The 275,573-nt window shown below is 39.0% G+C and overlaps 12 protein-coding genes across 12 annotated transcripts; 8 read left to right on the forward strand and 4 right to left on the reverse strand.

Moving 5' to 3' along the window:
* Positions 1-21,130: 21,130 nt before the first annotated feature.
* Positions 21,131-30,840, reverse strand: LOC122998575 (E3 ubiquitin/ISG15 ligase TRIM25-like). The gene is made up of 3 exons (XM_044375504.1): positions 29,147-30,840; positions 28,553-28,594; positions 21,131-22,893 (listed from the first exon to the last, which is right to left on the reverse strand). Exons 1-3 carry the CDS (start codon positions 30,765-30,767, stop codon positions 21,185-21,187), a joined length of 3,372 nt encoding a protein of 1,123 aa, XP_044231439.1. The 5' UTR covers positions 30,768-30,840; the 3' UTR covers positions 21,131-21,184.
* A 1,789-nt stretch (positions 30,841-32,629) lies between these two features.
* Positions 32,630-48,072, forward strand: LOC122997846. The gene is made up of 19 exons (XM_044374130.1): positions 32,630-32,863; positions 33,889-34,012; positions 35,306-35,442; positions 35,563-35,732; positions 36,590-36,782; positions 38,452-38,714; positions 38,793-38,878; positions 38,987-39,048; positions 39,227-39,465; positions 40,695-40,884; positions 41,055-41,096; positions 41,315-41,435; positions 42,065-42,206; positions 42,540-42,695; positions 43,058-43,196; positions 43,965-44,593; positions 45,409-45,526; positions 46,878-46,947; positions 47,653-48,072. The coding sequence occupies exons 2-19, from the start codon at positions 33,889-33,891 to the stop codon at positions 47,979-47,981; spliced, it is 3,210 nt and encodes a 1,069-aa protein (XP_044230065.1). The 5' UTR covers positions 32,630-32,863; the 3' UTR covers positions 47,982-48,072.
* Positions 48,073-53,353: 5,281 nt separating this feature from the next.
* Positions 53,354-58,569, reverse strand: LOC122997848. Its single transcript, XM_044374132.1, has 4 exons — positions 57,266-58,569; positions 56,581-56,778; positions 55,431-55,641; positions 53,354-54,482 (listed from the first exon to the last, which is right to left on the reverse strand). Exons 1-4 carry the CDS (start codon positions 57,969-57,971, stop codon positions 54,230-54,232), a joined length of 1,368 nt encoding a protein of 455 aa, XP_044230067.1. The 5' UTR covers positions 57,972-58,569; the 3' UTR covers positions 53,354-54,229.
* Positions 58,570-62,582: 4,013 nt separating this feature from the next.
* Positions 62,583-66,039, reverse strand: yipf6 (Yip1 domain family, member 6). Its single transcript, XM_044374134.1, has 2 exons — positions 65,388-66,039; positions 62,583-63,301 (listed from the first exon to the last, which is right to left on the reverse strand). The coding sequence occupies exons 1-2, from the start codon at positions 65,724-65,726 to the stop codon at positions 62,954-62,956; spliced, it is 687 nt and encodes a 228-aa protein (XP_044230069.1). The 5' UTR covers positions 65,727-66,039; the 3' UTR covers positions 62,583-62,953.
* A 1,388-nt stretch (positions 66,040-67,427) lies between these two features.
* On the forward strand, positions 67,428-69,151 carry LOC122997847 (E3 ubiquitin/ISG15 ligase TRIM25-like). The gene has a single exon (XM_044374131.1). The coding sequence runs from the start codon at positions 67,432-67,434 to the stop codon at positions 69,103-69,105; it is 1,674 nt and encodes a 557-aa protein (XP_044230066.1). The 5' UTR covers positions 67,428-67,431; the 3' UTR covers positions 69,106-69,151.
* A 1,624-nt stretch (positions 69,152-70,775) lies between these two features.
* On the reverse strand, positions 70,776-71,424 carry LOC122997850 (D-aminoacyl-tRNA deacylase 2-like). Its single transcript, XM_044374135.1, has 2 exons — positions 71,304-71,424; positions 70,776-71,184 (listed from the first exon to the last, which is right to left on the reverse strand). Exons 1-2 carry the CDS (start codon positions 71,395-71,397, stop codon positions 70,868-70,870), a joined length of 411 nt encoding a protein of 136 aa, XP_044230070.1. The 5' UTR covers positions 71,398-71,424; the 3' UTR covers positions 70,776-70,867.
* Positions 71,425-72,799: 1,375 nt separating this feature from the next.
* On the forward strand, positions 72,800-74,533 carry LOC122997853 (tripartite motif-containing protein 16-like). Its single transcript, XM_044374138.1, has one exon. The coding sequence runs from the start codon at positions 72,839-72,841 to the stop codon at positions 74,507-74,509; it is 1,671 nt and encodes a 556-aa protein (XP_044230073.1). The 5' UTR covers positions 72,800-72,838; the 3' UTR covers positions 74,510-74,533.
* A 4,920-nt stretch (positions 74,534-79,453) lies between these two features.
* On the forward strand, positions 79,454-81,458 carry LOC122997851 (tripartite motif-containing protein 16-like). Its single transcript, XM_044374136.1, has one exon. It carries the CDS (start codon positions 79,598-79,600, stop codon positions 81,410-81,412), a length of 1,815 nt encoding a protein of 604 aa, XP_044230071.1. The 5' UTR covers positions 79,454-79,597; the 3' UTR covers positions 81,413-81,458.
* A 4,137-nt stretch (positions 81,459-85,595) lies between these two features.
* Positions 85,596-87,337, forward strand: LOC122997852 (tripartite motif-containing protein 16-like). Its single transcript, XM_044374137.1, has one exon. It carries the CDS (start codon positions 85,664-85,666, stop codon positions 87,335-87,337), a length of 1,674 nt encoding a protein of 557 aa, XP_044230072.1. The 5' UTR covers positions 85,596-85,663.
* Positions 87,338-94,831: 7,494 nt separating this feature from the next.
* Positions 94,832-133,494, forward strand: ehd4 (EH-domain containing 4). Its single transcript, XM_044374072.1, has 8 exons — positions 94,832-95,301; positions 102,386-102,562; positions 110,343-110,440; positions 125,742-125,908; positions 126,568-126,701; positions 127,177-127,288; positions 131,205-131,369; positions 132,593-133,494. Exons 1-8 carry the CDS (start codon positions 95,072-95,074, stop codon positions 133,148-133,150), a joined length of 1,641 nt encoding a protein of 546 aa, XP_044230007.1. The 5' UTR covers positions 94,832-95,071; the 3' UTR covers positions 133,151-133,494.
* Positions 133,495-140,932: 7,438 nt separating this feature from the next.
* On the forward strand, positions 140,933-205,066 carry sptbn5 (spectrin, beta, non-erythrocytic 5). Its single transcript, XM_044374071.1, has 80 exons — positions 140,933-141,082; positions 144,244-144,358; positions 151,436-151,603; positions 152,246-152,362; positions 153,006-153,160; positions 153,261-153,489; positions 157,222-157,308; positions 157,403-157,510; positions 157,619-157,703; positions 158,609-158,742; positions 158,830-159,050; positions 159,828-159,966; positions 160,435-160,569; positions 160,699-160,787; positions 161,519-161,672; positions 161,780-161,983; positions 162,579-162,785; positions 163,054-163,222; positions 164,051-164,196; positions 164,302-164,511; positions 164,644-164,796; positions 166,238-166,368; positions 166,455-166,706; positions 167,295-167,370; positions 167,837-168,048; positions 169,187-169,436; positions 169,634-169,773; positions 170,122-170,221; positions 170,743-170,913; positions 171,105-171,269; positions 172,231-172,320; positions 172,416-172,552; positions 173,403-173,589; positions 173,845-173,954; positions 174,113-174,203; positions 174,436-174,552; positions 174,983-175,140; positions 175,356-175,488; positions 177,113-177,258; positions 177,599-177,713; positions 177,802-177,912; positions 178,058-178,237; positions 178,321-178,524; positions 178,617-178,766; positions 178,860-178,964; positions 179,260-179,448; positions 179,637-179,792; positions 180,305-180,496; positions 180,588-180,683; positions 181,642-181,763; positions 182,345-182,459; positions 182,548-182,661; positions 182,764-182,885; positions 183,769-183,931; positions 184,057-184,245; positions 184,824-184,901; positions 185,043-185,215; positions 185,794-185,884; positions 186,087-186,233; positions 186,460-186,597; positions 187,273-187,440; positions 187,905-187,993; positions 188,331-188,517; positions 189,284-189,352; positions 189,507-189,650; positions 189,800-189,996; positions 190,122-190,326; positions 190,408-190,587; positions 190,676-190,831; positions 191,801-192,018; positions 192,413-192,602; positions 192,689-192,865; positions 193,247-193,354; positions 193,449-194,447; positions 194,565-194,633; positions 195,891-195,974; positions 196,078-196,169; positions 197,405-197,521; positions 203,050-203,243; positions 204,307-205,066. Exons 2-80 carry the CDS (start codon positions 144,245-144,247, stop codon positions 204,462-204,464), a joined length of 12,441 nt encoding a protein of 4,146 aa, XP_044230006.1. The 5' UTR covers positions 140,933-141,082; position 144,244; the 3' UTR covers positions 204,465-205,066.
* Positions 205,067-220,207: 15,141 nt separating this feature from the next.
* On the forward strand, positions 220,208-222,232 carry foxg1a (forkhead box G1a). Its single transcript, XM_044375507.1, has one exon. The coding sequence runs from the start codon at positions 220,418-220,420 to the stop codon at positions 221,711-221,713; it is 1,296 nt and encodes a 431-aa protein (XP_044231442.1). The 5' UTR covers positions 220,208-220,417; the 3' UTR covers positions 221,714-222,232.
* Positions 222,233-275,573: the final 53,341 nt, after the last annotated feature.

Genomic DNA, 275,573 nt, shown 5'->3' on the forward strand with positions numbered 1-275,573 from the left:
GCTGATTGTGTAAATTAATATATTTATTTTGCCACTCAATACCTCCCACATTCAGAGCTCTTAAACTTGATGCAGCAGATTTAAATATTATCCTCAAGAGGTGCATTTAGGTCTGACTCTGTCCCGTAATGAGGGATAAGTGGAAAGTTTTTGGCCAAATCAAAGTGAGATAAATTTTATAGATTGAATATTGTCTGTGATAAATACCAAGAGACTAATCAGTTGTTGATTTTTCTTTTGTTCAAAGTATTATTTTCATTACTTTTTAGTTTTTATTAGTTTTTTTAAATTTTTATTTGAAATACAGCTTGATGTATTTTGACCAAATCCCATCCCACAAGTAACCCTAACCTATTGCACCATTACAAATTTATAATACGACATATCAAACAATGGTAAGTATGATAAAAGACCAATCGATTTTCTAATTGGTGTTCTAATAGCTGCAGTATCAGCAGTGTTAAATGGAGTTTACAGCAAATTAACACTTTTTATAGCCAGTTTAAGCCGAAACTCGTAACATAACCTGCTGACAGCTTGCCAGATCAGATTCATGAAAACTTCCTCTCTTTCTGTACGTGACTGACGTTAGGCGACACGCCCTGTCACAGCGGTTTCGTGTTGCTAGGAGCTAGATGAAAGTTGGAAACTTTGTTACCTAGGATACATGCGGTTGAAGTCACATCTGCATTAAGTCAGACACTTTATAAATGAATCTGTGGATGAAATATTGAAAATTACAGAATTAAGTGATTAGCTCGTAGTATATTTGTAGGTTACAGCTTCTTTGCTGCTTTTCTCTGGGACCTATTTTCACATTTTATTCACTTAATTATTAATAACAATCAATAATAAAATATGAATATATAAATGAATAAATAAATACAAAAATATATGTAACATTTATATATTTAATGTCTCATTTAATTTGTGATTTATTTATGGTGACAATTGGGCATTAAATTACATAATTATTTATGTATTCATTTATTTAAGCATTTTATTATATAATTATATGTTTATTTATTTTTTAAGCGCTAAATTATATAATTATTTATTTATTCATATATTTCGGCCGTTAAAATCCTCCATATAAATAATCATCAGTTGCTGATTAAATGCCGATTAATATTTTTATCACATTATTCTCCATCTATGTGTAAATCAAACCCAGCCGGACACCAAATTGGCGGTTTGGCTGTAAACCAACGTTATCTTGTTGGTTTGTCTTTCCCAAATTCAGATTTTGTTAAGTGTAAAAACTAACACAACAAAATATGACTCCCCCTCAGTCTCTCCCCTGTTGCCACTAGTGACAAATAGGATTCAGATGTGTAAGCAAAGAGATTTTATTTGTGTCGCAATTTGAATTGTTCAATATTGCCTAAGAGGGGACTTGAATTTCGTTTAGTGAAACGAAATCTCTCATAAAAATATCTCCCTCCCGATTTACTATTCTTCCATTATTCATTCATCCTGCACTAAACTGAAGATAATAAGACTGCTTTCGGTAAACATATTTAAACAGAAGTGTAGCACGCAGACATCGCGAGTGGCTCGTAGCTTGAAGTGAGTGCGCGTTCACTTGGAGGGCAGTTGGAAAAACACCCTTTGAACACGAACACAGGTTAGACTATTAAAACTAACACAAGACATCCACTACATGTTGAGACGTTGAAAAATGATACACTGAGGATGCGTTTCAAATGACTTGTCAAAGTATAAAACACCTTTACCTTTGAGGTAAAATGGTGAAATGCAGGAAAGTACCCAATCAGTCTCTCTGCATTGTAGCCTATACATTGGTAACGTCACTTGCAAAATACACATGTAAAACGTAAGCCTATGATGTCCATGGATGCATACACGTACTTTTGAGGCAATCAGTTAGGGATGAGGGGCAGGAAGTAGCTCTCAACAGTGCCATCCCTTTAGTGACATGCAAAACAGGCTGATAGACACAAAAATCACAGTGGAAAAATACAGCGTGCGTCATTCATTTCAATATCAGTCATTTTGAGATACAGCTAGCAAGTCAGATATTTTACTTAGAAGTTGGTGGAGACCAAAACAGAGTTTAAAGAGAGTGAATATTGGACTTACAGTCACTAGACAGAATAAATGAATGCTAATGTTGCTCTGTGTCTCCTGGATGTGTAAACAAGCATCTCTTTGTTAAGTTCAACTTTACAATTTAAAAGATGAGACTAAGTCAATGTTGTGTTTTCAGTTTTGTTGTGTTTTCCACTGCCCCCAAGTGACAGAAATCAGCTGACAGGAAACAAACAAATTGCCACACAAAACATGTGTCTTATAAAACATGGATGACTTTTGATAGTCTGTCTGAGAAATGGTATATCTGAAAACTGAATGTCTTTACAAACTGTATGATCTATATCTAATCATGTGTTATCTGATTGAATGGAGTGGATCCATTTGTATATATATATTGAAGCTGATTTGCCAGAGAATAATGATAAAAATTTGGAGCTTCCAAGCCTCCTCGTGTTTTTGATTTTTGCAGAGTGGCAAGCTTATTTCTTGGTATCTTTTGTTGGAGATGATTGAGTCAAGAGATTTGAAACTTTTGTGGGTAGACTGGGTTGGAATCATTGAAAATGGATCATTTATTTTAGGAGATATTGTCATTTTAACAGTGGCTCTTCTGACCAAAATGGAGAGTGGTAGGTTCATCCAGTGGTGGAGGTTGTAACAGCCCTTTGCTTGGTTGAGCAAGATACAGAGAGTCCCAAACTGATGTTTCATGGTTTATTTATTTCTCATCACCAATCATCATCTCAAGCACCACAGAAGCACTACTATAGAAAAATATACAAAATACAAAAATTAGAATCAATACTTATCTACAGCCATTTATATCAGAAATACAGTACACAGGATGATAAAGTAAATTAAACAACTATTAAAAAGTTAGTCACTAAATGATGTTTCTTTGAGAATAATTTGTCAAACCCTAAAGCTGACTGAACTGCATTTAAATTTAAATTCATATCAAAAGCAGTGAATAAACAGACAAATCCTAAACACTACACTACAGTACATAAATACATTATCCCTCCTTCAATGAAACTCCAAATAACTTTTCCCTCAAATAAACAAACATAATCACATTTAAATTCACAAAAAGAACGACACCACTGCTGTTCTAATAAGATGACGCTGCACACTAATAAGGTAAACGAACAGAACAAAACGTTTAAACAATTTGAATTAACAACTCAACCCGCGGTACGTGCAGTAAAGGCAATTAAGACTTCACATATCTCATTCCACTCACCAAAGGTGGTAACCGAGATTTTCAGATAGTTTTCTCTCATTTTGACTCTGGATACTATTAGCATTGTGCCGACTCTCCATGCATGTTTAACCTGCTGTGCACGCCAGGACTGGAGGCTTCAAGGTTCCACATCTCACTTGTGTAAACTGAATACTGGACCAGGATTTGCTTCCAAACTATTTGTGATGTCACCAATCCTGCCTTTTAGGCCTGCCCCTTAAAATGAGATTTTCAGTGAGCTCAGAGAAACTTTCCACTTTCTGCGGATAAATGTGAAAACAGCCTTCTAGTGTCAAACTCTGCACATACATCATTCTGTACAGTGAAGCTCAAACATCCAACTGAGGGAACAACAAGAAACCTGGTGATCAGCGTGGATGATGCTGGGTTCATTTCAGTACTTTCAAGACTGCAGAGATCAAGTTCAAACTCAATGAAGAGTTCGACGAGATGACTGCAGATGACTGCAGATGACCAAAAGATCAAGACCATCTTCACTTTTGATACAGACTTCAGCAGTCTGAGTCACTTAAATCAGGTTGGCATCATCTAAGGTTACAGTCTGTTCAATACAAAATTCCCTCATTGCAGAGGATGCAACTCAGTGAGCATGATATCCCATATTGTACCCAGTGAATCTACTGAAAGGAAACAAACCATTTTGCTTTCATAATCAATGTTAATCCTCACCTCTGATCAACAGACAAGCTTCCAGCTTTGAATGCCAAAGGGATATTCATTGACTTATCACTCTTCATGGACACACAGCTGGGTACAGGAGAAGCTTTTCTTTTCAACTTTTCTCTAAAAGAAACACAGGAAATCATTTACACTGCATATGGTAGGTGCTGAGATTGAAGTTCACACTCAAGATCAGATAAAAACCCAAATAGAGCGGATCGATCAGTGTAGTCCTTTCTGCTCTGTCAATGCTGAAACTGATAATCAAACTGGAATTTTGCAGGAATACAAAAATCTATTAAATCATGAATTGACCCCAAAGGTCATATCGCCCAGCTCTACTTTGAGCACTACAAAGAAAATTTCTCTAAAGAATGCTTGTTTTTACATAATTCTTGGATGCATTTTGACCAGTCACTCTTCATGGGCATACTGTGTAGAAGAAAGACTGATCTTTGCAGCTGTATTCAAAAATAATGCATTGGTATTTTTTTTTATTGTATAATAGTAATAACTTTTATTATTAAAAAGAAGAAAAAAGGTATATGGGGGAACATGAGAAATGCTCCTTTTATGCCATCATGAAACCAAAAAAATACGGCACTTCTGCAAGTATACATTTCTCCCTTTTGGTTTCTGACTTTTGTCTTTGAGGAGAACACATGACAAGTGATTTACAGAGCAGATATGTATGCTTTAGTAGACAGAAAATATGAAACTCAATTTCAGTTGGACTTAAACACAACACACAATGAGTTATATGAATATGTATGGTAAAGTGATTTCACTGCTAAGCGCTGATATGGGGAACAGTCAGAAACAGAGATCCTCATCTCACCTCTGAGCTTTAGTCTGGCTGTCATGTCGCCTGTGCAGAGTTTTTTCAGAAGGAAGGGAATCTTCCTCTGTCTCCTCACCCTGACTCTTCATCGCTGTACACCTGTTAACAGACACATTCAACATGGCGAGAGAGCTGTTCCTGTCTTCTGTAGGTAGAAATCACAAATCACTTTGCTGATTTGAACCACTCCAGTTCAGTATAGTCAGATCATTTTGAAGAGTTTTGATGATACAGATTTGTTTGAACATGTACAACAAACAATCTTATCTGCACTGAACTATGGTGACATTATTTATATGCATGCTCCACCATCTAAACTTCACTCTTGTACAAGAGTGTTGGCTGCCCACCTTTTAAAACCCTTTTAGAAAAAACAGCCCATATATTTTACCTCCTGCAGTTCAGTTCAAAAGCTGCAGAGTGATTCTGCTCTCATTGGACCATCCTGTATAGATAAAGGTTGAATGACTGATTGAAAGAATATTTCAAAGTACAAGTACAAATATTTCAAGATCAAAGCAGTACATGTTGAAACACGTCCACAGGAATGCAGGCCATTACATTTTTTCATGCTGTGCTAATTTCAATCTGAATTGGCAACAAGCACATTAATAAGACTTTTGCACTGGAACACCGGAATGGGATGTTGCCAAGGTACACACACAGATTAGCCAAAATGTCTCCTAAGAAAAATATTTGTTCTCCTGGGGCCTTTACTGCTCCTCACTGATCTCCTGTTGCTGAACGTTTGCTCACCTGCCGTATTTACTTGGATTTGTTCATAAAGACTGTCTGCTGGATATCAACTGTAAACCAGCCCCACCTACAAGTAACAAGCATAAAAACCATATGTGTTCTGCCAGTAAGGAACCTACTTCGGTGTTTGAACAAGTTTCATGACGTCATACATACAATCTCAGATTCCAAAAAAGTTGGGACGTTGTGTAAAACATAAATAAAACAGAATGCGATCATTTGCTTTTTTTTTGACATATATTCAATTGAAAACAGTATAAAGACCATATATTTAATGTTTTACCTTATCAACTTTATAGATTTTTGTAAATATATGTTTATTCTGAATTTGAAGTTAACAACACCTTTCAAAAAAGTTGGGACAGAGGCAACAAAAGACCGGGAAAGATGTAGAATGCTGAAAAACACCTGAGGGATGTACTATGAATCAAGTTCAACACACCCAGGCTTTCTTTGAGTGAGCCGGCTCGACAAACCCTAAACACGCACTCAGAGATAAGTGGTATCACGGCAGTGGTAATCAGCTTTCTTCTATTAACCCAGGTTTTCTGCTTCAGCGTCTGTGCATGTTCGTGTAAAAAGGAGCATTTGGTTCATCACTATTTCCTACTTCCTACTTCCTCCTACTTCAGTCAGGAGGAGCAGGTCATTATAACGGAGAACTATGAAGAATATAAATACATTATCACAGCAAAAGGCAACATTGTTGCTGCAAATAAGGCGAGAGAGGAATGCTGGCATAAAATTGCTGATTGTGTAAATTAATATATTTATTTTGCCACTCAATACCTCCCACATTCAGAGCTCTTAAACTTGATGCAGCAGATTTAAATATTATCCTCAAGAGGTGCATTTAGGTCTGACTCTGTCCCGTAATGAGGGATAAGTGGAAAGTTTTTGGCCAAATCAAAGTGAGATAAATTTTATAGATTGAATATTGTCTGTGATAAATACCAAGAGACTAATCAGTTGTTGATTTTTCTTTTGTTCAAAGTATTATTTTCATTACTTTTTAGTTTTTATTAGTTTTTTTAAATTTTTATTTGAAATACAGCTTGATGTATTTTGACCAAATCCCATCCCACAAGTAACCCTAACCTATTGCACCATTACAAATTTATAATACGACATATCAAACAATGGTAAGTATGATAAAAGACCAATCGATTTTCTAATTGGTGTTCTAATAGCTGCAGTATCAGCAGTGTTAAATGGAGTTTACAGCAAATTAACACTTTTTATAGCCAGTTTAAGCCGAAACTCGTAACATAACCTGCTGACAGCTTGCCAGATCAGATTCATGAAAACTTCCTCTCTTTCTGTACGTGACTGACGTTAGGCGACACGCCCTGTCACAGCGGTTTCGTGTTGCTAGGAGCTAGATGAAAGTTGGAAACTTTGTTACCTAGGATACATGCGGTTGAAGTCACATCTGCATTAAGTCAGACACTTTATAAATGAATCTGTGGATGAAATATTGAAAATTACAGAATTAAGTGATTAGCTCGTAGTATATTTGTAGGTTACAGCTTCTTTGCTGCTTTTCTCTGGGACCTATTTTCACATTTTATTCACTTAATTATTAATAACAATCAATAATAAAATATGAATATATAAATGAATAAATAAATACAAAAATATATGTAACATTTATATATTTAATGTCTCATTTAATTTGTGATTTATTTATGGTGACAATTGGGCATTAAATTACATAATTATTTATGTATTCATTTATTTAAGCATTTTATTATATAATTATATGTTTATTTATTTTTTAAGCGCTAAATTATATAATTATTTATTTATTCATATATTTCGGCCGTTAAAATCCTCCATATAAATAATCATCAGTTGCTGATTAAATGCCGATTAATATTTTTATCACATTATTCTCCATCTATGTGTAAATCAAACCCAGCCGGACACCAAATTGGCGGTTTGGCTGTAAACCAACGTTATCTTGTTGGTTTGTCTTTCCCAAATTCAGATTTTGTTAAGTGTAAAAACTAACACAACAAAATATGACTCCCCCTCAGTCTCTCCCCTGTTGCCACTAGTGACAAATAGGATTCAGATGTGTAAGCAAAGAGATTTTATTTGTGTCGCAATTTGAATTGTTCAATATTGCCTAAGAGGGGACTTGAATTTCGTTTAGTGAAACGAAATCTCTCATAAAAATATCTCCCTCCCGATTTACTATTCTTCCATTATTCATTCATCCTGCACTAAACTGAAGATAATAAGACTGCTTTGGGTAAACATATTTAAACAGAAGTGTAGCACGCAGACATCGCGAGTGGCTCGTAGCTTGAAGTGAGTGCGCGTTCACGTGGAGGGCAGTTGGAAAAATCTACAACATCCTTTGAACACGAACACAGGTTAGACTATTAAAACTAACACAAGACATCCACTACATGTTGAGACGTTGAAAAATGATACACTGAGGATGCGTTTCAAATGACTTGTCAAAGTATAAAACACCTTTGAGGTGGAAGACAATCCTGTGGGAATCCAGTCAAGCGCTTATCAGAAAGTGATGAGAAACACGGGAGACTATAGGCTACTCCCATTCTGTCCTAGATATAAATGGTTCTCCCTCAGGGGAAAACAAAAAAAAATAAAAATGCACGAAGACGAAACTAAACAGGAGCCCAAGTTGTACTTTGATATTTAGTTCAAAGTCAATTGTGGTTACTTACCAAATAAAAACACAAAAGTGAACTCTCAGCCACTGCCAAGAGAGCTGCTGTTTTCTCCTGAAATGCAGGAAAGTACCCAATCAGTCTCTCTGCATTGTAGCCTATACATTGGTAACGTCACTTGCAAAATACACATGTAAAACGTAAGCCTATGATGTCCATGGATGCATACATGTACTTTTGAGGCAATCAGTTAGGGATGAGGGGCAGGAAGTAGCTCTCAACAGTGCCATCCCTTTAGTGACATGCAAAACAGGCTGATAGACACAAAAATCACAGTGGAAAAATACAGCGTGCGTCATTCATTTCAATATCAGTCATTTTGAGATACAGCTAGCAAGTCAGATATTTTACTTAGAAGTTGGTGGAGACCAAAACAGAGTTTAAAGAGAGTGAATATTGGACTTACAGTCACTAGACAGAATAAATGAATGCTAATGTTGCTCTGTGTCTCCTGGATGTGTAAACAAGCATCTCTTTGTTAAGTTCAACTTTACAATTTAAAAGATGAGACTAAGTCAATGTTGTGTTTTCAGTTTTGTTGTGTTTTCCACTGCCCCCAAGTGACAGAAATCAGCTGACAGGAAACAAACAAATTGCCACACAAAACATATGTCTTATAAAACATGGATGACTTTTGATAGTCTGTCTGAGAAATGGTATATCTGAAAACTGAATGTCTTTACAAACTGTATGATCTATATCTAATCATGTGTTATCTGATTGAATGGAGTGGATCCATTTGTATATATATTGAAGCTGATTTGCCAGAGAATAATGATAAAAATTTGGAGCTTCCAAGCCTCCTCGTGTTTTTGATTTTTGCAGAGTGGCAAGCTTATTTCTTGGTATCTTTTGTTGGAGATGATTGAGTCAAGAGATTTGAAACTTTTGTGGGTAGACTGGGTTGGAATCATTGAAAATGGATCATTTATTTTAGGAGATATTGTCATTTTAACAGTGGCTCTTCTGACCAAAATGGAGAGTGGTAGGTTCATCCAGTGGTGGAGGTTGTAACAGCCCTTTGCTTGGTTGAGCAAGATACAGAGAGTCCCAAACTGATGTTTCATGGTTTATTTATTTCTCATCACCAATCATCATCTCAAGCACCACAGAAGCACTACTATAGAAAAATATACAAAATACAAAAATTAGAATCAATACTTATCTACAGCCATTTATATCAGAAATACAGTACACAGGATGATAAAGTAAATTAAACAACTATTAAAAAGTTAGTCACTAAATGATGTTTCTTTGAGAATAATTTGTCAAACCCTAAAGCTGACTGAACTGCATTTAAATTTAAATTCATATCAAAAGCAGTGAATAAACAGACAAATCCTAAACACTACACTACAGTACATAAATACATTATCCCTCCTTCAATGAAACTCCAAATAACTTTTCCCTCAAATAAACAAACATAATCACATTTAAATTCACAAAAAGAACGACACCACTGCTGTTCTAATAAGATGACGCTGCACACTAATAAGGTAAACGAACAGAACAAAACGTTTAAACAATTTGAATTAACAACTCAACCCGCGGTACGTGCAGTAAAGGCAATTAAGACTTCACATATCTCATTCCACTCACCAAAGGTGGTAACCGAGATTTTCAGATAGTTTTCTCTCATTTTGACTCTGGATACTATTAGCATTGTGCCGACTCTCCATGCGTGTTTAACCTGCTGTGCACGCCAGGACTGGAGGCTTCAAGGTTCCACATCTCACTTGTGTAAACTGAATACTGGACCAGGATTTGCTTCCAAACTATTTGTGATGTCACCAATCCTGCCTTTTAGGCCTGCCCCTTAAAATGAGATTTTCAGTGAGCTCAGAGAAACTTTCCACTTTCTGCGGATAAATGTGAAAACAGCCTTCTAGTGTCAAACTCTGCACATACATCATTCTGTACAGTGAAGCTCAAACATCCAACTGAGGGAACAACAAGAAACCTGGTGATCAGCGTGGATGATGCTGGGTTCATTTCAGTACTTTCAAGACTGCAGAGATCAAGTTCAAACTCAATGAAGAGTTCGACGAGATGACTGCAGATGACTGCAGATGACCAAAAGATCAAGACCATCTTCACTTTTGATACAGACTTCAGCAGTCTGAGTCACTTAAATCAGGTTGGCATCATCTAAGGTTACAGTCTGTTCAATACAAAATTCCCTCATTGCAGAGGATGCAACTCAGTGAGCATGATATCCCATATTGTACCCAGTGAATCTACTGAAAGGAAACAAACCATTTTGCTTTCATAATCAATGTTAATCCTCACCTCTGATCAACAGACAAGCTTCCAGCTTTGAATGCCAAAGGGATATTCATTGACTTATCACTCTTCATGGACACACAGCTGGGTACAGGAGAAGCTTTTCTTTTCAACTTTTCTCTAAAAGAAACACAGGAAATCATTTACACTGCATATGGTAGGTGCTGAGATTGAAGTTCACACTCAAGATCAGATAAAAACCCAAATAGAGCGGATCGATCAGTGTAGTCCTTTCTGCTCTGTCAATGCTGAAACTGATAATCAAACTGGAATTTTGCAGGAATACAAAAATCTATTAAATCATGAATTGACCCCAAAGGTCATATCGCCCAGCTCTACTTTGAGCACTACAAAGAAAATTTCTCTAAAGAATGCTTGTTTTTACATAATTCTTGGATGCATTTTGACCAGTCACTCTTCATGGGCATACTGTGTAGAAGAAAGACTGATCTTTGCAGCTGTATTCAAAAATAATGCATTGGTATTTTTTTTTATTGTATAATAGTAATAACTTTTATTATTAAAAAGAAGAAAAAAGGTATATGGGGGAACATGAGAAATGCTCCTTTTATGCCATCATGAAACCAAAAAAATACGGCACTTCTGCAAGTATACATTTCTCCCTTTTGGTTTCTGACTTTTGTCTTTGAGGAGAACACATGACAAGTGATTTACAGAGCAGATATGTATGCTTTAGTAGACAGAAAATATGAAACTCAATTTCAGTTGGACTTAAACACAACACACAATGAGTTATATGAATATGTATGGTAAAGTGATTTCACTGCTAAGCGCTGATATGGGGAACAGTCAGAAACAGAGATCCTCATCTCACCTCTGAGCTTTAGTCTGGCTGTCATGTCGCCTGTGCAGAGTTTTTTCAGAAGGAAGGGAATCTTCCTCTGTCTCCTCACCCTGACTCTTCATCGCTGTACACCTGTTAACAGACACATTCAACATGGCGAGAGAGCTGTTCCTGTCTTCTGTAGGTAGAAATCACAAATCACTTTGCTGATTTGAACCACTCCAGTTCAGTATAGTCAGATCATTTTGAAGAGTTTTGATGATACAGATTTGTTTGAACATGTACAACAAACAATCTTATCTGCACTGAACTATGGTGACATTATTTATATGCATGCTCCACCATCTAAACTTCACTCTTGTACAAGAGTGTTGGCTGCCCACCTTTTAAAACCCTTTTAGAAAAAACAGCCCATATATTTTACCTCCTGCAGTTCAGTTCAAAAGCTGCAGAGTGATTCTGCTCTCATTGGACCATCCTGTATAGATAAAGGTTGAATGACTGATTGAAAGAATATTTCAAAGTACAAGTACAAATATTTCAAGATCAAAGCAGTACATGTTGAAACACGTCCACAGGAATGCAGGCCATTACATTTTTTCATGCTGTGCTAATTTCAATCTGAATTGGCAACAAGCACATTAATAAGACTTTTGCACTGGAACACCGGAATGGGATGTTGCCAAGGTACACACACAGATTAGCCAAAATGTCTCCTAAGAAAAATATTTGTTCTCCTGGGGCCTTTACTGCTCCTCACTGATCTCCTGTTGCTGAACGTTTGCTCACCTGCCGTATTTACTTGGATTTGTTCATAAAGACTGTCTGCTGGATATCAACTGTAAACCAGCCCCACCTACAAGTAACAAGCATAAAAACCATATGTGTTCTGCCAGTAAGGAACCTACTTCGGTGTTTGAACAAGTTTCATGACGTCATACATACAATCTCAGATTCCAAAAAAGTTGGGACGTTGTGTAAAACATAAATAAAACAGAATGCGATCATTTGCTTTTTTTTGACATATATTCAATTGAAAACAGTATAAAGACCATATATTTAATGTTTTACCTTATCAACTTTATAGATTTTTGTAAATATATGTTTATTCTGAATTTGAAGTCAACAACACCTTTCAAAAAAGTTGGGACAGAGGCAACAAAAGACCGGGAAAGATGTAGAATGCTGAAAAACACCTGAGGGATGTACTATGAATCAAGTTCAACACACCCAGGCTTTCTTTGAGTGAGCCGGCTCGACAAACCCTAAACACGCACTCAGAGATAAGTGGTATCACGGCAGTGGTAATCAGCTTTCTTCTATTAACCCAGGTTTTCTGCTTCAGCGTCTGTGCACGTTCGTGTAAAAAGGAGCATTTGGTGCATCACTATTTCCTATTTCCTACTTCCTCCTACTTCAGTCAGGAGGAGCAGGTCATTATTACGGAGAACTATGAAGAATATAAATACATTATCACAGCAAAAGGCAACATTGTTGCTGCAAATAAGGCGAGAGAGGAATGCTGGCATAAAATTGCTGATTGTGTAAATTAATATATTTATTTTGCCACTCAATACCTCCCACATTCAGAGCTCTTAAACTTGATGCAGCAGATTTAAATATTATCCTCAAGAAGTGCATTTATTATTTTCATTACTTTTTAGTTTTTATTAGTTTTTTAAAAATTTTATTTGAAATACAGCTTGATGTATTTTGACCAAATCCCATCCCACAAGTAACCCTAACCTATTGCACCATTACAAATTTATAATACGACATATCAAACAATGGTAAGTATGATAAAAGACCAATCGATTTTCTAATTGGTGTTCTAATAGCTGCAGTATCAGCAGTGTTAAATGGAGTTTACAGCAAATTGACACTTTTTATAGCCAGTTTAAGCTGAAACTTGTAACATAACCTGCTGACAGCTTGCCAGATCAGATTCATGAAAACTTCCTCTCTTTCTGTACGTGACTGACGTTAGGCGACATGCGCTGTCACAGCGGTTTCGTGTTGCTAGGAGCTAGATGAAAGTTGGACACTTTGTTACCTAGGATACATGCTGTTGAAGTCACATCTGCATTAAGTCAGACACTTTATAAATGAATCTGTGAATGAAATATTGAAAATTACAGAATTAAGTGATTAGCTCGTAGTATATTTGTAGGTTACAGCTTCTTTGCTGCTTTTCTCTGGGACCTATTTTCACATCTTTCCCATCGTTCCCCATTTGCTTTTAGCTTTGTCTCTTGTTGCAGGGAGAGGATGAGTTGAAGCGTCTGCAGGCTGGATAGTTGTAAGCAGACTAGTCGGGGCAGCCACTGGTGTTGACTTTGTTTCCATCCCAGCACTACTTCCAACAACAAGCTCCTGGGTGGTGGAGAAGCTCGTCTTTTCCTTTTTCCTGATAAAAAACACAGAACATAATTTACACAGCACACAGTTTCAAAATGCTGAGTCAGTATGTCACATCTTTTCTCTGCACAGTGATCTTTTACTTTCAGACAGATTATATTCAACATATTTTTCTAATTTCTATTCCTTTATAAATAAATGTCAGTTTTTGCTTTGATCAGACATCTTCCGCCCATTTGTGTCAACATTTACACTATATTTGAACAACTCCACCTTCACTTTTCACTTTTAGAGATTCACAAATTCATACTCCAGCAGTCCTATTAACTCAAAATCAAGCATCATATTCTATAATCTCACAATATTAGTAATTCCTAAACAATATCTAAATGTGTTTAGAGATTCCTGTCTAGACACATTGATCAGTGTTTATCTCATACCTGAGTGATAGAGGAAAGCAAACATTCTGTTTTCAGTATGAAACAAAAGAACAGGATGGTGGAAGCATAGATCGCTCAACCATACCCACTGATCATGATGACTCCATGGGATTAAATTTAATTCACTGTGAATAATAATGTTTTAAATTCCTGGTTTATTCAGGCCCTTACCCTTTAAAGTCTACAATGACACCTTGTGACCAGTCACCCTTCAAGGTTTCAGAGGATCCGCTATCCACAGAGACTCTGTTAGACAAGACAGGAGGCACAAACATGAAATGACTGAGTGATTGACTGAATGATTTATCTTCTTTTGTCACACAAGTTTTTAAAGTAGTTTCCACCTACTTCTCACCTTAACATTAATCTTGCACCATCATATACGTATACATACATACATAATTTCAATCAAAAGATATGATAAATGATTTTTTCGGAAGAAAATAAGCAACAGAGAAGCAAAGCTGGTCCAGGTCTACATTTATCAAACATCTCAGAGAAGGAAATCACTACCAACTGGACAAAAATTCTCACAGTGATGCAAATTTGGCCCTTTTAGGACAAAGGGCACAAAACATTTTATCGACTTTCTTAACTGAGGAAATCATTTCTATCTGAACTGATATTTAGGAGATCAGAGGTGTTGTAAGGAGTTGGCAGGAGGTGGTGTTCACACAGAGACATAAGAACACATGGAAGGAGATATATGATATATTCAGATTGTCTTCAATAGTTAATATGTATGTGGCTGTAAAAACAGCCTCAAATAAACAGTGTAATTAAAATGGTTCCATATAAAAATTCATATGAACCAACAACATTTTCTTCCACAGACTCAATGTAGACTTCAATTATTGTGATGATGATACACAAGTTTATGTCTCCATAAGGTCTGGACCCGTATTTATCAAACTTCAGAACGCTCTAAAGAAACAACTGAGGAGTAAAACAACTGTTTGCTGAGTCTGAACAATAAGACACATTTATCAAGAGACAACTTAAAGCAAAGTGTAAAAGTAACATTTACAGTAAGAGCAACTCTCAAGTGATCACATGAAGGAATAACCAATCAGAGATATGGATTGATGATACGGATCTGCCATATTGTACATACTTTAAATAATTCTTACAATTTATTCAGTGGTATGTTATTCTGCAAGAACATATATAATTATAAGTTCAATTTATTTGTGTGAAATATTTAAACCTCCAGGAATAATGAATGTGAAATGAACAACAATCTAATATATCTATAGTGTATAAATATATAAATATGGATGGAATTATTAGGAAATTGTCTGAAATGGAAACAAAATTCTGCTTCATCAACGTTTGGTACATCAGAAAAATCATATAATGAAGGAAAATTTAGTATCAGACTAACATGTGATGATGAAGATATAAATGAAACCACAGCAGATCAAGAACGACAGAAAAAATAAAGTTTATCAAGAAGACCCAACATGAGAATATCAGCCATCCAGACACAACAACTGCTGGATACACAACTACCAGATAGACATCAGAAAAGTTCAGGAATAATGTTTTCTGTTCACACTGAATCATTTCTGGCTCTAACATTTGTGCTCATTTTGATCTTGAAGAAAAGTAAGTTGATTTTACTGATTCAAGTGTCTGTCAGTGTGGACAGAAATGACAGAAAAGATAAATGTAAATATGCTCAGCTAACAAAACAAGCTGCTGAAACCAGAGATGTATTGAATGGAGGAACAGTTATTCCTTGTTTACACAGGTCACAGAGCAAAGCAGCACGTTAACCAACATAGATACTAATATTATAAAGTAACAGAATGGTGACTTACTGTGGCAGTGAGGCAGCAGCTCTGAATGGAACCTCAATGCACATCGCAGGTTTACTGAACACAACACAGAGAGAGAACAGTCATTTTAAACAGTCAGAGATCCTCATCTCACCTCTGAGCTTTGGTCTGGTTGTCATGTTGCCCACACAGAAGGGTTTCAGAGGGATGGACCCCCTCCTCTGTCTCCTCACACTGATTCATTGCATGTGTTCACCTGCACACAAACACACCCAACTATTATAAGTAAAATGTCAAACAGAAACCCAATTCATGAGTTCATGAATGTTGGTGTTAATGAGTTGTAATTATCAGCCCACCTTCCCTACAGAAATAAATCTTGTCTGATTGTGTCTATGAAGTTCACTGACACCATGAATGTACTTAGGTTTGTGTCCATTTTGTGTTCAAATGTCAGACTCTGCACTGCATGATGTGACCACTAGATGTCCTGAGTTCATTTGTCTTTACCAGCAGTAATAACTTCATTAACACACAACAGGATCAATCAGGATCTGTGTTTTTTACTACATGTTTGACAGATCAGCTGTCAGTCAGACACAGCTTCTCTTTTAATTATTTTATTAATTTGATTTCAAACTTGTACTTTTATTGATCTCATTTTATACTTGTATCTCTTTTTACTTTCTTCTCTTTTGCCAGTAAAGTACTTTGAATGACCTCTGTCATGATAATATGCCTAATATGCCTAATATTATATTGTTTCCTGTTTCCTACCAACAATCCATGTTGGCTTCCTTTGAGCATGAAAATAATGTTTTTATCAACTTAATCAAAGTAGTGTTTTTACCCCAAACCACAAAGTGACAACTAATTATAAATGGTAAATGGCTGCATGTTTTTATCTAAAGTGCTTTACAATTTACTGCTCATTCACTCAGCAGCAAGCTGCCATTCAAGGTTCTGGTCTAGTGTCAAAGTTACATCCAAACATTTCAACAATGCAAATAGTTGGTAAAGGGAAGGCCTGGTTTTATAACTTGTTCCACACAGAAACAAAAGATATACTATAAACTGCACACAGTTGGTATCAACATTTAAGATGTGTGTTAAATCAAGTTTGTTTTGATCTCAAACACTGTGTGTGTGTGTGTGTTCGTACAAAGTATTGACAATCGTATTGACTCTTTTTAGAGTACTGTGACTTAGACTCAAGTAAGCCAAGTCAGGTCAATGCTAAACGTCAAGCAAGAAAAGTCAATTAAGTCACAAGTCAGTCACCATGAAAGAAGCACTTAAACACGAGAGAAAAGGGTACAATGGCAAGCCATGTCATGAGAGAACTGCATGTTAGTTAGTCTCTACAACTAGGGATGGCTATGGTTAGGATTCATAAATACAGCTATTTATGGTTCAGTTCATACCTTGTTTTTTGTTGTTGTTGGGTTTTTTTGGGGGGTGCGGGGGCTATTAAATCAACTACAATTTGGAATGTCAACATAAAACTAAAGAACATCATACAGGTTAATTAACTTTATAAATTAACTTCACATTAATTAACTATTTGAACAAAAATAAATAATCTGATCTAACATGTTTTCCAGGATCTAGGGTTCATAATTTTGTATTTTATGCAGTATTAATGTGTGTGGATATGTTGTATGACTTCTGCCACCAGGTTGTGCCTTTGAGTAAGGTGAGAGTTTTGAAGCAGAAGTAGTAGAAGAAGAGGAACTTCCTCCAGTTGCAGTAGTTAGCACAAAGCCAGTGGGTTTTAACAGCTGCAAAAATATGCTGATGGACTGTAAGCTACACATTCTGCTTTGTTGTGGTTGTAAAGTGCGCAGATAAAAAAAACTGCAAGTTATACTACAGCCTGAGTCTCTGTCTGCAACACATGACTACTTTGGTATATTTACTCAAACGCCAAATGGAAAATTTACCCGTATTTGGCGCTTGAACAACGAAACATAGTATTCTATCTGATGATTACTTTTTTCTGCTGCGGATTGTGTAGACTAATACATCCATTCATTTAGAACACTGAAATTGTTCAAACATCAAGCATCATCAAGGGAAAATACCATCTTGTTTGCCTGATCTTGAAGGACTGCTTTTGTCACACAGTTGATTAAAGAGAAACAGACCATTCTGCTGTGGTTGAGTTACATTGACTTTGAACTAGTGAGGGACTGCGAACAGAACAGTGAAGCTCTGTCATGGAAAGCTGTCAATTCATAAGCTGTCTTGTCAGAATCAGAAACGGTCTGGTAATATTGAGCTTAAGAGAAAATCAGCGCAGGTATGGGAAAATGCTTTCAACAAGCTTTGAGCTCAATCCTGTCTTGCATTGTTTTCTAGGTCCTGCTAGACACTGTCTTTAAAGCCTGGGTTGCACACACTTCACTAGAAGCCACCCTTTCATGTCTCAAAACGTTAGCTGTTAATGCTCAATATCTACAATAATGCAAATAGGCGATTCAGCTAAATAAAAACTGCCAGAGCAAGCTGTCCTTTAAATGTGATCAACAAAATCTTAAAACCATTTGTAAAACTGACTGGTATCCTGTGTTGGGATGCTTCATTTGGAGTGATGTAGTGGTCTCTACATTTGGAACCAGTTAAAACTCTGGTGCGGTAATTTGGACAAGCTTTAGGCAAGAGAGTGATTTTCAGTTTTTGACTTGCAATATAATGTTTGAATTATGCAGAATATACAGTTTAAAATAAAAAACAAACAACAAATATACACATTATATATAAAATAACGTGATTAAATCCTTATCATGTGTTGCACATGTCAATATGTATGGTAACAAAAAACACTGTCGTGGCAACATCTCACAAAAAAAAAGAAATTAAGTCGTCAGCCCTCACAAATAAGTGTATATGACTTTTTTAATGATGCACAGCAGCAAAAAAGGGTTTCAGCCCTAGGATTTCCTCAGCATTAGGATGGAACATAGGATACAACAAACATACATTTTTATCATCATTTGAATTGATATGTAGCCCCAACACCAATATGTTGTGCATCAAGACCTAAATACAATAGCTCTCTTTAGCCTCAAGCACCCTATAAGTGGCAGGTTCTGAAGAATGATGGCAATGTACACACAATATATAAGAAATATCCCTCTGAAGAAGAGTGTCAGACGGATATGTTGGATAGTTGCTTGTAATTACTTAATTTATATACAGTAAATCTCATACATTAATTGGAAAAGTCTGTAGATATTGGCTTGTAATGACTTTCAAATAATGTTTATATGATGTAATGATTATTGAAGTTATGTTTTTGTATGCCATTTTCACATGATCCTATTTTTTGTACAGTATAAAAGCAGTATTTACCAGGAATTTACTGTAAATAGATGAGACAATCACATACAATTAAAGCCTAGAGCTCAATAATCAAGATACCTTTAATGGGTGTTCAAGGAGGATAATTAGAATCTAATTTTACGTAATTTTTTGTGTTTTACATCTGGAAATCTGTGCTTTGATTGGGCGGCCTTAAGGATAAACTGGATAATTCTATGAATTTACAAAAGAATACTGTTTAAACCAAGCCTTTATTTAAATGAGGTAACTTGAAAGTATTTCTTCAATGTTTTTCATTTTTTTGTGCAGATTTATACATTTCTTTAACATTCTAAATACAATTTATAGCGTAAGGCTCGAAGGGGCTTCTTCTTCTTCTTCTTCTTCTTCTTCTTCTTCCTCTTCTTCTTCTTCTTCTTCTTCTTCTTCTGTTTTTCATGTTTTTGTGCACATTTATACATTTATTTAACATTCTAGCAATATTTTATATATTTTTTCTTTTTATTAACAGTAACAGTAACTAACAGTTGGACTGTAAAAATGTAGATAATGTCTACAGTAAATATCTGTATTTTAAAAAAAAATCTTTGTAGAATAACTAAAGGTTTTTTACTGTTTGACAGTAAATGTTTTTTTTTTTACTTTTTTAAACTTTTTTTTACACGAAATTTAAAGTAAAAAAAACAGAAAGTTGCCTTGATTTTACATTCAGTAATAGGATGTGTATTATTTGTATTTTTATATAGAATTCAATGTAACGTAACATTCAAGACCATTAAGTAATTGAAAAATCCTGTTAAAAAACTATAATATTCCATTATATTAATTTACAGATTACAGCCTTTATTTTATGGTGAATATTTTTAATAAAAATAATTTACTGTGTTTTTATGGCATTTACACTTAATGTAGAAAAAAAAAGGTAAAATAATACAGTAAATTTCTGTGAAATAACTTTTTTTTTTACAGTGCACCTTCATGAAAATCTACATAAAAATAAATGAAATGACCTCAAGTTCACGACGACACAATATCTGTTGTTTCATTTTTGTCAGGACGCAACAAAACTTCTTCACACCCAAACTTGATCAAATGAATTCTTACTATTCTCCTGTATAACAAAGACTTTATCAACTAAATGCACATAGACAAATTGTTTGGTAAAAGCAACAAGTGATAGAAAACTCTGCTCTTTTCTCTGTGACAAAGCTGCTTTAGTGAAGAAAGCTGAAAGTACAGAGACTGACTGACAAACGTTTGTCTGCTCTGAACATGAACTCTGTACTTTGTGGTGTTTCAGGAGGAAAACTGCATCAAATAAACTCTCATTTTAGTTTCACATTTTCTCCACAAGCTTTGAATGAGATCCTGAGATGAAGACAGAAGAAAATACTTTGCTCACTGTTGACAAAAACATCTTTATTGATTATGTAAAGCTTCAGATTGTTCACACATCCAATCAGTAAAGTCTGTTAAATGACTCTTGTTCAATGATTTCATGCACAGATTCACTTCATCCACACAATCAATTAGTTTAACCCAGAATGTCAGCTATGTACAAGAACATAAATTATTATTATCATGATAATTACAGTTTGATTGCACATTTCTTAATGAATTTACAAAGTGATGAGAACAAAATATCTACCTAGTGAAGGTAAAAGACGTCATCATGAGCAGTGATAGCCTCCATGGATAAAAACACACAGCAAAAAGTGACATTTAAAGAAACTCAAAACATCAACAGAACAACAAATTAAAAGAATAAAAGTGTTGATAATCCCAGTTTGATTGACAGCTGATCTCTGTGCAGTTCAGAAACACCACAGCATCGAGCTCTCAGAAACAATGGAGACAAAAACATGAAGAATTACAACAGAATCTGACACATGAAGTCTACAATGACTTCTGTCTATTTGAGTTTACACAACTCAGCTGTGACTCCATAATTATGAATCCAAAGTCCAGCATAGAGAGGCTGAGTGAATGCGGCCTGGACTCTGTGGAGGAGAGTCATGGTTTCAGAGACGCTGTAGAAGGACAGAATACCTGCACTGTGATCCAGGTACACTCCTACTCTGGAGGAAACAGGACCTGGGAGGGGAGTTTTGATTTTGTTGAACAAAAATGTATAACTGTTAGTGTCACAATATAAAGCCCAAGATTTGTCATTGAATCCAAATGCACATTCATTCGACTTTCCTGCTCTGCTGATATTCTTGTATGCGATTGCTACATAAACTATTCTCCCTCTCCATTCCACCTCCCAGTAACAACGTCCAGTCAGACTCTCTCTACTCAGGACCTGACTCCATCCAGTGAATCTATCTGGGTGACGAGAATAAGACTGTTGTTGACTCATTCGTTCTGCTTTCCTGTTCCCATCAGATAATAACAGCTGTGTGTTTGCTGTGTTTGGATCCAGTGTGATTTCACGTGAATATTTTAAGAATCCAGCTCTGGTCTTGGGTTCTGCTTCTGACAGTAAAACGTCCACTTCAGTCACTGTCAGTGAGATGTTTGTCCATTTCTCCCTCAGGATGTCCTGTAGTTGATCTCTGAGTTCTGACACAGCTGCTGTCACATCCTCAAAGTACCTCAGAGGACGGATATTGATGCCGGATGAGTCTGTAGATGCACTGAGTTGTGACAGTGAGGGGTAGTTGTGTAGAAACTGGGTGTGATCCTCTGTGTGTGAGAGCTGCTTCAGTTCAGCGTCTTTCCTCTTCAGCTCAGTGATCTCCTGCTCCAGCTTCTCCTGAAGCTCTTTGACTCGACTCACTTCAGTTTCCTGCTGGGATCTGATCTGCTGCTTCACATTAGAGCTTCTTTTCTGGATGAGACGGATCAGCTCAGTGAAGATCTCCTCACTGTCCTCCACTGCTTTATCAGCAGAGCGACTGACGGCCTTCACCTCCTGTTGAAGCAGCTTCACATCTTTCTCTCTGTCCTGGATTCTCTGCTGGATTTGTTGTCGACTCACCTCGAGCTCTCTCTGCCTCTCAGTCCTTTCTGCTGCAGCTGAGACTGTGTCGTGGCCTTTATGTTCATCCACAGGGCAGAGATAACAGATACTCTGCTGATCAGTACGGCAGAATATCTTCATCACCTCATCATGACGAGAGCAGATGTTCTCCTGGAGCTTCTCCGAGGGGTCGACCAGCTTGTGTTTTTTAAATTTACTTGATTCAAAGTGAGGCTGAAGGTGTTTCTCGCAGTAAGAGACAAGACACAACAAACAGGACTTGAGGGCTTTCAGCTTCCGCCCAGTGCAGACATCACAGGCCACATCTTCAGGTCCAGCATAGCAGTGATCAGCGGGAGAAGCTTGGAGTCCAGTCTTCTTCAGCTGCTCCACTAAATCTGCTAACATGGTGTTTTTCACCAGGACAGGCCTCGGTGTGAAGGTCTGTCTGCACTGAGGGCAGCTGTAGATCTTCCTCTCATCCTCTTCATTCCAGTGTGTTTTAATACAGCTCATGCAGTAGCTGTGTCCACAGGGAATAGTCACCGGATCCCTCAGTAGATCCAGACAGATCGAACAGCTGATTGTTTCTTGGTTCAGCTGATCTCCTTTCTGCGCCATTTCAGCTCTCAGTGGCAACGACTGTCTGAGTTTCACTTATTGAGAAGTTGAACAGGGTTGACAGCTCTTGCACTGCATCACATGTTTTTTATACCCATCTATAAACTGTAGATCTGAAGGGGAGGGAACAAGGAAATAAGATGTTAATGGCATGTCAGGGTTTGGTGATGCCTCCATATTTCTCTAACTCTTCCTTAAAATCAGATCCGTTTCTATTTATTGGTTAAAAACAGTTGACTGACAACTGGGAGTTATTACGCTTAAGTGTGATAAAATCATTTAATGGCTGTATCATCATTTTCTCACATATTTAATAAACTTCTTTGAAGCATTTTTGATTGTGTTTGAAATAAAAACAGATAAAACCAGAGAGCTAATCTTATCTAGCAACACTCTGCTAGTAAATGTTGACCTTTGACAGTCACATGATCCTCTGTAGAAACTGTCAGCAGCAGCAGTGGAAGAAGTATTCAGATCCTTTACTGCAGTAAAAGTACCAATACAGCAATGTAAAAATACTTCATTACGAGTAAAAGTCCTGCATGAAAAATCTAAATACAGTAAAAGTACATAAATATTATGATCTTGATGTAGTTAAAGTATTGCAGTAAAAGTACATAAGTATTATGAGCTTGATGTAGTTAAAGTATTGCAGTAAAAGTATTTAAATATTATGAGCTTGATGTAGTTAAAGTATTGCAGTAAAAGTACATAAGTATTATGAGCTTGATGTAGTTAAAGTATCGCAGTAAAAGTACATAAGTATTATGAGCTTGATGTAGTTAAAGTATTGCAGTAAAAGTATTTAAGTATTATGAGCTTGATGTAGTTAAAGTATTGCAGTAAAAGTAGTGGTTTGGTCCCTCTGACTGATATATTATTATATATGACATCATTAGATTATTAATAGTGAAGCATCAGTGTTAGAGCAGCATGTTACTGTTGTAGCTGCTGGAGGTGGAGCTAGTTTACACTACTTTATATACAGTTAGCTACTTTAGTCCAGTGGTTCCCAACCTAGGGGTCGGGTCCCTCCAAAGGGTCAGCAGATAAATCTGAGGGGTGGTGAGATGATTAATGGGAGAGGAAAGAAGAAAAAACAAAGTTCTGATACACAAATCTGTTTTCAGTTTTTGGACTTTTTCTCTAATCTTTGATTTTTACTGAAATATTGGATCATTTGAACATTTATTGTAATGAAAGCATGTGAGAAGTTTAGAGGGAAAAATCACTATTTGGTGGAGCTGTTAACAACTCATAGACATGTGAAATGTGACCCCGACTACACACTGCTTTTTGTAAGACGTCAAAAGACAAAAAGGTTGGAAACCACTGGTTTCATCTTTAACAATGTGTTGTATTTTAAAAGCTTGTTATATTATCCATTGAGTCAAATCTTCATCTGAAAAGTAACTAAAGCTGTCAAATAAATGTAGTGGAGTAGAAAGTATAAAGTAGCATCACATGGAAATACTCAAGTAAAGTACAAGTACTACAAAACTGTACTAAATTACATTACTTGAGTAAATGTATTTAGTTAAATTCCAGCACTGATCAGTAGTTTTAAATATCTGGGAGCTGTGAGTGATGGACACTTTAGCTAAACAAAAAATACGACTATATTTATGTAGGAATTTGTGCAGTCAAATATCTTTACTATTTTATGGGGGAATTATGAGTCATTATTGTGCACAGCTCCAATATGAAATTATTCGTCCAGCGACATAACTCGTATTAGAGTAAGTATAATAATGGGGAAATAGTCCTCTTTGTTGGCCACAAAAGAGAGGTCAATTAGAATTATAATTGTTATAAATCTTAATTATGATTTTGCAAAGGTTAAGTGAATGACATGCAAGCACAAGAAAACACCAACAAGCTCACTTTAGTTACATACACATTCATTACTAATACTACACGTACAAGTACTAAACACTACAACTTTTACAGACAAGACACAACAGGAAAAAGGAAACTAGTACACAAGTCTATGGCTGGTGAATGATTTTCAGGACGCAACAAAACTTCCTCACACCCAAACTTGATCAAATGAATTCTTACAATTTTCCAGTTTTTTAGGCCTGTATAACAAAGACTTCATCAACTAAATGCACAAAGTAAATCTTGTTTGTTAAAAGCAACGAGTGTTATAAAATTCTGCTCTTTTCTCTGTGACAAAGCTGCTTTAGTGAAGAAAGCTGAAAGTTCAGAGACTGACTGACAAACATTTGTCTGCTCTGAACATGAACTCTGTACTTTGTGGTGTTTCAGGAGGAAAACTGCCTCAAATAAACTCTCATTTTAGTTTCACATTTTCTCCAGAAGCTTTGAATGAGATCCTGAGATGAAGACAGAAGAAAATACTTTGCTCACTGTTGAAAAAACATTTTATTGATTATATAAAGCTTCCGATTATTCACACATCCAATCAGTGAAGTCTGTTCAAAGTCTTGTTCAATGATTTCATGTACAGATTCACTTCATCCACACAATCAGTTAGTTTAACCCAGAATGTCAGCTATGTACAATAATATAATAAATGATTATTATCATGATAATTACACTTTGATTTTGCATTTCTTTATGAATTTACAAACTGATGAGAACAAAATATTTACCTAGTGAAGGTAAAAGATGTCATCATGAGCAGTGATAGCCTCCATGGATAAAAACACAGCAAAAAGTGACATTTAAAGAAACTGAAAACATCAACAAAACAACAAATGAAAAGAAGAAAAAAGTGTTGATAATCCCAGTTTGATTGACAGCTGATCTCTGTGCAGTTCAGAAACACCACAGCAACGAACTCTCAGAAACAATGGAGACAAAAACATGAAGAATTACAACAGAATCTGACACATGAAGTCTGAAATGACTTCTGTCTATTTGAGTTTACACAACTCAGCTGTGTCTCCATCATTATAAAGACCAAGTCCAGCATAGAGAGGCTGAGTGAATGTGGTCTGGACTCTGTGGAGGAGAGTCATGGTTTCAGAGACACTGTAGAAGGACAGAATACCTGCACTGTGATCCAGGTACACTCCTACTCTGGAGGAACCAGGACCTGAGACGCGAGTTGAGATACTGTTGAACCAATATATATAGCTGTTAGTGCCACAATACAACATCCAAGATTTGCCATTGACTCCAAATGCACTTTCAATCCCTGCTCTGCTGATATTCTTGTATGCGACTGCTACACGAACTTCTACCCCTCTCCACTCCACCTCCCAGTAACAACGTCCAGTCAGACTCTCTCTACTCAGGACCTGCCACCATCGAGTGAATCTGTCTGGGCGATGAGAATAAGACTGTCGTTGTCTTGTTAGCCCTGCTTTTCTGTTCCCCTCAGACAATAAGAGATCTGTGTTTGCTGTGTTTGGATTCAGTGTGATTTCACGTGAATATTTTAAGAACTCAGCTCTGGTCTTGGGTTCTGTTTCTGACAGTAAAACGTCCACTTCAGTCCCTGCCAGTGTGATGTTTGTCCATTTCTCCCTCAGGATGTCCTGTAGTTGATCTCTGAGCTCTGACACAGCTGCTGTCACATCCTCAAAGTAGCTCAGAGGACGGATATTGATGCTGGATGAGTCTGTAGATGCACTGAGTTGTGACAGTGAGGGGTAGTTGTGTAGAAACTGGATGTGATCCTCTGTGTGTGAGAGCTGCTTCAGTTCAGCATCTTTCCTCTTCAGCTCAGTGATCTCCTGCTCCAGCTTCTCCTGAAGCTCTTTGACTCGACTCACTTCAGTTTCCTGCTGGGATCTGATCTGCTGCTTCACATCAGAGCTTTTTTTCTGGAGGAGACGGATCAGCTCAGTGAAGATCTTCTCACTGTCCTCCACTGCTTTATCAGCAGAGCGATTGACGGCCTTCATGTCCTGTTGAAGCAGCTTCACATCTTTCTCTCTGTCCTGGATTCTCTGCTGGATTTGTTGTCCACTCACCTTGAGCTCTCTCTGCCTCTCAATCCTTTCTGGCCTCGGTGTGAAGGTCTGTCTGCACTGAGGGCAGCTGTAGATCTTCCTCTGATCCTCTCCATCCCAGAAGCCTTTAATACAGCTCATGCAGTAGCTGTGTCCACAGGGAATAGTCACCGGATCCTTCAGTAAATCCAGACAGATCGAACAGTTGATTGTTTCTCGGTCCAGTTGAACTCCTTTCTGCGCCATTTCAGCTCTCAGTGGCAACGACTGTCTGAGTTTCACTTACTGAGAAGTTGAAATAAGCCCGACAGCTCTTGTACTGCTTTACATGTTGGTTACACCCATCATCAAATTATAGATCTGAGGGGGAGGGAACAAGGAAATATGAACACAGAGAGGAGCTTGTTGTGTTTGAAAGAACAGGGAAGTTTATCAGGATGAGGAGCAGCACTGTGAATTAAAACTGTTTCCTAATTTACAGTGAAGTCTCAGTTAAAAGCTGCTCACCATCTGAAAATATTTTTGCATTTAGCTGTAAAACACTTGTTGGCATGTCAGGGTTTGGTGATGCCTCCATATTTCTTTAACTCTTCCTTAAAATCCGATCAATTTCTATTTATTGGTTAAAAACAGCTTTATTGATCATTGCAAAGAAAATGATTCACATTAAAGCATCAATGTGAAATAAAAGCTGCTTCAAACACACCGTGTTCAACTTGAACTTCAGTAGCTGTTATCACAAACTAAAATTACTGCAAAATAAACCAGAATGCAGTGAAAACTAAAGTCAAACCTCCAGTCAGTGAGAATCATAATCCGAACCACCAATAAAGTAGTAACTTTAATAATAATCACTAATAAAGGCTTTCATTGCAGGCTGTGATTTCTCTGACTTCTTGAAATCTGAGTGACTGACATAGAAATACATGTGACCAGATGTGAATAATGATATGTTCAGTTTATAGTTTAATCATTTTATGACTGGACTTGATGGAGTACACATGTGTTTAATTTAGTTTTGATATTAAAATATGAGTTTTTTAGTTAAAACTGTAACAGTGTTTGAGTGACGACTGAGAAAACTTCACCAAACATCTATTATGGCGTCTTCACGGCTTCAAACTGGAGTGAACATGTTGTTTCCTTCTGATGTTTATTACGATTGAACTGAACTCAGCGTCTCATATGTGCAGAGTTTTGATCAAATGATTCCTGAATGACTTCTGCAGTAGAAAAGGTGGAGTAACGTTACCTGTGATGGTACAATAAATCAATCACAGCTGTCAGGAAACTAATCACCACTGTTTTAGATGCATTTCAATTGTCAATTAATTAGTTATCAATTAATATAAATGACAAAAACTCTTCAGCACAGCAGCAGTTTGTGGACTGAGAGATTAAACCTCGAACAAAATCAGTCACAAGAAATTTTAATCAAGTCTGGATTTAAACTTTACAAACTCGTCTTCATCAAACTTCTCTAAACAACACTTAAGAAAAGTCTCGAGTACAAACTTGAGAACTAACTTCAACTAAATGCAAAAAGAAAATCTTGTTTATAAAAGCAACAAGTGATAGAAAACTCTGCTCTTTTCTCTGTGACAAAGCTGCTTTAGTGAAGAAAGCTGAAAGTACAGAGACTGACTGACAAACGTTTGTCTGCTCTGAACATGAACTCTGTACTTTGTGGTGTTTCAGGAGGAAAACTGCCTGAAATAAACTCTCATTTTAGTTTCACATTTTCTCCAGAAGCTTTGAATGAGATCCTGAGATGAAGACAGAAGAAAATGCTCTCTGTTGACAAAAAAACATTTTATTGATTATGTAAAGCTTCCGATTGTTCACACATCCAATCAGTAAAATCTGTTAAATGACTCTTGTTCAATGATTTCATGTACAGATTCACTTCATCCACACAATCAGTTAGTTTAACCCAGAATGTCAGCTATGTACTAGAACATAATAAATTATTATTATCATGATAATTACAGTTTGATTGTACATTTCTTTATGAATTTACAAAGTGATGAGAATAAAATATCTACCTAGTGAAGGTAAAAGACGTCATCATGAGCAGTGATAGCCTCCACAGATAAAAACACACAGCAAAAAGTGACATTTAAAGAAACTGAAAACATCAACAGAACAACAAATGAAAAGAAAAAAAGTGTTGATAATCCCAGTTTGATTGACAGCTGATCTCTGTGCAGTTCAGAAACACAACAGCAACAAACTCTCAGAAACAATGGAGACAAAAACATGAAGAATTACAACAGAATCTGACACATGAAGTCTGAAATGACTTCTGTCTATTTGACTTTACACAACTCAGCTGTGTCTCCATCATAACAAAGCCAAAGTCCAGCATAGAGAGGCTGAGTGAATGTGGTCTGGACTCTGTGGAGGAGAGTCATGGTTTCAGAGATGCTGTAGAAGGACAGAATACCTGCTCTGTGATCCAGGTACACTCCTACTCTGGAGGAACCAGGACCTGAGACGGGAGTTGAAACAATGTTGAACCAAAATTTATAACTGTTAGTGTCACAATCTAACACCCAAGATTTGTCATTGAGTCCAAATACACATTCCTGCAAGTCTCCTGCTCTGCTGATATTCTTGTATGCGACTGCTACACAAACTTCTCTCCCTCTCCACTCCACCTCCCAGTAACAACGTCCAGTCAGAATCTCTCTACTCAGGACCTGACTCCATCCAGTGAATCTGTCTGGGTGACGAGAATAAGACTGTCGTTGACTCATTCGTTCTGCTTTTCTGTTCCCCTCAGATAATAAAAGATATGTGTTTGCTGTGTTTGGATCCAGAGTGATTTCACATGAATATTTTAAGAACTCAGCTCTGGTCTTGGGTTCTGCTTCTGACAGTAAAACGTCCACTTCAGTCACTGTCAGTGTGATGTTTGTCCATTTCTCCCTCAGGATGTCCTGTAGTTGATCTCTGAGCTCTGACACAGCTGCTGTCACATCCTCAAAGTATCTCAGAGGACGGATATTGATGCTGGATGAGTCTGTAGATGCACTGAGTTGTGACAGTGAGGGGTAGTTGTGTAGAAACTGGTTGTGATCCTCTGAGTGTGAGAGCTGCTTCAGTTCAGCGTCTTTCCTCTTCAGCTCAGTGATCTCCTGCTCCAGCTTCTCCTGAAGCTCTTTGACTCGACTCACTTCAGTTTCCTGCTGGGATCTGATCTGCTGCTTCACATCAGAGCTTCTTTTCTGGAGGAGACGGATCAGCTCAGTGAAGATCTTCTCACTGTCCTCCACTGCTTTATCAGCAGAGTGATTGACGGCCTCCACCTCCTGTTGAAGCAGCCTCACATCTTTCTCTCTGTCCTGGATTCTTTGCTGGATTTGTTGTCGACTCACCTCGAGCTCTCTCTGCCTCTCAGTCCTTTCTGCTGCAGCTGAGACTGTGTCGTGGCCTTTATGTTCATCCATAGAGCAGAGATAACAGATACTCTGCTGATCAGTACGGCAGAACATCTTCATCACCTCATCATGACGAGAGCAGATGTTCTCCTGGAGCTTCTCCGAGGGGTCGACCAGCTTGTGTTTTTTAAATTTACTTGATTCAAAGTGAGGCTGAAGGTGATTCTCGCAGTAAGAGACGAGACACACCAGACAGGACTTGAGGGCTTTCAGCTTCCTCCCAGTGCAGACATCACAGGCCACATCTTCAGGTCCAGCATAGCAGTGATCAGCAGGAGCAGCTTGGAGTCCAGTCTTCTTCAGCTGCTCCACTAAAGCTGCAAACATTGTGTTTTTCACCAGGACAGGCCTCGGTGTGAAGGTCAGTCTGCACTGAGGGCAGCTGTAGATCTTCCTCTGATCCTCTCCATCCCAGAAGCCTTTAATACAGCTCATGCAGTAGCTGTGTCCACAGGGAATAGTCACTGGATCCTTCAGTAGATCCAGACAGATCGAACAGCTGATTGTTTCTCGGTCCAGCTGAACTCCTTTCTGCGCCATTTCAGCTCTCAGTGGCAACGACTGTCTGAGTTTCACTTTCTGAGAAGTTGAACAGGTTTGACAGCTCTTTACATGTTGGTTACACACATCTATAACCTGTAGATCTGAAGGGGAGGGAACAAGGAAATATGAGCACAGAGTGGAGCTTGTTGTGTTAGAAAGAACAGGGAGGAGTTATCAGGACGAGGAGCAGCACTGTGAATTAAAACTGTGTTTCCTCATTTACAGTGAAGTTAAAAGCTGCTCACCGTTTGAAAACATTTTTACATTTAGCTGTAAAATACTTGTTGACATGTCAGGGTTTGGTGATGCCTCATTTGTTGATCAGTATGAATTCATGAATCTAGAGAGTGGTACTGGTGTGTGAGTCCGACTCGGGGGAGATGGTTTCGGTGTTGGAGCTTCCCGGCAGCCTGCTGATCGTCCCTCAGGCCACGCTGGGCGGGAAGGCCAAAGGCGAGGCCATGCAGTCACTTTTCATATAGAGCAGGTCTTAAAGAGACTGTACTCTTTAATTTACAGAGATCTTTAATTTACAGAGATCCAACAGCAGGCAGCAACCATGATCCATAGAAATAATGTGCAATCTATATGCTTTATTTATGTATTTATTTGGTTCCAAGACCCTTTGGACTTCATAACAGCTTGTGTTTAAGAATTTACCTGTTGGTTAATGTGGAAAATCAGTTACACACTTTTAGCAAATTTAACCTGTGCTAACATTCAGGCTTTTAAGTTGAAGGAAATATAAATCTTCTTACAATTATTTGAAATTCATACATTTTTAATACAGGAGGTGCACAAAACAGTAACAATAATTATTTAATGTCTCCTCCAAGCCAGCAGGAGGCGCCCAGCTGTGTTTTAGGAACCGGAAGTGAACAGCATTCAGTCTCAGTTAGCTTGGGTTACAGCAGCTCTTATAACCTGCGTCAAGGCGGACCTTCTGTCAAGTTATCAGCACGTGACAGCTACAAAACTTCCTGTTACTCCATGTACCGCTAAAATAAAAGCAAAAATTGAAAAATACATTATAAATAAAAGTTTTTATAAAAATCAACACCTAACAACAACAGATTTATTTGTATAATGTTTCTGAGCAATCTGTGTGATGTAGGAGTTGTCAGACGTTTTTGAATAAAAATGACAAAATTTACATTAGTTTCAGTCATTTTAAAAAAGAAAATAATTCGAAAGGTGACATTTTTAACATGTCATCACAAAGTTATCCAAATTCTCAATAATGAATGAGAAAGTGTGTCCAAACTCTTTACTGGCACAAAGTTTTAGGCACTTTAGATGTTAAGATTCTTATCCATCATACTATCAGGGAGGCGTCTGATTGTCCCAAAATTATTCTGCAGCATGACAGCGAGCCCAAACATCCAGCCAGAGTCATAAAGTACTATCTTCAGTAACAGATGGTCTCTGATCTCAACATCATGGATTCAGTCTGGGATCACATGAAGAGACAGAAGCAGCTGAGATGCCAAAATCCACAGAAGAACTGTGGCAACTTCTCCAAGATGCAGGAACAACCGACCTGCCAAGTACCTGAAACACTGTGTGCAGGTGAACCGAGGAGAACTGCTGCTGTTTTAAAGTCCCCCCTCCTCTCAAAATATGTTTTTCTTCTTGTTCCTACAGTTGGATGTTTCACAAGAGGAGAACGTGATTGGATTTTGATACAAGAATATGAAGAAATTGTTTTTTTTAAAACATATATTGTTAAACAATTGCACACTATGACCGAGGATGTGATCTAAAAGGGTTAAAAAGACGTTTTTCATCTCATCTAAACTAAATGTAATTAACAAAAATATAACTTTTATTTTGAAAATCCACTGACCGGAAAACACGCTGTTGCTGCTGTTAGCTTAAATCTACACGCCACCAAACTCCACATTTAGCCTCTAGTTTGCCCTTAAATCTGCTACTTTAGGCACTTTATCTGTAAATTCTAATGAAGTGACAGAAAATAAACGATTTGCGTGACTATTTAAGTCGTAAAATAACGCGTTTAAACTCGTTTATTCGTTGAAAGTCGCCGGCGGTGTAACGAGGATTTGTGTTGACCCGACCAAAGAGGTTCTGAGGTGGGAAACGGTTTTCTGTTGACAAACTTTAGCTACAGATAGATTTGTATTATGACAAGAGATTGTTATTTTTCTGGTATTAGTCTGCTTCTACTGAGATACTTTATAACTATGGACTGAAAATCAATCATTATTTTCATTATCGATTAATCTAACCATTTATCTTATCAATTAATCGAAAGCTTATTGACTTTAGCCGTCTACAATAATGACATGTCCATCATTTACTAGCGCTCAGTGTAATTAAATGTAACTCAAATTTGTTTATTTTGACTAAACAACAGTTTCATAAATTTAGAATTCTTACTCATGTAAATACCAAACAATTAATTGATTACCAAAATTATTAACAGTTATTTTCAGAGCTGAAAGAATTGATTAGTCGATAGACAGAAAGTTAATCAGTTAATGAAATAGTTTATCAAGCAACAAGAGCAATGATCTGCTGTCTCTGGCTTCTCAAATGTGAAGATTCGTTGCTTTTCTCAGTTTTATATCATTGTAAATAAAGTTAGGGCTTCAGCTAATGATTATTCTCATTATTGATTAGTCTCCAGATTTATCAATTAATTGTTACAAGTAAGAAGATGTCAGAAAGTAGTTAAATCACTATTTCCTAAAGCCCAAGATGACATCTTAAGATATATTGTTTTTGTCCGACCAACAGTCCAGAACACAAAGAAAAACAGTAAATCATCATATTGGAGAAGCTGCAACTTTACAAAGTTTGTTGTTTTTGGCTGAAAAATAGCTAAAAGATTAATTGATCATCTAAAGAGTTGCAGATTATTTTTCAGTCAGTCAACTAATCCGTTAATTGACTAATCGTTCCAGCTCTAATTGTTAATAAAGCAAGCAATCTGGAGACGTCACCTTGGACTTTAGAGTATTTTCTCATATTTTGAAGACTAAATGATGAATTGATTCATTGATTAACAAGTGCATGCATGAGTCTGACTGATTATATGACCTGTTGTGTGTATAAGTTAATGATGTAAAGCTGTTTTTCACCTGTTTCCTCACAGATGCCTTGTTTTGACTTCCTGGATAAAGTGGAGCTTTTTGTGCGGACGGGAACGTTTCCTGTAGACGCATCAAAAAGCTCAAAGAAAGTGACCAGAGCTGCCAGCAAACGCTTCATCTATAAAGGTACTTTATCAGTTACACTGGCAGGTGACACACAGATGCTGCTTAAACACAAGAAAACATTTGTTATGGGAAGAAAATGTAACATCTGAAGTCACTGGATGATAGACAGTAACGTATAAGATGGTAAAAATTACTTCAGATGGGTAAAAGTAACAAAAAAACATAGTATTGCTACTTATTTTTTAATTAAATTATGTGTTTTTTCATTTTGCATGGTGGTTAATTTATCTAAAATGAAAATTATGCAAGAAAATTAAAAGAGAAAATGACAAATAAGTTGTTATTGTTTTAGGACCCAGAGTAAACAGGCTATCTGATGATTATTTTCTCAATTAATCGATTAGTTTTGTCTATAAAATGTCAGAAAATGGTGAAAATGCCCGTTATAATTTCTTTAAATGTCTTATTTTATCAGACCAACTCAAAGATATTTAGTTAACTATCATGTATAACAAAGAAAAGCATAAAATCATCATATTTGAGAAACAAAAAACAGCTTTTTTTTGGCCATATTTGCTTAAAACATTACTAAAACGATTATTAGACTATCAAAATAGTTGCAGATTAATTTGCTGTCAGTCGACTAATTGATTAATTGACTAATCGTTGCAGTTCTAAATTAAATGTTGACAAGAAAAAGGACACCGGGAGGGGGAAATTGGATATTGAAATGACAAATTGATATTGTGAAATTACAATTTGCAAGTGAAAAGTGAAATTTAAAATCCTGGAATACAAAATGGTAAATGTAAACACATTGAGAGGCTGTGAACAAGATTACAGGATCAATTTTATACCAAAGAGGTGATCACACAAGTTTACTTATTTGGTAAGATTTGATAAGGAAGGCTGTGCTCAGCTGTGGCAACAGGTTCTGAAACCTTCAAGGACAAGTTTTGGCGCGTCATTTGTCCCTAAAACTTACAATAATCTCCACACTGGTTAAAATAATGCCACACTGGTTACCAGTATGTGCTGTTCTCATGCGCTCAGAGTGGGGTTCATGCTCTCTTTGTGTTAGCTTTCCACAGATGGATGTCTGTCTATGACCTTTCCAAAAAAAAAACAAACTGTTGCTTATTAAGTTTCTTCACACACACCTGAACTCAGCCTCCGTACATAGATTTAACACATGGTTTATATGATTTCACATACATAGGTGATCACACATTCATATGATTAATGCAATAGTTTCCCTAACAATATTATTATGGATTATTGTTATAGACTGGGGGCCACACTGACAGTAAACTGGAACATAGAGAGTAACGTTCCTCTCTCTGTGTCCTCTAGATGGCAGTCTGTGGCGAACTTATCGAGGTCGCCTCCTCAGGGTGGTCAGGAGCGACGAGGAAGTGAGGGAGATCCTGACTCGTTACCATGACAACAACAACCACGCCGGCCGGGTTCGAGCAGTAAAGGAGATAATGGTGAGTTTAGATGATCATGTGACTGACAGAACAAAACAGTTTAGCTCATACAGATATAAAAGTCTGCTGTGAAGGTGAACGTGCTGTTTAGAAACAACATCTTCCTCCTCCTCTGTCCAGCTGATGTATTACTGGGTCGGAGTGACGGAGGCGGTGAAGACCTGGATCAAAGCTTGTGCTGTTTGTCAGAGCCGATGTCCCGCCGAGCCCCCCGATCCGCCCGTCCAGTTCTGCCTGGCTTACGGCTGCGACTCCTCCAGCTACGTTTACCCCGAGCTCAGCTTCCACAGGTCAGGAACCACAAGCATGAGTTGACTGATGGATGGAAAAACTGTGAAAAAATTACTTTTCTTATATTTTTACTACTAGAAAAGTGTCAAGTTTTGTCTGATAATTACCTCAATCAAAAGGATTTATTTTCTGTATGGTTGCTGTTTGTCTAAACTGTCAGACTTATGGCCTTGTTTAAGATCAGCTGTGCAAATAACGTGCGTTATCAATTGATACTAAATCATATCAAATCAGTTTATTTCTTGAGAACATGTTGACCAAAGTGCTTCCCAGAGAGATGACATACAATACAATGAATGCAATTCGAAAAGTCCCCAAAAATAATGAAAAACAATCAATGAATAAGACATGAAAGTATTTATTCTATTTAAGTATAAAAAGAAACAAAAGGCATATTGCACAGAGAACTATGGAAACAGTCATGTCATAATGAAATTTCCTCATATGTGGATGTTGGAGGTATCACGATCACATTTAACTTTTTGACAATCAATGAAGATGATTTTCCCCAAAATGCACCTGTCAGGAATAAGTTTGCTGTCATGAACTGAAGTTCAAGTTCACGTCTTTTTAATTGTCATTTCAATTCATAATATACACACACAGCACACAGAAAAACATAGAGCATCTTAATTGTGTAGTACATAAATAAATATAAGTGCAGTAAAGGAGTTAAATGGTTGAGTAAAGTTTAAACTCTGACCGGTAGATGGTGCTAGATGAAAAATCAGATTATCATGAAAGAGTCATCCTCTTGGGAACATGAATTAAGAGGGGAAATTATATTTAAAACATGTTGTTTTTGCAAGTGAAGGAGTCTCTAACACTACTTTCTTCTTCTTCCTCTGTCCTGCAGGTTTCCAAAGGAGGCAGAGCGGCGGCGGAGGTGGCTAGCGGTGGCTCAGAGGGACGAAGGCTCGCTGCGCATCAATTCCTGCCTCTGCTCCCGACACTTCGAGCCGTCCTGCTTCACGCTGACGGAGGAGGGTCAGCTGACTCTGACGTCAGACGCTGTACCCACCATCATCCCTGTGACAGCGCAGGACGAGGTGACGATTTATGTATTTTATATCCCTCTCCATGTACAGGCGTCTATTTTAGAGTAGAGGGTGAAGTTCAGGGAGGATCAGATATAGAATTTAAAACAAAACACAGACATTAAATCCTGGTTGATTTCCATGGTTACCGTGGTAATAGCTGGTGTGGTTTAATACAACAGAAAACACTCCTTGAGATTAAACAGAAGAACAGCTGGTGTGTCTGTTTATAGTTCAGCCAAACAAGCTCATGTTGTTTTGATGAAGAAGTCAGTAAATAATAATTACAACTGAATCTGATTTCATGCTGCACATAGTTTTTCACAAAACCGCAGTTGAATACCTTGCGGAGGAGTTGGAGGTGTCCAGCTTGCACAGACGCATTTTTGATGACAAATTTGTTGCGTGTCCTGAGTGAAAAACGTCATGTTTGGCCAGTTTTTTTGATGTGAAGCAGCAGCAGTGGGAAATGTTGGGTTTTCATCAGAGGTAACTTAATACAACTCTGTTACAGCGTTAGAAGAGTGATCCATTTTAATTTTGTCATCCTGTTTTTCCATGCTGTATTTCTATAATTTTACTTTCTTGGTCTGTTCTGTACACACAACATCTATTGCACATCTCTCTGTGCTGGGAGAGGGAATCCTCCTCTTTTGATCTTCCTGGGTTTCCTCCATTTTTCACCGTTAAAGGGTTTTTTTAAGGGAGTTTTTCCAAATCAAGGATTAAGGATAGAAGATGTTGTATTGCTGTATAGATTGTAAAGCCCCCTGAGACACATTTGTGATCTGTGATATTGGGCTATACACATAAAATCGACTTGACCATTTCAAAATGTCCTTTAATTGATCTCCTCAGTGTTACTAAACATAAAAACTCAGGACTCTGCCAGATAATGTAACAATCCCATAGTTTATATAAAAATAGGCCCTCCAACAAAAATATTTGGCCCCATAATGAAAGCTGAAGTTTTCCCTTTTATAGATTGCATCAAATCTTTTATATTATTCTACAGTAGATAACAATGTAAACACAAGACTCATGTAAATCCAAATAAATATGACCTGTTAACCTCTTTTAAACTTACTTACATAATTTGGCTGATCTGACCAGAACAGATTTGTGTCAGTAACAGTACTTTCCTTCGACCACGAATGAAGCAGGACACTCGGTTACATTTCTAATGTCATGTATGTTCATGTTTATGAGTCATTTTTTTTACCAAATCAGCATCTGTTTGCTGTCACATACTAATAGAAATGATGACATCTGCCCTCAGATACAACCCTAAACCTGTTTTATAAATCAAGTTTATTCTTAAATGAATTAAAAGAAATAAACAAACTAAACATATTAAAAACCTTTTGGGTTGTGTTTTCACTGTGCATGTAAAATGTTGGCCCCCTTGTAAATTGTGCTAAAAAAAACTGGCCCTTTGTTGAACTCATTGCTGACCCCTGGTTTATATTTTGGCCACCAGTTTCAATTAAATCCCAAATTTGTGTTTGTAAAGAGTTTTAAAGGATGACAGATCTTTATTAATAGCATGATGTCCTTTTATGTGTCCTATTATGAGTGAGATTTTCATAATGCATCACCACAGCAGGTCAAGAGTTTTTATCTTTTCAGTGCATCTTCTCACTCTAGGACGGGGTTCTGATCTGCTTCTCTTGGTTTTCAGGTACGTGTCCCATCAGACGAGGACTTCCTTCATTCCAACACTCTTGAAGACCTCCTCTCCTCGGCAGCAGCAGCTGCCGCAGAAACCACAGAGCCGTCTGAACCGCCCTTCGATCACTCTGAAACACCCGTGGAACTGCAGGAACACCAGTACTGCCTCCCGGCTACCGATTCAGACTCCAGGACGATCCAGACAGTGAAGGAGGACAAGAGGAGGAAGACTGTCATCGAGCCGAGCTTCGCGGCTTACAACCAGATCGCCAGGTTTTACTTATATTTACATTTAACATGCTGCATCTTTTCACTTAGGTGAGCATGTGTTAAAATGTTCGTATTTTGCAGGTATCTGAGCCACAGGATCTTACCGATGCAAAGCAAGAAAAGCAGAGGTGCTCTGAAGAGGATGGCCAAGCGCTTTGGACTGATAGGTGAGGTTTTATTCACCTCCTTTAATCCTCAATAAACCCAAATCATAGTATCTAATTAAGCTGAAATGTATTTAGGAATAACTTGTAAACATTTCTCTTCTGTTTTAGATGGAGTGCTGATGTACACGCGAGTCTCTCCACCTCTCAGGGTGCCACGCAGCAGAGACGAGGTTTGGATGATTCACTAAAGTTCAAATTGAACTTCTTTAAGCATCGCGCCGCTACAGAACCTAAAAGTGTGCTGGTCTAATGTATTTTTATGATCTCACAGCTGTCTACAGTCTGTCTGGAAGGATAAATTGTCAGATGTGTTAGTCCAATGACAACCGTGCTGCCGTTTGATCCCAGGTAAACTCCATCCTGCAGCAGTTCCACGACAACCAGGGTCACTACGGTCAGGGAATCTGCCAGCGTGAGATCAGTAAGCACTTCTACTGGAGCAGCATGACCCGAGACCTGGCCCGCTGGATCTCCAGCTGCCACATCTGCCTCAACAGGACCAAGAGGAAATGGCTCCGCTGCAGCGTCTACAACTGCACCAACTGCTGCGGGCCGGTGGAGAGAGGCCTGGGCCTGACCTTCCATAAGTATGACTCCATGTCTACAGAGTCTTCCAACAAGCAGATAATACATTCATCTCAATAACTAGACGTCTAAACACAGAGTCAGTTGGATTTATTAATGATTAAAAGCTAAATGAGCACAGAGATTAAAATTATGATCCATAACTTTTCTAAATTTTGTGAGTATTCAGTGTCTTTATGTGCTGTAGAAGCAACTTTTTATTCTATTTGATTTTTTTTTTTTTTGTATTCTGCAACAGTTTTTATTTATGGGGAAAAAGTTAAGCAACGTTAACTTTGAGACTCCATCTTTCATGTGTGAAAAATCAGGTTTTACTTGTCAAATAACGGCTAGCCTTCCTCTTATTCTCATAAATCATAGGGTACATACTTGGATATGCATTTTGTGTTTGATTATTTATTTGTAATGACTTTTGTGATTTGTTTGGTGAATGTTTGTGTAGTGTACCGTTAGCCTTAGCTGTTTGGCTAACCAACCGCTGCTTCCTCGCTACATCCACAAACCAAACATATCTCTGTTCTGTAGCAAAAAGTAAAAAGTTTAAATTGTCTTTAATGTGTAAACATGACAATTAGGCAATAATGTGCTTTTATCATCCAAAGTCCAAATCTCTTTTCTCCTCACCGTTTTCAACATGATACTAAACTCCCATCAAAAATAATTAAAATCTGATAAAGAAAAGAAAAACATGATCATCTAATTCTTTGTCATTGTAGTAAATTTGTCTCAAATGTTTTTAGCTTGAATGTTTTACATTTTTTACTGAAATCTACTTTAAAACATTTTAATAAATCGTTTTTATTTCAATGCTGTAAGCAGTTTCTGCTCCAAACTAAGCTAAATTAGCTCCAGCTATGACTGCAGCTAATTTAGCCACCATTTTATTCTAATTCTAAATAATCTACTAAATAATCCTGTGATGCTGAAAAAGCCCTTGACCAGGTTGAGTGGAGCTATTCATACTACAGACTGTATATCTTATCATTATTCAGTTCAATAATGATTCAGTTATTATTTGCCTTTGTGATTTATGTTATTATAAACCTGCACATGTAAATGTAGTGTCGAAAACATGCTTATTGCTTATAGTTTACAAAATTCACCATAAGAGAAATTTTCAGGATTTACTCTTTAACCATCTTTATCTCAGTGAAGACAAAAGTGTTTATGTGTTGTATTACTTAATATAACTTCATCTGTGATACTTAACTCCATCCATCTTTACCTCCAGGTTTCCTCTTCACAACGCGACGCTGCTCGCTCAGTGGTTGAAGGTTGTCGGCCGTCACAACTGGCATCCTCGGCTCCGCTCGTCCGTGTGTTCGACCCATTTCACGGAGGACTGCTTCGACCGCAGCGGGGATAAGGTCACCATCCACCCGGACGCTGTGCCGTCACTCCTGGTCCACAGCGACTCAGCGGTAAGATTTATACTCGATATCTGATCCTTCAGTATGTGAATATGTAAACAGTCAGTGGCAGTAGTGGTGCAGTACAACTCAGCTTTATTTGTATTTTGTGTCTGTAAATAAAGTCAACAGTCAAACAAACAGAAAAACGGGAGTTTGAGTTTTGTTTTTTTTCCACACAGACTCAGTCCAGAGGTCCAAACCAGCCCGCTGTGGTGGAGGAGGTATGTTCTGAGTGGGTGAACATCAGGAGTTTGACAAAATATTACATGCTGCAGCACAAAAAAGATCACAAAATGATTCCTGAGCCTCCGGAGGTGGAAATCCAATCAAAATTGAAATGCCACTTCAACCGTTTACTTGCTTATAGTCTCTAATGAAAGCATAGTAGCTGTACTGAGTATTGCACGTACTGTTTTCTCATCTGTTCCTGTGTGAGCAGGCCTATTTCGCCAAGTACGACGCTGTGGAGCTCTACCTCAGCAAACGCAAATATCCTCCTGGACTGAGCTACGTAGAGAAGAACACGTTCAGGAGGTTCTGCAAGAAGTTTGCAATCAAAGGTTCGTATAAGCTTTAATCCCCCAGCAAACTCTGAATAAATGCCAAAGTAATGGAAGTAAAGCTGTGCTAAAAGTATGTTTTTCATTGGTGGATACAAGGACTTTTTATTGTCATCTCACCACCAGTTCAAATGCTACACATGATGACATAAAATTGCATTTCCCGGGGCTTTGTTGAAAAAGTAGCTTAACTCTTTTATTCCTTCTTAGTATGTAGATAAGAGTCTCTTATCTCTAAGAGGTCAGAAATACAAACTATATGTTCACAACTGTGATGTTTATCCTCTTTCTGTTTGTGTGATACAAACCTTCTACTTCAACTTTATTATTATCCCAGAGGATATCTGGTTTGCACACAGACATTAACACACAGGTCACAGGAACACACTGATGACAATGAACAGTCAAGGACATCAAAGCAAAGAAATATACAGTATATATGAAAATAATAAATAAAAACACCTATACAGAAAATTAAACAGCAGCAGATCCAGCCAGAAATAGAAACACTATAATCCTGTAAAGCAAAACCACAACTACAACTTGTACCACAGTGTAAAAAGAAACAACTAGATCCTTTCACGGTAACAGTAAAGTGAACTTCCAGCCTGTCCCCCTGGTTTTCCTAGACGACAAGCTCCACATGATGCGGGGAGATCGGGTGCGTTTGGTTCTGAGGAGCAGACAGCAGGTCGAAACCGCCCTGATGGACTATCACAACGAGCTGAACCACCTTGATGTCAACAAGTGTCTCAGACTGCTCAATGAGAGGTGAGAGGGGATCTTCTCTGTCACTAAAGATGCCAGAATTAGATCTGGGTTTGACGTATTTGTTGGGTAAAAAAACACATGAAAATCTCAGAAATCTTTTTTACCATCCTGTTGTTTTTTTTGACTCATTGTTAAAGGTTATGAAAGCAAAGACTAAACAGATAAAGCTTTTAATAATGTAGGTTTTTAATTCTTGTTTAGGTTAAAACATACTTTATTTTCTTTCACTATGAGCAAAGTCTGTCAGGTATCTGTTTCTCTTTAGCACATTTTAACTTCTTCTTCAGTGTCATGACGTTGTTTCTATAATAACCAGCTCCTGATCTCTGACAGGTACTTCTGGAAAACCATGAGACCTGACGTGGTTCAGTGGATCAACAGCTGCTCGCAGTGCAGCAGGAGGAAGAGGAAGAAACCAAACGACCAAACGGAAGCGGGAGGGTCAGAGGAGGCGCTGGGATCACCACAGATACACCATTACGTCGACAGGTGTGTGGTTTTTTTTATCATTGAGTGAATTGTGAAAAGTCAAAAACAACAGGGACATATGACGGTGTTGTTAGTAGGAGCAGTATCGGTAAACGAATAAACATTTTCTGGTTCAAGCTTCTCATGTGTGATAATTTACTGTTTTTTTTAAATATCTGAAGTTTTTGGACTGTTAGCCAGAAGAAAACATGGCCTCTAAATAAATGTAAATGCATTTAATAATATAGAGATCGGCAGATAAATTGATCGTGAAAATAATTGTCAGTTGCAGCCCTAACGTTAGCAGAAATAGTAGTAATACTGGTAACAACAGCAGCACCGTGTGTGCAGCCTCTCACCACTCTCACCCTGCGTCTTTACAGTGAGAGGGACGATGATGATGACGACGACGACGACGATGATGATGACAAAGATGAGAACGATGGCGGTGATGATGATGAAGGCGGAGGGAGTGACGGTGACACAGAGAGGCAGCCGGCGATGAATTCAGAGGACAGAGTGGTGGGTTTCTCAGCTTCAGCCAGCAGAACAACACACACAGACACACACACTATCTTACACTTTATCTATAATATGTCAATTATATTGAGTTAGTTGTAAGCTAGAAACCTGTTTTTCTTGCTGTAATCATTCCTCCTGCTCATACTGACCATTAGAAGATCCCTTCATAATGACCTTACAATGGAAGTGATGGCGGACAAAATCCACAGTCCTCCTTCTGTGCAAAAAATGTATTTAAAAGTTTATCTGAAGCTAATATGAAGCTTCAGCGTCCAAATGAGTCAAATCAAGTAGATATCTTTCAACGTTACAGTGTTTTTAGTGCCAAAGTTCCTCTTTTTGTTACTATACTTCCACCTGCAGCTCAACAGGGAAACACTGTCCGAGGAAACACAAAGAGGGAATTTGATGCTAAAAAGACTGTAAATGTGTCAGATATCCACTTGATATGACTAATTCAGACTGCTGAAGCTGAATATAAGCTTCACATCTACTTTTAAATGACTGTGTGGACAAACTGTGGATTTTGGCCTCCATCACTTCCATTGAAAGCACATTTGAAGGATCTTTTAATATCCAGTATGAACAGCAAACATAACTTAACTGCAAAGTGTGTTTCTAACTTTAACAAATGTATAACAATCTGTGTGAACCAATAAAACACGTGACTTTGGAGCAAACAAAGAAAAGGGCAGGTTGCATAAGGTCAATGAACAAATACCTTCTTCTTCTTCTTCTTCTGTCTTTAAACAAACACCTGTCTCCCAGGAGAAACCTTTGTCCCCCCAGCCTGTAACTCCCATTAACCCCGAGCCCAGAATTCCCATCCTCCTTCATCTAAGAACTCCCATCAACCTGCAACCCAGAACTCCGAACAACTCCTTTGTGACCAGGATCTGGTCTGTCAATAGAGTCAACCCTCCACAGTCTGAAGTCCAGACGCAGACAAACAGCTCAAAAGTTCAGCCACAGATCCAAAGCGGCATCCGGGTTCAGGTGAAACCTCAGCCGGAGGAGCAGAAACAACCTCAGGAGCAGGAGGAAACGAGCTGCTCTCAGATTCAGCCTGAGGGGCTGGAGGGCAGCGCCACCAAACCTCTCACCGAACCGCATCCTGCAGCTGAGCCCAAAACACAGCAGAAACTTCCACAAGCCACAAACAAGTCTCAGCTTCCAAAGATGCAGTCGCAAATATCGTCACAACCCCGGAGCCATTGCAGCGTCATTCAGCGGCCGGTGAAGAGGAGGAGGGAGCTGGAGGCAGACTCTTCGGCTAAGAAGGGCCCCAGCTGTGGCCTGGAGCCTGTGGTGGCCCCGAGCACCAAACCCTGGCCCGTCTTCACCATCGCTGGCTCTTCTCCGGCAAAGACAGCCAAACCCCCTCCTGAGGTGCACAGGTACGACACAAAGTACTACTGACTACTGTGATGTTGGTTTTAAGATGTTAAAATGTACTTTTTTGGTCGTATTTTTCTTCTTTTTAGTTCTGTTTTAGTTAATTAACGTGTCTAAGCCCTGATAGGATGGAGTGAACATTACAGGGGGAGATAATAAGTGAGGTGAAGAAGAGTCAAAAGTTGTTTCTCGAGGTCACAGCTCCGTCAAATCTAAACACACAGACGTGAAGCATGTTGATATCATTACACTTCCTGAGGATTTCAATATCTCAGATTTCCATCGCCAATAAACCTCCATAAATCCATTTAGACATCAAAGTAATCCAGTGATAGTTGTCTGTACATCCATGGCTGCACTGCAAACAGGAACTGCTAATTCAACAGACTTTTAACGGAGACGATTTGCCAAAATTTAAACAAATATCGGCTAAAAACGGGTCTGAAACAGAACAACAGTACCCGCCTGTAGCTGACATTACAACAGCACGTTTGATGAGCTTTTATGGGGTCTTGTTCTCCTGATGGTCTGTCATTATAGTGGTTCCCAAATAGGCTGATATGTTGGTGTTTTCATCTATCAGATTTGCTAAAAACATTTTTGTAGTAGAAGGAGAAGCAGCATCACATAAATTACAGGATTTAAAGTTCAGGTGAAGCAGCGAGTTCACTGAAAAGCAGCCGGTTATTGCAGCAGTAATTATTACTCCCCACCTTCCCTGGAGACATAAATCCTGTCTAAATGGGGCTTTAGTAATATTAGTAGCAGCGGTGGTGTTACTGCATTTTAAAGCACTTGTATATGTTTGTGTGAGCAGCTCTGCTTCCTTGCGGAGGCCCAGGAAGCTGCAGGCCCGGACGGTCATCCAGCAGTGCAGTCAAGCCAAGGTCAAGATCAAACCAGCGCTGGACGGGGCCGACGCTCAGTGGGCCGAGGTGGGAGTGTTCGTTTGTCTGTTTGTTCATTCTTTTGTTCAAGTGTTGTCACAACCTGGCTCGTAAGGCCATGACGAAGAGGGAGAGACACCGTTTTCAAAAGTTAAACAAAGAAATTTATTAAGCAAAATTAGATTTATGAAATCCATAACAAAACTACAAAAGAACATGAAGTGTGTGAAGATGGTGTGTGAATGTTTTGAGGTGCATGAGGGTCAAAATAAAGAAAAGAACTGAAGAGGGACCAAAGCTGTAACATTACCAAGTGCCAGGAGGGAGAGAAAGAAACACTGGCCTTAGAGTAAAACCAGCAGTGAGGTGAATTATAAGAGCACCGCTGACCAGCCAACAGCAGAAGTTGCCACAGTGTCTTAATTATATCTAAAACAGATCCAAGGATGCATCTGCACTGGGGAACGCCGTCTATCTGTCCAAATATGTCAGCAAATATTGGATGGATTACAATGAAATTTGGTACAGTAGGAAATAGGCTAAATGCTGAATGCTAAATTCACAATTTTTAAAACCACAGTTAAAATAAAGTTTAAATCTACTCAGATATGTACGTTTCTTATTAATGGACTCTAACGTCTGAATGTGTTTGTTAAAGACTGTTAGAACAAAGAGCTGCGATACATTTTCTCCAGTTTTGATTGCAAATCTACTGTGTATGAAATGTTTTATCCATTTGTCAATTTTTAGTCATGTTGGGACTACGGGTGAAAATTAGCTGTTAAGCTAACTTTGGCACATTTACATTGATATTGTTAAAATGTTGGTGTTGATTAATGTGCACTGTTCCCATCAGATGAACAAATGATTAATTGTTAAATTATTGTTACATTACTAAATACTAAATGAGCATTTTTAGCAGCTAACACTGAAAACTTTACACATGAAATATTAGCATGTGAGCCATGAGCATGCTGGCTCACTAACATGCCTGCTACAGGCTAAATGTTTGCATGTTAATATCTAGTTGCTAACATGCTACTGTAAGTCTGACAAAAATATTATGCAGATTTTTAAAAGTATTTTACTTTATTTATTCTGTTTTTTAATAGCCGTGCACCTGAGTGATGTGTGTATAATTACACCTCTTCAGTTTAGTATTATACTTTACATTAATTTGGAGAAGTTGGAACATACAAACACCTTTTATGTATATATGTGATCCAGGTGCATATACAGTATATAGCATCTCATGTTGGTTTTGTCACAATAAACATTTAAGATGCACAACTTTCCCAACATTTATCACAGCTTCAGTTAGCGGTGTAATAATTCTGTTCATGATGCAGCAACAGTGTCTCTGTATTTAACGTAAACAGCAGATCTTTCCTGTCCTCAGATCCAGGAGGGAATTGTTGTGTATGTTTGCTTCCTCCACGGAGCCACTGAGGATGTCACATGTGAAATGGGTAAGATGTGTTTTTACTCTGCGGACCTGACTGCAGCCAAATGTTTTAATTTGGTTAATATTCCTCGGACATCATAACAGGATTATCTTATTTCCAGATACAAGCATGCAAACTGATATTTAGATGTAATTTAGTGAAGGAAAATGTGTGTTTTTTGCATGAGTGCAAGAGATCTCACTCATGATTTTTATAGACTTGTAAAATTATTAAGAAATAAATTGTTTTTAATCAAACAAGAACATAAAAAACAACCAGTTGATGAATCTTTTAAGAGATAAAAATCTACTTCTCTAGAAGTTAAATTCAACATTTTCTTAGCTTTTATGAATGCATGCAGATTATCTGACCTTCATTCATCTCCACATCACATTTCTGGTACTTGTTAAATACATTTCTTTATTTAATTCTTCATAAATTAATTTAATATTAATGGGAGTCTGCATTTTCGCTGTCTAAGCAGTGAAAACTGACAAAAGTCAAAATGAAGTAAAGATCAGGCAAGCATTATTTTAGAGTTACATTTTCCTGAATTGTTGTTGTTTTAAACATTTTCGCTCTGTGTTTTAGTGTAATTATGTTTGTTTTTAATTATTTTTAAACGTATTTAATTATTTTATACCAGTTTTTTCTGGTGTTTTGGGGTTTTTATGTCTTTGTAAAGCTTTTTGTAACTTGTTTTTGATAAGTGCATCATCTCCTCAACAGCCAACAGTCTGATGACCACGAAATTTTTCCGAAAAGACTCCGGACACACTGTGTCCATCCTCGACCTTCCCGGGAGCGTTTTATTAATCCCCCAGGACTCCCTGCTCGGGGAGCCGGTTTCCAAGAGACGGATGCAGTTCAAGGGTGGCTGTGAGCTGTGGTGGGGCGCCCAGCTCTTCTCGAACCTGGTGTCCGCCTGCAAGGAGTTCATGTCCGGCTCGGCGAAGTGCACCAAGGCGGGCGTGAAGGTGGAGCAGGGAGTCTACGGCCAGAAACAAGAGATCGCCCTCAACTCGCTGGAACCGCTGACAATCCTGCTGGAGTTCTGAGCTACATCTGAACTTCATGTCAGGATGGAAGCAAAAAGGTTCTCAGGATGAGCGGTTTCATAAAGAACTTCTCCAAATAAGTAGATCTACACTTCGGTTAATTAACTAGTTCATCATGATCCTCTCTGGCCTGGACTTGAACTAACTTTGTTTTTGTGTTTAAGTCTGTCTTAATACAATACGAACATGCATTTACGTACGTGGAAATGAGTCTTGGTCGTTTGCTGCTCTCCATACTGACCCTGAAGCTGTTCTCTCTGAACCAGACAACACTGTAAGAAATGAAGGGCAAAATCCAAAGTTCAGCTGAAGATAATACGACGCTTCAGCTGTCTGAGTCGGCTAAATCGAGTCGGTATCTTCTGGAGCCGCCCCCTAAAAGTCTCCGAGTTGGTGCATCAGTCGAGAAGCCTCTGAGTCGACTCGCTTTTTGTCAGTCAAACCGCTGCCTTCTTTTTTTTATTTTAGCCATGTAAATAAACAGAGCATGAAACATGACAGGTTGTAAACATGGAAAGTGGAAATCTGATGTTTTTTAACATCACAAATGAGGTACAACAGCATTAAAACATGATTCTTACAGTTAAGATATGAGACTCATGTAGGCTGTTAGTTATATCAGTTTAATGTGGGGCGGCTGTTCTGCAGGTTCGCTTGATTTTAACTGCAGTAACCGGGTGGAGACATGAATATTTCTCGTAGGAGGCTGTGTTGAAGAAAGAAAGAAAAAGTAATGATGTTTAGTGGGTAAGAATGAAATATATCTAACTAGATAAATACAGAGGAATATAGATGAGAATACACATCACCCTGCCATGCATGATGAGAGACAACTCTGGTATCTTCCAAAGTCTCTTCAGTACAAACTTCCAACTTTTTGTTTTTCTGGGAGGGATACATTATAGTAGTCACGTGTAGCCATCTTTCTCTTCACATGTTACAAAACATGTCACATGTCATAACCACAATTCGCTCCTTTCAGCATCTCTTAAAGGAAACATAACAACAGGAACATATTTGCTCGTCACTTGTTCCTCTCAGAACGCATCAGATGAACTGAGACTAAAGTATATTCATGTCTTATTATCAAATCCAGGAGGTCTAGAGGACAAGGAGAGCTGAGATGTCACACATGCACAAAAACAGTCAAATAGTTGGAGCGGGTTGTTACTGTCAAGAAACACAGACTGTAAAAATACTTCAGCTACTTTGAAGCACGTCTTGTGTAGGAAAAGCCGAACGCATCCCTCCGCCACAGCTGAGCGAGGAACGTTCAGGCAAACAAAAAGAGGGAATTTTGTTCTCAACAAGCTAAAAACTTTAGAAGATACTGAATCAGTTTATCTAACTGACACAGCTGAAGCAGCTTCAGCTGGACTTTGGAACGAAGGTTGTGGATTTTTCTCCCTCATTTCTTACAGTGTAGTAACGTTCAGATAAAATATCTTCAGGGTCGGTATGGAGAATAGGAATTGTTACAGAAACCAAGACTCACTTCCACGTATATATGGGCACGTCGGTACTGTATAAAGACAGACTTGAATAAACCTATCTGAACTGAACTGAACCTATCCTTTAAGGTGGTCATGAGTAAATTTAATCTTTGCACTTTGCTCACAAAACAATTTTTCTAGTCTAAATTTAAATGATGTAACGTGAACGTAACAACGTGCACGTTTTCAGTGATGACTCCAAAGTATTTACAGAAGCACTTTAAACCAGACTGACTGAAGCTTCTGCCACAGTTAATGTGTTACACACTTAAAACGGTAAGGCTGGCGTTATTCAGTATTTTTTTTATTGTCAAAAAATCCCAAGAAAAGACCAAAATCAACAATGTATTAGACCATCTCTTAATACTTTTTTTTTTTTTTTAAGAGTATTTTTTGGCTCTTTTTTTTTTCTTAATTTGGTCCGAAGTCGTTACTGAAGATCAGCTTACAAATATGCTGAATAATTTCATTTTTTAAAAACGTTCAGTAACTTTTTAAAACAGCTGGCCGCTGTAGTTTTTAACAAACAAACATGAGGAAATAGTGCGTCTGTTCGGGACCATTTTCAGTGGTGAAATGAACCCACATTTGTTGTGTTTGGGATTGAGCCAAAATAGAAGAAAGAGATTAATCTATTGTGTGTTTTTTGGGTCTTTTCATGGGATTTGTTAACAATTTTCTCAAAACAGAAGTCTGACAAAAAGAAACTTAAAGGACAGATTCACAGTTTTTCAAGTCTGTCTTAAACCAACAGTCAGGAGCCCAAATGAACATTAAAGCTGTTTTTCTTGCCGTAATCATTTCTCCTGTTCATACTGACCATTAGAAGATCCCTTCATAATGACCTTACAATGGAAGTGATGAGGGACAAAATCCACAGTCCTCCTTCTGTGCAAAAAAATGTATTTAAAAGTTTATCTGAAGCTAATATGAAGCTTCAGCATCCAATGAGTCAAATCAAGAAGATATCTTTCAACGTTACAGTCTTTTTAGTGCCAAAGTTCCTCTTTTTGTTACTATACTTCCACCTGCAGCTCAACAGGGAAACACTGTCCGAGGAAACACAAAGAGGGAATTTGATGCTAAAAAGACTGTAAATGTGTCAGATATCCACTTGATATGACTAACTCAGACTGCTGAAGCCTCATATAAGCTTCACAGAGACTTTTAAATGCATTGAAAGCACATTTGAAGGATCTTTTAATATCCAGTATGAACAGGAGGAATGATTACAGCGAGGAAAACCTCTTTCACTGTTCATACGGACACCTGACGGCTGTTTTAAGACACACTTGAAAAACTGTGAACTTGTCCTTTAAAATGAGAGCCGTACTGTGTTGAATAAAACCAACAGTGTTGTTTAATAGCCTTGAAGACTTTATCTTATGTTCATATTGTTTATATTGTATAGCTGGGAGAAACAACTTGATATTAAATAACTATTTGTTGAAATGTGTGACTTTATTGAATTATTACATATAACAGCAGTGTTGTCTGACAGTTATTCTGATAAATCTGTTCTCTTCTTTCAAGTCTTTTGTTAAAAAAAAAAAAAAATCCTCTTAATGACCGTTAAACAATAGAGACCGGAGCCAAAGTATCAAATTTAACAGAAGTTATTTTCTTGCACAAGAAGGAGCGTTTCACAATGCAACAAAGAAAAAGGCTCCCAGTGGAGCTTATAACAGGGTTTTAATCACAGTTCTTTTCTTAATCTAGTAAATACAGACTTATAGATAACATCATGTCTGTTTTCAGTTCTCCTATCCAGGAGCCATCTTGCCCAACTGACCCCCAGATGACTTGCTCACCCTTTCTCACAACGAACTTTAATTTCTTCATCTTCCTCTTTACAAATATAACACTGAACTTCCTTTAACCTCAGCTGATAAAGTCTGCTGATGTTACAGAGTTGCAGTACAAGACAGAAACAATTCATCATGATCTACATAAAACAGTAACACCCATACACAGTGTAATCATCATTTTTATAACATCTTCATTCAAATCAATAAATTATGCTCTCGAATTGATACACCACGCTCTTGAATAAAGATAGGGAAAAAGCTCCATATTAGTGGTTATCTAGCGGTGAGGTTGGAGATTGCAAACAACTGAATACCCCTCACCCTCCCCCGCCAAGCGTGTAGGACCAGAACGACTTCCTGGTCAAACAAGAGAACTGGGATGTAACCAGAATAAATGACTGGGTCAATAACGAGCATCTGGCTTCTCTGGAAATCTGATAAATCTGCTCTCAACTGTTTCCAAAGACAGAAAAACACAAAATACCAAAAGACATTCATGATTAGAGTCACTTTTAATTAATTAGTCAACTTCTAAACAACCATTCAGTCAACATTTGTCTGATCATGTGATTCGTCTCCGACACGATGGGAAGGAAACAAGCAGAGATGATCAGTGGTGTAATTTCACAAAACGTCTACAAGAGAATAAATTTAACAGATTATTAAATAGTATAAAGAACAAAGTAACAGTAACCTGTAAAAGAAAAAAAAGGCTAAATTAAAACAGTTAATGTATTTGTAAATGAAACACAAAACTACGAGATGTGATGCAACTTTATTCAGCTTCACGTCACCTTTAATGTAACAGTTTCTGACACTAAACTGCATAGATTGAACCTTTTTCACCAACAAGCAAATCAGGTATTTATATTTATAAATTAAGCTAAAGTAGAATTAACTGAAGTAGAATCAAGATGCTGATTAATGAAGCTCAAATATTCCACTGGACGACATAATGTAGACCAAACGTTGAGGGACTTTAAACACATTTATGTATCAACAAGTGCATTTATAGACAGAATCGTTGTCTATAGATGTTGATTTAAACCACGTAGAAAAATAAAAGTCTTTCTGGCAGAGAAAACCAGTCAACAGAGACTCAAAACATGTCGACTCGTTCTCTTGATACATTCAGTGTAAAGTTAATTTCCACAGAAATAATTCCATTAGTGCAACAACACAACAGAAAAAAATGATCAGCAACTGTTTTGATAATCGATTAATTGTTTCAGTAATTTTTTTCAAGCAGAAATGTCAAATGTTCTTTGGTTCCAGCTTCTCAAAATGTGATAATTTGCTGATAATTTGACAGTTAAATGAATATTTTAAAAGGTTTTAGACAGTTAGTCAAGCAAAACAAGCAAACTGAAAACCTCTAGAGCTGCAAGGGTTAATCAATTAGTCAACGGGAAGAAAATTAATTACCAAAATGGCAAAATTCTACCAATGTTTTGTGGTTTCTTTAGTCTTCTATGACAGTAAACTGAATATCTTTAGGTTTTGGACTACTGGATGGGACTAATTAGGATATTTAAGGACGTCATCTTAGACTTTAGGAAACAATGATAAACAAATTTAACCGTTTTCTATCATTTTATAAACCATATAACTAATCAATTGATCTAAAAAAACAAACAAAACAAAACTGAATCATTTGTTGCAGCCATAAAAACTTCACAGTGCGCTCTGAGAAACTGCAAATGCAACTTTTTTTCCCCCATATTTTTTAGCTTTCCATTTACTAATCTACTAATCGAGGAAACAATCAACAGATTAATCAATAATGAAAATACTTGTTAGCTGCAGCCCGACAACACTTGACACTCGCTGCTCTGCTGCTCTCAGTTGCCCTTTTTAAAAACAGAAATACTAGTTTAATTCACAAAGTAATTACATTTTGCCTTTTTTCCCTTCAATCAGCAGTAAAGGTGCAGTTTGTAGAATTTAGCAGCATCTAGCAGAACAGACTTGGCAGAATAATATCATATCTTAATATCATAAGATTTTGCATTTTACCACCAGCTCTGTTAATGTTTTTTTTTATTGTTATTATTAGCAACCGAACCTCCTCTGTTTGTTTGTCACCCACCTGGTAACCGAACTCCTCACACGCACCCTGAAACGTGGCGTCGCTTGCACACATTCCTTCATCTTCAGGAAGTTTCATGCCAAAAGTTCTTCAATCAGTCTTCTAGAGAGTTATGGCATCACTTCCTGTCTTTCTTTCATCTGTTACTTTCTATATTCTAAGACAACTCAGCTCCACTACGGCAGCGGTTGAAACCTTCCTGATTGTAACAAAAATAAACAAAGCGGCCGCTTCCGTCGTCGTGATTTAGATTAATCTGCATCTGTAAAACTCTGACGCTTTCTCTCTGACTTGTACAGCGTTCGCTCTTCTCCGTCCTGCTGTTATTACACATGTGTCTGAACTCGCTCATGGACTCGTCTCCTCCGTCGAGCCGTGACGTTTAGCCCGCGAACCTCTAGGACTTACTGGGAACAATCTTTGTTAACAGTAGCTAAAACACAAATATTGAATAAACTACGATATTAGATGCTCCCATCTTTACCTAAACACATGAAGCGAGTCACGTGAGATACTGCAGAGGAAGGTTCTGCTTCCCCCATGCTGCATTTTTACTTAGAAAAGTGTTTTCGAATGACGTTTTCTTACTTCCGTAGCAAAACCTGGAAGTCGAGTCTCAGGTTTAACATCCAATAATAATTTATTCAGGATCTTTTATAAGATTCTGGATTTTAAACCTTCACTGCGCCTTATTTAGACGTCTGCCTTGATACCTTTTCCCTTAGAAAACAGGTGGCACCGCTTGTCATCAACAACAGACAAATCTCTACGTCTGTTCCCGACTCGTGACTCCGTCCTCTTCTCACTTCAGGAGGAAATAAATACTTTCCCGGTGTACAGTCGGACTCCCTCCCTCCCTCAGTCCCCCTCCCACACGCAGTCACACTCTCGTAGCGGGTTTCTCTGGCGCATCGTAGTGATGACGTTGATTCTGTTTTCGGACAGCTCTCGCAGCTGGTTGATCAGCTCCTGAACGCCGGGGCTGGGCCAGGGGTGACCGTTCAGGTAGTCCCTCAGGATGAACGAACGCTCCACCAGCAGCTCCAGCTGCACCAGGTGACGCAGCCGGTGGAGGCTTAGCAGGTCTTTCTCCGGCTCCCGACGGAAAAAGCTGAGAGACGAGAGAGAGAGAGGAAGATTTTAATTGCATGAACACAACAAGAACTGATCTGAGGAAGCACAACAGCTGAGAAAACACACTTTGACACACTTTCACGCTGACTATTTTGATAATTGATTAATCGTTTTGAGTCATTTTTAAGATCAAAAATGATCAAATTCTCTGGTTCCAGCTTCTTAAAATGTGAATATTTTCTGGTTTTTCTAGTCGTCTGTGACAGTAAACTGAATTTCTTTGAGTTCTGGACAAAACAAAACATTTTAGGTTGCATCTCGGGCTTTAAGAGACAGTGATCAACCGTTTTCACTATTTTCTGACATTTTAAAAAGATCAAAAAACGAATAATTTAACTGAGAAAATAATCAACATATTAATAATGAAAATAATTGTTAGTTGCAGCTCTACAGATATGTATAAACCTGAACAACACACCAGGACTGCAACTAACGATTCTTGATTAAGATCGAAGAATCTTTTGTTGAACCGAAAGTCTAAAATCCAAAGATATTCAATTTATTAAATATATAAGACTAAGAAAAGTAGAAAATCTTAATTTGAGAATGTGGAACCAGTGAATTTATACCATTTAGAGTCGTGTTTCTGTCCGCCTGGTGAATATAAGTCCAATATTCACTCTCTTTTAGCTCTGTTTCTGCTCTCTACCAACTTCTGAGGGAAATACCTGGCTCTTTAGCTGCTAAATGCTCTAATATGTTCACCAGTTAGCTAGCTGTTTGCCGTTTGGTGCTGAGCAGGTAGTGTACAGCGGCATTTTAGAGCCCAAAGCGACGCTACAAGAGCGCTGAGAGTGAACCAAAACAGTGAAGTTGCAGCCGGACAGATAAACAACGAGCTGAAACTCCCTATAAAGCTCCGTAAAGCCGAGAGGAGCTGAAGAGTCTCTGATAAATTCCCCTTTTTTCCCCCCATCCTGCTCACCGTATCCTGAGCGTCCTGAGTTGAGGAAACAACATGGGGATTCGTCTGCAGAGGCTGCCGCTGGAGCGGTTCTGCTCGATGTCCAGGTGCTCGAGCGCCGGGACTTTAGGCGCGATGGAGTCCATGTCCTTCAGTGTGATGGCGACACGCAGCGTCAGCCTGGTCACACTGGACGGGATGGTGGTCGTGTACGCAGCGAGAGAGTTTCCACCTGAGAGGACACGATACAACAAGAGAGGAACGTTTATATGTAGCACGTTTCATACGCAGGGACAATCCAAGCCTTTACATAATGCATTATAACTTTAAAAAAAAGAAACAAATTTAAAAGAAAACATTTTTAAAAGGAACAGAGACATAAATACAGGACATCTCCATCTTAAACTGCCTTTGTTCTCATAATGCACTACTAGTATAATTACATCTAAGGTGTTTCATGAGGTCAATGATTAGCACCAGTTCATGCTAGCTGCTAAGAAACCACCAACAACTCCTTTCCTGTTATAAAACGCACAAAATATTAATATTAAAATGCATATTTCTGCTTATTTTCAACAGCTGAATGTTGTCAGTGATTAGAGACAAAACAACAGTCGTTTAATCAAGAAAAAGATTTGCTGGTTCCAGCTTTGATGTTTTTTTCATTGTAAACTGAACATCTTTGAGTTTTGAACTGTTGGTCAGAAAACATGTGTAGACTCATCGACTGTAAAACACTGTGTTGGACGTTTTCACACATTTCTGACAGTTTATAGACTAAATAATTAATTGGCTAATAGAAACAATTATTGACAGATTAATTTACGACAAAACTAGCTTTATTTGTGATGGGCTCCAGGTGAACTTTTTAACTTTTAGTAATGATATACATACATATTTAAGGCTTCATCTGATATTTGTGTTAAACTTGCCTCAAAAAAGTGACAAAGTGAGCTTGAAACGTCAATACACCAATAAAATGATTAAATATTAGAGAGCAGTCGCCCTCTATTATACACATGAGTCCTCATAATCAGACCAACAGCTGGAAAACTCTCTCTTATTCTGTTTTTCAGCACAAATTATTCGATTCAACAGAAAGTGGTCTTGTAAAAAATAAATAAATAAATAAAACAAACACACACATCAAAGTAAACACTGACTGACTGACCGATGATGGTGAGAGTTTCCAGCTGGTTCAGAGGACTCAGCCAGGACCCGAGGCGACACTCCAGACCCTCTCTGATGTACCTGTAGCGGACGGTGAGCGACCTGAGCGAGGTCAGGCTCCTCAGAGCGTTCTCGGGCAGGATGGTTTCTGGGTAATCCACCAGCTCCAGACTGGTCAGCGCTGGGCCGCCGTACGTTCCTGAGGAACCGAAGAAGGAGGAGGAGGAGACGGAGGTTTTTCAAAGCTCGACTTATATGTTTATTACAGAAGAAAACTGTGATTTATATCTGAAGGTTGAATGTATTATCAGATGATGTGAACATATCACAGATGTTTGAATCAGAGTATTTATCTGAAATTACATCATAGAAATGCCAAATATATATCTGAAGTCATCTTTCGATAGTTAGCTTCAGCTTCGGCGTCCAAATGAGTCAAATCAAGTACATATCTTGTGCCAAAGTCCCTCTTTTTGTTACTATACTTCCACCGCAGCTCAAAAATTGTGAACCTTTCCATTTAAACAATTAATCAGTTAGTCAATCAGCAGAAAAATAATCAACTGATTAGTCGTTTCAGCTCTTTATCAATCTATCTCTGGGCTAAAATATGGAAAACTGCTAGTTTGGTCCCTGAGGTAACGAAAGAAAGACAGACAGGAGGACAGGCAGGTGTACCGGCTGACCTGGCTGCTCCGGGTCCGGGGGGCTCATGTAGTCGTCGGGCAGCGGTTCCCGCGGCTCCCCCCTCATCCCCCAGGACAGGTGTCTGAGCTTCTTCAGGTTCAGCAGCAGGTGGTGGAAAACCTCTCGGGGCACCGGCCGCACCGTGTCCAGCCCGTAGCCCTCCCCCTGCTGATGGAAGAGCAGGTGCCGCAGGTTGACCAGGTGCGACACGGCGCGGATGAACTGCACCGTGCACGGCAGCCGCACGTTACACACGCTCAGGTGCGTCAACCGGTCCCGCAGCTGCTCGGTCAGACCCGGACTTAGCATGGGCTCGTCCCAGGTGGCGTTCCGCACCCCGAGGTCCTTCAGCTCGGGGAACCGCGCAAGGTTGTCCAGGTACTTCTGCTTATACTGCCGGCCGCCGTCCACGAACACGACTGCGGTGAGCGACGGCAGGAACGTAACGAGCCGCCGCCACTCTTTGCGCCGCAGGTGCCGCACCGCTACCCGGGTCAGCCTGCGGCGGTTCAGCGTGTCCCAGAAGCCGTAGGTGTAGCGGCGGAGGTTGGACAGCAGCACCGTGTGCTCCCTCCACAGAGGCGGATGGTCGATGAGCTCCTTCAGGGAGCGGCAGCAGCTGCGGACCCCGTGCCGCTCCTCGGTGCTCAGGAAGCTGAACACATAAACCCAAAGTTCAGGCGGCAGCTGCGGCAGCTCCTCCATCAGATCCCCGCTGCCGCTCCAGCACACTAACACCCAACTTACAGGCGCTTCCGCTGTGTGCAAATAACCTGTAAACTCCCTCTGCAGACTGTATTTATCACTGTTATTTAAACCTGTTGTTATTTACAAAGTTTGCTAATGTTTACGCCTCACTGCCGCTCTGTTTTTGGAGCCGTCGCGCCGTTGATGACGCCGACGTTTCAACTTCTTCTTCTTCTAATAATAATACGGCGGTTTGCATCCAGTTTATTGGCGCTTACCGCCACCTTCTGCTCCGGAGTGACGATCAGACAACAGATTTACAATCTAAACCCCTTCAAAAAGTAGAAAAATACCCTTCACAGACACCCTCAACTACATTTTATCCTCCATGTTACATCCTAGTCCTAATATAAAATTTACCCATGTCGGCCACCGTAGCACCCATTCCGTGTTATCCATCATATCATATAAAAAACCTGCATCCCTAATCTGAGTTCCTGCACCCCTAATTCTCTCAGATTATTCCTCACCATCTCTCTCTACGTGCTCCACTGACTCCTCTTCCTCACACAAGCCTGTCTGATGTTTTCCTGCTATTTTCAGTGTTTTGTTTAGTGGACACAGTTTCCTCTCTCCTGTGTCCACCATCTACCCTTCACACCCTTTTGAATTTGTAAGTTTGCCAGCAAAAAAATCTAGTAAATCACAATTTATATGATATGTAAACAGTTATTTATGTCTAATTTTAGTTTCTCTTAGTTTGATTGCGTTAATTGCAAACTGTACATTCAATAAAGAAAAAAAACTATAAAATACTATCTCCACTCTTTTCCTTCAAACTTTACATATTTAAAAAAAAAAAAAAAAACATAAAATGAGGCTTCAGAAAAACAACAAGTACTAAATGTTTGGCTATAATTGCATTTTTGGAATCATCTAGAATAAATAAAATTATTTCATTTATTTTTACCTTAAATGATTCAGGTAATAAATAAACAGCAGAGTCTAAAGGTGGACTTGAAATGACAGAACATGTAATCACCGCTGATCAAATATATTTTAATTCTTTTCATTTGTTGATGTAAATGAATACAATATAAATTAAAGGAAATCAACAAAAATGACTTAATAGAACACGAAGGACAGATAATTCATGAACAGAGACGAGTTGTTGAAGAATAATACAGAACAAACGTCATCCGGATCAGGATGAAAATTTGACGTTTTATGGACAAAACTGCTGCAGTATCATCAGTCTGTTGAGTTCAGTTCATTCAAAGTGAAATATTTGTAAAAAAAAAAAAAAGAAGTAATTTTTTGTAATTTTCTTTTGTCGCCTTCTACCAGTTCCTACAATTCCCAGAATGCCTTTTTAACCCTGCAGAGAGCGCAGAGTTGTTGCTTTCTATCATGAAAACACACTGAAATGTGATCATTCAGTTGTTGGTTTTGGGATCATGACAGTAAAATATGATGTTCCAACTAGAGCTCCAGTGATTAATCGATAAGTCGAAATTTAACCGGCCACTATTTTGATAATCGAATCATTTTTCATGCAAAAAAATCCAAACATTCTCCTGTTCAAGCGTCTCAAATGAGAAAACTTGCTGCTGTAATTTGTCTCAACATTAGGGCTGCAACTAATGATTATTTGCATTATCGATTAAAACTGTTGACTATTTTATTGATTAATCGTTTTGTCAATAAAATGTCAGAAATAGTGAAAATGCTGTTATACTTTCCCAGCGTCTTATTTAGTCCAAACAGTCCAAAACCAAAAGATATTCAGTTTATCATGAAGTATGAGAAAGAAAAGCATTAAATCTGCACATTTTTAACATAGTTTGCAGAAAAAATGACTATAATGATTATGTGATTGTCAGAATAGTTGCCAATTAATTTTCCGTCCGTTGACTAATTAATTAATCAACTTATTGCAGCTTTATTGAACATTATAGTGAATTTAATATTTACTGTTATTGGATTGTCGTTCGGACAAAACAAGACATTTGATGACATCACCTTGTGATCTGAAACATTACGTTTTTTAAAGTAATTTTTTAAGGTTGTTCGTTTTTTTTAGTCATTAATGTGACTCAGCTGCTGAACCAGTGGAACATAACCCCATGTTCCCAGTAATTCCCTCATGTTTTCAAGCAATGACGATGGACGTTTTTTAACTGTTTTCTGTTGTTAAATGAGGCAAATGATTAATCCATTAAAAAAATAATAATTAAGTCCCTACATCCAACTAAAGAAAATCACCCTTAAACTCTAAACTCAAACCCATAATTGTCTGCTGGTCAGATTATTAACAAATTGCTGCAAAACTGCAGCTCAATAATCTCTCGCTCGTTGATTCTGAGGGATTGAAAACTAAAATCTGTTTGCAGCTGTTTGAGAAACTGTTTCTGATTTCAGAATTCCCCCGGATATGACTTGATGTCGTCTGCAGTTTTCTACAGGAACAAGAAACACAAAGTAGTCTAATGATTAGTGGAGAAATCACCAGTCTGAGTGTTTAATGATGCAATTCATCATCACAAATCTCTCCTTATTTTTCTCTCCTAACAGGATGCTCTGACCTCATCACTGCTAGTTATTTGCAAATATGATATAATACAATATAATGTATATATTTTTATTTCTCCTCTCTCTTATTGTCTTCGCCTCTCGCTCCTTTTTTTTTATACTCTAATTGGAATTAGAGCTTGAAGAAGCCAAATTTCGCTGCCTTCAGTGTTGCTGCTGATGTGACAATAAAGCTCTTGAATCTTGAAAGTTTCTTCTCTCGTCACATCAAGTTCTTTCTCTCACTTTAACACGATGCAAAAAAACCCACAGCTGACTGTCAGCTGACCCCCCAAAACATGCACATAAAGAACGTTCCGCACCTGATAATCAGACGTAACTATTGTGTTTTCACTTCATTACTCTGCTCGAATCACTGAATGAAAATCTGAGACGTCTAGAAACAAGAAGTCAGTAGTTTGTATTTACTGTGAATCTGTTTAAATGGTTGAGTTGATATTCTTATCTGTCAGAATAAGCAGCTGACACGTTGTTCTGACTTTTTCTTCGCTTATTTCCGGAAGAAGAAAAGTTAAACTCAAGAGAAAAACAATAAGAGAAAATACTAAATGACTCCATTACTGATGGTCTTCATCACAGACTCAACGCGCTGGTGATGATGCTCAACAACGTCTAAAACACAGACTGTAGTGTGTGAATATAAACCCAGATGATCACATGATCACTGGACGTGTGGCTTTGCAGGACTGACGACGTACCAAGAATATCTAGAGCTGCGATAGTTAGTTGATTATTCAACAGCAACTATTTTGATAATTGATCGGTTATTTAAAGTATTAAAGTAAAAAAAAGTAAATTTAAAATAAAAAATTCCAAACATTTGCTTGTTTGAGCTTCTAACAGTATCTTAACATCTTAACGGTATCGTCAATTTCCTGTTTTGGGGGTTTTAGACTTTTAGTCGGACATAAGAAAAAGTAATTTTAAGTGTTTTCAGATGTTATAAAGATCAAATGATTCATTGATTAACCAAGAATCAGCTGATTAATCAATAATGAAAAGAATCATTAGTTGCAGCCTTACAAATGTCCACTGATGCAGGACCGGCCTCACTGACAACTTCAACTGAAACTTTCACTATGTTTTCACCTTCAGTTGCATCTTTTCATATGAAATTTGCTCTATAAATAAAGATAATTATAATTATTTGTGCGTCTGGTGTCTTTTTGCCGAAGCATGAAATTCACTTATGAATGTGTATAAATGTCTGTATTTATTGACAAATGACGTGGTTCTAATATCTACTGATGCGTTTCATTTCTCGGCTCTTCATATTTATTTGACTCTTCTCTGAAGTTTGCGACGCAGCAGGAAGTGATGCTGCTGCTTTACTTCCACTAATATAAACTATTCAGGAAAAACAGAAATAAGAGATGAGCATCATGCTGCGTTCGGTCGTTAAAATAAGTAAAATACAGCCACAGAGTATCTGTTACCACATGAAACACAAACAGCTCGTCCTCACCAGAAACGACAGAATAAGTCGAAAATTCTCTCCGGCAAAAAACGCCTACGTTACGTTCACGTTGTAATTACGACCGGAGGAAGTGACGCTGCTCAGGTGACGTCGACATGAGGTGACTTCCTCATGAGGAGGACGTGGGTACGGTGGATGGCTGGATAGTTCGCAGAGATGGCGAAAGACACCGTGAGTCGCCACGACTATAATCTTTCCCTAACCAAGTGTATCTAAACCTAACCAGACCTTAACCACAGCGTCGTCACATCATAAAACATCATTATATTTTTAAAAAATGGTCCTATGAGTCGTTCTTCTGGTCCCCATCCGTCCTCTAGAGGGCGCTGCAAACACTCATATATGTCGTTTTTGGGAGTCATTGACCTATTCTGTCGTTTTTGAGCTGCAAACGTATATTCAGTAAGTTTACTTCTGAAATGCAAGCTGCTGCATCCAGTGGACATTCAGGGTTAAGCTGTCATTCATTTAGTTTGTTTTTTTGTTTTTTTTTGCTTTTCAGACAGTATGAGGTTTCAAACACATCCGAGTGAATAAGAAAAGAATAATAGTAGCCCTGGTATTTGCTCCTCAAACATTCATTGAGCGTTTTTTTTTCTATTTACAAGCCTTTAGACTTTTATTTTGCACAACTCGTAAACATATTTAGGAGACAAACTGGAAAAATATGAACATATTCATCAGCTTTTTCACTCCCCGTCTGCGGCGCGGCGTCAGTCCATGTACGAGCAGCCGCCACCCCCCCCCCCCCCCCCCCCGAAAGAGTCCCATGAGTCTAAATGCTTTATCAGAGGCCCACAAACACTCACAGTCAGTTCAGTAGTCATTCGTCTTCGTTCAAAAGGCAGATTCTGGTGTCGGTTTGAGTTCTGTCACTCTTTTCTGTCAGTTCAAACTCAAATCCAGTTTTTCTGGGGTTTTTTTTTTCCTTCTACTGCGACGGCGAGAACGTCAGGACCATCCAGCCGATCACAAAGTAGAAGAGGAACACCGGGTACACCACCAGCGCCTTGCGGTTGGGCGGCTGGCTGTCGGCGAGGAAGGCCGTGGAGGCGAAGGTGGACCAGCTGAAGGACGCGATGACCACCGCCAGCCGCACGGCGAAGCTGACCGTGCCCGAGCCGCCGATCAGGACGATCCGGCACACGGCCATGGCCACCGTCAGAGGCATGATGCAGTATCCCAACACGCACAGGCTCTGGAAGAACGAGATGGTGCCGCCCAGCAGTTTAGAGTTGAGGGTGATGATGATGGAGCCGAACCAGATGATGACGAAGACCTGAGACGAGAGAATTCAGTTCAACAAGTGAGTGCAGAGTCAGCAGAGATCAATGAAGTCCAATAACTACTGACAACCTTCAAAATATCTAGAGGAGAGCTGCAACTAACGATCATTTTCATTATCGATTAATCTGTCGATTATTTTCATGATTAACTGATTAGAAATTGATGATCATGGCAGTAATTTTCTGTCGATCGACTAATCGTTGCAGCTGTAATGTCTTTGTTTTGCTTGTTTTGACTGACTAACAGTCCAGAACCTCAAGATATTCAATTTCCTGTCATACATGACGAAGAAAAACAGGAAATGATCACATTTGAGAGGCTGATCGGGTGAAATCAAGTAAAAAATATAATTGGGTGCAGATTAATCAATCAACAGAAAATTAATAAGCAATTTTTTTGATAATTAGAATAAGTTATTCTCTCGTCGAAGCTTCTCAAATGTGAAAATTCAGCCTCTGCGCCGTGTTTCAAACACGCACAAAAACACAGATGTCGACCAACTTTTATCAAACAATGACTTTAGATAAAGGTAGATAAAATACACTTTATTGTCCAAGAGAGAAACTTGAATACAACTGTATGTAGAAAAATACACAGTACACATAATACACTGTTGTACCTCTAGTACTCAGAGTAAACACTATTCCTTAAATGATAGAACACAATGACCTCTGGTCCGTAAAGTGGCTGAGCATCTTTCAAAGAATTGAAACAATAAAAACTTGAAAACCAGATGAAAGAAAAAGAGTGTAAATTAGACATCCAATGAAATAAAACAAGTTAAATAGTATTTCACTCACTATCATCAGTCAGTATTGCACTTGAACGTACACATTCTGGTCCACAATAATACACAACTGTGCAGTAAATAGATTAAAACTCACACAGCTTCATTGTTCAGCTATCTAATGGATATATATATATATATATATATATATATATATATATATATATATATATACACATATATATGTTTTTATTGGATTGTTTCCTGTTCATTTTATGTGCTTCTTATTATTTTTTCGTTGTATTTTTCAAAATTATGTTTATTTTTCTCCTAAAGTCGAGGGCAGGTCTGTTTTACTTGACCTCTCCTGTCACATCTTTTATTTTTAATATCAAGATTTTATGCAGTCTTATGTGTGCGCAAATAAAATAAAATAAAATAAAAATCTGACTGTTGTTTTGAGACAGACTTGAAACATGGTGAACCCGTCCTTTAAATAGCACTATAACTTAGTTTAACATAAAGTCCTCCACTCAGAAACATGTTTTTCTTCGTGTTCCTACCGTTGGATGTTGTTGGATGTTGCATGAGTTTGTTTTTACTTTCATCTGCTGATGGAGGAAAGTTTCTCTGAGCTCACTGAAAGTGATTTTAAGGGACCTACGAGCACGATTTGTGACATCACAACTAGTTTTGAAGCCAGTTCTGGTCCAATTTTCAACTTCCACAAGTGTGATGTGGAAACTTGAAGCCTGCAGTGAACAAACACTGAGAATGGACTTCACAGTTGGGGGGTCTCTTCATCTTAGAGCCCCAGACTGTGGAACAAACTGTCTGTTGAGATCAAACAACATCTTTAATGTCTTTTAAATTTCTTAAAACATTATTTTATCAGGAAGCTTTTATGAATGTTTGATGTGTTGCTATTTCATTATCCTACTTTTGACAGTTTATATTTTTGTGTAACTTCATTTTATTCCCTTTTGTTATATGTTTGTTTCTCTTTTGTTTTAATTGCTGTTTTTAAATTATTTTTTTCTTTTCTGTTTATCACTTTGTAATTCTGTTAAGAAAAGTGATACATAAATAAAGTTTATTATATATTGTGTCCAGCAGGAAAACTTTTTAGATGAAATATATTTGCAATTTATAGATGGAGGAATTGAGGAGATGTAATCTTAAGGATTTTTACAAGATGATTATCACTATTACATAAATTCTTATTCAAAGTATTTTGTAAACATCTTAAAACACGTCTGGAGGGACCACGTTGCTACATCAGATGCTAACTTTAGCGTCGTTTAAACTAATTGGAAATGATAATAATGGGATAAATAAATGTTTGCGGTACCTCGGCGAACTGCGGGCCACCCTGCTCGTCGCTGTCTGCCGCGCCGCCCTGCAGCAGTAGCGCCAGCGTCACGCACAGCAGCAGCGGGCCCCACAGGTCCCAGTCCCGCAGCAGCGCCGAGCTGCGCTGCGGGTACAGTACGTGGACGAACTTGTTCCCCACCGCCCGCAGGTCCCGCAGGATGGTCTCCTTCACCGGCTCGTCCAGCGTGGAGAACTCATCGTCCCGCCGAGATGAGCCGATGGGCACGGCGATGTCCCCCTCCACCGGGATGTCCTCCGAGATGGAGACGTCCGACAGCCCGGCGAACGGCCTGCTGGCCTCCTCCGCTGCTGCCATCGTGCTCTGGAAAGACAAGTTTTAACGATCCGTTAGTTGTTCCGGGAGTTTAACCGACACGAACACGACCTGTTTACTGTATTTCACCACAACGCAGCGACAAAAGCGTCAAATATTCCCTAAAGCTGCGGACTCAGCTCCGGTTGATCCAGTCTGACTGCTGCTGAGGTCCGTCTGCTCCACGTCAGCTGAGGATTGTTTACTTCCGCAGGACGTAAGTCACGCACATCCGTGTGCTGCGTTCAAGTACAGCTGCTGAACTCGGAACAACTAAAACAACAACGTAAAAAAGTGTTTTTAATGATATTTTTTTATTGGTGAACCCTGAACTTTCTTTATGTAATCAATGCACAGTATATTTTATGTTTTATGTTATTTATTGTATTTTGTTATTGATTTATTTATTTTTATCGCCATTACTGAATAAAAAAATGTAATTTCTTAACTATCAGACATTACTATCAGGAGACTCTTAACACCCAACAACCGATTTCATTCCCTCGATAACATTTTTTAAGTGCAATTTATTTTCACTTTATTCTTTTTTATTTTCATTTTGTCTCCTCCCTTAATATTTGTTTAAAAGAAAAACGAAAGTCCGCACACTGTAGCTCCTTTTTTCTTAGGTGCAGTTTAATGGGAAATTCACAAGTGACGTTTCGGGCAAAAAGCTCTTCTTCAAACTAAAACAAAATATATAGTTAGCATCTTGATTGTATTTATTGATTGTATTTAAAAATAGATCTTAGGCTCTGGTCACATGACAGTCACATAATATGTCAAACCCATTCTATCACCATCTTATATAAAGGTGTTAATATATATGTGTAAAGAAGAAAAGAAAGAAGCTACAGTGTGAAGACTTTTATTTTATATATTGTTTCACCTGTTTTAAAGTTTTTTGTATGTGCGCGTCTACCACACACTTTTTTTTTTACTATATTTGTCTCAAACTTCTCGGTTGCTAGTTAACTTCACTTTCTTTATCAAACCCTGCACAATGTATTTTTTTATTTATTCTCTTTCATTATTTATTTATTTCTATTGCTACTAATAAATAACAAGATAATAAATTTGGAGCTGTAATTATTAATCAATTAGTTTCCAACTATTAAAGTTTGAGTTATTTTTTAAGTAAAAAATGTCCAGATTCTTTGATTCCAGCTTCTTTTACATGAATATTTTCTGATTTCTTTGGTCCTCTATGACAATAAACTAAATGAATTTGAGTTGTGGACAAAACAAGATATTTGAGGAGGTCATCTTGGGCTTTAGGAAGCAGTGATTGACATTTTCTGACAACTAATCGATTGATTGAGAAAATAATTGATTAATCAGTAATGAAAATAATTTTTAGTTGTAGCCCTGAATAGATGCTATGAGCATTTTTTGTATTTTCCTTCTCTCCATAATTTATTTGTGAATTTTGACTGAGACTTCACTGTAAATGAGGAAACACAGTTTTAATTCACAGTGCTGCTCCTCATCCTGATAACTCCTCCCTGTTCTGTCAAACACAACAAGCTCCACTCTGTGCTCATATTTCCTTGTTCCCTCCCCTTCAGATCTACAGTTTATAGATGGGTCTAACCAAGATGTCGGGCTGCATTCACTGCAGAAACACATGTTGTTCAGATCAGAGCTCAAACTTGTTTCACTTTCTAAGAAAGTGAAACTCAGACAGTTGTTGCCACTGAGAGCTGAGATGGCACAGAAAGGAGATCAGCTGGACCGAGAAACAATCAGCTGTTCGATCTGTCTGGATCTACTGAAGGATCCGGTGACTATTCCCTGTGGACACAGCTACTGCATGAGCTGTATTAAAATCTTCTGGGATGGAGAGGATGAGAGGAAGATCTACAGCTGCCCTCAGTGCAGACAGACCTTCACACCGAGGCCTGTCCTGATGAAAACCACCATGTTTGCAGCTTTAGTGGAGCAGCTGAAGAAGACTGGACTCCAAGCTGCTCCTGCTGATCACTGCTATGCTGGACCTGAAGATGTGGCCTGTGATGTCTGCACTGGGAGGAAGCTCAAAGCCCTCAAGTCCTGTCTGGTTTGTCTCGTCTCTTACTGTGAGAATCACCTTCAGCCTCACTTTGAGTCAAGTAAATTTAAAAAACACAAGCTGGTCGACCCCTCGGAGAATCTCCAGGAGAACATCTGCTCTCGTCATGATGAGGTGATGAAGATGTTCTGCCGTACTGATCAGCAGAGTATCTGTTATCTCTGCTCTGTGGATGAACATAAAGGCCACGACACAGTCTCAGCTGCAGCAGAAAGGACTGAGAGGCAGAGAAAGATCGAGGTGAGTCGACAACAAATCCAGCAGAGAATCCAGGACAGAGAGAAAGATGTGAAGCTGCTTCAACAGGACATGAATGCTGTCAATCGCTCTGCTAATAAAGCAGTGAAGGACAGTGGGAAGATCTTCACTGAGCTGATCTGTCTCATCCAGAAAAGAAGCTCTGATGTGAAGCAGCAGATCAGATCCCAGCAGGAAACTGAAGTGAGTCGAGTCAAAGAGCTTCAGGAGAAGCTGGAGCAGGAGATCACTGAGCTGAAGAGGAAAGATGCTGAACTGAAGCAGCTCTCACACACAGAGGATCACATCCAGTTTCTACACAACTACCCCTCACTGTCACAACTCAGTGCATCTACAGACTCATCCAGCATCAATATCCGTCCTCTGAGATACTTTGAGGATGTGACAGCAGCTGTGTCAGAGCTCAGACATCAACTACAGGACATCCTGAGGGAGAAATGGACAAACATCACACTGACAGTGACTGAAGTGGACGTTTTACTGCCACAACCAGAACCCAAGACCAGAGCTGGATTCTTAAAATATTCACGTGAAATCACACTGGATCCAAACACAGCAAACACACTGCTGTTATTATCTGATGGGAACAGGAAAGCAGAGCTAACGAGACAACAACAGTCTTATTCTCGTCACCCAGACAGATTCACTGTATGTGGTGAGGTCCTGAGTAGAGAGAGTCTGACTGGACGTTGTTACTGGGAGGTGGAGTGGAGAGGGAGAGTAGTTGGTGTAGCAGTCGCATACAAGAATATCAGCAGAGCAGGAGACTTGAATAAATGTATATTTGGGCTCAATGACAAATCTTGGATGTTACGTTGTGACACTAACAGTTATGAATTTTGGTTCAACAGTATCTCAACTCGCGTCTCAGGTCCTGGTTCCTCCAGAGTAGGAGTGTACCTGGATCACAGTGCAGGTATTCTGTCCTTCTACAGAGTCTCTGAAACCATGACTCTCCTCCACAGAGTCCAGACCACATTCACTCAGCCTCTCTATGCTGGACTTCGGCCTTATAATTATGGCGACACAATTGAGTTGTGTAAACTCAAATAGACAGAAGTCATTTCAGACTTCATGTGTCAGATTCTGTTGTAATTCTTCATGTTTTTGTCTCCATTGTTTCTGAGAGCTCGTTGCTGTGGTGTTTCTGAGCTGCACAGAGATCAGCTGTCAATCAAACTGGGATTATCAACACTTTTTTTTCTTTTCATTTGTTGTTCTGTTGATGTTTTGAGTTTCTTTAAATGTCACTTTTTGCTGTGTGTTTTTATCCATGGAGGCTATAACTGCTCATGATGACGTCTTTTACCTTCACTAGGTAGATATTTTGTTCTCATCAGTTTGTAAATTCATAAAGAAATGTGCAATCAAACTGTAATTATCATGATAATAATCATTTATGTTCTTGTACATAGCTGACATTCTGGATTAAACTAACTGATTGTGTTGATGAAGTGAATCTGTACATGAAATCATTGAACAAGAGTCATTTAACAGACTTTACTGATTGGATGTGTGAACAATCTGAAGCTTTACATAATCAATAAAGATGTTTTTTTCAAAAGTGTATGAAGTGTGTTGTCATGAACTTGAGGTAATTTTAATTTATTTTTTTGTTGAATTTTATGAAGGTGAAAGTTGAGAATGAGGCTGTCATGTTGGTTCAGTGTTTAGTTCTGTCACCTCACAGAGAGACAGTCCTGGACCCCAATTTATCAAACTGCTAAAAGGAACATTTTGGACTTTAGTGAAAGATAAAAGTAAAAACCTTCGCTTTCACTCACAAACAGAAGAATAAAAACTATTGATCAGACTAGTTTTGCCATTTACTATTCACTGTTATTTCAGTTTGTTTGTGACGGTCAGATTTACAGACGATATGAGCAAGTTGAAAAGTAAAATACTTTCCTCAACTCAAACTAACTGAGACTGAATGCTGTTCACTTCCGGCTCCTAAAACACAGCTGTGCGCCTCCTGCTGGCTTGGAGGAGGCATGAAATGGTTAACTGTTACTGTTTTGTGCACCTCCTGCATTAAAAATATATGAGTTTAAAATAATCGCATGAAGATTTATATTTCCTTGAACTTAAAAGCCTGAGAGTTATAACACAAGCTAGATTTGCTAAAAGTGTATAACTGGTTTTCCACATTAACCAACAGGTAAATTCTTAAACACAAGCTGTTATGGAGTCTAAAGGGTCTTGGAACCAAATAAATACATAAATAAAACACATAGTTCTACATTATTTCTATGGATCATGGTTGCTGCCTGCCACCTGCTGTTGGGTCTCTGTAAATTAAAGAGCACAGTCTAGACCTGCTCTATGTGAACTGACCTGAGATAACTTCTGTTGTTATTTGGTGTTATATAAATAAAATTGACTTGACTTGATATTAAAGCGCTGTCTTGGTAACCCAAAACTCAAATCTTGAATCTCAACAAGCAGATTTATATCATAAAGAAACAGTGATATATTTCAAACTTACAAAATATAGTTTTTAATTACAAATGGATCCAACAGATATATAATCTCCAGAGACTGATGGTAGATGTTTAGACATTATTAAAGATTCTGTCACACACACAGTTGTTTTCACTTATTCTAATGACATTTTATCATAGTAGGAAAAATGCAGGTGTTACTAATAACATTAACGATGGCTTTGTTCTATTCAAGTATTCCAGTAATGACATTTTATATCATTTTTATATTGTTTTTTAATTATTTACACCTGTGCTTTTCCTAATGTGACATGTCAAACTGTCTTCCAGGAACAAGGCTGATGTGTGACACAAATTCAAAGCTTCATGTCTCAGAACTCCATCAGATGTGTGTAAGGTCCGTTGGTGTCGAGCTTCAGCACTTGTCTGTTTCCATACGTCCCGTGTTTCACCGTCCCGGCTGAAGCGGCGGCTGCCGTCATCTCCTTCTCGCACAGAGAGACGAAGGTGCTGTAGAGCCGCAGTCCGTCCTCTTTGCAGATGTTGTTGTGGTACTGCATGGCCTCGCCTTTGGCCTTCTCGCCCAGCGTCGCCTGAGGGACGATCAGCAGGCTGCCGGGAAGCTCCAACAACAAAACCATCTTCCCCGAATCGGACTCACACAGCCGCAGGTTCAACAGTGTGGACACTGAACGGCAGAGACACACAGAGGAAGGATGCTTTACATTTACATCCCATACTGAGTGGGTTTACAATGAGTGCCAAGAAGGAAAACATCTGTATCAAAAGGTTAAAAAGGTCACTGACCCATCTTGGGCAGTATGTCGTCTGTCGCTCCTTTAAAGAAGCAGACGTAGATCACCATTCCTCTGTCGATCTGAGAGCAGAAACACAACAACATCAGTAAAAGCAACAGGATCTCTTTCAATTCTTGGTCCAGGTCTATCACATCTACACACTTTCAGACATGTGGCTCATTGATGTGTTTCTAATAGTTTTTGGACAACAACGGAGGAATCAGATATATCAGGCTTTAGATACACACACAATACTTGTTAGTAGATCAATTCATTGCTGGTTTGAGTCTTTCATGATAGTAGGAAAAGTATAGATTATTGCAGGCCTTATTCTTAAATATTTAATTGTTTTCTTTGGCTTTTTCTTCATTTTATACTTTCATATTTAGTGTTTCATACTCTTCATTTTCTTTGTCTTTTTATAAATTGTCTTCTCTGTCTTTTATCGCCCTCTTTCTCTTTTCTTCCTCCTGATAAACACTGTGTAACATCTCATTTTAAAGGTGTTATGTCAGTAAAGTTTGCTTGTTTTGTTGCTTTGTTTTAATCTTTTACAGCACAAAACTTATTTTGATTTTATATTGTTGCATCCAGTTAATATTTAATGTATTAATTGTTTTTGGTATTTTACTTTAATTTTCACCTTTAGAAAATATTAAATCCTGTATAATTTTATAATATGTTGCTTTTCCTCATTTGATTCCTTTCACTTTCCTTTTGGTTTTGGTTTATGGTAAACAATCCTGTCTGTGTTTAGAGGAATCATCTCTGACAGCCCAACCTTTGCACACACTTGAGGGTTGCATCTATTAAATAACAAAAAAAACTGAAATTGAAGCCTTTATTAGTGATTATTAATAAAGTCTTTATTGGTGGTTTGGATTATGATCCTCACTGACTGGAGGTTTGACTTTAGTTTTCACTGCATTCTGGTTTATTTTGCAGTAATTTTAGTTTGTGTTAACAGCTACTGAACTTCAAGTTGAACACGGTGTGTTTGAAGCAGCTTTTATTTCACGTTGATGCTTTAATGTGAATCATTTTCTTCACAATGATCAATAAAGATTTAATACTGTACTGATAGGATGAAAATAAAACGCTGGAGTGTGATGTCTGTTGATTAATCAAATGTAAAAGACAAAAGTACATCCACTTTCTAGATTCATCAATTCATACTAATCAACAAATGAGGCATCACCAAACCCTGACATGTCAACAAGTATTTTACAACTAAATGTAAAAATGTTTTCAGATGGTGAGCAGTTTTTAACTGAGACTTCACTGTAAATGAGGAAACACGGTTTTCATTCACAGTGCTGCTCCTCGTCCTGATAACTCCTCCCTGTTCTTTCTAACACAACAAGCTCCACTCTGTGGTCATATTTCCTTGTTCCCTCCCCTTCAGATCTACAGATTGAGGATGGATTTAACCAACATGTCAGGCTGCATTCACTGCAGAAACACATGTTGTTCAGATCAGACCTCAAACTTGTTTCACTTTCTAAGAAAGTGAAATTCAGACAGTTGTTGCAACTGAAAGCTGAAATGGCGCAGAGAGGAGTTCAACTGGACCGAGAAACAATCAGCTGTTCGATCTGTCTGGATCTACCGAAGGATCCGGTGACTATTCCCTGTGGACACAGCTACTGCATGAACTGTATTAAAGGCTTCTGGGATGGAGAGGATCAGAGGAAGATATACAGCTGCCCTCAGTGCAGACTGACCTTCACACCAAGGCCTGTCCTGATGAAAAACACCATGTTAGCAACTTTAGTGGAGCAGCTGAAGAAGACTGGACTCCAAGCTGCTCCTGCTTATCACTGCTATGCTGGACCTGAAGATGTGGCCTGTGATGTCTGCACTGGGAGGAAGCTGAAAGCCCTCAAGTCCTGTCTGCAGTGTCTTGTTTCTTACTGCGAGAAACACCTTCAGCCTCACTTTGAATCAAGTAAATTTAAAAAACACAAGCTGGTCGACCCCTCGGATAAGCTCCAGGAGAACATCTGCTCTCGTCATGATGAGGTGATGAAGATATTCTGCCGTACTGATCAGCAGAGTATCTGTTATCTCTGCTCTGTGGAGGAACATAAAGGCCACAACACAGTCTCAGCTGCAGCAGAAAGGACTGAGAGGCAGAGAAAGATCGAGGTGAGTCGACAAAACATCCAGCAGAGAATCCAGGACAGAGAGAAAGATGTGAAGCTGCTTCAACAGGAGGTGGAGGCCGTCAGTCGCTCTGCTGATAAAGCAGTGAAGGACAGTGAGAAGATCTTCACTGAGCTGATCCGTCTCATCCAGAAAAGAAGCTCTGATGTGAAGCAGCAGATCAGATCCCAGCAGGAAACTGAAGTGAGTCGAGTCAAAGAGCTTCAGGAGAAGCTGGAGCAGGAGATCACTGAGCTGAAGAGGAAAGACACTGAACTGAAGCAGCTTTCACACACAGAGGATCACATCCAGTTTCTACACAACTACCTCTCACTGTCACAACTCAGTGCATCTACAGACTCATCCAGCATCAATATCCGTCCTCTGAGCTACTTTGAGGATGTGACAGCAGCTGTGTCAGAGCTCAGAGATAAACTACAGGACATCCTGAGGGAGAAATGGACAAACATCTCACTGACAGGGACTGAAATGGACGTTTTACTGTCAGAAGCAGAACCCAAGACCAGAGCTGGATTCTTAAAATATTCATATAATATCACACTGGATCCAAACACAGCAAACACATATCTTTTATTATCTGAGGGGAACAGAAAAGCAGAACAAATGAGACAACAACAGTCTTATTCTCGTCACCCAGACAGATTCACTGATTATCCTCAGGTCCTGAGTAGAGAGAGTCTGACTGGACGTTGTTACTGGGAGGTGGAGTGGAGAGGGAGAGTTCATATAGCAGTCGCATACAAGAATATCAGCAGAACTAGAGTCTCGTATCAAAGTGCATTTGGACTCAATGACAAATCTTGGATGTTAGACTGTGACACTAAGAGTTATACATTTTGGTTCAACGGTATCTCAACTCGTGTCTCAGGTCCTCGGTCCTCCAGAGTAGGAGTGTACCTGGATCACAGAGCAGGTATTCTGTCCTTCTACAGTGTCTCTGAAACCATGACTCTCCTCCACAGAGTCCAGACCACATTCACTCAGCCTCTCTATGCTGGACTTCGGCCTTATAATTATGGAGTCACAGCTGAGTTGTGTAAACTCAAATAGACAGAAGTCATTGTAGACTTCATGTGTCAGATTCTCTTGTAATTCTTCATGTTTTTGTCTCCATTGTTTCTGAGAGCTCGTTGCTGTGGTGTTTCTGAACTGCACAGAGATCAGCTGTCAATCAAACTGGGATTATCAACACTTTTTTCTTTTCATTTGTTGTTCTGTTGATGTTTTCAGTTTCTTTAAATGTCACTTTTTGCTGTGTGTTTTTATCCATGGAGGCTATCGCTGCTCATGATGACGTCTTTTACCTTCACTAGGTAGATATTTTGTTCTCATCACTTTGTAAATTCACAAAGAAATGTTCAATAAAACTGTAATTATCATGATAATAATCATTTATTATGTTCTTGTACATAGCTGACATTCTGGGTTAAACTAACTGATTGTGTGGATGAAGTGAATCTGTACATGAAATCATTGAACAAGAGTCATTTAACAGACTTTACTGATTGGATGTGTGAACAATCTGAAGCTTTACAGTTTGTAAAGTTTAAATCCAGACTTGATTAAAATTTCTTGTGACTGATTTTGTTCGAGGTTTAATCTCTCAGTCCACAAACTGCTGCTGTGCTGAAGAGTTTTTGTCATTTATATTAACTGGCAACAAAGACATGCATCTAAAACAGTGGTGATTAGTTTCCTCTGTGGAGGAAATCACAGCTGTGATTGATTTATTGCACCATCACAGGTAACGTTACTCCACCTTTTCTACTGCAGAAGTCATTCAGGAATCATTTGATCAAAACTCTGCACATATGAGACGCTGAGTTCAGTTCAATCGTAATAAACATCAGAAGGAAATAACATGTTCACTCCAGTTTGAAGCCGTGAAGACTCCATAATAGAGTGTTACAGTTTTTACTAAAAAACTAACTAAACTAACTAAAACTATTTTAACATCAAAACTAAATTAAACACATGTGGACTCCATCAAATCCAGACATAAAATGATTAAACTGTAAACTGAACGTATAATTATTCACATTTGGTCACATGTATTTCTATGTCCGTCACTCAGATTTCAAGAAGTCAGAGAACTCACAGCCTGCAGCATCAAATCTCACATTCACAAGTTCTGTTTACAACCTGAAAGCTGATGTGAATAATATTTGCAGACTGGAAACTCTTCTCTCCCATCTTTCCCATGTGACCTGAATGCAGCGTCAGTGTTATAGGATGTGACTTCTGTCAACAAACTGACACAGTGTGATATTACATATATTAAACTGATATTGTTTGAAGCTGCCAAAGGCTCAGTGGAGTTTTTACATGTCTTCCTGCAGTGAACATCACAGCAGGTCAACAACTGAAATGTGAAAACTGATGCATGACACAAGAGGGCGCCTTCATCCTGCTAACAAGGGATGTAGTGGAGGTTAAAGCTCCTCCACTCGGTCTGTCTGCAGTTTTAGTCAAAAACATTTTTTTAGACCGATTAAAAAACACCATGATAATAAGAATGTATCCTGTCATTCATCATGGTAAATGGTGTCAAAGTGCTTTAAGTCATTAGTTAGTTAGTTAGTTAGTTAGTTAGTTAGTTAGTTAGTTAGTTAGTCAGATTGTGGAAACGTCTTTGGCTTCACCACATAGCGTTAAAAACAACACAGAACAGCTGATAGCGTTCTGTGTTGTCAACAAACAACATGATTTAAAAATAAATATATAAATAAATACAGTAAAAATGGAATAAAACGGTAGACGGCTCGATGTTTGTGAAATCCTGAGCAGGATATGCATTCAGCACTCTAACTGCATTTAGAGGAAAGTACTCGCTGTACACAGTTTTTGGTGGCTCTTACTTGTCTATAGCGCCTCCCTGAGGGTAAAAACTCAAAGTGCAAAGAGTCGGAAGGATCATTTATAATCTGCAAATCTTTACTCTTTACATTTATTTCATGTTCCTCTCTTGGTTTCATCTTGAGCTTCCCTTTAATTTTACCAGCTCCGTTTACTATTCTCTGTTATTTCAGTTTGTTTGTGACAGTCAGATTTACAGACGATATGAGCAAGTTGAAAAATAAAATACTTTCCACCAGATTCTCATACAGACGTGGCTGAAATTATGGATTGAACTGCATTTTATTAAAAAAAATGCACCATTCATTCTGAAAAGTGCTGAAATGAAAATATATTTTATTATTAATGCATGTCTATGTTTGGTTTGCAGTGGAACAAAACAAACATGTTGTGAAAATAATGAATTCATGCTTATTCTACAAAGACATTCTAAAATATCCCAGACAAAATTATTGGCACCCTTTAGAAGTTGTAAGAAATAATTGATATGTAGTGATACTTTAAGCAGAGTATTGTGTTTTAATTAGTATCACAGATGTTTTCAATCTGAACCAACGCACCACAGCAGCCACACCATCGATTAACTTTTCCTCTGTGTGTCACTGATCTTTCAGTCTCCTCTTCCGCTCCATCATTATCTGATCACTCTCTGATTCAATTTAATGTTCATATGCCGCCCATTTCTCAATATCACTGCGCCCCCCCCAAAAAGAGTTGAATTATTAATAAATCAGCCAGGGCAGCTCTAGAATCATCCCTTCCTGATGGTCTCACAAAACTGAATAACTATCATGGCTCTCTGGACATCTTAACAAATAAACTCAGTAGCACCTTAATAGGTGCGCTGGAAAACGTTCATCACCCCACTGAACCCCATGGTTCAATGAAAGCCCTCTTCTTGACATTTTCTTGACAAAAGTCACTCAGTTCTGGTTTCGTTCCCACTGCTTTTAAATCAGATATGGTTACTCCACTATTAAAAAGTCCTAACCTTGACCCACAAACCCTTAACAATTTTAGGCCGATTTCAAACCTCCCATTCATGTCCAAATTATTAGAAAAGGTGGTTGGTAGTCAACTCATTGCCCATCTATCCAGTAATAACCTTCTTGATGAGTTTCAGTCCGATTTCAGACCCAAACACTCTACGAAATCTGCACAGACCAAGGTAACAAACGATCTATTAATTGCAATGGACTCAGATCTCTTATCTGTCTTGCTGTTACTCGATTTATGTGCGTCCTTTGACACTGTGGACCACGACACCCTCCTACAACGTCTTGAGAACCTTGTAGGCCTCAAGGGTCTGGCACTTTCTTGGTTTGGTTCATACTTGAGTAATAGAACACAAAGCATCACATACAATAACACTATGTCTTCCTGCTCCAAGATCAAACACGGTGTCCCACAGGGATCAGTACTCGGACCACTTTTGTTCTGTGTTTACTTGCTGCCCTTGGGTCACATTTTTAAAAAACACAACATAATGTATCACTGCTACGCCGATGATACACAAATCTATCTTCCTGTGACATTCAGTGACTCCTCCCAGCTGGTTAAATTAGAGACATGTTTGTCAGAAGTCCATCACTGGATGTGCAATAATTTCCTGCATTTGAATGCACACAAGACTGAAATGCTGCTCGTTGGTCCAGCTAGATTCACATCGCTTTTTACAGACTTAAACATTAATCTTGACGGCTGCACAATTTCTCAGACCCATACAATCAAGAATTTGGGAATAGTATTTGATCCATCCCTTACATTTGAGCCACATATCGAGTATATAAAATGAACAGCCTTCTTCCACCTTCATTTTGGCCATGACATTTTCATTGGTTTTATTGTATTAAATAATCTTATGTTAATCGTTATGTTGTACTTCAAAAGCAAAGTTTCAGTTATATTCAATGTGAAATAAAGAATGATTGACACCAAATACTTCTGTCAGTTTCAACTTAATACAGAAAAAAATTAGTTTTCTTCAAAAAAGGTGGAAAAGTACCAATATTTCTGGTCATGTCTGTACAAATTTTCTATACTTTCCTCACTAACTCTACAAACCCACCAGTGCCGTATTGTCAACAGACTTTAGTCAGTTTAAGTGTGAGTCTGTGGATTTTAAACTCTTTGTATTCAAAGAAAACACCACCGGAGATAAAATGGTAGCTTGTCTGTGTTTAGAGGAATCATCTCTGACAGCCCAACCTTTACAGACTCTTGAGGATTGCATCTTTTAAATAAAAAAGCTGAAATGAAAGCCTTTATTAGTGATTATTATTAAAGTCTTTATTGGTGGTTTGGATTATGATCCTCGCTGACTGGACATTTGACTTTAGTTTTCATTGTATTGGTTTATTTTGCATGAATAATTTTCTACACAATGATCAATAACGCTTTAATACTGTACTGATAGGATGAAAATTAAATCCTGGAGTGTGATTTCTGTTGATTATTGTGACAAAACTAAAAGGATGATATTAATCAAACGTAGAGAAACAAAAGTACACCCACTTTCTAGATTCATCAATTCATACTAATCAACAAATGAGCTCCATCAGCTGATCTGCTTCAATCATGTAATAATATATCAGTCAGAGGGACCAAACCAGTACTTTTACCGCACTACTTTAATACATCAAGCTCATAATACTTATGTACTTTTACTGTAGTAGGATTTTTAATGCAGGACTTTTACTTGTAATGGAGTATTTTTACATTGCTGTATTGGTACTTTTACAACAGTAAAGGATCTGAATACTTCTTCCACTGCTGCTGCTGACAGTTTCTACAGAGGATCATGTGACTGTCAAAGGTCGACATTTAGCAGAGTGTTGTTGGATAAGATGAACTCTCTGGTTTTACCTGCTTTTATTTCAAAAACAGTCAAAAATGCTTCAAAGAAGTTTATTAAATATGCGAGAAAATGATGATACAGCCATTAAATGATTTTATCACATTTTAGTGTAACAACTCCCTGTTGTCAGTCAATTGCTTTTAACCAATAAATAGAAATTAATCTGATTTTAAGGAAGAGTTAGAGAAATATAGAGGCATCATTACACCCTGACATGCAAACAAGTATTTTACAGTTAAATGCAAAAATATTGTCAGATGGTGAGCAGGTTTTAACTGAGACTTCACTGTAAATGAGGAAACACAGTTTTAATTCACAGTGCTGCTCCTCGTCCTGATAACTCCTCCCTGTTCTTTCAAACACAACAAGCTCCACTCTGTGCTCATATTTCCTTGTTCCCTCCCCTTCAGATCTACAGTTTAGAGATGGGTGTAACCAACATGTACAGCAGTACAAGAGCTGTCAGGCTGCATTCACTGCAGGAACACATGTTGTTCAGATCAGAGCTCAAACTTGTTTCACCTTCTGAGAAAGTGAAACTTAGACAGTCGTTGCCACTGAGAGCTGAAATGGCGCAGAAAGGAGTTCAGCTGGACCGAGAAACAATCAGCTGTTCGATCTGTCTGGATCTACTGAAGGATCCGGTGACTATTCCCTGTGGACACAGTCACTGCATGAGCTGTATTAAAAGCTTCTGGGATGGAGAGGATCAGAGGAAGAGCTACAGCTGCCCTCAGTGCAGACACACCTTCACACCGAGGCCTGTCCTGATGAAAAACACCATGTTAGCAGATTTAGTGGAGAAGCTGAAGAAGACTGGACTCCAAGCTGCTCCTGTTGATCACTACTATGCTGGACCTGAAGATGTGGCCTGTGATGTCTGCACTGGGAGGAAGCTGAAAGCCCTCAAGTCCTGTCTGCAGTGTCTCGTCTCTTACTGCGAGAAACACCTTCAGCCTCACTTTGAGTCAAGTAAATTTAAAAAACACAAGCTGGTCGACCCCTCGGAGAAGCTTCAGGAGAACATCTGCTCTCGTCATGATGAGGTGATGAAGATGTTCTGCCGTACTGATCAGCAGAGTATCTGTTATCTCTGCTCTGTGGATGAACATAAAGGCCACGACACAGTCTCAGCTGCAGCAGAAAGGACTGAGAGGCAGAGAGAGCTCGAGGTGAGTCGACAACAAATCCAGCAGAGAATCCAGGACAGAGAGAAAGATGTGAAGCTGCTTCAACAGAAGATGAAGGCCGTCAATAGCTCTGCTAATAAAGCAGTGAAGGACAGTGGGAAGATCTTCACTGAGCTGATCCGTCTCCTCCAGAAAAGAAGCTCTGATGTGAAGCAGCAGATCAGATCCCAGCAGGAAACTGAAGTGAGTCGAGTCAAAGAGCTTCAGGAGAAGCTGGAGCAGGAGATCACTGAGCTGAAGAGGAAAGACGCTGAACTGAAGCAGCTCTCACACACAGAGGATCACAACCAGTTTCTACACAACTACCCCTCACTGTCACAACTCAGTGCATCTACAGACTCATCCAGCATCAATATCCGTCCTCTGAGCTACTTTGAGGATGTGACAGCAGCTGTGTCAGAGCTCAGAGATCAACTACAGGACATCCTGAGGGAGAAATGGACAAACATCTCACTGGCAGTGACTGAAGAGGACATTTTACTGTCAGAAACAGAACCCAAGACCAGAGCTGGATTCTTAAAATATTCATGTGAAATCACACTGGATCCAAACACAGCAAACACACAGCTGTTATTATCTGATGGGAACAGAAAAGCAGAGCTAACGTGTCAACAACAGTCTTATTCTCGTCATCCAGACAGATTCACTAATTATTCTCAGGTCCTGAGTGGAGAGAGTCTGACTGGACGTTGTTACTGGGAGGTGGAGTGGAGAGGGAGAGGAGTTTGTGTAGCAGTCGCATACAAGAATATCAGCAGAGCAGGAGACTCGTATGAATGTGTATTTGGACTCAATGACAAATCTTGGATGTTAGATTGTGACTCTAACAGTTATACATTTTTGTTCAACAAAATCAAAACTCCCATCTCAGGTCCTGGTTCCTCCAGAGTAGGAGTGTACCTGGATCACAGTGCAGGTATTCTGTCCTTCTACAGCATCTCTGAAACCATGACTCTCCTTCACAGAGTCCAGACCACATTCACTCAGCCTCTCTATGCCGGACTGTGGCCTTATTATGGAGTCACAGCTGAGTTGTGTAAACTCAAATAGACAGAAGACATTTCAGACTTCATGTGTCAGATTCTGTTGTAATTCTTCATGTTTTTGTGTCCATTGTTTCTGAGAGCTCGTTGCTGTGGTGTTTCTGAGCTGCACAGAGATCAGCTGTCAATCAAACTGGGATTATCAACACTTTTTTTTCTTCTCATTTGTTGTTCTGTTGATGTTTTCAGTTTCTTTAAATGTCACTTTTTGCTGTGTTTTTATCCATGGAGGCTATCACTGCTCATGATGACGTCTTTTACCTTCACTAGGTAAATATTTTGTTCTCATCACTTTGTAAATTCATAAAGAAATGTACAATCAAACTGTAATTATCATGATAATAATCAATTATTATGTTCTTGTACATAGCTGACATTCTGGGTTAAACTAACTGATTGTGTGGATGAAGTGAATCTGTACATGAAATCATTGAACAAGAGTCATTTAACAGCAGATGTCGGGTCAATCCATATCTCTGACTGGCTGTTCCTTCATGTGATCAATCATGTGATCAGTAAAAGTGACTTTTACACACTGCTGTGAGTAGGATTACGTCACTTGATAAAAGTGTCTTATTGCTCACACTCAGCCAGAAACTCTTTCACGCTGAAGTTTGTACTTGAGAGTTTTATTATGTCGTTCAGAGAAGTTCGATGACGACGAGTTTGTAAATTTTAAATCCGGACTTGATTAAAACTTCTTGTGACTCATATTTGAACAACAGAGAAATCACAGCCTGCAGCATCAAATCTCACATTCACAAGTTCTGTTTACAACCTGAAAGCTGATGTGAATAATATTTGCAGACTGGAAACTCTTCTCTCCCATCTTTCCCATGTGACCTGAATGCAGCGTCAGTGTTACAGGATGTGACTTCTGTCAACAAACTGACACAGTGTGATATTACATATATTAAAATCTGTCTTTACTGATATTGTTTGAAGCTGCCAAAGGCTCAGTGGAGTTTTTACATGTCTTCCTGCAGTGAACATCACAGCAGGTCAACAACTGAAATGTGAAAACTGATGCACGACACAAGAGGGCGCCTTCATCCTGCTAACCAGGGATGTAGTGGAGGTTAAAGCTCCTCCACTCAGTCTGTCTGCAGTTTTAGTCAAAAACATTTTTTTAGACTGATTAAAAAAACACCATGATAATAAGAATACATCCTGTCATTCATCATGGTAAATGGTGTCAAAATGCTATAAGTCATTAGTTAGTTAGTTAGTTAGTTAGTTGGTCAGATTGTGGAAACGTCTTTGGCTTCACCGCATAGAATTAAAAACAACACAGGACAGCTGATGAGGACAAACAGCGTAAACAAACAACATGATTTGAAAATAAATAAATAAATACAGTAAAATGAAATATAATGGTAGACGGCTTGATGTTTGTGAAATCCTGAGCAGGATATGCATTCAGCACTCTAACTGCATTTAGAGGAAAGTACTCGCTGTACACAGTTTTTGGTGGCTCTCACTTGTCTATAGCGTCTCCCTGAGGGTAAAAACTCAAAGTGCAAAGTGTCGGAAGGATCATTTATAATCTGCAAATCTTTGCTCTTTACATTTATTTCATGTTCCTCTCTTGGTTGCATCTGGAGCTTCACTTTAATTTTACCAGCTCCGTTTACTATTCTCTGTTATTTCAGTTTGTTTGTGACGGTCAGATTTACAGACGATATGAGCAAGTTGAAAAATAAAATACTTTCCTCAACTCAAACTAACTGAGACTGAGTGCTGTTCACTTCTGGCTCCTAAAACACAGCTGTGCGCCTCCTGCTGGCTTGGAGGAGACATTAAATGGTTTACTGTTACTGTTTTGTGCACCTCCTGCATTAAAAATATATGAGTTTAAAACAATCCCAAGAAGATTTATATTTCTTTGAACTTAAAAGCCTGACAAATTAAACATAGTTTAATGTCTTGTATCATTTCTGAGGAATTTACACAATTTGTGCAACGTGTACTGAACTAGAACTGAACCTTCAAGGATGAATATAACACAAACAAACACCACAAAAACTTAGGCAACCACCAGATATTCTGAGGCGATAGAGGAGCTGTGTTTCTGCACCTTGCAGACATCCCTTGATTTCAATCTCAAATGTGAATAAGAAGTTTAAAAGTTTCATGTAGGTGACAGATAAAGAAAAGGCCACTATTTTGTGTAAAGTCATGTAACATCAGCATGAAAGTGATAGATGTCCTGGAGATAGACGATATGTGGTAATACAAATAAGAGGAAATTGTATACTTATAAAATGAAAAGCCAAGAGAGGCTCGGGGTCCGGTCCGGATCCTTTTTCTTTTTGCGGGACCTCCTTTTTCCTTTAGGCCTTTTGAGGGATCTCTTGGAGACTCTCTTTAGTCTTTGAGTTTTTACTAAGTTTTTGTATTTTACTTTTTGCATTCTTAGATTGCTTGCTTTGTAAAACCAAATAAAACTGGTTTGTATTTTTATACACTCCAACCAAAGTTCCTGACTTGTGCTCATCTCTGAGGTCCTCCGGTGTTCCTTTAAGGTGAGAAAAGACACCTCCTTTGGGACAGGCTGACATTAGTTTTGAAATGATTTAGATTATAAATTATATTGAATTTTGCAGAGGTAATAGTTAATGCTGTTTATTGAGTGACAGAGTGGTAATGGTTCAGATTTAGTGACTGGGGTTATTACACTGCTGTACATGTTATAGAGGTATGATTTCAGTGCAGAACTAGGTTGAGTGACTTATAATTAGGGGTTTAATTGGCTAAACTGTTAGGGCCAGGGCTCTGAAGCTGCCCTATAAAACCGGGCGACACACAGAGTGGGCCTCCTCCAGAGATGTCCTTATAGAAGGCCATCTTGGAGGACTTTCAAACCTCCAACAGCCATTTGCACCAATACACTTCGTTGTGACCCAGCTGTCAGGACATACTTGACTAGGTAGTGGTTCAATGACAGCTGGTGATTATAGAGGCCAGGCTGAATTTGGTTCCCTAAGCAAGGCTAGGACGGTCGTGCGTCTATAGATTTTGGGAACTACGTTCGATACCTAGGTCAGAGGTAGAGGACAACCGTCTGTCGTTCACTTATCCACACCGGCAGGGGGTATCGGTTATCTGTAGGCAGATACCATTTCAGGTGTTACACAAATAAAGTTGACTTGACTTGATATTAAAGCGTTGTCTTGGTAACCCAAAACTCAAATCTCGAATCTCAACAAGCAGATTTATATCATAAAAAAACAGTGATAGATTTCAAACTTACTAAATATAGTTTTTAATTACAAATGGATCCAACAGATATATAATCTCCAGAGACTGATGGTAGATATTTAGACATTATTAAAGATTCTGTCACACACACACAGTTGTTTTCACTTATTCTAATTATATTTTATCATAGTAGGAAAAATGCAGGTGTTACTAATAACATTAACAATGGCTTTGTTCTATTCAAGTATTCCAGCAATGACATTTTACATCATTTAGATATTGTTTTTTTATTATTTACACCTGTGCTTTTCCAAATGTGACATGTCAAACTGTCTTCCAGGAACAAGGCTGATGTGTGACACAAATTCAAAGCTTCACGTCCCAGAACTCCATCAGATGTGTGTAAGGTCCGTTGGTGTCGAGCTTCAGCACTTGTCTGTTTCCATACGTCCCGTGTTTCACCGTCACCTCGGCTCCGGTCCCGGATGCCGTTATCTCCTTCTCGCACAGAGAGACGAAGGCGCTGTAAAGCCGCAGTCCGTAATGTGAATCATTTTCTTCACAATGATCAATAAAGATTTAATACTGTACTGATAGGATGAAAATAAAACGCTGGAGTGTGATGTCTGTTGATTAATCAAATGTAAAAGACAAAAGTACATCCACTTTCTAGATTCATCACTTCATACTAATCAACAAATGAGGCATCACCAAACCCTGACATGCCAACAAGTATTTTATAACTAAATGTAAAAATGTTTTCAGATGGTGAGCAGCTTTTAACTGAGACTTCAGTGTAAATGAGTAAACACGGTTTTCATTCACAGTGCTGCTCCTCCTCCTGATAACTCCTCCCTGTTGTTTCTAACACAACAAGCTCCACCCTGTGCTCATATTTCCTTGTTCCCTCCCCTTCAGATCTACAGTTTACAGATGGGTCTAACCAACATGTCAGGCTGCATTCACTGCAGAAACACATGTTGTTCAGATCAGACCTCAAACCTGTTCAACTTCTTAGGGAGTGAAATTCAGACGGTCGTTGCCACTGAGAGCTGAAATGGCGGAGAAAGGAGTTCAACTGGACCGAGAAACAATCAGCTGTTCGATCTGTCTGGATCTACTGAAGGATCCGGTGACTATTCCCTGTGGACACAGCTACTGCATGAACTGTATTAAAATCTTCTGGGATGGAAAGGATCAGAGGAAGATCTACAGCTGCCCTCAGTGCAGACAGACCTTCACACCGAGGCCTGTCCTGATGAAAAACACCATGTTAGCAGCTTTAGTGGAGCAGCTGAAGAAGACTGGACTCCAAGCTGCTCCTGCTGATCACTGCTATGCTGGACCTGAAGATGTGGCCTGTGATGTCTGCACTGGGAGGAAGCTGAAAGCCCTCAAGTCCTGTCTGGTGTGTCTTGTTTCTTACTGTGAGAATCACCTTCAGCCTCACTTTGCATCAAGTAAATTTAAAAAACACAAGCTGGTCGACTCCTCAAAGAAGCTCCAGGAGAACATCTGCTCTCATCATGATGAGGTGAGGAAGACGTTCTGCCGTACTGATCAGCAGAGTATCTGTTATCTCTGCTCTGTGGAGGAACATAAAGGCCACGACACAGTCTCAGCTGCAGCAGAAAGGACTGAGAGGCAGAGAAAGATCGAGGTGAGTCGACAACAAATCCAGCAGAGAATCCAGGACAGAGAGAAAGATGTGAAGCTGCTTCAACAGGAGGTGGAGGCCGTCAGTCGCTCTGCTGATAAAGCAGTGGAGGACAGTGAGAAGATCTTCACTGAGCTGATCCGTCTCATCCAGAAAAGAAGCTCTGATGTGAAGCAGCAGATCAGATCCCAGCAGGAAACTGAAGTGAGTCGAGTCAAAGAGCTTCAGGAGAAGCTGGAGCAGGAGATCACTGAGCTGAAGAGGAAAGACGCTGAACTGAAGCAGCTTTCACACACAGAGGATCACAACCAGTTTCTACACAACTACCCCTCACTGTCACAACTCAGTACATCTACAGACTCATCCAGCATCAATATCCGTCCTCTGAGATACTTTCAGGATGTGACAGCAGCTGTGTCAGAGCTCAGAGATAAACTACAGGACATCCTGAGGGAGAAATGGACAAACATCTCACTGGCAGTGACTGAAGAGGATGTTTTACTGTCAGAACCAGAACCCAAGACCAGAGCTGAGTTCTTAAAATATTCACGTGAAATCACACTGAATCCAAACACAGCACACATGAAGCTGTTATTATCTGATGGGAACAGAAAAGCAGAGCTAACGAGACAACAACAGTCATATTCTCCTCATCCAGACAGATTCACTAGATATTTGCAGGTCCTGAGTAGAGAGAGTCTGACTGGACGTTGTTACTGGGAGGTGGAGAGGAGAGGGAGAGTAGTTTATGTAGCAGTCGCATACAAGAATATCAGCAGAGATGGACGCTTGCATGAATGTGCACTTGGATTCAATGACAAATCTTGGGCTTTATATTGTGACACTAACAGTTATACATTTTTGTTCAAAAGTATCTCAACTTCCATCTCAGGTCCTGGTTCCTCCAGAGTAGGAGTGTACCTGGATCACAGAGCAGGTATTCTGTCCTTCTACAGAGTCTCTGAAACCATGACTCTCCTCCACAGAGTCCAGACCACATTCACTCAGCCTCTCTATGCTGGATTTCGGCTTTGTTATGATGGAGACACAGCTGAGTTGTGTAAAGTCAAATAGACAGAAGTCATTTCAGACTTCATGTGTCAGATTCTGTTGTAATTCTTCATGTTTTTGTCTCCATTGTTTCTGAGAGCTTGTTGCTGTGGTGTTTCTGAGCTGCACAGAGATCAGCTGTCAATCAAACTGGGATTATCAACACTTTTTTTTCTTTTCATTTGTTGTTCTGTTGATGTTTTGAGTTTCTTTAAATGTCACTTTTTGCTGTGTGTTTTTATCCATGGAGGCTATCGCTGCTCATGATGACGTCTTTTACCTTCACTAGGTAGATATTTTGTTCTCATCACTTTGTAAATTCATAAAGAAATGTACAATCAAACTGTAATTATCATGATAATAATCATTTATTATGTTCTTGTACATAGCTGACATTCTGAGTTAAACTAACTGATTGTGTGGATGAAGTGAATCTGTGCATGAAATCGTTGAACAAGAGTCATTTAACAGACTTTACTGATTGGATGTGTGAACAATCTGAAGCTTTACATAATCAATAAAGTTTTTTTTTTTCAATAGAGAGCAAAGTATTTTCTTCTGTCTTCATCTCAGGATCTCATTCAAAGCTTCTGGAGAAAATGTGAAACTAAAATGAGAGTTTATTTGATGCAGTTTTCCTCCTGAAACACCACAAAGTACAAGATTTTTTTAAAGAATTTACAATACAGCAGATGTCGGGTCAATCCATATCTCTGACTGGCTGTTCCTTCATGTGATTAATCATGTGATCAGTAACAGTGACTTTTCTACATTGATGTGAGTAGGATTACGTCACTCGATAAAAGTGTCTTATTGCTCACACTCAGCCAGAAACTCTTTCACTCTGAAGTTTGTACTTCAGAGTTTTCTTAAGTGTCGTTCAGAGAAGTTTGATGACGACGAGTTTGTAAATTTTAAATCCAGACTTGATTAAAACTTCTTGTGACTCATATTTGAACAACAGAGAAATCACAGCCTGCAGCATCAAATCTCACATCCACAAGTTCTGTTTACAACCTGAAAGCTGATGTGAATAATATTTGCAGACTGGAAACTCTTCTCTCCCATCTTTCCCATGTGACCTGAATGCGGCGTCAGTGTTACAGGATGTGACTTCTGTCAACAAACTGGCACAGTATGATATTATATATATTAAAATCTGTCTTTACTGATATTGTTTGAAGCTGCCAAAGGCTCAGTGGAGTTTTTACATGTCTTCCTGCAGTGAACATCACAGCAGGTCAACAACTGAAATCTGAAAACTGATGCATGACACAAGAGGGAGCCTTCATCCTGCTAACCAGGGATGTAGTGGAGGTTAAAGCTCCTCCGCTCAGTCTGTCTGCAGTTTTAGTGAAAAACATTTTTTTAGACCGATTAAAAAACACCATGATAATAAGAATACATCCTGTCATTCATCATGGTAAATGGTGTCAAAGTGCTATAAGTCATTAGTTAGTTAGTTAGTTAGTTAGTTAGTTAGTTAGTTAGTTAGTTAGTTAGTTAGTTAGTCAGATTGTGGAAACGTCTTTGGCTTCACCACATAGTGTTAAAAACAACACAGGACAGCTGATGAGGACAAACAGCATCTACAAACAACATGATTTAAAAATAAATAAATAATCTAATAATCTTTTTGGCTTTTAACGTCTTACAAAAAGCAGTGTGTAGTCGGGGTCACATTTCAGATGTCTATGAGTTGTTAACAGCTCCACCAAATAGTGATTTTTCCCTCTAAACTTCTCACATGCTTTCATTTCAATAAATGTTGAAATGATCCAATATTTCAGCAAAAATCAGAGATTAGAGAAAAAGTCCAGGTAAAGTGCAAACTATGCCCAGGCCACAAACAACTATCCACTGCTGTGAACACTACATCAAATCTCTCCAAGCACCTGCAAAGGCAACATGCTAACACAAAGCTATTAGCCAAAGACCCCCGGACCCAGAGTACTGCTCAAGCTGAACGTATGCCGACCCGACTTTTTCAGGGAATTTTGCCTCAATGTTTTTCAGGTCTACTCACTCGCGCCACCACAGTGGCTTCCTTTACTTTGTTCACCTGTCACACGCTGGCAAGACGTACCAGCACTCAGGGGCATGGAGGTATATGCAGTAAAAGTTTAGGTTTCGGATGTAGTGTTGCTCACCTTGAATGCTTTTGCTGGGGTTTCATGTCTGCTGCCTGAGCACCTAACTGTACCTTTTAACACACAGTTTGCTTTTCAGTGCAAAGGACTAAGACACACATGGTGCTGTGTGAATTTGAGGATTTATATTAATCAGCGATTACATACACAGTCTGGCCTAATTCATCTGTTTGAAAGAATGCAGAGATCAAGAGAGGCACCACACGGTTAAATGCCAGATGTCTTATCAAAGCATGACAAGATATGTGATATCAGTACAAACAATTGTAAAAAATACGTAAAAAATCCAAGACACTTTGAGTCCTGAGTGTATTAAATACATTTTTTCCTGTGGAAGATTAGCCCTCATTCATTACTTAATTAAACAATTCATGAGGGATCAATATTTTTTGTAGTAATGACAACTTTACTGTGCAAAACTGTCTTAAAACAACAATCAGGAGCCCAAATGAACAGGTTTTAATCTGGCTATAATCATTCCTCTTGTTCATACTGTTAAAAGATCTCTTCATAATGTCCTCCTTCTGTGCAAAAATGTATTTAAACGTTTATCTGAAGCTAATATGAAGCTTCAGCGTCCAAATGAGTCAAATCAAGTAGATATCTTTCAACGTTACAGTCTTTTTAGTGCCAAAGTTCCTCTTTTTGTTACTATACTTCCATCTGCAGCTCAACAGGGAAACACTTTCCGAGGAAACACAAAGAGGGACTTTGATGCTTAAAAGACTGTAAATGTGTCAGATATCCACTTGATGTGACTAACTCAGACTGCTGAAGCTGAATATAAGCTTCACATCAACTTTTAAATTACTGTGTGGATGCACTGTGGATTTTGGCCTCCATCACTTACACTGAAAACACTTTTGAAGGGGATCTTTTAATAGCCAGTATGAACAGGAGGAATGATTACAGCGAGGAAAACCTCTTCTAGTGAAAAATTGTAAAACCTCTATCTTTTAAGGGAAAGCATGAGTATGTTCAGCAGGTTCAAGAGTTTAATTAATTTATTCAGTATTCAGTTCAGTCGAGTTGTGTTGAGTTAAGTCCATCCTAAATTGTACATTAATGGTCACAGATGTGTGATGATCACATCTACTGGAGGACCAACAAGGTAAAAACTGCTACATATATGATCATTTTGTGATACTTGATATTAGTGCAGGGTAACCTGTACGCGTTGCGTCCCACAGGTTGCGTCAATTGCTGCCTTTCAGTGTTGTGAGAATTTAAAAACTCAACATCTAAACATCTCACGTCTAAATAGTTTCTAACATACATGTTTTTTTTTCTCCAGTATGCCTCCTTTGATAAGATGTTTCACATCAGTAATTTAGAAATGTTTTTTGAGTCGTATTCGTGACTGCGCATCTTCAAAGTGGGACTTTATGGCGCGTCCGTGAACGCAGCAGGTGTTGCAGCCAGCGGCAGCAGACTGTGTTTTCTGAAATTTCACATTTACGCTTATTTGTTCTCTTGGTTACGACTTGTGTACAATAATATTAGTCGAAATATGATAATTTGAAGCCTCTTCTCTGATACTTTAACATTTCCTCATCTGGCAACGTTGAGTTGTTCCATGAGGGTTAGGGTCCCAGTTCAAACACAACAAGCTGAAGGACTCCATCATCCCCCAGTTCATCATGTTACTGAACCAAGCGAGCAGGCCACTCTGCTATTCTACAACAACTGTGACTTGTGAATGAATTGTTTTTGATTGAATGTCTGATCTGTTACTTCCTGTTTTATTTCAGTGTTTCCTGTTGAGGCCTGCAGGTTGATCATGTGATTGGCGGACACCTGCGCTGGTTGGTGGGATGAGTCCATATTGGCAGGTATCTGGTTTTCATGGACCAAGCAGTACGATTCAAGAACACCAGGTGTATAAAGCAAAAAAATAGTAATTTATTTACAAGGTAATTTCAACTTAACAAACTTTTTTTTTTTCAAAATACAAAAATAGGAAAACTAGAAGAAAGTAATTTCAAAAACTAGGGCTCTTTTACTCAAACTGAGATCAACTAAACTGAACTGAACATAACAGACCTGACAAATGACACATGGGGGGGGGCTACACAGACACACAAGGGGGGGCAGGAACAAACAATTAACTCTACAACACAAATTAACCTTAATCGTAAAACAAAGATTTAAATCAAGAAACTATTTACAACCAAAACTCACTATCAAAAGCAAGAAAAATAAACTTAAAGTTTTAAAGTAATTAAAGTTAACTGGATCCCGAAAGGCAGACTCCCCCTCTGGCACGCCCGGTTGGCCTCTTTCACTTCCTGCCTGCCACAGATTAAGATGCCATCTTTACCCTGGCGCCGACTCTTTCAGCCAGAGGGAGGACTCGCTGGATCCATGAAAAAAAAAAACAGTTACAAACAAAGGTAAATCATGATTTAACACAAGCAAGAAATATTAAAGACAGAACGTTAACCGAAATGCGTGCACTCAAATTAGCAAACAAACTGTCAATAATAAAGTTTGTGCCGTATGAAAAGACTCTGTGTGCTGTGATTATTTGAAATGTTTGTATGTTAAGTGTTGAAAAGAAAACTACTAACAATTAGTGCTCACATGTGTAAAATATTCCTGTCAGAAGAGCAATATTATCTGCTAGTTTATGTCTGTTTATTGGCATAAAAGGTTTGAGCTTTTATCTTTGAACTTTTCATATTACTTGAGAAGCTTCTCTACACTAAACTCTAAATCTAAATCCTGCTTTGCAGAGAAATAACATATAATTCACATTCAATATCAAACCTTTCAACATGTTGCTTTTCAACACAGCCAGTGATTCTCCCCCTTTGAAGTCAATGCAACTTTATTTATAACACATTTTTTTCCAAACACAGTAGCAATTCAAGGTGCTTCACAAAGATTAAAAGATGTATAAAAATAATAAATAAATAGTGACGTAGATAAAAAAAAAAAAAACAAGGTTTTAAATTAAACCATTAAAATTCAACTAAAGGTCTCCATTAACAGTTTGTTTTTGAGTCCTGATTCAAAAGTTTCAAGGATTTCAAGGCTACTTTTAAGATCGACAGGGAGTCTGTTTCAGAGACGTGCAGCATAATGACTAAAGGTCACCCAGTTTAACCCTGGTGCTGGGAACGACCAGCAGCCCACCAGCAGGAGTGTCCTTCAATAATGTATTTGGTTTCACTCCATGTACCGATTTATAAACCAGCAGCTTTATATTCAGGTCTGTGGCTGACAGGAAACCAGTGTAGCAAGAATCAAGGTGATGCGACCCGACCTTTTGGTCCCTGTAAGTTTTTGGGGAAAACTGCAGTATCTAACCCTGCTACAAAATAAAAGCATAAATGAGTTTTTTCAGGTCGGCTTTTGACATGAAGTCTCTGAATTTGGTTGTAAGATGATAAAAAAAAAGATCTTGTTGCTGCTTTTATGTGGCTGCTTAGACTCATATCAATTATAACGATGGTCTGATTTCATATCTGGGGAGTTTAATTTAGCTTAACTGTTAAAAATATAACATGTACAGATGAAGACATCCATTGTGGTTGGTTATAACATAATTCACCATATTATTGCATTTTCATCGTAAAAAAGTGCAACTCCACAATATGTAATAATTTATTACAAAACTCAGGGAAACATATTACATATTGTGTTCAGGCTGTTTATTACAAAATGTGGCTGTTATTACATAATGTGTTGTTACGCAGCTCAAAGTGTTTTTCTCTTCAGGGTATCGACATATTTAGCTTAAGCTGAAAGAAACAAGTAAGTAATATATTTTATATGTGTTATTATGAAATAACTTTGGGGGGGGGGAAGGACACTTTGAAATTAAAAAAAAACAAAACTACTGTAATAAAATGAAAATTACCTGTGATTAACTTCGTTTTAAAATGATATTTGATTATTTTACAATGTTATGGTTATATTACACATTTTATTTGTAGCCTACTTATTCATATGATTATTTTCTCAAAATGTCTTTTTTTCTTAATTTAATATTGAACGCTTTGGGACTCCATAGAATTTATCCCCAAACAATTTGCACAATAAATAATAATAATTATCAGTGTAATGTCCCTTTACTGTGATTGAAAGCGTTTGCAGGTTGTAGCAGCAGCTGTATTCAGTGTTTGAGGTGTAACGTCAGACTCCAACCAGCAGGCGGAGCTACAGGACACAGAGTGATGATGATGATGATGATGATGTCAGCAGCTCAGAATGACCTGCAGCCACTTACACAAGTTTATTTATTTAAGAAAGCTTTAAAGAGAACAGATTTCTGTCTTCTGTCTCTTACTGTGACAGTTCAACTCTCTTAGCTCTTCCGGAGCTTTCAATCACATCTCACAGACTTCATCAGCAAATCGAAAGTAGTTGAAAGCTCTGGAAAAAGTCAGTAATGAACCTTGAGTTAAGATTATTTGATCAAATGTTTTGTTTTTTTAAAATTTGTATTGTACTCTGTATTATTTAATTTGTTGGCATTTGCTGATGAAGACCTTGAGATGCGGTTAAAGCTCAGAAAAAACTAGTAAGGCAACTTTGAGTTAGGATTATTTAGTCAAAAATGTATTTTATTATTTTTATCTTATTTTATATTATTTCATTACTGTATTTTGTCACGTGATGACACTTGAGCTAAAGAAAGAAAGGAAAAAAAACAGTAAGTGATCTTTGAGTTTAAATTACTTGATCAAATTAATATTTTATTAATAATATTTTGATTTATCACATGATATCACCTGAGCAAGTGTCTCACTTGTCTTGTCTCCACTGCAAAGAAGACCATGAGATACAGTCAAAAGCTCTGGAAAAAGCTAGTAAGTAGACTTTGAGATGAGATTATTTTGTCACAGCAGCTCCACATGCCGATGAGGGCCATGAGATGTGGTTGAAAGTCCCTGTAAAAGCCTGCCACTCTTGACTCCAATCATGAAGTAGACCATGAGATGCAGTTGAAAGCTCAGGAAACTGCTGTAAATAGACCTTGAGTTGAGATTATTTTGTATCAGGAATTGTTTTTTTATTGTTGCTGAAAAAATAAATGTTTTAGCAACTCCATCCAGATGAGGAAGACCATGAGATGTAGTTGAAAATGTGGTCAAAATTTCATTTTATTATAATTTATTCTATTTTTATTGTTTATTATATTATTACTTCATCTTGTCATGTGATGATACTTGAGCTAATTCCATTCATCAAAGAAAAACTGGACCAATACTAACTTGACTACTTATATATAAGTTTTATATATGTATGTGTGTGTGTGTGTGTGTATTGAATAGAACTGAATTGATTAATTGTGTGTGAGCTCCTTGCTGCGTCACAGGGGAAAGGGCGGTGCCCTCAGGTAGGCTAACCACACACACACACACACACACACACACACACACACACACAGAGGAGGCAGTGTGTTCAGAGCAGCGGAGACTCCCAGGTGCCAAACACACAGTGACGCACACCAACACAGAGACACACTTTCCTCCGCTCAGCCTGAAGGACGAACTGAGCGAACAGGAGCCGAAAACCGCTGGAGGATTTGGAAATATCGAAACAGGGAAGTTGGATCTGAGCGCGTCGCTGTCAGCGGAGGAACAGTCCGGTCATCAGCATGTTCAGCTGGGTGAAACAGGAGCAAGGTGGACGCAACAAGGAAGGAGAGATGTATCAGACGGTGACGGAGGGGCTGCAGACCCTTTACACCAAGAAGCTGCTGCCGCTGGAGGAGACCTACCTCTTCCATGACTTCCACTCTCCGGCCCTGGAGGCCGCCGACTTCCAGAGCAAGCCCATGGTGCTGCTGGTCGGCCAGTACTCCACCGGGAAAACCACCTTCATCAGGTACTAACCACCGCCGAGGTCCTGGGGCCGCGGAGGCCCGCAGTGCGTGCGCGTAGAAACACCAATATTAGCTGTAAAATGAGCAGAAGACGAAGAAGAGCACCTTTACCAGGTGTTAGAGCAGTTTACACCTCCTACAAGCTCTGTGGAGGAACCTCATGCCAGACTTCATATGAAAATCTGACTATTTAAAGATCTCTTGATTAGCGTCGAAGACACACAAGCATAAAGCATAATTAAAGATGTCAATCAAATTATCTGATTCTTATGTTGAGTTCGGCTTATATAACATCCACCAACGCAATCTGTATTTAAAGAAATTTACACGTTTTAGATGCGGTTCCTCGGTTGTCGCTACGCCCCTCAGTGCAGTCTGGTTGGAAGCGGCGGTGGAAGCCAGCAAGCCTCTTACAAAATAACTAACGAGATGTCATGAAAAAACCTTCTGCTTGATGGATCAGATGCATCCCGAACTCAAACCTTGACGTTTTCTAATTAAAAAACGTCTCCAGTCTTTCTCTATAACATGTTATTAGTTAGCAAATAGCAAGAAAATCTTAAAAAGGACTTTTTTTAATGGAGTTTGGCATATTTTTCTCTGCAGTTTTGATATTATTCAACTTTAGTGAACTGATGTTTTAGTTGAAATCAAAAGCCTGTGGGTGTTAGTTTCCACCTGCATGCAGACAAAACTTGAATCTTAGTCTAATGTGGAAGTTTCAGATCAGCCTGTAGGACAACAGACAGTTTCAGATTATAGAGGCGGTTGTTGAATTTACTTATGATGCTTGTGTGCTTTTTACAAACACGCTCAAACAGTCTGTGAGTCCTGAATCATTTGGATCCTCTGTAGGTTTCTAACCAGCAACCCTGCAGTCACAGTCACTGCAGCTGTGACCTCTGGGCTGCATCGTTGATGTTGAAATCGACTTTATCTGTTACTCAGTTTAATAAGTTCTGAGTTCATAAAGCTTGAATACAAGAGCTGACATCTCCAGTACTGGTCTCAGCACCAGCTGCTGAGGCTCATGGGTAATGCAGTACTCATGAAAACATGTATAATCAGTCTGTTGACATAGTGGCCTTTACGGAGCTGTAAGGTGTGGATGTTTGTCTCTCTCTGGATCATCAGTTCTGTGTAACTGATCTTCCATTGTTCTGTGTATTTACGCGGTCTGAGCCTTTATTCTAAAGCTCCGGCACACAGTTGTGATATTTCCGGCGTTTTTGTTGTTGTTGAGTCACATCTGAAGCGGAGAGGACGGACGCCGGGATGTATTTTCTCTGCTGAATATTACAACAAGAACAGTGAAAGTTCTGAAACGTGGTGGTCTGATCCTGACCTGATCCTGATCCTGATCCTCTGTCCACATGATGTGTATATGTGGGGAGAAATGTACGTCACTGTGGACAAAAACATGTAATTTAAGGCAAATAAACTCTACTAATATAACATGATACACACACACACAGCAGGTCCAAAGTAAAAGTAATTAAAACCAAACTTATTATTATTATTATTAGAATTAAAGAAAATGTGGACATGTGTGCAAATCTAGAGGCAACGCTGACCTGAAAATAAAGATATGACAACATATAAAAGCAATAAACACGACATCAGGAGGCAGCAGAGACGAATAAAACTTTATTGATCCTGAAGGAGGAATTCATGTCCCAGCAGCACCGAGACGGACTGAAATAAATAAAAAATAAAGTTAGAGATCAAAGAAAGAAGAAGAAAGATCATTTCCTCTACAAATGTGTCGCTTTGTAATGAAATGAATCTTCATCTGTCTTTGTTTTCATTTTCGGAACAGCGACACGTTCTCTGTTGCTTTCTGGCTTTAAAAATATCAAATCACTTCCTACGTTTTAATCTGACCTGCTACACACACACACACACACACACACACACACACACACACACACACACACACACACACACACACACACACACACACACACACACACACACACAGGGGTCTCCGCCTGCAGGCTTGCATGTGGTCACGAGTTAAAGAGCTGATCAACACGCTGCTACCCCTCGCTGTTAAAGCAGCTCACACAGACACACACACACTCTATACATGTATATGAATGAGTGCATCCAACCAAATCCTTGTTGAAAAGGAAAACGTAATGCCAGACTTCATGAGATCATCTCCGTGTTTAAAGTTTGTTTAGCAGCAAAGAGACACACGTGGTCCATTCTTAAGATAAACTCTGGCTCCATAAAATCCTCCAAGCAGGTTTGTGATGTGCAGCTGCTCTGAGCTGAACGTTAGTTTGAAGAGTTTCGTCTCACCTGGACGTCTGACGGCAGAGACGAGCTGCGACTTGCACAGACTCTCAGCTAGAAGTAGATTACACAACATATGTGGTTATTCAAGTAGAACCAGATCATCTGTGCATCTGAGTGTTGATTATTAAAGCTCTAGACTTGTTGACTATATGTGTATGTACAGTCAAATGTTTGTTATAAGTTTATAGTCTGGTTTATTGATTCTTCCTGGTATAAATGTGTTTTATTGGTTCTTGTGGCTGTAGTGCTGGTTTATTTAAGGGGAACTCCCACCATTTAGTATCGTATGTAAAGTGGATATGAATTGTTTTGTTTATAAAATGTCAGACAACAGTTCCAACACAATCATATTCAATGTTTCTATCGCATAAGACAAAGAAAAGCTGCAGATTCTTACAACCGAGCAGCTAAAATGACACAACGTTGCTTGAAAAAATGACTCAAACTTTAAACGCGAACTGTCTGAGGACCGATGATGACGAGTAAACTGATCCTTTATACTTGGAAAAATGCTTTTAAAAAAGGGTTATTTCCCTCCAGAGGCGTCGCTCTGGCAACAGCATCCAGACTTCATTATCAGCTGTGTACATGATATAAAATAATAACAAATATGATCAGTCTGCGTTTCTGCTGAATATTTTCCAAATCATACCTTCCGCCTGTAGTTTTGCCTCGGTGGGAAGGGTCATGTGACTTGATGATATATTTACTAAACCTTTATTTATACAGCGCAGGTTGGCTGCTGAAAGGAAAGTAGAAGAATAAACACATTAATAAACAGAAATGAGACAATTTACAATGTGCAGCTTTAATGAAAACAGCTTACGGAGAGGTCAAAGTATTTAAATTCTTATGAGACATTGCAGATTATTCTACGAGTTTACTCCTCCACCAACAAAGATCAGCTCTGTAGCGGGTTTAAATATGAAGCAGAGCAGCAGGGATGAGATATGAAGTGATAATTTCCCACTAATGGCTTTGCAGATTAATAAATACCAACATCATATCATAAAGAATGTGGTGGTGAGTGTTATAATGACCCGCAGTAATGAGGAACGCTGCTTCATTCACTCAGAGAGAAGCTGCCTTTCTATGAGATATTTGAATGTGAATTTCCCATCAGGACGTCTGAATATTAAAACCAGCCAGAGTGAAAATGTTTGACTACGTTTTACTTGAAGTGAGAGCTGATTTAAGACGAACAAGTGTGTTAAAACAGTTGCTGTTCAGTCTGAAAGTCTGAACGTCGGAGCGTCCTTGAACGCAGCGTTTTCAGCGCGGCCTCCAACCGCCGCACCACACGATGATAACGTAACTGACAAAAATATGAAAGGAGGTGACTAAATATCGACTGTGATGGATTATTGATCCGCAGTGAGTTTCAGTTCGTCTGCAAGTTTATATTTGAATAAACTGAAATGAATTCAGGACGTTAAAGCTGCAACGATTAGTCGATTTAATCGGTTCGTTTACAACTATTAAATTAAGATCTTTGGGTTGTGGACAAAACAAGACATTTGAGGATGTCGTCGTCTTTGGCTTCTGGAAACACTGATCGATCGTTTTCTGACATTTTATGGACCAAGCAACTAATCGATTGATTGAGAAAATAATTGATAATGAAAATAATCATGATCTGCAGCCCTGGAGGACGTTAATGTGGAAGCTGGTGTGACTAAGAGCTGAGTGATGTCATCACACTGCAGTTACAGTTAACCGAGCTTATCACACGTCTGCAGACAGAGAGAGAGTGTGCGTGTGCGTGTGTGTGTGTGTGTGTGTGTGTGTGTGTGTTTGTGTACATATCAGGCACATTTTGACATCAAACCAGACCTGCAGAACTGACCTGCAATCACTTAAAGTCTGTTTGTGTCCAACACAGTCTGCAGAGAGACTCTAGCTGCTGCTACAGTGTGTGTGTGTGTGTGTGTCTGTGTGCATGTGTGTGTGTGTGTGTGTGCATGTGTGTGTGTCCCACTACTGCGGCCCCACCCTGCCCTGAGGAATGCTATGAATCATGGGAACTGAAAAGAATGCAATGAATCATGGGAACATGTTGCCAGTAAATTGCAGAGTCAACATATTTTCTTCTTCTTCTCCTTCTTCTTCTTCTTCTCTGAGCTGAAACCTGCAGAGTTTATATTGCTGATGGAATCAACAAGTGGCTTGCGGACCATAAACAGGTCGCATCGTGGCCTCTGATTGGGCCGCACATGTGTCACAGCAGGAAGATGAAGCCTGATGGAGAGTTTAGAGTCTGTTGGTGTCGGAGTTTTTCACACTTTTGTTTTAGTTTATTTAAGTTTCTTCTTCATGTATTTTACTGTATACTCAGTAAAGTGTGTAGTTATTACTGAGCGGTAACACTGGCTGACTCTGTCGCTGGTGAATGAGAAACGTTCTCCCAGCGCTCCCAGTTAATGGGCCCACCAGCTGCTGCAGTGCACACTTGTGGTTTTACTGGGAAGCTTTGACTTCATCTCCTCACGGAGGTGGAAAAACACTAACCGGTTGAGGGTTGAGGTTCCATTCTATTAAATCCTGAGCGAGTATCGAATCCACTCGGCCAAATCTGAATCACAGAAACTTTAATCACGTCTGCGTCAGTTTAGCTTTCAACCTTTTGTGCAAAATATTTGAAATGATGAAACATCTAAACATTAATCATCTGTAATCAGGGTTCGTTGTGTGAGAAGTCAGAAACAGTTTCAGTCTAATGAATGTTGAAAAGCTGCAGCTCCAACCTGAGAATGAGCTGAACGGTCAAAAATCTGAAATATTGATGAAAAATGTAGCTGAAATAACATCTACAGCCTCCTGACTTACATTGATCCATTGAATCTTCCTCTAGCGCCACCAGCAGGTTCAAGTTTTTACCTATTCTGTGATATTTCTCAATATCTACTTGATGATTTTTGGCACAAATTCTGGTTCAAACTCTGCTGATCCTTCGACTTTTCCTCCTCTTCCTCTGAGTTTTTAGTTCTTTTATTGAAATATCTCAACAACTACTGGATGGATTGATGTGAAATTCTCACTAGAGCTGCATTATTTCTCAAATTAATTCAATTGCCTCCGATTTTTGTTTTTGCACGAAACGTCTCAATGTTTGGAAATGGAGTTTATTTTATGTGAGCTGCTCCTGCTAGTTTCTGCTGCACTTTACAGGACTGCGGTGATCTGCGGCTCAATTAAAGGTGACGCGTGAAGCGTCACAAGGCTCTTCTCTGTGGTGGTTTTCTTCTTCTTTGATGTCCTCGTCGGTCAGAAAAGCAGCGACAACAGGAAGTGAGAGGACAGAGCCTCGCTGCAGCCATCTTACATCTCTTCCTTCCTTTCTCACTTTTCTTTTAACAAGGAAAACAGTGCGAGAGGTCGAGGAGGTCAATGTTGAGATGAAAGACCCGGCGCTTGTCTTTTTTTTTTTTTTTTAAAGTCAGCTTTTCTCTGTTACTGAATTCACTGATACGTTCTGAGTCTGGATGAACTTAAACGGTTTCTTCACATTTCAGTCAGACTTCAGGCTTCATGGAGGTCAAAGCCGTCAAAAGAGTATTATTGTATTATTGTATTAAGAATATATATGTTTTTTGGGGTCATTTTTAAATTTTTTTAATCCTTTTATTAGACTGTGAGAGTAGAGAGATGACAGGAAATGTTAAAACCCTGATTTTGCTCATTTTTAGACTCTAGTTCTTGTGCGGCTGCTTGCATTTCAGAAGGTTGGCATGTTTTCTTCAACGTTTTTGTAGAAAAACCACGTTTATACTCCTCAAAGTGAGACACAGAAGAAAATATCATTTTGGTACCAAAACTTGAGATTATAAAGAAATGTTGTAGATGATGTCTCACTGTTTACACTCTTATACTCATTTTTTGGACATGTTTGGGATGAAATTTGTGTAATAATAATAATAATAATGATAATAATAATAATAGTTGTGAATTTTTCAGTTCTGACCAAGCGGTAACCTCCGGGGCTGTAAAATGAAGCCAATGCGGAACTTGAATGGCCACTTGAGGCTCCAAAAGCGAGTCATTCCCCATAGACCTCCATGTTAAAATGCCCAACTTTACAGCAGAAATAAACATGTTTACAGCCTGGTACAAAAAACGGTTTAGGTCTCTGTAGCTAATTTCCCCTTTCATGACAACTGGACGGGGGATGAATTTTTTATAACTCACCCGTTTAAATTTTATTAAACCGTAAAGTTATGCATAATGAAGGACATGGCTGCTTTGAGTGACAGGTCCGCCAGCCGCTAGCTGGCTTGTTTCAGCCATTTGGCCCCGCCTCTTTGCTCATTTTTGATTGGCTGGGAGTTAGGCAGCGTCATTCACTGTCAAGATGGTGACGGCCGGAGCGGCTCACTTTGAGCTTCAAAACCGCTCTTCAGAAACCAACGGGTGATGTCATGGTAACTACGTCCATATTTTTATACAGTCTATGGTTCTGACACAAAGCTCTCATGTGGGCGGGTGTTACGGTGCTGAATCCCCATTGGTCAGTTATTTTTGTGGGGACAGGAGTCTGTTTGACGGTTCACATGTGTATTTCTCTTGGTCTTCTGTGCAGAATAGTCTTAAATGAACCCTCAGTAAGATAAAGAGCTGATGTATGTAATGAATGAATAAACTTTCAAGTGTTTCGAGGCAGTTTGGTGGCAGCTTACCAACAAACACAGACAGCAGATTCTCACATTCGGGAAACTTTTACACTTTTCCCTCATAAAAGACTGAAATGATGAACTGATTTATTAAAATTGGATTTTCTGGTTCCAGGTATCTGTTGGAGCATGATTTTCCGGGGATGCGGATCGGTCCGGAGCCGACCACAGACGGCTTCATCGCGGTGATGTACGGCGAGAACGAGGGCGTTGTCCCCGGCAACGCCCTGGTGGTCGACCCCAAGAAGCCCTTCAGGAAGCTGAATGCGTTCGGAAACTCCTTCCTCAACAGGTAAACACACACACACACACACACACGCACACGTTGTAATATAGTCATCAAAATGCTGTTGGAACAATGGTTATATGTTCTCTACCTGTTTTGAAAGGCTTCACGCCAAATCACCAAACCAAGTGATCGGTTATTAGCTGCTTCATCAATAAACTTTTAGATTAGATTCAAATGCACACGGCGTCTGTGTGGAAGTTCCTCTTCTCTCTCAGCTCCCTCCATCCGGTGAAAGCGGCGCCGACATGAATCCTTCAGGTTTCTTTGCGCTTTTCTTCTGTTTCTGCAAACGTCTTTCTTTCCCTTCTTTGTGGTTATACGGTCTCAGCTAATGCAGGAACTGAGACGTGTGACGTTTTCCGGCAGCTGACGCTCGCTTGATGCCAGTAGGAGTCGACCAGAAGCACCTTCACGAAGCCCTAAACAACACCTCTAAACATTGAGATATGCTTTATAGCATATTTCAGCTAAAATATTATTAGAAAAAAGTTACATAATGTAGCTTTAATGATGATGTTTGCGGTCAGTTTCACTCAGAGACTCCCAGCATCCTCACAAGAAACAGGACAGTATCGGTTCTAAAATTCAGACCGACAATAGCGACTTATAGTAACGTTTACGCCATCTAGCTGCCGTTATAATCATGACCCGTTCAGATGATGTCAATATGATGTCACTTTCTTATCAGAAGGAGGCGGGTAGCGGGGATGGCAGACCACTGTTCACCACCTGCTTCCAAATGTGAGTTGGAGTGTATTTGACCGGTGCACAGGTGTCCAAACCGTGATCGATCTTTCCCTAAACCTGACCAGACCTCAACCACAGTGTTGTCACGACATATAACCATCATTATGTTATAAAACAGTCCTGTGGATCATTCTTCTGGTCATCATCTGTCCTCTAGAAGGCTGAAAACACTCATATATGTTGTTTTGTGTGAGGACACTCTGCAGCACTTTACTAAGGAGCAGCGTGATGTCCTGATGACCTCCAGCCGGATGGCGTTTTAGAGAGCGAAGGCGTCTCAGTCTGAATCAAATTATTAGATTCTCACTGTGACAAAATCCACAAGCATCTTCTCATTTACATTTAAAAAAAAAAAAGATTTTGGAAGAGTGGGAACTAGTGAATAATTCTCAAAAAAGTTGCAGATTAATTTTCAGTCTCTCGACTAATTGATTCAGCTGTAAAGTGAATGAAAACAGCTTCTAGAGGACAAACAATTTAAATTTCATTGACAAAAACAAACAACTTTAAATTGTTGGCAGTCAAAAGATTAAACACTAAAACTAAATCCTGGACTGTGCTGCGGCAGTAACGGAGACGTTTCTAGAGACAGAGACGGATCTCCAGGATCGTTAATCAACTTGGTCTCTTATCTTTAAGTTTCATCTTATCTGTCATCATGCTGAATTAAACCGTATCATGTAACAAACCCTTAAACCTTCCTCTGACGTCTGAATAATCCTCGACTCCCCGAGCAGCAGAGTGAGATAGAAGCTGTTTTTTAAAAGCTGGATAAATAAGAGCAGACAGATGTGACACAACGACCTCAGACCTCCACCCGACTCTTCACACTCAATCCTTTTAAAGAATAATTAATATTTTCCACCTCGCTCATGTTTTCTTAGTTTTTCTGCCGTTATGATGATTGATTGCGGTCAGAACCCCGTTGCTTACTCCACCGCAGAGCTTCACATGTCTCTGCTATCGCACAACAGTCAAAACAGTTTATTTTCTGAAAGCTGCACCAGTTTTCTCTGAAGCTGCTTGTATCTCGTGAATGTAGACGCTGATGTTGCATTCATGTTTACTCTGTAAATATGAGCAGCTGACAAAATATTAATGCACACACATAGATTAAGGGAGGATTGTTATATGCTGTAATTATGGATGTATTTTATACCCAGGAGAAAAAACACAGTGAAGATTAATGAGAGAAGAACGAACAAGAAGAGATAAGAGGAAGAACAGAGAGGAGAAAAAACATTAATAATGATAATGGTAATAAAACAGTAAGTATAATAATAATAATAATAGAATTCACAACAAGCATAAAGGAAGTTTTACAAGTAGATTATTCACTTACAGAGGATGTGTTTCTCATTATTGAACAACAGAAAAAAGTTTTAAGACAGTTAGATATGAGAGACAGTAAAAAGTAACAGTAAAAAAAAAAAACACTCACACATCATACACACTTTGCTACAATCACATGAATTCACTCTTTCCACTAGTGTCAGGATCTCTGATGTACGTCAAGGCTAAACGTCCATAGATCAGTTTTACAAATCATATAAAAAGGCTCCGTCTAACTTCAGATCTTGTCTCAGACTTTTCTAAAATAATCCGGCTGACTGTTGTCTGTACAGTCAGAACAAGAACTTCTAGCAGACAAAGCATTAGGACTTTTTTTATATTGCAGATGTACCAGAATATAAACAAACAGGCTAAAAACACGACGGTTCACTGTAGCTTTAGTTTAGAAACAGCCCCAAAAATAAAAATAGCGATAAGATAGTAACACGCCGCTCCTTCACAGAGCTTTGCTAGCTTGTTGTGCTACATATCAAAACCTCTTGACTTTGTACTACATTATAAATTTCTTCAGAACTAAGTGAAGAGGTTGTTATATTTAGCACAACAAGCTAGCAAAGCTCTGCAAAGACATTTACACAGAACTACTCTCCAGAGACTGAAAACGTGACGCTGTTATTAGTGTCTGGAGCCATTTCTAAACAAGCTAACGTGACCAAACTCTTCGTGATGAAGGAACATGTCACCCAGTGCAGCGGTGAGACTCACTGACGTGTTTTTAATAGTTTCTGGAACAAGAACGGAGGAATAAGATATATCAGGCTTTGATACACACACAATACTTGTTAGTAGATCAGTTCATTGTTGGTTTGGATCCAAACATGAAGAAAAATATAGAAGATCTCCAGAATAAATTCAATAATCCTTTAATTCAGTTTAGAACATTGTGTTATTTTGTTGGTAGCTAACAGATATTTATAAGTATAAATGGCTTCTCTACATACTCCTGTCACCACTCTCTTCAAAACACTCGTGACCTCGGAAGTGACCTCTTCATCCCTGACACACACACACACACACACACACACTGCTGCCCGTCAGACTCCACAAACCTGACAGTTTGTAGCAGAGTTTAATTTTAGCTGAAAACACTCCAGTCCGAACGTATTTCCTCTGTCCAGAAATATTTCTAAGAGCGGCGTTGAGGAAGTGGGAGGACGGTCGACCCTCGAGCTGTGTGCGAGTGTTGACGTCTACCCACAGAATTCCTTTAACCAGGAATCTCCTCTTGCCCCGGTGCGACGGAGGAACCTTCCACAATAACTTATTGTTTCCAGGGGGGAAGTGTGTTTGCGTCACCACGTGTCAGCGCAACGGTTTTGTTTTTTCCCGCTGCCAGCTCGACGCTTGGACACACCGAGACGATTTATAGCTGCTGGAGTCTGTCGGCTAAATTTAACTAAAGATACTATCATCAATGTGAACCAGGAGTCAACACACCTTGTCAGATAGACTCGCTACAGCCAAATGAAAGCAGAAGCAACAAAAATCATGAATCAAGGGAAGTTGATAAGAAACAAAAGAGAATTAAAAACCCATAAATGATAAACAAGAACACTTTCTGATTGAGTTGAAACGACGTAGCTGTGGTCCCAGGACATCACATGACCACATTGACAATAAAACATCACATTACCATGGTCACACAATAAAACCATGAAAAAGAATAAAAAATAAAAAATAAAAATAAAAGAAGTATATACTTGTTGTGTACAATATCATCATCTTAACACCTTTGCTGTTTAACCCTTTCATGCGTAGTGGTCACTACAGTGGACAGCCGTTTTCTTATATATGCATGGGGTTTTAATGGTATAGTTGCACATCAACCAACACAGTGGACTCTAGTGTGTCATCCCATACGCTGCCATCCATTGGCCAGCCTTTCTAAGTGCAGCACAAATTTCTCAAAACCATAGACTGTAAAAGGTCAAAACCAAGATGGCTGCCTGCCAGCTGGAAATGCTCAGCAGCTCAGGAACATCTTGCCAATCCTTCTATGGTAGTAGACCCTTGTAAGTAAATAAAATTTTGTAACATCAAGTAACAACTAAGGAGTAATACAATTGTTAAAATTTACAAGTATTGATTTTATGTTGTTGATTATATTTTAAATCATGTTTAAAAGAATGTTCAAGTTTTTTTTTCATGCTTAAAGAGGAATAAAATCACTTGGGAAAAAAATCCTGACCGAGGTTATCATAATTCATGCATGAAAGCGGTAAGAGTGAAGAAGGTGAACAGTCTGTTGGATAAATGCCGTCCTGCTTCTAAAACTCCTCAGTCTTCTTAAAGGAAGGAAATTAAAAAGATGACTCACTGGGTGAGAAGAGGCTCGTTTCCTGTAGCCTGATGGTGTAAATGTCAGTAATGAATGGAAGCTCCTAGCTGAGGATTTTTAATGCACCACTTTGTCCAGATATTAACCATCTTGACTTGAAGTGCTGCCACAGCACACAGTTAATGCAAAGGTTGAGGAATCAATACCAACACAATTAAATGATTTCAATCAGGAGAGACAAGTGATTGAAGCAAAGATAAGTGTTTATTATACAGATATTGATGATCGAGTCTGTGGTGTCTAGGGAGATTTTTGTAATCGAAGGACATCAGGGGCCGGTTTCACAAAGGTATTTCAGACTGGTCTGTAGTGTTAGGCCAGTCTTAATTTTGCTCATAGATTAGTCTAATGCAAGTTAGACTGTTTCACAAAAATAAAGACTGACTAATTTTAAGTCAAAAAAATTAGACACCTTACCCCCAGGCTAACTCAGGCCTAAGACCCCTGTTACCATGGTAACAATCAGTGACACCAACTGACCAGTAGCACCCAACAAAATAAAGAGGAAAACATTTCTTTCTTTGCAACTTGTGCCATGTTTTCATATCTTTTTTGAACATCTTTGATGCTCCTCTCAACTGTGAGATTAACATTGTTCACTGTCACTGTACTTTTTTATTGTTACACTCCTCACTAAATTTTCCAAGTAAAATGTCCTTGTAACTGTTGAATTCCTCCAAAAGAAACATACTTTCTGTTGGGGTAAATGGAGCTGAGTGGTTGGATGCGGTCGCTCGGTCAGCCATTTTTAATTTACCCAGAATTCATTGTACCGTAGTCCTACTTAAGATGGTCAAGAACTAAACTCCTTTGTGCAACGGATGACTATCTGTTATATCTAAGCCATAGTCAAAGTCTATCTTTGTGAAACCGGCCCCGGTCCTGAGCAGCAGCAGCAACATAAATCCCCTCGCGGAGTCCAGATACTGGTGGTCGATGACCTCCGCTGAGGCTGATGAGGCTGATGAACCTGTGAAGACTGGCGGTGGAGGGACAGATGTGCATAATGCAGCATGAAAACATTGAAGGCAGAGAAGGAGAAAACATATATTTAAAAAGACAGTCGCAGGATGATTGGCTGACAAGAAGATTGTGTCACCTTGTTATTGGATAGACGTGACCGGCTGACGTCTCAGTCGACGCCCGGCGATGACAGCAAGGAAATGATGGATGGAAATAAAACTACAGACCCTGAGAATGAAAAAGATCATCTTCCTGACTGAACTTTCACTAAAGCTCCATATTAAACCTTCCTGTGATATGAAAAACTCAGTACTATTATAGCAGCTGTTGGCGTCACACTTTTAAGAACAGGAGACTGTTTCACTTGGGAGTTTGTGTTTCTACATCTGTTGAATTTATTGGTCACTTCTGGCCAGACGCAGACGTCCACCACTACTTCCTTTATTTTGGAAGCATGTAAGCTTCAGTCCGCAAGGGACGAAACTATTACAGTACTGGAAATCAAGCCAACTAATGTGTATCATCAGCAAACTGAAACACTAGAATAAAATAAAAACTGACCAAGTATTTATGGACTAAAACAAAACTAGGACAAGAGTTTCTCAGTCAGCGGGGAGTTTTGAGTTCTGGCTGCGTCGCGGAAACAGATTTAGCTTTATTGGCCTTATTTTCATCAACAATTCCATTTAATTTAATTTCCATTAATTGTCAAAAAATGGTAAAAAATGTCAAATACAATTCCCTAAAACCCAAGAAAACGTTGTCAGATGTTTTGGTTTTTTTTCAACCAACAGTTCAAAACTTAAAGAGACTCAGTTTAAAATGATGTAAAACTCACAGTTAGAATCTGGATTCAACATTTGTTATTTTTACTTGAAAAAAAATAAGTTTTTTAACTTTATGGATGAACTGTCTTTAAGCAGTTTTTTATATATGTGATTATATTTTTATGCTGCCTCTACCAGCTTTATATGTGCCATACAAATAGAAATTATTATTATTATTATTATTATTATTATTAAATTTGTCTAACAGTCACATAAAGAGTTTACACACTTATTGACTCTCTGATCAAACCCAGTTGGTTATGAACCACGTCAGCGTGTCAGCGTGTCCGTCCTCTAGATGCTTCCTGACTGAAACAATAGTGTTCGCAGACCTGGATATTAAATCACCGCAGCTCTTGTGATCTGTGCAGGAACTGTCACAACACACTGGACCATGATGTAATAACTGTTTAGAGTGCAGGATGATGATGATGATGATGATGATGGTCAGTTTCTCCTCTGCTGACTAAAGCTCTGCTGAAGTGTTTTCAGTAGTTAAAGGATTAAATAATTTGGATTTCTTTGTTTCTCATTATGTATTTAACTTTTAATGAAAATGTGCTTTTGGAGAAACTAACAAACATTTTAAATGGTAATGATGTTGGAAGGTATTGTTATTATTATTATTATTATTATTATTAGTATTAGTATTAGTTGTAACATTTTAAAATTTTAAATTTGTGGATAAACTTCTTGGGATGCACCATCTCATCTTTGAAGACATTAACACACAATATAATAATAACATCAAATAACACAAATGAGCTATTTATTCCTTATTTTAACTAACTCAGATCTCTTTTACTGCACTTATATTAATTTTTGTTTCTATGTTTTTGTATCTTGCACACTAAAACTCACTGAGTTTAAATTTGACCCAGTTTTGGTCCATAAAGCACCAACATAACATCTGGTTAACAGCAGTCATCTGTTATTCTGAACCAGTGTTACACACAACAAGCTGCAACTAAAACCTCTCACAATGTTTGGTTTCTAGTACAAAACGATGAACAGATGAAATTCAAAAGATACACAAGTTATTGATAATCAATAACAAACTGTCAAATGTAAGTTTAAACAGAGCAGATTATAACAAGCTGTAGTTTGAGAAAATAACCAACAGTAAAATACCAAATAACACTAAAACTGGCTCAAAACAACTGCTTGTCTTGAGTGGTTTTCTGAGCCAGTGAGTTTCAGAGTGTATGTTTTTAATTTTTTTGTAATTACCTGGTCATATGAGGAGCGACATCTCATTCTGCTGACTGTGTATTTTATGTGGATATTTTTATGTGGTTGAAATGATAATTAAATAAACTTGAACAGCCATGCCAAATAAAAATATATCAGTAGCACTGAAAAAATAAACCTAAAGGCTACAAATGTGAGAAAAAATACTAATTAGAATAAAATAATAATGAAACGTAAAAGTAAATACAGTAAAACAAGAACAAGTATTTGAGATAAACAAGCAAAAGAGTCTTGAAGTCATAAAAAGAAGTAATAAATATTAAAATGTGTGTGTGTGTGTGTGTGTGTGTGTGTGTTCGTTCAGGTTTATCTGCTCTCAGATGCCCAATCAGGTTCTTCAGAGCATCAGCATCATCGACACTCCCGGCATCCTCTCCGGAGAGAAACAACGAATCAGCAGAGGTATGAGCTCTGTGTGTGTGTGTATATTTTTGTTACCTCGTGGGGACCGTTTCTGGTATAAACATTGACCTCAGTGGGACCAGTAGTCCTTATGGGGACCTGTGTGTGTGTGTGTGTGTGTGTGTGTGTGTGTTTGTGTGTGTGTGTGTGTGTGTGTGTGTGTGTGTCTGTTAGCTGACTAAGCTATCAGTAACGCCCTGCTGTTGGTGTTTTGTGTTGTTGCATAATGATCCTTCAGATTCTTTCACTTCCTCATATTGTATGAAGTCACAGCAGTCGACCTGCTGGTATCCAGAAACCTCATTCAGTCATCACTCAGTGTTTCCGACTGAAACACACTTTGTTCCTTATTAATATTGTCCATTGCTTTAACTCACACTGCAGGTTTTAGGCCTTATTCAGAACAAATCAGGCGGTGCAGCGAAAATGCCAGTCCTCTCATTCATTTGAATGGGGGTAGTGCGTTTCGTCTGCAGGCGTTTTGGCCGCTGTGGCGCTACACCAGACTGCGGCTGGAAAATTTAGCCAGAGTCAACTTTTGGAGAAACGCAACCCGACGTCACTGTGGCTTAAGACTGCAGCGACCAATCACAGCCGGAGATCAGACTAATCAGACCTGTAAAATCTGCCATGAGGGAGGACAAAGACGTTACTAGGAGGAGGGGAGGACATTTCTCCTTGTTTGATAACCTTAAAAGTAAAGTTAGACTTTGCTGTCGGCTTCCCGACTCATTTTAAAAATGATGAGAGAGAGAGAGCAGCTGTGGTTGTGCGAGCTGGAGAATGAATGAAGAGAGAGAGAGCGCTGGTAGTGAAAAAGCCGGTGAATCAGATCAATAAAACGTTATTTTCTGATTGTTTCACAGCATTCAAGTTCTAGAACATAAATAAACACACCCACACCTCCACTCGGCCCTGCGGCGGTGGGTCGCACCTTCTCATTTGGTCTGAGTACGACCTTAATCTTCCTTTCTGCAGAAACAGAACCTGTGACTTTCATGCTCGCACTGTTCAGATCAACAAACAATTAATTCAGACAAGTTGTTTCTCGTCCTCGACAGTATTGACATAAAGAGCGTTACTTGTGCAATAATGCTATGAACAGAAAGCTCATGATACATTGTCATGGGAGCTGTATGTGCTCACTAAGTTATTGTGTAATGTCTGACGGTAGCTGCTGTAGTGGAGCCGAATGCTCTGATAATATGCAAAGTAAACTCCAGGAACTCACTTCATGTTTTCACAAAGACCAATGAAAGAAACGAAGAATGAAAACGTTCATTCGGGCACCTGACACCCATCCTTTAAGGTTATTTCTGTTTTATTGAAATGAATCACAATCATGGAACATATGATATGTGGATTGATGAGTTAAGAGGACATCTCAACATTTCTCAGCTGATTTTCATTAAATCTGCTGTTTATATTCCTGCTAACTTTTCCTTCAGCACATGTTCCCAGGAAATATCAAAATCTAACTGGCAAAGAAATGCTTGGATCTGATTCCTGCTCCCTAGAGGATGAACTGTTTAGTTTTTAATGACACTCAGGACAAACATTACATTTTAATCTGCATTACCTATGAAAATAAGAGCAGATTAATTGTCTAATGAACTACGGGACACTACACAGACTTAAATCTTCACTTTCGTTAAGATGTTTTTAGTTGATTGTTTGTATAAGCAGTTGTCCAGATGTATCAGAGAGGGTTTCACACGTTTCTTAGGAGCAGCAAAACTTCTTCTTATGAAACCGATCCCTCTTTTCTGTCTCGCTTCCTGTTTTATCTCACAGTCTGTTTCCTGTGATGAATCACAGCACTTTCATCCGCTGCTGCTGCTGCTGATCTAAGACCGCAGAGTCTATAAAAGCAGATCTGAAACCAGAGAAACTGATTGACTAATTGATCAACGGTTACAAATCTGTAGTCACTGTGGTAGTTGTGAGTGTTTGTGAGTTCTGTTTCCTCTCTGTCATCTTAACGCCAACATCCTTTTTGTTAATTTGGTATAAAAAAGACAGAAGGTGATTAAAGGTTTAGAGTATTTGTGGGAAATGTTTTAAAGAGTTTATCCATATTAAAAACAGAACTTTCTCAGTTATTTTCAGTTTTATTTCTCAGGAAAATATCTGAGTGACGGCTGCTGAAACTGTGCAGATTTTTTATTTTACTTTTTATTTGGAAAAAACAGCACAAGCATAAATAGAATATAGCAGAAAACAGATTTTTCCTGCCATAGATGTGTACACGTAGATACCACATCTGTGTCGTCTGGCTGCTCTACAGAAGAAAATATCAGATGTTTGTGCTTCTAAAGAAATTAGGAATATTATAATTTCATGGACGAGTAGTTATTACACAACACTCTACTGTCAGCAATATGTTGAATTTAACATTATCACTGTAAACAATGTTAAGCGGCTGCAGTCGGACTCTCTAATGTGAGTCCAAGCACCGACCTGAAATCTCCCTCAAAGAATAAATAAACGCTTCCTTCACGCTGACTAAACTGATATCGATCACGTCTCTCAGACACGAACATGCAGCACACTAACTCATTTTCATTTTCCTGCTTTTAGTTTTGTTTCTACTAAACAGCTGATCGAGCAGAATGTGTCACTGTTACCCTGGAACTGATGATATAACTGACTTAATGCATCGTTTGTGTAAATAGTGTGAAAACATATATATATCACATTAAAACAGAATTATGAAGCATGTTGACATTTTAGTAGTTATATATTACACTATTTTAAATGTATTCAGTCTTTATTCTATAGTTTTAAAAGCATCTATGATTTAGATCCAAGACAAAGAAAAAACAAATGTACTGTTTTTGTTATATACTCTGATACGCACATGTACACTATATGCGCATATGACACAGAAACAAACTGACGTCGCCGTTGGCGTCCAGTTCTGCGTCCGACTGAACTGAACTCACCAGAGACTTTTTGTATCAAATTGTTGCAGAAATGGGTACCAGAGCAAAAAACTCTCTCTTGAAAATAAAAAGGGAGTCAGAGGTCCAAGCAGCAAAGTGTTCTTTAATGCCAGCAAGAAAGGAGAGCAAGTAGCACTTTTACAAAGAACCAAATCGCTCCAAAGGTTTTTCTTTGGGGCATCTGTTTTTATGCCCTTGGGTCGGCTTAGGTCACACCTTATCATCCACCCTCCCTAATTTTTGACCAATTATTATGTATCTTTTATCTCCATCACTCGTTGTTGGTCAAAACTCTTCAAAACAGGTTTTGAGGTGTTTGAGGATATGTACTGGCATATTCAATTCTACCTGATTATATCCAATTTTTTATATAAGTATTGGGAATCATTTTACACCATTATTGCCAAGTTGTCTTCTGGCCTTTTATTTTTTGTAAGTTATTCTAGTCATTTTACACCCTTATTTCTTGATCTCCTCCAGAGAGTATGTTTGAAAGGTGAAGACTTTAGCAGACCCAAGCAAAGTGACATGTAATACAAACACACTCAAATTTCTCCAGTGTATGATTATAATTCTTCTATCGTGCCTCTATACGTACAGTGTGATTAAATATGGTTCATGAGATTATAACTACACCAATACAAATTGTATCACACTAGCCCTTATTGCTTATAAACTTATAAAATCAATCTGCATAGCTTAATATTGTCTTTAAGCACACCAATGACTTTTAATGAAAATACACCACAGACTCTGCTTCTTTCTCCTTTTCCCTCTCAGCTCTGTACATTTATGAAACAGATTCATAAAGCCGTGAACTTTTTGTTCCGATTGAAACTTTTTCAACTCAAGTAAATTCTCTTTCAATCACGTCTTCCAGGTGACTTTATATGCGAACGACCTCTAAAATATACTTCACTTTCCTTATGAACACAGTTACACCCATCTTTTTGTATCTCGTAGACAGGTGTGTGTGTGGAATAATTTTTACCTTTCTTAGACAAGTTAGAAACTGTCAGAGTTGATAAATGTGCCTGCGGGAGTCCTATCACTTCACAAACAATCATTGCCTGAGTACAGACACAGACGTGTAACAACCACATTAACCAGAGATCAGTTATTAACAGCTGACGGAGAGAAACATACTGAAAAAGAAAGAACAAAGATAGAAGTTTAATAAGAGATCCGTTAGCATCTCAGAGCTGCAACTAATGATTATTTTCATTATCGTTCAATCTACCAATTATTTTGTTGGTTGATGATTGAAATATCAGAAAGTAATGAAGAATGCCTCCTATAATTTTAGAGTTCATGGGGACGTCTTCAAATGTCCTGTTTTGTCTGCTCAACAGTCCAAAAATTAAAAAATATTCAGTTTACTTTCATGTATGACGATAAAAGCTTCAAGTCCTCACATTTGAGGAACTAAAATGTTTTCTGTCTAATCAATCAATCGACTAAACGTTGCAGCACTTGTACGAAGTCTAAAACAGAATCAGAACTGAATCCTGCTGCTTTCTCCAGAACATTCTCCATCATACAGATTTAGTATTTATCGGTACCAGCATCCAGTGGCCAAGAAGAATAATTCTTCAATTGTCTTTGTTTTTTCTGATAAATGTTTCAAAACTCAAAGATATTCAGTTTACAGTGACATAGAGCTGCAATGATAAGTCGATTAATCGATAAGTTGCCAACTATTAAATTAATTGCCCACTATTTTGATAATCAATTCATTGTTTTGCCATTTTTTTAAGAAGACAAAGTCCAAATTCTCTGATTCCAGCTTCATAAATGTGAATGTTTTCTGGTTTCTTTGGGTTTTGGACAAAACAAGACATTTGAGGACGTCACCTTTTGGCTTTTTGAAACAACTAATAGATTAAATGGGCAAATAATCAATAATGAAAATAATAGTCAGTTGCAGCCCTACAGAGATCTTAACAGAGAAAAGCAGCAAACGTCACTCTGGAGAAGCTGGAACCTGCAAATTCTGAGAATCTTTTCTTTGAAATGATTAATTGATTATCAAAATAATTGCTTAGATTAACCGACTGATCATTTCAGCTCTAAAATAAAACATAAACAGCAAAATCCTCAGTTTGACTCTGGTTAAAGAAAAGCTTTTTGCGGTGATGTGATCCAACATGCTGCAGCCTGGATGATGATGACAGCATCAGTTAAAGCCTCAGCTGGGTGGATGCAGGGAGGGGGAGGATTAGAGGGAGGGACGGAGGGCTGCAGGAAGCGGCGTTGGGGCGTTCCCTCCATCTGGAAGCGTTTAGAGCTGCTCAGCTGAGGCTGAATTCCTCCTGAATATGTCCAACAGGCCAACTGTGACTCAACACACACAAACACACAGACACACACACACACACACACACACACACAGAGGCAGGTTGACGTCAGCTTCATCTCTGACACATTAAACTCCAGCGTTACAGACACTGAAGGTTCAGTCAGATCACAGCTCCCAATGTTTTTATCATATTAATTAACACTCAGGACAGACTGAGCATGAATATCTGATTAAAACGTTGAAGCACATGCGTGTTCTACATGTTTGTTTTGTCAAACTGCACCTGTGATTTGTTGATTGTTTTAATTATCGATTCATCTGCAGATTATTATCTCAACTAACCGATTAATCGTTTAGTCTATAAAATGTCAGGAAACAGGGAAAAATGGCTGTTTTTCCAGAGTCAAAAGTGACGTCTTCAGATGTCTTGTTTTGTCCGACCAAAAGTCCAAAACACAAATATATTCAGTATGACAAAGAAAAGCATGAAATCATCACAACTGAGAAGCTGGAACAAGCAAATATTTGGCATTTTTGCTTGAAAAACAACTAAAATGATTATTCAATTATGAAAATAGTTGACATTTAACTCTCTGTCGATCGACTAATTTAGATAAGGAACTATTTTATTGAGGTACATAGCCGTGCGAATCACTGACTTTGTTCAGTTCAAGTCACAATTCACAAGTTTGGCCTGATCTTTTTGAAGAAGCTTCTGGAAAACAATAATAGGTGTGATGTTCTGACGTTTTTTATATTTTTATATAAAAAATCATTAACAGATTAACCAGAATTAGACTTTATTCAACAAGTACATGCTGTAGTCCAGCTGGTTTCTGTTCAGTCAAAGATTGTTTGTGAAGAAAAGGTGTTTTTTTTTTGTTGTTTCCATTAACTCCCACAGAGTGAGACATCCTCCTCGCTTCACCTTCTCCTATTAAACTTCTGCTAAACTGAGGTGAACGTATGTAAAACTGCTGCCTGTAAGACAAAGCCCAGGTTTCAGCTGCCCTGAATTCTTCTTTTGCAATGTGTTTTAACTTTTCCAATGACATGATGTCATATAAATATTTAGTCAACATTCGGCTAAATAAATGATCAGATTGGATCAGACTCTGTATCTACAGATCGAGGCCATCAAAAGTTGATCAGAACATCTTTAGGTTACTGTATTTAAAGTCTGGTGTTTCAGAGTCGACGTGTTGAGCTCCGTGTGTGTTTCACGGAGACGTTACAGTTGCATGTTTGGCTGTAGATCCTTCAGGGTGGAGCTGCTGTTTGCCCTCTTGGCTGTGGTCAGAAATGCTCACTGATCAGCTGCCATCAGCGGGTGGAGACTGACTAGAGACAGAGGCTTCAGAGTTTCTGCAGAAACGAAACTTCACGTGTCTTTATTTGTATTTCATACATTTTGTCTGCTCAGTTGGTGACGACAGTTGTTGCTCGTACATCTTGTTTTCCATTTGTGTCCAGTGGAGACGAAGAAGTACTGAGATACTTTACTGCAGTAAAAATACCAATACAGCAATGTAAAAATACTCCAGTAAAAGTCCTGTATGAGAAATCCTACTGCAGTAAAAGTACATAAGTATTATGAGCTTGATGTAGTTAAAGTATTGCAGTAAAAGTACATAAGTATTATGAGCTTGATGTAGTTAAAGTACTGCAGTAAAAGTAGTGGTTTGGTCCCTCTGACTGATATATTATTATGTATGACATCATTAGATTATTAATAGTGAAGCATCAGTGTTAGAGCAGCATGTTACTGTTGTAGCTGCTGGAGGTGGAGCTAGTTTACACTACTTCATATACAGTTAGCTAGTTTAGTCCAGTGGTTCCCAACCTAGGGGTCGGGCCCCTCCAAAGGGTCAGCAGATAAATCTGAGGGGTGGTGAGATGATTAATGGGAGAGGAAAGAAGAAAAAACAAAGTTCTGATACACAAATCTGTTTTCAGTTTTTGGACTTTTTCTCTAATCTTTGATTTTTACTGAAATATTGGATCATTTGAACATTTATTGAAATGAAAGCATGTGAGAAGTTTAGAGGGAAAAATGACTATTTGGAGGAGCTGTTAACAACTCATAGACATGTGAAATGTGACCCCGACTACACACTGCTTTTTGTAAGACGTCAAAAGCCAAAAAGGCTGGAAACCACTGGTTTCATCTTTAACAATGTGTTGTATTTTAAAAGCTTGTTATATTATCCATTGTGTCAAATCTTCATCTGAAAAGTAACTAAAGCTGTCAAATAAATGTAGTGGAGTAGAAAGTACAATATTTCCCTCTGAAATGTAGAAAGTAGCATCACATGGAAATACTCAAGTAAGATACAAGTACCTCAAAATTGTACTTAAGTTAGGTACTTAAGTAAATGTACTTAGTTACTTTCCTCCGCTGGTTGTGTTGTTTGAATTCATCAGAAACAAAAGAGAAATATCTGCAAATTTCTGCAAAGATCTTCATTCTGGTTAAGTTTCTCTTCTCTTCTTGTCTTCACTTCTCTTGTCTCTCTTCAGTCTTTTGTCTTTTATCATCTTATTTTCATTTCCTTACTCCTCACTTTTCTTTTCTTCACTTCTTTACTTCATCACTTTATTTGTCTTCACATCACATCACTGCCCTTTATTTCTCTCCTCAGCTTTCTTTTCTCCTTCCTTCATTTCATTCTGTTCGGTTTTCCTCTTGTTTCCTCTTCTCTTGTGTTTCTTCTGTGATTTAAAGTATTTCAGTATTTCAATGAGTCTCTTCTGGATCGGAGCCTTTATGTAAATTCTTAAACCTAACTGGTCCTGCGGGGCTTTCAGGCAGTAATCCCTCCCTTCTGCTGCTGCTGGCTCAGTCCAGTCCTGGTTTCTGGTTTCTCTGATCCGCTTCGTCACTGTTCAGTCCTGATCCAGTAAATGAACTCAGTGACTTCTGGACCACATTACATCACTGCTCATCAGGAAAACTGTCATGTCATATTTATCTTGTAAAACACTGTAAATCCGTCACTAAACTAAACTTTATTATTCTGATTGTGTGAGACATATTTATAATTAAAAAGCTTTATTAATACAGCTTTTCCGGAGCTTTTAGTGCCATCTCTTGGCCTTCATCAGTGGTTGTCATGGAGCTGGCTCTGCTGTCATCACATCACCTGGATATGGAGTTGCAGTCATGTGATAACAGGTGGTTGTATATGGGTGGAGGCTGTAATTGTCTCCATGGCAACTGAGCAAACTCTGAAACCGACGAAGGCCATGAGATGCAGCTGAAAGCTCAGGAGAATTTTCAGCAGGTGAGCCTTTAATTCAAAGTCAATAATGAATCTTCAAACTCAACTTTATTAACAAAATTTCCTAAATCACAGGAGTGTTGATGTCATGTTTGGGGCTGCAAATAAGGATTATTTCCAGTATTGATTATTGTATTGATTTGTTTTCTTGTGTCTGTGACTCAAATATCTCAACAGCTGTTTGATGGATTGTTGTGAGATTTGGTTCAGACATTGATGAATTGATCTTTGATCCTCTGACTTTTCATCTAGCGCCATCATCTGGTCAAAATGTCATTTTGTCCCGTGACCTTCCCATCAGCCTCAGCTTCACTTCACTTTGTGTTTCGTGCTAATTAGCAAATGTCAGCATCAGCAGCAAACACACTAATCTAAGATAGTAAACAAGGTAAACAGCAAAACGTTCTCTGGTTCCAACTTCTCAGATGAGATAATTTGCTGTTTGTCTTTGTTATATGTGACAGTAAATTGAATATTTATGGTTTTGGATTATTAAAAAAACAAACAAGCTAGAGATGTTACTTTGGCCTCTGAGAAACTGTGAATTCCATTTTTTCACTATTTCATCGACTAAACGGGTAATTAGTGAATTGAGATAATAATCAGCAGATGTTAGCAGATGTTCAGTTTCATACAGTTTCTAAGACGATTGTAGACTCACAGCCCAAAACTCAGTTTATAACAATATAAAACACAAAAGAATATCTTCTTGATAAATGAGTAAAACAAACATTAATTATCAAAGTAGTTTTTGATTAATTATGTCAGTTGACCAGTCTGTTAATTAACTTTCGACTGATTTTCTGCTTTTCTCTGTTTTATATCTTTTGTAAACTTAATAATTTAATTGAAACATTGTTGGACTTAGACTAAACTAAACAACAAAATACATTAATTGGAAAAAATGATCAACAGATTAATTGATAATGAAAGTTACAGTTACATTCCAAGTGAAGAGAAGCAGGAAAAACAGGAGACAGAGATTCAAATCCAGACTATGTTTAACTACCTGAATCAATAAAACCTAAATGGAATTTTATAAAACAATTGTTATGAAAATATCTCAAGGTTTCTTTGTTGAACTCTGCACACAGTTTTTCCAGATTAGGACATAAATATAATACGTTACGGTACTGAAGAGGAAGCAGTATTGTTAGACTGAAGGCATTTCCCTTTAAAGAGGAAATGGAACATGTGAAGTAATCCGTCGTCCTGTAATAGAAGCAGCAGTTACACCACATATTAAACCCTGCAGGACCTCGTTGCTTCGACAGAAACCTGGATGAAAAATATTCATTGATGACCTTTTATTACCAACTTATTCTTCACACAGAATCACATAAAAACACACAAGGATAAAAGAATAAAGGTGCTAAAAGTGCCTTTATTATATTATAAATATTCACAACATGCATAAAACAGAATAAAACTAAAATCAGGGAAGGTGGGGCAATAAAAGAGCTGAGATTTATTCATATTTGACCAAAATTAATAAACGTTTCCATTAAAAGAGTTTAACTAACTGAAAATCAGGAGCTAAAGTGAAGACTGATGTGTCAGGTGTGTTGCTGTCAGTCTACCTGGCCGGAGTTCAGCTGTAATGAGTGTTGCAGGTGCTCACAGGAAGTGACCCTGCGGCTGCTGCTGACTGTATTTACTGCGCACAGCCTGAACCTGCAGCTGCAACCCGACACGACTCTTCTGCTCTCAGTTCTGACACCTTCACACATCAGTTATTCATGAAGGGACGCGTCCAGGCTGGAACACCTGCACAGGACAGGCCTGCTCGCATTAATATTTGATGATCTGATCAACACTCAAAAAGGTTAAAACGCTGCATTTTTCAGTCCTGTATCTGAACACAACTACATCTTTGTTCACAACAATATTTATAACAGCAGTGTCTTTAGTGGACTTTCAGTGGAGTCAAAGTTTCAGCAAATTTGGTGATGTTTGATATTTCAATTCATGCAGTCAACTGATAATAAACTGCCTTTAACATTTGAGAAAATGATCCTGGCTCAAGGTCCACTTAAGGCTCATTTATGCTCAACATTAAATGTGGCTTTCCACCTCATCGTGTGTTTATAGGTGTGCAAAAAGTATAAAGCTTTTTGTTGATGTCACTGATTGTCACAGCGTCGATTTGGGGCTGAAGACGACAAGTTTGAAAAGGCAAGGCAAGTTTATTTGTATAGCACATTTCAACAACAAGGCAATTCAAAGTGCTTTACATAGAGTATAAAAGGCATTAAAACAATTAAAGTGTTACATTTGGAAATAAAAAGAAGCTAAAAAAGGAATAAGACAGATAAAACAAGAGAATAAAAGTAACAGTGCAGTGTAAAATATTAACCGTCTAATGAAAGGCAGCTGCAAACAGAAAAGTCTTCAGCTGCGATTTTAAAAGAACTGAGAGTTGCAGCAGATCTACAGTTTTCTGGGAGTTTGTTCCAGATATGTGGAGCATAAAAACTGAACACTGCTTCTCCATGTTTAGTTTTTACTCTGTGGACAGAAAGCAGACCTGAACCAGACCACCTGAGAGGTCTGGATGGTTCATAATGAAGCAGCAGATCAGAAATGTATTTCGGCCCTAAACTATTCAGTGCTTTATAAACCAACAGCAATATCTTAAAGTCAATTCTTTGACAGACAGGAAGCCAGCGTAAAGATCTGAGAACTGGAGTGATGTGATCCACTTTCTTAGTCTTAGTGAGGACTCGAGCAGCAGCGTCTGAATCAGCTGCAGCTGTCTGATCGATTTTTTTTTTAGGGAGACCTGTGAAGACAGCGTTACAGTAGTCGAGTCTACTGAAGATAAATGCATAGACAAGTTTTTCCAAATCCTGCTGAGACATAAGTCCTTTAATTCTTGATATATACTTCAGGTGATAGTAGGCTGACTTTGTAATTGTCTTAATGTGGCTGTTGAAATTCAGGTCTGAGTCCACGACTGCACCAAGATTTCTGGCTTGGTTTGTGGTTTTTAACATTACTGATTGAAGCTGATTGCTGACTTTTAAACGTTCTTCCTTGGCTACAAAAACAATTACTTCAGTTTTGTCTTTGTTTAACTAAAGAAAATTCTGGCTCATCCAATCATTGATTTGTTCAATGCATTTACTCAGTGCTTGTATTTGACCAGAGTCCTCTGGTGATACGGTTATGTAAATTTGTGTGTCATCTGCATAACTGCGGTAGCATATTTTATTATTTCTCATAATCTGAGCTAAAGTGAGGTTATCAGACCTCTGTAGCTCCTCGTCTCTGCTGGATGCTAGCAGCGCCAGGCTACATTAGCCGCTACTAGCATAACACACCACAATCTCCAGGTACATTGTGGGTGATGTAGGCGCCAAGAATGTGTGGAATAAAAAAGACGATATCTCTGGACCTCTGCATCGATTTTCATCATTTATTGTTTTAAAAAAAATGTCCATCATGAGTCTGATGATGTTTTTAGGAGTGAAATGATGAATCTGTGATGGACTTCTTCTCTGGATAGACTATCTCTGTAATCAATCTCTATAATTTTTTAACATAGACTCTAAAAACTTTCCACATGTTTTAACTTTTTACATCATGCTCTCTTTGGAACTCTAAAAAACTGTGAAACCCTCCTCATCACCCAGCTGAATCATTTTTTATCAATTATTAACAACGTTGGAATGTTTACTGTTCGTCGGCTCCGATTGTTTTAAAGCTCAGATTACATCAGAGGGTCCATGTGTTGTGTTTACTGCCGCAGGAGAGACATAAATCTTTTGTTATGATGGCGTCTCTGCAGACATCTGTTAACACTTATTAAGAAAAGCGACTCGAACCTGATGAATATGAAAAACACCGAATATTAAAGCGGTAAAGTCACTGGAAACATCTCCACCGGTCTTATTTAAAGCTGGATGATGGTGGTTAAACCTGCAGGAAGAAGCAGTGACATGATACACTCAGCAAAGACTCAGTGTGCCAACAACTGCATCCTGCTGCACTCCTCTGTGTGTGTGTGTGTGTGTGTGTGTGTGTGTGTGTGTGTGTGTGTGTGTCTGTGTGTGTGTGTGTGTGTGTGTGTGTGTGTGTGTGTGTGTTGTGTCCACAAACACTCAGATGCGTGTGTTGCCCTGCAGTGATGTTGTGAATGTGGACAGCAGTGTCGGTGTTAAATGTCGCAGGGGGATGCTGGTACGATTGCGCACACACACACACACTGCAGCATTATAGATAGCTGTATATATCATATAGAATGCTTAATTAATAGATTGATTGATTGATTGATGCAGGTGTTGTCATGAATAATTTTGTTCATCAAACTTGACATTTTTAGCTCCTCTTTCAGCTTTAAAAGCAGATAAATTATCCAGATGATGTTTGTTCAGTCAAACTGTTTCATATTTTATGTTGTGTCTGTAATGAACTCTGCAGCCTGTGCAGGACTTTTGCTTTAATTGAAAGATTACATGATTAAAATGTTGATTAAACAAAACTCAGGTATCATGGACCAACTGTGTTGTTTTAGCGTGTTAGCATGCTAACATTTGATAAATATTCACTAAACAGGAAGTCCAGCTGAGGCTCATGGGAATGTTCTTAGTTTTGCAGCAATTTCACAGCAATCCATCTAATAGATGTTTAAATATTTCAATAAAGAAGTAAAAAGTCGCCTCACGGTGGCGCTACAGGAAAAGTCAGAACATCACCAGTGTCGGTCGGATTCATCCTCTGAGGAACATAGATGTTGGAACAAAGTTTCATAGAAACGTCTTTAATAGTTGTTGAGATGTTTCAGTCTGAACCAAAGTGGTGAACAGAACAACATTTACATCCATGAAGCCGAGCTGCTTGTGGATAAAAAAGCTTTGATGCTGACGAATAAAATCCTGGATGGTGAAGAGTTTACTGAAGGAGTTTCTGTGTGTGTGTGTGTGTGTGTGTGTGTGTACGGTTCAGCTGTGTGTGTGTGTGTGTTTTGTAAACTAGATTTGAAAGGTGACTTTAAAGACAAGGACAAACACAAAACTACGTAACACATGTAGAGCTGAGGCTGATGGGACTTTAAGTCTTTTCCTCTTGGCAGGTGAGAGTTCGACCTGTTGGTGGCGCCAGATGTGAGTTTAGTGTCTCTGGACCATCGGCCTCCAATTATCGATTAATCTCCCATTTATTCTCTTGATTAATCGATTATCTTTCGGTCTGTAAAATGTCCATCACATTCTCTCACAGTCCTCGGTGTCCTTCTGATCAAATGTCTGGTTTTATCTAAAGCTGCAGCGATTAATCGATTAGATGCCAACTATTAAATTAATCACTAACTATTTTGATAATTGATTAATATCTTAATTAACTGAATATCTTTGGGTTGTGGACAAAACAAGACATTTGAGGACATCAGCTTGCGTTTTGGGAAACATCAATTCATATTTTTAACCCTTTTTTCACATTTTAAAGATCAAACAAATAATCAGATAATCAAGAAAATAATCGTCAGTTGCAGCTCTAGTTTTGTCTGACTGACATAAAACAGCAAATGATCATTTTAGAGAAGATATGACAACTAATCGATTATTTCCTCACTGGTGTTATCGTTCAGTCAGTGGTGGAAGAAGTTCTCAGATCTTTTACTTTGACTAAAAGCAGAAGTGGCTCCTCACTATGCAGAATGAAGATATGAAACTTTGGTCACATGATAAGAGGTGGTTGTATATGTGGGTAGATGGTAACTCTGTCTCTGTTTAAAGTGTCCTATAATAAAATAATGTTTCCCATTCACATCTCTGGTAGTAAAAACTGTATTTGAGTCACTGCTGGAAGATGTAGTGAAGCTAAAAATACTACAAAACAAGTAAAAGTTCACATTACTAAAATATTATTAGAAAAATACGATTACTTACTAGCTTTTCCCCTCCTGAACTTTCGGCTGCATCTCACAGCCTTCATCAGGTTATGAAGTTTACTCAGCTGAGTCATGTGACCGAGGCGTCTTAATTATAGCTGTTAGAGGATTTGAACTGTAAAGTAGCACAAAGTCTGGTCAAACTGTACTTTCTGGTCAAACTGCTTGTTAGAAGATCTCTGAAAATATCCTGTTACTGTTTCCAGTATCAGGATATTTTCCGCTTACGCAGTAAAGACGAGTAGAACACAGATTTCTATCTTCTTCTGTTAAAGTGTAAAAGCTTTTTGTCTCTGTTTTAGTTTCCAGTTCAGAGCTCTCAGAGCTCAGTGTCACCCAGTTTCAGAGGAACCACACCCTGACTGTCACCGATCACTTTACACGCGCACACACACACACACACAGAGTCGTGTTTCCATCATATCAGAGGGCATTACAATGAGCCTCATGCAAGAGGAACTCGTATAAACACATTTGTTCTTAAAGGACGAGTTCACAATGTTTCCCCTTCAAATGTGCTTTCAATGTAAGTGATGGAGGCCAAAATCCACAGTGTGTCCACACAGTCTTTTAAAAGTCTGTGTGAAGCTTATATTCATCTTCAGCAGTCTGAGTTAGTCATATCAAGTGGATATCTGACACATTTACAGTCTTTTTAGCATCAAATTCCCTCTTTGTGTTTCCTCGGACAGTGTTTCCCTGTTGAGCTACAGATGGAAGTATAGTAACAAAAAGAGGGACTTTGACACTAAAAAGACTGTAACATTGAAAGATATCTACTTGATTTGACTCATTTGGACGCTGAAGCTTCATATCAGCTTCAGATAAACTTTTAAATACATACATATATGTATCAGAGTGATAATCCTCCTGTGTGTGTCTGCAGGTTATGACTTTGCGGAGGTCCTGCGGTGGTTCGGCGAGCGGGTGGATCGCATCATTCTGCTGTTCGACGCTCACAAACTGGACATTTCTGACGAGTTCTCTGAGGCCATCAGAGCCTTCAAAGGTCAAGACGACAAGATCCGAGTCGTCCTCAACAAGGCCGACCAGGTGGGAGGTGTTCTTCACCTGTTCTTCACCTGTTCTTCACCTGTTCCTCACCTGTTGCTCACCTGTTCCTCACATGTTCCTCTCCTGTTCTCACCTGTTCCTCTCCTGTTCCTCTCCTGTTCCTCACCTGTCCCTCACCCGTTCTCACATGTCCCTCACATGTCCCTCACATGTCCCTCACCTGTTCCTCTGCTGTTCCTCACCTGTTCTCTCCTGTCCCTCACCTGTTCTTCACCTGTTTCTCTCCTGTTCTCACATGTTCCTCTCCTGTTCATCTCCCGTTCTCACCTGTTCCTCTCCTGTTCTCTCCTGTTCTCACCTGTTCTTCACCTGTTCTTCACCTGTTCCTCACCTGTTCTTCACCTGTTCTTCACCTGTTCTTCACCTGTTCCTCAACTGTTCCTCAACTGTTCCTCACCTTTTCCATACCTGTTCTTCACCTGTTCTTCACCTGTTACTCACCTGTTGCTCACCTGTTCCTCTCCTGTTCCTCACCTGTTCTCTCCTGTTCCTCTCCTGTTCCTCACCTGTCCCTCACCCGCTCTCACATGTCCCTCACATGTCCCTCACCTGTTCCCTCTCCTGTTCTCACCTGTTCTTCACCTGTTCCTCACCTGTTCTTCACTTGTTCCTCACCTGTTCCTCACCTGTGCTCTCAGGTGGACACGCAGCAGCTGATGCGGGTGTATGGCGCCCTCATGTGGTCACTGGGGAAGGTGATCAACACTCCAGAGGTGGTGAGAGTTTACCTGGGCTCCTTCTGGGCCAAACCGCTGCAGAACACTGAGAACAGGTCAGAGAGCAAGTTCATCCATTCATTCATTAATGTAGTCATTCATTCATTCATTCATTTAGTCCTTCATTCATTCATTCATTCATTTAGTCCTTCATTCATTCATTCACTCATTCATTTATTCATTTAGTCCTTCATTCATTCATTTAGTCCTTCATTCTTACAGTAGGAATGGATACAATACTGTTCACTTATTCATTCATTCATTCACTAAGTAATTAATTCATTATGCAGGCCTTGATGAGTACCATCCATTCATCCATTCATTCATTCATTCAGCAATCCAGGATACAATACCATTCATTAATTCAGTCATTCATACATTCTGCGATTTCTGTCCTGGTCCGACATCATAACTTTTCTTTATTCATTTCTTTCATTCACACCTTCATTCATTCATTCGGTTATTACTCATTTAGTCATTCATTCAGCGGGTCATTAATTCATTCATTCATGCGTTCATGTCCCTCCTCAGGCGTCTGTTTGAGGCGGAGTCTCAGGATCTGTTCAGGGACATTCAGAGTCTTCCGAGGAACGCGGCGCTCCGTAAACTGAATGACCTCATCAAGAGGGCGAGGCTGGCCAAGGTGAGACAGGAAATGACACGTTGACGTTGGAATTAATACAGAGACCTGCAGGTCAATCCCGCCGGTGTCCCAACGTCTGTTTTGTTTATGGAATGATGGGAAAATGGTGGAATGTTTGGTTGTGTATCCCAGACAGAAAAAGTCGAAGAAATTTGATCTCCCTTAAACCTCAGACAGGAAGAACATCACAGGAACAGGAACCCTTCAGAACCTGCCTGAGAATCTGCTCATGTTTAAGTTTTCTTCGGTATCCGAGTGATCCAGTGACAGTTTCCTGTACATCCATGTTACACTGCAAACAGGAGCTGCTAACAGCTGATTCACATGACTTTAATGGAGCCTATTTGACAAAATGTGAACTAATATGGGCCATCAGAGAAGGACAAACCCATAAAACCTCATCAAATGAAGGTACTGTGATTGACTCTTTATAGCTAATATTTGTGTACATGTTGGCAAACTTGCGACATTAAAATTCTGCTGAATCAGCTGTTAGCGGCTCCTGTTTGCAGTGTGTTCATGGATGTACAGACAACTGTTGCTGGATTACTCTGATACTGAAGAAAACTTCAAAATATGATGATTCTCGGACAGGTTCTGCAGTTTAGCTCTTAGATTGAATATCTGTCTGTAACCACGGAGAACGAAAGCTATTCTGAAGTTTCATTTTTAAGAGGACGATGAAAGAATTGAAACACATGACATTTCCTTCTTCTTCTTGAGAGAAAAGAAAGTAGAAGTGAAACTAAATTTAAAGCCTCTGTAAAAATGAACTCGAACTGCTGTCATGAAGAGACCTGGAGCTTTGTTTAGACTGACCACCTGATCCGACCACGTCATTAACCGGCCCGGGTCGTCTGAGTTTGTGTTAGGGAAGGAAGCTTCCTGCCAGGGTTCACATGATAAATATCACCATGTGTTTCTTTGTGAAACCTGAAGTGGCTCCATCAGTCTCAGAGTGTTTGAAGTTCACAGGGTGGAGGTACTGTAGTTGTTGTTTTCTGTTGTTCCTAAAGAGAACGACTTCCTGCAGGAAGTCATGTTTCTGTTCACACCGGCATCAGGAGAGCTGATGGTTTTCAGCTCTGAAACTTCACCTCTTCACCTCCTAATGATGTCATATATAATAATATATCAGTCAGAGGGATCAAACCACTGCTTTTACTGCAATACTTTAACTACATCAAGCTCATAATACTTATGTAATTCTACTGTAGAAGGATTTCTCATGCAGGACTTTTACTTGTATTTTATAGTATTTTAACATTGCTGCATTGTTGCATCTGCTGTCACAGATGAGGAGCTCAAACAGACACACTGATCAGTGACAGGTGAGAGTGAATGTGTGAGTTCTGCTCTAATGGAAGCACGAGGACTCTCTTCTTCTTGGATTAATAGTATCTCAGGGAAACTTTCCCAACAGGCCTAGTGTCAAAGTGTCGTATCTTCAAAAAGACTTTTTACAGAAACATCAGTTGGTTGTCTTATAATCAGAAATACCTCATATGACATGAAGAACTTAAGGGACTTAACTATATAAACTGATAGTATGTTTGTTTAAATTACGTCCAGTAATTTAGGATTGTTTGTTGTTTTTATTTGTCATGAAGGACTTCTTGTTTTCTTCTTCTCCTGGGTGGTGGCTGGTAATGAGAGCACTGAGAGTGTTTTTTGTCTGCAGATTCAGGAGGGTCATCGGCCCCGAGTGCTGTTACTTTTCACTTGGATTTGATCAGTAAATGTGCTGAAGGCACCACACCAAAACACAGATGTGTGGGATAAAGTCCTGAGTCATATGAGGTCCTGTTGTCCAGTGAGAACTAAAGAGCCTGAAAACCAAACAAACATTGTCACCTCACATCAGCCACAGTCTGTCCTTCAATGTAACGAACCCCAAATTAACAGATATAATGTCATTTTGTCTTTTAAACCCTCATATGACCTTCCTGAGTTGTCAGATGACGTGAACGCTCACAAGTCCTTAACACGAGAATCTTTCTGATCCGTCCGACGCAACATGAACGCCACATAAACCTAAACAAAACGTAACCACAACGTTGTCACATTATGAAACATATTTATTTTCCACCAGTGTTGTGTAATGGTTTTGGAAAGCACAGACAGAGGACGTAATCCTGCTGATCAGGGCGTCGGATCAGAAAACACTTCTGTGTGTCATTCTGGAGTTCATGGACCGACCACAGAGGTTGTTCTGGTTGTTCTGGTTGTGCTGGTTGTGTAATGGGACATTCCTGCAGTGCGTGTACAGTAGGAGATTTACTGAAGATGTTATTAATCGTTGCCGAAAGATTTCTAGTTTACAAATGTGTTGAGAACCAGTTAAATCCAGTTTATTTTTATTCTTAACTATTGGTTAACGGTCCTGATGTTCTCTGGCTCTTTGCCCTCAGAGATGACCTCACTCCCTCCTTTTATTTACGCTCCCTCCCTCCCCTCCTTCCTTCCTTCCACCTCCCATAATGCAGGGGGTTCGGTACGAAGGACCGACGGCTTTCTGCCCTCCTACCTACATTCCTCCTCTTCCTCCTCCTGGTGTTAATTCATTCATCAGCGGCGGCGTAGTTTACTCTCTCACCCGGCGCCGCTCAGTCGCCTGTTTTTCTGCTCCGTCCTTCATCGATATCATTCAGATTTCAGGATGTATTTCTAATCAAACAAGAGGTGATTTCATCTGACCCGAGAGCTGCTTCCTTTTCTCTTTAAAAGACGGGTTCACAAGTTTTCAAGCAGGTCAGGTGCACATACGGTATGAACATTTTACAGATGTTTTCCTGGCTGTAATCATTCCTCCAGCCTGTTCTCACTCCAAGCTTGTCACATGAGGAAGCGTTGTGCGGATTCTCCGATAGACTTCTATAGACTCCCACAACGTCCCACGACGTCTATATAAGATGACAAAGTTCCTTATTTGGAGGTGGCGGGTTGGGTGGACGGCTAGATAGCTGCAGGAGACGCTGTTCGCTTCCCCGTTTCCAACAGCGAGTTGGGTTTTTAGTCCATTTTATGTTCTCCTTTTTGTACATTTGGCCCAAAAAAGTAAAACATTTCATATCCTAAAGACGACTCTTGCAGGGTTGTGTGAACAAAAAATAAACTATCACAGTTTTAGAAAGAAATTGTGGCAAAGTTTGAAGCTCATACTTATGTAATTTTTTTTTCTTGATGTTTGATTTGGAGTGATTGTACTGTGGATGATACTGATGTTGTCTCGTTGGAAATAAATCCTGGACTTTATTTGAACCGAGACATTTTATAGATATGAAAGTCGATCGGTCCAACGCTTTGGTCCAGAGTGAGACATCTCAACATCTCATCTCACGTTTCAGTGAAACTGAGACCTTCGCTTTATTTACACGGAGCCTCATTTCCACCAGAAAGAAACGTGTGAAAAGTTGAGTGACTAAAAAAAACCAATACTGAGGCATTAAGTCATTTTTTTGACTATTTAAATCAAACATTAGAAGTCAAAATCAGTCAAAACTATGAGCTTATTATATGTAATCTTTCCTGCCTGTCCTCTGTGTCTGTCTCAGCCTGCAGGCAGGACAGCAGCCTTCCTGTCTCAGCTCTGTGATTGAGGAAACTGTTGTATAAACAGTGTTGTTGTTGTTGAACGGAGCTCAGCCGAGGCCTGACAACAGAGTGTGTGTGTGTGTGTGTTCGCCTTCCCTTTTGAGTAACTGTCAAGTTCGTCTTTCTGAATGCGGATGATAAAAACAAAGCGGTCTATGATGTCAACAGAGCTTCTGCACCATGAGGGACGTCTCAATGTCGTCGCTTGATAAATAACATCCATTAAATTGATTAAACGTGACATTATTATAAGATATTTTCATGATTTTTAATGTAGAATTGTGTCGTCGTTGGGGAGTGACGCCGCCGTCGTCTTTTGCAGGTGCACGCTTACATCATCAGCTACCTGAAGAAGGAGATGCCGTCTCTGTTCGGGCGGGAGAAGAAGAAGGAGGAGCTGATCATGAGGCTGCCGGAGATCTACACCATCCTGCAGAGAGAGCATCACATCAGCCCCGGAGACTTCCCCAACGTCGCCAAGATGCAGGTACAAAAAAAAAAAACAAACAACAAAAACGCGACATCACAGAAGAATTTATGATCTTAACGTGATGACAAACGTTCTGTTCTCGAAACTGAACGCTGTCGTCATGTGAAAACACTTTGCAGCTGGTGTGTGAGGCCTTTAGAGAGATGCTACGCTGCAGGTGTGTGTTTCCCTCACTACATTATATTTATTAGATTATTGAAGAGAGAGGATGTTGATGTTAAAGATTCTTCAGTTCCCCGGTGACAGCAGACCTAAACACACACACACACACACACACACTCTCACTCTCTCTCTCCGACACGTGTTGTGTAGTATTTTGATCCTCCTGCAGGTTCGCACGCTGTGTTCTCGCTCAGAGGTCAGAGGTCATCAGAGGACACAGTGTCCAGCTGCAGAGTCCCTGTTGGGAAAGCAGGAGATTTGATTCTCAGCGAGTTGAAGTGAAACCAGAACTTCAGGTTCTGTTCCAGAAGTTAGAAAGCCTCATCCCAAAACCCCTGTTATATTTTTGCGTAAATAACAAAAATATCCATCCTGGAACAGAACCTTCTGGTTTTTTTTAGTGGCCTTTAAAGGGGACGTATTCTGCTTTTTGTCATTTTCTGTTTATTTCCTGTTCTGATGTCAGATGTTAAACAGGGTCAAAGTTACAAAACTTGAGGTGAACATATGAAGAAATGCTGCCTGCAAGTCAAAAGTCAGGGCTTCAACCTGCTCTGGACGCTTTATTTGCAGCGTAACCTTTACTTCCTCCTCATGATGACATCACATGACCATAAACAGCTTTCAGTTCTGTAGCCTCTCATATTTCAGATCAGAAGTTGACATTTGGAGTAAAGAAGGAGAAACAGAAGTGAAATCCTGCTACTATAGTTTGTTTACATAGCCTCCAGAGCCGCGGGAAGCTTCCTGAAGCTGACCAATCAGATCAGAGTGGGCTCGTCAGGAGGGCGGGCCTTAAAGAGACAGGAGCTAAAACGGCCTGTTTCAGACAGAGGCTGAACTGAGGGGCTGCATAAAGGACCAGTAGAAGATAAATAAGGAGTTTTTAACTGTAGATCATGCAAAGATATTCCAGTAGAGCCCCAGAATATAAATATAGAGCTAACCCACAGACCTTCAGGTTAAATGTCGCTGCTAAACAACAGAAGCGAATCGAGCGTCTGATGTCAGTTCATGTCTGTAACAGTTTAATGTTGATGTCTCTCCTCCTCCACCAGGACATGCTGCAGCACTACGACTTCAGTAAGTTCCCGTCTCTGAAGATGAAGCTGATCGAGTCGGTGGATAAGATGTTGGCCACTAAGATCGCCGTGCTGATGGCCATGATCCGGGAGGAGGAGTCCAAGCAGCCGCCGGCCATGGTGTCGGGCGGCGCCTTCGAGGGCTCCCAGGACGGGCCATTCGGTCAGGGCTACGGCGAGGGCATCAGCGCCGGGGCCGACGCCGAGGACTGGATCGTCAGCCGGGACAAGCACCGCTACGACGAGATCTTCTACACGCTGATGCCCGTCAACGGCAAGATCACCGGCGTCAACGCCAAGAAGGAGATGATGAACTCGCGGCTGCCCAACACCGTGCTGGGGAAGATCTGGAAGCTGGCCGACTGCGACAAGGACGGCATGCTGGACGACGAGGAGTTCGCCCTCGCTCAGCACCTCATCAAGATCAAACTGGAGGGCTACGAGCTGCCCACCGAGCTGCCCGACCACCTGGTGCCTCCGATCCACCGCAAAAACCCCACCGCGGACGCCCTGTACAACCACAGCGAGGACTAGAGCCGACTGTGCGCCGAGACTGACGCCAAAGAGACCGACTGAGCAGAGGAAACATCATCAACGTGTCTGCTGCTGATGTTCAGACTGACAGAGAAACACATCAGCAAACTACCTGCTCCGAGAGGTCAAAGGTCAAATGTATAACTGTCCAGCAAACACACAAGCAAAGTGACTGAGGAAATGTTTCACTTTTATTTGGTAAGGTTTTATGTAAAGTGCATTTCAGCTGATTTCAAGACACCAAAAAATGACTTCCTGCGTAATGTAGCCTCATATTTTACTAATTCTGGTTTAATTCGGACATTTTAATCATGAAGAGAGAAAGTATCCTGATATTAACCAACTTCCTGCCTTAATTTTCATTTATTTTCTGTCTCTATATGTTTAAAAGCCACAGTGATGAGCAACTTTGAAATATTTCACTTCTCCTCCTCCTCCTGGTTGTTGATCCTCGTCATCATCACTGTAAAATATTTAATAAGAAGAAGAACTTTATTTCTGTAGCTGAATGAATGCAACAAAGTGCTTAAAACCAAAGAATCACAACAGTTACAATAAAATAAGAGATAAAAAAAAATAACACTTCCTGTTTTGAAGTCTCCACACAGACCAGACCTGTCTGTGATAAACACAGAAATCAGCTTTCAAGTCTTTTTCATGCAGTTTACAGTTTCAAACCTTCAGATTTCAGTCCTGGTTGCTATAGCGACACCTGTGGTTACTGCTGGTAACTGCAGGTGTGTTTTTTTATAGGCTGACTCCATTTATTTAGTCTGTTCAATATCAAAAAACGTCACTTTCTTCTGACCCACAGAGACTCTAAATAAATCCTGTCTGTGTTTCAGCAGCAGGTTTATGACACACCTGGAGGCTGGAGCTGCAATTAATAATTATTCTCAATATCGATTACTCTGACACTTATTTTTTTGAATTAATTGTCTAGTTGATAAAATGTTTAAAAAAAATTGGAATTTACAGTTTCTTAGAGGCCACAGTTTCGCCCTCAAGGCTGCAACTAATGATTATTTTCATTATCGAGTAATTAATAATAAGTTGTTTGTTCTATAAAATGTCAAAAAATGGTTTCTCAAAGTCCAAGATGACGTCCTCAAATGTCTCGTTTTATCCACAACACAAAGATATTCAGTTTAATGTCATAGAGACTAAAGAAAACAGAAAATATTCACATTTAAGAAGCTGAAATCAGAGGATTTTGACATTTTTTTTTCTTAAAAAATGACTCAAAGCAATTAATTGATCGATCAAAATAGTTGCTGCTTAATTTAAAAGTTGGCAACTAATCGACTAATTGTCGCAGCTCTAATTCAAAGACAGAACAGCAAATTGACACTTTTGAGAATCTGGAACCAAAAAAATGTTTTGCTTGAAACAATTCATCAATAATCAAAATAGTTTCTGGTTAATTTTCTTTCGATTGACTCATCAGCTGTAGTTCACAGTTTGCTGTGAATGTTCTGTGTAATCTGAATCCAGCGGGAGGATGCGGGGAAGCTTCATATAAAGAGATAATTACAGAACATCAGTACATTAGATGGTTATTATTATTGCTGAAAAAGATGCCAAATGTAAATCATATAAAAAGTTGGGTTTGATTTAATGAAATGTTACACAAACAACTTTCCGTCCACAGTGAAGTTCAGTTTGCAAAAAAAAAAAAAACCCTCGTCATCAGCAGATTAAACCGAATGTTCAAACTAAAACGAGCTTTTTGGCTCCGACTCTCATCTGCAGCCGAGCGGTGACGTTTCTCACTCGGCTGCTGAAGCTGGTTTTAGTTGGTGGAAGAGTTTAATATTTGTTTTTAAAATAAGACAGAAGGAATAAAGTCCTTCATCTTCAAATATTTTATCTCTTTTTTTAAAATATCCACTGTAGACTTTTGCAAAAATGCTTGTCAGTTGTTTCATTATTAACAAAATCTATTAATATTTTTTTGATTCATCAATCTTTTACTCTCTAAAAAGTCACAAATAATGACAAAAGCTGAGAACACAGTCCAAACATTTAAATGAAATTTTTAATTAAAATCAGGAAATCAAGTTTTAACCAGCAAATATTTTGGATTTTATCTCCATAAATGACTAAAAAGCATCAATCGATTATCAGAATGTGAACAAGTTCATTTCCTGTTGTTGGACAGTTTCAACTCTAAAGTTTCCTGTTTGAGAATAAAACTTCATCATCATCATCATCATCAGCCTGAATCAACAGTCGCAGCAGGTTTCCATCCTCCTGTTTTTATTCACAGCTTCAAACGATGGAAAACGATGGTGAATAAATGATGACGTACATGAATCATGTGACTCAAACGTCACTGAAGAGCTGAAAACATCAGATCTGTGTGGAGCGATGATGAGGAGACTGTAACCTTCCTCACATCAACACATGAAACTAACAGAAATGTCATATTTCCATCATGTTTTCCATCGTTTGAGCTTTGACTGTCGCTCTTTTAATGACGTCATCTTGTGTCGTCTTTTTCTGCGACGGTTTAATGGCGTTTAATGGAGAATTAGCGCCACCTGCTGTTTATCTGCTGATATTCACACAACAGCAGTGGATGGAACAAGTCTTACTGTAGATAAAAGTGTAAAAATGTAAAGTAGTATTTGAAGGTGATTTAACTAACAGCGAGGCTGAGGTCACAGAGGTCACGACCCGGACAGGATCGCACAGATTCAGTATTCAGTCCTCAGTGTCTAGTTCCTGACTCGTCTTTATGTTTCCAGCAGGAAGCTGTTATTTAGCATCTCGACTGCAGAATTAGTCTCAAACCAGGACGCAGGGTCCGCAGGGTTGTCCGAGGTCAAAGGTCAGAGTCTGTGGTGTTTGAACAGCAGTCAGTCAGGAGGAGATGATAATGGAAGTGACCGCCGTCGCTCGCCATTAACGCGTCCTGCGGGACGGACACGGCGTCCTGTAACGCGTCGCAGTGGAAGGTTCGTCCGCTCGCTGCAGCTTCCTCACATTGTAAGCAGCAGCAGAGAGGAGGCAACGGTGGTGGTGACCTCTGACCTCTCATGACTGCAGACTTTCCTCCTTAAAGAGTCAACAGCGAAACAGCCACGTTGATGTGTTCGTGAAGGCAAAAAACATTTTTTAACCTGCAGAAAATGACTGAAACGAGTCAAAGCAGCAACAAACGCAGCAGTAATATTAGTGTTTCACACAGACGCTAAATGTAGCTTCATTATGCACAGTGACAACCTGCCGCTGAACTGAGACTCTGCACAAAACAACTTAGATATTATTGCTGTCTGCTGGTTTAATGTTTCATATCTGACATGTGTGTACACAGTGACATCACTAAAAAGCTCCTCTAATGTGTATTTCTATATATAATTCCACTGTATAAATGTCAGTGTGTAATGTGTTGGTCGTGGCTCGTAGTGATGAACCTACAGAGAATTATCAGTGACTCTGCAGCTCCTCTCGGCTTCACGGAGCTTTATAGTGAGTTTCAGCTCATTGTTTATCTGTCCGGCTGCAACTTTACTGTTCTGGTTCACTCTCAGCGCTCTCATAGCGTCGCTTTCAGAGAAAAAGCTGTAAAAAGCCGCTGTACACTACCTGCTCAGCACCAAACAGATGTGTTCACAGATCACAGATATTAATTCAGTGAATATAATGTGATAGAAATGACGCACAAAACTATGAGGAAAAAAGACCCAAGAATCATCCTTCAGTATCAGCTCAGATCTTAAAGCTACATTTGCACATTTCCCCAGCAGTGCCTGCTCGTTTCAGCAGCTTCATATTGAATGCTTGTGCCTATTCAGTTCAACACGCTTCAGTCAGACGTGTTTTTAAAGCCTTTTTGTTCCTATGACGAGACTGAAGTCGTCTTTGAGGAATCAGCAGCTTTGCAGCTTCTTTTCAGTGCCTTAAAACACAAAGAAAGACTCATTTTAAATAAAGAGCAAAGCCTCTAGTATATAACCAGATGTATTCTGATCAGACACTGTCAGTGCATTGTATCTTTCCATAAGGGAACGTCTCTAATGTCCTCAGTCTTCTGTCTCTGATTTAAGGTTCATAAAATAAAGGTTTTAAGTGAATATTTAAGTCAAACCTGCAAAACTTTTCATTCTTTCTTTTTATGTTCCTTCTCTGTAAAAACACTCAGTCGGACGATGAATGAAAAAATCTAATCTTCAGTTATCTGAATGTAAAAGTTTTATTTTTTTGATTTTGATGTGTGTTTTGTATTCTTGATGTTGGGAAACAGTCTGTTACTCTGTTCTGATGTTTTATTGATGATGCAGCTCCACCTCTCATCCTGATAGCAGAGCTGGAGACTAATAAAGTTTATTCAAGACATTAACGCAGCTGTTTTCATGTCCTGCTGGTTAAAGTTCAGGTTGATCTTCACTACATTTCAAAAGAGAGATATTGATCATTTTATTCCACTACATTGAATTATTTGTTACTTTGCAGATTCAAATTTTACATGAAAAACTAGTTTATTTATAAAATACGTTGTGTTAAAGAATCCAACAGTACTGAGATTAAACTCAACTCTTCAGTCAGTTAATGAGAAAAATGTTTTATTGGCAATTAAAGAAACCGTCAAAGTTTGGATGTCAGATAGTCTGAGCCTCAAAAACTACAAGCAAAGAAGAACTTGGAATGGAAAACATCATTAATTATTACTATCTCACAATTTGTCAATAATTTACAGCAGCGTATTGCTGCCACAAAAACAAAAATTATATCTTGTTATAACAAGAAACTTTTTACATTATAACAGGATATTTTTCACAGTATTCACAAATTTTCTCATCGTTACCACCAAATTATTAAGTTTTTACAAGAATTTCTCCGTCTTATAACATTTCACTTCTTGTTATGTCACAAAACATATTTCACAAACTTAATGTATTTCATTATAACAACATTTGTTTTAATGATTGGTTTGTTTTTATAATGAGTGACACTGTAGCCTGTAGCAATGTAGTTTTTAATCAATATAAAAACAATATACAATATACAAACAATACAAACAACATATAATAATAATTACTCTAAAAATTGCTTGTAGGTGTTAATGAGTATGACTGGAGTGTCTCTATGTAACGTAGCTGTAACATCAGGTGTATCAGGTGTGTGACCTGTGACCTGCCACGTGGATGGATGATGCGTCATCATGTCTCATCCCAACAATGAATTAAAGCTTAATCAGACCATATAAACCTTAATTAGGGACCGAGCCCAAAAGGACTGTAAAACAGTAGTCATAGTAGGACCCTATTGTTTTTTGTGTGTTTGTTTCTTTCTTTATTATTACGCCACTTAAACCCTTAAAATGTAAAAATTAACCCCCAAAGTGCCAAAATGTGCTCTCTAGCACCACCTATGTAACTAAAATGGCTGCCACGCCCCGTAGGAATGTCGTAGAGAGATCAAACCAAAACTCAATTATTCGTCTCATCAAGACCTACAAATCATACCCTGACACCCCTGACCTAAATCCACAAGAAAGTCCGCAATCAGCCTTTCAAAATAAGACTTTGCCCCAATTTTGGCCCCCAAACAAACCCTATGTCCTCCAAGGGCGTTGATGGTATCAGCTTCAAACTTTAATAGATTACTTATAACACTGTGCTGAAAAAAGTTGTTAAAAACTTTGTAATAACTCAAACAGTTTGGATTTAATAAGCCCTGAAAGTTGCAGTGCCACATCACCCTTACAATGTAAAACAATGGGGAGGCAATCTATGGGCATGGACTTTGTGTCAAACAGAGGCTTCTGACGTCTAAACTATAAGTCTGACCACTTTCAAACCTGTATCAATGGATTCGCAACAAAATTTCCTACAAAAACATGATTTTTAATGTAAGATTTGGCCAAAGTAATGGGATTTATGAGGAGATTTCACAAGAAGCGTACTCTAAAATCCTCCTCTCCAGCTGCTCCTGGTGATGTCACTCCCTCAGTGCTGTGAAACATTCCGCAATACACACTCATTATAAAATCACAGGAGGAGCAAGAAAAGACTTTAAAACTCGCACTCTAATATCTCAAAAACAATAAAAGATAGAAAACACATGTAAATTCAAGATTTGTAGGTCAAAGTCTCGTGACTCATTTAAAGTTCAAATGTAGTCTGTATCTAAAACTATGTGGAAGCAGTAAATGTTCAAAAAGGTGTGGGTTCGCTCACACTCTCCATTCAAATATATGAGTATTTTTCTGTGTCCAGCTGCAATTACTCATTGTCTCTACACACCTGACAGTACACATGTCAATCAAACTTTCAAAATAAAAGCACACCACACTTGTAAGAAATATCCTCATTTTTAAAAAGCAAAATGATCTGATCTCGACGGGCCAGAGTGCAGCTTTAATTTTCACTGTTTCTAGTCAGTGCAGAGAAGTTTGGTCTCTTTAAACTCTGACTGATCTGTTTCTGGTTTTAATGACACAGAAGTTTCTTGTCATAAAAACTTTCAAACTTATAATGATAAAAGTGTGTTTTGTTTGTGAAATAACAGACGTTTTGTGATATAACAAGATAAAGTGATATGTTGTTATTACAAGAAAGTTTCCTTGTAAAAACAGAGTAATTTTTTTTCAAGTAACAACATGAAATATCAGAATAACATGAAAAATTTCTGGTTATAACAATAAACTGATGTTTTTGTCATTGCAGCAGCAGTGAAGATTAATGTTATTAATATTTGTTATATTTCAGGCCTCAAAGTGGTCCAGACATGTAAAGATAGTGAAGAAACAAGGAGACTTGAAACGTTATATAGCTTTAAACTCCTTCATTTTAAAGTAGTTCAGCTCCAGTTTGACTGAATATAAAAAGAGAATTTTATAACCAAAGTGACCAAATGAAAACCTCAGGAGGACATCAGGAGATCTAAGAATGTCTGCAGCAGGTTTTAAAGGATTATTCACCTACATGTGGACTATTTATTCAGGAAGTTCCATTATGGGTGAGCCAGCTCTTTTAATATTCTTAACTGTAACACAAACAGCAGCTGATTTACAGTTTGTGGCTTCATGTTTTTTGGAGGCTTCGTCTCTGTCAGACAAACAGTGGATGGAGACAGTTGTTGCATAACGTCCTGTTTCTCCGCAGAGCCGCAGTCAGGATGTGTTGGCAGGATGAGAGATGGACGTGTGTCATTAATTATACTTCTGAAAGGAAAAGGAGGGTTAGCGCGCGCGCACACACACACACACACAAACACACACACACAAACTCTGCTTTTACTGTATTTCGAACAGCTTCCACCTCCTTTTTCCTCTCCAGCTTTGTTTTTTTAATCATACAATACTCATATACAGTATACAACTCAGCAGTATTCCTGTATTGTGTAAATAACAGTACCTGACTCTGATGTAGGTGCAGTAATGCAGGATGTAACCAAAGAGGCTCAGAAATCTGTTGATTTAGTTTCAACAGCAGCAGAAACAAACTGAACTGATTCTCTGCACCGGAGCTGATTTTTCCTGCAGCAAGTGAACTACACATGTTCACCAATTAGACATAAATGAGACAATTATGCTTCTGAGTCTTCTACAGCCGACCACAAACCTCTCATTCAGCTGATTGTGTGTGTGTGTGTGTGTGTGTGTGTGTGTGTGTGTGTGTGTGTGTGTGTGTGTGTGTGTGTTATACGGTCAGTGTGAACTTTGAAGCCATTGGATTTACAGCATGAGCAGATCCACTCACCTGACAGCAGCTGACACCTTAAGGTCAAGGTTCACATATACACACATGAAAACACACTCATCCCTGATGGAAACATTTGGCTCAAACAGTAACATCAGATCAGACTGTTTGTCGGAGCAGAAGGTGTCTTTTAATTTTTATTCCAACGCGTCTTTGGATGTCCCACTCTGTCTGAGATTCCTGAGCTGAAGGAAGAACAATAAGCAGGCGCCCAGAGTGAAAGGTAAGAAAAATAACAGTTTCCTCTCTAAGTGTTTGTATGTGCAGCACTGTGCATCTTTAAGTGTCTCTTATTGTCTTTTTTGTGTCTTTTGTTCTTCATAAGTATGTAGTCGGAGTATATTTCTGCATGTATTTAGTGCTGCAGGATTTATTATCTGCAGGTTATTTTAGTCCTGTATGATTGTGCTTCTCTCTGTTTCCTGCTGCCAAACCTCTCTGACAGCAGAGCTGTGACTACAGATGTAAAATGTACAGGATGCTCTGTGATTTATGTGCATGTGACAGGAAGAATATTTTAGAATTAGTGTTTACTTAAATTATGTAATTATATTATATAACATTCGATCACAAAGCAGAGTTAAAGGTGGTTCAAGTTTAGAAAAAAGTTGTTGCATTTACCTCCAGCTGACTGATCTTTAGCACTGAGCTGATCTCTCCTAACATGTCCTGTTTATGGTGCAGTTTTCATCTGTAATATTGTAAATATTAGCTTTTTGAACACAGCTATGTAAATGCAAACCCCCCAAAATGTCTGATAAATATCTGGATACAAAGTTTTCTGATAATAAATAGTTTTCTGTTGAACTGACATGTCAACTGTTTGTTTGAGCCTCATAATAAAAAAAAAAGTGTGATGATAAAATTATTTATTGATAACATGGCTGGATTAACCTCCTATAGGACAAATGTGTATTGTTGGGCCCTTATTGACGCCCACTGTAGTTTCTGGCAACAATTCAGATTATTTATTGATCATTTAAGTCATTTTTTTTAACACAAAAACCAAACAGCAGCTTCTCAGATGTGAATATTTGCTATTTTTGCAGTTTTCCATCATGATAAACTCTAAAAATCTTTGTGCTTTTGACAAAACATCTGAATATGTTCACTTGGACTTCAGAGAATAATGATCGACTTTTTACACTGAACAATCAATACATTAATAAATAAAAGAATAGCCTTACAGCACTATAATGGAATAATACGGCCTGTCACTCAGTTTTCTGTGTGCAACAACTTTACAACAAATGAGCTCAATATAAACTATTAAAGTCCTCAAACAGAGTCTCTCTTTAAGACCAGGACCAGAAGACGGAGGAGCTGTCAGAGATCAGACTGGACTTTAGTGATGCAAATGTAGAGCTAATTAGACATTAATCGGATTACGTAGACAGACGTACATGTTGTAAAGTAAACCGGTTGGTTGATGTATCGCCCTCAGGAGCTGAGAAATGCAAAAAAATGATTTCCCCGTTGCTTCTGGTTGAAAAGTGGTTAATCATTGTGCTTTTCAGGTCAATCAGTAACGTTACAGCTGTCCTGTATATACACGAGTCCATATATATACATATCAGTCTCACAGCTCCACTGGTTCCTACTGAAGACTTAAACCCTAAAATGAGACATTCACATATTAAAAAACACTTTTACCTACATATACTCAACTATACATGAATTTAAAGTGAACTAACACTTGTGCAGGAGAGGCAGGAAGCCGAAATCTCAAACTAAGAGCTCTCCTAAGATAAACAGAGTTAAATATATTACAATAAAATAATGAGGGATGCTCCAAAATAAAGACAAAAACATAAAGTTTCGTGTTTAAAAGTGAAGTGTTTCTGTTCTCTGTAGTTTTTAACAAACAGGAGGAAATAGTTCATTTGTTGAGGACTATTTTCAGCAGCGGATGAATAAAAACATGTCACTGTGTGCAGCGATGTGGCTCACTGACATGTTTTAAATGTGTCTTTTTGGACAACAGCAGAGTTTACAGCATAGAGGAATCAGATATTCCTATAAACTCTGGGTGGGTGACAGACTTTAGAGCTGAATGTCTGAGTTTTGGTGTCACTCCAAGAAATCAAAGATCAACGAGTTATGACACACACACAGACACACACACACACACACACACACGTGGAATTTTTACAGCAGTGTTGTTAGTAGGGGCGTAACTGCTTCTGTCAGCATAAATAAAAATAAAATCTTTAACTGACACTGACTCAGTGAAAGTCTTCAACCAACCAGAGGAAACGTTACATCAGAATCCACTCTCGATAAGCAAAAGGCAATAATTTTGTTTGACCTTGTTGTATTTCTGTAATTTGTTCTATTCTGGACACACAACATCTATTTCCAGTCTGTCCGTCCTGGGAGAGGAATCCTCCGCTGTTGCTGATTTTTGGTCCATTTTTTCCCCATTAAAGGAATTTTTTAGGGAGTTTTTCCTTATTTGATTCAAGGCTCTAAGTATAGAGGATGTTGTATTACTGTGTAGATTGTAAAGCCCCCTGAAGCATTTGGCATTTGTGATGTCGGGCTTTATAAATAAAAACTGACTTGACTTGCTGGCGGGGAGACTTCATTCAACCTTCTGGTGGCGCTATAGAGTCGGTATTATTCCTCCTCTGGGGAACATACATGTCTGAACCAAGTTTCATAGAAATCCATCCAATCGTTCTCGAGATATCACAGCCTGACAGACTGACTGATGTTTCCAGCCGTAGAGCCGTGCTGCTAGAACAACTAAAAATGTTTCCTCATCATCCGTCCGTCCGTTTTCTTTACTGCTAATCCTCTCGAGGGTCGTGGAGGAGCTGGAGAAGATCTCAGCTGACATTGGGCAAGATGTGGGGAGTCAATCACAGAGCTGACATATAGAGACAGACAACCGTCCACACTCACATTCATTCCAGTCACCGGTTAAACTAACCTGCATGTTTTTGTTCAGTGGAATAAAGTTCATGTTCTTCTTTGCTTTATATAAATTTGTAGGAGACAACGCTCCAAGAGGACATTAAGACTGAGAGACTTTTGTACATCAGCTGCACAGAATGGAAATCAGAATCATCTTAAATCATCAAACTTGCAGCAGATTTTTATTTAAAAGGTTTCATAGCAAGATTTCAGACTTAAAAATATGAAACCAAAAACCTGCTTCTTTTACGTAAGATTCTTACATTTTGAAAGAAGCTTCTCCGGATCAACTAAAAAGACTTAAAATAGGAAAATATTAGTGTTTATAAGCAGTTTTCAGGCTGTACAGGTGTTGTTAATAAAACCACTGATAACAGGGTTAAAATAGTCTCTTTTCAGTCTCTGAAGGTGTTTACCTGAGGAAACATTAATGCTGCGTTTTGTCTCTTTTTAACAGCCAATCAGGATGGAGGGGGACGAGGACGGGGCGGGGCGGGTCCGAGAGCTGCAGGAGCAGAGGATGGCGGTCCAGAAGAAAACCTTCACCAAGTGGATGAACAGCGTCTTCTCCAAGAACGGGGTGAGAGACGGGAAGAGATGAAGAAGAAAATTATTACATGTGGTGAAAAAAAAAAGGAAACCAAAAACAATGGAAAACAGTTTCAGTTGCATTTCATTGTCAAAAATAATTATAATTAAACTAAAATTACATCTAAATTACAAAATTACATATCATCTAACAGGATACATATGAACTTGGTCTTTAAACCTGCAGGGTATCAACAGGCAGCTGCTGTGTTTCCATGCCGGCTGCTGTCTGTGTTTGTGTGTTTGCTGTTGCATCATCTGCAGACTCATGCAGGCTGATTCATCATGATTATTATTATTATTAGTGAAACCACCATTAATCCAGGAAGACTGACTCAGCACATCTCCGTTTCCCTGCTGCACCCAGACTCAGTCAGTCCTGGATCTAATAGAGTAATAATGGTGTACTTGGCTGTTTCAAGCATTATTTTTGACCCAGTTTCTGAGTATTTCCTGAAAATTTTGGCATGTTTAACTTCACATCCTGCCTTGTCAGGCATCATCTCCAGTCCCATCTCACTCCAAAACAAGATTTTGGAAACTGGCAGCAGTTTCTGATCATTACTGATATACAGATGTACACAACTGTATTCCACGACATCTTGGAAGATGCTTTGTGAGTAAATGAAAACAAATGAAACAAGCAGATCTGTGGTTTGATCATGTGACTCCAGAATGACACATAAATCAATTGAGTTCAATTCAAGTCTACTGTTGGGTTAATGCCTCCATCCACCCTCCTCTTCTATGGCGTCTGGATTAATATGTCAAATTGATACATCCATGTTGAACATCTTAAGGCGTTTGGACCATTGAGGCTTCCATACTATTGGTTGGTGTCAACATACCTTATTGTCATAGGGGTGCTGGGCCGTGCGTATGTCTGCGTTGTGGTCATGTGGGATTTTGCTAGCAGGTTTGTTTGGGCTAATTACTTTATTATTGGCCATTTTGAACTCTGGTGGCTGAGGATTCAGATGTTAATAATGTCACTGTACATCAATATTATTTCCCAAGCCCAATTCATTATTTCTTAACCTCAATTCATATGAGGTAGGTTGAGTGGGGGTGGTAGCTCCCAATTTTTAAACGCCTTTAGACGTTCAAAACGGACGTGTTAACGGTATTTTCTGTTGTCTTAAGACGTACAAATTCGACACTTTAATGCAAACGTCAAACTAGATGTTTCGGTCCAATCTGTGCTCCGTACTCCTCCTCTGAATGATGAAATGTCCACATACATGTACGTCTTCTGTTCTGGGTCATAATTACTACGGCTGCCAGATCTTTCACTCAAACGTAACTACAGGTCGTTTTTGGGCGACTGACATTATGACAGTCTCTAAATTGAACTTCTATCAGTTTAAATATGACCCCATATTAATCAAACTTCTACAATTTACACTTAAGAAGGCTCTAAAGTCAGTCAGTGTTTGAGTCTGCGTTTCAACGCATTTCGACGCGTTTCGATGTGTTTCGACGCATTTTGGCTTGTGACCCATGACCCTGATGAAGGCTACAAGCCGAAACACGTCAGTCAACTAATAAAGTTGTTCTGCATACTACAAGTGTTGCTGGAGTTCTCATCTCTCATTATACTAAGAGAAATTTATGGTATATTTTTTACAACTTAAGAGTAAAAAAGTTGTTGGCTGAATGTGAACCATAAGACACATTTATCAAGTAACTTCCTCCTGATTGATCACATGATGGAATAGCCTATCAGAGATATAGACTGACCCTACATCTGTCATATTTTAAAAAAAAAATCCTTACAGTTTATTCAGCAGTATGTTACCAAAGGTCTTAAATAAAGCAGGTCTTTGTGATCAGAGATCAATATGTATCACAGGTAAATCCTGGATGCTCATTTTTTGATTTTCGTTTTTCTTTCTGACTTTAAATCTCTCATTTCGATCAAACCAAAACCAAAGATATAAAACTCACAGGTTTCCTCCTCAGCTGTTTGTGTGGGAGTCACTGCGGTGATGTCAGTGTTGTTCCTCCTGGTATCTGTTGGAGAAACGTTCCTGCCGGATAACCTGATATTAACTGCAGTCTGTCAGCTGATAACACGAACACTCATCAATCATCAGTCCTGATAACTGCAGATGTTTCTTTAAATACACCTGCTGAACTCAGCCTCCACACGCTGTCAGAAATGTTAAAATAACACAAACCTTAAAGAAACAACACCAGTTTGTCATGTTTGACACATTCCTCTTGGCCGTCGTATATGTCTGCATATGAATTTGTGTTTTCCTTTCTGATAACCGGACGCCAGCTGCAGGCTGAACACCGAGGCCTCCTGCTGCTCGTCATTCCCAGAATTCCTCTGGGATTTCTGCAGGATGGCGGCTGGAACGGAGAAAAACAGAGCTCTCACTCTGCTGCTGTTTCCATCCACACATTTACTGTCCTAAAGCAGCGATGGAAGACGTACTCAGATCCTTTACTGCAGTAAAAGTATCAATACAGCAACATAAAAATACTCCATGTACTTAGCAGTGCAGAACATTTACTCTAGTACTGAACTAAAGTACAGTTTTGAGGTACTTGTACTTTACTTGAGTATTTCCATGTGATGCTGCTTTATACTTCCACTCCACTACATTCCAGAGGGAAATATTGTACTTTCTACTCCACTACATTTATTTGACAGCTTTAGTTACTTTTCAGATGAAGATTTTCAAACCTTTCTGACAATGTCAACAAAAACTGAAAATGTACAAGCTTTGTAAAAGTAGAATTTATAGCAGAGCTGTTGTATTGGATTATATCAGAGTGCACAGGTGTACAGCTGCAACAATTGGTCAATCAATCAATTAGCTGCTAACAAATTAACTATTTTGATAACAATAAAAGTCCAAATTCTCTGATTCCACCTTCTTAAATGTGAATATTTTCTGGATTCTTTAGTCTCTATGACAGTAAACTGAATATCTTTGGGTTTTGGACAAAACAAGACATTTGAGGATGTCATCTTTGGATAACATTGATTCACATTTTTCACCATTTTCTGACATTTCATAGACCAAACAACCAATCAATTAATGGAGAAAACAATCGACTGACGTCCCAGATGTAAGAACTCAGGGGTGGGAGGAGTTCTTGGAGGTCATAGTGGAGTTTAGGTCTGGACCTCGACCCGTCTGAGTGCTGAGATCCTTTAGGAATTATTCTTAGTCCAAAATCTAAAGTGGAGACAGACGCTGCCTTTATTTGTAGGCGTTTCTCCTGCAGTAAATCTGCCTCAAGTTCCTTTTAGCTGTAAGAAGTTGAGTGAACTGGGCGTCTGACCTGCAGATAACCAGGATGTCCTGACCCAGCTGGACCCAGCTCTTACGTAACACACTTCAGGGGAAGCAGCACTTGACTTGGAGGATGATTGAGAAGAAATTTCACTTTAAATTTCCTGCCAGCTCACGGAGCTGTAAACATGTTTCCTTACATGTTAAATGAATAAATGTTGAGCTTAGAGCTGCAACAAATAGTTGATTAATTGATGGATTACTGAGATAACTGAGATTACTGCTCGTTTACTAAAGCTACAACGATTCGTCAATTAATCACTGCAGCTAATTAGATAATTGATTAATTGTTTTGAGTCCCTTATTAAGATAAAAAGTCCAAATTATGTGATTCCAGCTTCTTAAATGTGAATATTTTCTGGTTTCTTTAGTCTCTATGACAGTAAACTGCATATCTTTGGGTTGTGGACATTGGTGTGACATTTCTCCCCATTTTCTGGACCAAATGACTAATCGATTAATCAAGAAAGCAATCAGCAGATTAATTGATGATGAAAATAATCGTTAGTTGCAGCTCAAGTTGAGTTTGAACCATCACTGTAACTCAGAAACTTTTCTGTTTATTTGATACTGAAACAATAAACACCTGTGTAGGTGATTTATGTGTTTCTGTGTATTAGAGCTGCAACAATTATCAATTTATTGATTAGTCAATAATCAATTTATTAATTGTCTCAGTCATTTTTCAAATAAAAATGCCAAATATTTGCTGGCTCTGGATTGTGAAATATGAGGATTTGCTGCTTGTTTTTATCATTTATGATAGTTCAGAGACACTTGTGTGAAGGAATGACCATTTATAGTAAATGGTTAGTAAGATTTGGCAGAAAAGGCTCTACTGTTAGAGCTGATCCTCCAAAACAATTTATTGATTTTTGCACTACCTTTTTATTGTTCATGGTATATCATATGCACTTGTCGACTTCCGGTCATTTCTTACTTTGATTATAATGTCAAAAAAAACTTCTGTCTAGAGTTCTTTACAATACTTTTATACTAACAGTATCCAGATGTGTAAAATGTTCCTAACCAATGTGAAGCAACAGCATGTTGCAATTCCTCTTGAATGCAGGCAAAGCCCCTCTGGTCTGAGATGTAACTCATTATTGATTACCCTCAGATGAACATATGGCACGATAGTAATAGTATCTTGAGACAGGGGAAATATTCTATGACTGAAATGACCTTAGACGATAAAAAGAAACATGTGTTGCACTTATGCAGCCAGACCTGCCATCTCTTAAAGCTAAACATATTAGCGATGAGCAGGAGATCAGCTAAGCCCAAATGGACAACCACAAACCAAGATCAGCTAAATAGCATACATGAGCTGGTAGAAAACCCCCTAAAATAACTCCAGTTGCCGGGAAGAATGTGCCTAAAACCAATTCAGCCAATACAGTATTCATAATTTATCACTTGTACATTAGCAAGAAGGCGAGCACGAGCCAGACACGCCGAAAGAAATGAGCTCAACTGCTACATGACTTTGATTTGTTTAATACTTGCAAAGGAAATCACATGCACATGAATACATTGCATATTATTGCAACAGAGTTTCATAATAGCAAACTGGAAACATGTGGAAGCCATTAACACCAATAATTCATATTCCTCACATATGATCTGAACAGAAACAGCAGCGAAGCTAAACAGAGAACATGCTAACACCATTCAGTCTCATAGTTTACTGACATATAACAACACAGCCTGTACTGAAGCAGAACACATGATGCCACTGGCCATGATTGAAGACAGATCATTTTAGTGTTTTAAATCAGTTATTCAGTGTCATGCTCTGCTGCAGTACAGTCTGGTTCAGGGTTAGGGGGGGTTAGGCATGTAATGACATCTGAATTTGTTGGAAGATTATCGGCACACTCCTTTCAAGTAGCTCACAACAAGAACAACAGTATCTCTTCTGCCTCCTTGCATGTTTTAAATGGAGAATACCAACTTCTGCTTTCTAATAGGCCATTTAGAGTCAATTGAAACTCTTTTATACATCAGTCTATCCTGTTGCTTTATCAGGATCATTGTGCTGCTCATTGAATCCAGAGGATATAATGTGATACATATGATTGTTATGATTAGAGTTGCAACTTTTACATTATTTTCTCTATTAATTGATGAACCCAAAGATATTCAGTTCACTGTCATAGACTAAATAAACCAGAATATATTCACATTTAAGAAGCTGGAATCAGAGAATTTTAGTGTTTTCTCTTAAATATGACTAAAAACAATGAATCAATTATCAAAATGGTTAATCGACTATTGCAGCTCTAGTAGACAATGAGCAGTAACCTCAGTTTTATTCAAAGCAGGAAGTTCCTGGTCTGAAAAGTGAAGCTAATGCGGAAGTGCCTTAAACCTGCATTCTATCTACTGGCCAGCAGGGGGCGACTCCACTGGCTGCAAAAAAAAGTCCGATTGAATGGAAGACTATGTGAAAATGACCCTACTTCTCTCTTGATTTATTACCTCAGTAAACTGTTTCCTAACGAGTTAATGGTCTCAATTGCTAGTTTTGAGTCTTCTTCAATACACCATGATGCTCATTTAGTAAATTATGGTCCCATTTAATTTAAATTTGACGATAAAGCAGCGTATAAAGCAGCTACATTGTGATTGACAAGTCGCTACCACGGCGACAATGTTGATTACCTAACATAACCATAGACGGTATAAAAAGATGGACGTCATGACAGCTCCCCAAAAGTGAAGCCGAAACGCCTCGATCGCCCCCTGGTGGCTGGCTGCCATCCCCTCCATGTTAGTGGATGGGACATGAGCCAAACTAAAACATCAAAGTACACGCCAAATAAATTTTTCTCTAAGATGGTTTCTATTATTTCAGGTATTTCTCATTATGCTGATGTTTGCTCAAGTGCTCATTTTTCTTGTAAGTTTGTTTTTAATTATTTATTTGACGATATAGAAAGGGGGTCTGATGTCATGATTGACAGCTGTGACAGCCGCTCTCAAACCTCCGTCAGGCAGTAGGACGGCTGAGCGAGGGGGCGTGTTCCGCGGGCCGTTATCCCGCCGCCCGACTCTACTGCGCACGCTCTGGCTCCAAATGACGGCACACAAGCAAGATGGCAGCTCCCGGAAAGGAGATATTTTGGCTTTATTTTGGCACAGCGGTAGGAAGTGACGCGTCGTCCATATTCATATACTGTCTATGAACGTAACCATGAAGTAACCCCAGGTTCACAGAGTATAGGCGTAGCATGGATGTATAATAAGTGCACTCTTATTATACATCCATGAGGCGTAGCTGTCGTTATTTAAGTGCGTTTTCAGCTTATGAAAGTTCATTGTGACATTTTGGTCGCCTGAAAAGTCTTGTTCAGTGTTTGGTTGTACTAAAAGACCTTCTAAGGAGTCAGATGTTCAGTTTTTCCCGGTAAGTACATTTTGTTTTAATGGTCTTAAGCCCGTAACGTTAGCGTCAGCTCCACCCTCACTTCTGGCTCCAAAAATCCAAGATGGCGACGGTCAAAATTCCAAACTGAGACTTCAAGACACGGATGTATAGAGAGCGACGAATGTAGAAAGTTATCTTTATACATCCATGCTTCACAATGGGAGTCCACAAACCAACGGTTTTATACAGTCTATGGTTTTATTAAATGAGATTTATGACAGAAGAAGTTGGACACAGTTCTGTGGTTAAAAGGCTGGTTTGGGATGATGAGCTGCACATCACAGAGTGAAAGCTGTCTGTCCTCAACTGTCCTGGTGTCCTGCAGGAGAAGCTAGACCTGACCGACGTCTACACGGAGCTGAAGACCGGAGTTGTTCTGATCCGTCTGCTGGAGCTCATCTCCAAAGACACGCTGCCGCCGCCCAGCCGACGAAAGCTGAGGGTTCACTGCCTGGAGAACAACAGCATCGCCATCAGCTTCCTCAAAACCAAGGTAACTTACTCTCAGAGAGTCCAGTCAGCTGTTATCTGCTAACAGTTTATTGAGCTGCAGGTGTGTCAGGGCCAACACCCCGATAACAGTTATCAGACACCTGAAGCTAAATAAACTCCTGATAAAGGAGAAGTCTCTGTATTTAGTAGACTGTATATGGCTCCATCTTGTGTTGACATCTGTGTGTTACATCTTTCTATCTGCTGCTCATGTCTCCTTTTGTTCCTTCAGTTGGATGTTGTTCTCTTCTCTGTACACAATGATGTATGTGCAGAGTTTGTTTTCACATTCATCTGCTGAAGGAGGAAAGTTTCTCTGAGTTCATTTTAAATCTTAGTTTAACACCTGAATGTACCAGCAGCAGGATTTGTGACATCACAAATAGTTTGGAGCCAATCGTGGTCCAGTATTCAACTTACGCTGTTCATATGGACACCTGACTGCTGGTTTAAGACAGAGTTTAAAAATTGTGAACCATCCTTTAAATTTTAGCTTAAAGCTCATTTTCACTGGCAGGTCACAGTTTAAACACACACTAACATAAATATAAGACGATGTCTGGCCGGTTTACTTTTCTCTGTTAAGCTTTTTAGTGGGGTGATGTTCAGAGTCGACTAACCAATCGCTGCTCTGCCTCGTCAGATTCGGGTGGATCTGATTGGTCCAGAGAATGTGGTGGACGGGGACCGGACGCTGATCCTGGGTCTGCTGTGGATCATCATCCTCAGGTTTCAGATCGGACCCATCAACCTGGAAGAGGTCGGGAATCAAACCCGCAACCTGCGCAAATATAAAGATTTTAATTTTACTATTGTCTTTATGTGATTAAAAAACATGTGAGCTGAAATTAAATGAGAAATATAAATTTTATTTAATGAAATGAATCCAACATCATGTTCACCTCTCCTCTTTCTTTCCTCTTATTTTTTGCTTGTCGTCTGTTCCTCCTCTTCTTGTCTTCTTTCCCTCTTTCTGTCTTCTCTTCTTCCCCCCCCTCCCTTCCTCACTCTGTTTTTATCCTGCTCACTTTTCTTTCTTTCCAACCTTTTTGTTTTCTTTTCTGTCCTCGTCTCCTCTCCTGTCTTCTCCTCCTCCTTGTCCTTTCCTTGTCTTCTTTCCTTATTTTTCCACTTCTTTCTGATTCTTTCCTTTCATTTGCTTTCCTGTCCTGCCCTCTTCTTCTCTTTCCTTTTCATTCCTCTTCTTTCCTTTCCTTTCCTTTCCTTTCCTTTCCTTTCCTTTCCTTTCCTTTCCTTTCCTTCCCTCTCTTTTTATTCCTTTTTCTGCTCCTGGTGTCGTCTTTTAATTTTTCCTTTCTTCTGACTTGTTTCTGTTACTTCTTCACCTTCTCTTGCCTCCTCACCCCGTCCCCTCCTGTTTCCTTCCTCCTCCTCTCTGTCAGGCGGGGGGAGGCAGCGTGGCTCATCGCTCGGCGAAGGAGGCTCTGCTGATCTGGTGTCAGAGGAAAACGGCGGGCTACGACGGCGTCAGTGTGCAGGACTTCTCTTCCAGCTGGAGGGACGGACTGGCCTTCAACGCCCTCATCCACGCACACCGGTAACACACACACACACACACACACACACACTTATTCCTCTCCTCCATCCAATCCTCTCCATCCTCTCCATCCTCTGCTTCTCTCTCCTCTCCATCCCAGCCCTGACCTGTTTGACTACCGCCGTCTCCATGGCGACGACCCCAGGCGTAACCTGGAGCACGCCTTCCAGCTGGCGGAGCGGGAGTTCGGCATCATGCAGCTGCTGGAGGTGGAGGACATGGTGGTTCCTCACCCGGACGAGAAGTCCATCATGACCTACGTGTCGCTGTACTACCACTACTTCTCCAAGATGAAGCAGGGACAGACGGTCCAGAAGAGGATTGCCAAGGTCTGAGACACTCCGTTACACCCCTCAGATATTCCTCCACAACACAGTATTACTGCTGCTGTTAGACAGAGCTGAGCAGGGATGTGCAAAACATCACGCTGTGGTTATCATGGGTAAAAATATCAATGATTCAGTGATTCAATTTTCAAAATGAAACACCCCGTGCAGACTCCTGGTCATAGATCAACAATAAACGCAATTAAAACAGACGAATAATGAAACCATTTAACTACGTAGCTTACTTAACCATAGCAGAGGCACAAAAATCAGCTGAGCAAGTTAACAAAATTGGACAGTTTAGTTGCCCTGCTACTGCAGTAATTACAGTAGCCTGAAGGGACTTTATCAGCTTTGACTAGGCTGCTGTAATTACTGTAGTAGGAGTGCAACTGACTTTAAGCAGCGGAAGGCTTCCCCGCAGTGAAGACGCTCCACTTCTGACATGCTCACGCGCCCGGTGGAATCCCGGGGTAAGACGGTTGACTGGAAATCAGTTTAAATGCGGCTCAGATTCTACAAACACTTTCATAGTCTGGAAATTCCTGATCTTTTTATTGATGACATTGATCAGTTGATTTCTGGAGTGCAAGAACTTTTTTTTAGTAAATTTTATCTGCTGGCTGTTGACAGTTAAATTCATTTTTAAAAGGCAAAAATATTAACATAATATAAATAAGACAATATTATAGTGGGCTCTTACAGGCCACTTGTTGCTAAACAGAATCGAACTGCTGATGGTTCACGGTGATGACAGTAATGGAGACGGTACCATCAGAAAGATTCACCGCGGTGTGTAGCTGGTAGTGTACCCACACGTCTCTAGAGCTGAGACGATTAATCAGATAGTTGATTGGCAGAAAATAGACGGTGGCAATGCTGACAATTATTTAATCATTTAAGACATTTTTAAGCAAAAATGCAAAAAAAAAGACAAAATTAGTCACTATTTTCTTACAATTTATAGACTGAAAATGTCATTAATGTGTTATATTTCATATTATATTTCCTGTTTATATATCACATATAAAAAACAAGTTATAATATGCTGCACAGACATATAAGAAGGAGAAACTTAACAACTTAAACCTGCATTAACTGATGTTTTGTCCACTAGTTTTCATCAGAAACACGTGTTTATGTTGAACTTGTTAGCAAACAGTTGCTTATTTCCACATCCAGCAGTTACGGAGCAACATTATCATTCATTTGGAGTCGTGTTTCTGTCCACCTGGTGAATGTAAGTCCAATATTCACTCTCTTTTAGCTTCTGTTTTTACTCTCTACCAACTCCTGAGGGAAATATCTGGCTCTTTAGCTGCTAAATGCTCCACTGTGTTCACCAGCTAGTCTACAGCTAACTGTGTCTGTTTGGTGCTGAGCAGGTAGTGTACAGCAGCTTTTTACAGCTTTTTCTCTAAAAAAATGACGTTATGAGAGCGCTGAGAGTGAACCAAAACAGTAAAGTTGCAGCTGGACAGATAAACAATGAGCTGAAACTCACTATAAAGCTCCGTAAAGCCGAGAGGAGCTGCATGGATGCTTTAAATGTTATTATATTTTGTAATTGGCCAATCCATCCATCTATTTTCTGCTGCTTATCTGGGTCAAGGTCACATTAATTGATTAATTACTTAAGGAATTATTGTTATATAGAGCTGAGAAGTGCTGACAAAATGTCAATACATGTGCTTATTTAATAATTGTAGCCTCCGTTACTCCTGCTGGTTTTCCATCATTCTTTGGTGATAATGAAATCTTGTAATAAAACTAATTTATTAACTATAAAATCAAGTTTTAACACTTCAACAACCCTTTGAAAAGAAAAATGTCCCTGATCCCAAAGTCTAAGATTGAATTTGGTCCACTTTAAGATAGAAATGCACAAACACACGTTTCATTTTAGTCCAAACTGCGGACTGTTCTGCCCCCTGCAGGCCTGAGTGAGAAGTGCAGCATCAGCCTGCTGGTAGTATTTACATTTCCTCATCCAGAGACAGTTCACACAAACAGATGACTGAAGGTCTCTGATGATTGGCTCTTTGCTGTCCATCTGTCGGTCTATACAGTCTAATCCAGCAGCCTCTGCCCTTTCTGTCAATCTATCAATCTGTCAATCAGCTGGATTACTGCTGGATTACACTAACAGGAAGTCACCTGCTCACAGAGCTACAACACACTGCAGGGGACTTTACTTATAACCAAGTTGAAATAACTGCCTGAAAAAAGTGTTTATATTCACGTCATGGACACTTAAACACAGCAACAAGTAACTAAATAATATAATTAATAAATAAATACCCGCACACCCAAAAACAGTAAAGTACAGACACGAAAGCAAACGTAACTAGTAACATAACTTATCTTTTAATCTGAGTAAAGAATAAAACAATATATTATTCAGACACTCACAACACATATTAATTACAGCATTGCATTACATTTATTGAGCATTTAAAATCAGTAAGTGAACACTTGATAGTTTATAACTCATTATAATGTAATAGCAGCTATAGCAGATAGTCGAAATAAAAGTTTTATTTTCATGTCATGGATACAAGAGACGCTGAGAAAAATCCGGTGAAACCTGATGAACTCAACTCTGAAATAAATGCAGCTGCAACAAAAATATAATAAATAAATACTCGCTTAAAGATGGTAAAAAAAAGTCATGAAAGAAAAAGTAACATACAGTATATGTAAAGTATAAAACAACATTCTTCCAACATGTTATATTATATACTGTATATCACACAACAGATATTGATTTTAGCTTTAAATAATCATCACAAATATTTCCTCCAATTTATCATAAGCATATATATAACAGTTGTAAACAGTAATAAATGTAGTTATAAGCAGAGTGTTTATTAATGTGTTTCTCAACAACTATAACTGATAACAACAGATGATGAATGACAACATAGTAAAACACAGTTGTTATAATATAAAATATGTCTTCATAGTAGAAGTTGATGATATATATTGACAAAATTGTACATTAATAAAAACTTAAAAATGCCTTTAAATCTGCATTTAACTACATTATAGTGTGTTTATAAGTGAGTAAAGTTTATTTATGTAACATCTTTCTAGATCAGACGTCACAAAGTGCTTCACAATACAAGATAAAAGAAAAACAAAGCAATAAATATTATATATATTATAAAAAGACAATATAAAAAATGAATCAACAGTTATTAAAAGTTTATATATGACATATATATGCTAAATATGGGGACTTGAGAGAAGTGTTTGAGGGTTCTGCGCAGTATCTTAGCTGTTCCTAGGACTGCACTCTTCTGGACAGAGAATCTGCTGGAGCCACTCTCCCAGTTTGTGGGTCACAGCCCCCCAGTGCTCCCATTACCACTGGCACCGCTGTTGCCTTCACTCCCCACATCTTCTCTAGCTCCTCTTTCAGCCCTCGGTATTTTTCAATCTTCTCGTGTTCCTTCTTCTTGATGTTGCCGTCGCTTGGGATCGCTACGTCTATCAGCACTGTCTTCTTCTGTTGTTTGTCGATCAACACAATGTCCGGTTGGTTAGCCATCACCAGTTTGTCAGTCTGGATCTGGAAGTCCCACAAGATCTTGGCTCAGTCATTCTCAACCACCTTAGGAGGTGTCTTCCATCATGACCATATATGTAGTATTAACAATAGTGAGCTGCACAGTATCGAGGCAGCAGAATAATGCTGAATTTTTCTCTCTGTTTTCCAAATTGTCTCCTCAGATTGTCGGGATGCTGAAGGAACTGGATGACATGAAAGTCCAGTATGACAGAATGGTCTCAGATCTGCTTCACTGGATCAAAACCAAGGTAATAAAAACAACAAACAAGGTCCTGATCTGATGTCATCAGTGAAATAAAGTTTAAACTCATTGATGACTTATGATTGATTGATTGATTGAAGGTGGTGCAGCTGAATGACAGAAGATTCCCAAACTCTCTGAGGGAGATGCAGACGCTGGTTACGGCTTTCAAGACCTACAGAACTGTGGAGAAACCTCCCAAATACCAGGTGAGACGTCACTTATTTATTCAACTTGATTGATCTCCCGGGAGTTCAGGTCTTCTTGTTTTTGAAGCAGAGATGTCAGCGTCTCTCTTTCTCTCTGTTTGTTTCCAGGAGCGTGGGGCGATCGAAGCTCACCTGTTCAGTCTGAAGACTCAGCTGGCAGCCAACAACCAATGGGCTTACAATCCTCCAGAAGGTACGTAATTTAATCAATTACAATCTAACAGAAAAAACATTGTTTGTTTTCCCTCTATGTGATTATAGTCGTGTGTCATTTGTGGGTTTGACTTGTGTAAAATTTAACTTAATAATTATAATGATATGATAATAAACTTTATTTTTTATCGAAGCTTTCATACAAAGGTTGCTCAAAGACAGAGAAGAGCAGACAATTTAAACAACGGTTAAAATATAAAAATACATTTTAAAAAAAGGAAGGAAGTAAAATGATAAACAGTTAAAAAATATTGAATTGACCTCTTACCAGGCATCATATTTTTGTGCACAAGCATGAAAATAATGTACCAAAAATAAGAAGGTTACTGTTCTTCAACCCTTTGGATTACAGTCATAACCCTGGTCTCATTTAAAAGGTAAAATAATGCATCCAAGGCTGGATGTCGCTAAAGTAAAACACTAATAAAACACTAATAATGAATATAGATGAATACATTTGTGTATATATAACAACAACAGCAGTCATCAATATCAAATAAGCCCCCTGAGTCAAATTTAGGATTTGTGATATTGAACTATACAAGTAAAAATTGACTTGACTTGACCGTTTCCACCATCATCATCATCAACATCCTACATGAGAGAGAGAAGTGACTGACACTCCTAAAATTTAAAAAAGAACTTCCAAAACCATCACAATACGCAGCCTGAATGCACACAAATACACAGTTATGAATTAAATATCAAGAAGTTTACACAGAAACATCAGAAAACTGCTAACACATGTACATGAGGACAGCATGAATCAGATGTTTTTAAAAGGCTAATTTTCTATAATCATAGAAAGTTACTTTGGGATCACAGGAAAACTTCTGGTGCCTTCTATAATAACACATTTTCTAACGTTTGTGTGTTTTTGTGAAGGTAAAACTCTCAGCGACATAGAGAAGAGTTGGGTTTTGCTGGAGAGAGCCGAACACGAGCGAGAACGAGCCCTGCAGGAGGCGCTGCTTCGCCTGGAGAACCTGGAGCAGCTCGCCCAGAAGTTTGGAAGAAAGGTAACCACATCAAACACTTGAATAACAGAGGCAGAGATTGTACTTCCTTTCTCCAGAATTCAATCAACTTTGCTCCGGGTTTCCCAGGCCGCCCTGAGGGAGGGGTATCTGGAGGACACGCTGCGTCTGATCCGAAGGCAGGACGTCAGAGGTCTGTCCACGCTGGAGGAAGCTCAGGCCGCCGGCCGGCGTCTGGAGGCCCTGGCCACCGACGCTCTGGCCAGAGAGCCGCGCTTCTCCGCTCTCAGAGACATGGCCAAGACCATCGAAAGAGGAAACTACCACAGCAAACAGCAGGTCATCAGGAGGTGAGAGAACGCCTTCAGAACGAGCCGCTATGACCTCCATGAGCTGGAGAAATGAAGGTGTTGGACCTGGAGGTGTGACCTGGGTTAGAGTTAGTCAGTAGGAACTATAGTAGGCAACTGTAGTAGTTTGAAGATGAAAGATAAATAAATGATAATAATAATATTCTCTTGGGGAGCGGCAGCGTCTCTCTCTTTGCTGATGATACAGTGTGATATTCCACAAATTATTATTATAATTAAGGCTGGGGCTTTTTTTTACTTGAACTGCTTATAAAACCCTGTTCTCTAAGGGTTTACTTGATTATATCTTTTAGTAAGGAGCCTCTCAGATTTCTGATTTACTCCTGTGTTAATCTGCTGTTGATGCAAATGTAACGGGGGACTATATTAGCCTCACAGTTTATAACGCCCCCGTTAAGTTTCCTTTATATCGCTGATAATAGTGACAGCCTGCAGTCTCTGCGTTGTGTTGTGATGATGATGGTGGACTAACTATTTACCATAAATAAAATTATAATCAAAGGAAACTTAACAATACTAATAAATGTTTTCTAACATGCAATCAATAAAACTCTGGCACTTTGAGAAAGGATGGCAGTGGTTGCTGCGCAGTTCTGAATCTGTCTAATCATCTACAATGAGCTCTTTTTAAATCCAAACTTGTTTCAAACGCAACTAAATGTATGTTGAAGATATTTTTAAAATCACAGTACTGAGTGTGTGTGCTATAAATACTGGTATATATTTGTGTGTTTATGTGTGTTTTGTGTATTTAAGGGAGGAGAGTATCAGCCATCGATGGAAAGATGTGCTGCATCAGCTGCAGGAGCAGAGGGGGCTGCTGGGAAATGTAGTCGAAACTCTCAGCATCCTCCGAGACATTGAGCTTGTCTCCCAGGAACTGAAGGAACTACAGGTGAGTTTACACCTGTGTGTTTACACTGATAACACGTTCAGATCTGTGCGGAGCGATGATGAGGAGACTGTAACCTTCCTCACATTTCCCACATGGTTTTCCATTGTTTGAGCTTTGACTGTTGCTCTTTTAATGACGTCATCTCGTTGTTTCTCCTCTTCTTCTGTAACAGTTTAATGGCACCGACTGGAGAATTAGCGCCACCTGCTGTTTATCTGCCAATATTCACACAACAGTAGTGGATGGAAACAAACATATTCACTATTCACTATTTTCTTTTGACGATTTTCTTGAAGTTTGGTTAAAATTTACGCTACATGTGAATGGAAACCTGGCTAATGTCCACAAAAAAAGGGGAAATGGTATTAAAATGCATTCTATGTGGTATTAAAAAGGTCTGAAATTTAACCCTGGACCCTGCAGAGACACTCCTAAGGTTATGATACATGTGTCCCCCCCCGTCTCCAGTCCCAGGCCGGTGCTTCTGAGCTGGGGAAACAGCTGGCCGAGGTGGCGTCTCTCCTCCAGAAACAGGATCTCCTGGAAGCTCAGATCTCAGCTCACGGTGAAACGATCAACACCATCAGCAGCACCGCGCTGAAGGTACGGTATTTATTAATGATTGTCCCACAGGGGAATTTAAGATGTACATCATCATCACTCTCTCTCTCTCTCTCTCTCTCTCTCTCTCTCTCTCTCTCTCTCTCTCTCTCTCTTTCTGTCCTCTTTCAGGGAAAAGTGAGGGACGGTCAGCAGATTCAGAGCAGAGTGAGAGCTCTCGACGCTCAGTACAAATCTCTGGTGTCCCTCAGCAGCAACAGGTGTGCTTCTGTTTTCACCTTTTTATAGCTGCTGATTGAAGTTATTTACCAAACAACAGATATGAATATATAACTCCTTTACACCTCCATCTTTCTCCTCCCCATCTTTCTTTCCATTTTTTAACTCTTAACTCCCTCTCTACTTTACCACTACTTCTCCTTTCATCGTCTCCTCCTCCATTTCTCTTCTTTTATCATCTTTGTTTCTCTGTCTTACTTCCTCTTTCTCCTTGTCACTGTCTCTCTAACTCCCCCTCTCTTTCTTTCTTTGTTGTGCTCTTCTTCTTATCTCCTTCTTCTCCTTCTCCGTCACTCTCACTCCTTCTCTTTACTGTTCTCTCTCTCTCCTCTCCTCTCCTCTCCCGTTTCTTCTTCTCCTCTCCTCGTTTCTCCTGTTTCTTCTTCTCCTCTCCTCTCCTCTCCTGTTTCTTCCTCTCATCTCCTCTCCTGTTTCTTCTTCTCCTCTCCTGTTTCTTCTTCTCCTCTCCTCTCCTGTTTCTTCTTCTCCTCTCCTCTCCTGTTTCTTCCTCTCATCTCCTCTCCTGTTTCTTCTTCTCCTCTCCTCTCCTGTTTCTTCTTCTCCTCTCCTCTCCTGTTTCTTCTTCTCCTCTCCTCTCCTCTCCTCTCCTCTCCTCTCCTCTCCTCTCCTCTCCTGTTTCTTCTTCTCCTCTCCTCTCCTCTCCTCTCCTCTCCTCTCCTCTCATCTCCTGTTTCTTCTTCTCCTCTCTCAGGAGGAGACAGCTGGAGTCTCAGTTGAGGCTGTTTGAGTTCTTCCATGACTGTGAGGAGTTGGAGGCCTGGCTGTATGAACGCTGGCTGAGGCTGCAGACGGCCGGACTCGGACGAGACCTCAACCACATCCAGCTGGCTCAACACAAACACAAGGTGAACCTCACAAGTACACAAACTCGCACACATGCAGATTACTGTAAAAATCTGTAAAAATCTGTGGAAAAAAAAAAAAAAAAGTTAATTAATGAATTTGATTACAGGCGCTGGAGGCGGAGCTCCAGGCCCAGGAGTCTCTGTACCAGGGAGTTCTGGGTCGAGGTCAAGATCTGCTGTCGAAACAGAGTCAGGTCGACCAGCGAGCCGTCAACAAGTGGATCAGAACCCTGAAGAAGCAGTGGAGCCACCTGACCGAGCAGGTGACGGGACGCCGCGACAGACTGCAGGCTGCTGCCGCCATCAAACAGGTAAACAAAGAGACAATATCAAACCGGTAAACAATATCAAACATGTAAACAAGGACAAATGCCAGGTACAAGGAGACCCTTAAAGAGCAACAAAACAGGAAGGAAAGAGGAACCAAACAGGAACCAAAGAAGAAGAAACAAACAGGTCTTTCTGATAATACAGTGAATTTTATTTTGTTTCTTCGTGCCAGTCAATACTTAATATTAACTGTGATTTACTGTAATTAAAACCTTGTTGACTATAGTTCCTTTAATACTTTACTACAGTAACAATACAGTAACTGCAGTTTAATTAGAAAATTAAAGCATTAGGATCAATAGCTTATCATTGTAGCTAAGCTATTGATCCCAACTTCTTCTTTGACAGAAAAACAAAAAGTTTAGTGTTTCAGTTCCTTTCGGAAATATTCTTCAAAATAAACACATTCATCAGAACTTCCTTTGGCTCAGTGAGGATTTATTCTGTCATGTTTTATTAGGAAAGTGTCTTCAATGATTATAGTGATGTTTTCTCCATGTTTTTTTCCATAAATCACAACCACACTCTTAGTTTGAGACAGTTTAGACGACTGGGTAACTACGTTTCCTCTCCCAGTACTTCGCAGATGTGGTGGAGGCCAACTCCTGGCTGGGTGACAGGAAGCCGCTGCTGACCAGCGAGGATCATGGGAAGAATGAGTCGAGCACGGCGGCGCTTCTGCAGCGCCACCTGCGGTTGGAGAAAGAGATGGCGGCTTACGCCTCCGAGATAAAGAGACTGTCGGAGCAGGCGAGGAGCGCGGCGCAGCTAACAGCTCTGACTGTGAGTACAGACTTTACATCCTGTTTATTCTGACTTTATCAAGACGTCATCAGGGATCTTTAATATCCAGTATGAACAGGAGGAACGATTACAGCGAGGAAAACCTCTTTCAATGTTCATATGGACACCTGACTGCTGGTTTATGACACACTGGAAACACTATGAATCCGTATTTTAAGGTTTAAAGTCACATGTTTGTTTCTTCTTTTGAAACTATTTGAGCGATAACAAAAATCAGACTCGGCTGTTGTTTCCTCTTCCTGTGTAGGCGGAGCCTCAGCAGAGTATTATGATCCAGTACAGCGACTCATCTGGAGAGGAGGAGGGGCCAGGAGCGGTGACATCGCCACCCAGCGCCAGGGGTGGGAGGGGCCTTGTGAGCCCTCCCCCCAAGAGTGACGAGAAGAAGGCCAAGATCCGCTTCAGATACAGCCGAGGTACTAACGGAGGTCTGCTCTGTGTCACTTTGATGCAGCAGCGGAGGATGATGGGAAATACTGCAGCTGTGTTCAAAGGCTGATTTGTCTTCAGTGTCTCCTTGTTTCCTTCACTTGCATCTTATCTTCACGTCGTAGTCCCTCCCACGTAAGACGCGAGGGAAATTTAGGACATATGGTTTTAGTGAGATGAGGCGCCCTTTCCTCTGAAGCGACGCCACGTCTTTCGAAGCCTTTGAGTTTGTATTTGATGATCTGTCTGTCTTGTTACTGCATATGGAGAACAGAGCAGGTCGCTGAAAATTTATGTCTATCTAACAAAAACTCAATTTATGACATTATACCTGCAACAATTATTTGATTAATCGATTAGTTGATTGACAAAAATGCTGAATATTCGCTGGTTCAAGGCTCTTGAATGCTAGAATTTGTTGCTTTACTTAGTTTTACATGATTGTAAATGTTATTATTTTGGGGTTTTTGACTGTTGGACAAAATAATAAATAACATCCAGGATATTATAATGATAATGTTTTATAGACCATGTGATCGGTTAATCGAGACAATAATCTGCAGATTGATCGATAATGAAAATGATCCTTATTTTGGATCCTACATGATATTTCCTTTGATGTGTTTGCTCAGTTTTTAATGGATTTAGACAATTTATCGATTGAGAATGTTGAAATTTGTTTAGTTCAGTAAGAGAGTTTAGTGTCCAGAACTACTTTAACCTCAGGTAGAGAAAATGTCAAATGGAGAAAATATATAATATCAGGAAAATCCTTAAAATGTGAAATGTTAATTGTGATATTTAACTGATTTCAGGTCAGTTTCCATGGGATCGTCATGAGATTGTAACGATCATCAGCACTGACCTGGACAGCGACCAAGTTCAGGCCAGAGACAGCCGAGGAAACCAGCAGCTCATCCCCAAGACCTTCCTGACCCTGCTGCCAGCCACCGCACCATCAGTAATCAATAACCTTTGGATTAGATCAATGATCCATACATCTTTAAATTCAAAAGTCATTTTAGATCAATAATAAATCTAATTACTAAAACAACCCCCCATTTAGACTCCTCCCACTCCGCCTGCCTCAACCAATGGCGTGCCAGAAAGCCCGAGCAGGAAGGTGAGTCGCCCGAGGCGACGCCGCTCGATGCGTCACAGCATGACTGAGATCCAGACAACATCGCCGCCGGACCCGCAGTACCAGCGGGACACTGTGGAGAACACGCAGGCCAGCCTGGACCAGGACTTCAACTCCCTGTACAACCTGGTGAAGGTGAGATGGGCAGCATGGGAAATGTAGTCTGATAATACTGGAGTCTGTGTGATGATGAAGATGGACTTCAACCAGCTTCTATAACAAATAAACATGTTCTGTCTGAGATTCATGTCAGGTTTGTGTTTGTAGTCGAAGACGAGGAGTCTGGAGGAGACGCTGCGTCTTCATCGATTCTACAACAGCTGTCAGGAGTTCGAGTCGTGGATGGAGGACAAGGAGAACATCCTGAACACCTTCAGCACCGACGCAGACAACCTGGGAGTAGTGCAGGCCAAATACGAGGTGAAAACTTCACCCAGTTATTGATATTAGATTTATATATGATGCTTACGTTATGGGACGTTCTTTGTTTTGTTTTATTTATGTTATATGATGAAATTAGTTTGTATCATTGAGAACAAAGCGCATTCATGGATTAAATATGTTAACAAATAAAAATGATATAAAAAAGAAAACTTCATCTAACATGATACATGAAAAACTTCATGTATTAAAGTCTGAAAAACTGAAATTAAACATTTTTTTGTCCACTACAGCAACATATCTGCTCTGTACATATCTTGTCCTATATTCTCCTTTGAGAAAAATTTTCCCAAATGGGAGAATTTTATATTTTTTGGTTCGATGAACATACCTAGTTTTCCATTAATTACACAAAATACCGTTTGTTATCCGTCTGTTTTGCTGGAGTCCTTATTTCCATCCAGCAAATCAAATCTTTGCGTAGAGCGATAACGTGTTGTTCTATAACAGGCAGAGCAGACGGTTACACTGAGCCTGATTGCATCCTGCTACACAGCACAAGATCCACAGACTCTGAACAACAACCCACGTTAGCTTTCCTGCTAAAGTCTCCTTCTTATCTAACTTACGAACATGAACACTTGTAAAAGTCTCTTCGGACGTGTTAGATGCAGGTTTGGTCTTCAAAATCCCTGTTTGCGACACGCTGTCTGTCCGTGACTTGTAGCTGCAGCAGTTGGTTTACTTTACTGTTTCCATTCATGTGATGTATCGCCGGTAGCCTGCCAGCTGCTGTCAATCAAACACAGACACCAACACGCCCCCCAGCTGCTGTCAAACACAGAAACCGACACGCCCCCCCAGCTGCTGTCAATCAAACACAGACACTTACACATCCCCCAGCCAGCTAAGACAAAAAGGAACATGTCTGTAATTTTCAAAAAGACCTTTTTTCTTCATTTTTAATGATAAAAATAATGCAAAAAAGGCTAAATGTGATTTCAGTTGGACTTTAAGCTACAGTATTATTGTAGAAGTATACATGAGAAACAGCAGTGTAGTAAAAGACATTTCCATCAGCCTCAACTGTACTTTGTGTTTAGTGCTACTTTGCATGTTAGTAGATGTTAACATGCGAAAATGAAATACTGAGATTAAAGTTAAAAACATTCCTTTGTTTTCCTTCAGCTGGATGTTGTTCTCTTCTCTGTGCAGAATGATGAATGTGCAGAGTTTGTTTTCACATTCATCTGCTGAAGGAGGAAAGTTTCTGAGTTCACCTTAAATCTCAGTTTAACTCGTGTACCTACGAGCAGGATTTGTGACATCACAGCTAGTTTGGAGCCAGTATGTAACGAGTGTGATGTGGAAACTTGAAATACGGAATATAACACGTTGATGATTTGGGTCTTTTTACGGTAAACCTCGTACAGTCAGGATGTTGTACTTATCCTTTACTGACTTTGACTTCCTGATCCAGAACTTCCTAACTGAGTTGGCGAGTGGGCGTGGCCAGTTGGATGACATCATCCGAATGGCGGAGGAGTTGGTGAGGAGCCGGCACAGTAAACAGAGAGAGATCCAGGACAGACAGAGGAAGGTCTCCAACAGGTACAAACAGAACCAGCCGCAACGTCTTTGATGAATTAAACGAGAATCCACCAGTCTGTTCATGCCTTCTGTCCCCGTGTCCGCAGGTGGGATCGGATCCAGCAGTTGAAGGATGAGAAGGGCCACGAGCTGCTGAGTACGGCAGACGTGCAGTCTTTCCTGCAGAGCTGCGAGGAGGCCAAAGCGCAGCTGCAGGGTCAGCTGTCCCAGTTAGATACGGTGGACGTCGGCTGCAGCTCCTTCACCCTGCTGGCTGAGGAGAAGAACCAGGCTCAGGCCCTCAGAGACATCCACACCCTGGAGGGCAAGATCGCCTACCTGAAGAGCGTCGCCAAGATGTAGGCGTCTGATTTAAACTGTAGAAACAATATTTATTAGTTCATGTAAAAGTTGGCACCAAGAGGAAGTTAAATGCAAGAACTTTATGTCATAGGAAGATTAGAAATATTGTTTGTGCCTTCTGAAAATGTTTTATTTGTTACTTTAGAAAAAGCTGGTTGATCGTTTGTTTCAAGACATTCGTTCAGAACCAAATTTAATGATAGATTATTCTTTCTAATATCAATTCTGTGTTTCTTAGTTTCTGTTGGAGGTTGAACTTTTTCACCTGATGGCGAAAGATATTCTTGCTGCTAAGATTTTATTTAAGATGGATCTAAAAGACGACCAACAAGGTTCACGGAAAGAGCTGTGAATATTTTCCATTGTAAATTTTATGACATCAATTTCTCAGTGTGAGTTTAAATATTTCACTGGTTTGGGCCAAAAACAGATCAGCAAAAGTCTTGGAAGAATAATAAAAGTCAAAGCAGCAGACTTGTTTGGCCTCTCTGAAGTAGACATGTTTATTATTTTCACCATATGAAGTGACGACAGAGTAATATAGTTGTCAGTCATAGTCAGTCTTGTCATTTCCTGCGTTACAGGAAGCAGGACTGCAGTCCGGCGGAGAGCGCAGCCATCATGGAGGAGGTTCGGGGTCTGGAGGCTCTGTTGAAGCAGGTGAGGATTCACTTCACCATCACAGACTGAGTCACCGTAGAGGAGTCATGTGCTTTCTTATACGTATGTCTACCAATGAAACAAAAATCCTGAAGGCCATTAGCCTGCCTTGAATCCAGCACCCTGAGCACGTGTTGTGTTTCCATGAGAGACAAAAGCTCAACATGTCCTGACCTGCATCATTTGAGGCTAAAATTTGGCCCTAAATGTCTTTAAAAATGTCAAATAACTGAAATAATAATAATAGTACTTTTGATAATTTAGTTTATGGAGCACTTTTCAAGATACTCAAAGATGCTTAAAACAAGTTAAAAGGATCCTAAAACACAAAACAAACTAGTTTAGTCACTGTTGTCACAAGTTTTGGACATTTAGATATTATTTGAAGCAAAATGCAGTAAAGGACCAACAAACTGACATCCCTCCAGTCAGACACCAGCCTCTGTCATCATCTGTTGTCACTCAGGTGAAGCATCAGGCTGCAGAGAGACAGCGCCTCCTGGAGGAGGCCCGCAGGCTGCAGAGCTTCCAGCAGCAGGCCAAGGAGCTGCAGCGCTGGGCGGGTTCGGTCCAGGACCGCCTGCTGCAGGAGGAGGCGGCCGCTGACGTGGCCTCCGCTGTCGCCCTGCTGGAGCAACACCAGGAGCTCCGGCTGGAGATGGAGGAGCAGAGGAGCAGGTAAACAGGAGGTGACAGGAGGTGCTGCTCACGTGTTATAATACAACACTGGGTTTTCAGCTATAGACTGAATGTTTGGAAGATACAGAAAATACTGTGAATTTTGTTTTTTTCTCAAGATATCTGTTACTCTTCTGTATGAGAAAGAACATGTTTGTGAATAAGTGACTTTGTAAGATATAAAACTAAAAGTTGAAGCAAATTTGGCCAATTTCTTAGGTGATATGGAAGTCAATAGCTGCCAATATTAAATTGAAATCATTTAATCAATCTTAAATTTGTTTTTGGTGTTTTATATATATATATATATATATATATATATATATATATATATATATATGTATGTATGTATATATATATATATATGTATGTGTGTGTATATATATATATATATATATATATATATATATATGTATATATGTATGTATATATATATATGTATGTATATATATATATGTATGTGTGTATGTATATATATATATATATATATATATATATATATATATATATATAAATAAAATGAAAAGTCCATTTCACATCTACTTCAGCACTGCTTCAGTGCTCAGGAGTACACCGAAAATAACTTGTTATTGAAGTTTTCAAACTTTAATTTTGTAGCCATGGACTTCCGTAATGTGAAGCTAAAAGAGCCAAATATGATGTTCAAGCTTAATATCATAATAATTAAGATTGAGCTTTAATGAGGGCTGCAACCAATGGTTATTTTCATTATCGATTAATCTGATGATTATTTCTGATTGATCGTTTTTTTCTATAAAATGGTCAGTAAATGGTGCTGTTATAATTTACCACCACCCAAAGTTACATCTTTAAATGTCTTAATTTGTCCGACTAACAGTCCAAAACCCAAAGATATTCAGTTTACCTTCATGTATGACCAAGAAAAGGATTAAATTCTCACATTTGAGAAGCTGGAACCAGTAAATGTTCTGTGTTTTTGCTTAAAAAACACTAAAACAGTTATTCACTTCTGTCAATCAGCAGCTAATCATTGCAGCTCTGGCTGTAATTATTATTGTAATTGATATAATTACCATTATTTCATTACTCCTATAAATTAATAGTACAAAGTAAGTAAGATCCGTACAGGCTGAATATGTCCACTGTGTTTCCTCAGACTGAAGGAGATGGAGAAGTTGGGGAAATCTCTTCAGCAGGGCTCCTCCAATGGGAGCGCAGGCGTCATCGACATCCAACAAACCCTGGACAATCTCAATGCTGATTGGTCCAAGCTGGACAGGATGTGGGCCAGTAGGAAGCAGCATTTGGAGCAGGAGGTGGAGCTCCAGAAACTGAACCAGGAGGGAGACCGGATCGAGGCGGCGCTGTCCGGACACGAAGCCCGACTGAGAGTCAAAGACGTCGGGGTGAGGACGTCTCACTCTGATCTGTTTTCCTGATCAATCAAAAGTCAAACATGACTCCAATTTGAGTCCTAAACATACATTTATGTTAAACAGACACATGAAAGCAGTGCACAGAACATATGAATTGTTCTACATGGAAAAGTTCTACAATATAAATGACGTGTATATTGATGACGTATTTGTGTTTATTGATCCAGGACTCGGTGGACGGCGTCCACAGTCTGCTGAGTCGACAGGAAGAGTTGGAAGGTCTCCTTAAGGCTTTAGAACAACGAGTCGATCATTTCACTGAACGCAGCGAGGAGCTCATCAGCCAACAACATTACGCTGCAAAACAGTAAGAGAATAGAAAAAGTCCAGTCATGTGGAAATATGACTCAGAGCTCACGGTAGGACCAGAAAAACCACCGCAAATAAAAACATGAAAATCATAATTAGAGGAACGAAGTTTACACATAATACCTGATATGTATAAGCCCTCTTCACCTTACGCTGGGAACACTATACCTGCCTGACAATGTTGATTTAAAGTAAAAAACACATTTAAAAAAATTAAATTTGAGTTTGTTTTTGACTTTTCTACAAATCTCGTAGTTTCCATTACAAGTCCTACAAAACAGAGCTTACTAGCTATCACTAACTATTTGTGTAATTCTGTTTTGAAAATACTGAGTTTATCTTTCAGCATCAAGGAGAGGAGCAGGAGCATCCAGAACGCCAACAGGAAGCTGAAAGAGAGCAGCAAACAGAGGAGGAGTCTGCTGCTGGCCTCCAAAAAATACCAGGTATCACAACATGACCATCATTCCTATGAAGACTCCTGTATCTTACTAGCACAACAATAAGTACACATCCATCCTCCTGTTTTATGTGCATTTTCAATTGGCCTATAAAAAAGAGAGTAGAAACACCAGAAATTCTGAAAAAAAAGTTGATTCACAACATTTTCTTTTGACAATTTCCTGAAAAGTTGGTTAAAATCTGGGCTATATTTGGATGGAAATGTTGCTAACGTCACTCTGGACCTGAGTGTGAATCACACCAGCAGACCCTGCATACACAGACTATCACTCATACATATGAAACTTCCTTTCTCAGTATAGACTCGGTAGATTTAATCCCTACAAGAGCATGAAACTCAATTAAGCAAAACTTACTAAAAATAAATTTTAAAAAGCTATGTATAACATGCATAAATAGATAAATCATATAAATTTGTAGTTTAATAAACAATATTAAATACATTTGAGCTGTTATGGACACACACGTCACACATGTGAACCAGACTCGGTGTTTTGTGCTGCAGGAGTTCCAGAGAGACGCAGACGAGCTGCTGCTGTGGATGGAGGAGAAGTTCAAGGTGGCGGAGGACGAATCATACCGCGACCCGACCAACATCCTGCAAAAGCTGAAGAGACACGAAGCGGCCGAGAAGGAGATGCAGGCTAACCAGGTCTGGCTGGACCGGCTGGTTCAGGTAAACTCCTGCTCACTGGTTTCCAGTTATAGTAGCTGTTTCTCTGGTAGTTCATGTTATTTCCTATTTATGGCAATGGATACAAAGTCTTTATTTTAACAACCACACATACTAACAGAACATTTAAACTACTGACCTGTCACCTTGTGTACACACACCCTAAATGTGTATATGTGTGTGTGTTTGTGCAGCTGGGGCAGGAGATGCTTGCTGAAGAGCACTACAGCAGTCAGAGCATCAGCAGGAAGTCTTCTCAGCTCAGCAGCCGGTGGAAGAGACTACAGGACAAGATGGCCGACAGAGGAGACAAACTGAGACAGGCGGGACAGCAGGAGCAGCTGATGGAGCTGCTGCAGGTTAGTCGCTGTCAATGACTAGCTAGAAAAATAACCGACTAACTGACCGGTCAACATGTCTATCTGACTAACTTAGCTATCTAACAGTTAACACATAAACTGACTGACTGTCTGAAAGGCCAGAAAAACGGACTCAATGAGTGGCTGAAATTGATTAATTTAGCTAACTGATCAGAATGCTAACCACCCAGTAAACTGACAGGCTAACAAAGCAGCTGACAAATTAGCTAACTTACCAATATTTGCTTACTCACTACTAGAACTACCAGCTAACCCGCCAACTGCCTGAAAACTTATTGACTAATTTAGTTAACTGACCAGCTAACTAAACTACTGGCTAACTGACGGACGAGCAAACACACTGGCTAAACAACTTGCTAACTAAAACTAGCTGACTCACCAACTGACTGATTACTGGATAACTGACTAATTTAGCTAGCTTACTAACTTACCTCACCTGGTTGACTGGCTAATAAACTGGCAAACCAACTGGTTAATTGACAAAACTGACTGACTAACTAACTAAGAATGACGACCTAACTCACCAACTGACTAATTTAGCTAACTACCTAACTGACAAAAATGACTGACCGATTAACTGACTTACTAACAAACTGACTGACTTGCTGGTATTCAGCTTGATAAATTAACCACAAGACTGATTGATTGAATGACTGACCAGTCAATTAGCAAACTCATAAAAACACTAACAGCTAAATAATTTGGTAAATAAAGTAACTACCAAGGTAAACTAGCGACCAAATAAGCAAATAAACAAAATGATCTGAACTGTATGTCGGTAAATATTGTAAAAATATGGTAAAAACTTCAGATTTCTTAATGGGAAATGTATTCAGAGTTTCTCCAGATGACTGTTCTGATGATTTGATAATAAAACATGAAAATCACAGAAACAGGAAGTATCTGAGTCAGTTTGGTAAAGTCGCTCTTCCCTCTTCAGGATGCCAAGCTGAAGATTGAGGCTATTCAGTGGATGCTGAACAACGCTGCCAAAGGCCACGACCTCCGTTCCAGCCGACAGCTGCTGAAGGTGAGGTGACTGAGGCTCATATAACACCTGTTCCTTTTTTATATGGGATCCATGCATGTTATGCATCAATAACTGTTGTGTGTTTTTGTGTATAGGAGCACCAGCAGCTGGAGCAGGAAGCCAAAGAGCTTGCGGAGAAGATCAACTCCATCGTGAGCAGGGCCAAACACCTCGCCTCCAACCACTTCGACTCGCACAGGATCCTCCAGGAGACCGACACTTACCTCAATCTGTGAGTCTCTGTACACTCTGACGGGCCGATTAGTATTCTACCAATTAAGATTCTGGAAAAAGGTGTTGTTTTTGCATCCATTACATTTTGATTTCAATTCTAATTATTCTACAGAGAGCGCTGATTGCTTTTCCATTTAATAAATTAAATCCTCGATTGATAAAGGAGATGAGATGGTGTCAGTTTTTCTGAATCTTAAGAGGGTTTTAAACCATAATAATCTCTCTTTTAATTGTATATTTTAATATTATATTTATTTAATAGTACACTTTCCAAATCTACCTTCTGATAAAATGCTAAATCTTACCTTTTATAACCATGAACAGTGTGTTATCTCGAACAGGAGTTCCACAGGGTTCTGTCTTTGATCCTCCTCTCTTTAGTTTATATATTAATTATTTACCAGAATCACACCATGGCACAGGTTTTTAAATTTTTTTTATTTACTGCACTTATCAAGATCAATGATTACAAAATGCTTTACATAAAGCAGAGTAGCAGTGTAGAACTGAAACGATTAGTCGATTAATTGATTACTCATCAACAGAAAATTGATTGGCAACCATTTTAATAATCAAATAATCATTTTAGTTATTTTTAAAGACTAAATATCAAACATTTGCTGGTTCCAACTTTTCAAATGTGAGAATGTTAATGTTTTTCTTTGTTGGTTGGACAAAACAAAACATTTGAAGACGTCACAATGAAGATTATAACAAGCATCTTTCACTCATTAGAAGTTAATCACTCATGAAAATAACCGTTGGTTGCAGCTCTAATCAAGTGAACAGTAAAACTCTGCAGCTAGATGAAGTATGATGATGCTGACTTGTTGAACTCCGTGCTGCAGGTTTAAGTCCCTGCAGAAGCCTCTGGACCTGCGTCGCGCTCAGCTGGAGGCCTCGGTGCTGCTGTTTGGGTTTTATCATGACGTGGATCTGGAGCTCAGCTGGATCTCTGAACACGTTCCTGCATCTGGATCTACAGGATATGACAAGTCTCTGGCTGGAGCCATCAGCCTCATGCAGAAACACAAGGTACCAGCTGGATTAGAGGTCACTGCTTATCTTTAACCGCTGACTGACTCTGTTTCATATACAGGACATGACATCACAGTTTAAACCAGAGGTAGTTATCTCAAGACCTGGTTGTTAAGGATCAGCAAATCCACTTTGAAATCATCAACAATTTGGGGACGGTTTTTGTTTCCAGTAGGAATACTCCATCGATGGATAGTTGCCCCCCAACAGAGTTCCTCTTTAACAAAATGTTACGGTTGTGTGTTCACCCAGGAGCTGCAGGCTGAAGTGAACGCTCACTGTAAACACCTGAACCATGTTCTAGAGAAGGGACGGAGCCTGGCCAAATCCAGCCAATCAGATGGGGAAGAAATGCTCCAAAGGTGCGGTTCTTTTCTTTTTCACAGTTGATTGTACATTTCCTCATTTGAATTTCATACCAGAAGTTCTGATTTCAGTCTTCAATTCATTGAATATGTGTGAAAAGAGATCTGAAAGACTATGCTGTCAGTGGACTGACCTGCTGCTGCTGTTTTTACAGGTGCAGCCACCTGAGTGCAGAGTGGGAGGAGCTCGAGGAGGCCTGCAACAGGAGAGCAGCTCACCTGAGCAAGGCCATAACCAGAGAACAGGTGAGCGGGACAGGAAGTATAGTTTAAATATATGGTTTTACCGAATGTCCGACACTCTCCGCCCTCCCAACTGTTGTTGTACCCTTGAGCAAGACACTCACCACAGCCACCTCACTGGTCAACAGTGGGAAAATGGTTGTACTGGCCAAGTCACAGTGTAGATTTGAGAAAATGTTTGTTTTAGAAGCATTTTGTGCTGAAAAAGTGCTGAATTTTCTCTCTGTGTCTCCAGCTGCTGTTGGACTGTTCAGAGCTGGAGTCCAGACTGACTGAGATGCTCAGTCTGGTGAACACTGACGACTACGGCAAAGACGAGCTGGCAACACAGAGTCTCATCACTAAACACCAGGTACAACATACTGTGAGAGGTCAAATCATCTCTTAATATGCAGACTCTCATTACCAAACACCAGGTACAAACCATTCTCTGAGAACTCTGCACTTTGTCTGATCTATAGAGGACCTAGAATTGTTCCCTGAGGAACTCCTTATCAAACTGAATCAAACTGAAAATACTCCCATGAATCTCTTACATACAGGGTTTTATGTTAACACTGTAGGGATAGTTTTTGTATTGATAAACACAAAGGTACTTATTCTCCACATTCCTCTTTGCATTGGAGATAAAATCCTCAAATTTAAAACGTTGAATTCTTCAAAACACGGCCAACTTTTTGTCTGTTGACAAAACATTTACTCTCTAATACAACATTTGACAGCTAAATGTAAAATATAGAAACATGGTTATCTGTGAACGGTACTAAGCTGTGGTTTTCTAGGTGTTGGAGGGGCAGCTGGAGGTGCTGGAGGCGGAGGTGGAGCAGTTGGGAGACCAGGTGGAGCAGGCGCTCCAGAACTGGAGCCTGGAAGAGCTCAGCAGACCCTACAGCCGCCTGAGCAGCCTGAACCAGCAGCTGCAGCACCAGGCTGCTCTCAGGTACAAACAGACTCAGGGTTTTGGACTGTTAGTTGGACAAAACAAGACATGAAGATATATTCTTGGAGTCTGAGAAACTAATAATTAGATTAATCGATAATGAAAATAATTGTTAGTTGTAGTGTCATCAGAGAGTACAAGTAAAAGAGAGAGAAAAGCCCTTGTGAACGCTGGTTTGGATCCTTCTATGAACCTGTCTGTGTCTCTCCTGTCAGAGGTCAAAGGTTAAGAGAAGTTCTCCACCTGCATGAGTTCACACGGGAGTCGTCAGAGTTGGAGGACTGGATGAACCAGCAGAGACAGACGGCAGAATCTCAGGACCTGGGCAACGACTACCAACATGTTCAGGTTACATCTCACGTCTTAGAGCCCCGCCGATATATCGGACAGGCTGATAATATCGACTGATATTAGCTTATATCAGATTTATCAGTATCAGTGGATATATGTTGGCTGATAGCTAATAGAAAATGTCAGAGTAGAAATAGCAAAGATGTATTTGAGATGATTTAGAAAGTGTCTGCTTTACAGAGTTTGTCCACCAGAGAGTCCTGGCAAGTTCAATTACTGTAAATGTCCAGCTCACTATATATCATAGTCACTGTTCTTTAAGAAACAAATTTAAGGGATCTTTATTATTATTTAATTCTATATTTCATGTAAAAATGAAAACTCTGGCAATGTATTATAACCAAAGAGAGACGTGAAAGATCCAGATACTGTACTGAAAGATACTGTCTGAGGTGAAAGAGACACGTACAGTACATGCAGCTGTTTTAAAAACAACAGGAAGTTTGTTATCGTAGTTTGGACACAGCAGGTGGAGCTACAGCAGTTAAGGTTCTTTAAAACCCTTAAGGCCAAATGATGCAGTTTGAGTTAAAATTTGTTCTCCTTCTCCGTCATAACTCAGTCAAATCTGAACACACAGACATGATAAACATATTTTTAGGATATTATTTTTATCTTGTATGTTTCAAAATTCCACTTATAAATCATAAAAATAAGTCACTGCTTGTAACTCCAGAACCTGCCTGAGAATCATCACATTTTTAAGTTTTCTGCAGTTTCACAGTAATCAGTGATAGTTGTCTGTACATCATGTAAGCCCTAAATTCCACCAGGCGCGTGTTCGCCGCGTTCCGGCTCCGACACGGCTGCCGGAGCTGATCGCGGCCACTCTAGTCAATGTATCCGATTCCACTGGGCGCGCCGCGGCGCGTTTCAGAAGCGTCCCAGAAATGGCTCTCCGCTCCGCTGCGCTAATGATAGGTGCCTCGTCTATTTTTTATGGAAGCCGCGTCAAGCAGCACAGAGCAGATCGAGCTGGGCAGGAAGTCAGACACAGAAACAGCATTGAGCATCTGGTCAATTTTCAAAATAAAACACCCCGTGCAGACTCCTGGTTGTATATCAACAATAAATGCAATTAAAACAGACGAATAAAGAAACCATTTAACTACGTAGCCTACTTAACCATAGTAGAAGCACAAAAATCAAGGACAATGACCAAATCAACGAAAGTTGAGCAAGTTAACAAAATTGGGCAGTTTAGTTGCCCTGCTACTGCAGTAATTACAGTAGCCTTAAAGGACTTTATCAGCTTTGACTAGGCTGCTGTAATTACTGTAGTAGGAGTGCAACTGACTTTAAACGGTGGAAGGCTTCCCCGCAGTGAAGACGCTCTGCTTCTGACACGCTCCCGGTGGAATAGAGCGCCGTGCAGAGGACGATGCAAAACCGCGTCGGAGCCGGAACGCGGTGTACACGCGACACTGCAAACAGGAGCTGCTAACAGCTGATTCACATGACTTTTAATGGCATCATTTTGGCAAAAATGGAAAGAAATCTAAAAAACAGACCTCAAATTAAACAGCTATTTAATGATATCATGACTTAAGAAATATATTTTAATGGGAGTAAAGATCACAGTAAAGTGAAGGGTCGTCGGGTTTGTTTGTGGACGTTTCAGTTGCTTCGTGGGAAGTTTGAAGGTTTCCTGAAGCAGCTGGAGGTCGGAGAGGAGAGACTGCAGAGCTGCGGTGATCTGGCTGCTCGACTGATACGCAAGAAACACCCACAGAGCTCCGTTGTCAGAGACGTACTGCAGGAGCTCAGGTACACAAAAACGTCCTCAATCCAGACATCTACATCTACACATCAGTCGTCACAAAGACAGACGTACCAGTACACACACACACACACAGACAGACAGGAAATGACTGAGTCCCTCAGCCTTTCCTGCACTAATGCAGATGTTTACTTGTTGAAAGCTTTACCTACACATTTATATCATTTTCAAGTACACAATCCACATTTAATACCGGAATATCAGAAAAAAAACACTTTGACCTCTTCTTTTGGGTGTGTCCAGGCCGCTCAGACCGCCAAATTCAACATTTACTTCTATTGTGCATCTTTCACTTATTCACTCATTTTGTTATTTGTGCGTCTGCAGTGCATGCTGGGAGGACTTGAGGAATGTGGCCAGAGAGCGTCAGGATCAGCTGCAGAGAGCGGAGGAATGTCACCGCTTTTACCGAGACCTGAGCGACGCGCTGACACTCATCCAGGTATCCATCCGTTTATCCGTCTGTCTCTTTTTTTTGTTTGTTTCATCAGAATTCCCGTTGAACTCTTCATGTCTCTTTCTCTCCGTAGGAGCGACAGAAGAGCATCCCTGACGACGTGGCGAAGGATTTGCGAGGAGTGATGTCACAGCTGAGGAAACACGAGGCTCTGCTGCACGAGCTGGCCGCCACGGAGCAACAGGTACAGAGATACAATTAATTAAGCAAAAATTAGTCTTCATTCTGGCACTAAATAATAATAAGATGTAAAATTTTAGTGCAATAAAAAAGCTGCTTCTCTGTTGTAATTTGTTGTGTGTGTGTGTGTGTGTGTGTGTGTTTTGCAGTTGCAGGAGCAGCTTGATGCCATCGAAACCATACTGAAACTCTGCACGCCTCAGCTGAAGCTCCGCCTACAGGAAGTGCAGCAGGAAGTGGTGGAGCGGTGGGAGGAGCTTCGACTTCACACAGAGCAGAGGGAGGCGGAGCTAAAACTAGCGTGTCAGAGATACCTGTTCCTGAACACGGTGAGGACAGACGGACGGATGAATAAAAGAGAAATTCATTAACATAACATCATTCATCACCCGTGTGTCTCTGTGCTCTGCAGGCGCAGGACTACTTCCTCTGGTGCAGCCAGCTGATCGGTGCCATGGCTGCCGAGGAGAGCATCAGCGACGTGTCGACCGCCGACCTCCAGCTGGCTCATCACCAGCAGCTGTGGGCCGAGATGGAGGCCAGACAGGAGACCTACCAACAGGCTGTGGACATGGGAGAGGAGCTGCAGAAGCAGGACAAAGCCCACAGGAAGGAGGTGAGGAGGAGCGAGTGTGATTTATATTACTCTGTGTATTGTTATGCACCAGTCAGGTGTTGTTTAACTGTGTTTCCTCGTGGTTCCTGCAGGTGTTGGAGAAGCTGGACGCGCTGCAGGCAGAGCGAGAGAAACTGGAGGAGCAGTGGAACACAAAACAACAGTGGTTAGAAAGCGTCCACCTGGAGCAGGTCTTCTACAGAGACGTCAACAGCATGGACAAGACTTCCAGCTCACAGGAGGTACGACTGATAAAACAATAAAATAAAATAATCCTGTGCAAAGAAATTATAAACTCCAGGTTCAGTTTTTAAACGTCTGCTGCGTCTCCACAGATCCTGTTGAAGAACAGCACTCTGGGAAACACGGTGGACGAGACGGAGGGTTTGATCAAACGCCATGAAGCTTTTGAGAAGCTGCTCAGCTCTCAGGAGGACAAGGTCTGCTCTGTCTCTGTGTTTTATTTCTTTCCTGCTACTGTGATGTAAGGCTTTATTTTTAAGATTCTTAAAAATTGTTTAAAAAAAAAAAAAGTCCCATCTCAAGTCCAGAGTTGTTTTGTTCAACTAAAAGTCTAAAAACCAAAAACATCTTCAGTTTACAATGATGTAAAACAGAGAAAAGCTCTATTCATTGCGTACAAAGGTCACACCTCTGAAATTTAGAGAGCATGTAGAAATGCTACGTGCTGCGTTTTCATGTCGTGATGGCTCCTCCTGCCTCCGTTTGGTCCAGCTGTCGTCTCTGAATGAGCTCGCCCAGCGTCTGAAGAAGCAGCTGAGCAGAGAGAAGAGCAGCCGCGTCCAAACGAAGCTCAAAGCCCTCCTCCAGCGACGTGAGAGGATCAACGACCTGTCCGTCAAACGCAGGGAGGAGCTGGAGCTCTCCAGGATGCTGTGCATCTTCAACCGAGACGTTGCCGAGGTAACCAACAGACCAATTGGACAAAACAGACTTTGGGCTGTGCATGAACTTACAACAAAGAACAATAGCTCGGTTGTGTTTCTTTGAAGTTATTTCAGTTCTTTTTCATTCAGTTTTTAAATATTCTGAGGGTTTTTTTGACATAGCTACATTCAGGAAGTCTGTCTGTCCTCGTCTCTGTCCGTCAGGCTGAGGAGTGGGTGTCCGAGCGGATGCAGAAGATGGCGGAGGACGGTAAAGCCGACCTCAGTAATCTGCAGACCAAGATGAAACTCCTCCAGAAACATCAGGTGTTCGAGGCCGAGATCCTGGCTCACAGCGAGATCATCGGCACTGTGCTGCAGGTAAGACACGAAGAAGTGACGTGAGATGAGATGAGATGAGATGAGAGATAGGATGAGGTAAACGGAGGAAGTGAGACGAGGTGAGGTTAAAGTATGAGGTGGGGTGAGATGAGAAAGATTTGATTAGACAACAACCACAACGTTGATGTATTATCTTGTATGTGTGTAAGTTACTCTTTGGTAGACACCATTGTAGCGGACAAACACAGCGCCGCCGTATGCATCTTGTGCGTGTTTACTCTTTGGTAGAGGAGGTATGACGTCATTGACAGGCGACCAAATGAAACGGTTCGTTACTTTGATTAAATTACAGATTTCTCTGAGTTTGAAAACTGTTGGAAACATTTGGGATAATAAAATAACATAGGTCTAGTTGTTTTTAGACATTTTAATGTGGAATAATTGGAATAATAATTACAATTAGATAAATGTAACCACGGAATGAATAAATGTTATTAAAGTAACACTGTGAGGTAGATCTAGACCTCCATCTTGTTTTTTTGTGCCTCCAGGCCGGAAAGGAGCTGGTCTCCCTTCATCACGCCAGGTCCAAGGAGGTGAGGAGGAGCGCGGCCACCCTGGAGCTCCACTGGGAGGAGCTGAAGAAGGCGGTGGCCACCCGAGGGAAAGCTCTGGAAGATAACAGAGACTTCCTGGAGTTCCTGCAGAAGGTCGAAGAGGTGGAGGCCTGGATCCGACACAAGGTTGGAGACGGAAGGAGGGAGGGAGGGAGGATGTTTACATCGTGTTTACATCATGTTTACATCTGTCCTCTCTGACCTGTCTGTGTCTCAGGAGGTGATGATCAACGTGGGAGATGTCGGGAAGGACTATGAACACGGAGTTCAGCTGCTGAAGAAACTCAGCGAGTTCAGAGGGACCGGAGATGGGGTGAGACAGCTGTGATGCTTCGATAGAGGAGGGAAACTGTTCCTCCCTGCAGTATTTAAAACGGATCCACTGACCCGAAAGCACATAATATGAACACATGATATATATATATAACACATATCACTACTAACTCTGTGACAAACACATTGCATTTCCTATTGCTGCTTCACAATGAACTTTAATGTGAAGCAGCAGCAAATGTTTTGTTTGCATCAGAAGTAAAATTTTGATAAAGCCGAAAGCGATCTGAACCTTGGCAGGGAGGCACACAGAATCAGTGGAATAAATGATAAAGCAACAAACAAGAGTGCTTTTGTGCAAATAGAGCTGTAAAGATTAGTAGATATTTATTCAGAGAGCGAAGCAAAACAACATGGAAAGTAAACGACGGACAGAAAAGAAACAAAAGCATTTATATAATACATTTATAATGATATTATAATAAAGCACTTCTGTGAGGTGGGGGAGCTTTGTGGCTTTTGTGGCAAAGTTTAACTCGCGCTTCACGTTTGCACAACAGTAACTCATATATGCATGAAAAGAAAAATGAGATTAACGGTCTGGATCAGTTATTCTCAGCGGAGGCAGTAAAGCAGGTGCTGGAAGTCTGGCAGTGGTTGTTATATTTGTTTATTCTTAAAGAATATTGCTCATTTTACATGACTTATTAATCTGTATTTGAGGTTAAAAAATACATAATAATGACGGCATTAGTGACAGAAAACATCAAGTGTGTTTGTGGCAGCAAGAGGTTTCAGCCTGATTAAAGGCTGTTAAATTAAATTATACTGGACTCTTTTTGCTAATTGGTACTGTGACTGGTTAATGTGGTTTTGAAGCCAGAACAGAAAAAAGTTTGAGAACTACTGAAATGCAATATTGACTGTCTGATGATGATGATGATGATGATGATGATGATGATGATGATGATGATAGGGACGGTTTATTTAATCTGTAGGAAGTGACGGTGGACGACGCTCACATCACAGCCATCAACAGACTGGCTGCCAGACTGGAGAAGAGACAGAGCGCTGACGAACTGCTGACTGTCAGACAGAGGAGACAGCAGCTCAACGACAGGTAGCATCACACCTGGATTACACACCTGGATTACACACCTGGATTACACACCTGGATTACACACCTGCATTACACACCTGGCAAAGCAGCCTCAGGTTTACTACGCATCAGTGGGGTCGATATAATCCGATTAACTGCAGATTATTTATAGATTAGCAGCCCTGAAGTTCAGTCTGAACTCTGACAGTTCCAGCATAGGAGGAATATTACTTTCTGCAATAATCTGTTGATTGTTCAGTGTCAGAAAATGGTGAAAATGTTGATTATTATTCCCTGAAGCCCAGGTGAACATATTCAGATGACTTGTTTTATCAGAAATGCAAAAATGTTGACTTACTATCACGGAAAACTGGCAAATATTCATCATTTGAGAAGCTGCTACCAGATCATTTTTGGGCCTTTTTGCTTTTAAAAACTGATTTAAATTATCAATCAATTATCGTAATTGTTGCCAATTAACTTTCTGTCATTCAACCAATCAATTAATCTTCCCTCAGGGTCTCACAGTAGGTAAACACAGGCGTCTGATCTCACATCTGTGGCGGTTTTACATTAAAAGCTTCGTCCTTCATCTCCTCCAGGTGGAGTAAGTTTCACGGAGATCTCAGCAATTACAAGAAGAAGCTGGAGGGGGCGCTGGTGGTCCACGCCCTCATCAGAGAGCTGGAGGAGGTCAGAGACAGAGCCAACGAGAAGGTCGGTCATCTGTTTTCTACCTTCACACCTCACGTCAGATCTCCTGCTGAGACCTAAATACACGATGACGCTTGTTATTTCCCTGCAGATGCTGCTGCTGCAGGGTCAGGACTGCGGGTTTGACGTGGAGAGCGTAGAGAACCTGATCCGACGACATGAAGAGACGGAGAGAGAGGCCGGGGTCATTCAGGAGAGGTCAAAGGTGAGTCTGAGGGTCTGTTTAAAGGAGCCTGTTTGAGCCCTGAAGATGAAGGTGAAGGTGTAGAGGAGCTAAAGAGATGTTCTCCCTCTCTCGTCCTCTCAGGCTCTGGAGAAGGAGGTGACCGATCACCTGAAGGCTCGATCAGTGATGAGCGACAAGCTGAAGAACAAACAGAAAGAGGTGCAGAAAGCTCTGAAGACTCTGGATGAGGAGGTGAAACTCAGGTGAGGCGATCGTTTTCTTATTAGCAGCAGTTTTAATTAGATTAGATGAAAATCTGTAATTTTAACGTTTATAACAGTAGTGACATGTATGGAAATCCATTTCTGCCTCATAACTTTGTCTTAATAAGTCAAAATTAGATTTTTTATCTCGTAATTTTAATGTTTTATTTTTTTTTTAAAGTTTCACTTTATATTTAAAAATTTCGACATTTTGTGATAATTTTGACTCACCATGAGCATTTTTTAAAATCATGACTTCTTTTTTTTGTCTTACTGGCAGAAATGGCTTCCATAGATTCCTCTGTTTCAATTGGATGTTATAACAGTAGTGACATGTATGGAGGTCCATTTCTGCCAGTAAAAAAAAAAGGAAAAAAGTCAAAATTTTGACTTTTTATCATCATTTTTACGTAGTATGTCACAATTTTGCTGTTTATCTCATAACTTTGTCTTACTAAGTCAAAATTAGATTTTTTTATCTCATAATTTTAATGTTGTTTTTTTTTAAAGTTTCACTTTGTATTTAAAAATGTTGACATTTTGTGATAATTTTGACTCACCATGAGCATTTTTTAAAATCATGACTTCTTTTTTTTTTGTCTTATTGGCGTAAATGGGCTTCCATAGATTCCTCTGTTCCAATTGGATGCAGTAATAACAGCAGTACCAGATACAGTACTAATAGTATCAAACAGAGTGGAAACATTCCTGCACATACAGTTAATAACTGAGTTTAATCAGAGGTCTGACTACACTAAATGATTTTGTCAAAGGAAACTTTCTTGGTGAGGGTACTGCAGTTATAGGCAGTAATTATCTGGCGTTACTGGACCCTGATGGTGCGAGTTAGCAGATGGACTCATGGGAAACGGTGTTTGTTTAGGAAGGAGAAGCTGCAGGAGGCTCATCAGCTGCAGCTGTTCAAAGCTAACCAGCGCCTCCTGCTGGAGTGGAGTATTAAACAGAGCGGTGAGATGGCAGAGAAAGGTCTTCCCAAGACCAGAGCCGAGGCCGACCAGCTCATCGTGGAGCACCAAGACTGGAAGGTGAGGATCGTCCCCGAAGTACCAGCTCGGTGTTGTGGAGTACTTTACTTCACTTTGTTCATACAGTAGATCAGATGTAATATTAAACTCACTGATTTCCTCTGAATCTGTTTGTGTGTTTCCAGACGGAGATCGACGCTCGCGCCGAGCGCATCGACTCCGTTCACGACTTCGGTCTGGGTCTGATCCGGTCTGGTCACAGCTCGAAGGCAGAGATCCAGAAGTGTCTGAACCAGCTGGAGGAAGCTAAGTCCGGTCTGGACCGAGCCTGGCTGAACCGTGACACAACGCTGGAGCAGGCTCGCACGCTGCAGGTGATGATCGCAGGTTAACTTCAGACAAAACGGATTTAAATGACATCAGAACACTGATAGAAATGTTGCGTATTTCTACACTTTGTATGATTTACAGTGCAGATCCACAACAATCTGGTCTCCCAGTAACTGTGATCATATCTGTAGTTGGTTTATCTCTTTACTAATTTACAAGTAGATCTGTATTATATAAACCGACACCACAATAGTTTTTTTTTGTTTGTTTTGTTTTGTTTTTCTGTTTTTTTGGGGGGGCTGCTCTCTCAACTGTGACCCTGGTATGTGTGGTTCCCCAAATCCTCATCCGCAATGGATGTCATAGATCAAAGTACCAAACAGTATAAAAAATAGTTTAAATTAGCTCCTTAATAAGAAGAAATAATAACCCAGTACTATATTATATAACAATATACTGTAACACTACTTTTAATACTTGTGTTGGAGTATTTTTGCATTGCTGCATTGCCACTTTTACTTAACATCTCCTCTCTGCCTGTGATCTAACTGGTCTAACTGGGTGTTAATGTGTCACAGCATCAGTAGTTAAACTAACGAGGTCTCTTCTCTGCATCCTGCAGGTCTTCCTGGTCTCTGTGGAGCAGTGTGAGAGTTGGCTCAGCAACAAGGAGGCCTTCCTGGCCAATCAGGACCTCGGGGTAAGAGCCACCTGTCCGCCTTCCTTATGCGGACAACGTGTTTTAAAAATTGTCCAGTATGAGGATATTTGAAGCAAAATGGCTGAGCTGTTTTTTTTTTGTTTTTTTTTGGCGCTTTTCTGTTCTGCCGTGTCGGTGCAGAGCTCCGTGACGGAGGTGGAGACTCTGCAGAGGAAGCAGACTCAGTTTGAGGAGGCTCTGGAGGCTCAGGTGGACCAGCTGGAGCAGGTGGAGAAACTGGCCCAGAAGATGATCCAACAGAAGCACTACGACGCCGACAACATCAGAGCCAAGAGCAGAGCGCTCGCTACCAGGTAACAACATCCACGGAGAGCGAAACACTACACTAACAGGGATATCCGAAGACTGTGGTTTCTTCTGTTTTGACCTGTTTGCTGCGACCGAGTTCAAATGCAAGGAAAGTAAAATGTCTTGAAGTGACCAGATGATGCACGTAAACATAAATGACCCACAGTCTCCACCAGGGGTTAAACTGTTAATGACTCATCATCGGTGTTAATCTCTTCAGGTCGGGAAAAGTTACAGGAATTGTTGGTTGTTGATTGTCCAAAAAAAAAAAAAGCCAGAGGTCTGTAAAGCACAGAAAACACAAACATATTGTGTTATGTCATTAAAAACTGTATTGTTAGTATTTAAACACATTTAAGTGACGTTAAAGATGTTGTTCAACAGACAAAATCTAAACTTTATCCACATATCTCTGTCCAAACTCGAAACAAAGATGCATCAAATCCAAGCAGCTCTTTTAGATGATATTGTCCACCTGTCTGTCTGATCATCTGTCTGTCTACCTGTCTGTTTGTTTACCTGTGTGTGTGTGTGTGTGTGTGTGTGTGTGTGTGTGTGTGTGTGTGTGTGTGTGTGTGTGTAGGCGGAGTCAGCTGCAGCAGCAGAGCAGGTCTCGTCACAAAGCTCTGGATCAATCCCTGCAGCTGCAGCAGTTCCTGTCCAGCAGCTACCAGGTACCAGTGAACTCCAGTATAATCGTTATATTATATTTTATATTTTCACCTCACTGGATTCTGCTGATTCTTGTTCTGGACTGTTGGGGACTCCACACTCCTGTAGTGTAGTAGTAGTAGTACTCAAACACTCTCTTTATTGTACTCTACTGACTCTTTTGGGAACTACTGTACTCTTTTAATGTGTGGGTGTGTTTTCCAGGTGTGTGTGTGGCTGAACGAGCGTAACGCGGTGGCACTGGATGAGAGCTGGAGGGAACCAACCAACCTTCAGGCCAAACTCCTGAAACATCAGAGCTTTGAGGCCGAAATCCTCGCCAACCGATACAGAGTGGACACACTCGGCAAGGTGAGTCTGTGTGTGTGTGTGTGTGTGTGTGTGTGTGTCGGCTTCTGCCATTTACATTTTGGCAAGTCTTCACCATTTCAAAGGACTGTCTTGAGGGGTAAGAGCATTTTCTTCCATGTTTGGTGAACCAGGTTTCTCTTTTGGAACGGTAACATTTTAGTTGGGCTGACAGGAAGTGTGTGTGTGTGTGTGTGTGTGTGTGTGTGTGTGTGTGTGTGTTTTGCAGGAAGGAGAGAAGCTGCTGTCTGACTGTCGCTCAGCTGAAACGAAGGTTCGACCTCGACTCAGAGAGCTGACGGACAGCTGGGACTCTCTGATCCACAACTGTAAAGAGAAGAAGACCAGACTGCTGGAGGCCTACCAGGTACACACACACACACACACACACACACACACACACATACACACATACACACACACACACACACACAGAAAGTAAATAACTGACTATTTTGATAACTGATTAATATCGTAGTTTAAGTCCCTTTTGAAGCAACAACACTAAACTGTCTCTGCTGTCAGTGTCTCCAGTGGGATAATCATATCTATCATAGTAAACTGAATATCTGTGTTGTTATATTTGGGTTTTGGACTGTTGATCTGATAAAACAGGACATCTAAAGACATGACATTAGGCTCTGGGAACTTGTGATTGTCATTTTTTACTATTTTCTAACATTTTATAGAACAAAACAATTAATTAATTAGTTGAAAAAGTGACTGACAGATACATTAATGATGAAAATAGTTACTTAGTTTCAGCTCCAATAGAACAGATAGATATGTTATTTAAATTTTGGTATTTTAATTGTTTGTAAATTATATAAAAGTTTCCTGGAACATGCAGATTCAGACATATTATGATATATTATCATTATAAACTTCACACACTCATCATAAAATAAAACATTCCTCAATCAATAGAAGAAAAACACTGAAAACAGAAATATATCACTCTAATAGCCTGTACGGGCGACACAGATGCCAAACTGCTGGAGGTATAGAGTGTGTGTTTTTTGTATTTGTGTGTTTTTTTTAGGCGCTACAGTTCCAACGTTCATTGGACGACATGGAGCAGTGGGTGGGGTCAGTAGAGAGGGAGCTGGCCAATGAGGACTGTGGAAGCGACCTGCCGTCCGTCAACAGGCTGCTGAAGACTCTGCAGGGTCTGGAGGAGGAGGTGGACGGACACCGAGACAGAATCCAGGTAACACGACGTCGGCTTACTGTTTCACTGCCGCTGCAAGAAGGAGATTAGAAAAGGTCTTTAAAAAAAAGGCCTTAGAAAGTGTTAAAATGTCTTCAATTTAACCTACAAATGTCTTCAATATCGTCTCTTTCCTGCTGTAGACAGTAACATTAGTTTTTTTTCTATGTGTTTCTGTTTTTTCTCACTGTGGACAAGAAGAGCGATTAGAGAAAACTTTCATTATTTAATTATTTTTCATTGGTTCCATTTTCCGCTGCTTATCTGGGTTCAAATCACATAAATTTAATTAATTATATCATTAATAATTATTATTATATAGCACTGGGAAGTACTGAAAAACATGATATAATAAATAGTAGTAGGTCATATCGTAACTGGTATCAAACTGCATTCTGTGTGGTATTAAAAAGTGAACATGTGGAAGCTCTGTAATGTACAGATCATATTTTTGAATCTATCAGGGTTTGGTGGACACGGCGAAGAGTTTCCACTCGCAGGGAAACTTCCTGGCTGAGGAGATCCAAACCAGAGTGGCACACACCATCAACAGGTCTGATAACAGCAAAGTTACTGAAATATTCTCGCTATGTCTATATGAAAATAAAAGCCAAGTTCTTCTTATCCATTCTTATCCAGAAGAGAATCATCTTACTAAAGGAGAACAGATAATATCTAAAATGGAAAATGACAGGAAGACTAAATATTAAACAGCTTGTTAGAGTAACGCAAATACTTTAAAGTCTGCTATTAGAAAACATCACTTATTCTTAAGGCAGGCTCCAAAAATACTGGATCCTACATTTCCCATAATGCAACTTGATAGCATCCTATAATTATTGGTGGTCCACTTTAATAACAGACGTGTGTGATGGTCTCATCTCTGTCAGGTACAACAGTCTGTCGGAGCCCCTGCAGAGTCGCAGGGAGACCCTGGAGGCCTGGCAGGTGCTGTTCCAGTTCTACAGAGACCTGGAGGAGGAGGTGGCCTGGCTGAGCGACAGACTGCCCTCCATCACCGCTAAAGACTTGGGGAGCTCCCTGAACAGCACTCAGCAGCTGCTGCACAAACATCAGGTACCGACTGACCCAACTGCTGCTCTCAACTCTCACACACACTACTGACAACCTCTGGGTACTAACGTCTCAGACTGATATCAGATTAAAGTGTTTTAATAGTAAAGTTTACATCCATATGTAGCATAAATTTTAACCGAATGTCCAGAAAATCATCAACGTACTGAATGCTTGTTTCCATCCACTAATCCTAACTTTGAATATTAGGAGTTGATTCATCAAGATAAACAGTTGGTTGCGCTAATTCTCCTTCTTCATTTTAAACCAAGGCATCTGGAAACATAAAAAGTCAGCCAGACTCACAGAGTTATTAATTAATAAAATCTGCTCAGTCACAGCTGTCAGCAAAATCAACGTCTAGAAACGAGAAGCTGCTTTTGTCTACTTATGTCTGAAATTAATAACCTGTAGCTACAAAACGTTCTATGGATTTCAATGGTAAATCTGCAACTGTTATTACTGTAAACTATACATGTGCTGTGTAATAACTGAAAGTTTGACAGGCGTAGTAACAGTAGGTTTAGGGTTCGTGAACGGTTCAAATATTTTATCAATTCACTACAAACACGATTACTTAAATATTTTAAGCCAACCGAACTCCATTTAGAACTTGACATTAATTTTTTTGTTTGATCCAAGAAATACTAGTAATGTATATTAAAAGATCATTTGCATATAGTGAAACTTTAAACTTTAGTTCTCCTATTTTTATGCCACTTATGTTTGAGACAAATGCTCAACGGCTAATAAAATTTTTTTTTTTCAGGCTGTGATGCAGGAGATCTCGAGCCGCGCCCCATTGGTCCAAGCCGTTCAGGAGGCGGGGCATAGCCTGGTGAGGAACCAATCACTTTTTCCTCTTTGGTGCCATATTCGAGCATTGTTAAAACTCTTTGGCATGTATTGTTAAAAAGTGTACGTTACTGTATAATATGAGGAGATAAGAGGTCATTTTTCATCTCTTTGTAATTTGAATATGAACCTCTCAGGTCAGAGGTCGTCACTTTGCGTCTCATGACATCCGAGAGCGTCTGGACGAGCTGAAGAGTCTCCACGAGGAGCTGATGATGGAGGCGGAGAAGAAGGGAAAGCTCCTGCAGGAGGCGCTCAGCATCCACACCTTCCTCACAGAGGTAAGGCTCCCTGACACGAGACAAAATAAACTAAATAAATATATAAAGTTCAGTACTGTTCATTCAGTTTTTCTGTCGGAGGATTTCCTTGTTTGCTGAGTAAGTATAAATCAGACACCAAGTCTCAGGAACACATTGTTTATAATGAGGTGTCGGAGCTGGAGCTGTGGTTGGAGGAGCAGCAGGCGGGGTTGGAGTCTCGAGACTGTGGGAGGAGCGAGGAGGCGACGGAGGCTCTGCTGAGGAAGCTGGACTCTGTGGACGTGGAGCTGGAGAACCAGAGGAGGACGGTGGAGAGGCTGCAGGAGAGCGGAGCGTCACTGCAGCACCTGAGACATCCCAACAGGTGAACAGGCAGGAGTTCTACTACTGTTGGCTGGAAACTGGAAGTGCGGCTCATTCATTTTTATTTTAAATATGTAATAAAGCTGTGAAGTTGGTCTCAGGGTTGTCTCTCTGTCTCTGTCTCAGCCACCTGGTCAGTCAGTCTCTCCCGGCTGTCCTCGAACACTTCGAGACTCTCCTCAGACTTTCTACCTCGCGTCGCGCCGCTCTGGAAGACCAGCTCCGCCTCTACGTGTTTGAGAGGGAGGCCAAAGAACTACAAACATGGCTGACCTCCAAGAAGAATGTTGCAGAGTCTGAGGACAGCGGACAGGACCTGGAGGATGTAGAGGTGAGTCACAAGAACAAGGGGAGATTTTAGCAGAAAAGTTGCCAACTTCATCTCCAAAACTCCTCTTCCCTCCATCCGCAGGTTCTTCAGAAGAAGCTGGAGGTTCTGGTGTCGGAGGTGTCCGGTCTGGGTCGCAGCCGGCTGACCACGGTGCAGCAGCTGGGCCGAGGGCTGCAGCAGAACAGCCAGGCCCGGAGGAGGGACGACGCACTCAGCACGCTGTGGGACGACCTGAACAGCACCATCAGGACCAGAGAACAGGTAGAACACCGTCACCGGTGCAATGACGGAGGCTCGTATGTGAGAGCAAAGAGCTGTTGAAGGATTTAGTTCGTCCTGTCTCCTCCAGAATCTGCAGCTGGCGAGGGAGATTCATCAGTTTCATCACGATGCGGACGAGCTGAAGGGATGGATGGCTGAGAAGGAGGCCGTGCTGGACTCAGAAGACCAAGACCACGACCTGCAGTCCGTCCAGACTCTGCTGAGACAACACGAGGCGCTGGAGGTAAGAAACACCCCACGACTGACCTTAAAACACTGACTGAAACCTCTGTAGAAAGCATGAACAGCGACGAGTCACGGGGTATTTTCGCCATGGACTCATAAAACAAATTGCAAAAAAGAGTCTGCAGCCATGCTAGCGGCTCTATTAGGCTGTACTTAGACAAAACAGTGCTTTGAGCTAAATGCAAACATGTGCAGAGTCAAGTCAAGATATACTTTCTTTGTCTTTATAGAGAAATCTGTTTTGGACTCTGCACTGCAGTTATTTATTTAATGTTTATTTGTGTAGGGACAGTTATACAACATGAACTCATGCCACATACCACAGCATTTAAAGCCTAAGCTAGTTGGGCCTTTAAAGTTTAAAGCTTTTAAGCTCCACAATAAATTAATAAATAAACAGCACAGAGTAAAAACACTTTTAATAAGAACACACAACATAAAACCAGCAGCAAACATCAGACCAACAACACGTTGACGTCCAGCAGGTATAATGTTCTTAGTTTATCCTGTTTGCATGCTGACATTTACTAATTAGCAGGAAACACACAGTTCAGCTGAGGCTGATGGAAATGTTATTAGTTCTGCAGGTATTTGGTCATCTAATAAAGTATTAGATAAAATAACATTCTTAAAGTTATTATCATATTATTCATCCTGAGGGCAAAATGAATGTGTGAAACTACAGTAATCCATCCAATAGTTGTTGAGACATTTCAATGAATAAAAAAAGAAAGAAAGAAAATAAAAAGAAGTCAATGTCAGTAGGATTCATCCTCTGCGGGATATCAATGTGTTTCTTGGTGATCCATTAAATAATTGTAAAGATATTTTAGTCTGGACCAAAGTGATTGACATCCCCAGAGCTGTGCAGCTTGTATGGATAAAAGCTGAAAATGACAATGGAAAATAGCACTCACTCACTTAAAGTAAATGTAACTACTGCCGTGTTGTTGATGTCTTCCCTCAGAGAGACCTGGTGCTGATCTCCGAGGAGGTGACCAAGACCAGAGAGGAGAGCCGGGCTCTGAGCCGACGGCAGCCTCAGGCCAGACCCGCCGTGACTCAGAGGCTGGAGGAGCTGGAGGCCTGCTGGACCACCATCCAAGACAAGGCCTCCCAGCGCCGGACCAGACTGACCCAGGCTGAAGATGTGCAGAAATACTTATCCCACTGGACTGAACTCATGTAGGTTCTCTTCACATCTCACTTTATGTTTATACAAACTCACCGGCAGACCTGTTCTCACTCAGATGATATCTAGAGCAGGATCGATACAGGATGTTTACAGCAGACACTAATATTGATATTTGGTTAAAAATAATTATTTGAAATTGTTTTTGTGGCTTTCTGCCCTCAAAGCCAACTAGTGGACACAATCTCGGTCTATTATAACTGTAGTAAGGATGAATATTTCCTTTTTTCATGTTCTAAGTGTGTATTAACTGCAAAAACACAAATCTACATGCATTTACGTCTTTATATCATAAACGGGGAGACAATTTACAGTGAATATTTTAAAGCTCATAATATTGCAGATGCAGTCTGAGCTCATAAAAATGGACGTGTGTCTGTGTCTCAGGGCCTGGCTGAGGGAGATGCTGTCCCTGGTGAGGGGGGAGCTGCAGGGCGGAGAGGGAACTGACCTGGAGCAGCTCATTAAAAAACACGACGAGTACCGAGTCCAGATCGACAGGCAGCTCAGCAAATCGCAGGCTGTGAAAGACGACGGGAGGCGCCTGCTAGAGGGAGGAAACTTCATGTCCAAAGAGGTAAGAGAGCCACGACAGACTAACTAAACTTTTAAAATCTGACCAAGTATAGACCTCTGTGTGAATAATTATCTTCCTCCTCTCAGGTGGAGGAGCGAGTCTGTGAGCTGGAGGAGCTGGAGGCGCGGCTGGTGAAGGTTTGGGAGGAAACCAGGCTGCTGTACGAGGAAGAGCAGGAGATGTCGCTCCTGCAGAGGGAGCTGGAGCAGGCGGAGCGCTGGCTGAGCTCCTATGAAAACACTCTGACATCCGAGGACTACGGGGTACGTCTAGACTAGGGATGCACGATATTATCGGCACGTCATCGGTATCGGCCGATAAAAGCTCTAAAATGATATATCAGCATCGGCATTATGAGAGGCCGATATGTCGCTATCTCCTCCGCCGCCTGACTGTGCTTCCCTTGATGGACTGTGTCACCATGACAGTAATGGTGAACTTCACCGCTACCAACAAAAACTACTATTTAGAGAGTTAATTACTGAATGTAAATCCATTGAATGGTATAACATCAAAAACAGGGTTTAAATTCAGTGCAGATTTTGAAGACAACATTCAGAGCATGAACCATCAAACCTTTTTTCTTTATAAAACATTTCCAGAAGCACAGCAGGCTGATTAAATGTGTTTTGTACTTCTGTCAGGACTCTGTGTCTGATGTTATGGAGCTCCTGAAGAGGCAGGAGGACTTGGAGGCCATGATCCAGGCCCAGAGCGACCGCTTCATCGCACTGCAGAAGAAGAAAACACAGGTCTGATGGTAACTTTAACGAAAGAAAGAATGGAGGTCGATGTGTTGACTGTGGATCTGACTCTGAAAAACTCTTTGTTTTATTTTCTTCGCAGAGAGAAGAGAGACTCGGTCTTTTCGGAAACGAGGACAAGGACCTTCAGGACCGAAGGCCTCCAGCCAGAGTTTCATCCCTTCGGAGTAAACCGTCTGATCCAAAGACGCCACGGATGTCTTCCTCTAGAGACATCGTCCGCCGACTCAGCAGCAGGCAGACGGACCGACCAAACAGCCTTCGTGTAGCTACTGATCTCAACGTTCCCGCTAGTCCCCCTCGCAGCCCGTCTGTCCACGCAGATTCAAGACGCATCAGTGGCAGCATGAGAGCTCCGCAATGGGAGGCGGAGGAAGCAGCTAACAGTCCTCCTGCTAGTCCCCCCTCCAGCCCTGCTGCAGCACCGCGGAGGAGCCGATCCAGACACTCACCCGACACTCCCGACACACCTCAATCCCCTCCACCCACAGCTCCCAGACTTCCCCGATCACCTCCAACGTCCACTCCAAATCTTCCCCAGTCCCCTCCACCCACAGCTCCCAGACTTCCCCGATCCCCTCCACCCTCCATCCCCATCTCATCTGAAGAGACTCCAGAGGAAAACGCTCGTCCTAAAGCTAAACCTCCTTTAGCTCCGAAGCCCAGAATCTCCTCTACGGAGCAGATGTCTGGACGCCGCTCTGAGCTCCCACACCAACAGGCGGAGCCCCCTACCTCACCCGACTCACCTCCACTCATCAGACAGCTTGTGGCTCCCACTGAAGCGCCACCTCCACCCGTCCCAGAGAGACAAACTTCCCCTGAATCTCCAACACCTTCAACAAGGAAACAGCTTCACGACGTGGATTCACCGATCAGCGAACAGCCTGATCTTCCCGATGCTCCGGCTCCACCTGGTGCTGATCTGGCTACACCGCTTGCTGTCGCACCAATCATAACTACTGAGTCACCTGACCTTCCTCCTCCAATAAGGGAGCTGCCTCCGTCCCCTCCACAGCGACACAGGAAGTTAGAGGATCTAACAGAGGAAGAACCCGGTCTCCCAGACTCCACACCGGAGGTAAAACACATCACTCAGGTTTTAAGACGGAGCCTGATGTCAAGCTCTCTCGTCTGTAGTTAAATTAATTGTCATGACGATATAATTATTGAAAACTGTACCTTTTGGTGTCGTTAGGTAACAGCAGTGCAGCAGATCAGGATGGAGGGGACCCTGGAGATCAAACTGAAACAAGGAGGAAACAAGGTGAGAACCTTCTTGTCGCAGCAGATGTCAATAAATTTACGTCTCGCCAGTCGTCCCTCTCTTCTTCTTCTCTTTTTAAAGATATGTTTTTGGCCCTTTTTGCCTTTATTTGACAGTTGATAATGGAGAAGCAGACAGGAATGTTGTGGTTATGTGGCCTGTGCTGTAATCACAGTAAATATGGAGTCTCTGAATGTCCTTTTTGGAAATACGCCTGGATCTTTTGATGAAATAAACCTGTAGAAGGGTTGTACTGTGCGTACTGTCTTCTTCAGATGTGAGGCAGGTATTCACTGCTGTTTAGTTTACAGCCTCATACTGTCTCCACCTTTTAAAGACAGACAACAGCGGCAGTTATTTAGACTGACAACGCAAACATTTTTATTTGAGGCGGACTTCTGCTCTGTTCCTGTGTCACCTCGAGTGTTTCTGACACTTTGACAAGAAACTTTTAGAAGTTTTCTTTCTGGTAAGACCTTATTTATGCGAACAGTTACTGTGGTTCAGGAGCTGCAGCTATTTAAATCTGTGTATTGTTGTTTTAGTTTCTTCTCCAAAATAGAGCTGGAAGATGTCGAACGCTGCAGAAACCCTGATACTGGAGTCCTGCTGAGGTCAGACAAGATAGACAATAACAGCAATGACAGCAGTCAAGTTATATCAGACTTATTGTGACTTATAGTGTTCACATCAACATCTGATTTTTCTGAAAGTTCTGAGATATATATCTGACTTTGCACTTGGCATAAGTGAAAATTAAGTTTTTAGTTCAGTCTTATAACACTTAAATGTGCATATGTGTGATGTAGCAGTGTAGGAAGATGTGTGCATGTACAGTATATACTTATACATATATGTTTTTGTTTATACATATTGGTTTTTACTGTCTGGTTTTACCTCTTTAACATTTTTTAATATTATCTTGTTTTTATTGCCTTGTGAAAAACTTCTTAACATGTTTTTTTTAACTGTTCTATATAAATATAAAGTTTTATTATTATTATTATTTATATATAAAACGTACGTGTCTGAAAACCAGTCAAAGTCTGTTATTCAATGTAATTAAATCCAGATTTAATGGATATGTTGTTATATTGTCTTGATGACGTGAACGCACACAAGTCATGAACACGGGAATCTTTCCATCTCATGCTGTGAACGCGACATTTGCCTCCATCACGGCTCCATGTGATCATCAGTTAATCTGTCGCTGACAGTTGTCGCTGTGTGTGTGATTGGCTGCTGGTGTCCCTGCAGGGTCTGGAGCACTGGGAGGACGTGTTTGCTGTTCTGGAGGGAGACACACTCACTCTGTTTAAAGACAGAGCTGCAGCTGCGGAGGTACGAAGAACTGAACACTGTAACACTGAAAACACTGAACTGATGGCAGATGATGACGTGTGTAATACACTATAAAACTGTGTGTGTGTGTGTGTTTCCACAGAGGGCCTCTAGGTGGCCTCCTATCAACATGGTTGGAGCTGTTTGCAGAGAGAACGTCCACTACAGGAAGAAGGAGAACACGTTCAAACTGATGTAAGTGAGCTGCAGAACAACATGTTTAAACTTCACACAAACTTTGAGCTTTCAAATCCTTATTTTAGTATTTATATCCCTGAAAGTAACACTTTTTTGCACACTATGACAACGTCTGATATTCAGTATATTCAAGCAGTTTATTGACTGTGTGCTCAGCTGAGTGGTGTCTTAGATTACATTTGAAAACAGGACATTATGTTGGTATGTTTCACCTATATACTATAATACAAATACACTGTACATTAGTGAAAGTCAGGTGGATATGGTTTTATATGCTAATTTCCTGAGTTATTTGCAGGTATTTAATGGTAAATTTTTAGGACATTTTAAAGAGACTGTGCAAAATTTGGTACAAATTATAAGAAAAAAAAACAAAAAAAATATAATAAGTACCCACTCATTATATTTGGTTAATTATTTGGCAGTTGTTAATTTGCAAAAATTCTTTTCAGTGTGTAGTTTTATGTATGAAACAATATATTATCATATTAAATTTTTTCAGAAATTTTCTCAAAGTAGCTGCTGCATAATTTCATTTTCAGGACATTTCTTTCAAAGGGTTTTGTAATTTGTCAGTATATTAGAAATGTGCTTATTATAGAGTTTTTAAGAAACCTAATCTGCACAAAACTACACACTGAAGTATTTTCTGTCAGTTAATGAGTTCTCTGCAAATGAACAACTACCCAAATATAACGAGCTGGAACTTAATTAACTAAACCAACTTCATACTTTTTCTGTTCTTTCTTATAATTTGTAACAAATTGCACCAAATGTCCTTTAAAATTAACTGTTAAATACCTGCAAATTTCTCAGAAAATATACAGGAAATTAGTGTAAAATGAAGTGTTACTGGAGCTGCTGCATTTTATATGATTTTTACACCGAGTGAACAATTAAACCACAGAATTTGTGTGTTTTTTATGGCTGCACTACTGCATCAAATGGAAATATTGTGAATATTTTTTTGCAAAATTTTAAACAAATTTCCCCATAATTCAGCCCGACATATTAGGAATCTTTGGACACTGTGGGACTGATCAGCAAGGATTTATGAGAAACGGGTCAGGGGATGCGTTTCTGTAAATAAATGTACCGTAGTTTCTTTAGTGTTGCCTGGCTGTGTGTTTTGTTGTGTTGACTGTGTGTGTGTGTGTGTGTGTGTGTGTGTGTGTGTGTGTGTGTGTGTGTGTGTGTGTGTGTGTGTGTGTGTGTGTGTGTGTGTCTCTCAGACTGGAGGATGGCAGTCAGTATCTGTTTGCAGCGTCCAGCAGAGAGCTGCAGCTGCTTTGGTTGAAGAAGCTCCAGAACTGTAACGAATCAGCCAGCAGCGACTCTGACGACTCAGGGTGAGCACACAGACACGTTTGGACTTTATAACACGCATGAGGACCCTCGTTGGCATAATACACACCTGTAATCCAGACCCTTTACTCTTAAACAGCCCTTTGAGGTATAAGGATCGGACTCTTTCTAAAAAAAAAAAAAAAAACGTCCTCACTTTTATGGACTGAAACTCTAATTGGTCCTCAGAAGGTTCCCACTGTTCACTGCTATTACAGAACAGTTCAGTGTTTCATTCAGCAGTTCAAATATATAATCATAATTTGTTTTTCTTGTCATTCCTGGTACCATACTGGTGTTTTTGCATGTTTTGATGCCATTAACAGAGTGTCTGTAGGTCTTAAAAAGCATTGAATTCAGTTTCCCTTTGAAAAAAAATGTCCTAAGAAGGTGTTAAAAAGTGTTAAACGTCTTGTCCAAAGGTGTTTTTTATATATTGAATGTCGTCTCTTTCCTGCTCTAGACCTGCAGTAACATTAGTTGTATGTTTATTTGTGTGTTTGCGGCTGTTGGGAGACGTTTACATCTATAAACTACAGTGAGGCGGTGCGACAGTGGATTGTTCTGCAGGAAGAGTTTCAGTCAGCAGCGAACACCGTCACCAGAGTAGAGAAAACTTCAATTAATTAATTAAAGCTGCAAGCAGCGTTGGTCGGGACCTCGCACTCTGGCCTGTCGGGATCAGATCATTTTGCTTTTTAAAAATGAGGGATATTTCTTACAAGTGTGGAGTGCTTTTATTTTGAAAGATTGATTGACAGGATGAGAATTTTCTGCAGGGTGAGACATGTCTTGTCTTGCTCACACCTGTGTCATCAAAATGATGCAAGTTTTGGGCCCATTCACTTGAATTTCAATTAGTAAATTGAAAACTCTTGATGAGTTTGTGTGTAAAACAAATTATTTTCCTAATTTTCATCAAGTCTATTTTTAGAAAAGGAAAGACTTTTAACCCACATGACCTGGTCAAAGTTTGATTTGAATGGAGAGTGTGAGCGAACCCACACCTTTTTGAACAGTTACTGCTTCCACATAATTTTAGATACAAACTTCATTTGAACTTTAAATGAGTCACGAGACTTTGACCTACAAATCTTGAATTTACATGTTTTTTCTATCTTTTATTGTTTTTGAGATAATAGAGTTTGAGTTTGAAAGTCTTTTCTTGCTCCTCCTGTGATTTTATAATGAGTGTGTATTGCGGAATGTTTCACAGCACTGAGGGAGTGACATCACCAGGAGCAGTTGGAGAGGAGGATTTTAGAGTACGCTTCTTGTGAAATCTCCTCATAAATCCCATTACTTTGGCCAAATCTTACATTAAAAATCATGTTATAGTAGGAAATTTCTTTGCGAATCCATTGATACAGGTTTGAAAGTGGTCACACTTATAGTTTAGACATCAGAAGCCTCTGTTTGACACAAAGTTCATGCCCATAGATTGCATCCCCATAGCTTTACATTGTAAGGTGTGATGTGGCACTGCAACTTTCAGAGCTTATTAAATCCAAACTGTTCAAGTTATTACAAAGTTTTTAACAACTTTTTGTCCACACAGTGTCATAAGTCATGTATTAAAGCTTGAAGCCGATACCATTAACGCCCTTGGAGGAGATAGCGTTTGTTTGGGGTCCAAAATTGGGGCAAAAGTCTTATTTTGAAAGGCTGATTGCGGACTTCCTGTTGGATTTAGGTCAGGGGTGTCAGTGTATGATTTGTAGGTCTTGATGAGACGAATAATTGAGTTTTGGTTGATCTCTCTACGACATTCCTATGGGCCGTGGTGGCCATTTTTGTTACATAGGTGGCGCTAGAGAGCACATTTTGGCACTTTAGGGTTTTTTTTTACATTTTATCAAAATTTTTCACCAGACTTGATGTGTGAGCCAAATTTGGTGAGTTTTTGAGCATGTTTAGGGGGTCAGATTTAGGGTTTACGTCCTGTAATAATAAAGAAAGAAAGAAACAAACAAACAAACACACGAAAAACAACAGGGTCGGTAGGGTACTGCTGGGAAATACTGAGAAAAATTAGATGTTTTCAATCATACTTTAATACTTTGGTCGTTGTTATCGTGTAAGTATTAAATTGCGTTCAACGCAGTATTAAAAATGTATTTCAAAGTCTTAAATTTAGCTTGTTAAACCCTGTAGAAACCCTGATTAAATACAAATCACATCCACTTTATACCACTCTGCAAGTTGTTAGATCTTATGTGGTCCTTTAAGTCTGATCTGTCAGATTTGAAAGACCATGACTGTCTTTCAACCCATTAACTGCAAATCTCATATGTTTCATTTCTGCTGTCCTTTGTCCAAATAATCCACCAGTTTTTACATTAATTTCAGTTGTAGGAACGTATTATAATTTTGCGAGGAAGCAGGTATAAAAATAATAAAATACCATTTTCAAGCTTTAGAAACTTGGTGATGCGTTTAAGGAGGCTCAGATATCCAGATTTAATAGCCAGCTGATGAAAATGATGCTGTTGGAAAGTCAAAACCCGAAGACAAATGTTAAAAAGAATAATTAGCAGTTTCTCACATTAAACACGTTGTTCAACAGTGCCAATTACAATACAAACACAATATGTCTTTTCAAAACATGGAAGTTTCTAGAGTATGAATATTTTTCTACAAAAAAAACTTTATCACTGAACAATTAAATCTGAACCAGTTTGTAATGTTGTCTAAGTCAGAAAAATATCTTTTAACCCTTATAAAACATTTTAGGTTATGAAACTGTAAGATATTGTATCTTGGATTGATAACAGAAGAAGTTGTATTAAAGGACGCGTTCACAGTTTTTCAAGTGTGTCTTAAACCAACAGTCAGGAGCTCAAATGAACATTTAAACCTGTTTTTCTTGCTGTAATCATTCCTCCTGTTCATACTGACCATTAGAAGATCCCTTTATAATGACCTTACAATAGAAGTGATGGAGGACAAAATCCACAGTCCTCCTTCTGTGCAACGATGTATTTTAAAGTTTATCTGAAGCTAATATGAAGCGTCAGCGTCCAAATGAGTCAAATCAAGTAGATATCTTTCAACGTTACAGTCTTTTTAGTGCCAAAGTCCCTCTTTTTGTTACTATACTTCCACCTGCAGCTCAACAGGGAAACACTGTCCGAGGAAACACAAAGAGGGAATTTGATGGATATCATTTAATATCCAGTATGAACAGGAGGAATGATTACAACGAGGAAAAAACCTCTTTCACTGTTCATACGGACATCTGACTGTTGTTGAAAAATTGTAAACTTGTCCTTTTAAGAAGTATCTCTGTAAAATTCTGCTGACTTGCTGCAAAAAAGTGATAACTACAAACTGCTATTAAAAGGAGCCTCCAAGTCCTAACCAATGACCGACACAGTAAAGAATATGTGATAGAATTCATTCTCCCTGAGGAATATGAAGAATATTTCTTCCCAGAAAATGGAAGGAAATGGACTGCAAACAACATGGACGCCGTCATATCTGGACCTGGTTAAGTCAAAGGACAATATGGGTACAAATCCGTATTCAATACTTATTCATTTTCTTTATTTTCTGACTTTCACTTTTGCAAAATAGTAAAATAGAAATAAAAAGTGACGAAAAATAAATCAAGAAATATCTCATAAAAGACCCATAAAGTAACCAAAACTAAAACTCTCACTACTTAAGAGTCTGTGATACTTGGAGCTACGAACACGATTCAATCAGCATCCAAAAAGTAATTTGTCATGGATTTCATTTTTATTTGTGGCTGAATTATTAAGAATTCACTTTATTGAAAGGATTTCCTGCGGTGAACAGAAAGCCGATCAAACAAAAGAATTGCGTGGATGGTTTTGGGGTCAAACGGGACGCGTGTAGGGTCATCACGTCGGATGGAGTTTCAGACTGAAGTGGTTTCCTACAAACAGAGGAAGGTAATTTGACTTTGACTTTCACATTTATCTGTTCACACTGAGCGCTGTGGGGACACCGGGTACCTCTCAGGTGGGTGAGAGGCCAAAGAAATGAAACTCTACGCCAGCAGGGTTTTTCTTTTAATGAGATGCTTTGACAAGGTGAATTACATTCAGCGGGCACACAATGGTGGAAAAGCACACGGTGGCAAAGGACACAGCCACAGGTCTATTCAGCTGTCATGCATTACATCTGGTTTAGTTTGCTGCATGGACATAAAAAAAAAATGAAGCACTGTAGAGGCAACGTGACTTAAACATTCATAAAATGCACTGATCAAAGGATTTCTGCAAGAGAAATATGTTTATTTGACATTCTGCCCTCATAGTGGGGGTGGTTGGTTTGAGCCAGTGGAAGAAGAAGTACTCACATCTTTTTCTTAAGTAAAAGCAGTAATGCAACAGTGTAGAAATACTCTGATACAAGTAAAAGTCTTGCATTCAAAATTTTACTCAAGTAAAAGTACAAAAGTATCAAATTATACTTAAAGTACCAAAAGTAAAAGTACTCATTATGCAGCATGCTAATGACATTATTCTGAAATGCATTTGGGAATAATATGTATTAAATTAAGGGATTATAATTATCGATGCATAATGTGTACATCAGCTGAATGTTGCAGCAGGTAAAGGTGGGGATAATTTCATTACTTTATATTTGGCTGGGTAGCTGGTGAATTTCCCCCTGTGGATCAATAAAGTTTTATAATACAAAATAATACATCTTCAATTGTTTGTTCAATTGAGAATCTATTAAAATAGCTTTGAACAGTCAGAATACAATTTGTACATAATAGGTACACTTAAATACTAAAAATAATAATATAAGCTAGTATGCAGTTGAAATTGACTAAACTTTGACTAAACAGTGGATTTTCTCGGTTTTGATTGAGGCTAGTAGTAGTAGTAGTAGCTAGTAGTGCTTCCAGGCTTTTTAGTAAGCTAGGCTAAACACACAGTGGACAGATGAAACTGATGAAACTGAATCTAAGATGAATTATTGTTTAATCTTTCACAAACTTTCCCAAGTTCTCTTAATATCTGCCTCAGCTGCTAGTTAGCTAATAGGCTAGATAATGTTAGTTCTTTAGGTGACAAATTTGAACTCATTAGCAACTGAAGTGTGTAGTTTGGAGAATCTAAAATGGCTTTTAACAGTCAGAATACAATATCTACACAATAGGTACACTAAAATGAATACTAGCGTCCTAATATTAGCTTAAGTTAAACTGAAAATGAAAACATTTGGAGTAGCTTTTTTCTGTTTTGAATTGAGCTGGCTTGCAGTTTCCCTCTACTTCCAGTGTTTGTGCTAAGCTAGGCTACATATGTCCTGGACCTATCTTTGTGCTAGAAGCATAGAAACAAATCTGATCTTGAATTGCTTGTTAGGTAATAATCAAGAGGAATAGCTAACATATAGCAAGCTAACATTTCAACTACATGATGTTAGCTCTCTACTTAAACAGTCAGCTCATAGCAGCCAGCGTTGGTTTGGGGGATGATGGATTATATAAAGTAGTTAAAGAGTCGAGATACATTTTGTACAAAAACATTAACATTATCTTGTTGTTCAGGAGAGCGTCATCAGTCAACTTGAGTTTGGAGAAGTTAGCCGACGCTGCGGTTGATTCAGTGTCCGCCAAGCCGTCCGACGGGAGAGCCGAGAGCCTGGAGAGACAATCGTCCACAGAGAGCCAACCTCCTCCCAAACCCCCCCATACCTACTACAACAGACACCGCTACCCGGAGGGCGGCGAGGCCACGACAGGTGAGAGGACACTGCACACACATTCCCATCCAGGTTAGTAAGTGAAGAAAAACATGCCAATTAATCATAAATCTTATAATATTATCACCCATAAAATATTCAACATTCATATCACCCCAAACTATCCAGAGGTCAAAAACAGAAAATAACAACAAGTAAATTAGGAGCACTGAATTACTTTAAATTTGATAATGTTATCATTAGGGCTGCAACCAACGATTAATCTGTTGATTATTTTCTTCATTAATTGATCAGTTGTTTGGCTCATAAAATGTCGAAAAATGTGTTTCCCAAAGCGCAAGATGACAAATTCAAATGTCTTGTTTTGTCCACAACCTGAAGATATTCAGTTTACTGTCATAGAGACTAAAGAAATCAGAAAATATTCACAGTTATGAAGCTGGAATCAGAGAATCTGGACATTCTTCTCTTAAAAAATGACTTAAAATGAATAATCGATTATGTCATGTATTAAAGTTTGAAGCTGATACCATTAATGCCCTCAGAGGAGATAGTGTTTGTTCGGGTTGGGGCAAAGTCTTATTTTGAAAAGCTGATTGTGGACTTCCTGTTGGATTTAGGTCAGGGGTGTCTGCATGATTTGTAGGTCTTGATGAGACAAATAATTGAGTTTTGGTTTGATCTCTCTACGACATTCCTACGGGCCGTGGCGGCCATTTTAATTACATAGGTGGCGCTAGTGAGCACATTTTGGCACTTTAGGGGTTAATTTTTACATTTTATCAAATTTTTCACCAGACCTGATGTGCGTGCCAAATTTGGTGAGTTTTTGAGCATGTTTAAGGGGTCAAATTTAGGGTTTAAGTGGCGTAATAATAAAGAAAGAAACAAACACATGAAAAACAATAGGGTCCTCGCCCTTTTGGGCTCAGTCCTTAATAAATAAAAGTTGTATAGAGACTAGAATGCTCACATGAAAATATTTCCATGTAAAATTCAGCTTGTTGGAATAAATGCCAACATGCTAATGAGCAGATTATCATTGAGCGTATAAATGAATCTGTGAGGATATTTGGTGTAACTGTATTTTGTTGCATTACAGGCCAACAGAGTCGCCCAAATCAGCCTCCTTCAGTGCCTCCTCCTCCTCCCCCCTCGGACGCCCAGGACTCCTCCCCCGCTGCCGCCCCGCAGGTAACAGACGACGCCACGAACAAGTCGAGTTGGACCACCTTCAGGAAGTTTTTCACAAAGAAGTAGAGCCTCATCGACCATCGATCCATCCGACGCCTGTTGGTACAGTTTGGGACATTAATATTGGAATATAAGGTTTACTAGTTACAATAGGGATAAAAATCTATCAGAGGTTTTATCAATCATTTACGTATAAAGTGCTTCTACATGTTCACAAAGTGGCTTACAGAACACAACGTGCTTTTACATGAGTGTAATCTGATGAAACATTTAACTGAAGGTCGTTTCAAGAACTTCTTCCAGAGCAGCAGAGTTCTTTCCACTGAAGAAGACTTCAGAGAAAAATGAGACTTGAGTTATTTTTTTTCTAATCATGTGGTTTGTTAAAGAGAGATACATTTAAAAGCTCTTGTTCCTGTGGAGTTTAAATGCACTTCGAATGTAACGTAATGACTAAGAATCTGCCAGAAATCTGTGAAAAAGAAGTTTGAATGAGAGGTTACAGAAACAACAACTCAGCTTAAAAGAAGACTTTTCATTTGAACCTTCATCCTCCTTCACAAATACAAAAAAATCTATTCAAACCCAACATGCTTAAACAGTATCTTAACTAGAAAACATCTTCAATATTCAACACATTTTTGGGGGTCAAGTGAACAGAATTACTGGAATTTTCTGGAAAAGAAAAACAGTTTCTGTCATGATGGAAACTACAGACTGGGACCAGCATCAGTTTATAGTGTAATAAAGTGACTGTACGTGTAATTTATTAGCTGAAAGTCAGTCGCTGATGTTTCTCTGTAGGTTCATCACAACACTGACAGTTCAGACTGTGGAGTTATAGACATATACATTATAGCTGCTTTAAGTTAAAGGGGACATATTGAGCTTTTTGTGGTTTTCTGTTATTTATATCTTGTTCTGATGTCGGATGTTAAACATGGTCCAATTTCATGTGTTCAAATGCTGCCTGTAAGTCAGAATCCAGGGCTTCAACCTGCTCTGATGCTTCGTTTGCTCATCACATGTTCATAAACGTGCGTCTGATCTGTTAATCTTTAATCTGTAATCTCTCCGCGACTACAGCTTCTGTCGACTGAAAAGCACCTTTGATTGGTCGCCGATCGGTTAGCAAATATCCAAACAAATAAATAATAACAACACAACAACACAATGTCAGGTTGAATGAAGAAAGTGAAAACAAAATGTCTGTTTATCAGGATATAAAGATTAATTAATTAAACACACAATATGTAATTTCAGCCCGCTAGGGGTCTCAATCAAAACAATAACAAAAGACGGAGTGTGATGACGGTGTGAAGTAGCAAGGGATCGTGGGAGTTGTTGTCTTCGTTGTTAAATAACCAGCTTCACCGGGATAGGATTACTCCAGTGTTCATCATTCAGGATGTTTTTACCCGCAGAGGTCTCCTCCTCTCCAGAACAAACAGACCCGGAGACTAAAATCGTTAAAATACCAATTAAAACTGTTTCACCTAAAAAATCAATATTTCTCCGACGATGTTTGGTGACCACCAGACTTCCTGGAGGGGCTGTTAGCCGAGCTGCTGCTAACGTTTGTCCAGTTTATTTCTCTGATAACTTAAGATCCAGACGTCCAATGACTAAAATCCTTCTTCCGGCTAAAAGATATAGTTAAAAACCACCTAAATTTATCATGAAAATGTGGCTTAAAACTGAATAAAAGTCAATTTATAACAGTTTGTGTGGAACAACCACAACGCCGATGTATTATCTTGTATGTGTGTAAGTTAGTCTTTGGTAGACGCCATTGTAGCGGACAAACACAGCGCCGCCGTATGCATCTGGTGCGTGTTTACTCTTTGGTAGAGGAGGTATGACGCCATCGACAGGCGACCAAATGAAACGGACCGTTACTTTGATTAAATTACAGATTTCTCTGAGTTTGAACATTGTTGGAAATATTTGAGATAATAAAATAACATATGTTTAGTTGTTTTTAGACATTTTAATGTGGAATAATTACATATTATACCTTTAAGCGTCTGGTTTCAATCAGTCAAAACTCACCTGTGTTTATTTCTTTACACATCTTCATCACACAAACCAGCTTTTATCATTAATAACTTTCATCACTGCGTCATAAAAATTCCCTTCAAATAAAACTGAAGCCTTTTGTTGGACGTCCGTTCTCCACATTTATGAACCGGAGCGACGGACCGACTGTTAATCGTCTGTTTACACAACTTCTAATGAGAATCTGCTGTAAAACAGTCTGAAGTGACTTCGTTTGAAGAGTTTTTTTCCTCCAAAAAACATGATCTCCACCTTTTGAAATATCACACAAAGTGATCGACAGCAAATCAATTAAAACACATTTGTCACATTTTAGGAGGAAAAATGTTTGTAAAGGCGGAGCTGAAGAGACGAAGCTCCGTGTCGTAGCGTAATGATTTATTATTCAGAGTGGATCTTTTTTTTGGAAATGAACTCCATTTATTTATTAACTAGCAACAAATCCAAACATCTCCAGTCAATCCTCTCTCTGCCATTCAATCAGATCAATCAGCCAATCATTAAAAATAATGAGTCCGATTAAGACATTTGAGAGAAATCAGGAGTTCAAACACTTCATCAGTTTTGGGAAATTAAAGTCAATTGAAGTGTTTGAGGGAGATTCATTCACACAAACTCTCTCCAGTTTATGAATCATAAACATCTGATGGAACTTCATCATTGATCTGTTTCTGCACTTTAAATTAGAACAGAAAGTTATTTATACTCAAGGTGGGAAAATTAACACTTTTGATACGTTTGTATTCGTTAATAATCTCATTTGTTTTATCGATTACTGTAAGATTTATATGTTGTGTTCATATTCAGCAGATTGTGGAATATACAGTTAAAAAGTAAAGTTAAAAGTTCGTAAAAGCACCAAACTTGTAATAAATTGCACTGAATGTTTAATAAAATATTTACATTTTCCCTGTCAGTGATGCAGAGTTCAAAGGTCAACTGTCTGAGCTGCAGTGTTGAAGCTTCATGCAGGAATATTTTCTTCTCCTAAATCTCTCTGACTTTTTTTCTGTGAGGTTTATTTATTTGAGTGTTTAAAGTCAACAAACTCTCTGAAAGGATCATTCTGCTGATTTTCTATATTTTTCTTCTTGTTTGGATCCAAACCAACAACAAACTGATCTACTAACAAGTATCGTGTGTGTATCAAAGCCTGATATATCTGATTAAAAACACATCAGTGAGTCACACCGCTGCACTGGGTGACACGTTCCTTCATCATGAGGAAGTTTAGTCATGTTAGTTTGTTTAGAAACGGTTCCAAAGACTAATAACAGTGATCATGTTTTCAGTCTCTGGAGAGTAGTTCTGTGTAAGGCAGACGCTACTGAGCATGTGCAGGAACACGGTTTCTGTTAACAGCTTCGCCAGCTTGTCGTGCTGCAGATCACAACCTCCTTTAATGTCACAAATTTTGTAGTAAATCTGTGGTTTCAGCCTGATGAATGCTGCCTGTTCATGAGGACGTTAAAAAGACAGAAAGAGAATAAACTCCGATGCTTCCATAAAGACCATCAGAGTTCTAACAGGAACCAGTAACGTCCCAGTTATTGGGAACCTTTTTTTTTGTGAGTGAAACTCACCTACAAACAGAACAGAACACGTCGCCTCATGTGGACGTTTCAGGCAGAAAACGTCTCCTTTGTTTTAGACAATAAAGTTTTTGCCTTCATCAGAGTTTATTAACTCAATCCGAAACATTTATTCAATTAATCGATTAGTTAATGAGAATAAAAAATTATTGGCAACTATTTTGATATTTGATTAATCATTTTAAAGTCTTTTTTTTTAAAAAACAAAAACTACCAAATATTTGACAGTCTTAGTTTCTCAAATGAGGTTTTGCTGCTTTTCTCTCATAAAGTCGTTCGGTCGTCCAGCTGAACAGGACAGAAAGACGCTGGAAACACTTTCCAACAATATTTAGTTTCTAGTTGAAACAAGGTTCTCTACACATCTTCCAGCAAAAAGCAGCTGAATCAACTTCCTCTCAGGTCGTGGACTCCAGACTTCGCATTGATTAACTGGATCTATTGGATTCATTATCCAATAGATTTAAAACCCTGTTCAGCTAATTATCTAATGACAACCACACACCTGCTCCAGGTTGATTACACATGTTGTTTGTCTTGTGTCTTTATCCGCTCTGACTCTGATGACGACAAACTTTAGTCTGTTTGCACCATTGAAGGCTGTAAATGAATGTAAATGTGCTCCGGTCCCTTCTGTTTTTTGAAATATTTAATTTCTGTTGTAGAGAGAAAGTTAGTTTGGCTGTTTTATCTGCAGCAGGCTCAATTTTATTAATCAAACTATTCCAAGTTTTTTTTGTTGTTTTTTAAAAATCTCTAATTATTTGTACATTGAGACATTAAACTATATACATTTCAATAAAAACTGGAAAAACTGCAGGTGACCAGTAGTTTAATATGATATAAAACCCAGAAAAACATCATATCTTCACTTTGGAGAAGCTGAAATCAGAATATTTTTGTTTTTCTTGAAAAATAATTAAGAAAATATCAAAATTGTTGATGATTATTTTTCTGTCAGTCCACTAATCGACTAATATTTTCATTACTGGAACATAAAGGAAGATGTTTTGTCTGTTTAGTAAAGTTTGAATTAATGACTGAGTCATATTTGTATCTAAAGTTATTTGAACTTCTTTTCAGATGTTTCCATGATGATAATCGATGCTCCGGTGTGTAGTTGCATCTGTCGGCCTCACGGTGGCGCTGTCGGTGCAGTAATGAGCCTCCCGCTCCTCCCGGTGTTCCCAGTCTGGAGTCTGCGGGCTCCAGCCGGCAGATTGTCCAGTTCAGAAGTTTATTTCCAGCGCTTGACATTGATTGAACCATTAACCCTGCGGCGCCAACACAGCTAATGATTTTCCTGCTTGTTTTCGTGCAGCAGGTCAGCAGGATTTCTCCTCTCTGGCTGCGACTTCACTCACTTTTTCCTGCCTTTTTTTATTTCATAATCTTAGACTGGAACTGGAGCCATTTTTCTTCCTCATGAATTCATGTTTTCACCGCTGGAGATGTTTGTTCATGTGCTACACGACAGATTCACAGACAAAAACTGTCTGAACACAAAGTTTCAAGATTCAATCTCAGAACATCAACATGTTTATATGAAATATTTTAACACATTAAACACGTTAAACATGCTGAATATTTAACCAGAGAACAATAAATAAATATATAATAAAAGAATTTCATGCAAAGAATAAAAAAAAACGTGCAAAACCTCAATGAAAAAATGTACAAAAATATTTAAAAATCTGAACTCCAAAATCCATCTGAGACGATTTAAATATTTTATGTATTTTATATTAATTGTAAAACAGACTTAATTTGAAAGTTATCTCAAATAAATACAAATTTCATGCACTATATATGAGGTGCGTCTGTTTAGATTTAATTTACACAGGAAACAAAATACAATTTACACATAAAATAGTAAAATAAGAAGCAGTTAAACCAGAAAATCAACCCATTATTTTACACCTCATATCACCATGAATGAAATGTGAATTAATGAGTAACTTTAAGACGGCAAACGAGTCAAATTTAGTCCTAAATTAGATGAAAATGAAGTCATAAATGTTTAAGATAATTTAATAAACCTGTGATTTAGTTTAAGGTGTTTAAAGTTACGTTTAAGGGGAAACTAAACCTTTAATGAACCTTTATTGTCACTGCACGAGACTCACTGTGCTGCACCGAGTTATAGGCTATAGGAAGAATATAAATATATCAAATATATAAGGATAAATAGTCATGGAAAAGGAAGTAAGGCGTTGTGAGTATCAGGGGTCACAGTCTGGTCCTGGTTTGTGTGCAGTTGTGCGGTCAGTAAATAGTTTATGATGTGCAAAGTGCAGCGCAGCCTTCCTGGTCCTGAATCTGAGGGGGTTTTGGCGGGTTGTTTCAGGAGATTTATTTGTGGTTTGTGGTAGAAACTGTTCGGTCGCTGATGCACCTGTAGCGCGGAGCGGAGCGCCGGACTGGGTGGAGGAGGTGGTGGAGGAGGCGGTGGCAGCAGCAGCAGCGGCAGCGGCGGTGTGTCGGGTCGCTGCAGACGGGTGGTGGCTCTTCTAGAAGCGGCAGCTGATGACCCGCCGCAGCTGCCGTAGGCCACCACGTCGAGATGCCGCGCTGTACGCGGGGATGCTGCAGCAGATCTTTGTTCGGGTTTACTTTCTTTACAGTCCATGAAACACCCCGGAACTAAAGCTCGACTCTCTGCACCATGTGTCCACTGATGAGGAGGGAAACATCGACGTTCTTTGGTCTTTAAATTCAGCTTTAATTAAAGGACATTTTACAGGTAACTGAAACGGTTTTAAATGATGTTTTATTATTATATTTCAGTGGCAGAATATAACTGTAAATCTGAGTAACCATCAGCTTTCCTCCTGTTGCCGGTGTGTTATTGTTTGTCCTGTTGGAAATATTTTTGTCCCTCCAGGCCTCCGTCTGATTCGCGTTTCAACATTCAGCTCACGGCGACAGAAACCAGCAGAGAGACGAGAAACAGCAGGGGATCAGAGGCAAACCTGTCTGCAGCTCAAAACCCAGTTTAACCAGTTTAACTTCCCAACACACACACACGTACACGTACACGCACACAGCAGCGGACAGACGGTGAGTTCGTTCAAGAAGAAAGAAAATCACAAATCGATGTTTTTATTCTGCAGTTTTTTTTTCTTCTCCTGTCTGACTGCAGCTCTGATTGTTTTCTGCAGGTTTCAGCTGCAGATTATTTGTTTCCTCTCCAGCGGGAGAAGAAAGACGAGCAACTTTCTCTCTGTGGCAAAAGAAATGTAAAAAAAAAAAAAAAGATTTTTGCTTTTTTAACGAGAATCTCAACGTGTTTTGTTCTCCTGAGATTAATAAAAAAGTTCAATTGTTTTGGATGTGGATTAAAGACACTGAAGTCTCGGATGTCCTCCATATTTTTCTGCTAATTTGAGGGATTAAAAAAACATTTTAACGATGAGATTAAATCCCTAAATTACACCGGGAGGGGCTTTTAATCCTGATTGTGACATATTTTGGGGTTAATATCTTTAAACGGGTCTATTTTGTGAGGTGATTTGTTTCACCAGGATAAAGGAACATTTACATTTAACAGGACACGTGATTTAAAAAAAAATCCAGTTCATGAACATTTATTGAGGGTTGTAGTCCAGATAATTACAATATGCAAGATTTATTTATCTTTTTAACCGGGAAAACCTCACATTAAACCCTTTACATGCTGAAAATTAACTGAAATTGTGCCATTGTTTTCTAATTTTAATATTTATGAGATTATTTACACTTCATTTTGTAAGCAGATATGTTTGCTATTTGCTTAAATACTAATATAAGTTACGGTTTGCATTCATGGTTAAATATTACCGCAGTTTTAACCAGATTATTATTGTGGAAATAATATGAGATTATTATATTGTACAAGAAAAATGTGACATTAAGTAGTTAGTAAGGTCACTGTAATCAGCTGCGACACAGGACGTTATTAGAATATTACAAATATTTGATTAAAACAGAGGAAATGACTTGAAGATGGAGAATTTCAGCGTTTATTTCTCTCTCTTTTTTTTTTAAAGTTTCTAAACGGACAGTTTTCCGTCTGTTTTCTGTCACATTCACGCCCACAGAAACGTTCATCTGACACACACGCAGTCACGTTTTTACGTGATATTATTCCACTGTTTTTCTCCAAAAAAAACAGCACAACATTTGTAATTAAATACGTGTTTTTTAGGTTCTAAAACGTGGAAGAGTTGATGAATAAAAGACTAGATAAAAACGGCTGATGTAGCAACAGTAAAGCCTGTCAAAAGTTTATTGTCTTAATTGTTGAATACGTCAAATAATTATTATTTTTTCCTCCGTTCAGCACAAAGAAATGAGTTCCAGTTGATATCTTATTACAATTTCGTTTTCTGTTTTTATTTTTCTAGATCAAATCAAAAGAATTAATGGTTTTATTTGGAAATGTGACACACAAACATCGATCCTCGCTCCGCCGCTGGGAGGCGCCCTCCGTCCTCCTCACAGCTTCCCGCTTCTGTCTGTTGATCCCACTGATTTATTTGCTCACAACTTTCCCTCTGAGCCTTAAAGCCAATAATAATAATACTGAGGCTGTTTACACGCAGCCGGCGTGTTGAGAAATCACAGCGTCGATGTGTTCAAACATTCTCCGACTTAAAGTCAATAAATTCTGCAGATTAACACCTTCAGTCAGTTCGGTCCTCCTTCTCCTGCTGCAGGTCTGAGGGAACACTGAGGGGTGGTTCACCTCAGGGGGCAGGTCAGAGGTCAAAGGTCACAGGTGAGGACTGGATGCAGGTTCAGATTTTTCTGTTCTGAACAATATTCTGTCTGTTGTTGCAGTAAAACATGACAATATGAATAAAGAGTTTGGTTCTTTATGGAAATGAATCATGGTTTATCGTTATGTTTAATAAGTTACCTCTTAAAAACCTCCAGAACAACCCCAAACCACTTAAGATCCCTCTGAAGAACCCCTGAAACAGCTCCAGAGCTGATGGACCCTCCAGGAACCCACTTAATAACCCCACAGAACCCTTTAAGAAGCTCTGTGGCTTACTTAACTCCCCCAGAACCTCCTTAACAATGCTCGGAGTCCAATAAGAACCACTGAAACCCCTTAAGGGCCTCTAGAATCCCTTTAAAGAACCACAGGAGCCCCTTATTAACCATTAGACATGCCTAATAACCACTGGAACCTGATTAGAACCTATAAATTCTCCCAGAACTCCTCAAGAGTCTTTCAGGCACTCATAAAACCCCCTTGTAAACCCCACTGGAACCACCTTAAGAACCCACAGACCCGCATTAGAAGCTCTAGAACTTTTCTTAAAACCCAAGGACCCCTCTGGAATCTATTAATACCCCTGAAAATTACTCAATAACCTCTGAATGCCCTTGAAAACTCCTAGAACTCTCTAACGAACCCTATAAAGGGGTTCCCAGCCCTGTTAAGATCCTCAATTAGAATCTAGGGAACCCTTTAAGGCCTGCTGAATCCCCATAATAAACCACAGGGAGCCTGTAACAACTCCATGGATCCCAACAACATCTGTAAAATGTCTGGATCCTACTTAAGAACCCCTGGAATCTGTTAATATTCCTTGAATTCTTATGTAGGAAGCTCTGGAACTTCCTTCAAATACCTGGAACTCCATAAGAAATCCAAGAACTGACTTACAAACCTTGTTAAGATTCATAGGAACACAAGGAATCCTCTGAGGGTTGCAGAAACATCCTGTAAGAAGGCCTAGAACTTTCTTAAAACCCCTTTATTCCACTTACAAACACTGGGACCCCTTAAAACCCCCTAGAAACCCCTTACTAACCCATTTAAGAACCCAAGCAATCCACAAAGGGATGCAGGAACCATTTAATAACCCATAGACCTCTTAAGGAAGCACTAGAACATCCTTAAAACCAATTGAGCCCCATAAGAACTCCTAGAACACCACGACAAACCCTGCTGAGAACCAGTGTAACCCCTTAAGAACCCAAGGAACCCTTAAATAACCACATACACTTACTTTGGAACTTCCTTAAATACCTAGAACCATCTTTTGAACCTTGTTAAGAATCAATGGAACACCCCAGCAGAACACAAACAATTCTCTAAGGGATACAGGAATCCTTTTTATAACCCATAAACCCTTTAAGAAGCCTACCTACCCCTAAACCCATAGAACCCGCTTAATAACACCTAAAACTGACTTATGAACTTTGTTAACAATCAGTGGAACACAAGGAACCCCCCTACGGCCTGCAGGAAGATCCCTTAAGAAGCTATAGAACTTCTAAAACCTCCTGGATCTCATTTAAAAAATCCAGGAACCCCTTAAGAACTTCTAGAACCTCCTTACTACCCCTCTTAACCCAAGGAACCTACAAAGGGCTGCTGGAACCTCTTATTAACCCACAGACCCCTTAATGAAGCTCAAGAAGTCCTAGAACCCCGTTATGAACCCTGTTAAGAATCAATGGAACACCCCAGTTAGAACACAAGGAACCCCCAAAGGGATACAGGAACAATCCAATAACCCACAGACCCTTTAAGAACTCTTAGAACCTTCTTAGTAACCCGAACCCTCAGTTGCCCCCTAAGGAGCATCTAGAACCCTCTTATGTTCTTACACTGAGGTGTGAGTTTGTATTTTCTTTATTGTCCTGTTGTTTCTTTCTTGATTTCTTACTGCCTCCTGATCAAAACGCTCCTGACCAGTCACTGATCAGCTTCATTGATCGATATCTTCTGATCGACTTTCTCCTGACTAAAAAAAAAACATCTTTCTGTGTTTCTGTCTGAGCAGAGAAAAACAACAGATGTTCTGCAGATTCTCTAGAAACGTAAAAAAAAAAAAAAAAAACTAACCACCTGTTTCACATCTGGATGAAACATTTCAGTTGCACTAAAACTTTCAACTTTAAACACTTTTTTATTACATGAATCAGTTCTCAGGTTGATTACACATATCAGCTAAAATTATCACCGGTTGGTGTAAACTGACAGGATGAATGAAGGGTCCTTGGAAGTAAAACGAAAACAGGTGTTGGAATAAAATCCATGAAAATCAAATTAATCTTTGCCTATGATGATAATTGAGATGTTAATTATGATCATCCTGCTGGAGGTCAAAGGTCACCCTCATGTTTCTGTCTCTCTGCAGCCTCTATTACATATAAAAAAAATCATCTTTCCACTCCACCCAAACACAAATATGTCATGTTTAGTAAAAAGTTTCCACAGTGATAATTACACTTTTATTGTTTTCAACACTCAAATAAACCAATTTAGACAACGTACAAATTGATATATAACACAATCAAGGTCGTGAAGCAAAAAGTATATATTTTCTTCTTTGTGGGATAAAATAAAAATGTTTAGATCTGCTAACAAATTGGATTAAAAGCATCGTCTTGATGGACAGCTGGAGGCTGTAAATGTATGTTTCCTTACGGATTTAATGAACAGCAGCACATATTGGGTAGCGTTAAAATAAAAACAGCTGGTGATAATATATAGATTATTTTTTTAATCACTTGAATGAGAAACTCTTTTGCCATCACATATTTTTTTTGTGTTTTTAATTGTCAAAAGAGCAAAATGTTCTGAGGAAATCGAACATTTAAATGTGTTTTTACACTTCAGAAGAAAATGAAGTGAGTCTGGTTTGGTTTGATTTGACATAAACTGACAAACAGAGCAGGCAGGAGTCGACGTCTCTCAGTCTTCACTCTGCACAGTTTAGATTTTCATTTATTTGAGTTTGTTCTAAAAGTAAAAAAAAAAGAAAATGAACTGAGTCTGATTTGGTTTAACTTGAATTCTCAGTTGTCAGTTAAGCAACAACAAAGTTTCTCTCTCAGGCTTCACTGCTTAGTTAAGTGTTTTAATTGTCTAAAACTCTGCAGAAACTGGTTCAGTTTGATTTGAAGAGCAACAAAAGAGGAAAGACTCTTCCTCAGTCTTGTCATGTATCACACTGCTGCAGATGAGTGCGCGTTAATGAGTCGCAAAATTAATGAAATTTTGGTTTGATTTGAAAATAAAAAGTTGATTCTTGACACTGTAAATGTAAAAGATTTAAATGTGTTTTAAAATATAGAAGAAAATGAACAGAGTCTGGTTTCATTTGAACCTTCAAACAGCAACATTTAGTTCTGTATGTGTGTTGACATCAGTTCTCTTCACCTGCTGCTTCTGTGAAGAAAATACTTTATTCAAAACACGAAACTTTACTGAGATGATTCTTTGACAAACCTGCAGGTGAAATAAACGACAACAGCAGGGTTTGATGCAGGTTTTTTGTCTTTCTGAGGCTGGATGGATGTTTTCTCTTTGCTGCTGCAGCTCCTCCTCCTCCTCTTCCTCCTCCTCCTCCTCCTCCTCCTCCTCCTCCTCGTTGTCTGTTTGGATGTCTCACAGCCCGACAGACACAAGCAGGAATTTACTTCCACACACACACACACACACACACACACACATACACATCCAGGCTGAAACACACACACACAGGAAACATATAAGCAGAGTCCAAACTGCGCTCACAACAACTAACAGTAAACAACAACAGTAAACAACCAGGATGTTCAGTCACTCGGTGTCACTGAGAAGCTGAAACACAAACAATTCAAATCAGTTTATCACATATAAATATGAGCATGAAATCAACGCACCGAATACAGTATTAACATCCGCAGAGCACGCGCACGGAGCGCGTTTTTACGCATAAAAACGAGGAAAAACGCACCGAACGGGTTCATTGTTTGTTCTCTGCTGCCGAAGTGCTGTTTAGCAACACTTATTATTCATCGTGAAGGTTCATTCTTGACTTTGGAAATCTTATTCACTTACTTGGTTTTTTGACGGAGCAAATGGTGTGACTGAAAGCTCCGGAAAGAAGACCTTCTGATAATATACAGTTATTATTATTTACTGTTGTTTCTAGTTATCAGCCTGATGATAATAAACTCAAATTGTTTTTATTTTCTAAAAATATTTTTACCGTCCAAACATCAAATCTCGGCTCAGACATTTATTATTATTATTATTATTTTTCGCATTTTTACAAATGTTTTATAAATCAGAAGTCAGATGAAAGCTCACATCTCTGCTTCTACACTAATGTGTTCCGCAATAATACAAATGTTTGCTCCTAAATCTTTTTATTTTACAAAAACTGATAAAAGTTTAATAAATCCTTCAAACAAGAAATGAAACTGAAAAGATCAAACCAAAATATCCAACTTAAAAACGATTAAACATCTATGAAACGGTTTAAAATATACATTTATTTCATTTTTGCATTTAAACTGATGTTCAATTTTCCTCTAAACGAGAACAAAAGAAACCTCTGAGACGAGATCATTTCTCTTATTTTTGACATATTAAAAGAGGTTTTCGTCGCGTGCTTCGTCTCTTTCCACCTTAATCTTCCCTTAATGAACAGAATCTGTGTGATTTCACTCACAGTGTCACTCTGGATGCTCCTCGCAGCTCAGACTCGCAGCTCAGCTCAGTTGACAGAAAATAATAAACTCAAGATTTTGTGACTCAAACGGCTTTTTGACGCTTCAGTGTGTCCGAGCTGCTGCGACCTGCGGCGGCTGAAAGTCTCCAAACGAAAACATGAAAAAAAAAAAAAAAAACTGTCTTTAGTTCAATAATTATATGAGAGGAAATCTTGACTGAAGGGTTTTTCTTTGTGTTGACCCTGGATGGAAACAGATTTAATGATTATTTTAGATCATTGTGGTTTTAAGACTCACAGTAAAATCTACAAAAAAACCAAAAGTGATAAATTGTTTCTTCTCGTGTGTCTCAGATTCAGTGATTTAACTGTAATACCACCTTAAAAACATTAAATTCACTCTGACTGATTCATAGCTGCACGCGCTTCACACTAAATGCTTTAAGGTGGAATAACATCAGCAAACCTGGAGCTCTTATTTTCTTCACAGCTGTGTTTTTTTTTTTTTTTTTTTTAGCTAAATCTGGATGTTTCTGAAGGAAAACTGTGATTTATTTATTTATGTTTATTCATACTTGTAGTATAATACTAGTAACAGATACGACAGTAGTAGATATTATAGCAGTAACTGTACATTATAAATATAATAATAAATGTTCCACGGAGTCTAATCTGTGTTTTATTTGCAGCCTGGAGACAAAAACAGCAGCAGAGGAAGTGAAAGTGGTACTACAGTGTCAGTAGTGTCTGTAGCTATAGCAACGACAGTGTTAATATTGATAGTAGTGATGTTATATATCATTAAAAACTGTGATATTAGTTTAGTGTTAGAGCAGCAGTAGATGTACTGCATGTACTAGTACAGCAGTAGTACTTGTACTAATAACAGCAGGGCCGTAGCAAAGATTTTATAGATAGTGAGGTCTTGACCCCCCCCCCCCCCCCCCCCCCCCCCCCCCCCCCCCCCCCAACACCCCCACCCACCAACACCCCCACCTCCCCCCAAATATAACCAAATATAATCTACTAATATGTCTCTGTGGTTATTTGAATTCTTCGTACTTTATGTTTTCAGTGATATTATCTGTAAACTTAAATGATCAACATGAATATTTGATGCGTTTATGTTCACTTTTAACTCTTTCCCCCTCAAAACTGTCAGGAATAATACAACTGTGATCGTCAAATTTAAATAAACTGAGTCTCCAAATGGAAAAATACTGAAAATCTGCTCATAAAACATCCACCAAATGTTCCGAATTCCCCAGAAATACACCGAGAACCTGATCTCAGTGTGTTCTGAACGTTTGACCATCACACAGACAGACTGAGTAGTGCTGATTTACTGCGGTGCCAGTAACAGAACTATTAATAACAGAAGTATTTATATGAATAACTAGATTATTAAAGTTATTAAATCAGACTTATAATGTGAGCTGGAGAATGTTTATCCAGTTTAATAATAATAATAAATTGTAATCCTTCTTTAAAGGCTCTAAATAATCTAAAATGTTTTCCTGGATGTCAGTATGAATAAAATAAAACATATTTTAAATGTAACTTTTCGTTTTTGAAGCGGCGCGTCTCGCCAGGCGGCCTCTCCGTTTCATTCTCTGAGTCTGTTTCTGTCTCCACTTCAGTTCGTGTTGTTGTCAGATTCTCCAACATGAAGCCGCCGGGAGGAAACTCTACTACAGAAACCTCCCTGGAAGCAGCAGGCTGACATGACACCATGTTTACGCCCTCCCGGCGCACATTTTACGCGCAATTTTACGCACGGAGGACAAACGGCTTTTGGAGAAACAGCCCTCTCTATGTGCTCAACAGTCTGCTGCGATCTGACACACAAATCACCTCCGCGTGTCCTGACCGTGTCCGCGTGCCCTCCGGATCCCCTCTCCTCTGTTTATTTTCCCTCTGAGTCGGGATGTAAACAGTTTTGGAGACGCCGAAGGGGGAAATATTTGAATCGGAGGAGTGTAAATATGAGGAGCGGCGGGGATTTGGGTGTACACATGCACGGTGTGTGTTTTCCAGCTACGGGTTTAGTTTAAGGTGGGGGAGAGAGAGTGAGAGAGGAGGGGAGGGATGAAGGGAAAGCAGACTGGTGTTGATATGGGTGAGTGTGTTTTCCACGCTGCAAAAAAAAAGAGTGTCCGCGCTGCTGAGCCGTTTGGGCGTGAAAACGCTCTGAAAGTCTGATTTTCCTCTAAAAAAACACACATAATATAAACAACGTGGGTTAGAAACGACACATTTTCAAATAAAGTTTGATTTATTATAAAAATGAAGCGTTTTAATTTTAAAATGAGACTAAATCTGACGGATACAGCCACTAGTTTCTTCACTAAGATGCAAAAAAAAAAAAAAATCAGCAAATGTTAAATCAAACGATTCGCTTTGAAAACAATAAAAATACTAAAAGCTCCGCTGTCAGATTTTCAGTCTTATTTTGATCAAAATAACATTTTTAAGACTCAAGAAGCCGTGAAAAGACTGTTCGGGGTGGGCATTTTTTGCAGCGTGCACAGCATTGGTGGATGTGTGTGTTTCCCTGTGCGTCATGATTGGCTGAAAGCGCAGAGGACGCCTTAATATTTAATACTAATGTTCCCCTGGTTGGCTGAGGACTGGAAAGGTCCAACCAATGTTTTTTACTTGCTTTAGTGGCTGTGGCTCCCTAATTAATTGCAGCTATCTGTCTCCTATCGATGTGTGTGTACATGTGTGTTGTGTGTGTGTGTTTCCTTTTTTCTCCCCAAACCGAACATGAAATAGTTTGTTGGGCTATACTTTCTTTCTTCCTATCTATCCCCCGTTCCTTCCTTCCCGTCCTGGTTCGCGGGCAGAGACAGGACAGATTGAAACCCAGCTGTGTTCGTCGCTTTTGGTCGTTGCCATTTTCCCCCCTCATTGCCCGGTGATGTTGGATATGGGAGAGCGCAAAGAGGTGAAAATGATTCCTAAATCGTCGTTCAGTATAAACAGTTTGGTGCCCGAGGCCGTGCAAAGCGACCACCAGAACCAGCATCACCACCAGAACCACCACCGGCCCGGCGGCGCGGACGAAGCCGAGCAGAAAGCTCCTCTCCCGGGGGTGCAGCAGGACGGCAAAGCGGATCCTAAAAGTGACTCCTCGAGCCAGGAGAGCTGCCCGGACGAGAAGGAGAAACAGGAGGAGAAGAAGGACGGGAAAGACGGGGACGGCGGCGCCGGAGGGAAGGACGGAGAGAAGAAAAGCGGCAAGTACGAAAAACCTCCTTTTAGTTACAACGCGCTGATCATGATGGCCATCCGGCAGAGCCCGGAGAAGCGGCTCACGCTGAACGGCATTTACGAGTTCATCATGAAAAACTTCCCGTACTACCGGGAGAACAAGCAGGGCTGGCAGAACTCCATCCGGCACAACCTCAGCTTGAACAAATGCTTCGTCAAGGTGCCGCGGCACTACGACGACCCGGGCAAGGGGAACTACTGGATGCTGGACCCCAGCAGCGATGACGTCTTCATCGGCGGCACCACCGGGAAGCTCCGGCGGCGGTCGACCACGTCTCGAGCCAAGCTGGCCTTCAAACGAGGGGCCCGGCTGACCTCCGGTCTGACCTTCATGGACCGAGCCGGCTCACTGTACTGGCCCATGTCCCCCTTCCTCTCCCTGCACCACCCGCGGGCCAGCAGCGCCCTGGGTTACAACGGGACCTCCTCGGGCTACCCGGGTCACCCCATGTCCTACAGCACCATGCTCACCCAGAACATGGGCAACAACCACTCGTCGTTCCCGTCCTCCAACGGGCTCAGCATGGACCGGCTGGTCGGCGGGGATCTCCCCTACGCGACGCACCACCTGACGGCGGCGGCCCTGGCGGCCTCGGCGGTGCCCTGCGGCCTCTCCGTGCCTTGTTCCGGGGCCACTTACTCCCTGAACCCGTGCTCGGTCAACCTGCTGGCCGGGCAGACGAGTTACTTTTTCCCCCACGTCCCGCACCCGTCCATGACCACGCAGAGCGGCGGCGGTGGCGGCGGCGGCTCCTTGCAGGCCGCCCGGGCTTCGGCCTCTAATTCCCCGCAGGCTCCGTCCTCCTCCTCGCTGCCCTGTGACTCTCTGAGGCCGGCGCTGTCCGGCTCTCTGCCGGCATTTTCCTCGGGACTTTCCGGGGGTTTGTCTGACTATTTTACGCATCAGAACCAGGGTTCGACCTCCAACCCGCTTATACACTAACACCCCCCAAAAAACCCCCTCACCCCTCCACCTTACCTTACCTCACCTCTCCACCCATCCACCCTCTCCATCCCACCCCTCAAGGAGTGAAAAATCTTAAAATGACTGGAACTGTAAGTTGAACATTTTACACTGAACATTTACATTGTAAAAAAATGACAAAAATTATTATAAACTATAGAAAAAAAGAGGAGAGACTTAAACTGCAAAACAAAAAAAGCAGCACAGAGAAAGCAGCCCTGAAGTTTCCAGGTATTTTTTATTATTATTATTATTATTAATATTATTATTATTATTATTATTATTATCGCTTCTTCTTCTTCTTCTTCTGCTCCATCTTCTCTGGCAGTTTTAATTTCTGTGTACATAATGTCTGTTACTATAAGTGTCCGGGGTTTGTCTCTGTATAGTTCTGTCAGTCAGCGACGTGCAATGTGATCTGAGAATGATGAGAGCTGTAGGCTGATTTTTCTGTTGTTGTTGTTGTTGTTGTTGGAGGAGGCATTACCTTTTTTATAGAATGTGTATTTAAAATAGTTTTGTCTAATTTTGAGATTTTTTTTAAAAAAAAAGGTAAAAATAATAATAATAATAATATCTCTAATAGCCGTTTTTTTTTGCCCGCATGTTTGCAGTATTATCAGGTATCATGCGGGTTAGAAAAAAAAGCGGCGGAGAATGATTTTATTTTACAAAATTTAAACACTAATTTTTTTTTTATTTTTAATTTGTATTTTCTATACAGTGAAATGTGTTTTTTTTTTTTTTAAAGCAGAAAGCAAAGCGACTCTGGCTCCCGCCGTTAAAGTCCTGAGGCTGTTTCTCCACTCATTCATTTATCCAGTTTTGAAAACTGTTAATGTAATTTTTTTTTATAGACCAAAGACTCGGTTTTTTTTTTTTTTTTTTTTTAGTAAATTTAGAGTCAGTATTCAGCTGCATAAGATAACAAGAGGCCTGATGTAGGAAACAAGGAGCGAGTGAATGAATGAGTGTGTGAGTGCGTGAATGAAGGAGTGACTGAAGCCTCCTTCACTGCAGAAAATGTCCATTTAAACGAGATTCTTTATCGCCTTTCTGTTTCTTAAATTAGCGAAAATTTGACTGGAGTTTGGTGGCGCCGAAAAAAAAATCTCCACGAATGTTTTAGTCGTTGCAGCTGCAGGGAATCTGCCTTATTCCGCTTCGGTTTTTTTTTTTAGAATAAGTGAAGAGAAGCAGCGTGAAGTTAAATCTTCTGTTTTGTAGAGAAAAAAAAGAGATTTCAAGGCTGAAATTGTGCGTAAATGTCTCGTTTTTCTGATGGATGTTTTCCGCAGTGGCAGCCTGTGATGTGCTTTTTTCTTTGACTGTAAACGTGATCGCCGATATAAAAAAAAAAACGGACGTTCACGCTCCTTCTTCTTCTTCTTCTTCTTCTTCTTCTTCTTCTTTTATTTTTTTGTTTGTATAATTAGTAAAAGAGAGAGAGAGAGAGAGAGAGAAATGTCTATTTGTAATTTGAATTTGGGTTTCACTTTCTCTAAAAAAGGAAGAACAATGTAAAAAACCCGTTTGTTTGACAGAAGAGAAAAAAAAATGCCTCATTATCTAATAATACTACTTGGAATGATTGTCCTTTAATTGTCGTCTCTAAAAAAACGATTTTTCATGGTTGTGATACTATTGTGGTCTTATTCTTATTCCCGTGTTTGTCGCTTACAAAAGTCAAAAAAAAGAGGAAAAAAAAATGTTTTAATCATAAAAAATAAAAATAAAAGAATAGGTTACATTCATAACTAACGCAAATCCTTTTGTCTTTTTTACTCCTCCCGTCCGTGTTGTCACTGTTTTTATCACCAGGTACAAAAATTTAAAAAACCCATAAATATATTGATTATTTTGAAACCATTTTGTAGAATTTCAGAGTAAAATGACCTCTTTTACGGTGAATTTTGCTTAAAATTTGTGGTTTTGTTGATGCGGACTATATTTAAATGAGATATTTTATGGTTTGAAAACTTTCTGACCTGCAGCTCTGCAATAATCCACCTCCTCCACACCAGTGTTTCTGTTAGGGAGATTTTGTTGTTGTTGTTGTTGTTGTTTACGCACACACACACACACACAGAGAAAAAAAGCACCGCAGCGCGCTTGTGCGTAAAGCTTTTTTTTGCGCATAAAGATTTTACGTGCATCTGGATGGAAAACTGTGTCAAATGATGCAACCAGAGGTCGCGTTCAGGCTGTGACTGACTCACAGCGTTTTTTATGCTTCAGGTTGTGACATTTTCTCCTTTTGAAACAATGAAATCTGAGGCGCTGCAGGCTGCGGCCTCCTGAGTGTGACTGAGCGCGTTTTTTTGGTGCAGAAATCACCCCCCCCCCCCCCCCCCCAAAAAAAAAAAAAAAATATATCAACACATGTGCATCACATGTGTTCATTCATTCGTTTGGATGTTTTTGTTGTTTTACACTTCAAACCTTCAACTGTGCTGCAAACAGATGAAATTTGCTCCTTTTAAGTTGCAGATTTATGTATTTTCTTAAAGAAAGAGTCAGATTTGGTGTCTGAATTGTTGTTCTTTGTGCCATGTGGTGTGTTTTTTTTTGGTTTCGCTGTGCGTAAAGGAGACGTTTATCCGTTTTAGATGCTGCTGTGATCACTATTTGAATGTTTGTTTTTTTGGTGCAGCAGGTGTAGTTTTACCTTATTGAGCCTCAAACCTTAAACTGTGGCAGAGAAAAGCAGAAAAAATCTCTTAAACTTGCACATTTTTTCCGCTTTTTTCTTACAGAAAAGTCAGATTTCAGGCTGAAGTTGAGCGTTGCTGATTCATTTATTTGCTCAGATTCCTGATATTTACAGAGCGTAAAGGAGACTTAATCTCTGTTGATTCTGCTTCATTCCAGCTGGACTTTCCTTGTGTTTTCTTCAAGAGAAAAAGTCATATTTGAGTGCTGGTTGTGGTGAGCGCTGGTGAGTCTGTGAGTCTTCTCGTCTTACCTGCAGAAGACTCACCTGAGTTCATGTGTGTTTGAGATGCTGCTGTGATCATGTGAATGTTTGTTGTTGTTGTTGTTGTTGTTGTTGTAGCTGCTGCTGTTGGTTTTGCTCTTTGTGTCTCTTTCTGCTGCAGAATCTCAAAAACAAAATATATAAATATAATATCAGAGTTTTTGGCTGTAAACGGATCCGCTTCTGTGCTGCACTTCACTGCTTCCGGTGTTTGAGTCTGCGGCGCTGCAGGCTGCTGCGTCCTGCTCTCATTTTCTCTCTCTTTCTTTGTGTTTGCAGAAAAAAATGTGTGTTTAAACCACATTTTTTGACGTGTTTAAATTTCACTCCAGAAGCTGTTGCTGCTTAATGAGAAATGATTTGTTGTTTTGAGTCCAAGATGAAACATTTAGTGGGTTTTTTTTTATCAGAGGAAGCAGACTGACTCATCTCACCTTTTTGGACAAATGAAATGATGATTTTCTCGCCGTGTTCTTCTCCAGGCGGATGTGGCTGCAGGTTTCTCTCTCTCTCTCGGATCTCTGATGGAGGTTTTTTTGTCTGATAAGATTTTTTTTTTGTCTTAATGACACCTTCTCACCGGGTTTATCGTCTCATCTGCAGGATGTTGTTCTCCTCTAGTTGGAAAAATGAATTCATAATGAATGTAAAGGTGGATGTTTTCTGCTCGTGAAGACGTTCAAATAAACGAAGTGGCTTCACTCTGACTTTTATTTATTATATTATTTGAATTTTTTTTGGGGGGGGGGGGGTAAATCTGCGCTTCTTTTTTGGCTAAAATGTTCAGGATTAAATGGAAACTTTGCTTTTTATTTTAAATCTTGGATGAGACATTTTTTTGGAGCTTTTTTTTTTTTGGCTGCAGCCTGACTTTCTATCTGTCTGCAGGTCAAAGGTCAAACCTCCACAAACAAGCAGACAAACGCACATTTTGTCTCCAATGATATGTTTACTGGTCCGTGCATTGACATATATAACTTAATCCTTAATCCTACATGTATATATATATATGTCTGTTGGTTCGCGCGCGTCTGTCTGTCAGACTCTCGTCATATTTAAATTTATGTGTGTTTTTTTTTTTTTTTGACGGAAAAACGCGCTAAAAATACAACAAACGAGCTTTTCTTTGGCTGTAAATCAGCATCCACGCATCCACTTTCTTTCTTTCACATATTGTTCCAGATATTTCAAACTACAGCAGGCTGCTCATTGAGGAGGTCAAAGGTCAAACCTCCTGCCCTGCAGCAGCAAACCGCAAATTTCCCGGATCTTTTTCTCCAGTTTTGCCGATGTTTGAGTTGGAGAAACAGACGCTGGAAGCAGCGGACTGTAACAAGATAATAATGATGTGATGATGTGTCATTCTATCTTTTCATTTTCTCTCTGAATCATTCAGCTTGTTTGTGAATATTCTTGAAGCTCCTCCGAGTTTGTTTTGACGCGCGTGAAAAACGTCTTTCATCGATTTGCAGAAGCTGAATTCAGTGGAAAACAGATGTTTGTTTTATGTTTTTATTTATTTATTTTTTTGCAGAATTTCACAGATGACTCAGATGTTTTTTGTGATCTCCTCTCAGGATCGATCATCTCTCCTCTTTGTTTTGCTTCCACCGATATCAGAGGCCGATATCAAACCTGTGATGGAGGTTTTTTTTTTGTGTGTGTGTCTGATCGCAGCTGCACAACATCAGCCTGATGTTGTGAATTTCTGCTCGTTTCATTCGCGGGAAGCTCTTTTGTTTTGCTTTGTGGTCGTTTGTGAGCGGAGGCTGAAAGAGCTGCTGATGACATCAGGACGCTTTCAGTTTCCCATGATGCTCCGAGGCTCCTGTTTTCAGCCTTCCTGCAGGAAAACTGTTGCATGTTCCTGTTGAGTTTGGAGCTTGAATTTGTGAAGATAATGGATATTAACGTGCTGAACATGCTTTCAAAGAGTGAAGTGCAGATTTCAGAGGCGGATTTGTGTCTCATATATACAGAAACACACTGATACAAGCATCCAGAATTAGACTTTTGGTGTCCAACGATGCTTTAAATCCACTTTTACAAGAAGAAACTGACAGTTGTAGAGCTGCAGAGTGTTCAGAGATCTGTATCAGTCCAAACACAAAGGAAACACTGAATACTTGATATTTTTTTGCACCAAATTAGAAATGTGAAAGATAAATAAATAATCTGAAGAAAAAAGAGAGAAAAGGACCCGACGATGGTCTTCAGAATTTTATTTGAGACGTTTCATTAGCTTAAAATTAGCAACAGCAAATCAGTGCAGTTTTAGTTTCCAACGACGCTCTTAATCCAGTTTCACAGTCTTCTGCGAAGGGAAAACACTGAAAACTAAAATATTTTGGCACCAAACTGAAATAGTTAAAAGATGACTGATTGCTATTTGTGTGTGCAGCTTAAAAATATCAAATCAGTCCAATCGAAGTTTCATTTGACACTTTTATTTTCTCCACAAAGCTTTAAATCCTGCTTCATGACCAGCAGCAGCTGCTGCGTTCGATTAAATAAGTTCACATCAGATTTAAAGCTGCTTCAGACGCTTTTTTTTTTATACAAACAATAAGAAACTCATGGAAGGAAATGATGAATATTTGACATTTTGTGGAACTAAATTGGAAAATTTCAGCAAAAATGGATTACTTTTGGTGATTTGGTGTCTCAAATAATCCATAAATAAAATAAGTTTTATAAATCTGTTTCCACAGGAAGAAAACTTTCAATACTAATAATGAAAATATCAATTTATCAGCCTCCAAAGTCTCAGATCTGTTCACTACAGCGCAGTTTAAGTGTTCAACAAGCTTTTTTTTTACACAGATGAAAAGAAAATTTCCGGGAGGAAAATTTAATATTTGACATTTTTTTTGCCACCTAAGTGAAATATTTTTACAAATGATTGAAAGATATTTGTGATTATAGTCATTAAAAGCAGCCTTCAGAAACTAATTCAGACCAATCCAGAATAAATTTGAGGCTCTAAAGTCAGTTAAACAAACTGTAACTGGAATGAAAATGTCAAAGTTTCTGTTTTATGGTCTTAAACATATTAGACAACCCAGACGAGTCCAAACTTGGACTTTGGTGGAGACGTTTAGTGTCCACAGATGTTTTAAGACTGACAGACTCTTATAAACGTTGGATGAATTGAATATTTTGGCACCAACATGTTAACTGTGGCTCCCAGCAGCAGATATCGGTGTTAAGTTCTGTTTCGTAGCTCTTATAAGAAGAAAAACTCTGAGCATTTGCAAATGTAAAGAAATGATTGGATGTTAAAGGTGATTATCATCATAAGAATATCAATCAATCAGACCTCAGCGATGCAAATACGTCCAAATCAAGGAATTAATGGCGAGTTTTAGTGCCCAAACATATTTTAAACCCTTTAAAATCCAGTTTCTCTCTGGAAATCTGAAAAGTTTTTGGCACCAAATTGGAAACCGTAAAGAAATTATTGGATGTTATTGGTGATTATATTTAAAATATCAGGCTTCAGAACCCCAAATAGGTCCAAACCGAGGAATTAAGAGTGAGTTCTAGTGCTGGAAGATGCTCTAAATCCAGTTTCTGAGGCTCTTTTAAGCACCAAATTGAAAAATAGAGAAATTACTGGATGTTATTTGTGATTATCATCTTGAAAATATCAATACTAGGGTTCAAAAACCCGAATCAGTCCAAACCAAGCGATCAGTGGTGAGTTTTAGTACCTCTAGTTGTAGTTTTAGAGGCTCTAACAAGAAGAAAATGTTTGATAAATTGAATATTTTGGGGCTGCAGCGTGTTAAAGGCTCCCAGCAGCAGATATCAGTGTTGACAGACTCTATCGGTTTCAGTTTGTGAACATCCAGCAGCTCTTATCGTCTGAACCCAACGCTGCGCTTGGTGTGATTTTCTCTATGTAGACTGTTTGTTGTCGGAGGCTCGGCTGCTCTGAGATCAGCCCGCCGAAAACAACAAAGAAAGACTTTCAGCGGCAATTTGTTCATTTCCTAAAGGAGGGCTGCGAGTTAAACGAGTCCGACTGTAACGCAAGAACCCCCCCAACAATGGAGCTGCCGGGGAATCCAATATCTGTCAGCTAGATGCTATCTGCCCCATGTTAAATGGGGTGACCAGCAGTCAAAAGACAAAAGAAGCAACAGAAGGACACGGGGGAGGAGGGGGTGGAAGTGGAGACATCCTTCCTTTCTTTCTTTCTTTCTTTCTTTCTTTCTTTCTTTCTGGTGCAACAAGAAATATTTCTGATCTGGAGTTGATTCTGGTTTCTGTTTCAAGCTGCAGCTTCTGATAAAGTTTCTACTTTTTGAAACAGACTGAACAACAGTTAACTCTAAAATTTCACTTTTGCAGCAACAATCCTCCTGAAACCTCCTGAACACCCCCCCCCCCCCCCCAATTCCCCCCAAATTCAAATCTGACGCAGGACAGACAACACTGTCTTCAGGTGAAGCAGTATTATGTGTATTTTATGATTGTCAAATACACAATACACAAACATTTGTGGCACCATATTGGAAAATTCAAACAATGAACCATCTTAGAAATATTTATTTTGGTAAAAACGATGACAAAAATGTCAAAAATTGCACTTATTGCACAATAAACTTACAATAAACATGAATATATCAAATTTCTCCTCCAGCTCAAGACGGATGTCAGTGATTTCAGTTATTTAAGTTTTAGGAACCAAATTGGAAAATTCAAACTATAAACTGCCTTAAAATATCTGTTGTGGTAAAAAATGAAAACAAAGATTTTGCAGCAATATCATCAGAATAGTAATAGAATTCAGAAGCTTTTCTTCACATTTGAGGATAAATCACTGGGGAACCATTCATATTGATCAAGTTTTGGCACCAAATTGGAAAAAAAGACATTGCATCCTCTCAGGGACTTTTGTTTTGAAATTTTTACTACACCAGACAAAAGGTTTTTGGACTTTTTGGGGAAACTAAAGAGTTTTTCCTCCCTGACAATCAGAAGCTCTGTTTGAAATACAGGTTATTTCAACATTTTTGGCACCAAATTGGAAAATTCAAACAATGAACTGTCTTAAAAATATCGATTTTGGTAAAAAAAAAACAAAACAAAGATTTTACCTTTGCAGCGATAAACCTCCTGATCCCTAAATTTACATCTGAAGCTGCTCCGAACAGATTTCAGTGGCGACTTTGTGTCTCATCGAGCTCTAAATGTTGTTTCAGAGGCTTTTCTTCTTCTTTGTTTGAGAAGAATATTACAGCGAAAACACTCATACTGGCCAATTTTGGCATCAAATTGGAACATTTTTAAGACGCAGCATGGGTTATTTCAGCTATTGGAGTGTTTAGTGGAAAGTTTAGTGTCTCAAAATGCTCTAAAGTTCAGTTTAACAAGCTCTTACTAGAATAAAGCTAAAGTTATGTGGCACCAAATTAGAAATTTCAAACAAAATTTAATACTTTTGGTGACTTCTGTCTTGAAAATATCGGTTTTAGTCAGAAAACAAAGTAACATGTTTTACTTTTGCAATAAAATTTTACTTTTACGGTTCATCTGAAGCAGATTTAAAGTTTGAGAGAAAATCACATACAGTATATTTTATGTCATTTTAGACATATTTCCCCTAAATTCAGCCTCACAGATTTGGGATCTTTAGAAATTCTTACAAATCGCTATCAATAGTTCAAAATAAAGTTAAATGAATCTGTTGGTACAGAGAACATTTTTACTGTCCGGTGCAGACTCAAGACTTTTTGGAGCTGTAAACAAGATCTGTGTTATTTTTGTGAAATAATATATTTGGTTTTAGTGGTTCATGTCATGGTTTTTCCCTGCTGCTGTTGTTTATTGTAGAAAACTTTGTCCTGACTGGCTGGTTTCCTGGTTTTCTGGTTCACTGTTGTACTGATGTTTTCATGTTTATACTGAATGTCTGACTTGTTTAGTGACTTCTTGACTGGTCGGTTTGTAAGCGGCTGGTTTTATGAATCATCTTCCGGTCCGAGATTCTCCTTTCTTCTTTAATTCTCAGCTTTTGTTCTGATTTCCAGGAACTCCTTTAAATCAGTTGACAGTCACATAAATATCTTTAAAAACATAATTACATTTGTTACAATTGCTTTCTATTTTGTCTGTTTGACTGAAACCCACAAACAAATTCACAAACCAAAGTATTTTATGGTAAAAAAATCTCATAAAATTCAAAATTTTAATGCCACATAGAGGAATACAACTTTCCTGTGACTCTTGGGTGATTTCCTCAACTTCAGAGAATCTTAGAGCAACAGAAATATATTTTTTCTCCACTTGTTTTCAGCAGAACAAGCTGTAAAGACAACACTGATGTAGTATCAGCTTATAAAGTATCTGTAGCTAGTAACAGAGCAACATGATTATCCCATTATAGTGTCAATAAGTATTGTGGAGTTCCTCAGGGTTCTATTCTTGGTCCTTTATATTTTCCATTAGGTTAAAGCCAAATAAATGGTTTGTCCACTTGGTGGAAGCAGAAGCAAACAAAAACACATTTGACATACAATCTTAAAAAAAAAGTAAACCTTTGTGTATCTAACATGTTAGCAAACAGCTAATATTTGGCTCTTTAGCTACTAGATGTTCCACTTTCATCTTTAACTTTGAGTCTGCTGTTTGCTGCTGGGCAGGTTGTGTACAGTCGGCTTATCAGAAAACAGCTGAGACTCAGACTACGTCCACGTTAAGCCAGATAAATTCTAAAATGCCATTTTTGAGCAAAGACAACATGCGTCCACAGCAGAAGTTTCAGCTCATTTCTGGAAATACCTCCGTCCACATTAAAAAGCCAAAACAAGTAATTCTCCTCCTACTGGGCACGTGTGAAGGACAGATGAGCAAGTCAGCCACAGAAAACCAACAAAGAAGAAACGGTATACTATTTCTGTTTCCTTGGCGGCTTCCTGACATTTAGTTTATTATGAGCAGATTCCAACAGTTTGAGCAGAGAAAGGTGGTAGATAACTACGTTTAACTCTAAACAAGCTGTAGACAATAAACAGAACAACACTTGCATGAAGCCGTCTGCCATTGTTGTTATTGTTGTGTGTCTTCTTCTTCCTATGGAACGCCACGTTACTGCCACCATCTGTTCTCTCAGAACCCAAAACCACAACCTACTTCATCCAAAACTGAACCAAAAAAATCAGTTTGGTGAGGAAGTTGTTGTCATTATTTGACAGAAATGTGTCACTTTTTCCACTATTTGACATAAAAACGAGGAAAATGTTGACTTGAGTTTGAAACGTCCAGTAGACTGACTGTTTGGCTGGTTTACTGGTGAATTTGCTGGCGGGTTAACTGGCTGGTTTACTGGTCTTTAATCCCTGTCTGTAGGTCAGACTGGTTCAGATGTTGAATGCTCAGGCGGCTGCAGTGATTGGCTGTTGGTGTGGCGGGTTAAATCCTCTGGGTCATAGGTCAGCTGGATGAACCTTGCAGGTCACGTCTCTGTAGGTCTGGTTCAATTCAGGGCGGGAGCGGGATCAGACTACTTCCTGGAGCAGATGTTATTTTTTAAAACGACAGAGAATAATTACACAGAAACTTCAGTTTATCATATATTATACAGTCCAGAGAACTTTATACAGTCTACAGCTGAATGAGCCAACTGTATAATGACTGTATTGTAGTTTAAATTACGGCTGCCATTAATAATTAGTTTAATTACCAATTAATTAATTAATTAACCAATTAATACAATTAATAATAATTTTTTATTATTTTTGTCATTAATCAGTTATAATATGTCAGAATGTAATGATAAATGTCCAAGGTGATGTCTTTGAATGTCTTATTTGTTCAACCAACACAAAATATTCAGTTTACGATGATATAAAATAGAGAAAAACAGCAAATCATCACATTGGAGAAGCTGCAATGTTGACGATTAATTTTCTGTCAGTCAGCGAATCATGTCAGCACCAGTTTAAAGTAAAAAAGATAAATATTATAGATGTATTAAAAAATTAAGTAAATTGCAGTATTTGTACTTTGTGTTACTTCTTCCACCACTGTTGGGTTGGTAAAGGAGCTTCTGACTGACCTCGATAAAATCAAGGTTAGGAAATAAATATCATAAACAAGTATAGAGAGCTCAAGTCATGACATCACTTCCTGTCTGGCTTCTGTAACTCAAGACAATCTCTCATCCAGCGTTTCTTTCATCAGTCTGTCAGCTGCTGTCTGAAATCGAAACCTGCGTAATTTTAACAAAGTTAAACAACAAAAAAAACTACAATTCCCATTAAAATGTACTAGCATAGAAGTATGGGTACTTATGTCATCGTAACTCAGTTTCATCCACATCCATAAAACTCACCAACGCTTTCTTCTGATGTAAATTTTCCAACTTTTTAGCTGAAATCTCACAAATCGTCTCGCCTCTTCTGATGAGCTGCGACATTTAACCCATGATGGTCTGTGGGTTTATGGGAAATGCTCTTGCTGCTAAAAACAGAAATATTGAATAAACAATATTAGATCATTTAAAAAAAAAAATACCGTACTTATCTAAAGATATCGAGTGAACAACACGACATACTGTGTTGAGGACGGTTCTGTTCCAAAACTGTATTTTCACTCATTTACATACAAATTAAAATTAGATTTTGAATGAAGTTTTCCTGCTTCCTGCTTACAGTTTCACTTCAGCTCTTGATACTTAACTAAAATAAAAAGTCCTATTAAAATATGATGAATGCGTCGTATTTAAATACATAATACATATTAGCAGCAAAATGTGATCCAGTATCAAAGTGAAAGTTAATTGGTTCTTTTTTGAGTGATAAAGTGTTGATGAGCGAATGTATAAAGGCAGATATATTGAATTGTGGCGTTTGCTCTTTTTTATACTTTGTGGGCCACAAGACCATTAATATACTCTATGGAAGCCTTTTTCTGCCAGGAAAAGCAAAAATAAATGAAATGTCAGGAGTGACAATTTTTTTTTTTTTAATTGACAGCTGTTGACAAAAATTCAATTTCTTTAGTCAAAAATCTACTCATGGTGAGTTAAACTTATTAAATAGACAAAACTGTAACATAATATGTTAAAAAAAAAAAGACTTACAGAGACAAATGAAGATAAGCTAAGTCATTTTTTTTAACTTTTTAAGTCCAAATCAGTCTTCAGATTATCCTAAATCATAATTTAAACTCACATGACCGTCAATTTTTTAAAAATAATTTGGATGTTTTATAGCGTATTTTTTAGTTTTTCTCATGCTTATGTTTTTTTAGTTTTTTTTTTCTTTACATGGCAGAATTGGGCTTCCATATATTTTGATAAAGAAAAGAAGAGGAAAAAATACAGTTCTGCTCCACCATTATTCTATCATTTTCTGTCTTTTTTTTTTTTTTTTTTTTTTTTTAATACTGGAGAGATTAGCCTCTTCAGGAGTCTAAAAACCGTTCGAGCTCAATACTTCCAGTCAGATAAATGAACACATTTAATGATTCTATTTTATTATTCTACACGTCACAATAAAACATTTCATCTGTTTGCTCAGTGTGGGACAGATTACAGTTAATATACAGACCACACTGCACTTTACAACAATCAACAGTGAATAAACAACAGGCTACAGATCTTTCCTGCATTATTGAACAAGAAGGAGGTTAAGTTGACATTTATTCTGGAAAGATAATTATTACTTTAGTGTTCATTTATTATTTTCCTGCATGTGTGTGTTTATTACGTATTAAACCACGTCTATCACCTTAAAACCGACTGAATTTTTCTATTTTCCAATGAAATCTCGCTCAGTGTTTTCTCGCAGAATTATGGTTGAATTCTTTTAGGTTGGTACCGTTTGTTCACATTTTTTTTTTCTAAATGATCAATCGTCCTTCTGGCTCTAAATTTTAGTTTTGATTTTTAATGATTTATTTCGAAAAACAGCATCAATACATATTTAAATATTCAGACACACAATCCTTAAAATGACTGCCATGGCTTTGGGCAGAAAAGAGTGTGTGTGTGTGTGTGTGTGTGTGTGTGTGTGTGTGTGTGTGTGTGTGTGTGTGTGTCCCTCCCTGCATGATTTTTACTGTAATTTCGCGCTCCCGGCTTTTTTTTGTCTGCTTAAACACACAGTCTGACGTGACGACTCGAGCACCACGTGTTGTTCCGTGACACCTGTGCTCAGAGAGGATGTGTGTGTGTGTGTGTGTGTGTGTCATGAGCACGAAGCACGAAGCACGTGATATTCAAATAAATTCACAGTGTAATTTTTTTCTTCTTCTTTCAGAGCAATTTTACGCACTTTTACACACGATTGAAACTCAGTGAAATGTTTCCTATGTGTGTCAGTGAGTGTGTGTGTTCACAGTGCTGTTTCAGTTTTCCTGGTGTTTTTACACAAAGAAGAGCAGAAAAAATAAAATCTTTTGTTCCCGGGAACAACATAAAATAAAAAAAAGGTCGCAGGGCGCAGAAGCCAAGCAGCTGTGGACATATTGTTCTGTTATTTTTCACCTCTTTTGTCATCATAATGCAGTTAAAATGGATCAGAATTATTCTCCAACACACAGTCCTCCTGTTGAGGTGCGTTCATGTTACCCGAACAATGACTTTACTTCATATTATCTGTTTTATTTCCGTCAAAACGGCACAAAATCAGTTTTAAATTCACGAAAAATCTGTTCCAGAAATATCATCAACTGTAAACATATTCAGTATCTCTATTAAAATAGTCACATCCACCAAGACAGTTTTATCAGTGATGGAGAAGCTTGTTTGGAGCGTTATGAAGGCCTGCAGGGTTTCCAAAGACCCCCGGGGGTAATATGACACCAACACATAACTATAGATAAATAAACAAACCAAAATCTAATTTGGTCATAGCCACTTAGGTAAACATTTTAAAACCAGAATATATATAAAATATATATGATAATATATTAAATTAGTGTGTTTTGGAGGCTGAATTCCAGTTTTCTGTATTAAAAAAAACTTAAATAACGCAATATCACAATGATTGCACTGATATTTATCACATAAACACAGGTGATCAGGTTACCTCTGGCAGCTTTTAATGTTCTTGAAAGATGCATTTATGTTTTGTTTACAGATTTAGATTTTTTTAACAGTATTTTTTATATTTTGATTGAGTTTGTGCAGTACGAAACATACACAACTCAAATAATGATGCTTAAGCAGGACTCCACAGATTTTTACACACATTTATATCAGTTTACTCATCATGAGGAACATGGCTGGATTAACCTGCCAGACGGGCCTCAGGGCAAATAAACACACTATGGCCCCCTGAGTCAGATAAATCTTCTTCTTCTGTTCTGTAGACCTCCATTATTGTTCAAAAAAACGATTAAAAACACGTCAGTGAACCACACCGCTGCACTGGGTGACATGTTCCTTCATCACCATGAACACACACATACTGCAGTTTATTTTGACTCAATGCCACACACACACACACACACACACACACACACTGTCCTGCTGCCAGAAATACTACTACAACACCAAACATGGATTCCTCCGCCGATGAAAATAGTCCCCAACAAACGCTCTATTCCGCCCTGTTTGCTTGATGAAAACTACAGTGAAACATGAAACAATATATCGGACTAACACACTGTTGGTTTGACCTTTAATGGGATTTATTGACAATAAAGAAAATCTAGAATAACACCAGACTGATACTTTAACGTCTTTATCATGTCAGCTGATATTCCAATTTAGTCATAAATATTAAAAGTTTAAAGTTTTGTCACACAATCAGTGATTTACTCAAGTGGTATATTTGGGTAAAATTTTGAGGTATTTGTACTTTTTGCTACTTTATACCTCTACATCTCAGAGGGAAATGTTGTACTTTTTACTGCACTACATTTATTTGAACATTACTTTGCTCTAGATTATTAATACAAAATATAATCAATAAATACATTACGATGTGTTATTATAGCAGCATGTAGCTCCACCTTCACCGGCTGCAACATTAAAGTTACACATTAATGCATATCTAATATAATATTTATTATTCTGCGTGATGAATACTTTGACTTTTGGAACTTTACTTTCACTTGTAACAGAGTATTTCTGCATGGCTGTATTTACTACTTTAACTGAAGTACAGATTGTAGTATTTTCCTCCGTCGCTGCACACAGTGAACCCGGAAGCTTTGAGGGGCCTCTGAGGGTCCGGAGCCCGAAGACCTTTTCATAAGACCTCAGACATGTTTGAAATGTATTATGACATCTGGCCTGCAAATGTATTTTATTTTTCTCCCCATTGTGATTTTTTTTTTTTTTTTTTACTTTAGAATAATCTGTTTCCTTTTCTAGAAAAGGAAATCAATCTGCTTTTTTCTATTTCAGATTTAATATTTACATTCAAAATTCAATTCTTACTTTGCTGTTTAAGTACATTAAAAAAGGAGAAAGAAAAGAAAAGCATCCGGAAAAGTAAAAAAACAGTAATATACAAAAATAATATAAACATCATATAATACTAAAGGTGTAAACTGACTGTACAGGTTCATCTTTTCAGCACAAACAGACAGTACGACCAGCGGAACATAAAGTTTAATATGACTACTTCCTGTCTGCTCTGCCATCACAAAGCTGCCGTTCACTATGTTGATCATCATTTTTCAAGCTATAATTCTGCAAAATGTCTTTTTTCTCTGCTTTTCTTGTCCTTTTCTTACAGGCCTGAGATGCTGAGGTAAATATTTTTGGATTTTGAAACAAAACAAAGACTCTCTTTCTCTCTCTGGGAACTTGTGATGGACGTGTTTTACTATTTTTTTAACATTTTATTAACCAAACAATTAATCATTAAAGTATTTGTCAGATTATTTGATAAGGAAATCATCTTTGGAGTACATTTAGTTCCTCTGTAGCCTCCAGGAAATTCTTCTTTGAGTCTCCTCCTTTGTGGAAAAAGATGCTATCGAGTTGCATTGTGGGAAATGTAGGATCCGGTGGGTTTTTTTTTGGGGGGGGGGGGGGGGAGTTTTGGCGCATATTAAGGGACTAAAAGTGAGTTAATCTGTTTAACTGAAGTTTTCAAACTGTGTGGGAGTGCAGAACTTTAATCCCTGAGGTTTTAGTACAGTTTGTATTGAGACAAACAATATAAACCTGCTCACGTATCAACAGAAACAAAGCAGTCGTTTCACTTCTGTTCACTTTTAACATTTAAACACTTGGATCTAAAGCAAATTTTTTAAAAATGTCGATCTTTAATGTCTGCTTTGCTTTTTCTGTTGCTCAAACTACAAAATGAATTACTTCAAAAGATGGAAATTTAAATGTCATAATAAATGGAGGGAGAAGTCGTTCATTGATTCTCCGGCTAAAGATCCCCTCCAGACATGTTTTAAGACATATAAAAGTACTTTGGTTTTTCCACAAATACGTTGATGTGTAAAGTTTTCCTGCTGGACACCACATGTCTCCTTCCTCACTATAAAGTTCATTCTCACTGTTTGTGCTCTGGAGGCTTCGAGTTTCCACATCACACTTGTGTAAGTTACATACCGGACCACGATTGGCTGCAAACTGCTTGTGATGTCACAAATCCTGCTCGTAGGTTCGTGTGTTAAACTGAGATTTAAGGTGAACTCGGAGACACTTTAACAACACTGTCTTGAGAAACATCGAGAGGTCATTTTGAGCTAAAAAAGACTTTGTGTAACTGAAGCTTCCTGCAGATCTGTGTCCTAGAAATTACATTATATAAACATTATATGAGACTAAACTGCAACAGCAAATATGTTTTGCAGGGAAAGTAATGCTGCCTGAAACATGTTTCTTGTCAACATAATGAGAAAATGTTGTTAATCAACATAATTAGCGAGTTGGTTAATGTCAGAGAAAGATCAGGTTTTTTTTAGTTTAATACAGAAAGAGTCTGTCAGTGACTTGAAGCTGAAGACGAGACATGTTTATTGACATTTAACTGGAAAAAAAAGCATCTATAACTGACCACAGACACACACACAGACTCAGGATGTGAAGCTCAGTCTCTGCTGTCAGCCGACCTCTGACCTTACGACTTCAATCGGCTACAATATAATAATGTAGCTTCATTCATACCTGTGAACATAATCCAGGAAGTGATCACGTTTGTTAAAGCCCTCCATCACTTCCATTGAACATATGTGAGAATGGGATCTGTTAATGTCCATGTATGAAGAGGAGGAATGTTTACAGCGAGCAGAAACACTTTCTATGTACATATGTGCATGTGAGTGTAGTTTTAAGACTTGTAATCTCGCCTTTAAAGCTCTGATTGTTTGCAAATCAGCCAAAAATGGATGAAAAGATAGAAAGATACTTTATTTATCCTGAAGCTAATTCACATGTCAGAGCTCAGCAGCAAAAACTGAGATAAAAATAAAACAAAAATGATCTTTTAGTGCTGATTTGCTGTTGTTTCTTCTCTGAATCTTGTTGCTATTTGCAGCTTTAAAACTAACAAGTTTCCCCTTCACAAAGATCAATAAAGTTTCATTGAATCTTTGCTGTTTGAAAAGGATAAAAAAAAACTTGTTCTTTATACTACAAGTGTTGCTGGGCCTGCTGCTGCCATGTGACCTCAGAGTGGAAAAAAAGCTGATTTGAGGCCAAAGAGCAGAGTATAAATACCGAAAAATAATTAGGATTAGCGTATAGTGAGACTGTGTGTGTGTGTGTGTGTGTCTCAGAAAGTGTTCGGGTCTCCATTATTTTCTTCAGCCTCGTCGGGCCGGCTGTCGATCAGCGACGATTAAGATCCGGAATGTCGACCGGTCCGTTTTTCTTTCTGCTTTAAACAGCTAATCTGGATTTGATTGGTCCAGATGAGGCCTGTGGTTCCTGCAGCAGTTTGACCGCTGGACACACACACACACACACACACACACACACACACACACACACACACACACACACACACACACACACACACAGCAGCAGGAGCAGCAGCAGCAGCAGGAGCTCAGTTAACATTCTTTGTGGTTGTGTGTGAGATATAAATATTTCGAGTTATCCAGATTCTTACACACACAAAGAAGACACAGATTCTTCTAATTCTGTTTGTTTGTACTTTTGGAAATGTATTTTTTTTTTTAATGTGTGAATGATTGTACAGATACTGCTAAATATGTCTGGTGCTGAGCCCGAGAAAAATTCTCTAAGGGGAAAATACAGAATGTCTTATTATTTTATCTTGTAATCAACAAAATTAGAACCAAAACTTACTAATATGACAAAGTTAAAAAAAAAAAAAATACAGATTCTTTGTGCTGTAAAAAGAACAATCACTTTTCTGAATATGAAAGTTTCAGGTTTTTGAGCGATCTTTGCAAGTTAAAGTTAAAATGAGGAAAATTCACATTAAATTCTGCTCTCAAAAGGCAGCTGCAGCCTAGAATTAGTGTAAAATTATATTATTATAATATAACGTCTTATATACCAGCCAGTCCTGCCTCCTACACGCATGTGTTTCCAGATGTTCTAGGTGTACAAAGTCGTATCAGGGAGCTGATGATGTCACTGATGATGTCATTTGAGGCAGCGTCGGTCGGGGTTGAAGACTACAAGTCTGAAAAGTAAAAAAAATAAATAAATCTGGGGGTGTTTAGTTAGAAAGAAATGAGGTTAGCAGACCTCTGTAGCTGCTCCTCATCTCTGCTGGAGGCTAGCAGCTCCAGGCTACGTTAGCTGCAACTAGCATAACACGGTCCCAGTCTCCAGGTGCATTGTGGGTAATGTAGGCACCAGGTTTTGACAAGAAAGAAGAATGTGTGGAATTAAAAAGACGATATCTTTGGTTCGGCTGCATCGATTTTCATCCTTTAAAAAGAAAAACTGCCCAACATGAGTCTGATAATGTTACAGGAGTGCAATGCTAAATTGATAGAGTACTCTTTTAAGTTTATATACATAGTTTTAATCAACATATCTACAAATTTGCTGGATGAGACACAAAGTATTTAACATTTAACCAGAACTGTGGCTGCAACTAACTTATTTTCATTGTTGATTAAACTGCAGATTATTTTCTCAATTCATTGATTAATCTTTTTCTCTATAAAATGTCAGAAAATTATGAAAATGTTTGTTATAATTTTAGAGTCAAAGGTCTGTAAATGTCTTTTGTCTGATCAACAGTCCAAAGAAAAGCATAAAATCATCACATTTGAGAAGCAAATATTTGGCATATTTTCTTAAAAAATGACTAAAACGATTAATCGATTATCAAAATAGTTGCTACAGATAAAATTTCAGGTGACTGACTGATTGATTGATCATCTAATCGTTGCAGCTCTGATCAAACTAACCAAACTAACTACACGCAGGACTTACACTTGGAAAAATGTTGTTACTGAACATAATTTTTGAGTTTCCATAAAACATTTTTGGCAAAGAAACTTTATATAAATGTAATTTTTAGGAAACAAGTAATAATATAAATAAAAAAACAGCCTGTGTAACTTTATGACTCACTGGGTGTTGTCATAGCAACAGGCTACTATTTGTCACAGCCTGTTGTTTAAAGTTAATCTGAAGATTCAGTGTGAAAGTTCATTCTTGACCTTTGGGAAGTGTTGTTTGATTCCCCACAAAACACTTTTATCCTGAGCTTTCAATCACTTCTCCGTCTTCAGCAGCGGATAGAGATTGTTCAGGTGAGGAAGAAATGTTAGGTTTGCCTGAAAGCTCCAGAAAAAGCAACTTGTGGCAATAAACTAACAAAACAAACTGACCACAAGCTCCACTTTGTAGTTTTTTGGGAGCTTTCATTCATATCACATGATCTTCCTCAGCAGACGAGAGTTGCCCAGTTGTCCTGAAATTGAACATGTTCAAATTAAAAATGTTCTCTGTGCACTTTAAGAGCTTCTCATCCATAGACGGTATTGATTGAAAGTTAATTCTTGAACTTGGAAACAGCAGCTGACAAAATAATCTCACCACAAGGTCCATTTAGTGGGTCTGAACTTAGTGGCTGTCAAGGTTTTTGTCAGGTTGATATTAGATTAAAGTCTGCTCTTGGTTCAACTAACATTAATGCCTGACTGCTCCACTATTTTTAATAAATGTGGTGACAGAAAATAGCATTTTCGTCGATGATATACTTTTTTGTAATATACATTTCTCAGATAATAAGTGAAATAATGTCTGTTAGCTGCACCTGAAAACGCTTTTACAGGCTACACTAATGTCTGATCTTCTCTACACTTCAGTTAAAGTATTTAATGTTTCACTTTTACAAGAGAAAAGCTTTTAACAGCAACTTGAAACTTTCCCAGCAGAGCAAGAAAACTTAATTGTTGGAAAACGCAGGTTTCAGATGTTTGACATATTTGTTGGTTTTAATTGGTGTCTGTATTTTTATTTTAATGTGACAATACATGTAATATATTTTGCAGTGGGTTTTACTTAAATATTAATAGGTTTGACTCTATTATTTCCCCCTAAAAACTGGGGAAGAAGTCGTACAATCAGGTTGTCTGACAATACAGTATTTTTCATGAATTTCCCTTAAAATTAGGGGTAAACCGCCTATTTTCAATGGTATATTAAGTATGACTTGGGGGGATTATTATGTAATATGTGCACACTGTATATTTTACATAAGATGTAATGTACAGTGTGTTAGAGTGTATGTAAATATGAATTAACTACCAGAAGGTGGGACTTTACTATGAAAAGTAAGACTGTGTGTGTGTTGGTAGGTTTTGGGGTGGGTGGTGGTGGTGGGGGTGGGGGTGGGGGTGGGGTGGGGGGTGGTTCATGTGAACGAGCAAGAAAACACTCGACGGGTCGTGAATAATCGTTTTAATGAGTGTGTAAAAGCAGGCGGCTCGGTGAGGGCCTGTCGGGTTAAACAAACTCACTAAATCCGATTGTCAAAGTGCAAAGTGGTGTCGTTTCAATTTGCCCCCCCGTCCTTCCTCCTCCCTTCCTTCCTTCCTTCCTTCCTTGTCTTCAGCCGACCCCCCCGCCTCACCCGCCTCAGTCCTGCCAATTACGAGACATAATAATATTTTCTTAAACCTGGTGTGATCTTTGGTTTTGTTGTTTTAAAAAGCCTGCTGATGTCGGTGCGCTCCGCTGCTCTCCGTCAATGGAGCATCAACAGGGACGGATCAGCAGCGAGCACTTCCTTTTTATCTGCTCACAGCACCATTTCATCTTTTCACAGCACACAGCTATCTTATTAGAGAGCGTTTTATCTCCCCACAGCACTGCTTTCTCTGTCTGTGGCGCTGTTTTACAGTTTTACACTATAAAAAAATTACAGCTGAAGTCAGAATTAGAAATTTTGTTTCAAGTAATTAATATGTTTACTTTCTTTAGACCCATTTCAGAACTTCTTGTGACTTGATAAGATAATCACTACACTCATGAAATTAAGTCTCCAGGGAACCATTTCTTCTTTATTTTTCCAGCAATGTGCTAAAGCTATATGCTTATTAGCATATTTATGCAATGCATTAGAAGTAAACTCTTCTACTTTTCAGAAAGCTACATGATAGAGGCATATGTACTTTTAAACATGTTAAGATGAATCAGGTATTTTGGAAAAACAAAAAGTGACCAACTACTGAAGCTTTTTTTGCTCAGTTTTAAGATAGTAAATTGTTTAGCGCTTAAGCTAACACCATAAGCTAACCGGAACTAAACTTTTAGCTAATAAACAGTAAGCTAACACAAACCAAAGTGTTTGAGTTGTTAAAAGTAAAACTGTCAGCTAACCCCAGAGTTTGCTCAGTTTTCATGCTCTTAGACAGTTGGATGTTCCAGAAAAAAGATAGTAAATTGTTTAACGCTTAAGCTAACACTGTAAGCTAATGTGAACAAAACTTTTAGCTAATAAATAAACTGTCAGCTAACACCAACCAAAGTATTTTATCTGTTAAAAGTAAAATTGTCAGCTAACCCTAGAGTCAGCTGTCATGCTTTTAGACAGTTGGATGAGGTTGAAATCCAGTTTTACGTGCAGGTGATGATCCAGTCCTTCAGTCTCACATCAAAACGTGTAATAGCTATGTTGGTCTGCGTCCACGTCACTGTGTTAAGGTTTTCTTTTAATGATATCTTGAACATTTCTCAACACAAACATGAAAGTGTCCTTGATAACTCAACAATATGTTTATTAATACATAATGTTAACACCATCAGTTTCAATTATTTCTCCTTTGACACTGAGAAATGAATTTTTTTTTGTCAGTTTGTGACAGCGGTAGGCTACAGAAGAGAATTGTATTGTGGGTAGATGCGGTGCGTTTGATGACTGTTTTGTGTTGCCTGTCGTCGGCGGGCTTCATTCCATTTCAGTCGGCCGCAACCTGAATCAAAACGCCACTATGAAAAGCCGTTTTATAGCCTGTGATTGTAAAATGTGAAGTTGCTCATTTAATTTTGTGTGTGTGTGTGTGTGTGTAAACAGGATGAAGACGAGGTTATCAAACTGGACTTTACAGTTCACATCCTTCATTTAATCTCTGCACTTGTCACTTTCATATATTGCATCAAACTGGACTTGAGATTGTGCGTTGCATTCAACCTCCACTGTTACATAATTTTATTATTTATGAACATGTCACATTTAATTGTTGCTCTTGTCACCTTCATATATTTCATCTGATTACACAAATGTGTTTACTATCCCCTTAAACTCAGTGTACTCTCAATTCAGTGTTTATAACTTCCAATTCCAGGAAAAATACTAATATTTTTTTTTTAAAAAACTACAATTTGCCACATCATGCAGCTTGATACAAATCAGCACCACAGTTGTAGTTCTTCAGGTTTGCAAAGTAGGGTTGTAAATAAAGGGTCGTAAAATGATATCAAATATCTAGTACAGTCATACTAGTAATTGCATGGTTGCATTATTATGCAGCGTTTCAAACTGTTTTTAAGCCACGTCATCCAATGATATGTGTTTCAACAATAGCAGCGTCCATAGCAACCACCATAGCAACAATAGAAAGCCTGAGAAACGTTTTCATAATAACCAACAAACTAAACATCATATACATTCACTGAACGAAGATTATGAAAATAAAAGGCACATTTCTCGCTAGAAATGTTATCAAAACACATTTTAATGTTTAAACTATCTTAAAATATTACATTTTCCTCTGAGAATAAAAGGAATGCCATTTTTGTAATTTTTTTTGTTTTTGCTGCAATGAAAGAAACTTGACAGTCACGTGACGTGGACGCAGACCAACATAGTTATTACACGTTTTGATGTGAGACTGGGGACACATCTGCTCTCCACAGAAGTCAATGGGAAGGACTGGATTATCACCTGCATGCAAAACTGGATTTTGGCGTATGGACTGCACTGCAATTTCAAAGTGCAAAGTTGTGCTATTTGTCGGAGATTGTGCTGTGTTATAGTAGTGGCTAATGTAGCCTGGAGCTACTAGCCTCCAGTAGAGATGAGGAGCTTTGATAACCTCACTTCCTTTTAACTCCACAATCCCAGATTTTTTTTCTCAAACTTGTAGTCTTCAGCCCCAACCAGCACTGACTGAAGTGACATCACTTGAGGCAATTTATCAGATTTCACACAGCTCCCTCTGGAGACACAAAAGGATTTGTAGCACTTTTGCAGTAGCACTAGAGAGTATTATCAGTGCCCAAACAAAGTGTTTTGTTTCAGAAAGTCTTCAGCTTGTTCTTTTAAGCTTTAGGCTCATGTTTGGTTATTTTTGAATGTAATGTATAAAGAAATTTCTCTTTTTCCGTCTGAGCTGATCGTCTGAGTCCATGTAGTGCAAGTAGATATGCATTACCAAGTGGTGAAAGGGAAATAAACCGAGTGTAGTTGTGCTATGATAGCCTGTAAAGTAAATGATCAGTTATGAGCAAAATAAAGCAAAACTGTAACAGTTGCAGTCTTACGCCCATGCCAAATTCTGTTGTTAAGCAGCATTTTACCTTCATACAGTTCTGATTTACATGATTCAATATCTGTTTTTATGACTCTAGTTAACCATTTAATCAGTTAAGGCCACCTTCAGTCTTCTTTTTAGACCAGCGGTTCCCAAACTGGGGGTTGTGACTCTGAGGGGTTATAAGATAAACCAGAGTGATAGGAAAGCAGAAAAAATTTCCTTTACACAAAATTACGTTCCTTTTTCAGACCTTCCTCTAATCTTTTCTTTTTTGTGTGAATTAGTCATTATCACTTTAAAATGATTCATATGAACAAAGGACAAAATTACTCTTTGGTTTAATTGGTCACAACCAGTTGACATATGCACCAGTGACAGGGGTCACATGTAAACACTCCTTCATTTTAGGGGGTGACCTGTCAAAAAAGGCTGGAAACCACTAGTTTATCTTTGTAGGTGACCTTTTCTTATTTAAAAGATGACCAGATAAAACTTTTTTCTGTTTTGAGCACCATTTCATTTTTCGACCATTAATTATTTCAAACATCCAACAACCAGAATTTAAATCTTTAGTCACAGCTCATTCATTTCAAGGACTTTCTGTCAGCATGAAAACAACACACATATATATCCGACTAAAAATATCCTCTCTGCTGTGATGCAATGTGTCAGCAAAGATAGGGGCATCCTGTCAACACTTGGACTATGTCTTGTAGCTTAATTTATGTTCTTCAAGGTTCTCGTATTCAGTATTTTTTTTACTGGTGCTGATGATTCTGAGGAAGAAAAATAAATAAAATTAGCTTTATGTCTCAAAATAATGAATGAATATCAAGCTCTGTTCTTGGGGAGAGCAGGAAAAGTATATAAAAACAGGAATTAAATTATTATGTAAATAAAACTGTTGTTGTGGGTGACAACATTTGCCTTCAACTCTGACCCTGGTTTAATCCCTAATTCAAAGAATTCAAGCTTTTTGCTGAGAAAACTGTTTTAATCCATTGTACAGAACTAAAACCAAGCTAAAATAAATCAAACTTTCAGCTGCTAAGCTAAAACTGTCAGCTAACCTGAACCAAACTGTTAACTAACCTTCAGCTAAACTGTTAGCTAATAAATAAACTGTCAACTAAAATTAATTGTTAACTAATCACCAAACTGTCAACCTACTTGAACAGCTAGTCAGCTACCTTGAATCAACTATTAGCTGTTGAATTAAAACTGTTGGCTAACTTTCAGCTACCCTAGCCCATGGATGTATAAAGAGAACTGGATACAGCGTCGGAGTTGAAAGTTGCTCAGTGGCGCAGGAAGCCAAAAAAGTCACTTCCTGCTGTAAAGAAATACCCAGATGAAAACATACTGCGCATGCTCTATGGGCCGCATGCACCCATGGAGCATGTTCACTAGAGACTTCCACCAGCTGAGACAGCTAACTTCCGGTTTAGCCCTCCAGCTAACTTGAAAACCATACTGGTTTGGCTGCTAAACTGATTTATTACCATTTTAGCTGCTTCTCTAAACTAGACACAACCAAACTGTTTTAGCTGCTAACTTGGGCTATAAGCTAACATTTAACCAGTATGCTTTAGCTTCTAATGTGAGTTGTTATTTAACCAAACTATTTCAGATCTTAATATGTTAGCTAACATATAACCAAATTGTTTAGCTGCTGACTTCAGCTACCAGCTAATGTTTAACCAAACTGCTTTAGCTGGTAACATTAGTTGATATTTACCCAAACTATTTTAGGTCCTAACCCATTAACTAACATATAACCAAACTGTTTAAGCTGCTTCTCTGAACTAGACAGAATCCAACCCTTTTAGCTGCCAACTTGAGCTATTAGCCAATATGTAACCTGCTTTAGCTGACAACATGAGCTAATATTTAACCAAATGAATTTAGATCCCAAACTATTAGGATACCAATAACATAATAGCTAAACTATTTAGCTAAACCAAACCACTAGCTGATCAAAACACTTCTATCTTAACTAAACTTTTGCGTCCTGTTGCTTATTGTTACCCTGAAAGGATACAGCTGATTACAGTTTGGACAGGAAACATCATTTATCAGCAGCTTCTGTCTGTCCTCTGTAAAATCAAATCATCAGCTCTCACTTAGAAACCAAAAGCTAACTGTTGTTTTACTTGAAACAGACATAATCTGACCACAGAGTCAACATCAGATTAGCATCAAAACCTTTCTGAGCATTTTCAAAAAGATAAGTCAGCAGCAAACGGGACAGTCGATGTGACAGAAATATAATGAGGTGTATTATAAATCTGTCAGCAGCAGCCTCTGCTGACTTTATATTTGCTCACTGTCTGTGTGTATGTTTGGTCTGTATGTGTCTCTGTGTTGTGGTAGTGTTTGCCGACTGTATGGCTAAACAAGGCCTGGTGTGTTTAAGTGTGTGTGTGTGTGTGTGTGTGTGTGTGTGTGTGTGTGTATTTTTAACTAAGCAGGGCTCAATGTGTATCCTGTGACCAATATGTTGGAGTCCACGCTGTATTACAGACAACACACAAACACGCACACGGTATTTTAAACAGTGCACAGTGTGTTCAGCATCTTAAAAACTGCTGTTACACACGGTTTAACATCTCAGATCCAAAATGCACTTTTACTTTTATGTTAAGTAAAAAATGAGGGTTGTAAGAGTCTCAGTATACATATATATGTATATATATATATATATATGTGTGTGTGTGTGTGTGTGTGTGTGTGTAAAACACGTGAAACATGATAAACACATGTAGTTTTCAGACATTTTGCACATATTAAATTGGCAATACAGGCACATGTAATTTTCAGTCATTATAAACATGATAAATTTGACGATGTAGGTATGTGATACTCAGATATACTACATGTGAAATGTAAGACATTACACGTGAAAATTACAGTTTTTACATGCAAAATTACACGTGAAAAACCATTTTACATGTGAAAATACACATTCAGGCACATGTAATTTTCATGACATTTTACGCATTTTTACAGATATTCCACATGTGAAATGTAACTTATCACACGTAAAACAGCAATTTGTATCATGTGATAAATTTATAAGCACATGGACTTCAGACATTTCACATGAAAATATGAATTTTACATGTGTGTTTTGTAAGAGTTGTGAATTTCTCAATGTCTCCACTGTCAACTTGGTAAATACCTGCAGGGTTATATTGTATGTTTCCGTATTTTTGTTAATTAAGCCCTAAAATTAAACTCTATCTTGATGGAAGATGAGAATGTGAGTGTGTGAAAGATGAGGCAAAAAAAAAATCAGAGAAACCGTGTTTATAGTTGTACATAATTGTAAATTTTAGGAAGTCACACAAAGAGCGACGTGCTTTTTTTTTTTAAAGAAAATAATCATATAAGTTAAAGCAGAATCTGTTTGTTGCTGCAGCTGATAATCCATCATACTAAAATATACCTCTGCAGCTGTCACAAAACAACCGCAGAAGAAGGCAGTAATCAGTCCAATTTAGGGGGGATTTTACTCTTTTAATCCCCTTTTATAGTTTTCTTTTTGTCCTTTTGTAAATGACGCCAATTACTGAGTGAAACAAAGAATACATTTCCTAAATGCAAACAGCAGGTACATTTCCAGCTCACAAATGAACATTTTAGTGCAATTTTGCTTTGTTTCTGTCTCTCATGCATTTCTGCTTCCCGGGGGTTAACAAGAAAGAAAAGAAAAGGGAAGAAGGTGGTCGCCCTGCAGGCTTTGTTAATGGCAGTGACACTTTTCCTCCCTTATAGGGTTCCTGTTGTATGCTCTTTACTGTAATGTAGTATAATTATAACAGTGTGAAAGCATTGTGAATAGATCATAATATAAAGAACATGTGCTCTGTTCTCCAGTTTTATTGATGTCACATAATGTACAAATATATTAGGCCATTGATACTATCATTAGTCTGTATTTTATATCCTGTAACACAGCATACTATGACAGTGATGATGGTACTGCATTTGCACCACATATAGACTATAAAAATAGTTGTAATGTTATGTCTTGATTTTTACTATATTGTGTGGATTAAACAACTCTATTTATTAAAAGTAATAAAGATAACACTGTTGCTCCACAGAGGTGAGGTTTATCAGTAAAAACAGTCTAAGGAATAATAAATACAACAAAATAAGAGATCAAGGAATGACGTTTAAACATATACATTATTTTACTGTGTAAATATTAGCCTATAGTCTTTATATTGCAGTTTATAGCCTATTCAATAAACTATTCTGTTATATAAAATACACCTACAGTAAAATTACTCATTTTTTAAATGAATGTTGGTTGTAACCTCATTCCCATAATAATAGTTGTACTAATATGTATTTACTATTTACTGTAATATTGTATAAACCTAATATTATCTTTTAAATATCACTGAAGTAGCCAAGACTGCATTAACATTGTGTGTTGTAATTACTGACGTTTATGCTGTTTCCAGCTTAAATCAATAAATACACAAATACAAATATATAAAAGAGGGCTCTTTTACACATGTAATGCACCTTAATGTGCAATCAGACAGAACCACTACAAAATATGTTTGCATTTGTCTCCATTTTCTTATTTTGATCTTGTAAAGTTTGTATATATTGTGCATTTTCATAGTTTTATATTTAATTCCCTGTTTAATTATCTATGACGGCTGGAAGGGAGCACAAAGTAAGAATTTAATTTTATTCTCTGTGTATATGACAATAAAGTTTTGTTTATATATATAAAAATAATAATATGTCATTTTCTCTCTCTAGAAAACACAACATTAGTTAAATAATAAACAAACCATATATTTAAACATATTGAAGAAAAAAAGACCAAATATTGTGTGTGTGTGTGTGTGTGTGTGTGTGTGTGTGTGTGTGTCTTACATTTACACCACATGGGGAAAAAAACACCACAAATATGTAAATAAATGATAAATCAATAAACAAACACCTACCATGTTTCCAGGATTCTTTACCCAATCCAAAACTGCCTTTTTTTTTTTTTTTTTTTTTACAATCAATTTAAATCAATAAAAGAACATAATAATCAAATACTAACAACACCATTTTTAATCAATAATAACATGACATTATTATGGGCTACTTTATCTCTAATAAAAGTAGAACATGTTTATATTCTTAATATCCTAAACAAAAATATGATATATCATCATATGTCTAAATTAATCATATAATATACTGTAACAAACAACTGCAACAAACATGTATTATATATATATATGGACATAAATACTGCATATATTTTAAAGCAATTTTCATATATGTCCAATATATATTATTTTCAGATAAACAATTTTGGTTCAGGTTCATTATGACCTTATGCTACTGTTTCCATAATATTTCTTGCATGTTTAAATGTTTCTGTATATTAATAAAGTTTAAAAATGTATTAAATGGGTCAGTATAGTTGTTCATAACCTTGTTGACTACAACTATTTATAATATTAGAGATGCAAAGTGTTGTTTATGTGTTTTAGATATTAGACCAAACAAATATGTCAAGTAAATGATAAAACTGATTAGAATGATTTTACACATTTCTTTAGGAAACTGTTTGATCATCGTTTAATCACAAAAATAGTACAATATAGAAAAGATTGTCTTTAATCCGATGTAAATGAACTTTAAAAGTTTAGATTGATGAATGAAAAGCTGATATCGTCCGAACTGTCCACAGCTGCAGAAATCACAGCAACACGCTGCTGGATTTTCTTATGTAACTTATATTGTGGGTCGGACGTCCGAAACATGAGTCATTTTCTCAATAAAACTGGTTCTGATGGGACGTTTTGGTGACAGTTGCTGCGTCTGAACTTCTCCATTCACAACTGAGATCTTTCCTGACGAGTGTTTTCTCCGCCAGCCTTTGTCTGAGTCTATTTTCCCTCTGCCTCGATGTGAGGGGAGGAGGGGGAGGGTGATGGGTGGTGGTTTGTTGCCCTCAATATGTTGTGATGGAAGACTTGGTTCTCCAGAAGGAGCGTCCGCCTGGCCAGACAGGAACCATCATTGATCTGTTTGGCATCAGGCGTCTCCACAGCTCTGAGTGCTGATCAGGCTGCTGGTGGATCCACAGAGCAGTCAGGCTGCAGCTGACACTCCAACAATCCTGCTTTTCTCTGCCGCGATGCCCAGATTTGATGTTGTTCTGCCCAGTGTGAACAGCAAAAAGCTGCACAGAGTGTGTAAAAGTGGTAATACATGGCGAGGTGTCCTGATACATGAAAATAAAGGAGGCGATGGGAAGCCAAGCGGGGATTTCCTTTCCAACAAACCCTCCAAACTAAAGAACAATGAAGATTCATTATCTGATCTGTGGTTAAAGTTTGGACCGAGGATGATGACCACTGTCAAATATATGCGATATCAGAGCTGTAGCAATTAGTCGATGAATTGATTAATCAAACAGAAAATTAACGTGCAGCTAATTAGATAATCGATTAATCATTTCAGTCATTTTTCAAGCAAAAAGGTCAAACATTTGATGGTTCCAGCTTCTCAGATATGACGATTTGCTGTTTTTTTTTTGTCATATATGACAGTAAATTGTATAATTTAACATTTAAGGCTGTTGGTCACACAAAACAAGCAAATTGAAGAAATCACTGTTGCCTCTGAGAAAATGTGATGCCATTTTTTCACTGTTTTAAAATTTCATTGACTAATTGAGAAAATAATCTGCAGATTAATCGATAATGAAAATAATCGGTATTTGCAGCCCTCTACGTACAGTAATTGTAGATTTTTGGATGTGTTTTCTCATCGTCTGTCATCCATACAACAACAGAAGCCAAATCCAGCCCTCTAACAAATATTTTTGGTCCCCCACTGAAAGCATTTTCACAGTTTACATTAAAACTTTAAATACACAAATGCAACCAATGATACTTGTATTGTAAGACATGTAGAACTTGTTCTGCCCTGAAAGTTCAGGTAACTGAAACTACCAGGTGAAGTTACCAGAAAGAATGTGGTCATGGTTAAGATACTACCGATAATCCATCCAAGTTTCATCCATACATTTAAATCCAAATGTAGCACAAATTTTAATCAAATTTGCAGAAAATCATCAAAAGAAAACATAGTGAAAGCACGTTTCCATCCGCTGCTGTTGTGTGGATATTAGCAGATAAACAGCAGGTGGCGCTAATTCTCCAGTCGGCGTGGTGCAGAAGAAGAAGAGGATGCGACGAGGTGACGTCATTAAAAAGAGCGACAGTCAAAGCTCAAACGATGGACAAAACATGATGGAAATATGACGTTTCTGTTAGTTTCATGCATTTCATTGCAGTGAGGAAGGTTACAGTCTCCTCATCATCGCTCCACACAGATCTGATGTTTTCGGCTCTTCGGTGACGTTTAAGTCACGTGATTCATGTCCGTCATCATTTATTCACTCAGTCTGTTCACATTTGCTTTCACACGACTACTTTTACACCTCAGACAAGATATTTCAATTTTTTTTCAAATGTATTGTGTCTCCACTCAGGTTTTTATGTACAAATTGAACAATATGCATAAAAGCAGGTGGATGGAAATACACTTAATGACGACCGTTGGTGACCCAACCACACACCTTAATGTCCTCCCTAAAGCTAAAATTATACTTTCCATGTCTGTTGGGGTGTAAGTTTTGTCATCTACCCAAAATGTATCTTTGTATGACTGCGTGGCTCCTACAATTAAACATGCATCTACTGTCCGTGTCCTCGTCCATGTTGGACAACAATTCCTCAGAATTAAACGAGCGGATACATGGTTTGACCATTTGACTCCAGAATGACACATAGGAGCATTTTCTCATCTGACGCACTGAGCCAGGAGTGCAGGTATTCAGACCTGCAGGGATGATGGTTGTTGAGTCATTGTTTCAAGTTGCTTCCTGACTGATTGCATTAGAGTTTCTGGAGGCTTTAGGTGAGAAAGCATTCTCAGGAATCAACACGTATGTTATTTCAAAGGAGGAAAAATATCAGTGTGAGGGCTTTTTTATCCTGTGTGTTTCTTTGTTGTCTTGAATTGCTTCAGTTCATGGTCGAACACAGAAATGTCAAAGCCAAGAAGAAGAAAAAGGAAAGGAACTCTGAGGAGTCTGACTCTCAATACCTTCGGATGTTATTTCGAAGTGTGTGCGGTTCATTTGTCAACACTCTGTACATGTAGTTATGATACAGTTTGATTTTAAAATTGTGCCAAAACAATTAAATTCTGACAGTATTTCCTCTGACAAATCCCTTCCTTGAAACAACGGAGTCAAAGCAAGACAATATTGACAACAAATGTTTTGGAGATGACTAATGATGCTCTAAAGAGATATGAACATTGAAAAAAAGACTAAAGAGCATGTAATCAGTGTTCATTTCACTCAGCTACAACACCCAGAAAAGTTCAGACAAGTGTTCCACTGACCCAATAAATTAAAAAACGAAAATATCAGGTAATATCCTCATATCATAATACTGATATATCCCTTCGGTGTTGTTGGACAGGACAGATTATCTCACCTGGATGTCATCTGGTTTTCTATGTGACATTGGATTCGAAGCCCCAAAGATTTGACTACACACTGCTTTTTGTAAGACGTCAAAAGCCAAAAAGGTTGGAAACCACTGGTTTCATCTTTAACAATGTGTTGTATTTTAAAAGCTTCTTATATTATCCATTGTGTCAAATCTTCATCTGAAAAGTAACTAAAGCTGTCAAATAAATGTAGTGGAGTAGAAAGTACAATATTTCAATCTGAAATGTAGTGGAGTGGAAGTATAAAGTAGCATCACATGGAAATACTCAAGTAAAGTACCTCAAAACTGTACTTAAGTAAATATACTTAGTTACTTTCCACCATTGCTGATATCTTTCTGTACACTGGTTCCAGCTGATTGGAATCCTATAAACAATACTAACAAAATCATGGAAGTTGTCTTGAAGGTAAAAAGTTATTCATTATGTACAAAATCACAGCCAATGACAGAGCTCTTCTCTGGGATCAGTGGAGGCTCTGTGGACCCCATAAGACCCCGGATGGAGTCCTGGTTTGGCCCGGTCTGGTTTAGCTCGGCTCACATGTACATTCCTGACTCTTAGTGGTCTGTTTCTGATCGTCGGCGACCGCGTTTCACCTCCATGAACCGCCCACCTGGCTCCGTCCCGCAGGAGGCCTGGATTTACCAACCATTAAGCTATCAAGAGCTTTTGTTTGAAAAATATTTCTGTGGGCCTTTTTCCTAATTGCCTGTCAAAATCGACTTAACCATCGTCCGTGTGCAGAAAGGAGCGCTGCATACACTGTTCATTAATTCATACCAGCTCTATTCAGGCTGGATTTGAGTTTCACAACTTTAATATGCCAACATGTTCACATGAGCACTGAATGATCTAAAGAGAAAAAAAAAAAATCTGCTGTTTTAAAATCACACTTGACATGACAGGTGATTTACACTGGTGCCGGTTATAGAGAATCAAACACAAAAATAACCAAAAGACTTTGTTATGAATGAATCCTAAAGTTGTGTTTGTTTTAATTGTGTTCATCTGTTGTCAGTGATGGAAAGTGACTAAGTACATTTACTCAAGTACTGTACAGGTCTGAGGTACTGTATACTTCCACTCCACTACATTTCAGATTGAAATATTGTACTTTCTTCTCCACTACATTTATTTGACAGCTTTAGTTACTTTTCAGATGAAGATTTGACACAATGGATAATATAACAAGCTTTTAAAATACAACACATTGTTAAAGATGAAACCAGTGGTTTCCAACCTTTTTGGCTTTTGACGTCTTACAAAAAGCAGTGTGTAGTCGGGGTCACATTTCACATGTCTATGAGTTGTTAACAGCTCCACCAAATAGTGATTTTTCCCTCTAAACTTCTCACATGCTTTCATTTCAATAAATGTTCAAATGATCCAATATTTCAACAAAAATCAAAGATTAGAGAAAAAGTCCAAAAACTGAAAACAGATTTGTGTATCAGAACTTTGTTTTTTCTTCTTTCCTCTCCCATTAATCATCTCACGACCCCTCAGATTTATCTGCTGACCCTTTGGAGGGGCCCGACCCCTAGGTTGGGAACCACTGGACTAAACTAGCTAACTGTATATAAAGTAGTGTAAACTAGCTCCACCTCCAGCAGCTACAACAGTAACATGCTGCTCTAACACTGATGCTTCACTATTAATAATCTAATGATGTCATATATAATAATATATCAGTCAGAGGGACCAAACCACTACTTTTACTGCAATACTTTAACTACATCAAGCTAATACTTATGTACTTTTACTCGTAATGGAGTATTTTTACATTACTTATTATTACTTGTACTTAGGTAAAGGATCTGAGTACTTCTTCCACCACTGCTGCAGTTGTAGAAAACATATTTACAGCTTTTTCTGGGTCAGTCTCATTTTTCTCAGTTGACTCATGACACAGTCAGTGTTGTAATAATGATGATAAAGCAGCTAACAGGCTAATTGTGTTGAATTCAAAGTGTGCAGGTCTGTGGTCGGCTCTCTTTCTCTCTCTCTGTAAGATGATCAGCTGGAGATGAACCTTGCTCGACCTCCACTTAACACAGAAGACGGAACGATGGGGTATCTTCTCTCTCTCTTTTTGTCCAGTAAATAAAACCTTTAGAAGACTAGATTTTATCTGAAGAGCTCAGCAACCAATCTGAAATAAAACAGCCCTCATCTACATGGTAAAGGACCTACTATCTGTAAATAAAATGCTGTTTTTAGATTGTTCGTTTTGAATAAAGTGTTTAAAAATGTGCCAAAACATTTCTGCTTCTGAATATTTAGGACATTTGAGAAAGGACACAGGTAGATTTCTGTGATGATACCTGCTTGATGATGAGTGTGTGTGTTGGATTTTTACAGGAAGTAGAGTGAAAGGCTTTGTCAATTACAAAAATGTAGATTACAGCTATGGCAGCTGTGAAAGTATCATGTTTTACCTGGTGCCTGGTGATTTATATGACACACAAAAATACTATAAAAAAGAAAAATATGCTAGCTAAAGTAGCTAAAGGATGCTAGGTATCTAAGCTGATTCAACTCAAAGACCTGAGGTTGTAAAGCTAACAGCTAAAGGACATAAAGTAGCTAAAGTAACTACAGGACTTCAAGTAACTAAAGCGATAAAGGACATAAAATGCTATATTGCTAAAGTAGCCAAGGACACCAGGTAAAGCTGAAGTAGCTGAAGGACCTAAAGCTAACAGGGTAGCTAAAACTGAAACACATATTATGCTAAACTAGCTAAAGGACAAAGGGTAGCTAAAGCTTAAGTAGTTAATTAACTACTTGAAGGACATAAAATATGATGAAATGAATGAATGAAATGAAATATATAAAGGACATTAAATGCTTAAAGACATCAGGCCTTATCTTACGCCCGGGGCAAAGCGGCGCCAAGTGCAGTGCAAGTGTCTTTGTTATTTTAAGACCGACGCAGTTGTCATTTTCCCGTCCAGCGCTCACGTTGTTTAAATAGCAAATGCACTTGTACCCATCAGAGCGCCCACGGGTGTGTTGGTCTTAAAATGAGGTGTGGTCAGGCGCGTTGTTGGTGCATTGCTATCTAGAGGCAGCAGAAAGCGATTGCGCTATTGACCAACAAAAACCTGGTTTGAAGTCAATAGTGCAGTGTTTCACTGTTATTTCAAGGATGCATTATCAAGAAAGTATGCGCCTACATAAGCGGTTGTACAATGTAACTGCTTGTTACGCACACAGGACGCGCAGCAGTGCACAAACATGCAAAAGATTACAAATAAAAGGATTATAATGTGAAAGAATATTATTATTTATATCAGCATATTTTAAAAAATACATGTCATCATGGTTAGGCATAATATTTATCATTATCTATCATAATAGCAATCTGCCAAGGTGCAAGCGCACCTGGCTCTTAAAGGGAAGAACAACCCCTTTGAACCATACGCCTGGCAAAAGTGGATTTGGACACATCCTAAATGCACTTGCGCTTCAGACCGTGCGCTTTAAATCATTAAAATAGGGCCCATCAAGTGGTTGAAATGCTAAAGTAGATAAAATGCTTAGATGGCTAAAGTAGCTAAAGGACACAAAGTAGCTAAAGCTAAATAAGCTAAAGGACATCAAATCAATTTTATGTGTAAAGCTCAATATCACAAATCACAAATTTGCCTCAGGGGCTTTACAGTCTGTACAGCAATACAACATCCTCTGTCCTTAGATCCTTGATTTTAATATGGAAAAACTCTCTAAAAAAACCTAAAAAAACAGGGGGAAAAAATGGAAGAAACCTAAGGAAGAGCAACAGAGGAGAGATCTCTCTCCCTGGAGGGACAAACATGCAATAGATGTATGTACAGAATAGAGCACAAATCAGAGAATACAGCATTAAACAGGATAACAAATCAAGTAGCTAAAGCTAAAGAAGCTAAATGACACCAGGTAGCTAAAAGTAACATAGCTAAATAAATCAGAAAGCTACATCTAGGTGGCTGTGGGACTTTAGCTGCTGAAGATGAAGCAGCTCAAAGACATAGCTAATGCTAAAGTAGATACAGGACACTAAATGTTTAAGTAGCTAAAGGATGTGCCTAAAGCTAAAGTGGGGAAAGGTTACATAGCTATGTTGCTAAGCTAAAGTTTCTAAAAAACATCAGGTAACCAAAGATAAAGTTGCTAAAGGACTTTAGGTAACTAGAGCTAATAAGCTAGCTAAAGTAATGGGATAGTTAAACCTAAGTAGGTAGCTGGAGCAAAGATATCTAAAGGACCAAAAGCTAGATTAAATACTAAAGTAGGTAAAGGACATTGGTAGCTAATGCTTAAGTAGTTAATGGACATTAGGGGTGAAATAGATAAAGGTCCCCAAATGCTTAAAGACATTAAGTGGCTTTAGCACTAATGTAGATAAAATGCTAAGATGGCTAAAATTATAGTAGCTAAAGCAGCTAAAGCCAAAGAAGCTACAGTACATTAGGGAACTAGAGCTAAGGTAGCTAAGAGTTATGTAGCTAAATACATCAGGTAGTTTAAAGATATCAGTTGTCTATGTCTCCGTGGCTAAAGGATTTTAGCTGCTAAAGATGAAGTGGCTCAAAGACATAGCTAATGCTAAAGTAGATAAAGGACACTAGATGTGTAAGTAGCCAAAAGACATTAAGCATGAGCTATATAAAAGACACCAAGCGCTTGTCAAGTGTGTTAGGTGTCTAAAGCTAAAGTAGCTAAAGGACACCAGATATCTATCCCGGTGGCATCTAAGTATCTAAAATACATGTAGGACCTAAAGCTAAAGTAGCTAAAGGACATCAGGTAACTAAAGCTAAAAAAGCTAAAGGACATCAGGTAAGTAAAGCTAAAGTAGCTAAAAGACATAAAGGAGCTACAGCTAAAGTAGATAAAGGACATAAAGAAGATGATGCTAAAGTAGCTAAAGGACATAAGGTAACTAATGCTAATTTAGCTGAAAGACATTAGGTGGCTAAAGATAAAGTAGCTAAAGGACATACAAGAAATGAAACTAAAGTAGCTGAAGGACATACAAGAGATGAAGGTAAAGTACCTAAAGGTGAAGCAGTGCGATTTAAAGACACAGCTGCCGCTCTGCAGGTTTCTGCTCTAGTTAACCAGACCTGAAAGAGGAGCAGCTCACAGTATCAGTGTCACTCTGCCTGGAGCGGCTCTCTTCATCCGGCCTCGCCACTCTGACATACTGGGACCAGTGCCAGTGCTGGAGGACATGCTGGTTTTAGCAGCTGGAAGATGTCCTGACAAGTATTTTACAGCAACAGAGAAACGAGTCGACAAGGTGACGGCCTGTCAGACGGTGAGCAGGGCCCAAAACACACACAGACGGTTAGATTTACAGGTTGAACTCGGTACAAGACTAACTTCACTGGAATTTAAAATGGAGCTCCATGAGTTTTAAGTATAAACAATGAGATTAACATATATCAGACCTTCCAGAATTTCACAGTTTTTTTTGTGATTACTGCGACCAAAAATGCTTGAATTTGCAGCAGTTTTTCTCAAAAATTGTGATACAATTTGGGAAAAATTCCAAGCAAAGGAAAATAATACAATTTTTTAAAAAACACTACCAGGGAGGAGTCAAATGTAACCACTTCCTTCGATAAAAAATGTACTGCACAGAGGTAGATTATGTCCATCTTTGCTGTCTGAACATCTAATTGTATTCTGACTAACTGAATGCAAACCAAATCTCTTAGAACCATATTATTGTATACAACTCATGTCTGAAACTACAGTTCACATTTGTCCATCCTCCACCTGGAGGCGCCTAAATCCTTGCTGAATACGCATTGCGATGACGTAAATTACTACGACACGAAATGTGACAATTGGTCCAAATCCCGACGGGCTGTTGATTTGATAAATTGCAGTAATTTAGCAAAATTGCCACAAATACTGTAGAGATTTCTTGAATTTGTGTTGATTATTGCAATCACAAAATCTCCAGTTTCCTGGAGGGACCGATATAAAATGTACTTTCTGGGAATGTCATTGATTTGTGTCGGTGCTGGTGGTCGTGGTTGTAAATAAAGAGGCTGGTAAACTGATTTCAGCTGTATTTTCTTCCTCCTCCCCGCAGCCCAGCCGGGCTAACGTAATGGAGAATAAGTGATTCATTTTTGTAATGTTTTGTTTTTTTTTTCAGATGTGTTTCTGTTGTTGCTATTGATGCTTCAGATGTTGTGTTGTCAGCGGAAGAGATGACCGAAGCACTGTCAGCCATTTCCAAAGCCGCAAGATAATCGATGCATCAATCAGATTATGACCTCAAACAGCAGAGATGATGGGTAACTGTGGAGCTGATGAATAAACAAACATGAGGCCGAGTGCATCATGTATCTGCTCGATATACAAGATCAGAATAATAATAATAATAAAACTTTATTTATGTACCACATTTCATACAAAAAAGATGCAATAATATGTGCTCACAAAACATGAAAACAGAAACATTAAAAGGTTAAAAAAGAGATTTAACAAAGAGATATTTAAAAATGAATGAAGCTCAATAATTTCACTACATTGTCAATAAAAGGAATTTTCTAAAAATACAGAATATAGAAACATTATTGTATAATTCAACATATTCATATATTGTGAAAACACATTGCATCCTGTAGTAGGAAAAACCCTTTACCCTACCCTACCCTAACCCTACCCTAACCCTACCCTACCCTAACCCTAACCCTACCCTACTCTAACCCTAACCCTACCCTACCCTACCCTAACCCTACCCTAACCCTACCCTACCCTAACCCTAACCCTACCCTACTCTAACCCTAACCCTACCCTACTCTAACCCTAACCCTACCCTACCCTACCCTAACCCTACCCTGACCCTAACCCTACCCTACTCTAACCCTAACCCTACCCTAACCCTAACCCTACCCTACTCTAACCCTAACCCTACCCTACTCTAACCCTAACCCTACCCTACCCTAACCCTAACCCTACCCTACTCTAACCCTAACCCTACCCTAACCCTAACCCTAACCCTAACCCTACCCTACCCTACCCTAACCCTACCCTGGCCCTAACCCTACCCTACCCTAACCCTAACCCTACACTACTCTAACCCTAACCCTAACCCTAACCCTACCCTACCCTAACCCTACCCTAACCCTACCCTACCCTAACCCTACCCTAACCCCACCCTACCCTAACCCTAACCCTAACCCTGCCCTGGCCCTAACCCTACCCTAATCTAACCCTAACCCTAACCCTACCCTGGCCCTAACCCTACCCTAACCCTAACCCTATCCTACCCTAACCCTAACCCTAACCCTACCCTACCCTGTTGCGTTATGAAATGTGATTTTCTTCAAACAACATAAAAACTGCTTCCAGACTTCTGTAGTGAAATTGTAGAATGTGTTGTTGATGTTGTTCACTCTCATATTTCGGATCTGATTCAGCTCCAACATTTACGGATATAAGAGAAGTTTACATTTTTTGAGTTAAGACGGAAAAAAAGAAGTGAAATCCAGTACAAAGTGACTTGAAGCTCAACATGATTATTAACATTTGAGTGAAACCACCATCTTTCACCAACCTGAACCAAAGTGCTTTTATTGTCTAAACCCGAATACACACACAGGACTCCCTGTGACTTCAGAGGGATATATTAATGTAACTTCATTCATACTCACACTCACACTCTCCGGAGACTGAAAACGTGGTGCTATTATTAGTCTCTGGAGCCGTTTCTAAACAAACTAATGTGACCAAACTCTTCACGATGAAGGAACATGTGATCCAGTGCAGCGGTGTGACTCACTAATGTGTTTTTAATAGTTTCTGGACAACAAGGGAGGAATAAGATATATCATGTTAGTAGATCAGTTCATTGTTGGTTTGGATCCAAACATGAGATTTGTTGACAATGAGAAAAATACAGAAGATCGTCAGACCTTTAAAGGCACCGTTGATGGAGCTGCTGTTGAGTAAATACTAATTACTAGAGATTTGCTGATGAGAAGAAAAACAGAATAATCCTTTAAAAATGAAAACTTGGTGAGTTTGAAGGACATATGATCTACAAAAGAACCAGATTTCTGTATCAGCAGCGAGGAGGCCGCGACATGTCTGAACAGAAATGTCATTTGTTAAACACTTCAGCAAATGTGTCATATAACACACACACACACACCACACACACACACACCCCACACACACACACACACCTGCAGCCCAGGTTACAGAGCTCTGTGGTTCTGTGTTAATTAATTGGAAATGAGATGACTAATTATCCAAACCTGCTCTACCACTCACTTACTGTTCAGGTTCACCCCCCCCCCTCCCCCCACCCTCCACTCTCTCTCTCTTTCTCTTTTGTGTGTGTCTTTGTGGTGGAGAGGATTACTTCCAGAGTCGGAGCAGAAACGAGGCGTCATGTCAGGGATTAACTCCAGGACAAACATTCTTTAGTCAGCGAGAGAAGAAGAAGAAGAAGAAGGACAGAGGTGTGGTGTTTACATAAGATCCTATTTTTCATTATATTACCTTTAAACACTCATATTTTTACAAGTTTTACCCCTGAATCCATGTGTTAATCCTCCTGCACCTCTTGATATGAGCCAAATATATTTTCATGTTTTAGTATTTATACATCAAATACCTTTTAACTTTTTTACATTTTATTCAGCTATACGTCAGGTTCTGGGAGCTAAAGCACAGCCGGATTAACCTCCTACGGAGTTTGTTGTTGACCAACACTGTATGTTAGTACCAGTGTTGAAATGTATGTATGTACATTTACTCAAGTACTGTACTTCAGTACAATTCTGAGGTACTTGTAATTTACTTGAGTATTTCCATTTGATTCTACTTTATACTTCCACTCCACTACATTTCAGAGGGAAATATTGTACTTTCTACTCATCTCACGACCCCTCAGATTTATCTGCTGACCCTTTGGAGGGGCCCCGACCCCTAGGTTGGGAACCGCTGGACTAAACTAGCTAACTGTATATAAAGTAGTGTAAACTAGCTCCACCTCCAGCAGCTACAACAGTAACATGCTGCTCTAACACTGATGCTTCACTATTAATAATCTAATGATGTAATATATAATAATATATCAGTCAGAGGGACCAAACCACTACTTTTACTGCAATACTTTAACTACATCAAGCTCATAATACTTATGTACTTTTACTGCAATACTTTAACTACACCAAGCTCATAATACTTATGTACTTTTACTGCAATACTTTAACTACATCAAGCTCATAATACTTATGTACTTTTACTGCAATACTTTAACTACATCAACTTCATAATACTTATGTACTTTTACTGTAGTAGGACACAGTACTTTTACTGCAGTAAACCATCTGAATACTTCTTCTATCATTTTGCAAACAAGGTTGCTGCATTTTAGAAATTTAAATGTATATTTTAAACTGTTACAGGCAGCCATTGGTTTCTATACAGTTTTGTAAAATATTAAAAACACTTCCTGATATTCAGACAGTAGTTCTAATATCTAATAAATCAGTGAAAATTTGATCTGTATTTGGTTGGAAACGTAGCTACTGATGTTTAGTAAATCCTCTTCATCTTTGACCTCTGGGTCTCATTATCTGAGTTTATCTGCATATCATCTTTGCAGTATTATCCAGGTCTTTTGTTGCACTTGTTCTATTTTTATATTGTTTATTATTGTTTGTACATGTTGTATTATCTTCCACAGCCTTTGTTTGCTCTGTTCTCAGGTCTTATCAGGATCCAGTTCTCGTCCCAGTTTCCCCTCAGGGATCATCAAACTTTTATCTAATCTCATCTTTTCTCTGCAGCCTTGTACTGCACTTCTTCTCTTCCTTCTCCTTCTTCTGTCTTCTTCTTCTTCTTCTTCTTCTTCTTCTCCCTCCTCTGCCTTCCTGCCTGTCTGTCAGCCGACGGAGAGGCGACAGCAAGTCTCCACGCCGTAAACCGATCTGCCTCGCAGAGAGCGCAAGGCAGAGCGGGAGAGGATTCCTGATATGGATCTACCTCAGAAACTCAGCCAAACAAAGCCTCACCTGTTTTCACCACCCTGCCTTGTTCCTCATCCACCAACTCCTCCTCCACCTCCTCCTCCTCCTCCTCCACCACCACCGCCACCGCCGCCGCTGCACCACCAACCTCTGAAATACTCCACTTTGTCAGTTTGTGCATTTTCTCCTCTGGTTTTGTTTCCGTCGGGGATTGTGGAAGCTTTGATACACAGAAATACCTGTTAGTAGCTGTTTTCCCAAATACCTCCACCCACCTCCCCCCCGGAACAGAAAATTACCCCATTCACCCTCCTCCTCCTCCCCCCTTCTTCCTCCATTTTGGGTGTCCAAAATCGGGGCCCCCGGGGCAGATCCCAGACATAAAAGTTAGCAGTGAGGAGCCGAGTGTCCGATATCAGTTAATGTGAGATACAACTAATTAGTCCATTATCGGGCCCCCGCTCTCACCGGCTCATAAATTGGAGCCACTCAAAGGTCGTTTATTATTTATCAGAGTGGGGGAGGAAGAGGGGGGAGGAGGGGGGAAGATGGGGGAGGATGGTGGGTAGGTGGGGGGGAGTGCTGATGCTGCTGCTGCTGCTGCTGCTGCTGCTCCGGTTTGCTTGTTCAACATATCAAGATTAGATCCAACTACCCTGTTGGATGACTGCAGCCTGCAAACACTACGGACACACACACACACACACACTTAACCACTAACACGCACACACACACACACACACACTTAACCACTAACACACACACACACACACACACACACATTTAACCAGGCTCTCCGTCCCGGTCGCTGTTCAGTCGGTCGGCACAGATTTCAAACTTTAAGTTGAGAGTTGAGTGAAAGTTCTCTGTAAACGTATTATTAATATATTATTAATGTGTCATAAATGTTTTATAACAGCTGCTGTTGTAAGAAAACAAACAGCTCCTGGAACGGCTGACGTCTAAGACGTATTCAGAGCTTAAAGGACAGATCCGCAATTTTTCGAGTCTCGCTTATATCATATAATAATATTCAGATGAATGAACGCTGAGGCAGGTCGTTAAAGATCCTTTAATGTGCGTCTGATGTACAGTAAGTGACAGAGGACAAAATCAGTTCTCGTTTTGTGCTTTTCCCAAAAAATTATAAGTTTTTTCCCCCGAAAAAGATGTTATTTTCAAACCAGTATGATTCTTCTGATAATATATTTCTCTCAAAATATTGTAACTTCCCCCCCAGAAAAATTACATCTTTATTCTCGAAATTTTATAACTTTTTCCCCCTGAAAAATTAAGACTTAATTCTCAAATTAATACCCTTCCTCCCCCTTTCTTTCCTCAAAACATTAAGACTTTCCCCCCTAACAGTAGCCATAATATTTGTACTTGTTATATTTCGTTAATTGAACGTAAACAGATGGTGTTTTGGGATATTTTATGAAACGACTGATTCTGTCTTTGGGGGAAATTAACAGGACTTTGACCTCTGCATCCAGAAGTTTCTAAAATAACCGTTCAGCCGTGCTGCAGATGTTCACAAATGTGATGTGATTTGTGGTCGGTGCGTTAGCCTCTATAGGGAACCCGTGGTTTAGAGGAACAACTGTACAATTTAGGACGTGATAGGCCACCAAAGAAGTTCTCATCAGTTTGAATGTAATTAAAGCTAATTGCTCGTTGTCTGATTCTATTTCTTGTCTGCTTGCAGTCGTCTTCAGATGAAGTATGAAGCAGACAGTCTTTCTTTTATTCCTGTGTGATTCAGCGCTCTGTCACACTCTCACACAAACGTCGACAGCAGTTTGCATGAAGACCCTCCTCGCCTCTGCGCAGGTCAATTATTCCTGTTTTCATCTTCGTCTCAGACAACAGGTCTGTGTCTTAGCTGGAGCAGGTATCACACCGCCAGGATCGTGTTACACAGCTGAGAGATTTATTGCTCAGCGAGGGAACGTGTCGTACCGCCATCGCTGTCGTCGTCTCCAGCTTTTCATCTGGGTGAGAAGCAGAGAGAGAGGAGAGGAGAGGAGAGGAGAGGGAGGGAGGAGGCGTGGGTGGGCGGGAGACGGGACGGGGAAGGTCCAGGAACGCCAGGAAACACACTGAGTCCTGGCTGCAGTATGAAATCTCTTACAGGCCTCCATACAAACCAGGACGACGAAGATGAAGAATTTCCTTCCAAAAATCTGATTTGGATCATTTAGATAAGAAAACTGACAACTTGTTTTGATTAAACGATTCCTGTTTTTTAATTAAAGGTCATTTACTCTTAAAGTGAAGGATGATTAAAACTTTGAACCATCTGATGAATGGAAACTTGTTAAAGAATTGATTTCTGCTCACTTTTAAAGTCAGAACTTTTCTGAAGATTTTTGTTGATAAAATAACTTGTAAACATGCTTTACTTTGAAAAATTAATGAATTTCAGGTGACAAAACTGTTACAGAATTAATGTGTTAAGAAAATTTTACATTTCAAAAGATTTGAGTTTTCAGGTATGGAAGCTTAAGAGGGCCAGAAAAATACATTTGTATAAAAATCGATGCATTTAGGAATCATTTAGGAGGTTATTGATTGAATTTACATTTAAGAAATGCAAATAGGAACTGTTTGTGAAAAAAGTTTATTATGTTAGTAAAACTAATGTAATAACTGAATTTTTAAAAGGATTAAAAATAAAACTTTTTTTCAAATTTTATTTTTTACTTGTAGGATTATGTAAAAATGTTATCATTTGTATTAAAATATATTTTCAAGTACTGAATATATTAAATCTATGAATTAAAAAAATTCAATGTATTATTAAAATGAATTATCTAAAATTATTTGTGATTTTCTATTTATTCTTATTCATTCATTATTTAATTTTTGTGATTTTGTTTACTTATGTGAATGAATTCAAATAAATGCAATGAATTTAAATTAATTAAATAAAATTATATTTCTTTTTAAATAAATTTAATATAATTTAATTTAAATAAAACAATTAAACTTGTATTTAAATATTTATATGTGTGTGTGTGTGTGTGTGTTTGTGTGTGTGTGTATGTATATATAAACGTAATTCTGTGTATCATTAAATTGAGTAACAACATTTCTTCTTGATATCACAATTTTTGATATTACAATTTTTCACTTTTTCACTTTTTTTATTCAGTTTTTGTCTTTGTCATTATTTACTCATGTGGTATAAAATTAAAAAGATGTCTTTATTTGGAAACTTTCCATTTGAGATCATTGAACATATTTTTTTTCCCTGTTTGTTTTGTTGCCATGAAAGACAAAATAACAACGTAAAACCAAAAAACAAACAAATAATGGAGATTATGGGGAAAATAATCTGTTAAATAGGAAATGTAAAACATAGTTGCAACTGATGAATATTACAACACATTTAGATGCGTCAACACATTAATTCCAGTTGAGTATTTTTTCTTTATAATGTGTGTTCCTACAGAAAGAGAAGTGAGAAAATGCAACGAATGCAGGTGCTGCTGTTGGGTTTTTTTTATTAATATCACGTCTCTGCAGAGAGCCACATTAACATCAAGTCATTATTATGATGTGACGGCATTTTCACATCAATGTTCCTGTAAAACCAGAAATACACAAAAACCTACAGAGGCAGCGGGTCCCTGGAGGAGTCTCCTGTACCACCAGATTCATTAACACCCCGATACAACCCCCCGCCGCCAGCCCCCCGACCGGCACTCGCAGAATATTTCCACAACATTTACAGCTAAATGAAACTGTAATGGGACAGCAAGCGATGACATTTTTTTCTGTTCTCAATGAAGAGTTGAAATAGCATCACGGCTGCTCCTCTGCGGGAATCCTCAGAGCTTTTTCTTCTCATGGTTCATCTGACATGTTGCAAATTAAACTCCAGGACTCGTCTCCTGATCACGGCTAATCTTAGAAATGTTCACACTGTTAAGAGCTTCCTTTCTTTTATTTATATCCTGTTCTGATGTCTGATGTTAAACATTGTCAAAGTTCTAAAACTTGAGGTGAACGTATGTAGAAATGCTGCCTGCAAGTCAAAATTCAGGGCTTCAACCTGCTCTGAGCGCTTTATTTGTGACATTTTTTTCTACCTTGCTGATGAGCTAATGTCGGCTAGTCGGCGCATGCCTGAACAGCTGTCCGTTCTGTAGCCTTGGTCGCTAAGGTGGTTGCTAAGGTGTTTCCATGTGTTGTCCACTCTCATATTTCAGATCTGATTCAGCTCCAACATGTAAAAGAAGGAGAAAAAGTAGTGAAATCCTGCTTCTATAGTTTGTTTACGGAGTCGGAGGAAGCTTCCTGAAAACTGACCAATCAGAACAGAGAGGGCTCATCGGGAGGCGGGGCCTTAAAGAGACAGGAGCTAAAACGGCCTGGCACCAGCAGACTGATATTTTCCTTCCTCGATCGTGCTGGTTTGGTATCTTGATGACTCGCCGTGCACCGTTAATACCCACAAGACTGAATAAAGGCTGTAAAACCATGTGAGGGCAGCAGGTATCATGTTTCATCTGCAGTCTCTAATGAATGAATGTTGTCAAAGCACAGATACACAATTCAGATCCGCTGGTTAAATTTTATGCAAACAGCATCAGGCTGTTGCAAAATAACCACAGAAACCTCGACGCTTATGTGCACATCAAACTTTTTTTGCATGTATGTGTGTCTTAAAACAACAAACTGACATTCACACCGACCATTAGAAGATCCCTTCATAATGACCTTACAATGGAAGTGATGGAGGACAAAATCCACAGTCCTCCTTCTGTGCAAAAAATGTATTTAAAAGTTTATCTGAAGCTAATATGAAGCTTCAGCGTCCAAATGAGTCAAATCAAGTAGATATCGTTCAATGTTACAGTCTTTTTAGTGCCAAAGTCCTCCTTTTTGTTACTATATTGCAGTGAGGAAAACCTCTTTCACTGTTCATATGGGACACAACTGAAAAAATTGGTTGGTGGTATTAAAAACAAAAAGAAATATAATAACAATATGTTTGACGCTACTCTCTCTCTCTCTCTGAGGAAGTCGACCTCGCTCTACCGCTCTCAGCTCACTGCTTTTAACAATATGTTTAACTTCCAACAGCATCACCGTGTTTACCCACAAACCCCTGCTCTGCTAAAACAATCCCACTACGAGAGACGTTTCAGCTAGATTTGTCATTGTCTTTACTCCCTCCCTCAACTCATACACACACACACACACACACACACGCTGCAGCGAGTTGCCTCACCCATGCTGTGTATTTACCTCAGTAATCAGAGTCCATGCAAGTGTTGTGTCTTTACGTTGTGGAGGTGCTATGTCATTTACATTCACACACACACTCAGCAGGAGTCTCTCTGAAGTGATGACTGGAGGAAAACACTCGTTTACCGTCAGAAACAACATCAGGGATTTTCTTTTTTTTTTTTTCCTTTTGCATTTTAATTCATGATTCAGTCTTTTACTCCCTGAAGCTGCTGGTTTGTTTATGTTTATATTCATTTTTTTTAAAGAGTGTTGTGCAGGTGGATTTAACAGACGGCCGTTTAGTTTCAGTTTATTTTTATGAAAATCAACCTGCAGAAACTTGCCATCTTCATGAAGCGTTAGAGCGGAAACCTGGGAGTATTTCAGCAAAGTTTAAGCTCCATTCAGACAGGATGAACATCTCACAAGTGGAGGTGAGGAATGACAGGTTGTGATCTGTAACAGACATGGACGTTCAGCAGAACAAAGCCGGAGAGTTGAAGGTGAGGCCAAGATACTGCGTGAGGTGAAGAAGAGTCAAAAATTGTCCTCCGTGTGAATTATTCAAAGTGTGACTTAAGCTGAAATTAGACTTTCCGCGTCCACGAGGGTCTGCGTGACGTACTTTCGTCATCAGATGGTGTACGCCTAAGCTCTGTGCAGACATCCACGTACCTGCAATTTGTTGCGTCCGCACGCTAACAACATTGTCTTCCTGTAGACGCTGATCTACTGCGCATGTGTGGAACCAAGCAGACCCCAGAGAGTACTGTAAACAGAAGAACGACTGGTGTGCGCAGCTGTCCATGTACGCGTCCTCTCGGGAGTATAAATGAAGGTTTACACTTGCCGATGATATCATTAGTCAGGTTTGTTTCCACGACTGTTTAGTGAATATTAATATTTGAGCTCATTGATTCATTGATTCTCCCGTCGACTGCAGTAAAGCAGAAAACAGAAGAAGACGCGATGAACAGAGCGACAGAGTCAGAGCTGAAATGATGGAAACGTGACATCACATCCTGGTGATGGAGAGGAGAGCGTGATGACATCACAGCTTCCTGGTTGGTGTCGGAGGCGTTTTGATAGCAGCTCTGTGTCAGTTATACAGACACGTACTGAACGCCGCCCAGAGACCAAGAAGAAGAAGAGAGCTGACAGTGAAAAAATGTCTGCCGCCATGTTTGGTCTCTCCAGCGGAGGCGGAAGCTTCAGGGACGTTTAAGTCACATGTTTCCTGTATGACGTCATTTATTCACTAAATCTGTTTCATTTTGCTTTTATTGACACGTCAACTTTTGTCAACCTTATCCAGACGTAAAACCTTTTTTTGCGATTTTTTTTTTTTTTTTAACATTTTTTTATGCATAAATTGAAAAAGCAACACACCCACATACGTCTCTGATGTCTATCGCCAATAAACCTCCATAAATCCACTTAGAATCTGAATAGAACTTTTAATGGAGACTATTTGACAAAATGTAGACAAATCTGGTGTGAAAACATGTCTAAAAGAGAAAAGCAGCACCTACCTGCATGAGCTTTTATGGGCTCTTTTCTCTCCTGATGCTTTTATTATTGGATCCCAAACAGGCCGATATGTTGCTGTTAGCATGTTTCCGTCTGTCAGATCAGCAAAAACATTTTCACACAAAAGTCAAATTTCACACTGAGCTGATAAAAAGCAGCAGAAGGAAAAAAAAATTCAGAGATTCACTTTAAAATACAAAGACGTCGATCCGGACGGGATTTAAATGACTGGAGGAGCTTTTTTTTGACTAAAGCCACTGATGTATTTGCTTTTTACCTACATGTAGACGTCTGTGTTCACATTCTTACTTGTGTACTCTGTGTATACATGTAGGATTAAACATTGTACCCACTAGGGGGCAGAATGGAGCCTAATCAACCCTTGTCAACACCAGGATATCTTCCTTGAACTATTGCTTTTGCACAACGTAAACAGAAACCACGGTGACCCCTTTAGGCGGTTACAATATTGTTGATGTTGAGATAACAGCAGAGAAAGTGGCATCGAGCATCGAGCGCAGAGACGCCGCCGTGTAGATGAGGGTAGTTGCAGACAGTTTCTCTTTGAAACTTTCCACCATTGTTGTTGTAACAGGACACAGCTGCTGCTCTTATTTTGTAAATCTGCTCCGAGCGGTCAGGCATTCATTTCTGAGGACGTGCACAAGCAGGAGGTAGTGATGATGTGCACGCATAGTTATAAGAAACAATAATAATAATAATAATGATGCTAGCATGTTAATGTTTAGCAGGTTTGTTCACCATGTTGATTTAGCATGAAAGCTGAGGCTGATGGGAACATCATTAGTCCTGCAGGTATTCGGTCGTATAACAAAGTATTTGACAAATTATAAGTTATTATAATTCATCCTCAGGGGAGCATGAATGTGTGAAACTAATTTCAGAGTAGTCCATCTAAAAGTTGTTGAGATATTTCAATAAAGGAGTAAAAAAGTCAACCTCATAGTGACGCTTGAGAAAAAGTCAGAGGATCATCAAACTCCTTCCGGTTCATCCTCTGAGGAGCATGAATGTCAGATATTTGTTGAGATATTTGAGTCTGAACCATTCTTAGAGAACGCTAAAATAATTTCAGTTTGTTGGTAAATTAAATGTTCATTTAGAAAAACTAGACTGAAATGTTTTTCTTGACAAAAATTGGATTAAAACTAAAATTACCAAATACTGAAATTGTGATAAAAACAAATTATTTCATCAAACTGACCAAAGGTTTTGTGTAAACCGTCCTGATGGTGGCAGCAGAGGAAAGGTCAGAGGTCACCAGATTCATTAAGAGTCATTCTCCACAAAAACCAACAAAAGTTTTCTAGTTGAGACGTCTCACTCGGACCGATCGATATCAGAGTAAAGAAATCGGCCCTCGTGTATCAGTGTAATCCTGTGTGTGTGTGTGTGCGGCTGTCTGTCATTGTCACAGTGTGAGGAAGCGTCCTCCTGTTTGTGTCTAGGTGTCATTACAACAAGACAACAGCACGTTAATAAAGAGGATGACTGCAGTCTGTGTGCTTTTGTTTTCCCTGCTAATCAACCGGCTGCTGCTGCTGCTCTCTGCTTTGTTCAGCTGAAAACAAACAGAGCAGCATCGCTGTCAGCATCACGCTCAGAGCTGACATCTTTCCTCAAATCAATATTATTGTTTTTGTTTTTGTCCTCCTTTGTTTATACTGTAAAGGTTGGCTCAGAACTGGGAGCTGCCCAGTAAAACCAGTCTGATGCTGAAGAAAAGCTCCACCGGATCTGAACGTGAGGCGTTCAACAGCTTCTGTTGTTGTTTTAGTTTTAGCTTCGCGGTCAAAAGTTCACCCGAGTTTTTGTCGTATTTAGTGAATCTTTCTTACTTTTAACCAGATTTACATCGACGATAACTCTGAATATTTTAGTCATAACAGAAACATTTGAGTGCTTTTATCCAAGACCAGAATATAATTTAAGCCAATTTATTTTATTATTATTATTTCATTGGTGCAATATAACATAACAGAAAAACATAGAACATAAGACACAGCAGCTGGACGTCGTCAGAACATGCAGACATTAAGATGGGACAATAAAAACCAGTTGATATCAAACTGGGAGGCTGTTTAACATGTTGAGATATTATTGATGATGTGACTTGTAGGGTTGGATGAAGTATGTGTATGAGGGGATGATAATGAGTAACAAGAAAGAGGAAGAAAAGATGTATAATACTAATAATAATAATAATAATAATAATAATAATAATAATAATAATGGAAGATGCAGGCGTAAGGTCCCTGGCCAGCAGACCCAGGGGACTGGGACCAGGGTCCATCCTGGAAGCACAATCATAAAATAATTCATAACAACAATAACAATAATTCATTCACAACAGTAACAAAATCTTTTAAATCAATAAAGATTAATAAAAAAGGAGTTGTGCGGAGCCCTCAGACCTGTTGAACAGTAGCTGGTCTGATGTTGGTTGGTGGTGTTTTGTTTATTTTTTGTTTAGTTTCTTGTTCTTTTCTTTTTTATTTTGTTGTATTTATTCATTTATATTTTCTTGCCTCCCTGCCTCCCTGCCAGGTGAACCCAACAGTCACCAGACAGGGTTCATGCACATCAGCCGCTGCCAAACTAGAATTATATTAATTATTAATGAATAGTTTATATAATTCATTATTTATGTCTATAATATTGTCATTGTCATATCTTTACTACCATCATCACCGCCACCAACAGAGTGTATTCATTGAACACGCTCATGTTTCTGGTGAACTGAACGTATCCGTTTGCATCTTTAACCAGTGTTAACGATGTGTTGATGCAACTGGTGATTCAGATGCAGCTACTGGTGCTGCTGAAACCAGTTTATATGAATATCTGAATGAATTTTATGAACACATCAGTTCAGATTCCAACAGAAAAAAATGTCAAATATTTATGCAAATTGTGCCTGAAACAACAAGTCTTAACGTCAGACACATCAGCGACGGATCTGAAACGACACATCGAGTTGAAGCATCGACCAGTTTTGGAAAACATCTGCGAGTGAATGATGATCATAAGAAATCATTAACGACAGGTGGAAGAACAGCTCGGAGCAGCTCATTTAAAAAAAAAAAACTGAACTAGTTCATTTTTCGGGACTGTGAATTTAGTTCAAAGTTTAATCTGTGTGAACTGAACTCTGACCGAGCTGTTATGAAGTGTGAACTTGCACAACAGCGACCTAAATCATCATCATCACCATCAAATTTAAGCAAATTTCTTCCAGGTCAGAGTTGGTCTGACTGATTTTAGTCACAAAGATCGAGGCAATGAAAAAGGGCACAAAATGACAGGTTGTATATTTAACCCTCTATTAAACCTGAGAGAAGCAATTTGCATCAAAATTATACCTTTTAATCTCAGCATCATAACTGTGTCAAACCAGAAAACACACTGTTAAAACCAGGAGAACGTCCTCCACAAAGATGTGAAATCAGAGAAAAAAGAAACTCTTTATAGCTTGAGATCTTGATTTATAATTTATCAAATGTATGAATTTCTCCAGTAAAAGTTTTTACAGCTATATCAGTGACTGTGAGGAAACCAGAAGTGTTTAGAAGCAAACACAGTGTGTAACTCTGCAGCAGGTTCACCATCATGTAAACTACACTAAATTTCTCAAATAACTTCAGTACAAAGTCCAGAGGTTGTGATCTGCAGCACAACAAGCTAATGAAGCTGTAAACAGAGCCGTGTTCCTGCACATGCTCAGTGGCGTCTGCCTTACACAGAACTATGCTGTGTCTCAAATCGCATACTTCTGTTTTTACACTTAACATTTTGAGTGCATAAGTGCGTTCACGCTGAGAAGTATGGAGAAATGCACTCAAAACGGTCAAAAAGTTGAGCGTGGAACTATGGATACTTCTCGTCCTCAATGGTCACCATCTTGGCTACGTAGCGGAAGGGGAGGGACCACTTTTCAAACTGGAAATGGCAGCCGAGTACGTTGTAACTATGGTGAACATCGCCACATTATACAAATGTAAGTTATACATGTGTTCTTTACCACTAAGCACCACTATACTGTTGTGGGATATAAGCCGTCAGTATGTTTTGTGGGTTAATTTAGCAGTCTGTAATGATTTGGTAGTGATAACGCAAATGCTAACGCTAGCTAATGCTAATTTGCGATCGTCATTTCCGGTAAGTGCACAACGGCTGTGTTTGATTTGAGATGACACTACCCTGTCAAAATTTGCGCACTACACCAGTAAGTACATAGTGTACACAGTGTACTACATGAAAGTGTACTAACAGAAGTATGTGATTTGAGACACAAAACTACTCTCCAGAGACTGAAAACGTGATGCTGTTATTAGTCTTTGGAGCCGTTTCTAAACAAACTGACTTGACAAAACTCTTCATGATGAAGGAACATGTGATCCAGTGCAGCGGTGTGACTCACTGACGTGTTTTTAATAGTTTCTGGAACAACAACGGAGGAATAAGATATATCAGGCTCTGATACACACACAATACTTGTTAGTAGATCAGTTCATTGTTGGTTATGAACTTATTTCCACATCCAGCAGTTACAGAGCAACATTATCATTCATTTGGAGTCGTGTTTCTGTCCACCTGGTGAATGTAAGTACAATATTCACTC

This window comes from Thunnus albacares, chromosome 15 (genome assembly GCF_914725855.1).
Source record: "Thunnus albacares chromosome 15, fThuAlb1.1, whole genome shotgun sequence".
In the NCBI taxonomy this organism is placed as follows: Eukaryota; Metazoa; Chordata; class Actinopteri; order Scombriformes; family Scombridae; genus Thunnus; species Thunnus albacares.

Bases quoted from the DNA above. Each gene is read 5' to 3' on its own strand.
- foxg1a (XM_044375507.1), top strand. From the start codon at position 220,418: ATGTTGGATATGGGAGAGCGCAAAGAGGTGAAAATGATTCCTAAATCG.
- LOC122997847 (XM_044374131.1), top strand. From the start codon at position 67,432: ATGGCACAGAAAGGAGATCAGCTGGACCGAGAAACAATCAGCTGTTCG.
- LOC122997848 (XM_044374132.1), bottom strand. From the start codon at position 57,971: ATGGAGGAGCTGCCGCAGCTGCCGCCTGAACTTTGGGTTTATGTGTTC. The intron at 56,779-57,265 runs GTCAGCCGGTAC...TCGGTTCCTCAG, and splicing joins CCCGGACCCGGAGCAGCCAG to GAACGTACGGCGGCCCAGCG. The intron at 54,483-55,430 runs GTGAGCAGGATG...CTCGTCTCTCAG, and splicing joins CTCAGGACGCTCAGGATACG to CTTTTTCCGTCGGGAGCCGG.
- ehd4 (XM_044374072.1), top strand. From the start codon at position 95,072: ATGTTCAGCTGGGTGAAACAGGAGCAAGGTGGACGCAACAAGGAAGGA. The intron at 110,441-125,741 runs GTATGAGCTCTG...GTGTGTCTGCAG, and splicing joins GAAACAACGAATCAGCAGAG to GTTATGACTTTGCGGAGGTC. The intron at 125,909-126,567 runs GTGGGAGGTGTT...CTGTGCTCTCAG, and splicing joins TCCTCAACAAGGCCGACCAG to GTGGACACGCAGCAGCTGAT.
- yipf6 (XM_044374134.1), bottom strand. From the start codon at position 65,726: ATGGCAGCAGCGGAGGAGGCCAGCAGGCCGTTCGCCGGGCTGTCGGAC. The intron at 63,302-65,387 runs GTACCGCAAACA...CTCTCGTCTCAG, and splicing joins GTGGCCCGCAGTTCGCCGAG to GTCTTCGTCATCATCTGGTT.
- LOC122998575 (XM_044375504.1), bottom strand. From the start codon at position 30,767: ATGGCGCAGAAAGGAGTTCAGCTGGACCGAGAAACAATCAGCTGTTCG. The intron at 28,595-29,146 runs GACTTTGGCTTT...AATCAATAAAAT, and splicing joins CACTCAGCCTCTCTATGCTG to GTTTTTTTGTCAACAGAGAG. The intron at 22,894-28,552 runs AGGATCTCATTC...CTTCTCAATAAG, and splicing joins TTTTCTTCTGTCTTCATCTC to TGAAACTCAGACAGTCGTTG.
- LOC122997846 (XM_044374130.1), top strand. From the start codon at position 33,889: ATGCCTTGTTTTGACTTCCTGGATAAAGTGGAGCTTTTTGTGCGGACG. The intron at 40,885-41,054 runs GTAAGATTTATA...TTTTCCACACAG, and splicing joins TGGTCCACAGCGACTCAGCG to ACTCAGTCCAGAGGTCCAAA. The intron at 42,696-43,057 runs GTGTGTGGTTTT...GCGTCTTTACAG, and splicing joins ATACACCATTACGTCGACAG to TGAGAGGGACGATGATGATG.
- LOC122997853 (XM_044374138.1), top strand. From the start codon at position 72,839: ATGGCGCAGAGAGGAGTTCAACTGGACCGAGAAACAATCAGCTGTTCG.
- sptbn5 (XM_044374071.1), top strand. From the start codon at position 144,245: ATGGAGGGGGACGAGGACGGGGCGGGGCGGGTCCGAGAGCTGCAGGAG. The intron at 161,984-162,578 runs GTAAACAAAGAG...TTCCTCTCCCAG, and splicing joins CTGCTGCCGCCATCAAACAG to TACTTCGCAGATGTGGTGGA. The intron at 175,489-177,112 runs GTTACATCTCAC...TGGACGTTTCAG, and splicing joins ACGACTACCAACATGTTCAG to TTGCTTCGTGGGAAGTTTGA.
- LOC122997850 (XM_044374135.1), bottom strand. From the start codon at position 71,397: ATGTTGTTGTGTTTCTGCTCTCAGATCGACAGAGGAATGGTGATCTAC. The intron at 71,185-71,303 runs GTCAGTGACCTT...TCTGCCGTTCAG, and splicing joins CGACATACTGCCCAAGATGG to TGTCCACACTGTTGAACCTG.
- LOC122997851 (XM_044374136.1), top strand. From the start codon at position 79,598: ATGGGTGTAACCAACATGTACAGCAGTACAAGAGCTGTCAGGCTGCAT.
- LOC122997852 (XM_044374137.1), top strand. From the start codon at position 85,664: ATGGCGGAGAAAGGAGTTCAACTGGACCGAGAAACAATCAGCTGTTCG.